The following is a 219,104-nucleotide window of genomic DNA, read 5'->3' on the forward strand; positions in this document are numbered from 1 at the left end:
ATATTAATTGCCCTAGTGATGGAATGAAATTTGTGAAAATAAAAAATGACCAGACAGCTGCATAACTTTGAAATCACTGCATCATTTTCTCTCTTTTCTGATAATATGGGGATTTATGGATCAGATTCAAATGTGTTCTCCTAATGTTTCTGAGAGGAAAAAAAAAAATCCACAAAATGCAAGATAGGAGATTATCAGGTTCCATCCACAATGCTCATAGTGTTTCTTTCGCCTGGTGGTGCACATGCTTTTTGGGTTGTTTTCCTTTCCTCTCCACTCCCTGGGTTACTTTTCCTGCATCTCTGCTCCTGTGGAACTTCCCAACAAAATCCCCAAGGCTGTGCCCTGGAGGCTGACCCTGCTCCCAGGAACACCAGGAGCCCAGGGGAGTTTGAGCCCTCAGGTGAACCTCGGCTGCTCCTGATTTAGGAAAACCAGTGTGCAGGTCACCCTTGGAAGGTGTTTGAACTGTTGAATTTTAGGAAATTTTGAACGTAAGATCATGTGTATGAATACTTAATAAGTTAATGAACTCACTGTGATAACACAGGACTGTACAAAAGTGTAATTTATTGGAATTTCTGACTTTGATTACTGAATTTGTACTGGAAATTTCCTCTGTTCTGCTCTCTGTTTTTCTCTTTACTTACTACTCAAGCTGACACAAGAATGGTCACTTTCCTGTTGGAATTCTTTTTATAAAACTGTTTTTCTTTCTGGTCACCCTCTCCTAGGTAAATGGGTTGATGCAAAATAGAATCACAATCCTCACTGAAACAATTTGAACAAATTTTCCCATTCTTAATATGAATTCCAATTTGGAGTATGCTCACATAAATATATAAAGGAAAGGTTATAATTTAATAAATGCATTCTAAATCATTGATACATTAATTTAGAAACAGGGGTTGGCAAGGGAATGTTAAAAATCTATTAATGTCTACCTGCTCTTTAAAGACTTAATATCTGTGCAAAGTTTTACAAGGTGATTGCTGGCATGATGCAAGTATTAAACCAGTTTACAGCATGGGAGTGGGTACAGACAACAGTGTGCACTGACCTTCTACCTGAGTTTTGGCACGCAGAATATAACTTAGCACACCAGGCGATGCTCAAACACCTTTGAAGGGTGCAGAGAACGTCTTTCCTTTCTAATCCAGACATCATTTTGTTTTATTTTGGTGCAAACGCAGTTGCACAAACGCCGAGGAAAGCGTTCGATTAAAGCCAGCAGAGAGCTCAGGCACAGTCTTCATTAAAGAGGTACAAAGACCACACCATCTGCTCCAACAAGTCCCAGCTCTCCCTGGGTTTGTTTGCTCAGTAGTTCCTGCTGGCTGGAGCCACCTGTTCACTTAATTAGAAACACAGCCTTAAAACACTGCCTGCTACAGGCGCCGTGCCTCTCCAGAGGTGAGCTTCCCAGGCACAGAACCAACATGCCAGGCAGGCAAAACTTTCTTTGGAGCTTCTTTTGGAAGCTGAGCGAATGAAAGGAGCAAATAAGGTGCAACGTTCAGAAAATACTTTTTTTTTTTTTTTTTTTCCTGTAGAAGATGTCTTTGCTTCTTCCTCTTTTCCAGCACTACTAATTTGACTTAGTTAAGGAAGTTCTGCATTTCACTGGCATGGAGAAGAGAAAGCTGTGACCTTGCAAAAATATTAAATGTGAAATAAGAGAAAGCACAGCTCATTTTTTTTTTTACTGTCTTCATAAATCAAGATATAAAATGAAAGCAAAAGTTGCATTCGAAACCTGAGTGTGACAAAATGGAAGTGAAAGTTCTCAAATCTGATGTAAAGAATTCATTCTTGCCAATTAAAAAATGAGAAATGTTCAGGCAGAAAATTACATGGCTCATTAGAATAATCAGGTTAGTACTGTGCAAAAAAAAAAAAGTCTCCACGATCTCTGAACTTCACACACATTTCAGTCTTCCCAGAAAATATAAAATTCCATTCAGTTATATTTTCCACTTGCCAGCTGCCTGAGTGCAAGTGATATCAACAGTATATCCAGCTGTTTTACTGGGTAAAGATGACCCATCTGGACCCCTTTAAAAATAAAAGTGAATTTAATAACACAAAAGAGAATATTGACATGAAATGTCAGGTATTGGAGCCTGGGACATGTGAACATGGTGCTGTTGGTTTTGTGACTTTCCTTGTCACCTGTGACCTTTTTGTCTGCGGTTGCTCTGGTTTTATATCTGTGTAATTGCAAGATTTGCTCTGCTGGATCCAGAAAATGGATTGGGATGGCTGGGACTGTGTATAACAGACAGACCCGTGTCCATCTCTGCTTTGTCCTACAAAATTTGTGGGTTTACCACACTGTGAATTTCAGAGAAGACTTTTGTCTCAAGCAAGCACAAACATATTCATGTGCAGCTGAGATTGCACAACCCAACAGCAAGTTCTGAAAAGATAAGAACTCCAAAAATAGGTGTTCTTCATCTGTGTTTTGCATAATTGTAGGACTAGATCATTACCATATTAAGAAATAAATGTTAATTTTTCGTACTGTTAAAATAGATTATTAAATGTTGGACCTGCAGGGTGTGTCTCTATGAAACTTGCTTGCTTTTACACTAGCAGTCTTAATGAATTCATTAATTACTTAATGGAACTTGAAGATAATAAACCTTCACTAAGAGTTTAATATTAATTATGACTATTATCATTATTATTACTCATTTACTGCAGGAGGGACTGGAGTACTGGCTGCTGGTGCAGAATATATTGAGGAATCCACACAATCTCTCTATTTTGTCCTCTGTTTAACTCAGGGCGGTTTCTGGCTGTGATGAGGGAGAAGGAGTTGAATCACAGAAGTGAATTATTCCCTGTTGAAAGCTCAGCAGTGTACACAGTGCTTCATGACCAGGCTATTTCCTGCTGCCTCTAATCTCTCCTGGTACTGTACTCTCGTGATGTTGCAGTCCTGAATTATTTCTTGCTTTCTTTAATTACAGGCCCTGTTCTATCCAGTTTCTTTTCATCTGGTGCTGTAGTTATTATTCCTTTTAACCCTGTAAACTCCCTTTGGGGTCTGCCTTCATCTTGGCACTTCCAGGGCTGTGTGTGCTGGTTGCACTGGTGGATCAGGTGTCAGTGGTGCCCAGTGGAACAGGTCCAGCAGGAGGAGGTCACCAGTTGCCCTCTGAGTTTCTGAGCAGGGGGTTTATATTTCTGTCACCTACACGGGTTCAGTTCTGCTTTTTTCCTTGTCCAGGATCCATATATGCAACCCTAGTATGGGAATTAGCAATTCTGGCCATTCCCATGGGTGCACATGAGGAAGGAGATGGCTCCTGTCTCCTCAGTAACCAAGGAGTGGCCCAGCATTTCCATTCTCTGAATGCACAATGGTTTATCCCACCAGTTGTGTCACCTCCTTCTTCTGTGGTACATTTGAGTGCAGAGATCAAAGGGGTTTTTTTGATCCAGTTCTCTGCCACTCTGGGCACAGGTTGTGTTCAGGTGTGGACTAGGTTCTTCCTGAGGGGTAATTTCTGATGGAGGTTAGAGTATAGAATCATGGAATCCCGGGGTGGTTTTGGCTTGGAAGGGACCTCAAAGCCCATCCAGCTCCAAACCCCTGCCATGGGCAGGGACAACTTCCACTGCCCCAGACTGATCTCCAAGCCCTGTCCAGCCTGGCCTTGTATTTTTGCAGAGATATATATGATTTTCTTCTTTGCTTTTCTAAAAAATTGCGTGTTTTAAAGCTACATCAGGGTATAAATTCAAAAAGTAAAATAAATAACTGTTAAGGGAAACCCCACAGGCCGAGTAATATTCAAATGTCCCCATGATTTCCCCCCCAGCTGATTTAATTGGCTGTTTGACCACTTCTGTGGTTGGCAGACACTTTTAGTCATATTCATTATGCAAGAAAACAGCCAGGTGCCTCCTGCACAGAAATTGAAACATATATTGAGAATTTGTTGTTATTTCTCTTTAAGCACCATAAAATATGGACGAATTCTAACAAAGAGGTAAATGTACCTGAATAAAATTACTCCTGTGTATGTCAAGATGATATAGCAGTTGCCATGGTAAACGAACATTGTACATAAATACTTGAATAAATAGTTGTATATTTAGAAGGGTAGCAAGCTGCTAACCAAGATTTAGACACTGATAAACAAACCCTGCAGAGAATCCTGGTGCTTTCAACTGTCTATATATCTATTCAATTAGTGAACTTACGATTCAATAAATTGTTCCAGCTTTTAATTGGAGGTTGGAGAAGCAGGCAAAGGAGCAAAAATAGCAATAAACATCATAGGTAGTTTTAAGAGGAAAAAAAAACCTATTCTGAATCTATAATCTACAATCTATAATCTACAATTCAATTCTGAATCTATAATCTATAATCTATAATCTACAGCTTATCCTTACAATATTATCTCAGTTTGCTCCTGAGACTATGGGCAATAAAATGGAAAATAAAATTTAGGCTGAGTTGCAAAACCAAAGGTTTTGATGATGAGTTAAATCAACTATTTCAACACAAATCATTATAGTCTTTTCAAGAAAACCAAGCCCTGAATGTCCCAAAAGAAGATTTGGGCATCTCTGTTTAGATCATGGGAGAGGGCAGCATTTCAGCCACGGACAGATCATGGGGGAGGTCAGAGTGACTGAAAGGATTTGGGCTAAAAATAAGCAAACAAAATGAATTATTTGGATGCTATATCACACAATTTCAAAATAGTAGTTTTTGAAGTAATTCATAAACATCAGTGTTTTAATTCAACATTTTGCTCCAAGGCCGGTCTGGGCCTGTAGCATTGTGAATGAACCTTTTGGTTTTAACTGTGCTGAGCTCTCAAGGATTCCCTCTTCCCTTTGAGTCACATCTCCCCAGGCTCATCCTAAGGCAGATAAGGTTTGCACCTCATTGCTGCTCTCCTTTAGCTATGGTACAATGAGGAATAATTGCACATAACAGCTGGTTAAAACAACTTCCCAGTGCCCCTCCAGCCCCTGCTGTAACCTGCAGTCGGTTTTGTGCAGGTAAGAATATGACCTGCATCTCTTCATGCTCCATTTGGGATTTAAATTAATGCCAGGACTGTATTCAACGCGCTTCTAATGAATTAATTTAATAATTAATGATTATCATTATCATCATCAGTGCATTGTATTTTTCGTGGTTCTGTGTGGTCACTCATTGAATCCCTCATTGGACCTTGTGCTTTCTGCAAAAGAAGGTTTCTGCAGCAAAAGGAATAATTGTTAATCAGGTGACCTGTTGAGGATTAATGTCTGTCTGATGATCCCTCCTGCCCCACCCACCCTGTGCTGAATTATCTTCCTTACAGCCCAAAGAATCTGAAAAAGTTCAATTGCTCCTTGCTTTCTGTCTTTGTATGGATCACAACTCAGTTTCATCTCCCTGTTTCCGTTTTGTTTTGTTTTTAACACAGAATAGATAATCACTAACTTGAACCAGTTTGTTTTACTTGCTCAATCCAAATTCTGTTCTTTTTAGTTGTTCCCAATTCAGGTCAAAATTAGATATCTCTTCTCAAAGACAATTGAGGTCCCATAGAATAGTTCAGAAGGAATTTTGCCAAAAATGCCACAAAAAGCTACCTTCCATTCTGCATTTGATGCATCTGATGAATGGCTCGGGGAAATAAATAAATAAATTGCTGCTAAATAACAATAAACTAATTAATTGCTGTTTGTGTTTTCTTTCCAGGACATATGAAACTCATTTAGAGCTGCCATTACTTGTTGGGTAAATACATTCTGAGAATAATAAATGTATAAGATTATTCACTGCTCAGAGTAAATACATGATTAGTAGTTGTCAAAATGCACATTCTCCACAACAATAGGGCCCAACAGCTGCTTTGCTGTGCTGTGCCAAGGCTTGCTCAGGAGCTCCTCAGTTCATGGCCCTCTGGAGCAGGAGACAATCTCAATTCCCTCACTGCCTTTAAAGTGGGCAGGGTCTCAGAGGGGACAGGAGTCTCTGACAGGGAGCAGGGAGAGTCCCTGGCAGGAGAAATCCCTGCAAACCCAGCACACATGGGGAGCAGGGAGAGTCCCTGGCAGGAGAAATCCCTGCAAACCCAGCACACATGGGGAGCACGGAGTCCTCTGGCATGAGATCCCTGCAAACCCAGCACATGCAGAGGGTGAGTGCTGGAGGGATGGTCCAGGCTGCAGGCAGGGAGGGGAAGGTGGAAGCTGGGTTATTAATGTGGGAACTGGTTTGGCTGAGAGGACAGGGAGTGTTTTTTATCAGGCTTTTCACCATGTAGTGCAGAGCTCTGAAATAGCTTCACTGCTCCGCACAATTCTTGTAGCTCAGTTGTATCCACATCTTGTATCCAGTTGGATTAAGCCCTTTTCTGACCCAGAGATGGGCAACTGAGAGGGGTTTTAAAAACTTTTATTCCATTTTCAGTCTCATTTGAAGGGTGAGACAATACAGGTGTTACAATTCACACCCTCACAATCAGAAGCCAACTATTAATTAAAATGTACTATAAGTGTTTCTTGGCTTCTCAGCTTTTGTCACACCATGCTGTAAATGCTTTAAAGCCAATCATTTAAAATTACCCCTCGTGGCTCCTACTACAATGCAATTTTCACAGTTTTATTTCTCTAAAGTATCTAGTGTTATTTGCAAGGCCATCCTTTGAAACTTGTTTCTAGTTCCATTTCTCTCTCAACAATGTCTCTCCTATTCCATGGCATTTCCAAGTCAGCATTTCTTATCTCAAGGTTTGCCTTCTGTCAGGCTTTGAGAACTCTCTACAAATCCATTTCCTATGTCCACTGACACCAAAATTTAATATTTGATGGGAAGAAGTTCACATCAGCTGTTAAAAGAAACCCACACAGGTGTGCCATGGGGGACAGGTGAGGAGGCTTTACTGGACTGCCCTGCTCAGGTCTGGAACAGCAACAATTCCAATGGAAATATTTTGAAATATTGCCCCAGCTTTAATTTCTCTAAGGAATTTCTCATCAGCATTAGGATTTCATGTTAAATAAAACACATCCCTTTCAGAAAAACTACATTGGAGAAACTGGTATCATTAGTTACCCTTTTCTTTATTGAGAGAAATGAATTTATTGAGGAAAATGATTTATTGGACATGCAACAATTAATCTGTCTTTTCATGGTGTTTAATTTTATCCACATAAATTGTTGGAAGGAGTGAAAACACCTGGAAATGTTTCAAATCTCTTAAATTTCTGTGAAATAATTTGGTGTTTCTTTGATAAAGGAGGTAAATTGGAAAGAAAGAGAAAATTCAGCTGACTCTTCCACTAGTTGGGGTGGTTTTTGACCTAATGGTGTGGGGGTTTTTGAAGATCTGCAGCTCCACTCCTTGTCTGCTCTTTGGGTAGTTAACCAAAACTACAAAAGTATTGAGGTATTCTGTACTTTACTATGAGCATCTAAGCAGGTGTAGAATGGTAGAATTGCTTTGTTAACTCATGACCTTTTCTTATCGTTTTGAAAAGCAGGGTATTTTTGGCACTGATTTCAAAATCAAGTTTTGTTTTGCTTTTTTATTTTTTTTAGTGGGGATTTTTTTTTTGTAAATTGGTCTAAAACATCTTAAATTAGGAGTTTTTTTCACATAAATGCACATTGATTGCTATGTGTAGGCTCCTGTTTCGAGCTAAATTTCAGCTTGAAGAAATCTTTTATGGTTGTTACATATTAAAACTTCCAAAAACAACTATAAAATATAAAAATGGAAAACAAAATAAAATAGCTGTAGTGTGATTATGATCACACAAAATATGTGTACAGGAGGTAAAAGTGAGATGCGGATGTGATGTTTACTTCTCCAAATCAAGTTGTGATGTATAATTCCCAATTTGGTCACTCTGAGTGTTTCTGATTTTCCTGGTGAGCTTTTCTTTCCCCTGTACATAAACTCTTAGGCACAGGGATATTAATTAGGGAGCAAGACAGAGAAAAATTGTGTATTTTAAAGTGCCACAGCAGCTGCCAGGATCAGATCAGAGGTAACAGTGACAGCAGATTTTGATTTCCTTAGGACAAAAGTCATGTCACAGGGAGATCCTCAGTTAATGCAGAATAAACCCAGCTGCAGCCAGGCTAAAAACATTGCTGAAAACCTGAGCACTTTCCCAAGAAGAGATAAAAATTCTTATTCTGTCAGTGATGCTGTTTTTCCAGTACCTTGTATTGGGAAGGTATTCAAAAATTAGAACTTTTTTTTGCAAAGTAATCTTGCAAATAGCAGGAAAGAAAAATATTATATTCTCTGGAAATTTTGTTTACTGTAGCGATCTGGGACAAATAGTGTTTGCATATTGCATTACCATCTAAGAGTAATGGCATATTTACTACACTGATACTAAAAGCAAACACTTTAATATTTGTAGTTATGGTTTCCATTTTTGCCTTTCTCTTTCCCGAGGCACCGGCAAGAAAAGAGATGAGAATTAGAAAAAGTATTGCTTTATGAAAAATTGCAAGGGTTGTAAATTACAAGTGTTGCTGGAGTTCCCTTGAATTATTCAGTGTTTTTTAAGGTTTTATGCTCTGTGTACAACAGTGTCTATGTTTATTTGATCTATTATTTTTATATAGTTGTCTGACACTTCTTTATGAAAAAGAATAAAAGATGTGAAGCTTATCCACAATGTCAAATTTTTATCATGTCCAAACATTTTATGGTTCTGCATGTTTCAGATCAAAGAATTCTAGGTTATCTTTTTTGCTTGTTTGATTTAATCTTACCAACAGCAACAGTATTTTAGAGCACATTTCTGCATGTACGTTTGGCAAATGCAGTGAGAAGTTTAATTGTTACTTTTTAGCACAATATTTATTCTATAAAAGTGTTTTGAGGTGGATAGCTTTGTTTCAGAGTCTAATTTCATGCTGAATAAAGAATTAGTAGTAAAACATTTATAGGAAATCTTGTTTTGCTAATACATTTACAAGGAAACTCGGGGCTTGTTCTGGGGAGGAGCAGTAGTGAGGAATGTTAACTTGATTTTTTAACACTATGGACTGATAATCTATATATTTTTTACCTAGTTCCAGTAGTTATAACAGGTACAATACTACTTTTGGTTCTGGGAAGGTCTTTATTTTGTTTTCTGACTGTATTTTACCATGCTATGACTGTGCAGTTTAATGCTTCGTTTATCCCAGCTCAGGCTTTGCTGCAATTCTGTCTCTACACTCAAAAAAGCTCAGGATGCACCTGAATAGCTTTTCTTGTGTCAAGTTTTACTGAGATTTTAAGTACGACAAAATTTGATTATTTTGAGCTTTAGAGTCAGTATCTATTGCATTCAGTAGATTCCAGAAACCAGACAGAGGGAATAGAGTATCTGTTATATTAAGTTGCATAAAATTAAATAATATATGGAATTGGATAAAAAATCAGTGTTTTCAACAGTGGGTAGGAAGGCATTGTAATTTCCTTTGGTGTTTACTCTTTTGGATTATTTCTAGAAATGTCTCACCTCTGCTGTAACTTTTATCATCCTTCATGAGTCTTGCTCCAGCTTGTGCCAACACACCCACAGCTCTTCACTGGAGAGGAAAATCTCAGGGCAGCGTGGGGTACCTCAGACAAAGCAGAAATGAGCCACAACTGCTGTCTCACTGTCTCGTGCGCTGGCTAATTGCAGGGAAGCTCTGACTTGTAAAACCACATTCTCGTGGATATTTCCTTTAGTCTGGGCTAAAGTTTGCTGGGAGCCGTCCTTGAAGTGTGAGCTGTCAGAGTTTGTGTGTCCTTTTCTCTCTGCTGGAGCTTTGGGAGCTGCAGCTGTCACCTCTGGGAGCTGGCCCAGCCTCTCTGACTGAGGCACATCAAATCTATCAGCCGTTCTCTGCTCTGTCTTTGCCTATTTGCAGGGACAGAGTGGACTGAAATTTTTCTATCTCACACACAAAAGGGTAAAGTACTGCCTGCCTTATACAATCCAGCTCAGAATATGGTCTTCCTGAATGCTGTAGGAAAGAAAAATAGAGGAGGCTTTGCAGTGAATTTATTTTTGAAAGGGACTTAACCCTCTGTCTTACCCTGCAAATAGAACTGAACATCCTTTATTGCAGTTTTACTACAATACTGATTCTGAACTGCAGCCATCCAAAACTGAAATGTGGTATTTTATAAAAATTAAGGGCAATCACAAGTAAAGTCAGCCCTGCAGCCAGAGAAGAACCACTTGACTCAGATTCATGTTCAGGGTAGTGCCTGGGTTGGTTTTTTTCTTGGATTTTCCTTGCCTGTTGTGAAATTACTGGGATTCTCACATGCAACCTTAAAAATTGTTATTGAAAATTTCAATCCTGGTTTGCTTTCTGCAGATTCAATTTTTTTTTCCTCTAGGTTACATTGTTGACTTCCTGCCACAATTTGCTCTGAATCCAAATCCATGCTTCCACCTGTCTGTTTCCTTGGGTAGCAGAGCAGGGGTGGGGAAGTCACTCACCTGCCAGGTAATGCAGCTAAATTTCATGTAACAGTAAAATGAAATCTATAACCACTGCACAGGGATGCAAAGAGGGATTATTGCTTTGCTTCCCCTCCTTTTCCTCCCATTCTCTGGAGCTGCTGGCAATGACAAAAGCAGGCTCAGTACAGAGTGGATATTTCTGGCAGTGGTAGGGCAGCAGTTTTGGATTTGCTGGGAAATTAGTTTTGTGAAGAATATTTGGAAACAGCTCTTGCTGCAAGAGTGGAAAGAACAATAAATAAGTCAATAAAGGCCATAGGACAAGAATCCACTTCGGGGAGAACTTGGAAAGTTCTGTCAGAGTTTCTGTATCAGCTTTATGCAAGGTGGTGAGAGAGAAAGTGCAAGTTAGGTAATCCCATTGTCAGCAGAGGGGGAAACACAACCAGCAGTTTGGTCAAGTTCTGGTTGTAATTAAAAGATTCATAGATTGGCAAATTTCTTTGGCTTGGGAGATATATTGTCATTTTTAGATGCATAGTAAGATGTAAAACCTGAGTAATAGATCTTGAAAAAATAATAATAATTTATTTTTGCACAGAAGAGCAAAACAATTCCTTTTAAACTCCAGCACCAAGAAATGAATAGATTAAGGATACAATAAATCTATTTTTTTTATCATTCTGACAAAATAAGTAACATTTAATGCTGGCAGCATGAGGGCTGAACATTAAGTGCTGCACACAATACAAAATTCATTACAGAGTCATTCAGCATCTTTATAAATCTAAATAAATATAAATATCCATCCTGAACCTCCTGTTGCTGATCTCTCTGTGTCCCTGCTGTATGTTTAGCACATAACATTAGGAATGTGGATAATGTGGGTAAAAGAAATACTAAATCCTTGTGAATAACCTCCAAAATCTTTGTGAATAACCTCCAAAATCTTTGTGAATAACCTCCAAAATCTTTGTGAATAACCTCCAAAATCGAGCTCCCAGTGCTCAGTACATCTGAACTTGCTATTAGCACTCTTCAATATTGAGCCACAGTAGTGGCTTAGTTACTATTTAATAAATTAAAGCACATTTTTGATCTCCAAAGTGTCATGCCTATAATTTATCTAACGAGACACACTTTCATAATCCATCAAGATTTGATGGCAGCTTTTAAAATTAGAACCATTAGAATATCTCAGAAGTTTCCCTTCATGCATACCTTTTCCTGTTGCCCCGTTCATTCATTTTTATGTCCTGGAAAATAAATGTTCAACTGATTTGTCTTAGTCTTATCATTCAATTTAAATATGGGGCTTATAAAAAAGACATGGGCAAAGACTTTTTGCCAAGGCCTGTAGTGACAGTTCAAGGAGCAACAGTTTTAAAGTGAAAGAAGGTAAATTTTACTTGGATATAAGGAAGAAACTCTTGTCTGTGAGGGTGGTGAGGCCCTGGTACAGGTTACCCTGAAAAGCTGTGGCTGCCCATAAATATCAATTTTTTTTTATATGCATGTGATGTAGATGATGTCTCTTCATTTTCTTAGTAGACTTCCAGATGGAATTTTGATATTTGAACAGGTCTGAAGCACAGATTTACCTGATAATAATTACTGCTTTTGATCATGGCACAGGGAGGCATCACTTTGGCGTTTTCTAAGCAGCCAAATTCTGCTTCAATGTGTGAAAATAATTGCTCTGATTAGTGTCACTGTGAAAATAAGTTTTTATTAATTCCACTGTGAAAATAAAGGGAAGCTCATGATTTTGATAATTCTAGGATTCCTCTGATCCTGAATTTAATTTAGGGCAATGTAATTTCACCTGGATAAGGAATGAAGAATGTTTTCTCCCACGTGTTGTTGAGTGAAAATGCTTTTATTCTGTGACCTTTTTCACAGAACCTTTACTTTAGATAAACATAACTATTAGCTGTAATTTTGTTCCTTCAAGACAGATATCTGGAAGCTATGACAAGATGCATTTTCTTAGGGAACTCATATCTGAGCAGATATTTCATAGTTGCTTGTGTTCATATCAGCAATAAAAAACTCATTTTTAACCTATTACAAAGCAGTGTTTTTTCTAGACTACTTTGTATGCTAATATGTAAGAAAGGAGAAAAGAGGAAAAAAACTTTGTGTTTCACAAAGGAAGTCCATAGACAGATATCTGACCATGGAATTTTAAAAAAATTAATTAGGTGACTTCTGTAATAATTTACTCATACTGTCAGTCTTTGTTATTTACTCTTCCTGATTTGTTGTTATAAATATCTGCAATTCCTGTAATTTCTCATTATTGTGAGGGTAGAAATGAAGCCTTATTTTGTGTTAGTGATGTGATCAGAGAAGCACCTAACATCCCTCACTTGCATTCCTCAGCTGGGAAGCTCCTTCCCCAGGCAGAAAATGAGAACTCCTCCAAATAGTTTCAGAGCAGGAATTAACAATGCAGCCATATGTATGTAAATTTTATGCATTTAGAACAATCTCATGAAGTAAAACAAATGTGTCTGATAAGAAAACTCTCCTAGAAAAGATTGGTGTATCTCTTGTCTCTTGTTGATTGCTAATGGAGCACTTTCATGTTCTGAATTCACATCACCGAGCCATTATTTTGACAGGTCCTAGATGAAATACACTCAGATATTTTTTTTCCCCTTTAAGAAAGTAACTTACAAGAAACAGATTTATTCTCTGCCTTGCTCATAAGTTTCAGGCCCATCAAAATCCCCTTTTATCTGCCTTCAGATTGTGTTGGTTGTCAGTCTCTTTACAGTGGCTTAGAAAGCATTCAGGCTTGTCAACTTACTGAGAGTAATCTGAAAGAGCATAAAGGAATTTCAAACATTTCAAGGACTGCACAATAGTAAGATACATCTACTAGGAAACCTGAGATAAATTCGTATTTACTGCTATGCAAAATAAGGTCATTCAGTAACCTGAATCTCTTAGAACCATCTCAAGGTGTCTCACAAAAGCTGTAAGTGCACTCTGAGTTGGGGAATGGGTTGGGAATGGGTTTCAAGCAGGCCAAATTCTGGGAAATGCTTGTTCTTGCTTTTAAAGACCAGATATCTCTATGGTCTACTTAAACTATTATATTAGACTGAAGGCATTGCATGAAGTGTGTCTGTTTATTAAAATATTTATGCTCTAAGGTGACAGAGTTGAGATTCCATAAAATAATCTAATATACACTAATGTTGCAGGGGAATATTAATTTCTGGGATTTCTGCTCCCCAGTTATAGGCATGAACTTACCCAATGGTGGGAATTGCTTTGGTGTACAGGTCTGAAATATTCACTGTTCTTTCCTACCTCTTGCAAAAACGTGGCAGGAGTTGTTTCTCCATGCTGCTGGTTATCCACTGTGTGTTTGTTAGGTAACCTGCCCGGTTGTGTCCGGCTCTGCTAAAAAAGATAATTTTTAGATGGTATAAAAAAGCCAGGAACCTGACTTAACACAAAGATGTAGGGCAGAAAAAAGGTAATTTTGCCATCATTCTCTCTGGAGGTTGATTATCTTTGAGAGCACAGTTTAATGATTGTGGAATGGTTTTCTCCTTGGAGCCTTTTCAAAACAGTAACTCATTCCTTTTTATCAGACTCCAGAAGAAAGAGGGAGCTTGACATTATTGCTGTTAGAGAGATGTAGGCAAATGGGTTAAGGAACTTCTCCAGCGAGGCTGGTGTAAAACCTGACACAAAAATCCATAAATAAAGCAGTTGATCTACTGGAGGCAACAGTTTTAAAGCACATGTTCAATCTGCTGGGCCTTTCTCCCTTAATGTGCAGGGATATTGCTTTATCTGGGTGGTAATGAGCACAGAGATAAGTACACACATCCATGCAGCTAAAACTGAACAAACCTATAGTTTTGGGGGTTTTTATGTCATATTCTGAAGAAATAGTGTTAAATATGTGAATTTTCTGAAGAGTAAGCCTTCAAATGGATATATTTAATTTCCTTCCTAACATGCTAGCATGTTGATATAAGGGATATTCATTCAGATCACTCTCTGTGATTTCAGATTGGTCTCAGTCCCTACTGGTGGTGTTTTCAAAGTAGTCTGAGGGCCCTGAATGGTTCTGCTTTTGCAGAGTTTAACTGTGACTTTTGGACTGGCTTATGGAAATTTATATATTCATATAAATCAACTTTTTTCTGCCCGCCCGATGACAGATTCATTGGTTCTGAGTCTGAGAAGAGTTTTGGTGGGGTGCCCAAGGACTGGAGGTGTGAGCCTGTGGATATTTATTTATTACCACTTTGGAGTTTGTTTCTGCTCTTGCACTATTTAATGCCAGAGTATTGGATCATGTAGGATCCATGTAGGTGTCAAAATTTATCCTGGAGAAGTCACAAAAATAGGACTTTATTCCCTGCCTATCAGCTCTGTCAAGAGCTATAAAGTTTTCATCATTTCTTTGGGGTGAAAGACTTATTAAAGCGTCTTATCAACATAGCCAAGTTTTATAGAGCCATTACAGACATTCCAAAATTATATGAGTAGGGGTAGTGAGAGGAAAGCTGTAGCTGCTGTAGTAGCACAAGACAGCACCACAGAGCTTATTTTAATTTCTAAAAAAGTTACTCAATAAAGAATTTGAAGAGCTTCTCTTATTTTTTAATTTCAATACAAAAGCTCAAGTCAAAGTAAATGTATAAAAGCCACTTTTCCCACAAAGTTAATCTCATCACATTGTAAGTAGTGCTTATTTTTTAATTGGGGCAAATATCATTTTATGGCTATGAGTTTCTTGATTGGAATGTAAGGAGATTTCCATTTTGAGCTGTGAAATGCACAAGCAGAGATTGAACAAAAAGAAATTGATGATTTTGTGGAATAGGGGCAGTTCTCTGCACAAAGGAGTGAGAGGAGGTTCCTGGCGTGGAAGGGAACTGAGAACAAGACTGTGGGATTAACATTTTCCCAGGAGTTTGATTGTTCATAAAAACTCTGGGGAGCAGTGAACATAATTTCCTACTGGATGCTCCTTTGAAGATATCACAGCCTGTCTGAAGCAGACGATGAATGTGTTGGTAGTTTGCCCTATCTTTATTTCCATATTTTTTTTACACCTGGGATTCCAAGAAAAAGGAGCAACCTCTTTTACGTATTTGATAAGATTATTAAAAATAATAATTTCTAACTAGAAACAAATGTTATGAAAATGCTGATGAATTCAAGGGACAAGTAAATCTAATTAATTGTTTGAAGACCAGCTCGGGTGGAGTGGATGAACTTGATTGGAATTTCCAGTACAACTGTGGGAACAAAGCAAATCCACAGGGTGAAATGGTCTAGATTAATGAAATTATTCTGCTTTGGGGCAAAGCCTATAATAAATGAAGACAAAAATATATCAATATCATCTTTAAATGCATTTGAAAATTTTGGTGTGACTTTTCCTTTGGGCAAAGAACAGTGGCCAGATAAAACTGATTATAATTTAAATATTTTGCAACCGTTTACATTTTAAATATTTTTATGTATGTGTTGTTCCTGTTTGGTTTACACCATTGGAATTATTTTTTATTTACATTGAGACAAGACTGAACTAAACTCATGTTTTGAAATAAGCAAATAAACATATTTTTAAATTCTAAGAATATGTAAATAAAAAGATGGACAGATTAAAAAAACCAGAACTGTCACAGTTAGGGGGAAGAAAATTAGGAGTATTCAGTAGTTTTCTTGAACACAACTGTGAAACTTAAAATCACTTCATTTTGTCACTGCATATGTAAAAATGAGTTTAAATTTCCAAGAATGCTGTTCCTTTGGGTTTGTCAGTTGGAAATCTCATTGCATTTAGGGAGCACAGTTGGCTCCACTGCCTTTGGGTACTGCAGTTCCCTCCCGTGGGCTGCCAGCACCTTGCTCAGGTGTGCTGGGACGGGCTCAGCTGGAGTCTCCCTTGTGCTGTGTGCAGAGGTGATGTGGAGAAAAGCTTCAGATCCAAACAAATCAGAAAACCAGAAAACCGGATCCAAATAAATCAGAGCTGTTCTGGAATCTTCCTTTTCCTGCTCTGTTTCCAATTAGTGACTTCATTGTGAAAATAAATGATCACTATGAGAAATATCATTCCTCAAAAAGTGATCAGAATGCTCAACTTTTGCTTTGTACCATGGGAGCTGGGTGAAGTACAGAACATTTATGGTTCCATCTGGAAAGAATCTGCAGTAATGAACTCGTGGTGTTGTTTTGCCAATTTAACACTTCATGAAATACTGAAGTGCCTCTTGCATGCTCAGAAAGGATTTCTGTTAGTGATTTTGTGAGAAGCAATTCAAACTGAATACAGTAATTTTGAACTGTTTGTTTAATATTATGAAGAGCAATAATAACAATCATAAAATCATCTGCACTTCTATTTTAGCATGCAAAGAATCAGGATTGATGAGGGAATCACTCAGTGCCTTGAGTCCTTGGTGTGTGACCACTGATTCCACCAGTGCACCCCTAAATGATTGGACTCTGCAGATCTCCACAGATTCAGGCTGCTCATATCAGCTGTGCATCTTGTGTTTCCTGTTTTCCAGGGCTGAATAAATAAGAACAACATCAAAATAGAGCTGGGGAATATTCAGTTGAATTCTGAATTGAATTCACACAAATCTGGCTCATGGCCTTTCAGCTGACTCCAGGTTTGCTCTGAAAGTTAAATTTTACCTGCATGACAGCAGATAGAAAGTGAAAACTTAAGTGCTGTGAGTACTTGCTGGAAGTAGACTCATCTTAACTTAAAGTGGAGCTAATTTTGATCAGGGTAACATCTCAATAATCAATGGAATGAAAAAGTGAGGGGAGAATCAAAATAAATGGCTTCAAATACATCACACAGAACACATTTTAGGAGATCATGTACTTGCTGGCACTTTTGGGACACAGTATCCCAAAATTAATAAGTAATCTTCACTGTGTCCAGGATCTGAACATATCCATGCAGCACAACCATGCAAATACAGAAGATCCACCAGTATTCTATTAAATTATGGAAAAATAAGTTTAGAAGCAACTCCTTTTTTTGAAGGACAAACATCACTTGGCAATTCCCATATCTGCCTCTAAAAAAAGAGCAAATTTTACTTATTTTTTGTTTGTTTGGGGTTTTTGGTGAGTTTTTGCTGTGTAGGTACATTTTAACTCACTAGTTATTTAGCTGGTGAGATGACATAGGAAAAATCCACATGCTATGTGGATGGTTAGTTTGCATGGCCTGTTTGGACTTAGATAAGGACACACCAGATGTTCTTTCAGGTATGAATTGTCTTCTTGTAGCTGAGATTTCAGGTTCCATGGCAGGCAGGTTATTGCTAATCACAGCAATTCTGAAGGCTCACTGAATTAATAATAAATAGCCATGCTATCAGTGATGGTAACAGTAAGGACAGAAGGATTTAAAGGAAAATCTAAAGCTTTTCAGACATTGGTGTTTTCAAAGTCTCTGGGGACATCTTTTGGACAATGTTCTCCTGGGGAATTTGACTCCCTGGCTTTACTGGGCTGAGCAGGAAATGCCCTGACAGAGGAGGAATGGAGATGTAAATGCAGCAGGGGAGCCTGGCATGCATTTGACAGCACTGGAACTCAGTTTGCAGCCCCAGATTGGCACCATCTGGATTGCACCACTCGTAATGGGATCATATGTGTACATGCAATTAGTTTATGTCAGTAGCTGTGGGGATTAGATGAAATTATGGAGCAGTAAACACTGCCTTGGAACCAGGCTGATTTTGTAAACTCCACTTGAAAGCCACTCTAATTCTGGCAACTGCCCCAGGACTGCTGGGCCTAGAGGAGAAAGTGGTACTTTCACACTCACAGCACATCACCCCTTCTGCTGAACAGCTTCTTGAATGCAAGGTAGTTCTGGGAAGGTGATTTTGTTTAAAACTGGAGAAATACCGGGTGGGAAATCAGAAACTGAAGACAAACTGATGTAAAGGAGCAGTGAGAATGATGACCAGTAAAGCTAAACTAGTCACAAGAGAGGGAACAAAGGCTAGAATGATTGGAGAATAAACAAATCTTTAGAACTGATTTCTTTATTAGTGTGACAATTCCTGGCAGAGATGTGCAGCCAGAGGAATTTTTAGCTGATGTCTGCTTTCTTCTCTTCAGGGAATTTGCCTGAACTCTAGCATGTGGATTAACATGGGAGCTTTTTTTAATTATATTGACAATTATTCAATGACTGTTTTCATGTAATAAAAATCAGTCTGGAGTAAACTTAGAGGCTGAGTTGCTCTTTCCAAAGGAGAACAAGTGAAATTCTGAGATGATGTCAGTACTGAATCAACCAATGTTGACATTAAATCTCTCTCAGTGTTGCAATGACTCACAATGCACATCCAAATTGAAATCTCCTATGAAATTGTTCTGCTTACCTCTGGGGCTCACAGGACTGCTCCCTGTGTTCTTGCCAATCTGTCAGAAGCTCAACATCTTTATTATGCATGCTGGGCTTTGTTTTAAATGGAAAATAGAAGGGGGGAAAATGCTGCTCTTTCATGCAGGTAAGATTCCCTCAGCGAATAAACCCCCAGTCATTTTGCTTCTGGTCGCTCAGAGAAACAGTGTGTCTGCATGTAAAAATAGTCTGAAAATATTTAATTTGGGGATCTAGGAAATGAACACACAGAGGTGCACACAAACACACAAAGACAGAGTAGTTTCCAAAGAATTATTGGCAACAAACGTAAGCAAATCTTTGGACATCAAATACTGTAGATCCTGATTTTTTCAGGAGGTTGAGGACTTTAATGGGTGTCTGGTTTTCTGTGTTATGGTGGCTCTGATACTTAGGGAAGAATGAGCATATAAGAAAAATTTAAGAGACTGTTTCTAAGTAACAGTTCAAGTTTTTCTGTGCCAGATTTTTCATAAAAGTTCCATCTCTGAATAAGCATTAAATGTTTTTTATTGTAAAATGAATCTTATGATGTTTCAAAATTATTTCCTTTAATTTCTTCACAGGTAGTGAACTAAAGAGGTAAAAATAAGCTCAACATAAAGAAACAAAGGGAGGGCTCAGTTCAAAAAAATTACCATAATATTATAACCTCCCCAACTTAGAAGCATGTTGCTGAAATATTCCACATCACAAATGTGTTCCATAGAGAACTCTTTCCTAGAGTTAGGAACTGATAAAGTTTCCTGCTTTATCAGCAGTGATCAGTGTAAATCAGTTGATACCCAAATATATCAAAAAGTGTGTGATTAGAGTAAAACAGCAAAAAAACCTTACTAAAATGATGTTATTTTCACAATTATTTTCCTGTGATTTGGCTGTAATGCTCTCATTCATTTTCACAAGGTATGCAGAGCTCAGAGTACCTATACACCACTCTATAGTTTTACTGCTGTCATAATGAAAAATTGTATTTACTGCGAGAAGTGACATTTTTTGCCTTCTGACAAATTCATGGAAATCTCTTTTTTTACTTGCAAATATTTGCAAAATAAGAATTGATACCTTTGTACAGATCTGCCTTGTGAGGTGCTATGACACTTAGAAGTTCTTTGATCATTTTGCATAGTTTGTCACCCTCCAGGCTGTTTAAATATACTTGGGCATGTTGATAGACTTATAAAACTGGCTAGGAGGGCTGCCTGGGGAGCAGAATTCATTATTCTGGGATGGGATGTAAGAGTTAGAACAAAAGACTGGAAGTTAATAACAAGTATTTGCAAGTTCTACAAGAAAATTTAAACCCAGGTGACACTGCAGTTAAAGCTGAAAGCTCAGCTGTCTTTAATGCCATTAAACAAATCCTGATGTAAATGAAGTGTGTAACCTGAAGTGAGGTGGAGTTTCCTGCTGTCAGTGCTCCGCTTGCATAATGCACAGCAAAGTCTGGGTGCTGATGAAAAGATTTCTGCAGTGATTTCTGCGCAGCTCTCCCAGCAAACCGCAAGGTCAGGGCAGAATGAAGTGGGCTGGTGAGAGTGAATCCATCTCCATCACCACTAAAGTGCAGCCAGGGCTTTTTGGAACATTTCTGTGTGGTGGGGGAGACTTGAAGACAGCCAGCCCCTGGCAAAAGGGACCTGCTGGGATCCACTCTGGAATAGGAGCACAGCTCTGCTCTGCTGACAGGTGTGACTGCTTTGTGCTGCAGAACATATGAGTGAAACATCTGTGCCTTGACCTTCACAAATACAAAGTCTCCAGATGTGGGAATGTGTAATTTCTAAACGTTTTCAGACTGTAGGAATTGTATTCTCTTCACACAGAAAATATACATAATACGGTGTTCTGTAGTAATTTGTACTTTCTGTCAGACTGGGTATATAAATACATAAATATGGAAAGTATTTGCTTTAAAAGATGCCTGCGGTGCTTTCTCAAACTTGTATTTATCAGTGTTTAGGAGAGGAATAATTAACCAGACAGATTACTTAGCTGTAGTTACATCCTTCACTGAAGAGCTCCAGGTCTTCAGCTCCAAACTGTAAAATTAACTACCAGGCAGTTAAAAATATGTACCTAGCACAGTATTTCATATTTAATGGAAATTCATCAGAAATCCATCAGTCAAAACAGACGTGCAGAAGGAGAAATATTATTCTGTCACTTTCTAGTTCTTTCTCAGGCTCTGCAGCACCAGCTGCAGCTCTGAAAGAGCTGCCTGGCTCTGGCATTTGGTGTAAGTAAGCTGGTTTGTGCCCTCTGAGAATCTGGACCATACTCATTAGTGGAATTTGTTTTGCTTTGTTTTACCTCTGGTTATACTCTGATATATAGAACTTGAACAATTAGCCCAGAAGAAGTGTTAGGCAATGTGAAATGTCTCTTCACTTGAAGAAAATGGGTTTTTGTTGCCACCATAAATTTAGTTCACATTTCATTTTCCTTTTGGCGTGTTCAAAAGGCACCTTTCTCTTTCCCACAGCAGAGATTGCTTTCCATTGTGGTAAATGCCTGACTTTGAGCACGCCCTGCAAAGCTGAAAGGGTTCCTTCTGCAGGGAAAATGTCTCATCTGAAAATGATCGCTTGGTCTAATTTATAAAAATGTGTCAACATGACTAATTGTCAGATGAGTGGTGAAGCTTATTATGTGCAGCACAGTGCTGAATATCTTCACTGAATACAGCAACATATTTCAGCTGTGGCAGTAACATCTCAAACCCTTTCTCGCAGCAGGTCAGGAAAATAAATGTGATGCTGCTTCAGAATAAATGGCACAAATGGTTCTAAAACACATGACAACTGGCAAATTGATGTTTATTCTGTTTAAGGACTGAGTCATATTTTAAATATGTATTTCACAGTGGTCGTTTTTGATAGAAATCTTTTCCATTTGTATGCAATTTTGCTAGAACCTTTCTGTAACACTTCTCACTTGTTTTCCTCTGTATTTTCTGAGCCTCCTAGGACAAAGACAACACAATTCTTGAGGGAGAGCTGAAATGCAGCTGTTTCTACTGTGCTAGCATTGCAGTTAAGCTGCTAATGAATACATATTCCCCAAGAGATGTGCATCCCAGAGCCACTTTCCTGGTTCAGTATGTGTTAAGAAGAAAGGGAAAATTAAAGAAAAGTTCACCCTGCCACAAAAACAAAACAAAGAAGTTCAGTTTCCTGTTACTTTAGAAATAAATCTAAGCAAAAAGAATGGTGTCTCAGTGGGGAGGCTGCCAGCAGGGATCAAAGAGCTGGTGGAATGGACTCCAGTCTGCCTCCACTTTGCCTTCCACCCTCTCAGTTTTAGAAAGTGTCTCTCAGTACCTTCAACACTCATTGGCTTCAGTAGAATTTGAAATTTTCACAAAAAATTTAAAAATAAGTGTCCTTTTGGGTTTTTGCATGGTTTTCCCATAGGTGGCAAGTTAAGAATCTAATAAAAAAATACAATAAGTCATTTTTCCAAATCTTCTTTTTTATTTCCTGTATGATACATTTTTTTCTTTTAATCACATCCAAGCTAGTTTCATTCCCATTAACATTCCAAAGGTTCCTCCTCAGCATTCCCATTTCTTCACAGCCTTCCAAATGAGGCCTGTCACTCATGTGTCCCTTGTTGCTGTACAGATAAGATCATCCTGCATGCACAGATTGATGCTCTCTGTATAGCCAATTTTATGGCACACTTAGGACTCTCTAAACTTGTGTGACTTTACCAGTAGCCGTGAGGAGAAAAGTTAAAAAATGTCCAAACCACTCTTGCTGTGGTCTGTATGTGCAGGGAGGTCAGAGTCTGGCACTTCCAAAGGTGTGGGAAGGCAAAAGTCGATGAGAGAAGTTGGGATAGGTCATGGAAAATGATGGACCATTGGCAGCTATTTGATGTGGGAGTTCAGGGACATTTGAGGCAGGACCAGGCTGATAAAATCTTGATTTTGCTAAAGATGCCAGTCCTTGAAATCCAAAGTATTTCATTCTAATGCCTTTTCTTTCTAAGTGAAAAGGTCCTCAATATCTTTATTTTCTCTGTATCATCTAAGACTGTCTAGGAGCTTTTACCAAAACATTAATCTTATAAATTATTTTGGGTTCTGGAAGGAAATGCTATGATATTTACAGAGTTATGTTTAAAATATAACTCTGAAGTGTCAAACCCAAGCCTCCTTCCCATGGAGTTTTCAAAAGCTGTCACCAATACATCCTAAAGAAATCCAGCTTCTCAAAAGTTCTGGTATGATATTTCGCCTAGCAAGCTATTGTCAAAAAGCAATTAACAATTGTACAAATTAATTGCCTGCTGCAATATTTCATCTGGAGGGACTATCAGGGAACTTAATCTCTAGAATTTCTCCATATCTTGCTGAATTAATCCCACTTTGCTTTGCCACCTGCATGGATAGATAAAGTCCCAGGTTGCCATTTCCTTGCCTCATCAGCTTTCCATCTGCTTCTTGCTCTCATCTGAAAACCATCTCCTCATTCCACACCCAGGTTTTCTCCTTGTGCCAGTGCTTCCTTTTTGGTTTACCCTTTTAAATTCTATTTTTATTCAACTGTGTAAACAAACCAAGTATTTGGCTAAAAGGATAAAAAATGAGTACTTTGTTTTTTACTGCAGAGCACAGCATGATCCATTCAGTAATTCCTGTCAGGTAGAAGTTTATTACTCTAAAACTCAAAAGTTTTGCTATGGATAAACTTTTAAAGCTGCATAATTGAAGTTTACCTCATTTCATTAGGTTGGAAATCAATCTTGAAACACCAAGGTCTTCCTTAATTTTTGAATATTTAAGGGTTGATTTGGGACAGATTAATATACCAGAAAACCAAAATGCATGTTGAAATCCAGATTTTAAAGGATGAAATGTGACAACAAATCCTGACATACCTTCACATGCATAGGAAAATCATTGATACCATAAAGGTAAACAGGAATCCCAGCTGTGTGCCCTGCATGAATTATTTCCTTTTCATAAACCCCCACACTGTTAACAATGAATGTGTCTGTTTGTTAGAAATACATAACTCTGAAAAGAAAGAATCCCTCTCTGTCACTTCCCAAGGAATAACAGATATATTCATGCTGGACATCATCTTATAATCACAGCAGGACTAAAAGCTTTAAATTGGCCCTGTCATGCCTGCTCCTTTAGGACCCCAAAACTGTGGTGCAATATTAGAAGAAAGATGTTCTTCAGCAGGTGCAGGATTTTCCTTAGTCACTGGACCATTGACTTGCTCTCCATAAGTTCAATTTTTCTTCAGAGATCTCCAAAGCCCCGAACACATTAAAGGTCTCAGTAGAGAGCACCCCAATGTCTATTAAATTTAACAATAACAAGTCCCCAGATGAGAGCAATTAAGCTGTGAGGATTTGCAGACAGCTCCTGTGGATGCCTCTTCCTCTTTCCAGACAGAAAGCACTCGGGCAGCAAAGTGAAATGAAAATAAAAAGCACAAGGTTTGCTCTAAACTTCCCACATCCTACAAAGCCCCCAGCCCCTGAAACATCATAAATCTGTGTGGGGCACTCCTCAGTGTCACCTGACAGAATTTCTGCCAGCTTTCCTGAGGGTTTGATGATACATTTCTTGCTTACTCAGGTCTCTGGGAATGGCCCTCGTGTGTGCATTGAGATGAGTGTGGCACACAGAGGAATGTGAGGATTATCTACCCTTGATCTCTGCTGGAATCTGCAGGCACGGGAGAAAGGAAGAAAGCAGAGGTACTGCCAAAATTGTGCTTTCAGGCTGAGATTTTTCAAAACTGTTACGTTTTTCAAAATTTCTGGTGAGAAAACTGGCTCACTGCTCAGAGTATTTTTCAAAGTTTGGTTCGTCTTGCTTGCTCATGGTTCTTTGAAAAACAAAAATCCTCTTCATGAAAAAATGATTTTCATAATTATTATTTTATATGAGCTAACGTAGTTTTATGGTTATGCATATGCAATGGAAAGTGGTTATTCTTGACTCTTGTTAGAGAGCTAGAATTAATATCCCCACTCCCACAGTTTCTATAGCAACTTCAGTGGAAATTGCCTATTTGGATATTTTTATTCTGAAATAACTAAAATTTTCAATGTCACTTCAGTTGCTTCCAGAGTGATGCATGTTAGAAGAAGGAATACACATCAGAGAAGAATATCTCACCTGAGTTATATATTGATATATACAGCATTTTCCACTTGTGTCCTGCCTCTGGAGTATTTTATAATTTTATTTTATAAAATGCTCCTCTGTAGAATTTTGCTGAGGTAAAGTTCCACAGGTACAGCAAAGCTGTGGCTGGAGAGAGGATAGACACAGGAAAGTCACTTGGACCTTTCCTTCACTTTGGAAAAATCCTCTCAGATTTGTGTCAGAATGAACCAAGTGGATTTAGGTGGCTTGAGGGAACACTCTGGGAAAGACAAGGGACCCTTGTCTTGGTGTCACCTTGCGGGTTTATATGAAAATCATACACATTATACAATAGCTGGAGTTTTATCTTAAGGTAGATGAAGCAAAGGCAAAAACATGTCTCTGACCTACTCCTTTTTTTCCCCAGAGAAAATCAAATATACTGTATTTTTTAAATTATTATTTGTTTTTATATCTCATCATGCATGGGTGAGGCATATCTCAGCAGAGCTGTGGAAGAGCCACCATCCTTCCCCTGTAAGAGAGGAGAAAAGTGGAGCTGCAGTTTTCATAAGGAGGAAGATGTTTGGGAGTGTCTGAGCTCTGGAAATCTTGGACACAAGCGTAGCTTAAATGATTCCTTTACAAAAGATATAAATCTGAGCTGAAAAGGGGATGTTCCATTGTTATCCACATAATTCACTCTTTTCTGGGAAGAGTCCCAGTGCTCGGGAAGTTGATTCTGTCTCTTAATCCATTGAAGGCATCAGCTCTGTCTTGGACTGTAATGGGAAATAATTGTGCTTTCCAGTGTCTTTTTCTGGTTAGGTGAACTTTTTATCAGCGATTTAACTCCTTTATCCATGGAATTGTACACTCTGGCTCCAGGTTAAGAAATAGGCAATTTTCCCTACGATAATCTGAAGCAACTTCCTGATGTCCTGTTTTGTTAAGTCAGAGTTTGGAAATGTGGATTATGTTTTCCTGAGATGTCAGCGGATGAATCTCTTCTGACTGAGTTCATTAGATGGTATAGTTGAAATGCTATTTAAGCACCAAATCCCAGAGATAAAATGATGATGTTTTTGGTAATAAGGAGGATGGAAAGGAATTCAAAAAGGCAGCTGTTCTCATACATTACAAAGAATCAATATTCAAATCAAAGCAGATGATCTGAGTTCATTCAACTCAGAACCACATGTTAGCAGGAGTTATTTTGAGGATCAATGCTGCAAAATAAAAATGGTGCTTGAAACCAAAAAAAGAAAATAAATCCACAGGGGTCTTTATGCTTTTAGTCTCATTCATGATTTCTTGTTGTGTTGTTCTAGAAGTTTAAATTATTGTGAAAGATCCATTTCCTTTAAAACTTCAGTACTATTTTGAAAGGAAGTTTAATTCTGTCATTTCAGAATGTTAAAGAGTAAGAAGAAGAAAAGGGTCTTTGAGAGAAAAGTGATGTCAACTAAAATTACATTTTCAGTTTGCTTTTACTTCCTAAATTTTCTTTTAATGCTTTTTATTTTCTTCTTTTTTTTTTTCTTTTCTTCTTTTTTTTAATTAGCAAATGTCTCATTAGCTATGTAGTGGATTGTTTTACATCTGAGCATTTGTAAGGAAACCAAAGGAGATAAAAGGGGTAGAAAGTGATATTCTTCTCATCAAATAGTTCATAGTTAGGGTACTCAGTCAGCAAACAAGAGAATTAAGTTTGGTACCTAAAACATAATAAAATCAGCCTCTTGTCTTCCCTCTTTCCAGAGAGTTATTTTAATCAGTAGGATAAATTCAGTGAGAGGCATCTGGTGCTTTGGTTTGTGCAAAATAAAGAATGAGGTAGTGAGAATTGTGGGGACTTGAGATTGATGTGGGAAGATTCTGTAACCCAATTTCTGTAAGGATTTCTCTAAGGTTGTGTAACCTGGAACCTGGGATGTGAAAAGGGAGCTGGACTGAGCTCCCTCTGCCCACCCAGCAGAACTCAGTGTGGGTTAAGTTCTGTAAACACCACTCAGCTCTTCATATGTTCTTAAATCATGAAAAATTCTGACAAACAGGGTGCCTGGAAAAACGACAGCAAAACAAAGCAAGGCTCTAGAATAATTTCTTCAGGATGTACTCTTGAAACCTCATTTTCTTGATAACTCATTTTCATCTAACATTTCATTTAGAAGAGGAAAATAGAGTGGACCTGATTAACAGTAGTGAACAAATTGCCCTTTAACCAAAACCTAAACCTTCACAGAAAGAACAATTTCTATATAAAAGGACAAAAGTCTGTTTTCAGTATTTAAATAGGTAATATCAAGCTAATGGAAAAGACACTCTTAATTTTTCATTCCCAGATTCTGAAGCCAAATTGTCACAGTTCAGCCCTGTGCACAGGTTGGACTCGATGGTCACAGGGACCTTTTCCAACCTCATTTTTTCTGTGGTTCCATGGCCAAGCCCCTGCCTGCCCAGACAGGGTGGCTGCATCTGAATGGCCTTTGGGGAGTCATCACTGGAAAGCTCCAGCTCCTTGAGAATCATTTGGGATCATGCAAATTGCCTTAGGCCAGAAGCATTCCCTGGATTATTTTAACAACATACAGGACCATGTTTTGTTGCCTGGTGTCATTAAGAGGGATGAATGTAGCCACAAGTACAATGTGGGAAAAATTCCACTGCCAAGGCACCACATAAACATAACAGCCACTACTAATGAACAATTAGGGTCGTGTTTTTGATGGCTGATGACAGTAGACATTGTAAAGTGCTTTGAAATCTAATGATAATAAGCTGTGTAGAGCTGTGTGATGTTAATTGAGGAAGTAAAAATGTATTAGAGATCAGCATTGCTGTGCCTTCGTGGCAAATGACACAAGTTCCTCTGTAGATGGGTTCTTTGTTAACTGCTTTTGCTCAGATCCCTCAGGATACTTTATCATTCAGCTTACAAACATTGTTCCAAATGTGCTCTTTTTTCCTAATGAATGGAATAGCTCGGAAATGAAAGCTTTGAACTGACAGTTGAATCTTCACATCACTGAGAACCTCATTATTAGTTTGCAGTAGCTTGTGTGAAATTGCATCTTGATTGCACGAGTCACAAAAGCACATTTCAAACCCTGTAAATATGAAGCTAATTCTAAAGATCGACCTCAGATTTTAGAAGAACCATGGGACAAATAAGGTTTCAGAAGAAAGTTTTTCCAGCTATTGAGGCTTCACACGTGGTGATCTAAAATTAAAATGGGAATAATTCAGCTGGAATAAACGGAAGGATTTATCAATGCTCGCTGAGCTATTCTTACCCGGCATCTGTATAATTATAGAATGTGTATGTAAAGTAAGGGGACAAAAGGCACTGATCCACCCTGTAGCCCTAATTAGAATAGATTTCTTCTTACACCAGAGCTGTGCCTGTCCACCACAGTCATTGGCCTGGCAATTACAGGAAAAGACCTCTGAACAACACAGATTCAGGGAAGTTGTTCCTGTAAGCAAACACAGAACTTTCTGTCTCAGACTGGAGCATTAACACACAATTACTGATAACAGATGATCCCAGACCATTCAGATCCCAAGGCTTTGATCCAGCAGGGATAGCTCATGGCTCAGAATGCAAATGGCCATTGTCCTTGAAGCTGCCAATGAAACAGTTCCCTTTGGAGCCAGGCCGGGGCTTTGAGGTGTGTTTTGCAGCAGAACCCATGGCACACTATTCTGGATCCCTTTTCCTATGGCACACTTTGTTCTGGATCCCTTTCCCTGTGGCACACTTTGTTCTGGATCCCTTTTCCTGTGGCACACTTTGTTCTGGATCCTTTCCCTGTGGCACACTTTGTTCTGGATCCCTTTTCCTGTGGCACACTTTGTTCTGGATCCCTTTCCCTGTGGCACACTTTATTCTGGATCCCTTTCCTATGGCACACTTCATTCTGGATCCCTTTTCCTGTGGCACACTTTGTTCTGGATCCCTTCCCTTTGTCACAGAGCATCCTTTGATCCAGTTTTGAATATCAACAAGCCAGCTGCTCCTCTCTGCTTGCCATCCTCAGCCATCGCTTGTGACCTGTGGAGATTTATGGATTCCTGAAGGGAGCCACTGTTGAGAAATTAAAAACACAGGAGTGTTATCTTTGTAGTGCCTCCAAAGGCTTCTTCCAGCCATTCAGGGTGCTCTGGTTGGTAATAATGTTTGATACAGGGCAGCAAACCCACTTTAAAATTTATCCTGTTTTCATGCATTGCCTTCCACTTCTGCTCACAGACTACCACAGAAAAAAGAGACAGGATAGCTTTGTCTGAGTAAAATTAACTGGTACAAAATGGACACTAACAAAAAAAGTTAATTTGCTTTAAAAGATCAACAGAGCTGCTTCCAAATCCTTTTGGTTTTTCATGCTAAATGAGCCAGGTATTGCAGTTCACATAAAAAGGGGGTTTGGTTTTTAATCTTGCATTGAAGGAAAGACTGAGATCAAATAAAAGGCTCTCTTGGGCAAAAGACAGCAGCAGAAAAGATACTTGACAGGACTTGTACATATGTAAGGCCCTGCTCCTTTTGAAATCCCTGATAGAGGTTGAAGCCCATAATATTCATCTTGTGGTCATTTAAAGAGACTCCATTTAAGTGATTAGGTGGGTTTCTGATGATCCTCTGGAAAATTAAAAATAACAGATCCAATATATAAAATTTTATTAGTACTTTTCAATTACCTTTCAGTTTCCTTTCATTAATCATGCATCTCTATGAACAAGATGATAAATTATAAGTGAATACTCAAATATAATAATTTTAAGAGTGATTTTTAATAAGAACTCATGGCTGACATGAAATACCCTGCAGGAAAATATAAAGAGCAGTTTTGATAATTCCTCAGGTTTGTTTTCTCTAAAGTCTCATTGCTTTGCATCAATGACACGAGAGCTTGAATTTTATGTCTGATTCTGTTCTTGCCTTTTTGCAAGGGAATATATGTTGCATTTTCTGGAGGAATTACAGCTGATATATAGATCATGCTTTTAGGTTCTGCATAACTATTTACTTCTAGATAGGCTCAGAGAGTGGATCAATATTTGAAATAGGAGACACCAGCTCCATATGTTCCCCTCCTACTTGAAGCATTCAGCAGCAAAATAATTACTCCTGTTAATTGCTGGATTTGGTAGATAATGAATTATTTGGCCAAAAGAGTTTCCCTACCAATTCTGGGCTTTTGGCAAAAGCAGGAGTTAAAGAATTATAAAGGAAAATTCAAAGTAAGTCATTAGTAAATAAAACAAAAATTAACCAAATGGTGCACAGGTAAATTTAATTCTAAATTTCAGAGAATGAATAATAAATTCTTGCTGATTGATACCATGCTCGGAAATACATCAGGCTTTATTCTTTTCACAATTTCTATATGTTTTGATAAAAATGTTCCTGATATTTGAAGGTAGTAGCTTCATTAAAGAGAGGAGCATTCACAAGTTAAAGGTAAATAGATTCCATTTCAATTATCAAAAAAAAATTAAAATCTGGCAAAGTTGTTTTTCAGATATGCTACACTTAACAAAATTTTGTCATTTTCATAACACTGAATAAAATAAATAATTTATTAGGCAAGTTCAATATAGTTTATTGAGAACACTAATTTTCATTCTTTTTTATAAAAAGGACTATAACTCCCTTAAAGCACAAAAGCAACAGGAAAGGCTTTAAGCAGATTCTGGGTTGGAAAGGACACAATTTGCTGTTGTCTGCAAGGGTAGTTTTTTTCCAAGTGCTTTGAAAGATATTCATTATGCACTCATCACTAAGAAAAGAAGAGGAAAACCAGCTTGGAAGGTTTTATTGTGGTTAAAAAAAAAATTAAAAATACAGGGTTCAAATCCTACACCACTTTCTGAGAGCTGATAAAACATTCCTCATGTGTCACCCAGGTACAACAGAAGCTTTGTGGGAGCTGCCCTGTATTTGGTTGATTGCATTCCCTTCTGTTTTTGTGAGAATTTACACTGCCCCTTGTTTATCATCTCTTTACATTTCCTAAGTGATTTGTCCTTTGCAAATGCTTACTTACCAACAAAAAAAAAAAAAATCCAAGTTCAGCAGTCAAGGATAATCAGGAGGAGAGAAAGGATAAAAGAATTAGTTGGAAGTTGATCTCATGCCTTGGTTTGATTTTATTTTCTTTTTTTCCAGAAAGATGCAACAGTTTCAAATAATTGCCAACCTGTTCTTGTTGGGAAAGCAGAGAGAGGAGCAGTGTCCAGCAGCATTTAAAGCCCGTGTACATCTTCATTAAGCAGACTCCATAAATCTCAGGTGCCAGGCTGCACAATGCCCAGTGCAGGCTGCATTAATCTGGGTGACAGATAACACCCTGCCCTCGGCAGGAATCTAAATGCCACTTGCATTTCTCCTGCTTGACTTTTGGGTAGAGCCATGCAAAGGACCAGGGCTCTGTCTGGGCAAGGACTGAGCTCCCAGCGTTTGTCTTCGTGCCAGGAAGGACAAACTCACTAATTCAAATATTCCCTGAGTGAAAGGCTGAAGTTTCAGGTGAGTAAGAGAAAATCTTTGATTAAATGGTGGCAGCAGCAGTAATTTTGGTAATGCTTTGTCCTCTCTTTGATTCTGCTACATAATCTAATAAATTCAACTAAAACAAGCTTAAAGTAAAATAAAGTAGGACTTTTTCATTCCACAGCAGTCAAAGGAGTTCCTTAACCTTTTCTGAGGTTTTTGACCTTTTCCCTTTAGTTTATCCCCTAACTAATATTGGTAACCACATCAATAAATGTTTCAACCTCAGCAGTTATTGAGCACTTCTAGAAAAGTGATTTAAATTAAGATTCCCACTTTATCAAGGCCAGAAGGTTCAGAGCTCTCTAAGTTTTGGGGTTTTTTTAATGAAAATGAGAATCCCATAAAGAATCCTTATTGGACAGTAGGAACTACAGCTGACTTCCTTCCCTAAACAAGATCATTCTTTCCCCCTTATCCCATAATTTTACTCTTGAGTGCTTGGGCACTCAGTAAATAGATGGAAGCCTGATGCTACTTGTTTCTTCATTAAAAGAAAATAAGGCAAAACATTAAAATATTATGGGATAAATTAAATCACACAATCTTGGTGTCAAAAAACATAACTTCTTTTCAGAGGCTGGCCAATTCTGAGAGCAGGTCAAGCAATGTATGAATTTTGTTATATGAAATTAGGTATAATTAATAATTGCTACTGTTTTAAAATTATACCTAAATGTGGAGAGCTCAGAAGGAATGGTTATGTAACTTAGTGGTTTTTAATAATAATTTAAGGGGGAAAAAAATCCCAAAACACATTGCTCTTAAGAGGTTTTGGGCCCACCTGAGGGAAAAAGGAGTTTGTGCATGGCTTTTGGAAAAGGCACATGGCTGAATGTTAAAAAGGTTTATACCAGCTACTCAGTGTCTTTATTTAATCACTTTGAACAGTTAGGAAAGATAAAAGTAGTGACAAGAAGTATTTTAATTACTCTCTAAGAAGCACTATAAAATAAGTTTTCCCACTGTATTTGAGCCAAAGAGGAAGCCCTTTAATACAGAGTGCATACAGCAGTTTGAAGTCCTAATTTTTCAGGCTACATTTTTCCATTCATTTCCATAAAAGGCTAAAGAAATGTAATTAAAAGTCTTGCAGCAGTTTAAGTAAACAGACATTCTTCTTGGCTTCAGTTTGATTCAGTTTTCTGCTGAGGAGAGATGTCCTTTCCTTGAGATAAGATCCACAGTGCAAATGCAGAATGTGAAATTCTGGAGGTCAGCTTTGAATCACACGAACTCGAGCGTAAAAAGGCAGCCCCAGTTCTAAGGGACTGATTTGTATTAATTCTGCTTTTTAAAATGCATGAATCCTGTGTGTTAGAGGCAGGAGATCAGACAGGCAATGCTTTTGTTTTCCATGGCTGTATCTTTCAATTTTTATGGTGTCTGGACCAATAGGTCACTCTGCTTGGAACCAAGGATGAGAGGGAAGGCACACAGTGTCACCTCAGGGAGTGTTTACTTGATTCTCCCATTTTATTTTTGTTCCACAGCATGGAATGTTCTTCTGGTGTGAAAATGTGTGTGCACATATTTATAGGGCTGTACATTTATGTGGGTTCGTATAGACAGAGGTTTACATAAATATGAGTCCATATATATATATATATATATATATATATATAAAGAAAATATATAGTATTAAATATTTAGAGGACATTGCAGTGCATTGTGCTTTAGCCAGGGGGTGGCAATTTTCTGCCTCTTTTTTCTGTCTTTGGAATATTCCTGGCCTCTTTGTGTTCTCACTGTGTAGCAGGGGACAAAATGTTGTGAGGTAATGTGCTTTTTTTGACTTTTTTTTTTGTATGCCTATGGTTTCCATTACAACTCAAAAGCAAAGAGTTGCATTGTAAAGTCTGGAGCATAAAAGAGGAATTCCGTTTGGTTCCAGGCTGATGTTAGAAGAGCAGAAGGATGGTGGGTGCTGTGTTGACTCTGATTCAGATCCTCAGAAAGAGCCTGGGCTGTGGCCAGAGCTGCTCTGGGCTGTGAACCATGGAAGCATTTCCACAAATATTTAGGAACTGCCATTTCTTTTTTCTGTCTCTTGCATGCTCCGTGCCTCTGTTTCCTCAGTGTCTTCCAGCATTCAATGCAGGACCTGAGTTCTGATTCTTTACACAAATTAGCCCATTGAACTGTCTTTAGAGAAGACAATGAAGGTTTCCGCATAAAATACAAATTTCAATTTTCCTGCCTCTCAAAATTGTCTGTAACTTCTAGTATGAGCCTCTTTGGTAACACACTGAGGGTTGATGAACTTTGTTTTACAGTAGGTCCTGTCTGGGGATAATTAAGTTCTAAACAATGAAGGAGTTATTAATTAAATATAATAAAGTGGTCAGGACTTGGAGAAGTGTGATTGTGACAAGATGGACATGTTTGAATACACACAGAGTGCCTTTTGCTATGAATATATTCATTTATCTTTATCTATATCTATATCCATCATCTATATATCTATGTCTATCTATATCATCTATATCTATATCTCTATGTATTATATATCATCTATATATCTATATATCTATATATCTATATATCTATATATCTATATATCTATATATCTATATATCTATATATATATATATATGTGTCTACAGAGAGTAGTCCAAGAATCCTGGAAAATATCAGCAATGAGAAATCCTGCATTTTTTTCCCAGTAGTCTGGTGGTTCACAAACAGATGTTCTCCACTGAAGGAAGCACATGGGGCTGTCAAGTGATTCTTTCTGACTACCAGCATTGCCCATGTCTTGCTTAGATTCACCAGCAAGACCCTGGACTGGCTGGTGGTGCCTCACATGGTGTGAAAGATAAATAGAACCGACTGCTCCCTCCATATGCTTGGGATTTGACTTCAAGAAATCCCTCAAGTACAAACAGAATTTCTGTAGGACAGAGAAGCAGCACAAATCTGAAAGAGGACATTTATAAAATAGAATACTGTGTCCCCTGAAATGTTTTCTGTGAATAAATGGCTTATTTTTTCAGACAGGTGCTCAGGTTCCTTTTGCCAAAGCCTGAAAGCAGATGTGAGTTGTGTGACCTCTGGCTGCAGCTGGTTCATTAATGTCTTTATCTGCCAGTCTGGGACTGGAAGGGGTGTGGGAGGTAGGCAGAAGAATCCATTGTTCCATAGGATTCTTGCCTTTGTCACTGGAAGGAAATTTAATTCTGTTTAATAACTGGCAAGTCCAGATACATCAGAAAAGAGTTTCTTAAAACTTATATTCTTTTTTTTTTTTAATTGTACATAATTTATCTACTTCCCAATATATTTCTGTGCCATAGTGTTTTGTATATTACTAATATTGCATAAAATACAACATATTTCACTGCCCAGTAGCTGCAGGAGAACTGGAGTTTACTAAGAACTATAAAAGTGAGACAAGAAAAAAATGATATTGATATTTCAGTGTGCCATTTAATTGTAATGGATTGTTTACCAAATCAAAGAATGGTGGGTAAATGGATTATGTCTCCAAAAGTTCACTTTTAAAGGAAAATGCCCCTTGAATAGGAAAATGATAAAGTTCAAGCACAGAAACCCCTTTGGCATCAGCAAACCCCATGTGGAATGTTCACCAGCAAAGGGAATTTGAAACTTTCCTGTTCCAGTTTGTGAATGTGCTACTTTGTCTCATTATCAATTCAAAAGCTAAGCTGTAGAGTATCAGGGAAATATTTGGTTTATTTTGGTGTTTTGATTTGGTTTGAGGTTGTTTTTTTTTTTTTTTTTTTTTTCTTAACAGACTTCTCAATCTGTCATGGTAATTTCTTTTCTATGGACTTTTCAGTTATTTTTTATTATAAAGTAGCTTTGGAAATGTTTGTGTCAAATGTAGAACTGAAACATTTTGCCTCAGACATTCTCACCAACATTCATAAATGTTAATTTTCTTCTCTGATATTTTAGTGTGGGAAATAAAGCAAATGTTTGGGTTTTTTTCCTCACCTTTATTCTTTTTATTTTCTTCTAAAGGGGAGGGATAATAGATTATTAATGGAGCTAAAGGAAAAAAGACCCTTTAAACTTTTGTTTCCTATTTGATCTTCTAACATATATCACAACACTTTTCAATCACCCACTGATTGTAATTCTCCTGAAAGTCTCAGTGTAACCCAAAAATCAATATTAACAGATGTTGTTTGTTTAAGTCTGAAAATGTTCCAGAAAAATGCTCGTCAAATGCATCCCATCTATGGTTTCATAAAGTTTCAGATTCTCACAATCAATATCAGCAGATGTTCACTACTTTCATTTTATTTTCTCCCAAGGCGTTGCAGAAGTGCTTCTTCCAGCATAATTTGGGAGGAAAGTGGAGAGCACGGGGTCTGTGACAGATTTCAGTTTTCAGATTTCAGTTCTGCCAGAGTCAGAGCTTGTCCTGGACAAGCAGAGTTCTCTTCATCTGCTCTCACTGGAGACCCAGAATTAAACAGGAAATCTCGTTTTTAATTAATGTTCAGTGAATAATTGGGTAAATCAACCTGTAATGTGCTGTCCACACACGTTAGTTCCATATCAGGGCTGGATTAGAATTTCTTTATCTGGGGAGAGCATTAATGCAGACAGGAAATATTCCAGAGATGGAGAGGAGCCTCTCATCTGTGGGTTTGGATGTTGTGTGGGTTCGAGTTTGTTTCCCTGCCATGAAATTTATAATTTCTGCATATTGCAAGGCCTGTTTGAAAGAGGGATTTTCAAAGAGATTCCTGGCTGCAGATAAAAGAAGTTATAAAAGGGAAACAAACCCCAAACCATCCTATGGGCAGTTTAGAGGAAAGAGTGAGAATGTAAATGTGCATTTCCTGAATGCAGAGAACATAAGGGGTGAAAAATTGAAGCTGGGCTATGGAGAGAAGAAAGTGTGATCTGGTGAGTTTGGGATTTGCTTAGTGGGGTTGATTTCTGCTCAAAATAAAATAGATTTCTCTCAAATCATTATCTGAATGAGCAGGTGCCTCTCTGTGGATATGTGTAATAATTTCTGATTGCAATGAGCCAACTTCCTACAAATATCTGCTGCAAGTGGCAAAGTGATCAGCTCTAATTCTAAAATATATTTGATGTTGTCTATCACAACATTTAAATATGCCTCATTCTCAACATTACATTAAAATTAAAATCTTTTTTTTTAATAATTAGGAAGATAATAATACACAGATAACATGCAATGAGGTAAACCTGGGGACAGATCTGCTTTGATATGATTTTCTATCTCATGCCAATAACTTTTCCAAAGTACTGAAATGATGCCATTTGTAGCACTTGGTGTAATTATACAACTTCTCCAAGCTGATTACAGGTTCTAGTATCTCATGCCTATAAAAATGTGGAATTTTTTTTTCTCTTTATGAATTCAAACCATTGGTATGTTTATGCCATAAGCTGGGATTGTTCTGTGTGAGCTCTGAGCTGACAGAAAACTTGCAGCTGTGTTTGCCTGTTCATTATATTCAGATTTAGCACTCGTCAAGAAGGAGCCAACCTTCAGGAATTAAGTGAGGTTCTGTTGGGGTTTTGTGGATACAATAATAAAAATCTGTATGGTTTTACAGCAGGAACTTTTTCTTTGGACCTACAGATTTATATATATTTATATATTTATATATTTATATATAAATATATAAATATATATCTGTGGCAGCTCCAGGGTGATTGCAGATATATGATGCACTTCATTTTTATTGCTTCTTATAGGATAGGGTAAAAAGAAAAAAGGACAACCCCCTTTTATATTTCCACACTTTACCTTAATTTGAGTAGCAGATTGTTGATTGTAAATTTTCAATATTTTCAAGGCACTAATCAGTAATTTTTTTTTCCTCATAGATTCAGTATATTTCCATTTTCAAACAGTATAGACATAGTTACATTTTCATATATTTCCAAACTGTGAAATTTTTAGTATGTACAAACTCATAAAAGTTTGTAGTAAGTAAGTAAGAACAGTAGGCTAAGGCGTAGAGAAGCAAAAGAATATTGCTAATCTTTAGAAACATTTTGATTTTTTTATTTTAAACACCCCCTCTCCACAACAATCCTTCTGGCAAATTACTTACAGTAAAATTTATTTTCTGTGATAAAATGGAAGCCTTGTCCAGTTATTCTGAATTTAATTGCTGCATGTTTAGAAAATTACAATTTTTATCTCCAGAACTTCTGTCTGTCCTTTCACTGAATATGGAGAAAGATCCTCATCCATATAAGCAAACCTTCCTACCCCAAGCCATGCTGGTAAAATAAATGAATTTGGAGCCTTCCACACTTTGGTGAACTTTTGCAGGTGCATCTGTGGCCAAGTGCAAGAATTTTCATTACATCCTTCCTCAAATGTTAAAATAAGTATTTTTTTAAACACTGAAAGATGTGAAAGCAAATTGTTTTGCAAGGCAGCACCTTCGAGCAGTCAGTCCACATGAAACATTTAGGAAAGCAGAAATGTTCTGTATTTATTATTAAAATCAGCACACAGGGGAGCTCTGAGCAGGCTCCAGCCCTGGGGGATGATGAGCCAGAACCTCAAACCTGAGTTTCATTTCAGCTGAGGGCTGAGAGCAGGGGCTGGGAGTGAAGGGAGGGTGGGAGGTTACTCAGAAGAGTATTTAAGGTACAAACTTGGCTGTTGAACACAAGGAACACCAGGATTAACTGTGAATATGGAGAACCTGAGAGCTGGCTTTTATTTTTCTATGTTTAGAAAAATACATTTATTAAAAATATGTTCATTAAAAATACATTTATTAAGACTCTGCTTACTAAAATCAACAGGAATTGATAAATTTTGCAGAAATTCGAGCCCTTTTTACAGTTCTCAGAGTCACCTCTGTCTGCTTTGAACCACTCCTGCATTTTGCAGTGCTGGGATAAATAGGTATAATTCCCACTGCCAGCTGCCAGGGACTACTGCATTTGCCAATAAATGGGGATCAGCAATAGCTGAGTGCAGAGTTCTTTGAATTGAGAAGGGAAAGTTTAAAATTAGCAGATATGATGAATACTAACATATCATAAGTAATTTCTACCCAGCTTCATCAAGGACACAGCTGCTGGAGTGTGTGACACCAGAGAGAAAGTCAATGAATGTTTACTTGGTGGAATGAAATATAGCAGGAGTTTGCAGATTACATTAACTGAAATAATGTTGCATGAATACTTTTTAGGGATTGTGAAAGAATCAGGAAGAAATGGAATAAGTATTTCACAGATAAACCCTCTCGGTGATGACTAGAGAAAAGATGATTTTCTTTAAAATTGTGTGGAAAAGGAGAGGGAAATTTTTTTTTAAAGGCCAGGTTGTTCAGAGAATTGATACATTAGGATTTTACATACAGACAAGTTATAATGCATAAAAAGCAAATTAATTTTTTGGAAGAATTTCTATAAAAATGATTTTTCCTTTTTTCACAATCAGCCTAAATAATCAGATAGGAGTGAAGGTAGCAGGAAAAATTACATTTGTGGCTCTTGAGATTTTCCTGCAAAAAATTAAAACAAACTGTCATATTTTGAATTTCACAGATTTTAATATTTCTTTTAGACTAAGGAATGACTTGGGGGTAAGAGGACAATGTTTTATAATGACAAATCTACCTTTATTTCAAAGAAGGAGTCAATTTTAGAAGACAAAAAAGAAATTTTATAAGGGTTTTTAATGTGGAATAGTTATAGAGCCTCTCAAATCCATGGGCATCTGTCTGGGAGTGTTAATGGACACTTGTTCTGCCTTGGGAGAATCCTTCTGGGCATGGAAGAGAGGTCAGAAGGGGTTTTGTGGCAGGCTTGGCCTGCACCCAGTGGTGAGCTACAAAGTCACAGATTTTACTGGAGAGAAGAATTTCACTTTCCACGTGGATCTGCCAATATATTGAATTAATTAACATTACAACTGTGAACAGTTCTGTGATCTCGCTAAGGAGTTTGCCCTTGAAATGGAAGAGGTTGAAAGATTATGGTTGGGATTAAACAGTCAGAAATGGATTGTGGAAAAACATGATGAGCTCTTGGATGAAATAATTAGTTCTAGAGGTTCATTAATGTAAAAATGAAGTACCCAAATGCAGTGGGAATGCAGGGCTGGGCTGACTTTAGCACTTGTGCAATTTGAATTCTCTACTGTGCCCATTTTCTATTGATTGGCATTTGGCAGACGATGAAAATTGTTTTTACCAGTGGACATTTTGATGGTGGCATGAGGGAGACCTGTGGAATTCCTACTGAGAAATCCTGAGAACAGGCAAGGAAACTTTTGTAGGCTGTGAAATTGCAGAGGCACAGCAGAAAAATGGTGCAGCCCTGCTGCATCCCCTGAGAGCAGGCTCCTGCTTTATGAGGAGGATCAGCTTGGGCTGATGGGCCTTGCTCTGAGAGAGTTGAAGAAGTAAAAAAAAAAAAATTTAAAAAAAAATTCGAAAAGTTTGGAAGTGGGAAAAGGCAGATTTCCAAACAGCAGAATAGAAAAATGAATTTAATAACAGTCTAAGGAATTCAGGCTGCTGCTTATTACTCTTCAATTAACTATATTAGGGAGAAGGGTAGATCTTTGAAAAGTTATTAAAGAGCAAAAATAAGCTGCAATCTCTTTTTCTTTTCATGTGGTTACTGCTGAATAGCTCAACTCACAGACCAGCTGCTGGGCAAAATAAGGAATCCTTTTATCAAAGACCTTTTCCAATAGGCAAATGATAGAAAACTATTGATCCAAAATGTTCTACTGCTCTTTCAGAGACTTATTTGAAACCTTGAAATGCTTCTTCATGTACATTTAGCATTTTATTTGATTTATTCAGGCAGAAAATTTTGTTTATTCAAATTGTGCCCTTAGAAAGGGGAACTAGAAGTTCAAAGCAGCTTTGTGAGATCAGCAGCTACTCTGTGTGACTCTATTTCTGCTTTTTCAGAGGAGGATTCTTGATCTTCTAGAGTGAAAAGACTTTTCAGATAGCCTGTCAGAATTCAGTGTTCTTTTCCTGTCTTTCCCCCCCAGGACATCAGTCCTCCTCGAGGTTTGTACATATGTTCAGATGGGGGGATATTTTCAGCACGATGCCACAGCTGTGTTGCCACAGTTGCTCTGAACCACAGTTTGCTGAGGTTGTCAGCTTCAAATCATTCATTTAAACTCTCTATTCATCTCTGCCACAGGTCTCAACACGAGCTCTTTTTAAATTTCTTTGATTAAAAGAGAGATTTTAAATTTCTTTGGCTGTCTAATAGGAATGATAAAAATACGCACATGGTGGAGAGTGACCACGTATTTGAAGCGTGATTCATTACAGACTCCTGCCCTAAAAGACTTCTCACTTGAAGCAGCATCTCCTTTCCTCTCAGCTGCTGCAGCTGAAACTGTGGAGGGGGGATGGAAATTCAAGGCAAGCTTCTTATTTAGCATTTCTGCCTTGCCAAATGCATCAGAGACAGGAAATCACTCCGCTTGCCAAAATTTATCATACTGTGTCTCCAAAAGTGAAAACAGGTTTTTCATATAGCAAAGCAATTGCTGTGTTTTGCCACAGATAATATTTTGAAAGTTGGTACAAGGTATCTTTGTAGCACAGATATATTTTCTTTTCCAAACTGATTGCAGACTTCAAAGAGCTGAGCTTTTTGAGATCCTCTTAAAACTAATTAATCAACTTTGCAAACTGCGTGTCTTCCTTTCAAGTAGAACCCACAATCCCTCTACCTTGGGGAATAATTTTCTTGTTTTCCTAGCATTTTCCAAATCTAATTATTGTACCTCTAAATAGGAGATTTGTTATTACACAATGTGATTAATTAGATAACCTTATTTCTTTATCAGGTGAGAAATCATCACAGAGCTGATGATAAGCTTATGAAATCAACAAAGACTGTATAAGGCAAAATGCAATTACTTCTCAATTAAAAATCCATTTGACATATTTGGGAGATTAATAAACAAATTGGATTTTTTTCTACACAAAAATGATTGGATTTTTAAAAAATATGAATCGTGTTTGATACACCTCATCCAAATCTAAAGCATAAGCCAAAGCAAAAGTATAAACTCAGTCAGGTAGAGGTAGCAGACACTTAATTTTTCAAATATGATCTCTAAAAGGGCTGAATTTTAAGTCAATATGTCACCTGGATGCTGCTACATTCATTCATTTGCCACTTAAACACATTGAAACACTTTGTTTGAAGTAGGGTACTGCATTCTTACTCCTATAATCTCAAAAAAAAAGCCAGAAATGCAAATAGTCCCTAATTAAAAGCTGAAATAGGATTATTTTCAGTTGTAACTTCTAATACATGTTTAGGAATCCTGATTGAGCAGCATCTGGTCTTCATTCCTAAATATTAATTTTGTCTTCAAATGGAGAAAATTTTGATGCCTCTGCACATTTCTTTGTTCAAGGGTTCAGGCTTTCCCACAGGGAGCTGCTTGTGCTTTGCATCTATTCCTCAAGTCCTACCTTACTTCCCTTTCTTCCATCAAAAGTGGGTGACAGGAACCCTACAGGAGTGAAGTGGAAATGATCTGTGCATCAGCATGGCTAGAGAATATCTCCAATAAGCAGAATTTAACTTTTTTTTTGGCAAAAGGAAATGTTATCTAAATTTTAAAATGTATTGGCTGACCTTGAGATTAAAAAAATCCTACTTCAGTCATCCAGCTGCCAGGATCTGACATCAGAAAGTATTTTGGTTCATTTCAGGGTTTTATATAGGATGAGAGCTACATCTTTTCCCTGTCTGCCCACAGCTAATATTCCTATTGCTCATAGCATGCCCAGTGCTGTGTCATATTTCTTCCCTCTATTGTACAATGAGTGTTTGGATTTGATCCTGCATTCCACTTGGAGCTCATTTCTCTGGAAATGACAGAGAGCCTGGGACTCTGATTGCTGCTGCAGGTTTCCTTGCCTGTTTGATAAATGCCAACGTGTGCGAGTGCTCTGGGATTTGGTTTCATTTCAGTTTACTAAAGGCCTAATACAAAACCTGTGGAGGCAACAGAAAAGCTTTTGTCTTTGGATTGGGCCCTAAAGAATTGCCAATATCTGTTGGAAAACCACGTTGTACTTTACAAATGAAAAGATCAGTCACGATTTCTAACAGACTGCAGCAACACCTCGATTAAAATAAGATAACTTTGTATTTTCTCTCATTAAAAATGAGATTTTTTTCCCTTTGAAAATCCATGAGGTAATGCAGACTACAAACCTTTCTTCATATGAACTAATCACGTTTTTTTTTTTGGTAGTCTTAATGGCATGAAGCTCTGGATCTTTGCTCCTCCAGCCTCAGCAAATGAATACCTCGAGGGACAGAAATTTCATATACTTCTTTTCCCCCAAGGTTATCCATTCTGCTGACTGCATGGCAGTCTCTCTAAAGCATCCTATCAATTGCTCAAGTGTGAATGCTTTGTAATATGTTTTATATCTGGAAGGTTGAAGTTTTCTTCTCCTACTGGGAGTTTCATATTTTGATTAGAGTGTGAGTTTCTTTTTTTTTTTTTTTCTCCTAAGAATTCCTAAAAAAATTATCTTGTTGTACAAATAGTTTGGCAGCTGAAACTTTGTAGTTACTTGTGTAGAATTTACTTTCCTCAGTGAAACAGCAGAAGTGCCCTTCAATTTGAATTACCTTCCACATCAGTAATGCCAGACTACAAGTCTTGCTGTAGTAAATATCTTACTCAAATATGTATTTTAAACTATTATCTCCTCTAAAGGCTTTGGTCTTCTAAATATGTTCACTTATTTATATTAGTTATGCACTGTTATGCTGTTTAAACCTCTTCTTGGGCAGCAGCAGTTTGAGACTGGAGAAAATTGTCTGTAATTTAGAACTCCTGAGTTATAATTGCACAAAAGCAGATCTGGGAAAGCTGGTTTATTCTGATTTATACACACCAGAATGAGGGCTCTTGGACTGCCTGAGGACACAGTTCTGCAGGTGCAATGCAAAGAGCAGTGAGAACATGAATTAATGAGGCACCAGCCAGACTTCTCCAGCCAGCAGGACCTGCTTGATTCACTCTTGTCACTTAGGCAGGGGCCAGAGCTTGGCAAGGATTCAGTCCTGCTCAAACGTTTTATAGCTCTGGAATCTCAGAAGTTGCAAAATCTCTCATTTCTGGCTGTGTTTGTAGTGCTCAGAAGGGCCCAGGCAGGTTCATGCCCAGGCAGGGTTATTGATCAGAGCTGATGTGCAGCCCTGCAGCTCTCCCAGCTGGAAATGCTTCCAGGTGGGAGTGCCTGGAAGGGCAGGGCTGGCTGTGCTTGGCCTGGCCTCCCCCTGCTCACAGGGCATCCTTTGGGGCTGCTGGTGCAGGAAGGAGAATGAGCTCAGGGAACTTTGCCTCAGGCAGAGAGTTTTTGCTTTTGTTTGTCTGTGTGATGAGGGAAAGAAGGAAGGTAATATTTAATTCACCTTTTGGAACTTGTTTGCCTCTCGGATTTGAGTGACCACAGGGGCTTATCTGTGGGCATTAACTGAGGCAGAATTCTCCATGAGTCTGTTTGCCCAGAGTGCTCAGTGCCTGCTCAGAGAGATGAGCACAGGAGCAAGGAGGTGCCAGAGCCTGGGACAGAGGAGCGGCAGTGTCACAGCACTGGAATGTTCTTCCTGCCCCCAGATGTTCTTCCTGCCCCCAGATGTTCTTCCTGCCCCATCAGTGACCCAGGTGCTTATTGCAAAGGTAAAGGTTTGTGCATGGATTGCTGGCTTGGATCAAAGCTGCTCTGATGAGGGGTTAATTAATGAAACTGGGCAAAACCCCCTCTTAAGCTCCTTTGTTTGATATTGTCAGATATAGATCAGACTGAAATGTGGGGTGTTTTAAACACTGTGCTTCACTTATTGACTAAAGGAAAATTATTTGTGACTTTACATGAAGAAAGGATGTTGTGACTTTCTCTGACTCTTCTTGCACTTACCACCCCCAAAAATCAGTTTAAATTACCATAACCATCCTCTAGCAGCGCCTCTCTTCCAGTGCTTTGTGTGGCAGTGGCCAGTTGTTTGTATTTCAGAATAAACATACTGTATAGCACAAAAGACTCTCGTATGGGAATCTCTTGCAGTCAGTTTATTTCTTTTGGTAGGAGTTTATATCAATTTCCATATTTGTAGTTCATTCCATTATGATTTTCTATCCCATTTGAACATACATGTATTTTTATTTCCAGCTGGTCTTGCACAGGCTCATATGGCAATTAGTTCCACAGGAAAACAGATTTAAGATGGAAATTCTAAAAAAAATCATTTGTTTTATATTTAAATCAGTATTTTAATGTCTTCTTAGCCTTGCAACCAGAAAAAAAAAAAAAGCCACAGAAGTACCTGAATTGCTTCTTTAGTATCTTTTTTTTTTATTTCCATGACATTGTGATCTGTTCCACACCAAAGGTGTTATGAAGAGCATCCTCTCTGCTTTTCACATTTTTTGGGTTGTTTTTTTTTTGGGTTTTGGTTTGGTTTTTTTGTTGGTTTTTTTCTTTTTGGTATTACTTGTACTTTTTAAATGCTGTTTAAATTTAAAATTAGATGTGAGATATAAGAAAGTTGTTTTCCATGGAGCAACAGCCAAATGTTTCTTTTCACTTTGAGAGCAGAAAGACACAATTCCTGAAACACAAATAAGCTTTTTAGTTTGCTTTCATGAAGAAAGCAGATGTTAATTTTAGCAAAGAGGACTATTAGTTTCATATTTAGTGCTGGAGAAAATATTGTGGTTTTTAAGGACAGTACCATTTGTAAAGAATGAAAATGTGCACTCTGGAGAGATTAAATCCACTCATTTATAACTTCTGCCACATTAAAGGAGCTGAATATAAATTGATTGGATTAAGCAAATATAATGTTACATTCTTTTCAAATATGTTATGTATATGTAATTAAAACCAGATTTTATATATTGACAGCCTTTGCAAAATATAGATTTGATTTAAACACTTTTTGCATTCAGAATGGTGCACATGCTGTAATGAGTATCTTGAGGGGAAAACGTCTGAGTGCTGTGGCTGAATATATATTTTAATATAAAGTGAGCTGTACATTGGGTCTGAAGTGAGATTTGTGCCTGCAGATGAGGAGAGCTATTCATCCCAGGAATATTAATCCCAAACACACCTTGCTCAGGATTATCTGACCTCACCAATTCTTGAGCCCAGTCCTTGAAACCCCTCCTTTGCCTCTCCCAAATGTGGATAAAGGCAGCAAGGGCCTTATCTGGCTCCAGCTGGCACAGCTCACCCTGAGAGCTTCTGCTGATCTGCCCGAGGAACTGAAATCATATTTTAAATGCTATCACAAAACTCTCAGGAGTGTACAGGGATTTAAGAGCAAAATGTTTGGCCATGAGGGAAGAGGGATGCAGATGCTTAGCTAGAGCTTTTTAGGGAGTTAGGTTCAGTTAGTTCTGTGGGAAGAGATGGAGAACTTGGCAGCAAATCTGTTTTTTTCCATGGCATATGAAGGGAATGCCAGCATTCAGCAAGAACACATTGGTGTGAAGATGCTGATTTTTCTGATGCATGGAGAACATGGGATTTTTAATGAGTATTTGGTGGTTAGGGAAAAAAAAAAGCCAAAGAAATGCATCAGAAACTCCTCAGATAAACAACCCCGTGCTGCTGTTGTTTGTGCGGTGTCTGACAGAGGGGTAGTACATTTGTTTTTATGTTTTTTCCTCAGGACCATACTGTTTTGCCATGTTGCTGAGGACTTGTGCAGTCATAAACCATCTGCAAGGTTGCCTGGGATCAACCCCTTGTGAAAGCCAGGTAGCACAGCAGGAAAATTATCACATTGCTCTGGGGCCCGCAGAAGTCTCAATCCCTGAGCTTCTTGAGGGCAAAGCTCCTTAATGAAATCACAATATTTGGATGGCACAGTCCCCAGGATATGTAAACACGCTGCCTAAACAGCTGTTAAATAATTGCCAATGTTTATTCGGGCTCTCAATCAGGGAGAGGTGGATTTTAACACACTTTATGGTGCAAGGCTCCGTAAAGAACAAAGTTAATCCTTCTGATGTGGAAGTATTTCAGAGCTGCAGAGCTCTTTCTTTGAAGTCACTGCTTCACTCTGTGCTGGGACAGTGATTTCCATCCATTTTCACCCTGCTTTGTTTAGGACTTTTGCTCTAATGCTGGATTTAGATGATGATTAGGTTTATTCAGAGAAATGCGAGCTTCCGACAGACGGCACAATCAAACCTGAAGTCCCAGCACAGTGATCTCCAAACAAGGCTTGCTTGAACCAGTTTGTGTCCAGAATTCCATGCAAGAGTTTGCACTTGTTCAAGTGCCATGCCCCAGCGTGGAATGTGAATATTTGCTGTAATACATCTGTACAGTTGTATGCTGCTGGATGCCTAAGGTTAGACTGGATGCTCCACACAGAGCATAATTTATTTTCAGACAGAAAGATGTTCCAAGTGGCAGAGCATGAAGTTAGGAGCAATGTGTGAATCCACTAAAAGAAAAGCAGCTTTTAGGTAAGAATTGTGTGTTTTTATCTCTTCAGTTTTGCACCTTCTATTCAGGATTTCTAAAGTGAAAATAAGGAGGGGAAAAACCCCAACACATTCCTGCATCTTGTGAGTACTTCATTTATAAGTGGAAGATATGATTTTCACAGTAGTATCATTTATATAATCACTACTTATCTGGAAGTTTTGCACTGGTATAAGAATTAAAGGTTTAGTTTTACTTTATGCTTTGAGGAGCACGTGAAGTTTTCATTAAGAGCTTTATAGGAACACAGGAAGACAAGACCATGCTTTCATTCTTAAGAACCAAAAGAGTAAATAGAATATGAAAACTGTTCCTGGATATATGATCTAAATGTATGCAGTGTGATTGCTCCTTTCTAAATATTAACTGTCTGCCTTGGTGCTTTGCTCTGTGGCATGGTGACAGCAGGAGAGCTGATGTGATATAAATGATGCCAATCTCTGCTCTGTTGGCATGAGCATCTGTCTCCTTGGCAGACTCCAAAGGCAGCTCCTGGCAGCTTTGGAGTTGCCTCTAGGTCTATCATATGGTTAAGCTTCTGACTTTTCCTCTTTAGCTAAAGTCCACTCCATCTGGAACCTATTTAATTCTCTTTCACCTTTGATTCTGGAGAAACACTGATGGAAACACAGAGAATTCTGGACTGAGGACTCTGGAATTGTTTAGGTGTTTGTGGATGCTAAACTTCTGAGGAGATATGAACCAAACTCTCAGTGTTACACACTAGAACTGAAATCTGAAAGTGGAAGAACCCAAAAGCAGTGTTTCTTAGAAAACTATCAAGGAAATTACAATAGAGTTTCTTCTTTTGTTTTGTTTGGGGGTTTTGTTAGTTTTTTTAATGGCCAGCTCAGGTCTGCTGCAGTGGTGTCCCACCTCTCAGTGCTGCCTGGGCTCTGGGAACAGTCCAGCATTGGGAGTGGGAGAGAGGCAAAAACCAGCAGCAGGTCTGAGAGGGTTGTGGGTTTAGCCAGGTGGTTGCCACAGATCAAAGCAGAAAGCAGCCCAAAGATTCATCCAACCTTGCAAATGGTTTGGTTCAACCATGGGCAACCAACCTTCAAAATTCTAGTGTAGATCAGGGCCACATTGCACTACATCTCACAAATCTGAATTAATCTCCTCCTTCCTGCTTCTTGGACCAGTCTAAAGACCAAGAATGAATTGTTTTCCCTTGCAGCTATAGTGGGATCTGGCTTTCTTAGAGACATAAACCAAACAAAATCTTCCAGAGAGATGAAGAAACTGTCAGAACAAAGTGGTCATTAATTCTTTATTAAATCCTGTTCTTTCTTTCATGCTGCTATATTGCCATTTAAACCATCTTGGTCCCTCACAATCTCGTGCCAACATCAGTGTCTAGCAGGTGAAAAGAGAAAGGGTCATCACCAGTGGAATGTTTCAAGCTCATAGGTACTAAAATAGCTATGACCTTTGGTCAGAAGAGCAAAACCAACAAGAAGAACAAAGCCATGTGCATTGGAAAAACAAAGCCAGTGGAGGATGAGAACAAACAGCTCCTGTGCAGCAAAAGCAGACAGCTTGCTCACTCCTCCTCTGGATCCCAGCACACTTCTCAGGGTCTCTGTGACATCTGGCTCACTTGCTTCAGTTTCTCTTGCCTCTTTCTCTCCCACCAGGAGAAGGCTGTACATGCTGCTCCATCCTGCCATGCCAATTACAGCAAGGGGATAATGACACTGACTCTATTCCAGGGCTGGCTAGGCTGAGAGCCCATTAGACAGATGGGCAAAACATGGGAGAGACTTGACTATAACTTTGAGAACTGGCATCTGAAAAGCCAGAAACTTATTTTTGCTTCTTGCCTGGGTATAGCATAGACTTTCACATTGCTTTCATATTGGTAGACTCAGATCTCAACAAAAATTCCGGTTCCTACCTCTTTTTCTGACTTGTCTAAAGCATCCCATGACATACAGTCATGTCTGTGAGGATGACTTATGGAAACAAAGGGAAAAACATTCTTGGAGTCGCTGTCTTGATGATCCTTATCTGAAGTTCTTCATTGTCTCTTTCTGGGCACACACAGTGCATTTGAATGCTTGGATATCAATTTTCTCAGCACAGCTTGAGCCCCACTGGATGCTGTTGGCCTCTGAGCATCATTCAGATTGGTCCAAGCAATCCCTGAACCTGACATCAATTTGTCTGCCAAAGCCACCAGTTTAATAAATAATGTTATCAACCAGGTAATGTCCCTTTAATATTCATATCCTGCTTCACTCTGCATTTTTATGTCTGCTTTGAGCAGTCACTTGCAAAGACAGCAAGCTTGGGAAGCTCCTTTAGAAGAGAGCAGTGCTGGGGGCCAGGCTGTCACACCGTGTGTTATTTGCCCTCCTCTGCTGCATATCAGGGAGGTGAGATGCTTCTGAGAAGGAGATGGCTGAGGAAAGACACTGATTTGGGGTTGGTACTTGACAGACAAAAATAGATGCAAGATAAAGAATGTTGTTACAAGTATAAAAATGAGCAAGGAACCAAACTGGTCAGAAACAGAGAGACACAGGTGACTCACTGGGAAATCAAGGAATCCAGTGAGGATGGGTTACTTTTGACTCTTCCCTTGTTTTACTTTGTGGCTTTCAAACCATCCTGATTCCTCCTCTAAATCAGTTCTTACCATCTCGATACTTGGAAGTGAAAAACTTTTTCTTACACTAAACTGGGTATAACATCTTATTTACTTGTTAATGTAGCTGCCAGATTATATAACTACCAGATCATGCAACTCCTACACAAATTCCCAAGAGAAACAGGATTAACTGAGGGTATAAATACTTCACAAGTCACTGTCTTTGCAGACCACGAGTGGCAAAGGCACAACAGGAAACTTAATCTATAGCCTTTAGTTTGGCTTGTGTTTCAAACTGAGAAAGAGGAGGTTTAGATTAGATTTAGGAAAAAAAAATCCTTCCCTGTGAGGGTGTTGAGGTTCTGGGTGCCCCTGGATCCCTGAAAGTGCCCAAGGCCAGATTGGATGGAGCTCTGATCATCCTGGGATGGTGGAAGGTGTCCCTGCCCATGGCAGGGGGTAGAATGAGATGGGATTTCAGGTCCCTTCTAACACAAACCATCCTGTGGTTCTGTGACTGAAATAAGGGATTAGTTAGAATATCTGTAAAATTATCATATAAATTATCTACTACTTGGTGGATTATTGTGAGATCAGAGGACACACTTTTACAAAGACATGCAGGAGTATCCATGAAAATACAAAGTGTGCTTATAGAAAAAAGGTATTTAAGAAGAGAAAAATATTTCAAGGAACCTAACAAATATTGTTAGAATACTGATGCCTCTTGTATTCTCATCCTGGGAATCCTTTGGTGCAGCTCTGTCACTTTTCTCTTGATGGATGTATTTTGTTAAAGGCATCTGGTGGTAATAGATGCTGGAAGTGCTGCACAATAGCAAGAGCCATCTCAGAATAATAGAATGTTTAGAGTTTGAATCCATCCGTCACAAGAAAAGACTACCTTAGATGTGGGAATCAAATAAATGTCTGAGCAACTTCATTTCTTTTGTGCTTTAAAAGAGATAAGGATAGCTTTCAGGCTAACTTCACCAAAACAGCCCTAACCTTAAACTTCATGTCAGCAAAGTCAGGAGTGAAAGAGAATAGAACATCTTCCTGCACTTCATTGGTATATTTATGATTGATTTAAGATTTTTTTTTTTTTTTTGGGGGGGGGGAGGGGGAGAATGAAACAAAACAACAAAACCCCAAACAACAAAAATAAACACACAAAAAAGCCCCACATGAAATATGCAAGCAGGTTTTTTCATTATACAAAAAATATTTCTTTTATGTGCCAAGGGAATAAGTCAATTTGTGCTAACTAGGAAAGAACAGGAAAAATGCCTGAAGATGCAAAGGTTTATTTTTCTACAATATGTGCCCCTGGCCATTTCTATCAAAGTGCAGAGAAATGTTAATGCCACATGCTCTCCAGTTTGGAGTTATTTCTCAGTATTCATGTTTTGCCATTTTGCTGGCGTTCTAAAGTAACAAATTCAGAATGTTCAACCCCTGCAGTTGTCCAGGCTCAGTTCAGGAATGTTGTGGTGCAGCCTGCTCAGGAAAACTCCAGGAAAATGCTGTCCCACACTAGAAGTCAATGGAGGTTGTCTCTGAGTTGAGGATATAAACAAGTTTGTTGTTTGATCTTGACTGTTCTCACTTTTTTAAAAAAAATTGTAGTGAGAAGGGAAGTGGAATAAAAAAAAATGAAAAGGGCTCTTTTTAATTCTGATTGAGAATGAGAGGGTAAAATATATTTTCTTGGGAAATAAAATCTTGAAGCTTAACATGGATTTTCCTTCGGCAAACTTGCTAATGACCTGTTTTGAACACATTTAGAAAAAGTAGCTTCCCAGTAGGAGACATTTATATTAGAAGGCAGTTCCAATTTTTTGAAGTGTTTGATGAGGGAGAGCAGCACATATGAGAAAAGGAATAAAATCTGAGTGTTGCCTCTCTCTTTTAAATGCTTATACAAACAGCAAAGATCCCACTAAGCTGCTGTTTCTTTTCAGGTGCACATAATGTACAGTTTTGCTTTCATGTTTCACAGGGGTTGTGCTGCTTGTGTGGGATTGTGGATGCTGGAGATAGAAACAGAATTCCTGATTTTATATCCCACAGTACCCTCACATCACTGTAGAACAGGGTTCTGCAGCAGGGCCAATAATGAGCCTTACACTCAAAATACAAGAAATCAATTGGTGTACGTCTTTCTTTTGAAATTATTTTGGTTTCCCTTGAATTTCCAAACTTTTTCCATAGTAATTTCTCTAATCATCGCTCTAAGGGTTCTTTAGAAGCTATTTCAAAGGTGGAAGAACCATAGGTATAAACTCTATTTGTGTCTTTGGAATTTTTTTTTCATTAGTTTTAAGATAAGTGAACATCTCTGTGCTTAACAAGGTCTGTGCTCTAAAAATTAGGGTAGAAATCAGAGTGATAAAGAAATAACTGAAAGAAAGTGGGGAATTTGAAAGCAGATAAAGAATGTATGTAACATGTGGGAAGAACTGTAAGTGGAATATTGCAGTGAACTTTCTGCTAAGACTAAGGGGAAAGCTTGGCAAGTTCTCTGAGGGGGGTGTTAGAGATTACTGAATAAATTTCCTCCATGAAAAACCTGTTCAAGCTCTCAAAAAACAAATGCGTGACTAAAGGCCCTGCAAACTCCGTGTCCCAAAATCTGAGCCCCCGGACCCTGCTCTCTGCCTGTCTCACTCATCACCTTGTGTCCCCCTAAGCACTAACACCCACCTTAGAGGGAGGAAAAACAAGGACAAACTGGGAAAAGTTTACAGGAGGTGGTCAGCTCTCTCTGGTCCTTTTATCTGCATTAGGATAAGACTGAAAGTACTTAAAAATACTAATTAAAAATACTTATTAAAAATATACTTTCCCAACTGGTAGGACTGTAAAATTATCAGATCCTTACCAATAACATCCTCCAGTACCAGTTAGTGTCTCTAACACTAAAATTTCCTTCATTATAATGTGAATTATGAATTCCTTATTCATCTGGACAAGGACAGTTACAATCTACAACCAAAATACTCAGCTGCCTTAGGATGGAACATGAAAAAGCCCTGCAAAAATTCATATCATCTATATGGGCAAAATTTAGCTTATCTAAGGGAGACAAGTCTGCTCAGGTCACTCGCTATCCTAACAAGTATCTCTTGCCTAAAATACTAATGTCAGTATAATGGATTAGGACAGCTGTGTCAAATCCAATTACTCATTTAGCTTAGATTCAGTTTCCTTGATGGCTGTAGAACCAATAGGGAACAGAAACTTGATATGATAATGAAAATAAGTTTTGATATAGGGAATGAACTAATAAATCACCAAAACATTGTTTTGTGACTAGCTGGTACAGCGGGCTCTGAGTGGCTTGGTGGCCAACTTGACATCTTTTTGGTTATGAAATGTATGTGGAAATTAAAAAATAAATCTTACAGACAGGTACTGTGGGATTACTGACAGTTCTCTTCCTCTGTCCCACTTTTACAGTAGGGATGGTTGTGGAATTGACTCTTCCAATGGAGAAATAAGAGAAAGACTGGGCTTTCTTTGTTTGATTTGAAGCCTTTTAGTGCAGTGCTAAATGTACATGAAGCAGAGGGAAGAGAGCAAAGCAGGTGAGAGTAGTTTCTGTTTCAGGTGTTAAATCCACTCCCTACACCCCTGCTGAGGTGGGAGGGATGGAACACAGGATTCTCTCAGGCTGACACAAGGACCTTGTTTCAGGTAATTATCTATATGGCAATATCCTCCTGGTCAGGAATTCACTTGTGAGAGCTGCTTTGCCGAGCCTTTAGAGCTGAACTGAGAACAGGGAGGAGTAGAAAATCATGGAGGAAAAATGTGGTGGGAAGAGGAGGGACTGGGGGAAGACAGTGAAAAAAGTGACGTAAGGCTTATTTCATGTGTTGTTCAGAATGACTGAGCAGTTAGCAATGTTGCTGGGAAATTTCTGTGAAAGCATTTCTAAAAACCATGTGAGAAATACAGCAATAACTTCCAGAGTCACAAAATGATCGTGTGCTCTGTCAGCCCACTCCTTCCTCTCCTCCTGGATGGAAAGAGCAATGAGAGGGGCAGAAGAATATCCCTGTGTGTTTGTGACTCGCTTCTTTCGGGTCACTGAAAGCCAGCTCCTCACTCCTTGTTTTTACAAGTTGCAATTTTATGTCCTCTGATGGCCATGGCAGATGGATTTGTGTATGTTATCTAGGACAAACTATCTAGGACAATTTAGAATACAGACTTACACTAAAAAAACCCAGACTATTTCACTGGAAACAGATGTCATTAGTCTTTTACCCAGTCAATTAAAATTTCCTCTAAAATGATCACGTTACATCACTGAAGCCATTCTATGGCAATCTAGATTTCTGAGCATATTTCAGTGCTCCAAATCCTGTTTTACAGGTGTGTGTGCCCATTAAAATTAAATTTCTAACATTAAAAATGCTCTAAGTAAAGGTAAACAAGATTTCATCTGTATGTGTATAATATATTTGTAGGAAAGAGGAAGAGAGTTATGGGGATGGATTGGCAGGATGAAATGTTGGTCTTTACAAAATCACTTACAAATATGGTAGAAAAGTCCAAAGCAGAAGGAAAACAAAACCAATGTCCAATTGTTAAATGCTGTCATGAACCAGAATTGTAAGAACCATCAGGGACCATGACATTCATCCCCTTCTCAGTTTTCTGCAAACAGATTTGGAATTTTCACTTGGAAAACGGAAGGTGAAGATGATTCCCAACTTGTAAATTTAAACTCCTCCTGGTAGCATGGAGAATGTGCTGTGAGCAAGAACTTGAGGTCACTCACATGCTGGAAGTGCAGCTCAGATGAAATGCTGCAGAAACCCTGGAGGAGCTCTGCAGTGCCAGAGGCAGAGGGCAGAATGAACGGGATAAAAACTTCTTTGTGTAAAATTCTGCCATGGTGAGGGATGGATGGGGTCTGGACTGGAGAAGCAGAGTCCAGCAATTTGTATCATCTCTGCAATATGTATGGTGCAGCTTTGGACGTTCCTAATGTGCCACAGATGGTCTGGTTGGGCTGCAGGACTGCCAAAAGTGAGTGTATGAAATTAATCTCTTTTTCACTCTATCACACCATCTGTTGCCAGTTCATTGCGTCTGTTAATAATAACAAGTAATTAATAATCATTTCAATAATTTAATTAATAAGTTCCTGATTGATTTGAAACCCTTTTTATTGGGGTTGACTCATTTAGTCTCAGGTTCTTTTCATCTGTGCAGGTTACAAAAAGAGTTTTACCTGTTTTCTAAATGCCCAAACATATAAGTTAATTTAGTGTCTACTCTTAATGCTGATATATAAGTTCTAACAAAGTAGAAATTCACTTATCATGAGGCTGAAGATTTTAGAACTTTGGTTATAATGAGTGCACTTACGTTAATATCAAGTACAACCTGGCTGCAGGCAGGTGATGGTCTCTAATTATGGCTGTTCTTTCAGAGAAAAAAATTATATTTAACTTGGAAGAGATAAAACTTTCCTTCAGTTTATTCTCTTTCCACAATATTTTTCTCCCACAAATATATATTTCTAATTTATTTTTTATTGTATGCATTATGCCCTTTACAATGTTTTTTGATTATTACCATATAACTCTTCACTTTTTCTCTGCAAATCATTGCTCAAAAATTTCTGACACCATAATTTTGTATTGGTCCTACAAGCTTTTAGGCATCTAAAATAATTTATTATGGGTAATAACTGCAGTTTTTTCATCTTCTCCTTATAAGTGTGTTTTCAAACTTAATTAAGCATAGCCATATTTATAACAGGATGAAAGGTTCCAAAAATAAGCACAAACACTTCCTCATGATTTGAATTCTTTATATATGTATGTTAATTCAATAATTTTCCCCAGGCAGATTGAGTTACTTATTTTATTTCCTTTTACATTAGATTTTTATTTTTCCTCTATGATGTTTTATGTCTATCTGCTCTTTCTAATATCAAAGTTTTGTCAGAGCCACAGGCTGGGGAGCCAGGCAAAAATCAGAGTAGTGCCCCACAATACTCACACAAGGGAGTATCTCAATTATTTCTGGTGTTTTGCTCCTTTCCAAAGGCCAGAATTGAACCTTTCCCTCCCAGTTTATCATCTTTTACACATGCACCATGCATTACCCTGCTATTGGTTTGTAATGTCTGAGCACTGTTTACTTTTAGCATATTTTAAAAAAAGTGTTTTGATTGATGTCATGTGAAACAACTAAATTATTCTTTTTTGATAGCAGCATCTGCTGGTTTGTTTTTTGGTTTGTTTTTTTTTTTTTCTTTTTTTGACAAATATTTACGTCCAGGAAGTCTAACCCCACAACCCCCCTTTTTTTGGAGAAAAGGTATTATTAATTCCACGGCACACTTAGTGCTGTTTACTTTATCATTATCAAACTCATCTGTTTCAGATGTGTCAGATGGAGGAAATGCTGGGGCTATGAATCAGGTCTACATTTGAAAAGAAAATTCCCTTTCCTGTCTCCTCCCTACACTTGAATTTACCTCATAACTTGGAAAACAACATTCAGGTTTACAGCTGGGTGTCAGTTCTTGCATCAGAAAGTTCAGCAAGAGCTTCAGGATTTGAATTTAGAATTCCCAAAGAAAGCATTTCTGGAATTGTTCTTGGCCTTCATAATTAACACGTGGCTCCTGTGTGTTAATTGTGTATAAACACATAAAAAAGGTGTTGTGTGTTTCAGGTGGGTTTTGGATTGGGTTTTGCCTCTTTCTGGAGTGGTATATAAAGTTTTGATGAGTTTTGCAAAGAATGATTATTCAGAAAAGTAAGATGGGAGAAGGGCATTGGCCAGAAGGACGCTCAAGAATTCCCCTTTGTCCTTTTTACAATGTGTTTTCATTAATTTTTTGGACAGTCATTCTGCCTACTGTCTTCAAAAAGGAATCTAGGATACTGTGGAGTTCTCACTACATGGGAATACAGAGTAATCTCTTTTTTGTTTTGGCTCAGTAAATGTTTCTACATCCCAAAAAGCAGAGCACACAGGAAAAAATGGCTTTTCTAGCTTTTTCTTTCTGGAAGCCTTAAAAGTAGATATGGAGCAGTAATCTGATTCAGAATAATGCAAGTGCTATATTAAAAATGAAATGTGATATTAAAGAATCATTTTGAAAGCTTGGGAAATAGGTTTCTAGTCTCACCATTTTCTTAGGTTTCATTAATATTGGTCACATACAATCCTTATTTTGTCTTCCAAGCCAACTGAATTTTTATCTGTACGTGTTCACAAGGACTGTGGAGAGGGGAATATCAGAGTTGAGGAGCAACATGAATTGGATGTCATTTTCTCTGCCACTTGTGTAATCTCTAATAACAGAGGCATCTAATAACCTGCATTTCTTCCTGACAGCTCACTGAGCTGGGAATGCAGGCTCCTGCTGCTCGCCAGGAGCTGTTTTATTGACTGAACCCTGGAGAAGTTGTCTCAGATTTAAGGGTGTGCTGAATTACAGCCAATTGCACTGAGCAGAAATCCTCAAAATCTGTTTTAATTATAGCTTTTACCAATACCTGAATGCAGAGAGAAAATCCCACTCTCTCCATTTGCTCACAGGAAGGAAACATAAGCAAGATTAAGGCCCAGCTGATTCTTACAAGTCTGGGCTCTTGCTCAGGAGGCAGTGAGGGGAGTTCCATAATTCCACAGCCTGTGCACTGCTTTTCTGTTCTGAAGGACTGTGCCACTGTGCCAGCACAGAGAAACGTGCCTTAATCACTCCATCACACTGGTTTAGTATTTTTAGTTGTATTTGAGTTGTATTTTAGTTGTATTATCAAGACCAGACAGCAGAGTCATGGCCTGAAGTCCCACCTTACACCTGTGCCTGTGTTTGGTGGGGTGGCATTGCATCCAGTCAAGGAAAGGGAATGCTATTTAAGAGGATTGATTTTTAAACTTTGAGAGAATATAATTCATAGAGATGTTTGCATCACATTACATTTTTAACCAAGAAAAAATATCAAGCAGTAAATATAAACACAGCTTAAAGGACAGCAGGCTCCTGGCAGCTGGAGCTTTTGGGGAGCATCTGAAAACCAGATTATTTTCTCTGCAACGGTGTGAAATTTTGTCAGTTCCTTTGACATGGATGAAGAGTTTGCTGCTGGCTGTGCTGGCTTTGGGAGGCCAATGCTGCCTGTCCCCTCTGTGCTTCTTCCCTGCTCTGGGGCCAGACCTGCAGCAGCTCTGCTGGCCAAGCCCCAGGGACCAGGGGATGGGGTCAGCACTGTGACTGTGCCAGAACCACTGCCCCCCAAATCAATTTTTGGGTTTCCCCACAAACTCTTATTTGTTGTTTGATAGCTGAGGTGTTTCTTTCCTATTTGGTTTTTTTTGAGTAGCTGATTATTAGTGGGCTTCTTATTTTTAATCTCTTCAATTCTTACTAGAAATGTGAATCCAACCTTTGGCTTCCTAAAACATGATACTTAATTTGTCATTCCCAGCTCCTACTGAGGCCATGTCCTGGACAGAAGTATTCTGTGAAGGTTACAGCCAGCAGGATTATGCAAGTACTGACAACATGTATTCCAAAATTTCTTACTTGGTAGGAAGTTGACTTGGCATCAAACACTTAAATATCTGATTTATCATTGTAGATTGATAAAGGTGTTGAGTTTTAAACCAAATTTTAAATGAAAAATACAAGTTAATCTTGAGTTTAATCAAAAGGTACATGTTAATGTTGGAATGCCATTGGGGATAGGAGCTTTGGCTCCCATTTCAGCTGGATCTTAGCCCATCCCAGGGTGAGGTGTCCACCTGAGCTCATGGCACCACGTGAGCTCCACCTGCCTCCTGTGGGTGTTCATTCCAACCCAGACATTATTTCATTTTTCAACATTAAAAAAATATTTTCAATACTTATGAATATATACATGTATTTCATTATTTCCAGGTGTTTTTTCTCTCCACAGACCACAACTAACTCAGAACAGATTCTTTACATCCAGATAGCTCCAGTGAGATGTCAGCACTCATAGCCACTCTCCCCAGCATTAATTCAGATTTACAGCTGCATTTTGTGCTTACAGATGTATGTATAATGTACACAGAGCTGTGCAAAATGTGATTTCTTTGTCATCCTGCCCACGGGGGCTCTCCAGGTGAGGTTCAAACACTCTTTGAAGGGTTCTTGCCAGAGGCAAAGCTCTTCCCCTCCAAAGTGTGGCAGCTCAGCACAAAAGCCTGGTCAGTTGTCAAGGGGAAAGAGCTCCATTTCTGGGATGAGAAAGAGCAAACAGAAAGAATTAATCAATATTTCAGAAGTTTTCAATGGGAATATATGTGCTGATGAATTTGAATGGATGTGTGCATTTTTTCCTAGGAGTTTTGCTCGTGGTTGGTTTTGGTGCTCAGTCCAGTGTTGTACTAATGCCCATTACCATTGAAACGCTCTTGAAATGTCTGAGGAAAGGAAATATTGACTCAGGCAGAATGTAGAAAAGGTTTTGTGTTTTTCCAGCTTCCTAGATGTGTTTTAGGTGGAAATAATCATCCCGTTATTAATTCATAACTTGTTTCTTTCTACAACCCGTGGAAATAATAGATAAACATTAGCCAGAAGTCAAATTGCTTTGTGTGCTGCAGAGATTTTTTCCTAGAGTTTAATTGTTCTTATTTTAGATGTTCTTTCTTTTGCATCATTTGATCCTATTAAAATTTGCTATCCTAAAATACCATTTTAAAAGGATTTGACAACAAAAGAAATACGAGCTCCACTGTGTTTATCCCTGCTGAGACATGTATTGCTCTCATCTTAATGCAGGATTTAATTTCACATGCTTTACTTTATGCCAAGTCAGAGCAAATAAATATCTTGTTCCGTTATAATCTGTCCTGGGCCTTTTGTTTCTAATGGATCAAAATTCCTCATTCTAAGGCAAAAGAAAAAAAAAAAAAAAGTGTGAGGGGGGAAACAGAAGTATTTAATTCAAAAAATATGAGCACCTTCCAAAGGAATAGCACAGATGTAATAATAAAAAAAGGGAAACAGAAAGAAAAATCTACTTTTGGGAGAGACAATAAATGTCTAAAGAGGCCTTGCTTTCTGCACTTTGGATATCAGAAAAGTGACGGAAAATGCAAGGAGAGGTGCAGCTCAAATCTTGCACTCCCACACTTCATCTTTCTCTTAACATGAAAATGAACAAATTCTTTTGCAGTTGTTGATTTCAAAGTTCTGTTTTCTCACTTCTCTTTGATCCTGGTTTAGACGCTGAGAGGCTTTTTGCATAAATAGAACTGTTAATTGTTAATAATTAACTAATATTCACAAATAAATAGAAGGAAAACATAGAATTGTTTTAATTAGGACCTTTATGAAAGAGAGAAGGCAGCATAATTAATTTACCTGTAAGTTAATTTGCAGAGTGATTGCTCTCTGATAGGGTAAATAGGATTGTGGAGCTGGAAACCCATTTCCTATGCTTTAGGCCATTATTTTTTTCAGTTAAAATTGCTATCCTTGGCATACTGAAAGCATGGAGTTGAAGATATTAAGATCAAATTAAATGCTTTCATGAGCAAGTTCTTCAAAGTATTTCATACCTCAAGTCTTTATTTTTAGACCAGATTGAAATGTCACAAAAGAGGCAGCTCTAGTTCCCCTGTCCATATAAACCTCCATTACTTACAAGCTACAAAATAAATGAGAAATTAAGGGGTTTTTTTTTGCAGTTTGACTTAAAATCATAGAAAACTAGCAAATCAGGTAGTGATTTGATATGAGGAAATATATTTTTTTCTTTTCAGGTGATTTCCAGAATTAAGTTAGTCGCCATAATCTATTCTTCAGGATTATTTCTCATAATAAAACTCTAACCTATAACCTCCTGAATGATATTATTAAAATATTATTAAAAATTATAACTGATAATTACACTGTTGTTAACTCTTTAGTAATTTTAGACCCAGTGTGCAATGCCTTAACTCACAGTGGGACTGGCTTTGTTTTGGATCCTTTCTTTTTTATGCAGTATAAAAAGTGACACGTTCCATAGGTGCATTTTCAATATTCAAGGGAAAAATCCAAACAAACAAGGAAATAAAATTAGGCTGAATGTGCAAAGTAAGTTTGTTTTGACATGTAATATTGAAGCTCTTTGTTATTACTCTGAATGAAAATGGTAATTTGATCCTTTACTGAGGAAATTATAATTTTTAGATTTTGCAGAAAATATCCCACATATTTTACAAAACCCATAATATTGTTTTCTGAGCATTTGTTGCATCTCCTCGAAATTACACTTTTGAAATGAGTTATTGTCTTGTTTTGATGAAAGTAGAACATTTGGTTTCCTTCTTCTCCAGGCGTTCTTTGAATGCTCAGCCAGTTTTGCATAGTTACATTGAAATATTGTTGATATATTTAATGTTTGCTTCTGACATTTCAGAAAACACTCTGAATATTCTTATGGTGGGAGGGTTTTTGTGCCTATTTGAGAGTTTTGCACGAACACCAAATTAAAATATTTGTGAGATTTTGCAGATCATTCTTTTCCGTCTTATTTTTACAGGAGAAACCTTTGCCTTCTTGAGCATCTCTGCTTCATCTGGGGGGATAATTTCTATGTGCAAGTTCAAACTAATCAATATTTAGGCAGAGACTATGGTTTAATTTAGAGAATATGATTTTATTTAGGCAGAGAATCTGGTTTATAAACCTTCCTGTACAAGAAGGAACAGTTTGTTTCGTACTTCATGATCTAATACAATTTTTGCTGTAGGATAAATTCCCTCAGGCTGTTGCAGATGTATCTTAAGAGGCCAAGGCTGACTTTTGTGTGTGGTGCTGAGTGTACTTTCTCTCCTCACTTTAAGTTTCTCAGGTCTGCCTGATCCACGTGAGCTGGGTAAATTTTTGCAGATGCAAAATTTCAACAAAAGTAATTTCCAGCACACAGAACTGAAGCATGGAGTAAATTACAGATGAAAATGTGACCCTAAAGGTACATTTTGAATAGCCACTCAAAAATAAAAGCTTTTATTTCTCTTGTGTTTGCAATGCAGCCATTCCTGTATTTTATTTTAGGACACACTTTAGTCGCATGAACAATGTGTGGTGGATTGAGGGTGATGGAGATGAACGTTCTCTTTTCCATCAACAATTATGAATAATAACGTGATTTTCACCTGTTTTTAGAGCTGCTGACAGCTCTCAGGTGCATGCCCACAACGAATTGAGAGTAACAATGATGATAATTTTCTCCCCTTTAACTTCTACTTACCTTAAGCTCTTTACTTTTTCCTCTTTCCTGATCTGCCATTGACATAAAAACCTTTGTGGAACAGGAGGTAACAGAAAAATCTTTAAACTTGTGCTCATGCATTTGCTGATTCTCCTTGCTCTTTCACTTCAGTCACTTCTGTAAGTTTGGATTTTAATTCTTTTTGACTTCATGAAACCATTATCTTGTAAAAGCAGCAATAAATAAGAACACCAAGGAAAAGAAGGGGTTCTGCTGTGGTTCAATCCTCTAAGCCTGCAAACCAGAACAGTATGAATTTTAACTTCCCCTTGAAGAAAAGAATCAGGTATTGGAGAAAAAAATCAGGAATTGTTTAAAAGTTATGTTTTAGTGATGATGCCAAGCCTTTATCTCTTTTCTCTTTGGCTGTTGCTGTACCTGTAACAGCCAAAATAATATAATAATTATTTGGCAAAGCCAAATAATATAGTAATATTATTTAACCATAGTATTTATGAGAAATCCAAAGTGCTTTCAACCTAAGTAGAGCACCCCTTGAAAACTGATAAGATCATTGAAGTCCATGCTGGTTCTTAATTTTGCAGGTCTGGAACACCCTCATGTAAGAGATACACTAAATATTCTCCACTGAAAATTTAAAAAATTTTGTCCTGAAAAGACTTACAGTGTCTTATTAGAGATATTTCTGTCAACCAGCACTAATACAGAGGAAGAATGGATTTTATGTAGAAGAGAATCACTACCATTAGGATTAAGAGAACCTGATGCAAGTAAATACTGTAAGAAACCCTGGTTTTTGTTAATTTCAACAAAACAATCTCTTGATGAATTGAATGAAGATTTAGAGCTGAAGAGGTGAATCTTTCCTCACTTCAAGCACTTATAAATATGCAGTGAGCCACAAAGGCTGGAGCTGCAGTGAGGAGGTGATAAAATGTACTTTGCACTGTTTTGTCCTCACGCTATTGCACCTTGCTCAGCAGATAATTTATTATGCTGGCTCTTAATAAATAATTGATGGAGATCTGATAACACAAAATTTGCAGAATATGGAGAGTGTTTTATTAGAACATTAATATGCTACAGGTGTGTTTTATTGGTCAATTAACACACGCCTGGAGGTGTGGGGTGATAGATGAGGCTGCAGTGGGAGGTTTGGGTGAGTGGGATGGTAAAACACATCCTGGAGGGGCTTAATGGTGCTGGAAAGTGAGGAAAGATTCTACAGAAATTGCCCTGTGGTTTGGAGGTGCAGGCTAACTTTAAACAAGGAAGCAGGAGCTCTGGAAGTAGGCTAACAATAGCAGTGTGGGGCTTTTATGCAAATTGATTTACTCTGTTATTTGGGAGAAACTGTCTTAGGGCTAAGGTGGTTTCCATTAATTTCCCAGCTTTCCCAGCAAAGTTGTAAAAGTTAGTTTATCTCCCTCATGCTTTATTTACAAAGCCATGTACAACACAAGCCTTCTTGTTACCCCTGAGTGCTGCTCTTAATCAAGGAAAGGTGGGAATATAGCCCAGACTTAGGCTGCTTTTAAAATCCTTCTTTTAGAAATACATTTCTTATACCCAACAGATAAGTGTTTTGGGGGTGGGCTGGGCTGTTTTTTTGCTGGTTGGGTGGGAGTTTTGTTTGTTTGTTTGTTTTATGGCTTCAGGTCTTTGTTTATGTGATGCTTGTTGCTTTTTCTCTACTTTTTGGAAAGCCTCACACGGTATCCCTTGACTATCATTAGATTTCTCCTTTTTTTTCTCTTGTCTGGTTTTCATTCCATGCACAGCAGCAGATCAGTAGCTTCAGGCTCCTCTTTGAGCAGAGTGGCTGCGAGGGAGGATGGAAAACTGCTCCTTTGGATGTCTGAGGTTCCGAGGTGAAGCTCTCCTAACTACATGCAAAGGGCTCTGAGAGCAAAGGGCTTCAGCAACAGCTCAGTCCAGGAGTCCAGCTGACCCTGGAGAAATCAACAGATGCAAGAGGCAGCAGCAAATGCTTGCAGAAAAAGTGTTAGAGCAGAGCAAGCATACAGATATTTCTCTAGGTATGGCTTTTCATATTTTTGTCTGCACTATTCTTCACCAGAATATTACATCCAAACCATTTTGCTTAATAGCACTTGAGGGAGTTCTCTTTCATTTTTCTAAGAGGTTTTTAATCTTTCTGCCTATTAACATCCAACCTGTCCTTTTGGAAGGTATTCCATCATTTTAATCCTGAATTTTGAAGGACAAGTTTGATTTACATCTTTGCTCTTTATGTTCAAGCTGCTGCCACATGCCCTCGTCCCTGTGGATCTCGTGTGGTGAATTATCAATATACACTCAGTCATCCTATGTCCCCTCAACTGTGTTCTTACCCAGGCTGAAGAAGCCTCAGCTGTTTTCTTCTTTAAGCAAATTTTGTCACCTTTTTTTTTCTTCATTCTTTTTGAGCTTATGAATATATGCAATACCAGGGGTTCCTATGAAATGTTTCAGAGTTTCTCTGTCAGTTTTTAATCCCCCTAACTGGTTTGTCCTATTTCCTACCTGTTTAGTAGCACACCAGGGAAATTTTTACCTTGCACTAAACATGTCTTTATTGTGTAATATAAAGTAGCTCTTTTGGGAGTTCAGATGTTGTCATGTGCACAAACCTTGTTTAAAGTTTTTGGAAAATTCCTTTAGGTTTTAAAGGACCTTTGCACGTCTGAAAAAATCCAGATGGTTTTTTTGCTCTTTGTTTTAGGCCAACTTTGCCATGGTAAGTGAGACCAAGTTGCCATGTCCAGCTGAAGGTGACAATGGGCCGGACAGAGTCACCAAATGTTCTGTCTGCACTGGACTCTGCTGCTTGCTTGGGTGAAAGAATGGAAGTATCAAGAAATGTGGGATTTTTAATCTCTTACTCAGGAGGTAGAATCCCAAATTCCTCTCTGGTCTATAACAGAACAGATACCAAAGAGGGAAAGTTTATTTTAAAACAAGTCTCTTCCCTCAACTCCCATTCAAACCAGATGATCATCAAAATACAAGCCCTGCATTTGCACCTACCTGCTCAAACCTGGTTTGTTTTTTTTTTTTGTGTGTGTTTCAAAGGCAGATGGATTGCTTAGAAACATTATTTTTACTTCAGCAGGTGATTACCCAAATAAATGCTACACCTAATTAAATGCTGGAAAAAGTATTTAAGATCATTAGTGGTAACAAGACTGGCAGAAGGAAGGTAGCATGTAGAATAAAAAGAATCTACTGCCCTCCCTCCCAGCCCTTCTGTGAAGAGACAAGCTGAAAATGAAGATTGTGAAAGGAGCTGGACCAGTATCAACAGCAGTGTGACTTGCAGGATTTCAAACCAATGGCAAAAGCCAACAAACCAAATGACTTAATGGGAGCTGATTTCCTTTTGTTCAGGGTCCAGGGCAGGAAGGGTTTTGCTGTGACTGGAAGTGCTCACTTCTTCTATAGAACCAGGCTCTCTACATGGAGATTTATTTTCTGGTTTGTTTATTCCTGCTTTGCCCCGAGCTTGCTGAAATCAGTGGAATTATTTAGCAAAAAGGTTCTGAGTAGAAACCAGATGCCCAGGTCCTGGTGTTTGGAAGGGAATAGCACCTCACTGCTCCAGTGGATGAAAAACCGAGTCTTTCTGAAAAACAAGGTGCTTTGGGAGCAAACAAATGCCTCAGGGTTTGATTGAATGTGGTTGATTGTGGCCATCCAGGCTGTGCTCACCTCCTGAGCACACCTGGAGCTGCTGCACTGCTCTTGCCCCTCTCAGCCCGACCCCAGGCATGAAGGCAGTTTCTTTTATTTATTCATTTTATTTATTTATTTATTTATTTATTTAGTTTTGGCTGTTTTGCCTGGGCTTTGCTGGGGCACAGCTTTGTTTGTACCTCTTCTGTCAGTGATCCAAAACCTGTGTGTCTGTGACCGCCACTGGGGGAAGCTGCTCTCTCAAAGCTTGGTGTGATCTGTCCTCTCTGTAAAGGTTTCCTTAATTTTGTGTGCCTGGAATTAGCAGTCTCATGTGACTCCTCTGAGTTATTTAGTTCTTCAGGATCAAAGCTCTATTCAAACAAAAAACGGTGCTGAGATGATTATTTGAAACTTTTGATATTTAATGGGGGCGAGGATGTTTATGTGCCAAAACAAGGCACTCTAGAAAGAAAAAAACTTAGAGCAGAAAAAAGGATTTTTCTGCTGAATGATCATGCAAATCATGTTGTGACTGACTAATATTTAAATGGGAAATATTGTTGATAATTTATTGGGCAGGCAAGAATCTTTTTTAGCCCTGCCTGAAAGCCAGAAGGGAGTGATGGACAGGGGGCTTGCAAGGGAATGTGATATCCAGACAACAAATACCAGCACTGCTTTTGACTACAGATGAAGCAAAGTTGTTTATAGCAAATACCTCTGAGAAAAAAGTTTTTTGAGAAAGACTGGTATTTTGGCTGTCAGATCTGCTTCAGGTCTAGTGATTACCAACATCTTAGCTGCTTCAATTCCCTGATGAGCTGCCTTGAAAACATGAGTTCTATAAATCACCTCACAACGCTGCACTACAAAGCCCTGGTGATCAGCAATGCAGTGACCACGTTTATGGGAAGAAAAGACATCATTTCAGGGAATTATATGAGAATGTATCAACTCCACACATCTTGATTGCAGACTCTGCAGGTAGCCAAGGTTTCTGTGGCTTACTCCTTGACCTTCACCTTTGCTTTCACAGACTGCAAACTTCTCAGAGATGTGCATGGTGTGAACTGCATCTTAATAGCTGGAGTGCCTGATGGAGAGATTCCCTTCCATTCTTAATTGGGAGGTGGCTGTGGCTGTGTCATCCAGCTTCACAAAGATCTGCTGCTCCCAACCTGCAGTTGCATAGCATCTCTGGGGAAAATAGGACAATTTGTAACAATTAAAGTTGGCTTTAGAGTGCATGTTTACATTGGGATCTATAAATATTCCCACACTTCTAATAGATGTTAAGCTTTTCTATTTTTGCTTTGCTTCCTATTTTATCTCACATCTCTATACTCTCTTTAGGCTGCAATAATTTTTTGTTACGAGAAAAGGCTTAATTAGACTAAGCAGAATCACCTTCAGATGATCCAGGCAAAGTGTCAAGAGATGAACAAGGCCTTGTTGTCTCAAGGCACCTGCAGAAGGAAGGGAGACAGGGACAGGATAGGTAAGAGCTGTTCAGCCTCAGGTGGGTAGACCTGTTGAGCAGATGTGGGTTGTTATACGCTGTTCATCCTGAAATCCATGGGATGCAGTGAAATTTGGGAAAATATTTTAGCAAGCAAGCTTTACTCTCTCCTAAACTCATTGTTTACAACAGTTAAATACATCAGTGTAAATGAGAATGATATCTTTAAGGCTGAAAATAAAGGCAGAGCTAAGGATATCTGTGGAGAAAGAAGGCACAAACCATTAGAAATGGATGGTAGGGGCAGTAATGGCAGGAGAAAGTGATTTCAGTGAAGCTGTGCTGCAGTACAAGGCTGGGACATGCTTCACAAGGAGCTGTGCTGGTAATTGTGGTTCTGCACAGCTGCTTCTCCTCCCAAACCAGGAGAATAAGAGTGAGTAACCAGGCTCTCAACTCTGCACTGCCACACTGAACACGTCAGACCAAGATTTATTTTCAAAAGGAACAGAGATGTCTCACCTCTTTCAGATTTTTGTATTATTACCAGAATCTGTAACTTTCTCAGTAACCAGGTTTCAGGGTTCTAGATGGTTTATTAGAACACAATGAATCAGCTTCAGATCTTTTGGCTTCATTCTTCCAGCCTCTTCTTTGGCTCATCTTCCCCCACAGGTACAGGGCCATATGTTAATTAGGCATCAGGCTAATGGACTTTGGCAATCTGCAAATTGCACCTCTAAATCTACTTCAAATTTAACTCAAATACATGGAATCCACTTCCTTTTTAAAAAGCTCTCTTAAAAGACAACTCACCCACTAAAATGGCAGAAATGTGTTTCAAATGTTTATTGTTTGTGGTGTTTTCTCATGCATGAGAAATCTCATTCATACCAACACTAAAGTCAGTCAGCATTAGATGTCAGAACAGCAATTCCTATCATGTTCCCATAGAATCTGTTCCCATGATGAAAACTAAAAACAAAATTAGTCAAGATCCTGAAATAATCCTAATAGGATCTCCAGAAGTTAATGTTTCTTTATTTTCTCAATTTTAGCCTGAAATATATTTTTCTTCTTTTCTAGTAATAGAAAAATGGTATTTTTTTCTGTTCAATATGAAGATATATTCATGTTCTGTTATAGACTACCATCAGAATTGCTTCACAGGCTGCTTCAAAGGAGAAAGGAGCAGACCTTCCACGCAACAAATCACCCAAGAGATTGATTTTCCTTTCTTCCTAACCAGTCTTTCCAGTAAAACCATATTTGTACCTAACCTGAGGAACATTTGTAGCTCTGAGGGAGCCTCTGAGCTCAGCTCCTGTTTCCCAACGTCACAGAAATGTGATAACCAGCAGAGTGCTTCCAGGCCAGGTGGAAATTTGGGGTTTGTGATCAGAAATCTTCAATCCATTGCCATTTGTGAGGGCCCTGGTACAGAACAGGAGGCAGCAAGGTGTGACAGAGCCGTGGTGAATTGTTGAAGTTCAGGAGTTTGTAGTTTGACCAAGGGCACTTGTTTCCTGTGAGTCCCAGAAGGTTCTGCCCCAAACCAGGGGAGCCTCAAACACAGACCTCTGTCAGGAATTATCAGACAACATCTGCTGGAGCCACAATTTCCCGTTTGAAACGCTGTGTACCTCTGCTGGCACCCTCTGTGATCAGGGCAGATGGGATTCCATGTAATCCTAACTGGTGTGGCACAGACAATGGGATTACACAGCCCCTGCAGCCACGCTTCCCTGCGCTGCCTCCAATTACAAAAGAGCCCAGGGGCTAATCACTTATCAAACTCCCGTGGAAACTAAGGGGAGAGGAAAGATAAAATAACAAAAAGATTTGTGCTGCTGTCTGAGTGATAAGAATTAGTACAATAATACCTAAATTCTCCCCTAATAAAATATAGAACAGAATTTTCAAGGCTCTGAATTTTTCCTGCTAAGAACAACTGCAGCATTTCAATTAAAGGAACCATCCACAGCATTTTCAGTGGAAAAATTTCAGCTGCCTCTCTTTTCCTGGGGAAAATCTGGTTTCTGGTTGTTTACTCCTCGTGGTTAGTTTGGAGTTCCATAGAATATCTATGAACCTGTACATCAGGTAATCAGCCACCTTCAATTATGTGTATCAATCACACACGGTCAGGGAACATAAAGAGCACAGGAGAAGAACACAAACTGAAAAAAGCTTGGAAATTTATTAGGCAGAGTGGGAGGAGCTTGGTGCTGGAGGCTGCAGGAGAGATGAGGCAGATGAGAAGTGAATCCTTTTGAGATGCTGAGATCTCTTACAATGCGTTTAATGGGAGCTGAATACACAGAATTGGGCACGGAGAGATTTATTCACTGGGTTGTTTTCTAATGAGACAGAAGAAAAGATCACAGATGAGAAAAGTAAAATATTCAATAGTTTTGTGATTGCTCTCCAGAAGATGATCCTCACAGTTAATAAAACATGGTGATTGCTCCCAATTTAGGGTAGGCTAATTTTTTAGGCTCTTTCAGTCATTTAGTATGAAAAAGCAAAAATTAAACATTAAAAACATTTTTTTAATGAAAAAGTAAGATTAAAATTCAAGTTCATTAGGTTTTCTTATGGAGCAGAGAGGCTGTGAAACTTCTTTTAGTAGTCAATTTCTTATCTCTATTCCATTAGACTCAGGTGATATAAAGAAAAAATAAAGTCTTAGGGAGAAAAATCGTCAAGTAATCTTAATTTTTTTTCCTCTCTGATAATGTCATAACACAGTTTTGAAATAAATATATATTGTTTTGGGATCATCTATGGGATAGAATTGATTAGCAACTCGCTGGACCCTTTTATAAAGCTCTCAGTAAAAGGTGTTTGCACTTTTTGGGAGTCCCTTAATTCGAATGTGCCCCCGTGCCAGCCCCCATTACCTCTGCCTTAGGTGGTCACCAAAGAAAACTGACACCACCCCTATTCTAGTTTCTTTTTTTTTTCCTTCCAAGAGATATTAATTTCAAAGGCCTTCCTGGTGGAAAACTTAGCACTAGAAAAACCAGATGGAAAAATTATGGAGGGTTTTATGATAATCAGATTAACAGAAAGAGGGCTGCATGTTTTTTCCTGAGAATTTATTGACAGATGGGTATAGATATTGAAATTTGTATCAGCCATTGCATTGCACTCATCCAAGTCTTTTTTAATAAAATCTTTAATAAAGTCATATTACACTATAGAAGCTAAAGAGGCTCCCCCTGGTTCTTGCAATAGGCAATGGAGATTTGATCAGAACCCTACTTAGAAAAATTATAGAAATGAGACTGGCTTTTACTAAAAGGTTCTTTTTATCCCATGAATTCCGTGTGCAATTTGCAGCTGTGGATGAAATGTGTGCACAGATGAAGAACTGAGGAGAAGCAGCTGCACTGTTGCCCCAGTTAAATCACTGAACTTGTGCTTCAGAGAAGTTTTCTCTGACAGGAGTGAAGGCAGCAGCACCTCAGGAGCTCATGCAGAACTGGAGAAGGTGCTTTCCACAGCAGCAGCAGAAATTCAAATTAACTGTGCATGCTGAATAACAAGTTTTATGAGAATCAATCAGATATCATCATAAATGCTGTTCTGCCTTGGTGCTGAAGAAGTCAAGCTCCACTGGAGAAGTGCAATATTAAATGTGACAGAGCTGAAGTGTGAGAAGTTCAGGAAATGTTGGGCCAAAATACCTGACTGGAGTGTTTACATTTCATTCATCACCCTACTCTGTCATTCTGAATGCCTTTTTTATATCAATAAGATGAAGAACAAACTTATCAGTATCTTTGTGAGGATTTACAAGCTTCCTCAGAATCCCCTCAGTTTTCTGAAATACCAGCCTGGTATTTGCACTGTGCACTGCCAATCATCCATCTGCATTCTGTCACTGAGGCCACTTCCCACAGAAGGATGTGGTGGCTGGGGGAGAAGAAAAGGAGGAAAACGTCTTTCTGTCAATCTTGTAGCTGTTACTGCTATAGCTTGTTCAGTCAAGTCATGCTCACTAATCTAGGCTGGAATTCCTGAAGGCTTTTAATGTCTCATTTTCTGGAACAACTCTTCTGGATCCTTCCCTTCAAAGAGCATTTGCCAAATCCTTCACCAGCAAAGGTGATTCTGTTCTGTGTTAGATGCACGTGAATGTTCTAGAAACACTGGGTTCATCCAAAATTTGGTGACACATTGAGGGGTGAAACCTTTGTGTCTGCTAACTTGGATTAAAGTTTCTTTACAGCGAAAGATTTGACAGATGACAAAGTAACAGTAGAAAACCTGAAGGCGCGTGAACACAGGAGATGTGTGTTGTGCATCCATCACTTTCATTGCTGTTATTCCCCCATGCCTTCATTTCTGCTTCCCATAAAGGATATTTAAGCTGAGAGCTCAGGGCTGGGGCAATGCTCTGGCTGACCATCAGCACGTGCAGTACCAGACACATCACATCTGTTATTCCTGCCCTGCTCCTCTGTCCCAGCTTGTCCTGACAGCTGTCCCCACCACAGCTGCTCTGCAGCATGGGCACGCCAGCAATGGGGTTTGCCCTTAGGTAATGTCATCATCTTCCTGATCAGCAAATTGTGCATCAAAGTGTTTAAGCTAGTTGACAAAGGAATGAAATTCAGTAAGTGTGACTGAGGAGCAGCTGAACAGGTGAGAGCGCAGAAATGGGATTTTGTGAAATGTGGACTTGTCTCGGAGGCAGTTTCTGTTAACGATGGGACAGATCTAATAAAGGCAGCACCTTATCAAGTTACTGTCAATTTTGTGGGAAATTATTGACATCACAACCAAATTTTCAACTCGTCTGTGTCATTATGGAAGCCTCACAACTTCACTGGATTTGATTTGCCGGGAACCAAAGCAGATGAATTGTCCTGGAAGACAAATCACTGTTTCATGTGGATAAGACCTGATTACTTCTGTTTTCCTAGCAAGCAACAGCAGAAGATTGTGTGGGTATATGACTGAAATTAAAATGTAGATTTCCAGAGCAAAGAGCAGTAAGAAAGACTGACAGCTGACTGATGCTGTGCTCTCCTAGAGCAGTAATTATTACTGCATTCAAGCTTTCATATTTTCCCTATTCTCTATTTCTCTTTCTCCTTTCATCATTTGTTGCAAACCTGGTTTTGTTTTCTTAATATTTCTCTGTGAGGTTTCTGAGCCATCAATCTGGAGGCTGTGAGCATGATGGAGTTCTGTGCCTGGCCAGCCAGGAGGGTGCTCAGGCTTTGCAGGGTTCTGCTTCTTGTGCATCCCCCTGCTCTCATCTTCCCATGTTGGCTGCTGAGGAAAAGAACAATTTCCCTGAAAAACACGTATTTACTGCCTTGAGATACTGGTAATTGGTACCTTACAGACAGCAAATTTGCAGCAGACAAGTTTGTAAACAATATAAAAAATAATAAAAAAAAGACACTAAAAATCGTTTTTGCTGCCTCAGAAAATGTCTTGTGCACCTTGTGCCTTTTGAAACTGCTGTGTGTGGCACCAATTTTTTTTCTTCAGATGTGCATTGTTTAAATGCAAATATATCACTAAATTAAACTTAAATTATCAATTTTTAAAATTATCAATAAATCCCATTTAATTTCAAATGTTTGGCAAGTCTTCACAATGTCATTAAAGAAAAGGAAGATGCCCTTGGAGTAAGCCTGGTAGAAGATCCCACAGATTCCCCATTTCCTTTTTGTACAGTGTGCAGGTCCTTTTGGGGTTTTTCTTGTTTTCAGGCACCCATGTTGCATGTAAACCCTCAAAATGTCTGCTTGAATAGTATTTCATTTTAAATGAAAATAGTTTTTTCGTTTTAAAAGAAAAAATCTTAATTGTTGTACTTAAGAGCACAGCTTATTTTAGGATAACATCTGATTATTCTGATCATCAAATTACAGAAAGTATTTCACTCTCTCCCTTCATCCCTGCTCCTTCACTCAGCTGGATTTGCAGGAGATGCATTTAGCTAATAGAACAAGAAATTACAAGTGTATGAATAATTGTTTTTAAATGCTATTTAAAGTCCTATATATAGCATGAGTTTCCTGGAAATCTTTCCACATACTGTTTGGTAGGAAATAGTCTCCAAGCAGGTTACAATGTTAATTTGATAGCTAAACCTTTCCCAATAGTTGTGTTCTTGATTTGCTTATAAAAGAAATCCCATTTTAGGCTGAGTGATTGCAATCAATTTGCTGTTACCAAGTTATCAGAGAAAGGAGCTGTACCACATCATATGAAAAAAAAAATCCCAAGCAATTAATGTCAGCAAAAGCATTCTTAAAATTCCATCCTGAAATGTGTGATTCAGGCCAGTTTTTATCCCAACTGCTCAGTAAAAATGCAAAGAGAGGTTAATATGATAAAATATGGGACTACTTAAGCTGTTAATTTTCTAGCCAAGTTTAGATGAATATCATGGACTGGGATGCTAAAAGCCATCTAACATAAATGTTTAATGAACAAATAAAGCTGTCAAAGGCAAATGTGCCCTGCACATTATGGATGGATTTGCTTTGGGTAGATCCTGCAATCACAGCCATTGTCTCATCAAGGCCTAAAGTCTGTTTTCCACCACTTTAGTTTATTTTAATACTCTGCTCACAGGCTGGTTTTGCAGGGTTCTGTGGTTTGTTTTTCAGGCCAGAATTACAGGAGCAGTTGTATAATTCTTCAGGGTTCCCAGGCTTGCAAATATTTTTATTGACTTGACCAAACTTCAGCTGTGAGCCTTCTGCCCAACTTCTAAAAAACCACAGAAAAGAGGACAAAAATCTCCTTTTGCATCTAAACACAGGATCTCAGGGCTGGAACTTCCCAGCCTGGAATACTTTAAAGGATTTAGCAGAAAGCAGCAAATTCCCTTGCAAAAGAAAATATTGTTTCCACTTCAAACACTTCTAACACAATCCACAGAACATCACCACCACTGCAGAGATCCATTTTCTCTATTTAATAATAAACGTTGAAGGGGTTTCTACAATATGTTTTTACGACTCCCTAGAACCCACGTTTTCATTTCCATTTGGATATGTTTCATATAAGGCATTATTGATTTTCCAGCCAACATGGATCTTTGGGAAAAAAAATATATAATGATTTAGCCTTTCTCTATGGATTCTTATTTAAAGGCCTGTGGAATGGTTTTGGAGTGCTGACTCACTCAGGTTTTTTGCTTTTTTTTTTTTTGTTTTGTTTTTCCTAGGGAGGTCAAATGCCTACCAAAACCATAATGTATGTAGTGAGAGAATTTCTTAAAAAAATTAAAAATTGTGTGCTGAGTGAAAACATTTTTATAAGCTCTGGTGAAGGTGATTATATGCATTTTCTTTGACACATCAGTAGAAACCACAGTAATTTCAGCAATTCCTTGTGTGCAAAAGGGCATCACTTTTGTTGCAATCTTCTTACAAATGTTTTAATCAAAAGAGTTACCTTTGAACCCAAGGACTTCATTTTGCTAAGACCTGGAAAGAAAATGAACACTTCTTGGGAAAAAAAAAAGATAATGTGACATTAAAGTCTGAAAAGTTGATGTTCCACAGTGTAGAAATAAATGGCCCAAACCTGGCAAACAGCATGTTCTACAAGAAAATAAATTAGAGTGGCATAACTATAGTGACTGCTGAATTTGTACTAATCATTTGGAAATGAAATCCTCTTTTCATTAGCATTTCCATGCTCGCATGCATAATTTACAACAAAGGTTTGCAGGCACTAACACAGTTTTCATAAATGAGTCGTAATTTTGGTGTGGCTGGAACCTTGGAAAGTTTTTAATGCAGTTGGATTTTTACATAGGAAGAATAGCATAACCTTGATTTTCTAAAAGTCAGATTTAGTGTTTAAAATGTATGCAACAGACCTGATTTCCATTCTGTATTTCTTTTTGTAGCAGCCTGAATGCAAAATAAGTATAAAAAATGACCACAGCTACCAGAGAAAAATAGCGGGTTTAGGGCCTGTTTCCTGCAAAATGCTGGAATTGTTTTCTAGGTGGGCACAGGCTGAGAATAATACAGGCTGTTGAACAGGGATTTAATACAGCTTTACCTAATAGGAGCAGGAAATTATATTAAGTTCCTGGGATTTTAAATTATTGGACGTCAAGAATGCTGATCATTTTTTACTATTCCTGTTGCAGTTCTGATGGGGGAAGTTCTTTTAGGGAATCTGGCTGACTTTATATTTTGAGAAAATTTAACCGTGGTTCTAGTTTGGAAGTGTTCAATTATGCTTCTAGAAATAGGTTGAAAATCATAACTGTAGCTAGCCATTTGACCAAATTTTGTAAATTAACTGCAAATTTGTTTTCATTTTTTCATGGCTCCTCTGTCTTGCTTTCACTTGCACAAATGTCTTTGAAACAACAGGGAAGCTTCTGGAAGCTGGGACACAGAACATGGGCAGGGTGGATGGGTTCTTCTTCACCTCTTTCCACCCCAGCTCTCCCTGATTCCAGCATGCGTGCAAGGAAAGGAGCAGAAAAACCATTTCTGTGCTCCCATCTTCCAGCAAAACCCCTGCAGGAGGATGGAACTGGCTGGGACCAAGTGGCTGAGCAGAATGGGATGAGGTGGGATTGTGTCCAAGCCCTCGGCAGTGCTGGGAAGAGCTGGTGTGCTCTGTGAGATCAGAGCCCTGCTCTGTCACCTGCTGGGCACAGAGGGCAGGATGGATTATTTTTATGAAGCAAAGTCCATTCAGAATTTGTAGGATGTCTGTGTCATTGGCTTCAATGGATTTTGCTTGTTGGGAATAGCAAAATATCCCAGTTATTGTTGGTGCCCCACAGCTCTGCAGTGGCCCTGACCCTCAGGAGGGGGAGCAGCACTGGAATTGTGTGACCATTAAACACAAAGAAATTAAAGACTGGAGAGCCTTTAAAATCACATTGTTTTGTGGTTCATGAGAGTGAAGCCCTTCTGGCTTGTGGAAGCAGCAGCTTTGTGAAAAATGTGCTTGAGGGGTGAGCAGTGGATGGTGCAGCTTGAGGATGGCATGGCTCTGCACAACGGGCTCTGGTGACAGCAGGGTGAGATCCTTCTCTGCATCTTTGACTTTTATTTCTTGGGGGTTTTGATGGTGTAGGTAAGATAATACAACCCCCCAGAAATGAATATATTTTTCCCACGAAGATTAGAACTTTAATTTCATGGGGAAAGCCAGAAGAAACCTTTCTACAGCTCTGCTTGGCAGTGGGGTGAGGGACAATTTCAATGCCCCTTTTTAATCAGAGTGGGAACCAAATCTCCCTGCCCAGCCACGTCCTGCAGTGGTGGTGTCAGGCAGGCTGTGCTGATCCTCTGCTGCTTGTGGATGTAAATTGAATTGTGACAAATACACAGAGCAGTGCATTGCCTGGAGACTGAAATCAATGCTTGCATGTGCTCAAACAAAATTATTTTTCACTTGCACCTCTTTTAAGTGAAGTCATTTTAAAGGGGTTGTGTATTTCATGCTTTGCATGCATTGCTTTTTCCTTCCTGAAGAAAAATATCTGGACAATAAATCATCACTAGAGGAAGTTTTGCCATGTTTAGTGATTTCATGAGAGATATTTTTCTACCTACATGATATGCAAATACTTCTCAAGCATATAGGAAACAGAAATTGGCTCGTTTTACACTGAAAATGTGAGTGTAAAATGTCTGTGGGTTTGGGGGTTTTCATTCTGGGCTAGCTTTACAAACCAAATTGGTTAACAGGAATGTGTGCATCAAATTTTTTATAAGGTTCAGAGCTTGAATTTACAGCCCCCATTACATCCAGTGAAAGATCTGCTTCTGTGTTTTGAACACCAAATTTCAAAGTGTTTTTTGGGCAGTTTTAGTATAGTGTTATAAGGAAGAGTTTTAGTGTGGTAGTAAAATCTTACATCTGCTTTATGAGAGAGACAAATGTAGGTTTCTTAAGCAGAATATTATCATGTAGAATGCTTGTAAGATTTGTTAGAAAATCAAACTTAAAAGACTGTCATTTTCTTTTGAGAGACAATTTAGATGACAACATTACCCAAAAAAATCTTATAACTCTAGTTAAAGTTAGTAGAAAGAACTCTCTCTAAAATGCTCAAGCACTTTATTTTTTTTTAATTCCTTACTTAAGTAGAGATAAATCTAAGCTAAAATATCTACATTCAGGCATTAAAAATTTGAGAAATTAAAGAAACATTCATTCTTCTTTTTTGCCTTGAAAGGTGACCAAAGCCCAGCTTCCAAAGTGTTTATAAATGGTTTAATTGCTGTAATAATAGTAATAGTAATAATAAATAATAATAATAATATTGAAATACCACTGAATGTGGATACCCAATTTTAGAAGATCTGCATTTCAGTAGAAAGAACAATTCCTTCAAAAGTCAAACCTTTTGGGGAGATCTCAAGCTGCCCACGTTAATCCAAAGTTTGTTTTTATGGTTTAGAGCCCCTTAAATAGAAAACTGGTGTAATGGGCTTCAAAATTACTCTTTTTTTTTCTCCTTGCTGACCTTGTGTTTAAGTCAGAAGAGTTGAATGAAATTTATTGGCAGCTTTTATAATTGTTTTGAAAGCACTTTGCCTTCTCACTTTGTAAGTGAATGAGTTGGCAAAGCTTTCCAAAAGAGCCAAGAAGGTCACTGGAAAATCGCTGGCCTCAGCCTTACTTAAAACAACATTTGTTAACTTAAGTTACATTTACTCTTAAAAACAAATTAACAATTTAAAACACTGGTAAAACATGGATTTGCCAATTATAGTGGAATTTCTGTGAAGTATATAGAGCATTACCTCCTCATTAATAACACATTAGCTCTTCATTATTGCATCATTACAATGAACAGCAGAAGGATTAATAATCTGGTCACAGTTACCAAAAATCATTCCCAGTTTGGGAAATTATTTGGCCCATGGATACATTTTGTTTCAATGATCCAGTGTGCTCTTAATAAGAGCAATAAAAATATAAAAAATAGAATGAAAGAGAAAGAAAAACATAAAATGCTGCAGTCACACCTTTGGGGGCACCAGCTGCATTGTACCCAAGGAAAACAAAGATGAATACATGAAATGTGAAATCTCTCAGCCTCTTTCCTTTGCTTTTACTGAGGTCCAGCAGAGCTCTGTGATCAGAGTTTAAAGTACATTAGAAAGTGTTTGGCCTGCCTTTTTCTGGCAGAGTATTTTCATTGTTCTGAGAAAAACTGAAGGGCTTGGAAAGCTATTGAAATCAATTCAGTGCGTTAAAAAAAATACAAAAACAAAATCAACCAAACAAAACCAGCAATTGCTGCCAGTTGCTGTTAAAAAAAAAGGAAAAATAAATTTACATAAACACCAAACCAGGTGAAATGTCATTTGCATTCTACAGAATTAGAAAGGTGATTGGGCAACACAATATCGTGTTTGGAAATAATACAAGTTATAACACATTTTGAATTTTAAAAAATCAAAGCACTTCTCTGTGGCATGATGAAATATTTTAACCTTTGCAGAATTATTTTTTCTGTTTTTTTCTTACAGGAAGGTCTTAGCAAACTGTTTTATTCTCTGCATCTACATTTTTCAGTGCGAGTTTCATCCAGCTGATGGATCCTTGGGTGCATCATCCAGAGGGAAGGGAAGGGAAGAAGGGAAGGGAAGGGAAGGGAAGGGAAGGGAAGGGAAGGGAAGGGAAGGGAAGGGAAGGGAAGGGAAGGGAAGGGAAGGGAAGGGAAGGGAAGGGAAGGGAAGGGAAGGGAAGGGAAGGGAAGGGAAGGGAAGGGAAGGGAAGGGAAGGGAAGGGAAGGGAAGGGAAGGGAAGGGAAGGGAAGGGAAGGGAAGGGAAGGGAAGGGAAGGGAAGGGAAGGGAAGGGAAGGGAAGGGAAGGGAAGGGAAGGGAAGGGAAGGGAAGGGAGGGGAGGGGAGGGGAGGGGAGGGGAGGGGAGGGGAGGGGAGGGGAGGGGAGGGGAGGGGAGGGGAGGGGAGGGGAGAGGAGAGGAGAGGAGAGGAGAGGAGAGGAGAGGAGAGGAGAGGAGAGGAGAGGAGAAGAGAAGAGAAGAGAAGAGAAGAGAAGAGAAGAGAAGAGAAGAGAAGAGAAGAGAAGAGAAGAGAAGAGAAGAGAAGAGAAGAGAAGAGAAGAGAAGAGAAGAGAAGAGAAGAGGGCATGGACTGGCAGCATGAATGCAGGGATGATGTGCAGGGAAAGCACCCCAGGTGATCATTTGTATTTTCTTTCATTCCAGGGGATGGAATCTGTGGGGTTCATATGGATGGAGAGCTCAGGACTCCACTCTCCACAGTGCCTCCTGGAGATGTTTCTTCATGAAAAAGAATTTGTGTTCTAAAACACAGTGAAAATTCTAAAATAACTTCTTGGGGGTTTTTTTTGGCTCCCAGTTGCAAATAACTTATTTGGATTTCTGGTGTCTACCTTTGATATCATGGAAATACCAAGCAGTAAAGCTGCACCCTTATCAAGTGTGGGGAATAAAATATAAGATGCACAAATAAATCCTCTTACCTAAGTAAGCAACACAGAGATGGAGGATTTCTGCTTCAAAAACAAAACCCAAGCCAATGAATTGTTAATCCAAAGCAGAATACTCGTGGCTGTCAGCTGTATTCTCTGAAATGTTCCAAACAGACTTTGAAAGAGTTATAATTCATTAAGGTGTACCTGACACAAATACTTTATGTTTGGGTTTTTGTTTCAAATAACAAACATACTCTGAGGCTTTTTTTCAGATCTTGGTTTGTCTCAGTTTTGATATAAATGATTTGAACTTGTTCATAAATAAGAAAATTGTCAGGACTGATGCATTAGTCGAAAAAAAAAAACTTATATTTTTCCAGCAGTAATGAGATTGTATTGTTATTATTTTCCTTTTTTTTTTTCAGAACATAGAGCAATGATATACAAGAATATACTAACACCCAGCATTTGGTGTGAGTAGTGTAGTGAAGCAATCCTAATGGAAATGATGCCTTTCTTGCTTAAAGATTCCCAGGAGAAGTATTAGAAGGAAAATTCTCACCCTGGAATGGAACAAATCAGACTAACTCCAGGCTAGATAGAACAATTTTGAGTGGTGTATGATACATAAGCCTAATTAGGTTTTGGGAAAGACAAACTGCAACAGCACTCCAAAATAATAAGAAAAAAATGCAATTTATTGTCAATTTATCCCTAGGAAATCTGGTGACAGAAACACATCTAATACAATACTGCTATTTGTATATGCCATGATTATAAGCTTGAAAGTTTTCATGCTGCTGCAACCTTTTTGTTTGTTACCTGAGTTACACAGAGGAATTAGGGAATTATTCAGCTATCTGAAAGATTGATGCAGAGTTTTTCAGCTGAGTTTCCGAACTGAGGAGGGAGAATTTGCTAAATCTTGTTAAAATTGAACACAGCCGTGAACATCCTGAAATGCCAACAGTTAGTTTGCAATATTTCTGTTTTCAAGCCTCCCCAGAGGAAAATGTAGTTGCAACTTTTAATGCCTCAGAGAATCCTTGTTTCCATTTGTTTGTTTTCTCTGGAGCTGGGGGTCTTATGCAATGGGATAATTGGGATTATTTTGGACTAGAACAACATTGCCAGTGGAAATGAGAAGTGTTTCCTCAGATGGACACTGAGTACTGATAAGGCCATAAAAGGTGGAAACTGTGGGGAGCGCCTTGAGAAATAATCATAGATTTATAAAACCACAGGGATGGAATCACAGATTGGTTTGGGAAGGAGCCTTCAAGCTCATCCCATCCCACCCCTGCCATGGCAGGGACACCTTCCACCATCCCAGGCTGCTCCAAGCCCTGTCCAGCCTGGCCTTGGGCACAGCCAAGGATCCAGGAGTGGGTTTAATGGGATTGTCTTCCCTGCCTACTCTGGAGGTCCTCATTTCTCTTTACTTTTGTCCTAAATAATATGCACATTTCATCTTCCACACTTGTCTTTTTAACAGCCTTTGTAAGGAAATTTTAAATAATCAGTGGTTTATGTTCCCATTCTGTTGGTAATTTCCCTCAGGTCAGCTGAAGGAACAGATGTTTCCTTTTAAGAACAAAAACTCTTTTGCCAGTTTAGGTGTTGCAGGTGAGAGCCTTTTAAACAGCTCCTGGCAGGGTGCCTTAGAGCAGTGGAGGAAGAGGAAATCTGAGCTGGATCACCCCATCAGAAACTGTGTGGTGATAAGAGGAGGCTGCATTACACCCTGAAGGTATCACAGGTATGATCACACACGAGATTCTTTCTTAGTAACTGTGGATTTAAATTCAGAAAGTGACTTCTTTCTAGCTCTACTACCATAGACTTAAATACCAACAGTGTTCTGTTTATAAAAGGCGGGGTTTGTTTTTAGAGTTTTCTGAAGTTTTTCATCTGAGTACAACAGTTCAGTTTTTGTGCTGAGTCAGAAAAAGTGCAGTGTTGCCAAATGAAACCACTTGTTCTTCAGAACTCATCTCCTCGTAGCAGACTCTGAATACCTAAGCAGGGCAGAAAATTTGTGTTTTTCTTTGTGTCCTGAGTGGTTACCTCCCTACAAGAAATACAGAATTGCCCCTACAATTAATAATTGCAGCATCTTCTTCTAAGGAAAAGCCTTTCCTTGTCTGAGATAAAATTATGCCTGGAAATTGCATTCTATCAGAACCAGAAGCTGGTCCTAGTGCTTTAGTATCAGTGGTATCTCTTAATCAAACCTCTGTCACTGAAATATAAATTAGTTCTAAATTGTGTAGTGTAAGTTTTCTTATCCTTTAATGAATAAGAAATTACGTACACATGGGAATTTCAAAACATATTGTGCTTTTCAATTTAGGTATAAATCACATGCAGATTTTATTTCTATTGCTGGACCTTTGTTGATGGCAGGGGTGTTTTTTCTGAGTACTGGGGAAGTGTTGTAATGAAACAAGTATTTCATCCTGAGTTCTGGTGTGAGCAGCTGTCTCTTCTCCTCTCAGTCTATCCTAAATAATTCCAAATTATCTGACTGCACTTAAATCATCTTTCAAGCTTGCATTTCTCCTTGAAGTTTCCTGGCCAGTGTTTGGTGTCCTACCCAGAAAATGGTGAGTGGGAGAGGACCACAGACACCACGGTGGCATTGCCACAGGATCACTGGGTTTTGAGCAGGGCTTTGGGGCAACTTTCCGTGACACCCTGAGGTGTCCATGAAGCCACAAAGATCCTCCCACACGTGGGAGAGCCATGGAAGACCCCAGCAGCAAACCTGGGGAGCTGGGAATCCTTCAGTGCTGAAGGAACCCAGCTGGGCTGCTTGGCTTTCCTTCATGCTAAAAGTCATTAAAAGCTCTGTGAAAGAACAGGGACCTGCAGAAACTCAAAGTATTGTGGTGTTTAGGTCCATGTGCCTCATCAGGAACAGGTTCCCCAGGGAAGTGGTCACAGCCCCAAGCCTGCCCAAAATTAGGAAGTGCTAGGACAATGTTTTCAGGCACAGGGTGGGATCCCTGGGGGGTCCTGTGCAGGATGGGAGTTGTACTTTGATGGTTCTTGTGGGTCTCTTCCAACTCAGGGTATTCTGTGATCTGAAAAAAGTCACGGGTTTATTCTTTTTCCTTATAAAGTTCAGAAAATAATTGTAGAGAATATTTCTCTGGTGTACAGACTCCTGTGCCTGCCTGAGAAAACAATTTAAATTTGAATAGAAGATTAAAAAGCCTGAATATTTAATGACATCAGAATTTAATGGACAGCAGTTTAAACCAAGTTTTCAAAGTCAGCATGACTGCACTCTGTGATGGTGTGTCACAGGTTCTGAAAACCACCTTAGAGGGAGATTTGATGAGAATTGATTGTAGCCTTATCACTGTGAATTTGTTATCAGATAGGAGCTAACTCCTGGCAGGTGTTTGTTTATCTGGGTTAGATAAAGCTGCAGAGCCAAACCTGGCTGCAAAAATGAGGAGATCATTCCATGGCCAGAGTGTCAGGGAGGACAGGGGATGTGGCAGGGCTGGTTATGAGAGAAGGAAAAGTTGAATTTTGATATATTTTGAGGAGAGGAAAAGAAAAATTGTCAGGAACACTCACATTGTTGGGTTTGTTGGGGCTTTTTTATACGCTTTCAACTTAAATGGGTTTACTCCGAGTGTTTGTACATAGTGCAAATTTCTGTGAATGAGCAAGAAATGTACTTGAAGGGATTAATATTTGTACATTAATGCTGTGCTGACAATGGTAAAAACTCATTAATAGAGTCAGAAAAATTGAAAGAGCTGAGGAAAAAGAAGATAAATAAAATGATAATTTTCTTGTGTATTTTTCTAACTTCTGTCCTAAAGGCTTTTATTCTCATGTCCTTTTTGTCCCTATGATCTAATGAGGAGAAGGATGAGAGATTAGGAAATGTTATCAGCAGGGAGGTGGAAGTCAACCTTCAAATCCAGTTTCTGGCATTGTGGATTGTGAGATTGTAACTGGAATTTGGTGCCTGAATCACACAACACCAGCTATTCTTGTGTGGGTGCTGGGATCTACCAGAGTTTAAACAACTGTTGTTTGATAAACACAAATTAGGTAAAAGGTAAAACATAATTTAGCTAAAAGTCACCCTTTAACTCCTTACGGATCACCACATTGCCTCAGAAGTCAAAATACAGTTTTATTCCAGAGAAAAATGTTATTTTCCCTGAAATAGTAACACATTAAAAACTGAACCTGTAAAAACCCCAAGATCTATTTAGATTGTAAAACTTCCATGAATTTGTATTTTAAGAGCATAAATGAAGAGAGCTGTACTTTATTCTGCATGAATTGTAATGCTCACAGTTGTTCATTTAATAACCCCAGCCACTAACCAGAGACGTCTTTAAAAAAAAATGAAGTCTGAGTGTTTTAAAATATCCCATGTGCTCCATAAATGGAATTAAAGAATTGTAAATTAGTTCTCTAAGCAGAGATTTCCCCCCATGTTTATGAAGTATCGGGGACTAAAATTTGGTTACATTTTATTTACAAATATATAAAAGTATAGTGATGTGATTTCTGTAAATGTTCATATTTTTATAAAACACTTAATAAAGTAGAGGGTAAGCTGCTCTATGAATAATTGAGGTTAGAGGAATGACTCCCATCAGACTACTTATTATTTTTGCTGAGAAAATATCTTTTATAAAATTTAATGATTGTTGAACCCACATTATTTGTTGAGCATTACCTATTCCTGCCTCCTTGTTCCTTCCATTTCTTTCTCACACACATACAGGAAAAGTACTTTATTAATTAAACTACCACAACACATTTGTCCTGACATGTCAATCTCCTTTTCCAATCTCATTATATTCAGGTGCTGGATGATATCAGCTACAAATTCCTGACATTTCATTTTGTGTCCTGTCACCACCTATGGAAACCAAAGGACAGCTTCTCTTGATCAATATCCCCCCCAAAAATAAAGCAGAAGCAAATTTGTTTAACCATATGTTAACCACAGGTTTTCTCGGGGAGTTTGTAAAAATAAGGTGTAAAGACCTGTGCTGGTGGGTTTTTTGGGGTTTTTTTTCCTCTGATAGCAATTGTACACAAATCTGATGTTTGGAAGTCCACAGAATAAAGTACTGAGATTCCTACAGAATCTTTGTTTGTGAGAGCTGATGCCTTGAGAAGGCTGACCTAGAACAGAGACTGGACAGAGTTAGAGAATAAAGCAGGGATTTATTAAAAGGCCTCCATGGATCCACCTTGGGCAGCACAAGAGCCCAGCCAGGGCTGCACCCAAGATGAACCCAAATGGTCCCAAAATGCACGAGCGCTGCCGGGGTCTCTCCCTGGGCTCAGCTCTGCTCCATGTGCACATTGCAGTTCAGTGTCCAGTTCCAGCTGCAGCCCCTGCAGTCCCATCCTGCTTGTTTTTCTCTCTGCAGCCCACGGGGTTTGTGCTCCTGGGCTGAGATTTGGGTGGTTGTCCTTGGTTCCAAGCTAGGAAAGGAATTCTTTTGTCTCCCTGCTCTGTGCAGAGCTCACCATCCCCTCATATGAAGCTCGGAACGCACACTAAAGCAGCACAGAATCTGAAAATATAAAAGCTAAAACCTGAGGCATCACCTCTAGGAATACATCAGAAGAATGTCCCAAAGTGCTGTAACTCAGCAGAACTCGATGGTGCTGCCTTATTGAGATGGATTATCTTTTACAAGTCCTTCCAGCTTTGCCGTGGTGCTTTAACATAAAAACAAAATTTAAAAAAAATCCACCTGTCTCTCCTCTCTTGGGCAGCACAGTTCCAGCCACCTCCCTCCTGAGAGCAGAGAGACATCTTGTGCTCATTTCCCCTGGTGATTTGCATTTCAGGATGCCCTGACTTGGTGAGCCAATGTTTTGTTTGTTGAGCAGGGATGAATGCTGTGGATGCTTTGTTTAGGAAGTTGAATTATTAATTCACCGTACACAGAGTTATATCCCAAACAAAGCCTGGAGCTCAAAGCTCCCTAGTTCTGAGGAGGTTTATAAACAGGTTCTGCTAATCTGAAAAGATTAGCTGCCTTGTTATTAGAGGTAAATAAATACTTAACTTCAGAATTATTTTTTCTCCTTTCTAATCCAGAGGAAGGTTATAATGCCCTTTCTGACTAAGTTTTCCTTTGAATGTCTCCTCTGTGTATCTCTCCTGACAGAATTACAAGAAGTTTTTGGACAATGCTGTCAGACACCTGGTGGGAGGCTTGGGCTGCTCAGGAGCTGGAATTTGGGATCCCAGTGGGTCCCTCCCAGCTCAGGATTTTCTCGTGCTGTCCATTCAATTCCCATCAATTTCCTTTGTGTGCTTTCCTAGGCAGACTAAGAAAGCCAGGCCCAGTAAAGTCTGGATTTCCAGCAGCTCTAACTTGTGGCCTTGGAGACACTTTTGGAGCACCAGCAGTAAAAACCTCCCCCATATCATCCAGAGTGAAACAGGGAAGTACTTGCAAAGACAATGATGGAATTAGGAAATTTGCCTCCTTCCACGGTCAGCAGGGACTGAGAATTTCACAGAGACAAAATCTCTGCCATAGTCATCCTAAAGGAGATGATCTGTCGTAGCTGCAGGATGTCCCTCAATTTTTTTTTTCTTTCAGATTTTTTTTCTGTAACATATGAATATTACTCATTAAAATAAACTTTCTCTGATGACAAAAATAAAAGAAAAGTGTGCTGGGCAAACTCAAGGATTTGTTTGGTACCCAGGACCCTTTCTCTGTCCATGGTGACCAGGGAGGAGTGAGGGCTTGCTGTCCCTGTCTCACACCTTCTGTTTTCATGGTGACCCAGAGAACTCCACCCCACGTCCTGGGCTGCAAGGCTGCAGGCCTTAGGATGGATTTAAATCAATTAGGGGTTAATTTCCCTGTTTATCCATCATGGAAATCCATGCTGCCATGGTTTTATGGCTTTAAAAATAACAAAAATTACATAAATCTCACCATATCGAGATATTTTCCCTGCTGTGTTTATTGTTTAGTTACTGGTTCAAGATTTTGTGTATTTTTAGATCATTAAATATGAGTAAGGCTTAAATATACCTAATGGCTGGCTAAATTTGCTATAGGGTATTTGTGTCAGTAAGGAACAAAATTATATTACAGAACAGTACAAGTAGACTAAGACAACTCAAATTGTCAATATGATGAAAATTACTCAAAGAAACCAATTAAAACTCCAATCCATGCCTAAATTGCTATTGGTTGTAAGTACAGAGAATCCTTTTACACATTTTATTTTTAGGATACTACATGATCAGGGGTACTGTAGCAGAGTGTCTTGTCAATAGATAATTATAAAAGCAAATATATCATCATGCTAAAATAAAATGCAAATCCCAATCAGCATTCTTCCAAGCTGTTCAACGGCCAGAAAAGATGGGGAGAAAAGCTGAAAACTGCAGATAAACTAATCTTACAGCCTGCAAGTTTCTGTGCATTTCTGTGATGAACACTAAAGATATAAATTTGTCTACTGTAGTTTTTGGTTGTACCCTGCTGTAAATAGAAGCATGAAAGAAAACAAACGAGAATATTTGTGAGGAATTTTGCAAAGATTTAAATTAGTTTAATATTAACTTAGTATTTGAGTTTCAGAGCCTTGCAGAAGGATGCTTATATTGTTTAGCAGAACTACAATACTGACATACCTTTATTCATGTCATGAGGTAAAAAAATAATGGACTAAAATTACCATTTCTTACCTGATTATTTTTTAAATGGATTTTGACACTGGGAGGGCCCACAGAGCACAACTCTTTGAGTGAGTCCCCAGTTTATTCAGAATTAATTTTTTTTTCCTTAATGAAATTTTAGTAGTGTTCATGTTATGAATGCATCTATTCAAACACAGAGTATGAAAGTTTTGGACCTGCAGGAAAATGAGGCAGCATCCAAATAAATGATGTATAAATTATACATATCACAATAAAGCTTGTATCAATACTTCTTTAAATGGTGTTATAAGACACTGGAAAATCCAGGGCATGGGCTATGTGTGTAAGAACATGCATTTTTCACCAACTCCTGAGCTGTGTAAAAACTGTGTGCAACACTTTGGGTCTTATTAGGGTTAAGAGTGGAGCAGAAAAAATTGCAGCCCTGTGTAAATTGGAGGGTGGCTTCAAAGCAGAGACCAAATTGTGGAAATTTGTGTACCAGGAGCCTCTGGGGAAGAAGCTGCTGCTGATAAATTAGCAAAACATATTTAGGAAACACAGACGCCTAATATTTTTGTTTGAACAGTAATGTGTTTTCTGAATCATTGCATTAATTTTAGAGTCTTGATTAAGATACTTCTACAGTAATGGAACAGATTATTTGCATTTTATGCCAAATAACTGATTATGCTTATTTGTAATTTATGTGTTGTGAGTTGGTATCTGAGAGTAGTCTAGATTATTTAGCCTGACTTGTCTAATGGTACCTGTTGATTTTAAGGTGCATGGAGCTGGAAATATGAGTAGAACTTTAAGAAATATAAACAAACTGGAGCAGCAAAACAAACCCAACTGCATAAAGTAATTTGTATTCTATTCTTCCTCCACTTCAGCATATCACTGATAAAAATATAGAAAATGCATCCAGTTATGAAGAAAGAAAATTTATTCCATGAAATAACACCAACAAAAAGTTGGACTTTGCATGCTGTTCTGTTAAGACAGAAAATATAATCCTCCAGAACAGAGATTACAGCTAAAATTCAATATTTTTGAGTGGTTAATGCTTTCATTTAATGGTATTAACTTGAACTCTAATCTTGGGAATATTGTGTTCTAGCTGTCCTTCAAAACATTTGTTCCACCACTGTTCTGGTTGTTCCTACAGTGACCAGTCTATGTTGGGTTGCAAGAGGAGTTTCTGCTCAGTGCTTTGTGTTTAAATAAGGAATAATTCTGTATCTCTTAATTTAATTTTTATGCAGTATACTGACCATGAGGATTTACATTTCTTTATATGAAATGTAGCATCTGAAGCTCTTTGGGGTCTTTTCAGGCAGGCCAGAGCCCCGCTGGTCACTCTAGAAATCAGGATTTCCGTCTTGCACAGATTGTGCCTGGATGGCATTGGAGCAGTTCTCCAGAAAGGGTTAAAACATTCCAGCCTGTCTGCTAGGAAAAAGAAGGAAGATATTTGGAATATTCCACTGACTTGCATTTGGAATAATAATTGGGTTTATATTTCCTGATTTGTTTGAGATGCGGTAGTTTTGCGTTTGAGTAGAATTGTAGGAGAAAGCTAATTAACCTTTATAAAATAATTCATTAGGGTGGAAGGCACAACAAACACTTAAGGAAAAACAAGCCACTGGTAGCATGCAAAGGCTGGCACTTTCCTTTTTGTGATCTGCAGGAGAGGACCAGCTTTAAAAGATGTCTTTACAGCTGTGGCAACAAAATGAGTCAAAGCTTTATTTTGATTTTGTCTGCCCATTTTTCATTATTTCCTTAAAGGCTTTTTGATTCTTGATTTTTGGCTCTGAATTTGATTTTTCTTCAGAATGGAAAAGTTGATTTATTTTAGAACAAATTTATTTTCTGTTCACCTGGTTTACACAACGATATCTGGGCAAATTGGATTTCACTCGTAGCTCAGTCACAGGAGCAAAATGACGTGCACCTCTCTTGATGATGGTCATGAATACATCTCCTGACATCTATTTCCTCTACACCTTTTTTATGGTTTTCTCCTCATTACCTGAGTTCCTCAGTGAAGTCCAGAAAAATAACATCAGTAGGTTTTATATTGTGCCATATAAAATTGTGCCATTAAAATTGAACTCCACAGGATGTGAATGACATAAGCAAGAATGTGGAACAGCATTTTGACTTCTGTGAATGTTTTCCTCATTTTGGAAAACAGTTCCTTCTGTGTCCTTCTAATCCTGGTTCTTTCCCTGACTGTTCTTCTGACTCACGGAAATAATGGAGGCAGGGCTTCAGAGGATGCAGATGTTTTTACCCATTCTATGAATTTTAAAACAAACTAATGTAGACTGACTCATCTGCACGACTGAAATGCTGATTTTATATTTCTTTAATGTGATATTTCTCTTGGAATAATTTTTCTTGGCATTTAACTTTGCATCTGATGTTGCTGGAATTGAGTTTTCTTTGTTTGCATCCCCTAACATGAATGTAAATATGTCATGCTGCAGGTTTGCACAAAATGAGTACATGTTTTCTGAGCATTTAGTGCTTCTGGAGATTTTGTGTGTCAGGTGAGAAGCCTTTTTAAAAGTACTGAGAGCAATAAAAATGAGGAAAGGCTTTTTCAGAGTATTTATTTTACTTATTAATGAAAATAGCAAGTCTCTCCTGTAGCTTTTTGTTTTGGCCTTTAACTTTTCATTAATTTCCTCTGTGAAACAAGCTTGTTCAAAGAATTAGTTCAAAACAGCCTCAAATTGCATTTAAAATTAATATATTTTTACGTTTGATGTTTAATGTGCTGCTGCTATCCAAACCTTGACCTCTGCCAGGGGCGTTATCAGGCTGGCAGCTGTGTGATAATGAGGGGAGTTTGCTGGATTTACAAATAGTTTGGAGAGAGAGTAACAAGATTAGATTGCTGCTCCCTGGAGCCCTCCAACCCAGTAAATATTTAGCTGGAAGTAGATGGCAAACTGAAGATGGAGAGAATTTGCTGCCCTGAATTTGCTGGTGAATCCAGGACACGGTTCTGGTGTTGAGAACAGGAGGAGCTGTCATTGTTTGTCTGCCCAGTGATCTCTCTGAGGCTTGAATAATCAATCCCAGCCAGTCCAAAGTTCCTTTGTGCCTGGGACTGGACAAGCACATTTAGGGGTTTGCTCTTGCCAGCTGATTTTTATCATACAAGACACTGCAGGGGCTGCTTGTCCTGAGTTCCCTGAGAGGAAGAGAAGCTTTGCTAAGTCCATTTCACCATTTTGTGTTCTCTCCTCTGTCTGCCACGCACAAACTCTTCTGTGTGGCTGCAGCAGTTGCCTTCCCCTCGTGTTTTTTTTTTTTTTTTAATGAACTTCTCTTCCCTGCTCCCACTTGAGAAATTCTATTTTCTGAAGTCAGAAGAAGATGCACAGCCACGTGTGGCTCATACCCAGGATCCTTCCCAGCAGCACTGGGCTGGGTTTCAAGTGGCTCCAAGGGGACTGTGGAAGGAGCCAGCAAACCCTTCTAAGTGAGGTTTGTGAGTGCTGTGCAGTGTCTGACACCCAAAACAGCCTCTGCCATCCCTGCAGCAGGGCATGGGCTCCCAAAGGTGCCGGGGGGAGAGGATGGAGCTCATCTCTGTCTCTCCCCTTTAGTTCATATGAGACAGGCAAAAACTCTTCCTCAGGCTCTGCTTGATGCCCCCTCTGTTTCATCCCTAAAACATAAGGAAATAATCTGAATTCATAGACAAAATCTCACAGAACACCTGTGCAGATGTTGTAGTTCCCCAGTGGTCAAAGCAGAAGGGCAGTGCTTCTTTATGGCCATAAATAATTCAGCCTGGGTTTAGTCTAGCCCATGCAATGGATGATCAGTTGGAGAGCTCTTCTCTACCCTCTATAATCTGTTTTACATTGCAATAACTGTTTAAAAATGGTTAATTTTCATTTTATATTGATAGTGTCTGTATTCTGGTTCAGTTTCTCAGAAAGTGACTTTGAGTACAGCCTCTTCAGTTTCAGTGGGTATGGGCAGTTCTCAAAGCACTAAAAAGCTGCTCTGATGCTGCACATTAGATTTTGGGGGAGGGTGAGTAGGTAGATTGTAAAAAAACTGTTATTTTCTTCTTTTTTTTAAACTTTTTTGGTTATTTTTCTATGTCACACTCTTTACTTCTAGATGCCCATGAACAAATAAAAGGAATTAAATCATAGGCACAAGATGCCAAATTCATTTTAATAAGAGTTCACTGAGAGCCCGAAGGTGACAAACTTCAGGAAGTGTTAGGGAATATGTGCAAGCAAAAGGAAACTTGTGACTTCAATAAAGAAATCTCAGCAATATGCCCTCTGAGGAATCTATAACAGCTTCTCCAAAGATTTACACCATCACATTTTTTCCAGCAGGGCTGTGCACATGGAAGAATATTTCTGCTTGTGCCCTGCCTGTGACCAAAGCATGCAGTGTGCTGAAATCGGCCCTGAAATCAGATTTTTTCAGCATGACCACTGCATGGTTGTTGTTTTGGCACTGCAGCTGGGTCAAGCTGGGCATGGAGCAAGTGGAAATCCCATCCTGCAGTTCTTCTGGTGTTGGATTGCATGGAAAGAGAGGGGCTTGGCACGTGGAGCTGTCAGCTCAGCACATGGGCAGCTTTCATGCCCTGTGGATGAAGGTTAATATCCAAACTCTGTGCTGACAGCAAAGTTTAGGGCTGGTGGAAAAGCTCAGGGCTCGCTGGTGTTGGATATTGATGGGGATGGGAGACCCCACTAGGGTGGGGGCTGAGGGTCATGGACAGTCCCTGTCCCCCTGTGCCTCCTGGCAAAGCCAATTTCTGAAATCACCCAAAAACATTTGGAGGAAAATAGCTGGAAATGAGAAATTAAGTACTTATTTCAAAGGAGTTTGTCTGTTATTAGGCATTCATCACAAAATGTATCTTATATTTTAAAAGACTTGTTTGGGAAGCAAGAACATCAGGGCTACTCAGAGATAACAGGGTTATGCTCAGCCCCAGATGCTTTTATCTGCTCCAGCCCCAGCTCTGACTAAATGAAAGCCTTCACCTGCCTACCTTGCTTTCCATTTGAAAAACAGAATATTTATTAGATATCTATTTTTTTAAAAAGGGCTCTATAGCCTCTTATATCTAACCAAGGCTTTCAACAGATCAAATGTACTTCCCAAAATAAAGATAAAGCAGAATGTTAGTTTGTGAATCATTCTGTATTTCAACCACTTAATGTACTTCAAGCACATATACACAATCAGGACAAGAAAGCTGGCTCAGAAATTATAAACAAATTGCAGCTCTTTGAGGCATCCTATAAGTTTTTTTCCCCAGCTGCATTTAAATAATAAGAGCTCTTCCTTGTTTTGGGCATCCTTGTTTTCATATCTGTTTTGAAACCATTTATGCTAAATAAGGAATTGAATAGACAGATAATTAGCAGATTGCAAAGCAGTGTCTTAACTTTCCTGGTACTCCTTAGCTGCAGAAGAGGCTTTGCAAAGATTTTTGCATAAAACCAGTCCACCAAGTTTGGCATGTGCCATCTAGTGCTCCACACAGGAACTGGAACTTAAAATTAGATGTGCACTCATGATATCCACTGAATGAGTACTTCTGAAATAAAATATTTGGGCTGTTAACAAATATTTGCAATTTGAAACTCGAAATTTTGAGTTGTGAAATAAAATTTGTCTTAAATTTTCCTTCATGAATTTTGAGCTGTGCAAACACCTTTCAATCATATGAAGTGTTTCATCATTTATGAGTTTTCTGGAATGTATGGGTCATGGAAAATTCTTAGAAGCTCATTGTCTGTACTTTCACAAATTTTTTTCCTGCTTTTCTCAAGGTGCTAACTGTATTCTTTTGAAGGTAGTTCAAATTTTACGACAGAAAAGCAATAAGATAGGCAGTTTATGAAAAAAAAGTAGGTGACCTGCATTTTTGCAGGAGTAGTGTGGAAACTCCTTAAACTCATTGAATCCCAATTCTAAATCTGTGGTTTCTCCTCTCAGACAACGTTTGAAGTAGATTTGGTGGGTTTGGTGTGGGGCAGGGGAGGTCAGTGTGCTCTGGGGTGGCGGAAATGGACATCCCACAGCCAAGAAGGAAAGTGAGCCTTGTACCTTTCACTCCTCTGGCTTTTGGATCTCCTGGGTTCTTTGCTGTCCTGCAAAATTACTGTCCTTGTCATTAAGTTTGGTCTCCCTAATTCCTAAGAAGGCCATTGCACCAGTAGGAGAAACCTTTTCACATTGAGTTTCTCTCCACTGCCCATGACCAGCACAACTTTTCACAATAAGATTTGTCTTGGAGGAAACTTCCAGGTGCCAATTAAAGCTGGATCAATTCAAGGCTTTCCTTGGGCATTAGGCTGCACACCTGCACTAACAGAACTTGTGCTCAGGAAAGATCATTTTAACTTTACCAATGCTGTTCCTTGGTGTTGAGAAGTTTTTTTTTTATTTTTATTTTAAAATATTTGAACATATATACTTGAAATATATACTCGGGTAGGACTATTCAGCTTGGAGATTTTCTGAAGCCTTGTGATATAAAAGTAATTTACATGGAGAGGCTATACAGCCTTTTTCTTCTGTACACTGTGAAATATTTAACTATACAACTGTGAATTCAGTGTGAGAGGTGTGAAAGGAGAGAGAATCATTACTTACTGCAGGAGGGTTTTATTAGGCAGGCTGCAGTTCTGCTGCTGGACAAAGTGCAGTAGATCCCTATTAACTATTTAACAGCTATCTACAACAGCAGACACCTTATAAATTAATAGATGGACTCAAAACACAAAGTGGCTGTAGAAGAAAAGCTCAGAAGAGGGTGTAGATGAACATCCAATTTAGTGGCTACAATTTAATATTGGATATCACAGTTCTGGGCTTTTCTCAGCAGCAGAGAACCACGTTTCTGGGGGAAATGCTGGAGATGATGCACTTCTAGGGTCTGTTTAGTAGTTCATTTTACTAAATGATGAGTTCCTATTATAAAACAGATATAAATTATTCAAATGAAGAATCCAGCAGGATTCTGCAGGGGAAGATGCTGCTGCAGTGTGAGTGGATGGTGTGAGTGCTGATGGAGTTGGGGTGACCTGATTGAAAATACCTGTGCTGCACCTGGCAGTGCTGAAGAAGAGATGACAGCCAGCAATTCCTGCCTGTTATTTAAAAGCAGGGACATTAAATTGTCAATAATTAATTACAGCTTTATTGAGGAGTTAATTATTATAGCCTTTCTGGGTGCAGGAGGCTGTGTGAATCTTCCATACTGGGGTTTAGTAATTGAGATGCAGTTTAGCATTCCCATCCTGACACAAAGCAGAGTGGAAGAAACTGCTTTCTAAACAGATATGCTGATACCTTCCTGCATTAAAATAAATATCCTGCTCAGTTCCAGTGACTACTTCCTCAGGGAAAAGAAGAGGAGTGCTTTCATCAGGAAAAGTTGAAGTAGAACGAAATACATTTCTGTCAGCACTGGCTGGAATGGTTCTCAGTGCAAGAAAAAGATTAAAATAATATGAATATTTGAGAAAACAGGAAATACTGAAATTTGGGCACTTTGTGTGGTGATATCTCCAAAACATAGCTGATCCCTGGGGAGACAGGGACTGCCTGAGGGGAAGGTGGACCCAAGGCAATCCATATTCTGAGAATTATTCTTCTGCAATCTAAAGGCTCATTTGCTTCTGCAACGATGCTGTAGCTTTAGGAAGGTCATGATTAAAAACCTTAAAGCAAATTGGTGATCATGCATCTCCCATTTGAAGCAAAAAATGGCACAAAGATGAAAGCTCACCCTGGCCTCAGTCATTGCCTAACATGAGTTTTACCCATTTTTAGTATGTTTTTCCCCTAACTTTATTATCAAGCTGGCAAATCTGTGACTTTATCACTTCACCATCAACCACAACATTACCTGAGTTTGAAATATCACATAAATTAAAATCTTCTGTAGACTGCTGAAAAGGGTAAATGTGTAAAGGCAAGGAAAGTGAACTTGGAAGTTCCTCCTTTGAGTCAGTTTCACTGATTTTTCGTACATTTTGATAAGGCACTTGGCTATTTCTGAATTTAGAAGCTGCTCTTAATATTTTGATTTCATGGGAATGATTGTGAGTGGTTAATTTAAGTTGTAGAGATTGCTACTTTAGACTCCCACTTGAGCTCACTTATGTCCATGGAAAAGCCTCTAATGACTTCATCATTCTGCCTAGGGTTTTCTTTTCCCCTTTCCAGCTCAATTCTCAAGCTAGAATGTTCTTTCCATGACTATTTCTAAAGTATTTATTTATATAAAATTTTAATTTGAGAGCAAATGTGCCCTTTTTAAGGACATAAGCAACCATCCTGCCTTAGGAGGCTGAATACCTGAGCCCTGAAAAAAGAAGCCATTGAACAAAATTCATCAACTATTGGAATTTATTCTGCAAAATAGACAACACTGGAGAATTTGTTCCTTTCTGAATGACAAAAAAGCTGGATAGACATTTGTTCATTTACTAGAATTCCACCAGAAAACTTGACAAGTTACATTTTGGAAAGCTCTCTTTCAGAAGGAAAGCTAAAGCTCTGTTAGAGTCAGTTTTCCTGAGGGAGAATCTGTCCTCTAAGCACACTGAAGCACCTGCACTTGCTTGGAGAATAAAGCTGGTTTAGAGGTGCTAGACTAATTTAGCAGGGAAATGTAGCTAATTTTGTTTGTAGTGAAGCATAAAATTAGATGAGACTAAGTACAAGCAAAGCTTGTTTGTTCCTATCTCTTTTTGCCTTGGTGATTCTTCTGACCTCTGAAAAAAAGCACTTGGCTTTGGTAAAACCAGTGAATTTTGTGACCACAGGATTCCAAAGAGGGCAAAAATCCCCCTGGGACTGGTAAGGGAGGGTTCAATGCTGACCTAAAAATGCATTAATTTTGCTGATCTGCCCCCAAAACAAGGATGTGGGAGGAGGAAGTCACCAGGCATTGGTCATGGGTGGCCCAGGAGCTCTGAAATTCCTCTGGGCTGTGCTAAGGAGCACTCTGAAAGGTGTTTGCTGGTAAAGAAAGTTTGGATGTGGAGTTTTGGTGAGTGTGTCACTCACAGGAGGTCGTGCTGTCTAGACAGGAGGAAAATTCCAGCTGTCAATTCCTCTGCTCCTTATTTATTTGGGTTTGATGTTTTAAAATGATCACGAGATGCCAGAAGGACAGAGATTTTAGCCTGGCCAGATAGACACAGGGCTAAATCACAGAATTAGATCAGCAGATTGTAATTGTTGAGATTAAAGTTGAAATGATATTTATGAAGAAGATCATTGGAGACAAGATTTAGAGCAAAGGAATCAGGGAGCCTGGAGCCAGCAGAGCCCCAACGAGTGCAGTCATTCTGAGGGCCCTGAGGGTTCAATTAACCTTGACAGCCTGGAGTCTCTTAAAAGGAGCAGAGCTTACGAATGAAATGCAATGAAAAATTACTACTTTTAAACTATTGGCAGTTTAAAACCTTGTCTCGACAGCAAAACCTACTCGACAGACACCTCTAAAATGCTGTGCTCTAAATGTGCTGTAAATTTATTCTTGTGGCAGGTTTATTTCTTCATTAAATATTAATGTTGGATGGGGTTTAGCATATGCATGACGTTGCTGTAAATTGAGTTAGAAATTTATCAGGTTAAGTCATGTTTGAGTCTAAAGGTCTCACTCTTGAGTGTTCAGTCATGCAGCAAAGAAGAGGGGACCTACAAATAACAGTCCTCAAAGACAAATGTAATAAACTTGAAGAAGCTGCTCTATTTGGAATTTTTTTTTATATATATATTTTTTTCTTTTTTCCCCAATTCCTATATGTGGTGCCTGACTGGGTATAATTTTCTCACCATTTTCTGGGAGATGATTTGTAAAAATTCTTACAGCTGTGCAATTTAGTACACAAAAGGCAGTCTAAATTTTCAGTTCTATCTCTCTTCTGGTAGGTGGTAAGGAAGGAGCAAGTCGCTCACAAATAACTCTTTTCTTGTATGTTGAATGGAGAATTTTCCAGCATTTTGACAAATAAGCTCTTTGGTTTGCTGTGATATATACAGAGAATTACCAAATATTGACCAGCTAAATGGTTCTCTGTCCCTGGGAGGAGGTTTCCTTGCCATTGGATCTATTTCTGTGCCATCCAGCTGCCATCAAATCGATGGCCCTGCACTGCTTGTGTTTAATGATTGGAGAGAGGAATGGATCAAATCCTGCAGTAAGAAACAGGAGGAATAGTGCAGGGCCAATTCTCAGACTGAGATCCCAGTAAACCTTTGGAATATACAAAAATCTCCTCTGTGGATGTGAATATTTGCCAGTAGCAAGTGCCATGGCCTCATGAGCTGTAGCACAATTTCTGGTTTTGTTTGGGAAGGGGAGGGAGACATTCCCAAATCCATGCATTTGCTACTTGACCAGCTCTAGCTGGCATTTTACTGAACAATCTTTGCAGCTGGGAAATGCCCTAAGGGATGTTTGCAGAAGGAAAGGCTTTTGTAACATCTTCTAGAAATCCCATCTGTGTCTCTGATAATATTCTGGAACAACTTCAGTGGCGATCTCAGGATCCATATGGATCTTATTAAAGTCCTCTTGCTTGCTGTGGGACACTCTGGGACCTGAAGTGAGTTGTAAAAGCTAAAATTAGCTAAACTCAATGTGATTCATTTAATCTTCAGATTTCTAGCTTTGTGTCCTAATGTATCTTTTTAATTAAAAGTGGGGGGAAAGGTTATTTGAATTCTCATATTTATTTTAAAGAAATGTGTTCTTCATAAGTGGCATCTTTTCGTTTCCTTTCTCCTGGTGTCTGGATAAAAGACAACTAGAATAGAATAATAAGGCATTTATATTTATTAATTTTGTTTTACATTTGCTTCAACAAACCTACTGCCTCTATTTTCATTAAACATGGGGGTTGTTAATTATCAATATAATGGCTGGCATTGCAGGAAGAAAAACTCTTACAGGATTAGGTTTCTATCAAAGTGATTTCTACCTGCCTAGGGTTTAAAAAATCAGTAATGTTAAGGATGACCCAAAGCACAAACAGGAGGAAATGTCTGTAGAGATAAAAGGTTTTGTATAAAATTACTATTTGTTGTAAGCTGTACATTTTGATTGCCTTAATTAAATTTAGAATATAATTATTTGCAGCTAACCTGACCAGTAGCTTGCAAAATATTCCTGTTATCTTCTACTCTCCCTAGTCAATCTCTTCCCTGTGAGATCCCCCCAGAGTTCTGTGTCACAGGAGAAGGAATTCAGGAATTATCATTGTGATGTTCATGGCAGTGATTCCCTCTCTGAAACCTCCAAACTCATTTTCTGATGGGTATCTTGATTCGTGGCATTTGCAGTTACATGGAGGCTGAAAAGCTGAACGTGTGTCTTGACTTGTCTGTCTTGGGTTTTTTGTGTCATGTGAGATGTCACAGAGCATTTATCAGCCAACAGCTTTTAAGGGAAAAGGGACAAATGTTGTAGGGACATTGGGCAGTTTAAATGCATAGTTCCTTTTCTGGATGTGCAGTTACCCCATAAAATGTGATTTCCACCCAAACAGAGCCTTAATCTGCAGGTAGGAGGGGGAGAGGGAGCACCAATTACAGCCCCCTGTTCCCCAGTTCCTGGTGGAAAGAGAATACCTCTTTCCACAGTTTAATAAAGTTTCTGTGCATGGTTAGTCTAAATTTAAATTTATACTCTTTAGCAACTATAAAATTCACCATTAGTTGCTGAACCAGAGTACTTCCACTGAAAAGACTCCTAATTTTTAATTCCAACAATTTACAAGATAAAGACTCTAAATCTTGATGTGTAACTCCAGTAAGAGCAGGAGACTGGCCCCAGAATTCTGCCTCTGACAGTGACCAGGGGGATTAGAAAGAATATTTTTTGATACATCCCACAGTACATTCACAGCTTAAACTTATTTGAGGTTTGGGAATATTTGGAAACCAAATGGGAATAATTTTGTATATATGAACCCCAGGGGTTTTATGTGATCTCCCCAGGCACTGTTCATCTCCTTGGGATTTAGATGTCTTAGTTCCTGCATGAATCAATCATGATAAATAACAGGTTCTGCTTTTGATGTTGGAAGATTTTCAGTCCTCAATTATTGAAAATCTTAATACTCTGTCATCTGAAAAATGCTGCATTGCTCTTCCTTTTGTTATATAAAGCCAAGAAAAGCTTATTTGATTCTTGAGAAGATTAGGAGGGTAGACAAAGTCACAGATAACAACAACTTTCCCAGACAGAAAGCAGGGAAGAGGCACTTAGATGAGTCTCTTTTATTTTGTAGAATGCTTGAAAAAGAGGCAGCAGCACCATGAGAAGAGTGAAATAATCACTGTGTTTAGAACTTCTGTTGTAATTACACTCTGTATGTGGCTTGTGTAAATACCACCTGCATTTACACCTTGTGTCTGTGTGCACTCACTCCACACTTGTTTTTCACAAATGACCAGAGAACAATGGATATTGGAGCAACACAACAGGCCAGAAATGTCAAATTGGAAGAAAAGGAAGTAGGAAACAGATAATTAGTAATAAAATTTAAAAAAAAATCTTTCAGGCATTTAACATTTCGATGCTCTCCTCACAAGGAGCATTTCAATTCTGTGAAGCAATTGTTTTCCAGCTCATCTGAATGACAGGTGCTAATAAAGAAAAATAAACACAACAGTGATCTAATATGTGCGTCTGAGGAGGTCTTGCATGCATTATTTGCTCCTAATGCCTGTTGAGAAGATATTTGTTATTAGGATCTCACGTCAGTCATGTTTTACTCTAAACTGTGAGCACTAAATTGGCCCCAGGCAGGAGGTGGAGGTGTGTGACACAAACCAAATCCACAGTCCTGGCTGGGAGGAAGGAAAAGACAAAGATTTGCCTGTGTGGATTCCTCCAAACAGACCCAGTGTGGATTCCTCCAAACAGACCCAGCATTTAAAAATCTCTGTCATTTCTCATGAGTGCTCTCCTTACAGCACGAGTGACAGGGAGGGACATTTGGTGTCCTTTTGACCAGCTGATATTGAGGTCATGGCATTTATGGTCTGGACATGCTCTGCTTTTAGGGATGGCATTTATTATCATCTGGACATCCTCTGGTTTCAGTGGCTTCCTGCTTTTGGTGCCAGCAATGATATAGGGAAACTGGGCATAGTCCTACACAGGAAACTCATATAAATGTAGGTCTATTTTTTTCATTTTAGTAGGGGTTTGAACACATCACAGAGAATCTGGGCCAGACACTGTGAGTCCATAAACCATTGCTTAAATTTGTGCCAATAGATCATGCTTGATTTTGCTCTGGTTCACTTTTACAAGAGATGACTGATAGGAAGACTTAACTTGATATTTGTACTAAATTCCATAAGAAAGAATGTCCTGATAGGCAAAGTGTCTTGGAGAGGGAGGAAATCAGGGGCTGATGCTCTGTTCTGTACCAGTGATTTGCCATTCATTTAGGCTGTGACTATTTGATTTATCTCTATCTATTGCTGTGTTGCCACCTCATTTTTTTGTGTCTCGCTATCAAGTCCAGCCTTTCAGCAGGAGTGTTGTTATTGGTACATACCTGTTCAGAGGGAGCAGGTGACAAATGGAGCTTTGAGCTCAGTTACCCTCGCTGTTATTGTGCAGCCAAAGCCATTAAAAGAACAGGAAGGACCTGTATGAATGTTAGAGAATAGCATTTGCCACACACAATAGCTGTTATTCATCTCTTTCTTTCCTCAGCCTGTTTCTCCTGACGGTGGCACAGTGAAGAAGTGTTTTCCTATTGAGCTTTTCCTCATCATGGTTATCTTTGCCATCCCTGTGGAGTCAGTTCACTTTCAGAAAGTCCTCTGCACCTTTCAGTGCCTGTCTGAGCAGCGTTGCTTCATTTGGAGACTATACTTAGAACTAGTTCATTGTATGAAACAGTCATGATAGTAATTCGTTCAGGGGAAATTGCTTTTCCAAAGGTGGAGAAGTTAATTAAGTGTGTAACAGGAGGAAGCTAAACCTTACTAATTAGCGAGAAGGGTAACGATTATGGGAGAGAACAGATGACACTTGGCTGAAGATGAACTCAAGAAATTGCTTTAGCCAAAAGCAAGTTAGAAGAGTGAATAGAAGATGAGCTTTAAGAAAGCAAAGGCTCTGTCACTGTGTCCTGATAAATTACACCTCATTTATAGTGTGTCTGCTAGGTATTAATCAATAATTTGTCGGGGTGATCCTTCACTGGGATGCACAGACCCTGCTGTGAGTTAGAGAGAACTTCACTCCAACCCTTTAGGGGCTCCCCAGGAGGATGTGCTGGGAAAAAGGGTGGAAGCTCCTACAGACAATGCAGGAATGTGGTGAGGAAGCTGCAGCTCCACTGCTCTGCTCTGCAGGACCAGGCTGATCCTCCTCAGTGCTGTCCCTCACTCTCACCCTGTTCCTTCACATCAGTCAGGAAGATTGTTTGAAATGTTGGGTTCATGTTTGGTCCAGAGTAAACTTTTTCCATGTGGTGTGTGCTCAGAAGCAGTCAGCACTCACACCTCACTTTTGACAGGGTTGTTCTAGTCAGTATTTTTGTTTATTGTAGCAGTAATTTAAATATTGTCTGGGTAAATTATTGAGTTGCCAGATTGCTAATGAAGTGACATGCTCTACCTACAGAAAAATCAAACCACAGTCCAAGATTTCTAATCTGTTTCAATAACAGCTATTTTATAAAAATAATAACAATATACTTACTATACTGAAGTATGATAAACATATTTCAGCATATTCTTTCCATATTTCAGCATATTCTTTCTTTTCTTTGGGCTCCTTTGCCCAAAGGAGCTCCATTGCAAAGCCCTGTCTCAAACTTTACATCCACAGTGCATTCCTATTTGTAAATCAGATGAGACAATTATAACATTGACCTACATTGTTATAATGATAAATCCATCTCAAACTGCTCACAAATACTATTTTATCTTGTCAGTGTGGAGGACCAAGGCTGTGCTGCAAGAAACTTGTGGCCTGATATTTTTAGCCATATGACTTAAGCCTTCTTTAAGGCCAGTGCTCAAATCCAGTGTACTGTAGGCAAATACCATCACATGTTTATGACCTTTTCTGCTTTCATTCTGCAGCCAAGGACAAATAAGTGCAGCTCACCTTTGGTTTCAATGTTTTTTGTTTCCTTTGAAGCAATAGGTCTGGCTTTTCATCAGTCTAGTAACTGGTACCTGCATAGTGCAACAAGTTCTTTGGTCTTTTATTTGGAATTAATTGATTGTCAGTGTTCTGGAATGAATCAAAATGGAAAAGAGAAAAACCTTGTTTTCTTTGCTCAGTGTTTAGTCTCTGATGGGAAACAGAAACACTGTAGGATGGGAAAAGCAGATAAAATGTTTTAAACCATTAAATTTCAGTCCCCCTTGTTCAGCAGGTGTTTTAGAAAGTGCCCTTTTAAATCATTGTCTGGTCTGGATTTAGTAAATTGTTGATCTCTTCTAGATAAGTAGTTTTACTTTTTAAGAGAGTTATTAATAAATGCTGAAGATGGTTCAGTCCTGCAAAGGAGAAAGAGCACCCTTAGAGTCCTCAGCATTTCAATTGCCTTGCTGAGGTGAAAAAACTTTTAAGGCCAAGTGTATAATTTAAATCTAAACCAGTTTTTTTTTATTAGGAGAATTCCTAATGGAAGGTGTTGTAAAAAAAAATGGAAAAGGTAATCAGAGTATATTAATCATTTAAACTTCCTTGGAGTCTGGGGCACTATGACTTTAATTAGTGATGCCAAATAAGATTAAAAAGGTTCTCTGTCGGGTAGACATAAAGGATGAGGAAACTTCTGCATTCTGCCAAACATTACATATTGTCCATATGATGCTTACTATGCCAAGGCAAGGAACTTAATATGGTATATTTGGTGCCAACCAATATGTTTTTATAAGAAATGACAGTTGAAAGAGATTTTTAAGCAGAGAAGGTTGTCTAAGTTTTTCTCATTCACTGGGTGTTCATGACAACTTGTATTTACTCACATTATTTTGTGTGGGCTGCTATTGATTTGCATTTTTGTAGTGCCTGGAACTTTTCTTACTGTGTAGACCATATATTTTTGTGCTAGATGGTTTATAATTGATGATTGTATATAGAAGAAAGATTTGAGTGCATATATCTGTGTGTATGTACGTTTTTCTGGGAAATATCTGCCAATAATGAGGACTTGTGTGGCTCTGAAATAGGTGGGGAATGGGATAATTTGTTAGTCCTGTTGCATTCCTGTAGTTTGCTTTGGAAGCCTCCTCAGACAGTTTTTCCTGAAGTGTTAAACAATAAACATGTTTAATAAACCAGTTTGGTGAGATTAAAAAGATACAGATACAAAATACTGTTGGCAAAATTCCATGGGACACCATCTCTAAAAAGGCTTATCAGATTTAGCAAGGAGTCCATGGAAAAAGGGGTGCAAATATAGAAAGGATCCTAAAAAGAGCCACCTGCAAAAATGGACTGAAGTGTCTGTTGTCTTAAGGAGAACTTGAGATTGATTGGGGTTCAGCTGTGTTCCAGATGAAGGGGAAAGAGAAGCTGAATTCCAGATAGGAATTTGAATGAAAGTAGAAAATACATTCCCTCTGATTTGCCACAGGACTTTAAAAGCCTTGCCACAAAGGCCTGTCATAGGAGAGTTTAAAATATGAAATGGATCCTTTGCTTCTCTGCATACATGGAATTAATACTTAGAGAGTTGCACTCTATTTTAAAATCCTTTGTGTCCATGTCCATTAAAAAAAATAAGATCTAAACCATTTATATTGCATGATGGAATAAGGAACAGCAACCCTGATTAATTTAGAATTTATTTACGGGGAAAAAAAGGCAGAGGTAGGAATGAGATTAACAAAATAGCCTAAATTCATGTGCAGATAATAGGATTGCACCAGGAATAAATTCATCCCCTTTTGTTTCCCTGGCTTTTCTTGTTTCTGAAGCTTGAGCTCAGATCAATCAGAGAAGATACAAGATGCCCATGAATGAGTTATTGGAGTTTGCAATGCTAAATGAAATAATACATTTAGGTTCTTTTAAATTTTGGGATGTTGTTATAAGGTAGAACATCCTCTCAGACTATTTCATGTCTCTTGTACTCAGAGCATCTGAAGGTTACAGACATTGCTTTCAATGAAGCTGTAGGACATAACTGAAGCTCTGTTCATTGCACCACACAAGTTCTCTGTGCTGGGCAGATAAATCCCTCTTTACCTGAGGCGTTTGAGACCCATTATTGTAACTGCAAAACTCAGAAATTTGAATACAAAAGGTATGTCCTATAACTCTAGCTGCTTTCATGTTGATTTTTCAAAATACCATTTATCAGCAGTGAACTTGTCAGCCTGTCATTTTTATTTGCAAAAGTTTGGTTTTTTTCTTCATTTAAATAATCACTATAGTCACTGACACTGTAATGACTTAAAAGCAGGCATATTACCTTAGGAAATGTGTCTAGAAAATAAGACATTGATGCTTTAGATGCAGAGAATTAGATTAAATAAAATGTCTCGGTTCTTCAGTTGTTGGTATTTATATCCTTGGGGAGAAATCTGCAGTCCTTTGCCAGCTGGCCAGTGAAAAGTCATGCCACAGAATCATAATTCAGAAATCCAGTGCTGGGAAAGGTATTTGAAAACACTTGTATCCATTTGATATGTGGAGATCAAAACTTTTTCTTGAGAAAATGCAGTAAATTAATTTCTGTGAAGTGATTCAGGGAGGTTTAGTGCTGTCCTCTGAGCCATGACCACCAAGGACAGTGAAAAAGATGTCACTGCACCCTGTTCTCTGGGGAGCAGGACCTGCAAGCCCCACCATAATCCTTCCTCTGCCTGCAGGGGTTGACATTTTCTGCTGGCAGCTTCTAAAACCATCCCACAAAAGCTGTGTGCAAGGATTCACTGCACAAGAGAGGAAAAAATACCAGACTAGCTTTGCTCTTTCCTGCTCTGTCCCACAGCCTGGAGGCAAAGAAACTGAGTGAATAAAAGGAATCCTGGCTCTTCTCTCCAGCCCTTGGCTAACTGGAGTGTGAAGACTGCAGGAAAACACCACACAGCTTGGTACTGAGGAGATGGATATGATATCTTACTGCACACTTTACGCTTTCAAACAGATTTCTTCCAAAATGGTCGAGTGGTTGGGAAGTATTTCATGTCTTATAGCTGATCTTCAGACTCGAACACATTTGGTTCTTTCCACTCCTTTAAAAGGCATTGTGATGCTCCTGTTGTCTCCTTGCAGCTCAGACTCAGGTCCTGGTTGAACTGATGTGAGGCTGTGCCTGAAAAGGCACAAAAAACCAGGCAAAGAACAACTTTGCAGCTTACTTTGATGATACTGTGTCATGTTTAATCAGGGAAGATTGAACCAGTCACCTTGAGATTCTGAGAGCATTGTTCAATACCATTTAAAACATTGATTTTCTGTAACTATGAATCCTCTCCAGCAGTCATTAGACAGGAAGCAAGTTACCTGGGGGGTTTTTAATACAGAAAATGTTAGGAAGAGAGAAATCTAGCCTGGAGGAGGCAAGCTGGAAACTGAGGAGCAGTTTGTCAGACCTGAAGCAAAGGTGTCTCCCAGGACTGGCAGGGGTGATGGTGCTCAATTGATTCTCAGAAAGAGCCAGAACTACTTTCTGACCTTACCTCACCTGACAGCAGTACTTTTTGGAGGACTAAAAATGGACAGAATGGTTAAATTAAAAAAAAAAATCTTGGTGGATATGAAGAGCTAAAGCATGGATCTCTTTTTGAGAGGCAGCATTAGTCGTGGGTGCTGCTGCCAACAGATGTTTCAGTGCTAAGGCAACTACTTGAAAACATTGCCCAGGACTATGTGAACCTTTACTGCAGCAAAAAGTTATTTTCCACAATCTCTCTTGGTGCCTGAAAATGTTGAGCTGAAACAGGATGGTTGTTACAGGTGTTTATTGTAGTCACTTATCCTGTGGGTGAGAATCACACAGAGCACAAGCAACAGAGTTGTCAGGTGTTTTTTTTAATTAAAACAGAGGCCCAGAAAAGCAGCCATACATGAAAAAATATCAGCAGTAAAGAAAAAAAAAAATCCATGTATATTTCTCTTTCCTGATGTGACTTGTAATAGCTGTCTGCTCCTGACAAGAACTACTTACCCAAACTACAGCATACCAGAATTTGCTAATCTGAAAACAGCCCCTAAATGGAATGGTCTAGAATTAGAATTAATTTAGAACTAATAATGCTAGAAATAGAAGCAATTTATAGGGATACCCATGTATGTATATCTGAGGTATTGGGATTTTGTATTGATCTCATCCCTGTGGTGTGAATTTGGTATTCTGGAGGGCAAAGTCATTGACAGAAACTGCCCTGGGCTGGCAGCTTGTGCTGTGCCATGGGAAAATAGTGGGATTTACTAAAATACTACAGTGCTGCACAGTGAAAGGAGGGCTTTGGAGACTGTTTGGATGCACTTCAGCTTTGCCTTTTACACCAAAGATGAGCCAGTCTGAAACTTATCTTGCCACCATTTTAGAGATGAAAAATGTGAACAGTTTGAGGAGCAGCAGTTTAGTTTCCATTTGCCTGGCTGGCTGTGGAAATATGATGCCCTAGGGACATTTCTGTTGGGCTGGACTGGAAGAACAGTTCTGGTGAGCAACTTCCCAGAATCATGGAATCCTAGGATGCTTTGGGTTAGAATTCACAGAATTCACAGAATCTCTAGGTTGGAAGAAACCTTCAAGATCATCGAGTCCAGACTACCTCATTGCCTCCTCTGGACATGCTCAAGGAAGGGACCTTAAAACCTTCCTTGTTCCAACCCTGCCATGGGCAGGGACATCCCCCACCAGCCCAGGCTGCTCAGAGCTCCTTCCAACCTGCCCTTGACCTTGTGGGTGTTTTGTGGGAGTCTCAGCAGGAATTTCCTACGCAGAATTAGCATAAATTGTATATGAATAGATTTGAACATTTCTGTCTCTGCAGTCAATACTAAAATATTTCTTATTACTTCACTACTGAGATGTAGCAAATGGAACCAGTAAATCAGTGTTTCTCGTGTAAGATTTGTCATTAATAGTTTTCTCTGTCCTGCTCACTCTCCTGTAAAATCTACAGACCTTGGTAAAGATTATGCATCATAATTGATTCCTGGATTGTTGCAAATGGCATAAATTAACCTCAAGCAATTAATATGTTAAAGTTTCGAAATGTTTTTTTCCCTTATCCAACATGGTTCTGGTGGTTTCACATTTCTCTTTGAAAAGATGCTTTTCTGCAGCATCTTTTGTTTTAGTGTGGCAGGACACATTTGGGGAAAGGAAAAAAACAAAAGGGGGGGGATTAGAAAGTAATTTTGATTACTTTAGTTAATTTAGACAACATTGGTTGTCTAAACCAAACCTGGTTTTGAGTACAAACAGGAATCTGAGGTACACTGAGATTTAACAGTGGACAAGCAAGTGTGTTTAATTGCTTCTCTGATTAAGAAACTTGAAAAGGAAGTTTTGTAAAAGCTACTGGTGGTGCAGGGTCTTTGCTTGTTGTGTACAGTGATTCCTCTGGCAGCAGCATGAGAAAATGTTTATTTCAACATAATTTTATCTGACAATGACCCTCTCTCTGTACCTGCTTCAGAACATGCTAGAAAACTCTTTGCAAGCAGCTCTAACTGACCTCAGCAGGGACTAATTGCTTCATTAGGAAAAAAAATCAAGGGATTACAAAAAAAAAAAAAATGAAAGAGTGCTGCAATTAAAATTGACAGCTTTTAAAAAAATTCTGTTGCAGTCTGATGAGAACTTTGGCAGTGGAAAAAAAGGGGCAAGTTGAAAAATGGAAATAGTCTGTTTAGAAAATATTAGAATGAAAGGCACTGCATGTTCTTTCCATCAAAATGAACAGCTTGGTGACAGTTGCATGATTTCATATAAACATTTCAGGTTTGTCATAGCCTTAGCTTAAACAGACATATTACAAGAAAATTGTACTCCACTATGAGGTGTCAATCTGATTTATTTTTCCCCTTGTCACAGTAGGCCTTTGGTTTTTATTTACTTTGGACAGGGATCAAATTTTTTTTCCCCTTGTCTTTTTTACCTGCTTTGATATATCTCACCTTGGTTGCTGTTGTAGAGGTTGCTTTGCTGGAATATCAACTCAATAGCTCATTTTGAGTAGCTGGGAAGGAAGGGCCAGTCATTTTTCACCTGTAAATGTATCTTAGGGAGCACATGATTAATCTATCATTAACTTTGATCAGCTGCTCTCAGAGATGTGGATATGCAGAAACCCAGAACAGGCTGCACAAATCTCTCCATGAAGCACAAGTTTGTCTTTTCTTCTGGAATGCTTTTGAGGCAACCGTCAAGCATGTCTTCTTATTTTGAATAATGCTCATGGAACACTGCTGAAGCTCAGGTGATGAAATCCATGTGTCTGGCATCTGGCTCACTGCTTATTTTCTTGTGGTTTGTCCCCCTGCATGCATGTATCCATGAATAATATCAAAAAATATCACCTCCTCTGCAAAAATAAACCTTAATTTGATTTATAAAAAAAGTATTTACTATGTATGTGTCAAAAGCTGTTTGTATACTAAAAATATCAGAAATCTATCAGTTGCTAATACTAAATATTTACTATGAAATGAAATATTCATTTGGACTTAAATGTGTACACAGAGGGTGAGCTTTCCATTTCTCCTGTGTTATTCTTAGTTTTTTTTGGTTTTTTTTGTTTTTTTTTTTTTTAAATGACCCACTACTCTTGTGTGCATGGAATACCTGTGGCTGTTGAGTTCTTGCATTGTTTTTGTGCCTGGACTCTTTGTTGGGTGATTCTGGTCTAACCATCAGTGCAGCCTGGAGAGAGCCCAGGTGTCCAGCCTGCACTGCTTGGAGGGAAGGTGAATGTGGGGAGAATGTGTGGATCAGGTAACACTTCAAACCTTCTTAGCCAACACATGTCTACTTTTTGTTTGTTTGTCTCATAAAGCTGGCCAAATGTTCCATAATCATGTTAAATATCTCTTGTGATTCAGGGTTTATATAGAAAAAAGCTGATTTTCAGACTAAACCTATTTATCTTAAGGAGAGTTGGCAAAATCTGGCCTAGACAGGAAGTGAGGCTGGTGCTAACTTTGAAGAGGCAAATAGTTTTGTCTCAAATATTAATTAGATGTAAAATTATCTATTATAATAACATAAAATAAAGTGTGTACATTGGCCTCTGTTCTGTTAAAACATAGAAGTTTTAGCCATACCATGAACATATTGCTATGTCATCAGCTGTTCAACTGTTTCAAGCATAAAGGTAATTAATAAACTTAAAGGCAATTAATTCTACCTAAGATTATCTTTAAAAAATGTGCTGTAGCTGTGGCTACTGACACTGTAGGAGACTCAGAGAGCTACACAACCACTTAATAATTCTTACCTGCCAATTGTTTCAGTTTCTCGTCATTACTTACATCTGTAGCAAACAACACTGCTGAGTTTGGTGCTGTATCTGCCACAGGGTGAGTCACTGGGAAAGCAAAGAGAATCATTTGGTTCTGCTTCATTTCCTGCAGGGTTCCTGAGTCCGTTTCCAAGCAGGCTCTAAAATGTTGTGTGACATTAACTGTGTCACAGCTCCTGAGCACGTTGTGCTGAGGACACAGCTGAACCATCCATAGGCACCAAGAGATGGATGTTGGCACCCAGGTGTGGGATACCCAAATGTGAGGGTGCACGCTTCAGCTCACCCACAAATATGGACAAGGCTGGGGAAAAGCAGTCCCAGGAGTCTGAGCTGGTAGGGGAGGCCCTGGCACAGGTGTCAGAGCAGCTGTGGCTGCCCCTGGATCCCTGGCAGTGCCCAAGGCCAGGCTGGGCAGGGCTTGGAGCAGCCTGGGACAGTGGAAGGCGTCCTGCCATGGCTGGGGTGGCACTGGATGGGCTTTAAGGTCCCTCCAACCCAAACCAGTCTGTGATTCTCTGGTTTTGCTGGTGATATGAAAGGCTATAAACCAGTTCATCCCTTTTGCCTCTTGTTTGGCCACGTTTGGAGCCGGGTGTGCCTGACAAGCAGCCCCTGGGGTGTGCCCTGTGTGGCAGGGTGCTGCTGTGCAGGGCTGGCACAGCCCTCAGCAGGCTCAGGCACACCTGGCTCTGGCCCTGGCAGCAGCAACAGCTCTGTGCCTGTCTGCCCGAGGAGCTCAGGTACTCTGGGCACAATCACACTTCATTACACAGCTCTGCCAGGACTTTTTAGTGGAGAGCTTGCCTGGGGCTCACTGAGTCCCAAAGCTATTTCTGGGCTGCTGCAGTTTACACAGTGGCTTTTGTTCAAGGCTGTGCCTGAAACCACAGTGCAGCCCTTGCTTCTAAACAAGCCAACACCTCCTTTCTTTTTTTAACATTTCCACTTTCAGCTCTGACATTAGTACATTTTGTGGCTTCTCGGAATTAATATTTAAGTTTTAATGTTGTTAATAGCTCAGCCTTTAATTTACCTGTGTTGCTAGAAGCAATTAATAATACCTTACTGATTCTCCATGAATAGCATAAAATATTGATGTAAGAGCAGAAGGACTATTTATACTCCTGGAATTATATCCCCTCATTTCACTTGTCTATAACAGACAACTTTAATAAGACTGTAGGAGGAGAGTTATGTTGGCTTCTCATACATTCTCAGCCATATCTACTAAAGTATTTGGTTTTATTCCAAAGTGTTTCATCATTAGCTGTTTGATATGTTTTTATATTGGATTTACAAGGAGCAAATGGGTAATATTTTTTATCCCTGTTCTACAGCAGGTGACACCAGGTGATCCTAACATGTCACATCCACAGGCAGACAGTGAAGCAGGACAACTGCCTGTCTTTCAGTTCAGTGAAAAGCTAAAATTTCTGCAGGAGAAATGGTTCTAAGTCTATTTTGAACAGAATTTTGAGGGGGCAAATTTGTCAAATGCTCTAAGTCAGGAGATTAAATGAAACTTTTTGTCCATAGAATAAGGCCCATGTATGTCAGAGCTTTGCAGGTAAAGACTAATTGAGAAAGAGAAGAGGTGGGGTTCCCATTCTGCCAGCACTGCTGGTGAATAATGAATGCCCATTTGACAAGCAATGCTCACAGATCATCCTGCAGAACAGAATGTGACTGTGGTGTGACTATTACCCAGGAAAGGAGAAGACAGATCACCCCATCATGCTGAATAAGTTATCAGAGAGGGCAAAGGGAAAGGATTACATCCCAAAGATTTGTCCCTATTGTTCCATGGCAATGAGAAATATTGTTTGTGTGATTCTCAGTTTGAGAAGCCCTAAGAGGCTTTACTTCTGTTCCACGAGTATTTGTCACTAATTTTGTTTCCTTCAAATCTCCTCGGTGAATATTTGCTATTAACATATTTTCGTGTATATGTGCACTTGTTTCCCCCATCCCTGCCTAAATTATAACTGGAGTGAAAATCTCATGTTTGCCTGTACTAAGATTACTTTAGATATGAATCTGGAGCTCAGCTAAAACTGGGGAGCTGAGAAGACACATTTAAGGCATAAAGAGGAAACAAGGCCCTGTTATTAAACCTCTTATTGCAATGTCTGTTTGCTAAAGTACTGAGGCATAATTGCATCTCACAAACATCAATGAACATGTGATACATGTTCAAACACTTTATTATGGTCCTCAAAACATTGCTATACTGTGAAATTAATTCAAGTAAAAATATCCAAAGGAATAAGAAATAGGAGAAAAGAACTCTCCTAATTCATATTCTTTTATGCCAGTGTTGCATAAGAATTCTGAAAAGCCAACAGTACATTTTGAAGGATATTTCAAATTTTCATAATCTCAGTGGCAGCTCTGTGAGAAAGGGTGGTCAGTGAGGGTGGAACCAACATGAGGCTTCTGCTTGTCTCTGCTGCACCTTCTCTGGGAAACAACTTTGGGTGTGAAATTGGGAAGTGAATTATTCTCCACTGAATTATCCTTCAGTCTTCTCAGTGGGAATGGGGTTAAGAGAGTTTTTGTGTCTCACAGAGAATTTAAATTATAAATGACTTTATAAGGTGCTCAGATTCTCCAGTAAAAGTGCGTGAAGTGTGAAATACACCCAGGAAGGGATAGTTAATGTTATTTTATTAATATCAAAGCAGGAACCTTCCCTATCAAAGCAGGATGAAGCTGCACATAATAATGGTCACTGATTGTTACTGGTGTAATTGTCATTCCTTTACATTGTGTTTTACATTACCAATACACTAAAAAGAGTTTTCTTTTGCCAGAAAAAAACAGTTCTACTGAGTTCTAGCAGGCTGAGTAACTTATGATTTTGGTAAACATTGAAAGTTTTTGTGCTTTTTGAGCTTAAGGACAATGGAAAAGAACACCACTTTTATATATATAAGTTTTGTGACATTTTAAGCAATAGAGAAAGGTTTCTCAATAAAGCCTTTCCAAGGAGCTCCAGGGATCCAGGAATTACATGTTATCTCATTGAATGGTGCAGGTCTTACATACATTGTTCAAAATAGAATTTCCTTCCTCTACCTCCCCCAGGAGCAGATATGGTTTCAGTGTTTTCTTTCTTTGTTTTCTTGAGGATTTATGATTATTTCACTCAGTTGCCAAGACTCGTGTGAAGATTGGAACTTGACCTTTTGCTTTAATCAGGCTTTTTTTGTTGTCTAAAAGGCAAGAAGGTACCAAACTAAATGTGACCTCGGAAAAAATACTCATTTTTTCAACAGAGAATGATGGAGTTAATTCTCTTATGAGTTCTACAACCCAAACATTGCGTGCTGGAGTGCCCAGCTCCAGCATCCATGGGCTGCAATCAGGAAGCCAAGCAGAAGTGGGAGGAGGGCATGCAGAAGAAGCTGTGAAAGTGTAAATGGCAAAGAGAAGGACAATTCCCTTGGCAGGTGATTTCTGTGTCTCACCCAATATATTTCATTTCTCAGCCCCATGTTTCAGGGAGTTTACAGGCCAGAGCCCTGTGAACAGCACAGCTCCAGGGGGAGGGAAGGGTGGCACATCCCATGGATGTGGATTTATGGCAGTCAAAGCTTTAATTTCTGCTGCCAGTGTGGCAAATCTGCTCCCTCTGCAGGGGTGTTGGAGTCTGGGGAGGTTGGAGAGGTTTGGGATGATCCCTCCTGAAGGCACATGGAAATCTGAAGAGCAGTAGTTGGGATCCCCTTCTCCTTACAAATCCACCAGTAGAAATTCACCATCCTAAACATTTGTGTGAAAAACAAGGCCTGAAGTTAGAAAACTTGCTGCACTCTGACATCCACGTGGTGACACACGTGGCAAACTTGTACCATTTTAAAATTCCCTATAAAATATTATTTATGGTGCTTGAGTCAAGTATCAGGGCAGGCTTGGTGCTTCCAAACCCCAGTAAATTAATTCACCTTGTCATCCCTTTTGGGCAGAAAAGCAAGAAGTGATATTTAAGTAGATTTGAAAACAGCAGCAGTATTTTTCTTCCTATTTTTCTTCCTATTCTTGCCTAGCATTGTGTGTCAGATGTGATAAAGAGAGAAACATGTTGTCTGTTTGGGATATGGCAATATCTGTGAACAAATCCAGATAACTTCTGAGCTGACAAGGGAGATAGACAAGTGTCAAAGCCTAATTCACATTAGACCAGCAGGCAAATGTCATCTTCTGCTCATTTCCACATCACAGCTTTTGCTCTGTGCTTAGTTATTAGGAAAAAAACAGGTATATTTTTGGGGGTTTTGACAGAAAAGTTTAGAACAGATGGATGGATTAAATTTGTCAAGTGAAAATCTCCCATTTTAATTTGCTGCTATTGAGGCTCGGATACAGGCAAGGTGAATTTGTTTTGATTTTTCTATGAGGAAGAAAATTAAAGGCTAAGACAAAGGTTATTTAATTAGCTGAATAATTCTTACCAATAAAACAAATGCTAAACAAGATAGCACCAAAAAGGTGCTAAGTCTCAAGAATAATCCAAATGAAAAAAACACTTTTTTTAAGGTTTGAGAATATATAACAACATCTATTGGAAGTAACACAGTTACTTTATAGCCCAGTTAGAAAGGCAACACCATAATATTTATTAAAAAAAAAAAAATTGCTTACACAAGTAGTGTATTTATAGTCACAAAGCAGTGTAGATTTTAACCCAGGAATATTCTTAATTGTATTTAGACTTTGATTTTTCCAGATCAGCCATACATCTGTCAGGTCACTTTTCCCCAAACCTCTATGGTGATTTCCAGTTTTCAGCTGGCTTCAGTTAATATTTGTGTATATCCAAAGCAAGAAAATAATTAGTTTTGAAACCCAGAGAACAGCTTTGTAACAGAATTCTGGTGTTCTCTTTTAGGTTAATGAGACAGCTTTGTAATGAAACATGCAAATCACACCAATGTGTTCTGCTTTATTTTTGGAAAATATTTCTCTTTTCTACATACTACCTGGAAAAACTTACTAAGCTTCAGTCAAGAATGAGTGTTTTCAATCAAATTCACTTTCCCCTTGAAACAGTGATAGATTTTAAATTTTGACACTGATGTGATCATGATTGCACACTGAGGTTCCAAGTTGGTGTTTTCCTGAATTTGTGGGCTTTTTTATTTTTATTTTATTTTTATTTTTTTTTTTCAGCATGAAGTTATTTTCTGTGATTGTTTCAAGCCATTTGTTAAAATCACACCAAACATGATGGTCACACTTTGTTGACCTATTTGCAATTTGCAGCACTGCACACATGAAGCTTTTAAAAAAGACCCCAGCTTAGTTTTGATTATAAAATGGCTTTTTTTTCATTAGTACTCACTTATGTAACCTGTGTAATGCAAAATGGATTTCACAAGCAAAATGAAATAAAGAGAGCAGCTCAGAGTTTTATTAGTTCATATACAGTTTGAACAGCATTTGCTTGATAAATCCTCAGCTGCAGATTGAATGTTTGTTTCTTTACGGATTACCATTTACTTTAGAAAGCTGTATAATTTAAATTGAATTTCATGACCCAGTCATCTGTGCTCACAAAGAAGAAGGTCTGCAAGCCAGACTAAGAATACCAGGCCAGGGCATTTTGTGCTGGGGCTGACAAAGAAGCCACTTAACAGAGCCACTCTTGCAAAGCACATCCAGAGTGTGCTCAGAGATTTCCCCAAGGTTATCCCGGCTTGCAGGCATCAGAGAACAATGCAGCCCTTAAAAAAATACACCTCTGATTGCTTTTATTGCAAAATTAAAGATGATGCATTGGAAAGAGAAGAATTAGGTGTGTTATAGGTTATAACAGATCCCCTCATTTCCCTTGAGCCATTAAGAGGGTGCAGAGAAGCATTTGGTTAAATTAAAGCCTAATAAAAGTCGCAAAATACTGAACTTTTCATGACTTATTGGAAACCTTTCATTGGGGAAAACACCATAACTGCATATGTAAAATAGGTCTCAGAAAGCAAATTAGGTGATTACTTGTGAAACAAAAGCCTGTGTGTAGCTCTCATCCATTTTTTTCCCATGGAGTTGAATTTATTTTCCATCATGTCCTGTAGTTTTCTCTAATCTGCCTTTGCCACTCCCTGTGCTGTCACTGTGCTCCTCATGGATGCTCCTGCACCCTGTACAAGGTCTGGAAATGCCCTTGTGCATTTTTCAGGAGCAGCTGGGCAGAGCTGAAGGGCAAAAGACAAACTGAGCCAGTTTGGATCCTTGGATCCGTGGCTCTGCTCATGGACAAGGCTTGCCAGAACATTCTGACAAAAGCTGACCTTAATCTTCATTGTATGGCCAGGAGAATTTGAAGTTATAAGGAATTCCTGCTGCCATGAGCAGGTCTGGGTTAAGGATAGCCTCAGGCTGCTCTGGCTCTTACCCACCCAAATTTGTTGCTGCACAGTGAGCTGTACCTGTGGGGGAACAACCACACAGAGATTGGTTTGGGCTGATCAGGGCTGAGGGAAAAAAATGTGTGAGGGGGAAAAACTGGAGTTGTTTTCTCGTGGCAATGTGTCTGTCTGAAGGAGCTCTGGCCAGTGTATGTGACTAAATTTCTGACAACAGTGGAGTATTTGAAGTACTGGGAAGGACATAGACAATTACAGTGATGATATTAGTACATAAAAATAAGTTTATGAGAGCAGAAATCACCCTCAAAAATTTGAAATATGGAGTTGTAGCTGCACAAGGTGAATATTTTTTAACCCATTGCAGTGCACTGCAAGACGTGTGAGATTGTATAATGGGATATGCTGCAAGTGCAATGGTAAATATAAATTTGGTGTGTTTCTTAGGGATGTGGTGAATCCAGCTGTGACCCAGCTTTTAGATTTAAATGTCAGTGGGAAGAGAGACGTTCTTTGATGTCAGACCATCACCAGTGGACGGGTTCATACAGGGCACATCTAATAGTAAATATTTCTCCCTTTCTGCTCTGTGTTGTTTTTGGGATTTCCCATCTGTTACACCCTGAGGAAGAATTTTTGAGGCAACTTGGGAGGTTCCCCAGTCTGAACATAAAATTGCTGCTCACCTGTTTGACACTGGTGGATGTGAGAGGAGATAAAATTTTCCAAGGAGTGACAGCAGATTGTGCCTGGTCTAGCTGCTGGAGGCACAGAGAAAAAGTGCAAATTCACATAAATTTCCTGCTTATTTCATTGGTCACTTCTGCTTATTTGGATGGTCACTTCTGCAATGTAGAGCAGATTGGAAGCATAAATTGGTGAGTGACAGCTCTTTAAGCACACTGAACAGTACACCAAGCAGGCATTAGTCCTTGGGACTGGTTGTAATAAATTCCCTCTCTGACTAAAAGCTTTTGTTTGTTTGGTTTGGTTTGTTTTGTAAAGAGAGAAGCAGATTTGACCATTAGCCTTCCCATCTTTGGTGGAAAATTTCAATGAAATTAAGTTGATGTTTCCAGCTGGACCATCACTTCTAAACAGCTCAGTGTTTTTAAACAACTCTACGCCAGTTTTTAAAGGCAGGAAATTCTGTTCCTTAGTGAATTTCGATGGGTTGGCTTTGTTTTTAAATTAGAGGTGCTAATTTCGATTTGGATCACATTTTGGTATTGATTCTCTTTAACAAAGAAGGAAGATTTCCTGTGAGTACCTCAGGAAGGCAAAGGATTACTTGTCTGCTGCAACTGTGCCAGTGTGTAATGCAGCATTTTTAATGTTAAAATGAGGAGTGATAATCCCTTCCAGAGATTCCTTAATCTGCTTGAGAGGCAGGGGTTTCCCCTTAGAATTCTCTGCAGTTTTTAACTGTGTGGAGCACTGGTTTGAGCCTCTGTTAGATGCTTGTCACATCCTTGCCCAAGGACATTGTTTTGAGAGAGTTACTGGACAATCCACAGCAGTTTTAAGTTGGAATTGTCCTGAAAAATGTAACTAGTCTGTCTGAGACAGAGGTCAGGAGGATCTATTACATTCAATACTTTTTGAAAGACGTCAAAATATGATATTTTGCAAAAAAAAAAAGAAAAAATCAATTAGATGTTGTAATTTTGGGCATTGTTTTTTTGTTGTTGTTGTTGTTTGGGGGTTTTTTTGTTTGGTTGGTTTGTTTTTTTGTTTTTTTCTTCTGTGTAACTTATTCCAAGGCTTACCAATCCTCAGAACCACCAAGGTTTCCCCACCACGTAACCCAGGTGGAATAAAGCTGGGTATGTGTAATTTAATTAGGTTGATACAGATTACAGTCACTCACAGATCTGCTACTGGTGGCATTTTAAATACTGGAACATTTTCTTTATGCTTGTATGTTCTTGATCAACGAGCCTGGAATTCTTTCCACATTTTCATGGTGGCAACAGCTGAAACTTCTCCAGTGCTCTGCTTGTCCTTCTTAAAGTGCCCTGAGTTTGGTGACACTGAGAGTTAATCTAAGAATTTAAAAACTCATTTATCTGCAGATAAACCCAAAGCTGTGAATAGATGTTATTTTTTGTCTTGTTGAAACCTTGCCAAGGTGTGTTCAAAGTGCTCAGTGGACCATCCTGGTGGCTCCCCAGCTGGGCTCTGTGCATTGGATTGCAGTTTGCTGATTCCCCTCTGCCCTCACTCAATACCAGGCTTGACCTTCTGCAGCCTCCTGTGAGCAGATTTCCTGTCCCCACCCTGAGAGCCATCGACCTGCTCTCTGCAGCCTGGACACCTCTTTCTGTCTGCTGGGCTTGCTCACTTCTTAAGAACTTGTTTATGGCTGGTTCTGAATGCATTCAGTGATTTGGCTTCACCTGCCTTGTTAAAATCATCATGTTATTGTTTGCCATCACATCAATGTTCAGTTGAGTCCCAAGCACCATTAATAGTGATTTTTCATGAATATTGTGTGTCAGAAAAACGTGATTCTGCTTTTTTTGGCACAGAGGAAAGCAAAGTTTAAATCTGCCTCATTACACAAATCCCAGGCCCCATAATTATTTTGTCAACCTGCTTTATAAAATAGATAGGGCATTTGCCAGCATGGCAAATCAAAGGATTAAATATTTAATCTTTTAGAGGCTTTGCTGCTTAGGATCTACAATCAAATGATAAAGTCACTTACTTTGGCTTTGAATGGAGAGTTCCTTAATCGTGAGTGTCAGGAGATGGAGTCTGGAGAAGAGATGAGAAGGAGCTGTCAGGAATAAAGCAAGGACAGGCTTAATATATGGAAGCTTGATGAAGGTAGCACACAGAAATGCAAGGGACAGCTTTGCTTCTCTCTATGATACACAAAAATGAAATTAAAATGCACTTCTTTGCAGGTTGTGAATTACTCGCCCAGCAAGGGTGAAAACAAAATTCTGCATATTCTCTTGATGGCTGTGCTTTCCTGAAAAACTCAGTTTTGTCATTCCTAATTCCCACTGATTTGGTAATAAAAGCAGGTCTCAAAAGGCTGCTTAGTGCCTGTTCTACAGCCTTTGCATTTTTGTGTGTGGATGTTGTGTACGGCTGAACACACATGAGATGAACATTTTTATTTTTAATGTTTGCATAACAAAGCTGGTCAGTCCCCCTGTTCTTCCTGGGGAAGAACACTTGTTTGGACTGAGAGGAAAAACAGAGTGGAAGAAAACAGCTTCGGGTATCACAATTTACATCCCCAAATGCTCATGAATCCCCTGCTGAACCTTCTGTGGGGCAGGAATCACATCTGGGCAGGGAAGGGCACGAGGGTCCAGGCAGAGTGAGGACAATGTGGGGAGTTTCCATGTGCCTTATTGTGGGGATAATACCAAAAAATGCTAAATAAACTCCTCCTGCCAGGCTAATAAGGGCAGAAGGATGTCCCAGGCTCAGGTGAAGGGATCCATTCACAGCTGGGGTGTAATGCACTCCTGGACTCAGTGCTCCATTCCCCCAGAAAAACATCTCACCCTGCAGAACCCAATTCTCCTGAAGAAATCTGATCAGTAAACAGAGAGATTCCTTAGCGTTTAGCTAACCAAGTTAATTTATGAAGGGGAGGAGCAGTGTGTGTGGAACACAAAAGGAGAGTTAATTTAATGCTATCTCTCCTAGCACTGAGTATTTGCACATGGGCAGATGTTATGAGAGCCTACCAAAGCGCTGCTGAGAATCAGTTCAGCTCCTGGAAATCTCCACTTCATTACATTTCTATGTATGGAAAGCAATTTCTTCACTGTAGATAATAATTTTATTAACACAGCTATTAGCACTACAGACTCTGACAATGAACCCAGAGTGTTAAAGGACATTTTCTAAAAATAAGCAAATTTACATATGTTATAATAAACTCGTGACTAACCCTTCCTAAGCATTAGAGAAAGGAAAGAGAACTTCAAATCGCAAAAAAAAAAAAAAAAATCAAACTGAAATAAAGAAACAAAAGATCTGACTAGAAAAAGCCCAAGCTTATTGAATGCAATAAGATCTTTATGCAACTATTTTGGCAGAAAACTGTAGGTAAATGTGGAACTGTAAAAATTGGTGACTGGGAGCAGGTTGCAAACAGACTGGGTGGTTTAAATAGAATAAATACTAGTGAGCAGTGATTACAGGGGGAAAGCTTGAGGACCCAAACTTCCAGAGATAAAATTTAAATAATAATCATTTAAATAATTAAATATTATTTCATTATAATAATAATTATAATGAGACTAATATTATTTAAATATTAGTCTCAACATAGGGAGAGCAGGTCAGTCTTGATATATTGAATTTCTCACATATTTATTCTCTGCCCCCACTCCTATTAGGGGTTTTCAGATGTAAGTCCAGCAAAGCAAGCCAGATTTTGGCAATATGACCTAGGACTTGTGCACTTATTTTTATTTGTAGAGGAAATGCTTTCAAACGTGTGCTTTTATATTTTCAATGCAATACAAAAGTTTCTCCTACTTTAAAATTCCTGTGAGTCTCTGTTCCCTACTCCTGTATGTACTGCCAAATAGAAAGCAGTGCAGTTAGCCAATGCATTTCCCATTTAGACTCACATGCTTAACCCTTTGTAGCAGTGGATTTTCAACTCATAAAACAATGGCCAAATATTCTGGTTGTAGGTGTTGACATTTGTTATTAAAACTCAAGAGCTCCACAAAGAAGCAGCACAGAGTAGGGATGGTAAGAGGACACAGAAGCTGAAAAAAACAAGCATAATGTGGGGATTTTTTTCCATTTCTGACCAAAATAAACAATGTCTTTTGGTTTTTTTCTGAGAAATTTTAAGAATTCAAAGCTGGTGGCTCAGAAAGGATTTTTTCTGACGTGTGAGAAATCCAGTGAAATGACTCTGTGTGTTTGTTTATACCTATATATTCACACATATGCACACACACACAAACACAGAGACTCCCAAATATACATTCACATGCTGCTAACAACCTAGACTAAATAAAAAGCAAGGAAATACAAAATTCAAGCTGTTTGCTTTGCCTTATCTATTTCCATTATGCATGGTAAATATTGCAGATCATATGGTCTATAAAATCACACGCTGTTTGGAGACTCCTTCAGAGCTCTACCACAACAGGGGACTCTGAGGATGGATGCAGTAGCAGCTCCGAGTTTTCTAGACTTTTTTTATTTAGTTGGACTTTTCATAATATCTGAATTTTTTGCATTTGAAGTTCCTTTATTTCCTGCGGTTTTCAATTTAAAAAAAACCCAAACACTCACACCCAAAAATATGTTGAGGGAGGGCAGGCAGCACATGGGAGCCTTGAAGTTTTTCTTTTAGGATGTCTGAGTTTTGAAGGAAATAGAATGCAGCAGTGAATAATAGTGGATGATTAATAAAGAGGTTTGATATTGCTCTTGCTGGGAGCTGCTGCCTGCTCAGAGTCTGGGTCCCAGAGTGAATATTTGAGTTTCTCTGAGCCCCAAGTCAGCCCAAGTCCCAAGCGGCAGCTTGAGGTTTATCTCATTAAAATATTTAGGCTTTAACTGATGATCCAAAATTTCATGAGAACTGTGTTAAAAAAGGAAAAATAACTTTTCAGAAATTAAACATATGAAACTATTCCCTGAAATCCTGTTTGTGTGTTTGCTGAATAGATGGATAGCCATATATAAGGTAGGAGTAAGATCTTTCCTTTGGTGAATATTTACTATTCCCAAACCAACACAACCAATCACCTTCTCTGCCCAAAATGAAATTATTGTCTTTATTCCCAGAGAAATGTTGGTGTAATTGTAGGGGATCTGTGCACAGGCTTTTCAAATGATTTTATGGTCAAGTTTAGATTTAAAGCCAGAAGTTATTATAAATTGTGGTGAGTTAATGCCAGCATTCATCCACAGGAGAGAACTGTTAAAAAAGGAGAGTTCATTTGCTGTGTTAGACATGTTAGTATTAATTCTAATACTAACTAGACATGTTAGTATTAATTCTCTCTGATAATGGGATAATATTTTCAGGCAGAGTTAATAAGATTATGATGCAAAAGTAGGAATCTCCTTTGGTTGGTTAATTACCTTCTGCTATTATTTTAATTTTATTATCCTAAATTCAGACTGAAATTAGCACTGAGCATTACAGTTAGATATTTTAGGCTATTTTTTGGGGTTCTGTATGAATGGGATGAGTGCCTCTGCACCCAGAGCAAAGCTCAGAACTCTGTGGGCAGCCAGATCAGCTCCTCTGGCTGCAGCTTGGGGTCAGGGAAGGAATTCTGTCCTCAGCTGGTTGCTCAGCCTGCTCTGAGGAGCTGGTCCTGGTGATTTTCCTGTTTCTGTGACCATTCCCTGACTCCTCTCAAACTGGCCCAGAGTAAATTGACATTTTCCCTGTGGTTCATTGGCTCAACCAAGGCAGCACCTGTCGAGATGTGAAACCCAACCTGCAGCACTGAGATTCCATCTCTGCAGCCCCAGGAGGGGTCAGCTAATGAGTGCATTCCATTTTAGGTGGTGTTGGTTTTGACTTTGCATTTGGGGTTCCTGTAGATGTGTTTAAAAAGCTGAATTTGATGCTTTGTTTGCAGCCTGTGAGCTGGGCCAGAGGACGTTTCAATTTCAGATGAACACATGCCAGATAGACACCTAAAGAAGTTCTTCTCTCCTTGTTTGTTGAACGTTCATTTTCCATAAAATATAAATATTTAGCATGTCACTATGCTGTGTTCAACAGAAGAGAAAAAGAAACTATTAAAATTATGCCTACATAAATTCAGAGAAATAAAAAAGAGATCATAGCCTTACAGAAGAGTGAAAGTCAGTTCTCAATGTGTCTCAGGCTGGCAATCTCAATAGAGTTTTTTTTAAATTAAAAGAATTCTGTTTTATTTTAATGAATCAATACTAAATGTTCCCCCAATTACATTTAATGTTATGGATTGCAGGAGAAGGAGACATCTATTTTTTATGGCTGAATTCAGCTTATCACTACCACACACCTTTTAAAAATTCCTGTGGTTCCCCCTCAATCTGTAAGGCTCTCTTCTATTAGTTATAAGAATACAAAAACTCTTATACATATATTAGGAAATAGTTTGATTTCCTCTGTCTTATAAGAGCATTCTCTCCTTTTACTAGTAAAAATATCTGCATATTCAATTTTCTTCTGAACTTTCCAGCACTGCACAGGCGAACCCAGCAAAGGGATTTTTCACGGTGCTGGTTTCAGTGACTTCAAAAGCATTATGTCAAATATGCACTGAGCCCTTTACCAACAGCTAAGCACAGAAAACCTTTATTTCAGGGCTGCTTTGAGGCTGAAAGTAATGGATCTGCTCCTCCTGCAGCAGTGCCTGCTGTGCTGAGGGGTGAGGGTGGCCCTGGCTGCACGCTCAGTGAGGGAGCACTGCCACAGTGCCACGATGGGAGCAAATTCTGCACAACCTGAAATGGAGCAGAGCTGTTTCTGCAAGGTGCTGTGTGTTCTGGTTACATTGCCTTTGCAGCAGGCCTCGTGGGGGCTCAGGAATGGCTAGGAAATGTTATAATTCATTTTCAGACTTCATCTGGTTCAAGAGGCGATCTTCCTGTAATTTTAGTATTTCAAATATTTCAAGAGCAGCCCTGCTGAGAAGGACTTGGGGGAGAGGCTGGACATGTCCTGGCCCAAAAAACCACCCGTGGCCTGGGCTGTGTCAAAAAAAGTGTGGGATGGGGATTGTGCCCCTTTTTTACAAGGGTGTGTAGTGACAGGAGATGGGGGAATGGTTTTAAATTGAAAGCCAGCAGGTTCAGATGGGATATTAGGAAGAAATTCTTCCCTGTGAGGGTGGGCAGGCCCTGGCACAGGGTGCCCAGAGCAGCTGTGGCTGCACCTGGATCCCTGGAAGTGCCCAAGGCCAGGATGGATGGAGCTTGGAAAGTCATGGCAGGGGATTGGAACAAGAAGGTCTTTAAGGTCTCTTTCAAACCAGGCCATTCCATGGTTCATTCTGTGGTTCTGTATTTCAGCAAATGTCAAAAATAGGACATTTCCCAGCGTGTTCCCTACAGGCAAACCAGCAGTGCTGGTTCACAGCTCAGATCAGCAGCCTTCATGCAAATCTTGGACAAGTTGTGCTCAGAAGCATCAACAGCTGCTTTCAGAGCAGAGTTAAAACCCAGTTCAGAACAGCACTGAATGTTCACACTGAAAGTAGGAAAAGAAGAGTCTCTCTCTGCAGGAGGTTCCTGCAGTTCATCCAACACAGGGTTCATCAAGTCTTTTGATCTGTGACAATAATGACATCCACAGTGGTATGAGATCAGAGATAAGTTATCCTGAAGATTAAAAGTCAGGGATGCTGATCTGGGCATCCTTTTAAATAACTGCAGCAGATGCAGCTTAAAAGGAAAACCAGGCAAATGTTTGCTGATGGTTTTGCATTAGGACAATGGTGCTGAAGGCTCAGCTGCCAATCCCAGTTCTGCTCCTGGATGAGTGGTGGAGAGGACAATGTGATCTCAAGCACTGGTATTGTATTTGCCTACATTCCAATTTCTGATAATGCCACTTATGATAAGACTGCAGCATCTGCTCAGCCTTCATTGAATTGATAAAAGCCTGTTCTTGCTTTGATGGTGCCACTAGAAACAAAGATCACCTCACCTTCCCTTGGAGAAAAATGTGAATCACATCACTCGAGGTTTTATTACAATGAGCCAGAACTAAAAGTCAGCTATTTCCTCTTGTGTGAGAGCAGGAGCTGGTTTTCTGAGTTTTGGTACTATTGTAGAGTGGCCTCCAAAGAAAAGGCAGCTTCTTGTAAAAGAGAGGAAGGATGGTGGGTGTCACTGTGAGCATCTTCTGAAGATTTGGGGTCCAGTCAAACCCAGCAGCACTGCTGTGTGCTCCAGCACAGCACGTGGGTGAGAACATTTGGAGTGCAGCTTTGATCTTGAGAGTTTCTGCTCCCTCAATGAGAGCAGAAACAGGAACCCTTATCTTGGAGACAATTCTGGGCATGAAAATTCTGGATGTGAGGAATCCAGGGATACAGATGCTGACTTTAAACTACTACCCTGTAAGGATACCTTCTAGCCACTACAAATCAAACCCCAAAGTACTTTTAATCTCTTCACTTGGAGAGATGGAATCTACTTCAAGGGAAGCAAATAGACAGATTTTTTAGACACAATTTTTAAAAAGTGTCTAAACCTAGTGGTTTGCAAGTGGAAATGAGGTCAATACAGCATCTTCTATGAAAAAAATTTATGGAAGTTGGACATTTTGCCTGCCTATTTAGAAGGAAAAATTAAGTCTTTTTATCTATGTTTCCTAATTGCTCAAAGCGGTAAGTATCATCCTGCCAATAAGAAAATCCAGTTTTAAAAGGAGGGAAAATATTTATAGAGAATAAACTAGCTCAGGAAAAGAAAAAATAGGGTTGAGATTTATTTATGTCTTTATACTTTTTAATACAAATTTCAGTTTAATGTTTTAAGTAATGTAGCAACAGCCAGTGAAGTCACAGAACTGTCTTACTTGTGTGCTCTAAACTACAGCATGAAATTAGCAAAGATAGGAAAAAAGTGGGGTTTTCATCTTAAAATTATTGTCTCAACTGAGCGCTTTTAGAAAAACACAGAATGAAAATTGCAGGTCCTTGGAGAGGTGGTTGAGTTATGGCTGAGCCCCAGGGCTGCTGAACAAACAGCATCCTACCAGAACCTCCTGAGTGCATTAGAAGCACCTCTTAAACTGAGGTGCAATAGGAAAATTTTCAGTTTTTCTCATATTTCTGGAAATTGTTTTTTAGAGGCATTTATATCCTTTTGTGCTTCCTGGGGTGGAGGAATGGTTCAGGTTAAGACCATCCTCCACAGAGCAGAGGGTATGGGATAAACATCCTGAATGTTTGTGCTGATAAAGCAGTTACTAATAAAAAACCCAAGAAATAAATCCCCTGCATTTTTCTGCATTGAGCTGCTGGTATTTTACAGTCTAATTATTAACATTAGAACAAATTCTGAACTTTAGAGTGCTCCTGTTTCCCTCAGGCAGAGAAATCATCCTGTGGCTTTTCATCCTCCTTTTTCTGAGGTATCTGTGCAGTTTCTTGATTTTTCTTTAGTTTACAAAGAAATTGATTGCAGAATGTGTGACTAAAAATAGACATTTCTGAGAACACTTCTGTCAAAACATTGTGAGAAAGCTGCTACCCAGATAAATCAGTTACTCGTACTGACTTTCGCCTCTAAAACTTCCCCTCTCTGCATGTTTAGCTGATAGACTCAGGAGTGAAGTGGTTTTTATTCAAATAACACAGAACAAGGCTGGCAGCTCCACAGGCCTTTCCAAGGCATCCAGCTCGTTCAGGAAAAAAACCCTGTGAAGATTAAACATCTCTAAGGTAAAATTCAAAGCAGCAATTTTTCATCATATTTCAGGAAATTGGTCCCTAAATAAGTTAATTATGGAGATTAATAATTTTAGCTCTGTAAGTTAAATTCAGTAAGTAGTTGCAGTCAAAATCCTTTCTATTTAGCTAAAATATGGAGTAATTTAGGTTTTTGAAAAGGTTAATTATCAAAGGAACAGTGGATATTTCATTATTTAATTAAGACATTTTGGGTTGTTTATTTCTGTCAGCAGGAAAAAATCTGGTTTTCTTTGGCTCAAATATATATATATATACATATATATATAATTTTTTTTTCCTTTCTGGTCTGTCGGCAAACTAAGAAAAATGTTGTTTTCCTGACTTTACACTGGAGTTATGAGACTTGTTTTATTCCCATGGCTGCTCCCTGATCCATTGTCTTTGCCTGACAGTGCCAAACACAGGCCCCAGCTCCCACCCAGACTCTTTGGCAGTGCAGACATCGCTCAGTGGAAATTGGATGATGCCATCAACCCAACTTCCAGGCCATCAGGAGGGATTTATCAGGGCTAATCACAGGCTCCTTTATGGGGCCATAGCTCCTGTTTCAGTTCTTCCCAAGGAGGGAGCGGCTCCATCAGTCTGGTCGATACCATAATCCCCTGTAAGGAAATACAGCTGCAGAAAAGAGTCCCTCTGTGTTTAGCAGGTGTTTATTTTTCCCCTCGGTGACAGCAGCTCATTAGTAGCTCTGGAGTCAATGAAATTAGAGCACTGTCAGTGCAGCAGAGCTAAATGGGGTTTGTCTCTAATGTTGGGACACTGAAAGTCTTTATCCTACAGAGCTCCTTCAGCTGGCCAGCAAAGCTGGTTCCTTTGTTTGAGGCGTTATCCTGGAGATCCAAGGGGCATATTACAGAAATATGCTATGTAAAAGTGATGTTAATAATGCCCAAAAGTTGGCAACAGCAGTACAGACTTTCTTAATGACTGTAAAGAACTGAGGAGAAAGTTTGGTTTATTTTTGTAGCTTAATGGTCAGGAAAAGGCTTGTTTGAGAGTGACATCACGCATTGCTGCTGGATAGCTCTCCTCACCTCTGTTACTTATTCCTGTTTAAATTGTTTCTACACCAGTCTGCTCTTATTTCTGCAAAAGGCTTTAGAACTACGTGTTATACAAGGTTATTTAAGGGAGAAGAATATTTGCCAGTTCTAAATATGTTTTTTCAGTCTTTATTCTCACAATGAACAGGTAAAGTACAGCGAGTGCTCATCATTTTCATACTAGATTTGTAATTAACTTTTAGAGGTCATCACTACAATGTGGTTAAATTGCTGTTTCCATTGAGTGCTGTGTCAGAATTTTGGTTGCTGCCGCAACTCAAGGCTCAGTTTCTGTGTGCATTGTGCAGTGGCAAATAGCAAATTAAGGCTGGAATGCTGTTTAGAGTACTGCTAAAACTTCCTTTGACTTTCAAAAGAGCAGTATCAGAACTCCACCACACTTTGTGTATGATTAGGAACTGCAGTGTCAATGCTAAAGGATAAACTGTTAGACAAAACTCATCAGTTGCACTCAATTACGTGCGTCAGGAATCTAAAAAAGGCTCCCAAATAGAATGTGTAATTTAGCTGTGAATGACAGCCTCCATGCCCAGTACAGCTCAGTATCTGGCTGGAATGATTACTTAATGTGACTTTGTGCTCTATTCTGAAAGATCCCCTGGACAGAATTTGGAAATATTTTAAGAAGCTGCTGTTGCCAGTATCAGTACTGAGCAGTGCTGCAGATTGGATTTGGAATTATTTCAGTTCCATTTCCTAATTCCTATTTTGGATCAAGTTGGAAATAAAAGTGGAATGTTTCCTAGCACTGCCTTCAACTCCTTCACTTTGGCCTCTGCTATTCCAGTTACTCCTCCTTCCACAAGGGGGAAAGTGTAGTAGAGAATCACAGAATCACAGAAGAGTTTCGGTTGGAAGGGATCTTAAAGATCATCTCAACTGGATTGAAACAAATCAGAAGAAAGTTCATTCACTACCTGCTCAAATTCATGTAATTGTGTAAATTGACACAAATTGAGCAGATTTTGCAAAGGGCAGGAAAGGAGTCACTTATAAAAAGCAAAAGAAACTGAGAATAAAATAAACCCTATTTTGTGTATTTTGCTTTTCCAGATGCATTATAATTGTCTGCTCCCACATGATATGAATTATTCACTTCTATTATTATGCCAGACCTGTGGGAACACACTCATTTACCATTGGTGCATACTTGTTACCAACCTACACGTTCTGCTTGACTTAGCCAGAATCTGCAGCTGAGTTTGATTCAGCAGTTCCTCTGTCAGAGCTCCTAATAAACCTGTAGACCATCAGTGTATTAAAATAATTCCTGGTTTTGGTAGGCTGCTTCAAAGTGAATCCTGGAAAATCTGACTGTGCATATTTATAGAGACAGAAAGTGGGAAAAGAAAGAAATCTTTCAAAAACCAGAGGAAATGATTAGCAGTGTAGGAATGCCAGAATGGTTTGGGTTGGAAGGGATTTCTTGTGGATTTCTTTGTGGGCAGCAATGATCTTTTTGCTGAATTACTATTGCAAACATTCACCAATCTAGTAATGAGAATGTATCTGCACACCCACAATTAGCAAACCAGCACACAGAGTAAAAAGTTAAAACCAAAAACATAACTAGGATGTTATGTTTAGGTATTAGGACGTTATGTTAGGAGTACAGAGTAAAAAAAACCTTTAGAAAACCTCCTCTAATTTCTTCAGTCTGTAGCATGCAATTTGTTTAAAAGCATTTAAAATGGAAGTACTATTTTTTTGGGTTAGGTTGAGAATGGTCTCTGTGTGTATGATGCATGTGAAGCTTTTTTTGAATTAACTGATGCTTTATTACTGGCAGAAATAGAATTAAAACTGATGAATATTTTTAAATAGGTGATAAAACCCTGCTAATAAAAACAATTTAAATTCCCTGGGAAACCTCTATCTCTTTTGTAAATGATTCAGTTTGTCTTTGAACTCTGTGAACTAAAAGGTTTACAAAGTTATAAATATTTTGTGGAAATGGTAATGTCAGAGGTGATTAATGTTGGGATTTCACTTGTGTCTATCCTAAGAAAAAGTGACTAACATTACAGCTTGGAGATGTGGGAGTGTAGGGCTGGGGAAGGGAGCACTTGGTGAGAGAAGGAATAATTTCAGATTTTAGGATGATGATGAGCAGCACTTGATGGTATTTTACCTCCTAACCTGGGCAGAACTCTGAGCTGGATGTTCTTTAAGGAGTGAGCAAACATTTGTACTTCATGCTTTGCACACATGCTCTGTGGCAGTACCCTGCCTCAAAACCTTCTCTAGATACCCCAAAAAGTGCCAGGTCAGCCTGGGAGTCAGCAGCTCTCAGCAGGACCCAGAACCAGGCACTCCCTGGAAGCAGAGTCAGATCTATTCCAATTAAATACTTGTATAATAACTGAGGGTTTAGAGGAAGGGAATTAGTGAGTCCTTGGTGTGCACGTAGACATCCTTTTAGTCAAGACACCTTCTGTGAATTAGCATAAGAATTATGCAGATAAGCTCTTTATCTCTCTTCTCTGTAGTTCTTTGAAGTCCTTAGAAGTTTAGGAATTTAGCTAAAGGAAACTGAATAAGCAAGCAGCATTTTGTTTGTACAAGAGATTAACTTTGCTTAAATACAGGTATGGCTTCACATTGCTATCTACTGACAATCATTTTTCTGTATGCCCATGTAAAATTAATTTTTATATCTAAGATGAGTTTTACAATTCACAGCGTGTTGCTGTGAGTTGAATTCAAATTAATTTCTTAAGGAATAAGGGTATTCTCATGATGAATTTGGAACAGTGTTAGTCTTTGTGGGACTCCCAGAGAGAAGAAAATAAAAGGCAGATTGCAGGCAGACAAACTTTAGATGTACTTACATAGATTTGCAGACATGGAGGGAAGTCAGAGATACCAGCCAAGAAAGGAGAGTGGAAATCTAGATTCCTCAAGAGGAATTTCAAAATACCTCAGTCCCAACAGGAGAATGTTGCCACTGTTCCCATGTCTCTTACAGTCTTTGATCCTGTGCCAGAAGCGTTTAGCAAGACCAGAATGGGAAGAGTTGGGTGGGAATGGGAAGAAGAATGGTGTCCTGGTTTGGGCTGGGGCAGAGCCGGTCTCCTCTCAGCAGCTGGCCCAGAGCTGTGCTGGGGTGCAGTGTGGGAATGATGCTGATAACACTCAGGTGTTTTGGTTGTTGCTAAGCTGTGTTTATCCTAAATCAAGAACTTTTCTGTGTCTCACGTTCTGCCAGTGAGGATGTTCCAAAGCAGGATGTGAGGGAGCAGAGCTGGGACAGGTGACCCAGCCTGGCCAAAGGGATGTTCCAGACCACAAAACCAGGGCATAAACTGGGGAGTTCCCAGGAGTGGGGTTGATGCCTCAGGTTTTAGCTTTTATATGTTTCAGATTCTGTGCTGCTTTAGTGTGCAGTTCTGAGCTTCATATCAGGGGATGGTGAGCTCTCTGCACAGAGCAGGGAGACAAAACAATTCCTGCTCTAGCTGGGGACCAAGGACAAATGATCCAATCTCAGGCCCAAAAGCACAAACAATGTGGGCTGAAGAGAGAAAAACAAGCAGGAGGGACTTCATAAGCTAAAGCTGTAATTGGACAATGAACTGCAATGTGCACATGGAGCAGAGCTGATCCCAGGGAGAGACCCCGGCAGCGCTCGTGCATTTTGGGACCATTTGAGTTCATCTTGGGTGCAGCCCTGGCTGGGCTCTGGTGCTGCCCAAGGAGGATCCATGGAGGCCTTTTAATAAATCCCTGATTTATTCTTTAGCTCTGTCCAGCCTCTGCTCTAGATCAGCCTCGATAAGGTGTCAGTGCCACTCAGGGTTCAGGGACAGAGCCTGGCATCTGTCAGTGGGGAGCAATTGTATTTTGCATCACTTGTTTGTTTTCCTTCTTCTTTTCATTATCCTTAATAATAATTACTATCATTATAATTTTATATTTTGTTTCAATCATTGAACTGCTCTTATCTCAACCCACAAGTTTTACCTTTGACTGTCCTCCCTCCCTCTGGGGTGGAGTGAAGAGGGAGAGTGAGGAGCTCTGTGGTGCTCAGTTGCCACCTGGGCTTAAACCATGACAAATCTTACTCTGAACTTGGCTTCCCCTGTTCTGCAGGCAAAGGATTTATCCCAACAGGTAGCTGGTAACTGCCTTAAAAAATCAAAAGCAAAACAAACTTAATACGATTCTGTTCTAGGAACACAACTTTTCCACTGAACTAAATTTATCAAAACAGATTATCAAAGTTTTATAATTAACTTCCTAGCAAATAGGAATTAGCATATATTATATGAGTGCTGTGTGCTAATCAAAGGATATTTAGTGAGGCACCCACCTATGCATGCCCAGGAATTACAAAGTTAATGAGAGACAGCAGCACATGTAACTGTAACTAATTAAGCAAGACACAAAAAATTCCGTAGATGTTTGACTGAATATGTTAGACTTTACTCATTATCATATTTACATGGTGAGTTTATTCCAGTATTAAGTTTGGTAAAGTAAGATATTTAAAGTTAACTTTCTGTCTGCAGTACAGGTACACCCTCAATGCGTTGCTTTGGTTTGCAACTCCTCTATTTTAAATTCAAAAAAGCCCTAAAGGGCTTTGACCCTGGGTAGGTTGAATTAGCACAAGAGGTTGTTTTTATTTCTTGCAGAAGGAAACTCACGGGCAATAAGTGCTTAAAACTCAGGCATCAAGAGGCTGCCACAAGGTAGGTAGACTAAAACAAGGGCTCAAAGAAGTACCACAGGGACTAAACCATGTTAGAAATAATTAGGCTATGCTTAGAAATATTTTTAACAAAAGCTTCTGTGACTCTACATTGAGCTTTTTCTACTTGTTTATGCATAGATGTGTACTTAAAATTAATTTAAAGGTATAAAAAATGATTCCATTTTGTAGAGGAATGAACAATGACAGTATAAACACCCAGACAGTTTTCTACACCATTTTCCAAGAGAAGAAAAGTGGTTGTTTTAAAGGAATGCCAAATAAAAATGTCTAATATATCTCTGTAATAACAGTCTAGGTGGCAAAGTGTTGTGTAGACACTTAGGTATGAATATGAGGAGTCACCTAAATTTGCACCTCTCACAAATAATGTTTTCTCTTTAGACTGAGTTGTGTTTTACCCTCCAACATTAAATCAGAAATAATGTGTATCCCTTGATTATATAGGGGTGTTTTTGTGTCATCCTTTGTGTAGACATTAAGAGAATGATGTGAAATTATTGACAAGATGTTTATTTGTTTTCAGATAAGGAAGGGCTGCTGTAACTCAATCTTAGACAATGCATAAGGGAAAGAAATGTAAAATGTGTAGAAAATAATCTGTGATTATAAAACAGAAATAGAGCAGTTTAGATGAGAAACTAGCACTGTTTGTACCCTTAATTTATTTTCATGATTTTCTGTGTCAGAATATGAAATGCTCTGGCTGGTTTTAATTAAACCTGTAAACTGTTTTCTTCTTTTTACAGAAAATATTGCTGGTTACAGAGCATATGTCGTTTATCTAGACTGCAAGCTCTCACTGTTCAGATGTGTTTGAGTTTCCTTTGTATCCACTTTGAGCTTCTGCTTTTTTCCCACTAAAATGTCTTTGGGAAGTGGAACCTATTGGTTGAAATGCATCTTCCCTGTTAATCAGCAGAACTCTGAGTGGCAGGCTCATGTGCTGTCACTGAGAAGGATTGAATATCACAGTTGCTTCATCCACAGAAAAAACCCTGATTTTTGGTCTTGTCAAAGATCTGGAGGAGTTGAGGCAATTGGCTTTCAGCTTTGCTTCCAATGGAAACAAAGGTTATGAGATTTCTGCTGTCTCCCCCTTGATAACATTTCTAATCTCTTGGGCAGTTTAAACTATTTTGACTCAAAGTCACTATGATTCCACAGATTTGCTGAATCTGTGTTTGGATTGATATCAAAATAGTGCTGTTGAGGAAAAGCTGTAGTCTGAGCTCAGCCTTAGTACAGAACATTACAAAATCCACTTGACACAGCCATTAGGGTTTGCTTTGGGATCAGACTCTGGGGAGTGTTTACTGCTTTTTTATATTAAATTATAGTGTTTCTCTGAGAAGTTAAAAATGAGACCCCAAAACAACAAAAATGTTGTTAACTACATCAGTAGAGTAGAAAATGTGTTCTGTAGTGTGGTGTTGAGGTATTTAAAGTAACATCTATGGTAGGAATATTGATTATATATAAACTGTTGTAACAAAAAAGTGTTTTTAATGCCACAAGCCTTTCAATTTTTTGCGCCATCCATTTCCTTTTCTGTTTGAATCTTTGTGATCAAAGGCTTTAATAATTTCACACATGGTAGATGTGATGGGGATCTGTTTGGGCCAGCTGGGAGATGTGGGTTTCTACCAAAAACACAATCAGGGAATGGATTCATTCTTCCATTGCTGAACAGTGGAAAGGCCTTGCATATCCATTTTGTAAATGCAGGATTTTACCTTCTCTTTGAAAGAATCAATGCATATATTTTTTTCTTATTTTTTTATCTTATTTTCTATAGAAAAATAAGTTAGGACTATTCTGGAAAGAAATTACCTTTCTTTGAGAAATCAAAGAATAAAAGCTGACATTTCAAAGATTTTCCTCTTCCATTAGATTGCACAAAGATGGTACAGAACATCAGTGGAAGAGAGATCTAGGAAATGTGGTTGGAAGTGATTAGGCTGATAATTAAAGTGTTTTATTTGGGCATGATGTCATTTGCAATCTCTGCTCTGCTGTCCTCTGGGTGGTGCCCTGACAGTGCATTATAAAGGCAAGTCCACAGCTGGAGTTTGAATTTTTAATAAACTGGGGAGAGCAGCTCTGAGGTACAAGAGCTTGAACTCTATGGTTCTGATCCTTAAGATCTTGTTCATGTTGTAAGATTACAATATTTTACACAGCAAGGTCAGATCTTCCACTGCTGAGGGTCATCACAGAGGGCAAAGGCAGAACAGGACGTGGACCTGAGCAGGTCTCAGCTCCAGCAAATCCATTGCTGTTACTGCCATCACTGTTTTAAAATACTAGCAGCAAGGATGTGTTAATATCCAATTTTAAAATCTGATTCTTAATTAAGTTATTTTATGGAGAGGAGTGTAAGGGATGGCAGAGGTAGGTAATACTTACTAGAGAAGTTTTAAGTTACTTCACTGGTTTTGCTGTGGGCTTTTTTTTTTTTTTCTTTTTTTAGAGATCAGGTCTGTCTTATTTATAAAATGTATAGTTTCAGTCTAAAATAAATAGAAAATTCATTCAGACACTGAATGGTGAGTGATAATTGTGAGTGATCCCCAAAGAAGTGCATGAAAGTTTCTCATTCAGTTGAATGTTGAGTTCAGGGAATGAAGTGTTAAATGCAGCAGAACTCAAGGCTGTACTCATCACTAAGTGTATTTTTTCCTGGATTTTCTTTATTTTATTCTTTTTGCTGTACTTAATTTACAAATGAAACCTTCCAAATGCTTGTCTTTCCATGGTTGTTCCATGAGTAGATCTTTCATCTCTGTGGACAGACAAGTATTCCACAGGAGAAGTCTGAGCACACAGCTGATTCCTGTGACTTGTTGCTTATTTTTAAAATACTTGTATATATTGGTGTGCACAGAAATATCATTAAACTGTTCAGAAAATCCACTGTGGCTGAAAAATAGTGTAGAAGGGTTAGAAGGGTTTTTCTATGTGCCAAGGTGATGCTGGTGGCTGAAAAATGGATGTGAAAGACTGTCAGAGAATGTGCTGTTGAATTGTGGAGAAACAGGTCATAACAACGTTAATAAATTAGTTCATTACGATCATATTTAAATAATATCCATGTAATGTGTGCTAGTCCTCTTAATTTTTTTTTTTTTTGAGACCCTTGTATGTTATTTTAAGAAAAAAGTGAAATGTTTGGGATTTGTGGACAGTGCTGGGCAGTGGACACCAGGCAGAGCCACTGGACAGTATTGCCACCTGAATAACCACTGGGCAGTCATGAAATTCAAGAATTCATTTTCTCCACTCTTTCCTACAGATGCACAGAGGTTATTCCTTCCACATTTAATTTGAAATCCATCCTGCATTTTTCCTCTGTGCCTCTGAATTCTCTGTCAGCACGCAGCAAGGTACAAGTAACTTTCTTTAAAATATCTTTGTTCTGAACTTAGAGATGAAGATCAGATCAAACTTTTTTTCCTGTATACTTTTTTTCTGGTGCTTTTGGAGGGATGAAGCAAAGGCCTTTCAAAGCAGATTGGCTTCATTCCAGCACCAGACAATGCATTTGATTATGAGGCCCCAAGATCAAGGCAGCTTCTTGAAACCAGCCTCAACTTCAAATAAAGCACGGCTGAGATGTGCAGATTGGTTTGATCTGCATCTTTGTGTGCATCCATCTTATGGAGGGGCTTTTTCCTCCAGTGGAACATTAGAGGACTTTTCCCAAAGTTCACTTTTCCAAGTTGACAATAGAATTAACCCTCCATTTTGTACTTCCTATTAATCCCCATTTCTTGACTAATTTTTTGCTGTTCCACAGGAGTTAACAAATTTCTCAGTTTTATATAGAGACAGCAGGAATGGCCAGTGACCATCAATTCCTAAAATCTCAATTGTTGAAGACATTAGACCAGTGAATCCAAACCCTTTTTTTTTTTTCAGTAAGGGTCAAAGTTTTTACATCTCTTGCCAATTCTCTCTTTTTTTTTTTCTCATGACTCAGTTGGGAGGTGGTGTGATACTTCACACACCTGATTTGTGCAGGCACTCAATTAAGAATCTCAGCTCTTACATTTTTTACATGAAAGAGGCAATGAGAAAAGAAGTGTACTTATCTTGCTCCTGCAGTTTACCATTGATATTGTGCTGCCACAAATGTATATAGTATATAATATTTTGATTTTTTTAATATAATTTCTTGCATATTTCCATTCTGTTTTAGTGAACTGGAGGAAAGGTGATGAAATAGAAAATGCATCTGAGTGAGAAAATGGGCAGAGAGACAGAGAGGTAAATCTGTGACACAAATTGTTATTTCCTCAAGCTGTTAGATAAGACAGAACCAAGAAAGCAGGCAATAAAAGCAGACAAAAATGGAAAAACAGGCGGTTATTGACATATGATCTAAATTAAAACACCTTGTGTTTACTGAAATAGCCTTTCATTTTTTAAGCATTTAGTTTCTGCCAGTTTCAGAAATTAATAAGTTGTCCACTGTCTCCAAAAGAATTTAACACTTCAGTGTCTGTCCATTATTATACATGCTGTCTTTTTTAAACAGAGAAGCATAGGAGAAATTTTATGCTTTCAATATCTCTATTGCCTAATTCTGTTCTTTGAGTCAGAATATGCTTATTACCCTTTTTTCAAACTTGGAATTTTTTTTTTTCTTTATGTAATGGTAGTAGCAAAAAGACTGAAAAATATTCAAGTAATAATGTCAGTTAAAGTAATAAAGCCCTGTCCCACCTTCCATCCACAGCCCCATTCTCATGGGATTTACCACAATTACTCTCAGACCTCAGTGTGTCTGCTTTGGATACAATCTCTGCAGATTAATAAAAATCAATGGAATATTTACCTTAATTGCACTCCAGCCTCTTTCTTTTAATCATGTTTAATAGATCTAACAGCAAGTGCTGCTTCCCACTAGTGGTTTTCTCATTAGCACTCAATTGGAAATAAAACTTGAAGATGAAGGTTGGCCCCTAAAGCAGCAGAGGATTTAAGGTAATGTTTCCTGGGCTTTGCACAGGACATTCCTAAAATAAAAATAAAAATGTCAATAAAACCTCTACCAGAGAGTTACTGAGGCTGGCACAGGGCTCAGGCTGTCCCCTCTCCCTGCTCAGAGCACATCCCTGGACTTTGTCCAGCTGGATTTTGGATATCTTTAAGGAGCCTCCACAACCTCTTTGGGCATTTTGCTCCTCCTGCAAGGAGAATACTGCTTCACTACTCTGATCTTTAAAAAGTTGTTTTTTTCTTACGTTTAAATAGAATTTTTTGTATTTCACCTGCTTTTATTGGAGGAGCTCTTGTATGAGACTTTAAGCCCCTGGTCATGCTGGCTGCAGAAGGCAGAGCTTTCCCACAGCTCAGGGAGGGCATCCTGCTCCTCTGCTCAGCTCTTTGGGGCACTCCTGGGGTCCTGTGCCCAGTTTTGGGCTCCCCAGGACAAGGGGACATGGAGAGGATCCAGAGAAGGTTGAAAAAAAGGATGAAGGGGCTGGAACATCTTCCTTATGAGGAAAGGCTGATGGAGCTGGGAAAGGAAATTAAACCCAGTACCTGGGCTTGATTCAGTTGTCTCCCAAGTGAAGTTGTAAACAAATGTGGAATTTAAAGGAGGATTAAAACATTTTGATTTATTCCATTCTGCATGTTCAATATCAATAGTTTCATTCCAGAGAGAATAATCTAAATAAAGTAGAGAGATCGGGATTAGATCAGGATCAATGCTCAGTTCAGAATAACAACAGTATTCACTCAGGCTGACTGCTTGCATCCACTTTTCTATGGTTCCACACAAGTAATTTTTAACTTTCTTTCAGTGTCTGCAGACGGTGTAAAAAACTGACTATTTTCATTGGGAGGTAAGAATGAACATCAAAGATGGTTCTGTCGAATTCTATGTTTATGTGTTTATATAAGGAGGAGTATGCATATACATATTATGCATGAGGAGTCTATCATTATCCATCAAAACTTTAAAACTTTCTGGCAAATTCAGGACCCCTTTATTGACTGTAGTTGTATGCAGAAAGAAAAGGCTCTTAGCTGCACTGAATAAACTCCTGATATTTTCCTCATAATGGCAAAACTTTTATCTTTAATGTAGATTTTGAAATTTAGCTTACTTATCAGCCAATTCTCTGGCTTCATCTTGTACGCTTCAAGCTTCAAGCAAGAAAAGTCACCAAGGAATTTTGTAAAAGTTGTGGTAGTTCAGAAAGGTAAACGTCAGGCTGGGTTCATCTCTTGTTTTCAAATCTTCCCAGCATTAAAATTGATGAAGAGAGGATTTATCAGGATGAGAAGTATTCAGCCATAACATGCAGGAATCCAGAGCCCCATGCATGTCCTCATTTGTCTTTGTCTTTAGTCATTTGTCATTTATGGTCATTCCAGCTTTGTGCAGCCATGGCTCGAGTTCTGTTTAGATAGAGCTCTGACTGCACATTTGTAGAACCCCCTCTGAAATTTCTGAAACTTAATGAGCCTTTGCAGTCTCAAATTCACACTAAAATTTATGCAGGCCAGAGCATGCTAATATGGATTGTCTTCATTCCTTCTTTCAGTGAAAACACTTTTTCCTAAGCAAGAAAGCAAAATTTTGTCCTATTAATTTGTTTGTTTGTTTGTTAGTTTCCCAGAAAACAAAGAACTTGAAAAGAACTTGAATTGTCAACTGCAATCTTGTGAATTTTCATAGTACTTTATATGAGGGTTAATCTGCTGATAAGAATGAATGCAGATGATCATCTGATTAATTGAACTAAACTGTAATTAGGTGCTAATGAAGATCATTTGTAAGCATATGGAATGCATGTAATTCTTAAGTTTGATTTCTAAAGCTTGACAGTTTTCTGTTCTACTGATTTTTAGTTTTCTCTTTTCTTTGTTCAGGTAGGTTTCAATGCTGTTTGGAAAAAAATAGAGAGAGTAGAAAGTGAAAATTGCTTTGTAAGGAGGCTGAAACACGGCTGTGAACATCTAAAAGTGAGTTGGAAATTTGTTTTACTCTCTGATGGATGAGGAGGACAGAAAATTATCAGGACTAAAGGTTATGCCAGGAGTGCACCCTTCAGCTGCCAGCTGTTCCTTGTAGGAATTCCCACAGGGACCAGCTCTCCTCAACGTGAAGGTGTTGGAGCAGAGTCCCCTTCCAGCAGCTGGGTGGAAACATCCCCTCAGAGGGAGGGGAGGAGAAGGCAAGGTGATCTTGATGCCTTGTGCAGGCTGACCTAGAACAGAGGCTGGACAGAGTTAAAGAATAAAGCAGGGATTTATTAAAAAGCCTCCATGGATCCACCTTGGGCAGCACAGGAGCCCAGCCAGGGCTGCACCCAAGATGAACCAAAACTGTCCCAAAATGCACAACCGGTCATGGGGTCTTTCACTTTTATAAGTTCTGGTCTATTAGTATATTGGTTAATTGTCTAATCAATAATTGTATAATTATTACATAGTTAATTGTCTAATTACAGCTTTAGGTTATGAAGTCCCATCCTGTTTGTTTTTCTCTCTTCAGTCCAAGTTATTTGTGCTCTTGGGCCTGAGATTTGGATCATTTTTCCTCAGCCTCCAGCTAGAGAAGGAATTGTTTTGTCTCCCTGCTCTGTGCAGAGAGCTCACCATCCCCTCATATGGCACTCAGAACTACACACTAAAGCAGCACAGAATCTGAAAAATAGAAAAGCTGAAACCTGAGGCATCACTCTCCAGGCTCTGCTGGTTGTGTTTGGGCAGTCTTTAGAGGAGAAGCCAAAAAGAACATCCAAACCAGCATAATTTAGGTATTTTGCTCTTTTGTAGCATCTGGTTCAAAATAAGGAGCAGAGATTTGTGAACAAAAAACTATAACTAGTCTTCAGGCAACTTGATGTCTGTTAGAAGCAAAAATAATAACCCATACTTAAAAAATGATAAAACCATATCAAGTCTGAAGAGAGAAAACACTCAAATCCCATTAAAAATCAATGGGCTCCGATTTCACTCATGCAAACAAGGCTTCTTGTTCTTGAAATTCAAGGTAATTGACATTTGTTTTCTTGTTTGGTTTCAATTTGAAATAATGATGCAGAGTTAATTCTCGGCTGTCTAATATCTGAGTCTTACACACACACAAAAACACAAAAATCTCATTTGCACCAGGATTGCCAGTTAATGATTTTGATCAGAAATTGCATTGTGGTTTCATTAACTCCAACTAAAACTTTTGGTTCTTGTGCTTATGCCAACTATAATTTGTTTTGATAAAGGCAGGAGTTGCTGTACCCATCTTAGGGCCATTTCTCATTGGAGAAACAAGATATTGAGAAGTTCTGTTCAGCACAGTTACTGTTCCACTAAGTTAGAGTTAAGCATAGTTCTGTGCTTTCAATAACTAGAAATTGCTTGAAAATACACATAATTACAGAGGACTCAACCTTTCTTTAGTATGGGTTAGCATCCTGCTCTGTCGATAAGGCAATAATATTAATAATAATAGTAATAATAATAATAATAACTTGAAAAAGTAGCAAAGTCATTTTGATACCATGATAAATGTTTCAGATAAATTGCTGGCTTGTGCATTGACCCTCATGGCAGTGTTGGATGATTATATCCAACTTGTCAAACAAAACAACAGCTTATGATCTCAAAAAATTAAATTACCTCATAGCATAATTTTTAAAAATGGAGTTGGGAAGAAAAGACAATAAATGCAAGTAGCTGTTCAGGTCATGTCTTTATTAATAGCCTGTCATTAAGCAAACTAAAAAAGCATGAACTGTGCCATATTTAGAGATTAAGTGGGAGCAGAACCTCATTAGCTGTACCAGGAAATCTCAGTCAGATGGTGGCAGGGCTGGGAGCACTTCACTGAGTACATCTGTAGAGTCCATCCTGATTAAAGGGTCACACAGAGAAAATGGCACTTCGAGCACTACAATATATTGGGCTGGCTTGGGCTTGTGGAGGGATTAAGGAGCTCCAGATCTCCTCCAAAATGCCCTCAAGCAGCTCCAGTGGTGAAAAGAAACAAAACATAGGGAAGGGTAGGTACAACTGCACAGGAGAGCCCTGATTTTCAAATTATTGATATTTTAACCTAATTTATTTTGAGATATAAGTGCTGGCATCACTGCAACTGGACTAAACCTTTGGACCTAGACTTTGGACAAAATAGGAGTAATTTCTTGGCTTTGCATGTCAGGCGTGTTCCTTCTGCTCATATCAAAACTTTGAGAGAAAGGAACACAATTTTAAGCAACATACCACAGACTGGTGGGAATTCATGCAACTTCTGCTCTAATTTGGGTGAAATAAATTGCTGATGACTCCAAGATGTGCCTCCCATAGTTAGTAAAATGCCCAAGGATTACCCAAGTCCATCTCTCAGCAGGAGCAGATGATTAGGTTTTTGAACAAGAAACACCTATGAGCAGGAGAGATTAAATCTATTTCTAGAACTATAGAGTTTGTTAATTGACCACATGGAGTCAAGCTCTCCATAAGAGCTGGCAGGTTAGCAGATAGGTTTTATTAGAAGGGAATCCAGTATGAGCCACCATTGCCTGTCTATAATCCAGAAATACTGCAGTCTATCTTACAGCTAAAATTTTTATACATTTAAGTAGCTGATAAGTTTTATAATCAGTAAAGATGCCCCAATCCTCTAAAATGTAAACTCTTTTAAATAGCTAAATTCACTGCATCTATACACTGTCCATAAAGACAAGTAAAATGTAAATATTTCTCAGCTGAAATGCAGAACTGCTTAATCTCTCTCCTGGTGCCGTATTTTACTTCAGCTGTGTCTGACTGCACATTGTCCTACCTATAAATAAAGTCATTAGGTTGTCCACAGAGCCTTGCAGACGTGTCTATAATCAGCAGTGTTATAATCCGAGCACTTTCTGCACTGGGAGTTTGATCTATACAAACACGAATACAATAGTAGAGGGATTTTAAAAGTCAAATAAATGTCACTGGAGTGCAGTAGTAAATGTGTCCAAGGAATGTGCTACCTTAATTGAAAATTCAAATTACTGAGCATTGCTCCTTTTCAATAAAACATTCAGTGCTGTTGAATGAAAAATCAATAGCTGCTTTATAGTGCATTTTTCTTAAGCAGTAGGCAAGAACTCAATTCCCCTTCAAAGGATTTTTATTCTTCTATCTTTAGTATTTACTTCTCTCCCTCTTTTTCTCTCTCTCCACAGAAGAACAGTCTTCAGATTCTTTTGTAAGCCAAAACATACTTCACTGGCAAAATAAAACCAGAGCATGTAGTATTCAAATTTGTTATCTATTGTTGTAGTTAAAGTCATTATAAAGTCAGGTGCTTGGGTACCTCTCTTTTTCCTGAGTGAACACCTAATTTAGACTGGGTCTTCTGAGGTTTCAGGAAATACTCTAGTTCACATTGGGATAGGATAGGATTTAATTTTAAGGCAGGAGCTTTGACATCCTTGTAGGGTAATTTGAGATTTGTCCTTGATATTCAGAGAAAAAAAAAAAGATAGAACAAATTTGTAAAAGCTCAACAGGAAATGGTAAAAATGCACTGGAGATTTGTAAGGAAAATCAAAAGGAAATTGTAAATGCCTGCTAAAGCAGAGATCTTTGTGGAATGTGAAGTTCTTGGGGAAGATTCTCCATGATGCTTGATAGAGGCTGAGAGTCCTCCCATTGCATTTGGTGTTTGCCCTGAGCACTGGCAGCTTCCATGGGGGCAGGCTCTGCATGAGGGGCCCACTCCTGGTGTCCCCTTCTGCTGTCACCGGGTTCCCTGGGAGGGAGCACAGGGAGTTTTTGTGTCCTGGCATTGGTACCTGCCCCTTCTCCCCTCCTTTTCCTGCACACCTGGAGGAAAGTGAGGCTTTCCAGCCACTCAGCTGCAGCTTTTTGCCTCTGGGACAGGACACACCACATCTCTGGGATTCCTGTCCCAGCTGCATCCCAGCAAACACTCTCATCTCCAGCATGAAAACTGCTGCAATAATCTGCACCACAGTGATGAGAAACATTTCAGATTTGCCATATAACTTATGGCAAGAAAAGCTCTCGTGTTACAAACTGCTGTGCACAGAGGCTGTTGGGAATTTGGAGTCAAAATTATATTAATCTTTAAGGGTAAGTATAGAGGAGGTCATTAAATTCCAGCATATAAATCACAAATATTGATTATGCTGGTACTTGAATACATAGTGTCACTACATATGCCATAGCCTGAAGTTGTGAATATATTGCACATTCCCAGAGCTTTTTGAATTAATTCTGAGCTTCCGTTGTTTTCTAAGAGAGGAGAGAGCAATGACAGTAAGTGTTACTTAGAGCATAAGCTCCCAGGGAAATGTGCCTTGCTAAAAGACCAGGAATGAGCTTTAATTTAAGTGTGCAGATCAAAATAATTCCTTGGAACTTAGATGAAAACTGTATGTGCCAGTATAGACTCGTTCATTTAAATGGAACTTCTCCTTTCATAGCGTTGCACTGATGCCACTTAGTAACAAGGATCATTAGTCTCTGAGCTAAAAATGAGACCAGGAAAAGAGCCAGTTCAAAGTATGCATTACAGCAGGAAAACCACTGCTGCTGCATGAGATGGAAGTATCATTGCCTTTCCCCAAGACAGAGATTGCTTCTTCAGCTCAGCCTTGTTGTTGTTCCCAGTGCCATAAGCAGCTGCTTTTTTTTTTCCCTTTTTGTCTTGTTTTGTTTTGTATTCTGCAGCTTTTCAAATTAACAGGTGCTTGTGGAGAAGCATGAGCAGACTTAGAGACCTAAAAATTCAAAACTGCTTTAGAGACTGGGTGTGTGGGCTGATGCTGAAATTCTCCCATGTGTAGCAAATCATGAAGAACTTATGGCTGGCCACCCAGAGGCAGAATCTAATCTGTGTTTGTGGTAACAGATGTAAATTCTGGAAGCTTTTGCAGTATCTTATACAGTTTGTTTTCAACCAGCTCAAAATCAGAGCTTGATTTTTGACTCATCAGTGAAGCCAAAGTGTGATGAAAGAACCAAGTCTGTTATTTTGTTCATTGCACAAAGTCAGTGTCCTTAAGTGACTTCTGACTTTTTCTGTCAACCTATGATGCTTTTCTCTCTGTGCTGAGCATATCCACGAGTGGCAAACAGAGTTCAGAGCAAGTTTGCTCTGCCTCTCCCTCCTCACCTCCCTGGCCTCCACACCAGAGGCTGCTTCCAGCACGGGGTGTATTGCCCAGGATATCCTGGGGGGTTGGCTCTGGGGACACCTCTGTGTTGTGATCCTGCTCTGGTTCACTCTCAGAGTCAGAATCCTGTCCCTGGCTTTCCTGCAGCCCTGCTAGGTGTGCTCCCCACCTGAGCATCCTGCTTTAGGCTGGTGTTTACAGCAAAGGCAGGCACAGAATGCACCATCCTGCAGCTCTGCTCCAGCCCTGCCCAGTCTGGGGACACCTGGCTCCATCCGAGTCCCCCTGCTTGGGGGTGGGAAGAGGAATTTGGGATGGGGAGGCTGAGGGAGGGAGGCAAATGATGAAAGGTCATTCTTTCTGTGACGTGGAGATGTGACTGCAGCATCATGCCAGCCTCCCATGGTGCAGACAGACACAGCATTGCTCCCCTGTAACACAAAGTTTGTTTAATTTCTTTCAGGAAAATTCCCAAGCTCTTAATTCTGTCCTGTATCAATGTGAAAAGTAGTTATTTGTAAAAGCAGCATGTGAATGGAAGAGTTTCCAGCTGATACAGGTTCCTAATATTTAATGATTTGGATGTTGAATTTTTTTTCAGTTTTATTTTTTCCTGAGGAAAATCTATTTACTTTCACGTGAAAAAAAAAAAAAAAAAATAGAACATGGAAGACAATCTACCACCAATTGCAATGGGCCAGAAGAGACAAGCAATGGGAAAAAAGTGACAAAAGGAAGAAATATGTGATAAATGATTGATAACAGGGAGGTGAGGTAACTGAAAGATGGGTAAAATCCCACTTTGGTTCTGAGCTGGTCTTGTTAACAAAACAATTCATAGAAGATGATGTCTGGAGGGCTATGGGATTATAGGTCATCTTTAAACTTGTCTTCACCTTGAGGAATTTAATTCAAGTCAGTGACTTCGTAAATAAGTTTAATCAAAATACCTTTGGTGTTTTTCAAAAGTAAATCAGATATATTCCTGAAAAATAGCAAGAGATGTGAAAATAGTAGTAATGGCAACTCTTCTTAGGGAAAGATATGCAAGTTCTGAGAAGTAAGTAGTAAAATAATGTAAAAAAGAGCTTAAATTTAAATTTTTATTGACTTTACTTTTAAGTAAACAGAAGAAAGAAATGCTTTAAGTTTCCCTACATTTATTCTAACCTCCTAAAACTTAGATTTATTTATTTTTACTCTGCTGAGCTGTATGCTTTCATCCTTTGTGATGCCTGTATCAAACAGGATAACTGAGAAGTGTTAAAAAAATCAAATTGCTCAGAACATGTTTCCCCAGAGTGACATAAATCCTGGCATTTGAATGTTGCATTCCGTTACCTTACCCTCAGCAGGAAAACAAATGGCTACAGCTAATACACAATCTTATTGTTGAGCAATGCTGAACAGCCTCCTCAAAATTAATTTCAGACAAGACAAATGATGTTGAGGAGCCAAGCCAATCCCCCCATGACCTCCCCTGGAGGTTTTTCCAAACTGCCACTGCTCCTGCTTGTAAAGCAAGTGCTGGGAGCTGTCAGGGACAGAGCCAGGCAGCCGGGGCAGGCAGCCAGGTCCCGGGGCTGGAGGCGCTCCAGATCCCGCTGCCTCTGCCAGATGTTTGCTGATCCTCTTCCATGTGTGGGGATGAGGCTTTGGGAAAGAATTCCTGCCACAGCAAAGGTCCCCGAGTGGCATGGTTGGGAATATGGCCTGGTATCAGGTGCCTCTCAAATCCCTGGGGAGTGGGAAGGGCTCCCAGGGATGGCAGAGGGACAAAGTAGGAGCTCCATGGTGAGAATTGTCCTGGGTGGGTTCTGTGGGAGGTGTAAACTGGGATATGGCTGCACTGCTTGTTGATATTGTGGTACGTTCTAAGCCTTGTGGAACAGATTCATATCTCTTTATATCCTGTAAGAAGTGTGGATAGAAAGGGAATCTGAGTGGTTTTATGTCAATGTGATAACCATTCCAGAAGCTGCTTTCCCCCATTCCTACAAATCCCACAATGTGAGTATCAGAGAACAAGGAACAATAGCCAATAAACATTTCACATTGCAGGGGAAGGGATTAATCTATAACACCAAAATGTTTCATCTTTCTGTTCATTCTTTTCTTTCTCTTAAACAACTATTTTTTTTTTCCTGTTCAAGCATATGAGGCATTTTAGCTGATTTTAGACCCTATACATGGCTTTGTTCTTCCTGATTTCAACATAGCCAGAACAGAATGTGCTAAACTGCATTAAGTATTAACATCAGAGGGTGGCCCAGCAGACCACATGCAGCTTTTAATTAGACACATGCAATTGTGTGTGAGCTGCTTGGCTTGCACAGAGTTAAACGAGAGCAGTTTGACCTTCTGGCTGCAGAGTGCTAAATGCTGTGGCACTCAAGCCATGGCCACACAAGCCACCCTGCTCTTGCCAGCTGGGCCAGGTGAACATTTGGAAAGGTGTGTTCAATAGTAGCCAGACCCCATTCTCTTAATTATGCAGCTTTCACCGGCGTGCTGCACTAAATCATCCCTGCCCAGGGGTGGTATAATTACTGCTGAATAGCCTAGTGCTGAATAACTTAATATACTGGAGGCAATAATTATTCCCAGAATGCGGCTGTTCCACTTTGCCTGTTTACTCATGTTCTTCAGAAAAATTATCCCCTGACTTCAATGCTCTTCAGGGCACTTCTGGTCCTTGCTTTGAATGTTTTGGTCACAAGCTCAGCCCTTTGAGAGTAAGCTAAAAGACTTCCTTAGAAGACTGAAATGGTAATGGAATAAATATCTTCAGTAGCTCTATAGAACATATTTTTAATTCTGTCATGGTCATGCTATTCATTTTAATGTAATCTCTACTGCCAACCCATTTCTTTTGAATTGCTCAAAATTCTTTTTTCCTGATTTGGAAAAAAAAAAAAAAAAAAAAAAAGCTAAACTTACACACCCCAAGAACCAAAGGTCACTTTCATCTTTAATATTTTAATAACCTAATATAGTTTGCATTTGCAACTGGAGGATTTCCATCAGATCCAATGCAAGATATTGCTCCGTTTCTTTCAGGCACGTGGTCCTTTGCTTGCTTTGTGCTTGGTGTGAGTGGGAGCAGCTCATTGCTGTTATCCCTCTCTCTCCACTTAACTGCTTTTGTGGCATTTCTGTTGAATAGTGTGGTGATACTGGTGGTACAAGACTTTTCATTGATGTGTCAAAGGCTTTTCAAAAAGTTTATCCTGCAAATGCTGCTCTGAGAGAATGTTCTCCAGATGAGAGTGGCTTTACAGAGTGGCATTACCATTAAACCTCTGAAGGGTTTAGCAACTGAAAGTGCTTCAAAACTCTAAGCTATTATTCAGTACAGTTTTAATTATTTAAAATCTGCATCTCAATGAACTGATTTTGAAAATTTTGCCTGCTTTCTAATAGAAGTGTACAGTTTAGAGTTACAAATGCGTAGTGTTGATCATTTAGTTTGTGTCTGACAGTCTGGCCTCAATATTGTGTGTTAATTATCTTGAGAAATAACCTTCGGGTCTCACCATGATTTGACAATTAATTTTCACTTTTGTTTACTATTGTCTGGCTTTAAAATGTGAAAAATACCCATATGAAAGGAAACCCTGGGCATTAAGAGTTAAGTCTACACAGCCTCACACTAAACTGTCTGAACATGGCCCCTGTAACCTCAGCAGTGTTTATTTGCCCAAGGTGCAAAACTCCTTGTATGTGACCCCAAAGTGCATTTCTGCATCTCTGCGCATGTTTAAATGTTGCAGCAAACAGTTAAACTGAGAATAAGCAGGGAATGGATTCTATTACTTCAGCAGACACTCATTCTAAACCATATTTGCTTATAACCTTATCTGAATAAAGGCTGCCCTGGTTCTGAAATCTATAATGTTATTTCATTACCCTCACATTCAAACACGCATACAAATCTGACAAGCAGGAAATTCATTGGCTGAAAGAAACTTCCACTTCAGCAGCTGTATCTATTTTGGTTTATTGTCTTGGAGGCTGTGTCAACGAGCATCCCTATTCAAGTGTTCAGTATTCAAGTGCTGAAGTTTTTGATTGGAAGCAGACTAATATTAATCTTCAGTTATCAAAAAGTCTAATTCATCATCTATTTCCCTAAGTCCCCTGTAAAAAGAGCTGCTTTTTTTTCCCCTTTTGTAAGTCTGACAAAAAATCATTTTTATTTGCTGAAGTAAGATTTTATTTAAACAAAATCACCACCCCCAGAACAGGATATGAAACTAAAGAACTTAAGTGTCTGATGTTATGGCATGTGAAATCAAAAGCATTCTCTGTACCTTGGAGACCAGACCTACCAGACCAAAAGTCAGGTAAACTAATTAGTGTTGAGCAAAGAACATTTTATACATTATGGCTCTCTGGATTAATTTCACCCCTTCTGAGCTACTCATTACATAGAACTCCTTAAATCAGTAGGACACAAGACACTGTACTGAGAGCAAGGTCAGTGAAACCAGACTCTTTTGGGATATAATGAATGGAGACAGAATTCTCCAAGGGATCTTCCTAATGTATGTCAGGAGCACAACAGATCACTGAATAGTGATTATGTATCTGTTGGTCTATTTTATTTTTTTTCCCCAACTGCTGTTTCCATATTTTCTTCTTGAACATATCTAAACTGAATTTGAGGGTTTAACAGGAAAATCTCATTACCAAGCTCTCTCTTCAAGGGAAAAAGATAAAGGTGCACACGTAGAAAAAAAATCAGGAGTATGTTCCTGTTGGTTAAAAATTGCAGTTGATGAGCAGCCATCTAATATGGTATGGATTCCTTATTTTATGGAGGTATGTTTTTTATGGATATCTTTAATTGCAGAATTCCTTCATGTGGGCTGTCTGAACATGCAGGAAGAGTCCAATAAACTCCAGTAAACTCTTCACAGGCAGTCGAGCTGAGTTGCTGACTCATCCTAATCTATATTTTATCTTTCTTTACCTCTAGTAATGTCTGTGTCAATGTGGAGTGAGAAAAAACATCCAAATCATCTCAGGTGCATAAGCAGAGAGATTATTAATTCCTTCAGGAAACCCAAAGAATAGGCAGAACTTTTTTTGAATAAAAGAATTGATTGTTTTCACCAAATAATGGAAAAAGCCAAAGTAGATTTGAATAATTTATAAGTAAATACTAGATCCAGGGCTAACCACCAGATAGTTAATCTCAATAGTTACAAGTGTTTTCCTTTGGGTTTAAGTGGTATTTGTCAAAAATATTTCAGTTAAGAAAATGGGAAAAAAGAAAAAAAAAAAAAACCAAACCAAAACAAACCAACTAACCAAAGAAAAGTATAAGTAGCTTAAAAGAGAAATCTAACAATTAAGAAATACTACGTATTTTTCCTGGAAATCATATAAAAATTCTCACTGACTGTGTATTTTCATGCACAGATATTTGTTGAGTCTTGAAGGTAACATCATGTAAAACTAGGCAAGAAAACAAAGATGAATAGTGTGTCTTAATACAAATTATCCATTCGATTTGTGAGATGTTCTTGACCCATCAGTGTCTACTAACTCTGTAGAATCATTTTCGTTCCTTTGTAGAATCTTTGTGTCTTCAGATTTATTTCCTATATGAGAAGCATGACTTGTCCATACTGAGCATGAGAAACAAATCTTTTTTGTTATACAAAGCACAGATTGGTAATCTGGAAGAAGCAAATATCTATATACATTTCTGATTTACGTCTGAAGACAAATATGAAGAGAATATTTCATTTAGCATAACCTTGTCAGTGTTTTCCAGGCTGCCCTCAGTCACAGAGGCATGTGCACCAGTATGGTCTGATTTTTGATGTGGTTATCCTTAAGAAGCTATTTTTCTATGAACTGCTAAAAGATTTTATACCCTGAAGTACCTCTACTTTCACCATTCATAACTAAATTGGAACACTCAATTTTGAAGTAATAGTTAGTGTGATTTATTATTTACCAAGGCAGCAATGAAGAAATGTATTTGAAAAGAAGCCAGTAGCAAATTACAATCGATTTGCACAATATAACAAATAAAATGTTTTAGGGAGGCAGAGTTGCTGCTTGAAATGATATGTGATCCATAATAATATTTCCAAGATGTCTGCTTCTTTATTACTGTCAACAATTCATTAATCATCTTCCTACAAAGAAGGCAACTCACCCTTCCCCCTGGTTCAGGCATTTAAGAAAGTGCAGATTGTGGCTCTGGGCTTTGGACCCATGTTGTACAAAATGCTGTTGTTTCAGTAAAATAAACACACAGAACTTCTAGGTGGCCACTTATGTGCCTTTGGGGTGGGGGCAGGGAAAATTACTGATCCTGTGATGGAATCACAGTGTGATTATGGTCATATAGATGGTGATATAGGGTTGTTTTCCAATAAGGTAAAAGAGTTTATATATAAAACTTTTACAACCAAAAAAGAGGAAAGATTCAAATCACAGAATCAGAGATTTGAGTTTGGAGGTACCTTAAGATCACTCAGTTCCAGCCTTCTTCCCATGTTTTACTGAATATTTTCCTGCTTGTTTTCTTCCTGAGCAAGAAAAGGAATCAGAAGCCCAAGATGCCTGAGTTAAAAAAAAAATAAAAATGTTCTAGCCCAGTGATAGTAATGTGCCTAAATGAGGTACAGAGTAAGGTTTGTTGAATTCTCTGCTGCTTGCTATGTGTGTTTCTCAGATTGTGTTGGACATTTCACTGCATCCTTGAGATAACATAGAAGAGTTGCAGAGGAATGAATTTTCTGCTTCTAGTAAAGCCAAAATGAAAGATTAGATCAACCTAGATGTTTAGGCATGCAAAGATAGATATAAATGCTGACAGGATCATCAGAAATCCCATGTTTAGGCCAGTGAGTTTATTCAGAATTAAGTGCATTATCCATGTAATTCACTTTTGAAGATATCATCCATCACCAAGCTGGATGCTTAAATGCCACTGTAAATCTGGACCAAGTTATTCTTGTTGGTAACCAAGACTGGGGGGAAAAACAACTGCAAAACTGAAAGAATTCAATGATACAAATAGAGCTACTGCTTTATTTTATCCTTGAACAAAACAGAGGCTACTTTCTAAACACAGCTCATTACTGTAGGAGAGATCATTCTGCCAAGAACACGGAGTAGTGCACTAAGTTATCTAAAAAGCCTCAGGAACTCCTTGGCCAGACAGCACAATCTGTTCAGGCAGCCCTTTGATATGCTATCAGCAGACACAGAGCAATCTAGCTGTGCCTGTTCCCTCTGTCACTCTCCCAGACTGTTGCTGCTCCCTGGGTTTTATTTCTGTGCATATCCATGCATTTAGGAACCCTTAATGGATTTCCCTTACATGAATTCATGCAATCCATCCTCAGCCAGTGCACAGGCAGGGTGAAAAGGTGGGGCTAGAACCCTTCACTCAATCAAACTGAGCTGGAAACTGCAAAATGTGACATTAGCAGCAATTAATTTAACCATCAGCAGAAGGGTTAATTACTGTTCTTGTATGTTGTGCTCCTTGCAGAATAAAAATAACAACTGGGCACTCCATCAGGACTGCTGAAGAACAAAAGGATAGAACCTCCTCATTCAAGTAAAACAAGTTACTTTCCAACTGATGGAGTGAATAAAAGCTCTGTCAAAATCTGTAGAACGTTTGCTGAAGCAGCTGTGGCTGAGCAGCTTTTTTTTTGTAATTATAAATGAGCACAATACTTATACATTAATATAATTGCTGCTATTCATTGCCTTCATTCAAGGTGCTTCAGGGGAGGCAATGTGAAGATAAACAGTATGAAAGAGCAGAGCATCACCAGAGCAATGTCTTCCAAAATTCTCTTAATCATTGAATTTTGATTTGCACAAGAAACCTTTCATAGGAGAAAGGGCTGCACTGATTTTTTATTTTTGTTTGAATGCAAGTCGTTTGCTTTTGGAGCTCTTTTTCATGGGTTTTTCCAGTCTTTAATTTTGGAATTAAACTCTGCCACTTGGACAAGGCAGACAGGCAGCTAATTATCCAAGAAATGGGTATTGAGAGCTCTTGGAAAAAAAAAAAAAAACAAAAAAAACCCACACACACGCTTTTGTAAGTGAAATGATTGCTGAGGATATGGTATTGATTTGATAGTTTTGCAGCTGAAAATGTTTGCTAATTGGAGAACCAATTCCGTATTTTTATTCTCAGCACAGAATCAAGAAGCTTCTGAATTAAGCATCAAGAGCAAATACTTGCTGAAGGAAAAATGAATCCAATAAAAGCCCAGGATGTGATACTGTGTGACACAGGAACCTGGCAGCTGTGCTCTGGGCAGTCTAAAACTCTCCTGGACTTGGACAGGTAGAAATAATCATAAATATGAATCCAAAATTCATATCAATGGATGCTAGTCGGCAATTATTGCTGGCCAAGCTAATAACATTTTTCAGCTCTGGTTTTTATCAAAATGCTCCCTGGGTTTATAAGTCCATCTGTCAGAGTGATTAACAGGGAGATATAAAACCTTCTGAAGTGCTGCCCTTGCTTTCACAGAATTTTCCCTTTTTCTGACAAATCATTCTGATAGAATGTAACTGGTAAAAGGATAAGGGGTAAAAGGGAGAACTAAAAATTTTAGATGTTTCTTCAGAGCCTCCAATATTCCAACAAAATATCTGAACAGTATGAGATTTAGCTAAAATTATTTTTAAATGGATACCTTTTTTGTTTCCCTCTATATGTATTTCATCAGGCAGTGATAATCAGGTGTTAATGCAATATTCAGGAAAGAGAACTCACACCCCTGTTCTGCTTCACATGTCATTCAAATAGCAAAAAGTGTTTGGTGATCTACAGGAGCTGAATATTTGCAGTCTGCTGGCAAGGACTGACAAATGACACCAATCCCTTCCTCACATCTCTTTGAATTTTCTCAGGTTTGTCTGGTTTTGGTTTCTTTGGGGGCTTTTAATACATTTTCCTTTCTGTTCCACATAAGGTATTGATATTTCTGAAAAAGTGCCAGCCACTACCTTGAGTAATTTCAATAAATATATGTCCAGCAATTCAAGAAGAAAGAAGAGCTGAAGTAAATCCACCACCACCCTGCTGCCAGCTGGTTCCCTGCTTCACACCCTCCACCACCAAAAATAAGTTATCTATGGAGCTCTGGGATGCTTGCTAGGAAGATATAAAATATAGAGGTATGAATAAATAAGAGAGTGCTTGTTTCTTCCACTGTGTGTGCCTTGTGCTGGTTTATGCTGCTTTCATGTCCCTCCCTTCACCCCTACTGTCTCATTCCTTTTATTAATTGTTCTGCTTTTCCTCCCCTACTTCTTTTCTGGCCTTCCTTCTGCAAAAGCATAACTTCTGTTCTACTCATTCATTTTTCTTTTCTTCATTGTCTCTTCACTGTGTAAGTCTCTTTTCCTTCACTCCAGTGAGATTTTTTCCATTCTCTCATTTCACTCCTTGTGATTTGTCTGTCCCTCCTTCTGAGTCTAATTCTTCCAATTTCTGTGGCATGTGAGCTCTGTCTCAGTGACCCCTTTGCTCTACATCCTGCCTCTACTCTTTCTCTTTATGGCCTCCTACATAACTGATTTAAATCACTTCTCTCCTCCACAGTGCACAGCTGGGACCTCCAGCTCCATCCTCTGATCTTCACAGAATATCCTGTGGTGGAAGGGTCCATCAGGACCATGGAGTCCAGCTCCTGGCACAGGACACTTCAGGAGTGCCATCATGTGAGAGCATTGTCCAAAGGCTCCTGGAGCTCTGGCAGGTTTGGTGCTGTGCCCATTCTCTGTGGAGCCTCTGGGGGAAGAACCTTCTAATACCCAACCTAAACCTCCCCTGATACAACTTTAGGCTGTTCCTTCAGGTCCTGTCCCTGGTCATAGAGAGCAGAGATTGGTGTCTGCCCTTCCTCTTCCCCTCACGAGGGAGTTGTAATTATGGTGACTTCTCTCACTTTCTTCTTTTCCAGCTGAACAAGCCCAGCACCTTCAGCTGCTCCTCACACACTTCCCCTCACAGCCCTTCACCACCCTCATTGTCCTCATTTGCATGCCCTTTAACACCTTTATATCTTTTTTATAATTTGGTGCCCAAAACTCCCCAGCATGGGATTGTCCTGAACTGGAGGCCTCCCGAGTTCAGGACAATCCCGTGCTGCTGTTCCTGATGGAACAGGACATGGATGTCCCTCCTGGCCTGCAGGGCACACAGGTGGCACATCCCAGGTGCCACCTTCCTGGTGGATGCTTCTGCACTTCTTCTGGCCCATTCCATCACCTCCCTACCGCTGCTTTGGGTTGTTCTAGTTGGGCATAAAGCAGACAGAGCAGCCTAAAAGCAGAATTTCTTTCAAGGAGGGCAGAGGAGCTGCGGCACTGCTGCTCCAGGGTGCTCTCCCGCCCGTCGGAGCGTGCTGAGGGAGGGGATCCAGCGCCTGCTGTGCTCTGATTGTGCTGCACTTCCCAGAGCTGTGAGAAGCAGGGCGTCATTAGACCAGCAATGAAGCTTTCTTACAGTTTGGAAGCATTTGTAAATCCCACTGATGGTTTTGTATGGTGAAGGGCTGGTTTTGTGTAGAAGGGAAGTTACTGAATTATGGAATGTCAGTCATAATAATTAGCAAGGCCTGTGCTCGCTGCAGCAGGATGATGGGCTTTGTTGTTTCCTTCTAGGCCTATCAAACTTAGATGATAGATATTTGCAATTTCACCTTCACATCTAAAACCATCTTCTCACAGGTGGAGATCCATACTGGTTCCAAGGCTGGGAGGAAAAGCTGGGTGTCCCTAAAATCACTGTGCCTCTGCTGGCCTGTTGGGTGTGATGGCTGCATCCCCTGATGCTGTTCAGGTTTTGCCCTTTTTTTTTTTTTTAATATGTTCTCTGTATTCTTATCACATATATTTGTAGCTCTTAGTCTACTGTACTAATTTTCCCAATTCTTTTCCATGGCCTTTCCTTAAGCACAAAGACAAAACAAATTCCAGAGCTCCAAGCCCCAGGAAGTAGAAGGCCCCAATCCTATCTTGGTTCTTCCTACAAACCAAGGTCAAGAACAACTCTTTGAGATGCATTCTCATGAACAAAGCACAGCTGGTGCTGAAGGGGGACTCCAGAGAAGGGGCTTGACCTGGAGGGGAATTGCACTTTTCCCCCTAACTGGTGTTTTTTATCAATTATGCTAATTTCCTATAAAATGTACTCACCCCTGGGGCGGTGGGCTTTTGTGGACATCTTTCCATAACTGCCTCTGAAGGCCTTCAAATAAAGATCCCTTTTTAAATTACCTCCTTACTAAAATCATCTTGAGTTTCATTTCCAGGTTGGGAAAAATGCAACACCACAGGAGCCCATGAACTTTCCATTCCTGCTGCTCAATTGTTCAATTCTGGCAGGTTTTCCACTCATCACGACCTGCGTGGCAGCCACTCAACCACGCTTGGGCAGTTTGGGGATTAACCCAGGCCAGGAACCCTCCTCCACCCGGCAGTTGTGGTGGGACTGCCCAGCTTTGGCACAGAAGGGCTCAGCTGGAAGGAAATGAGCTGTGCCTGTTGGTCCAAGGGCCCCAAAATGGTTCCTGGATTGCCCAGTTTTGAAAACTGATGTGTTATTTTTAATCTGTTCAAAAGCAGTTCTGCAGCATCCTATGGAGCTGAATTCAGGAAATCACTCACAATGGTCATTTTGTGTCTGCAGTGCCAGACTTGCAGAGAGATGGATTTAGATATGCCAACAGCAACAGAATTTTCTGAGAGTAAAATAAATTCCTCAATTCCTTCCCTGAATCACGATGTGGATCTATTGCTTAACTTTATTTATGAGCTTAAATGGTAAAATGAATAGTCCTAGACCTGTATTTTTTTTAGTGTATCAAATACTTTTGTCTTTTCTTCCTAGGAAAGGTGAAAATATAAATATTTCTACTGTTTTTGTTTGTGCTAGTTCACTTTGACCACTCATCTTACAGCAGTGGAACACCATGAAATGCTGCTAATTTATATCAGCCCAGGTAAAAAAAGACATAGACAACTCAAAAGTTTCATTTTTTAAAAAGAATATTCAATATTTTTTGTGTAAGGGTGCTTTTCTGTCCACTGTTTGTTCCATGTGCCTTGAAATGGGAAAGGCCTGCTGTTTTCAGAATGGTTTCCATGCTCTTGTACAGGCAGGTTATAAATCACAGCTTGTTAGCTACTGAAATCACCAACTCCCTATTAGTCTAGGATGGGTTTTGGCTTCATTTTTGTTACCACTTTTGTTACCAATTTTGAAGATGCTTTTACCAATCCTATTACTAAAAACATTTCCAGTTAACCCTGAAGTCCAACAAATGTTCCTTCTCTATCAGAAATTTGTGTGTGGAGAGTGTGCTTGACATTGACCCATTTATTTCACCTTTCCCTGCAGCAAGAAATTATTTATTTTATTCAGAAATTAATATTGGATGTTCTTGCTAAACCTGAAGCTCTACATGTCTGAGGAGTTAAAAGTTCAAGATGACAATGTAAATCTCAGCATTGATTCCAGCCCTCCTTACTCTGTAAGTACTGTTTATTCTTGGAGACAGGTTCCCCTGTGATCTTGCTTTGCAAGTAATTACTGGGTTGGTGTTTAAGGCAGAAAGCACTTGTGGAGTGCTAACACACAAGCTGACAGAAAATTCTCAGCAGATCTTAACTCATTTTCGTGTCTGCAAGATTTTTCCAGAGTGTTCTGGTCACAAATTGTTGTTGAGATGTCTTAATTCTGATCTCGCCTGTCTCTGTTTGCTACCAGAACCAAGATTTTAACTCTCCCCACCACCCAGGCCCATTTTCTCAGCTCGAGGTGCTCTCTCACAGTGCCTCCCACATTGCCTGGCAGTGATGATCAGCTCCTAAAAGAGTGACTTGCATTCCAACTGGGCAATTAGAGACAAAGGTAGAAACTTTGTTTAAAGTTTTATATCTAAAAAATCTTCAAAGTGTCTTATGAGCTCTAATGACAGGGTTATCAACAAACACAAAGGAAACACAATGTGAATTATTTATTCCTTCATCTACTTCCCAACTGAAAGGAAGTCAGCTTCTTATTTAGAGTCAAATCCCAGCTCTGCCAGAGAGATGCATTGTGCTGAAGGAGTCAAAGATGTGATGACAAAGCTATTTTAGCAAAACTCCTCCAAGGCAAATGTTAAATAATATATTTAAATTTAAGTACATTTGCATATAAGTAAATATAAGTGTATTTATAGACATGTCTATATAAATAGTATTTATGTATGTTGTACATTTTGATATGTACAGTTTTATAACAAACACATAAAGAGTTTATTTAAATATATTTATAATTTCATTTTTTATGACTGAGAAATAAAAAAGTCTGGCTTTTTTTCTGTAACAGATTCCAGCACTTGACACGCTTGATAATACTTTGTCTCCACTGAGATTTACAGAACACCAGAACTTCCTCCCTTTAATTGGGATGAATTGGTCAAAGGAACATCAGAATATCTACAGTTCCAATTTAAAATCTGGTTAATTAAATTTTAGAAGTTTCAATCTTGGAACTTCTATCTAGATAAAAGACTTTGAAACTGAACATTCTGAAATTTATGAGCTCCCCTTGCAAACCCAATGCAGTAGAGATTGTGGAGATTCTAAATTCCAGTGATTGCCAAATTTATGGCACTTTGTTTTACAAAGATTGTATTGACAGTTTCATCTGGGAAGGAAATGGAGTAAAACATTCATTTTCAATAAGTTAATTCTGCTATTGATTTTAGATTTCATACCTATACACTTCTAATTGTTCCTTCAGTACTTTTGGAATCCATGATGATGAGCTGGTTGACTGAGGTGCTTAGGTTTATATCGCTTTTTAAGTTATCAAGCAATTCTTAGAAGTGATTAAAAAGAGTAATTGCCTAACTTAGAAAGTCATGTAGAGTCTCTAAGACCATGTCTAAGCTATCCATCATAAAGCAAGCTTAGAATTCACTGCATTCATATTTTAAACCACCTGTCACCATTTGTAATCTCAGTTTGTACTCCCCAGTCTAGAAACCAGATAATGTCTATGGTTAGATAATGTTCTGGATACAATGGAAACAGAAGAAAAGGAGACAAATACAGAAATAAGGTTACCACATCCTTTTTAATCTATTTAACAGTAATTTCCATCAGGATGTCAGATCAGGTCACATTTCCAAATGAGCTGTGGAATCAGTGCATGGAAAATGAGCTAAAGAAAAGGCTGATATTAACTCTGAATTTTTTTATTTTGTCAGTTTAACTAGAACTTCAATAAAGGATGGGTGGGACTTTTTTAATTTATGGAGACCAAATATTTTCTTATAAAATTCTGTTGTATTGATTTTGATGTGCACACCAGGCACATTTAAGATCTGTTTTTAAGATCTCTTAGTGGCAGTTAAAATGTTGGTCAGCAGAAACAAGAAACACTGACCAAGGAGTCCAAATGCCAGACAGAGGGGGCTCTTCTCCCTGACAGAGAAAACTCTTTCTCTGTTCAAGAACTACTGATCTTCAAGTTCAGTTACTCATTTTCTTTTTCTTCTTCTTGAGTCCAGCTCAGCAGAATTTATTTTCTCTTGAACACAATGACCCCCAGTTCCAACTGTGCTAAGAAAGATTCAGCAGAACATTTTATACTTTCTTTTCTGAAATAGCTCAGACTTCTTAATTATCCAAGTCATAATTTTCTGATCCAAAGTCACAGGGAAACGACGAGCAAGGACTAGGTCTTGGAAATTATTCACATCAGCTTCATCCAAATATAATAAACTTTTAATACACATTTTATTTTAATTCTTTTTAGATATTTTACCTAAATTAAAATGAAAATTACTGAATTACTTCTTCAGAAAATAGGAGTAATGTAGTCATTAAAGCTGACTTTATTCAGTTCCATTTAAGCATCCAGGAAAAGTATCCAGTCACAAGGTGGAGGGACCCCTTTTATTCCAGCACATCAGAAGGCAGTGGAGATTATCCTCAGGGTCTGAAACCCAAAATTCACTTTCCAGATTGTCTTTAAGGAGTCAGGGAAAGACCAGAACCGTGGAGGACAAATGCATGGCAAAGAAGACCAATAATTTTTTGAAACAGGATGAACCCTGCAGAGCCTGGTCCCCATCAGGTCCCAGTTATCTCAAAAAGTGAATGGCTCTGACACACAATTTTTTTACCAGAATGCTCTTCAGAATTTTTATTTAATTTATGTCCATCTCCTAGACTCTTATTGATTTTGAGTTTTGTTTGAGTTTTCAGGCTTGAGTATTCCTTGTACATCAAAGGAATGGGAAGACATATGTACCCATGGAAAATCAGGGGGCCTAATTTTTCTTTTGTGCTGAATAGCTGCCACTTAGCCAGCACCAGATGGACAAGAACCATAAATCATGTCCTGGCTCACTCAAAAAATATTTCCAGCCACACTTTGTTTGAAATTCCAGGTCCTTCCCTTAGTCCTAAAAACCCTCTTGATCCTTGTCCAGGTTACTGAAGATTTAAGAGGGTCAGTTCAGCTCAAATAATTTGTTCTTAGGCAGCTTTTCCTTACCAGCTCCAAAACCTGCTGGATTATTTTTGCAATTGGCAATTTGGCAATTTCTCGTGTCTAAAGATGCCACAGATGCTGCAAACTCATTTAATCACTATTGAAAATTTATTTCCTTTGTGCTTTGAACTGTTAATGTGCCATTTCTGTCCTCTGCTCATTATATCACCAGACAATAACAAGCACCAATATGTGTTTAGGCTGTATATTCCTTTATTTCTTGCTTTAAAATGGGGAGAGGTAGGAGAGAGCTAATTTTTTTTTTATTGTTTTGGGGTTTTTTTCCCCATTGAAATCTTCATACTCTCCATGATCTTCTAAAGGAAGCATTTAAAATCTGTTTTTTAATAGTTAAATTCTTAATTGCTTTTAAAAGTAATGTACAGGATTTAAATCTTGTAACAAGTAATCTCCAAAGTATTTGCTTCCTGGTTTTAAGAATTATTCACTGAAACCAGGCAGAGCTGTCAAAGTCCCAGAGGCCCAAGGAAGCACTGATGACATTGCTACCAAAATTGTTTTGGAGATTTGGCTGTCACTGTTCACCTTTTGCTGTGAACTATCAGTTAATACAGAAAAAAAAAAAATCCAAAGCACCATGGCTGCCCTTCTCCCTGCATCCTTGTTTCATAATCAGGCCTTGATACTGTGAGCAGTTCAGAATGTCTATATTGATTAAACCTTAGGAGTCTTCACTTGAAATTCTAGCTGGTGTTCTGCAGACTATAATGAACATTACAGAATGCATGGTGTCTTCTGGGAAACACCTCGAGATTATCAAGTTTAATTTCCCCCAGGAAGTTCTTTCAGCAGTGCAATCAAGTAACTTTTACTCTCTGTAATGGAATAAGATTTAATCTGCAATTTTTTAACCACCAACATTTCCTAATTTTCTTCTTTTAAAAAAGGAGGTTTGCTGTGGTTTTAGGCTCCTGCTAGACTTTTTCCCATAGTGCAAGTCATGAATATTCCATCCCTCTTTAGTATGCTGGATGTGTGCAAGCAGCTTTAAGCCTATGGTTCATAAGGAATTTATGTCAATATTGCAATTAAATCCTGTCTGTCATAATAGGTGACCTTTAATCTAGTGTATATTGAGTCCCTAATCTCTCAGATTGTAACTGAGTGATGGAGATGCAAGACTTCATGAAAGAAAGGCAGATCATAAGAAAATAATTATTTTTTGTGTAAACTGTGATTTTCCAATTACTACTCTCAGCTGGGACAGAAAATATCTAACTCATGATATGTTCTGATTCAAAATTAATCCTTTTGTAACTGTGCTTTTTTGATTAAAGACTAATTTTTCTTTCTTCCAGAAAAAATCCCCAACCCCTGTGGTAATTTTAATGCAATTTTTTTATCTTTCCCAGTATATCATTACAGTACAAGCACATTGATAAATACAGGTTTAAACAATATACAGAGGTATTCAGATAAATGACCATTTGATTTATATTATTACCTATAAATATTGCTTTGTTGGCAAAGCATATCTGGTGAAAATATCCAAAAATTGTGGAAAAGATTTCTTTTTTCAATTTATGAAGTAAACATCCCATTTTTAGAAGTAATACATTTGAGATATGTAAAAATGGCTGTAGATGCTGAATACAGGGTTTAAGATTTGGTGACAGGGCATGTGAAAAATAAAAATAGGGCTAAACTTGAGTGGCCAGAAATTTTTGGCAAATACTGGTGGAAACATTTGCATCACAGAAGAGACATTTTTAAAGATTGAATGTGCTCCCAGGTCTGTGCTTGTGCCAACAGAACCGTGCAAGAAAATTGTCAACTGTCACCTGGATCTTGTTTGTAAATCAATTTAAAATGTAATGACCAAAATGCAATGTCAGAATGAGGTGTTTAGGGTTGTTTTTAACTTAAATTACTGTTTTCTTCAAGTTATATTTTTGTTTCTGATTTCTGAATTTCCTTATATTTCCCAGCCTTGAGAAAATATGTTTCCAAATTATCTTCCTTGAAGAAATATATAATTTTCAGATGCTAAAGTACAGCAGTATTACTTAGGGCTATTACTGGATTTTTTAAGCTTCCAATATCTTCTGTTTGATGATGGAGAGCAGACATGGCTTTGATGTAAACCATTTAATTTAAATGTCTCCCAAGAGGACAGTTCAGCAGTGCTTTGGTCACTCCTATTACAGCAGTGGTGTCAGGATTCCCTCCAGGGAAAACAACACAAATAAAACCAAATCAGGGCAAACCATGGACAGTTTCTTAAGTAGTTCATTCCAGTTTATTCTTTTTATTCTGCACTTCACTGATATTTTTTAAATGTAAATAAATGAGCCTCCTGCTCAGGGCATTTCCTGCCATGGCATAGATCACTGTTCCTTTGCTCAGGATGGACCAAGACTGGGGTACAAACAAAGCAAATTTAAATTGGCATCAAGCACAGATTAAAAATCCATATTTTGGAATTTGATTTTTACAATATTTACATTATAAAACTAGATTAATAAAAAGACAGTAATTTATACTTAAAACCTCAAAACATTTGGTTAGCTTGTGCTGTACTGTGGAACTTAAAATCCAAAAACTACAGATTGAATTATGTGAAGTTTTTTTAACCCCTGAAACAGAACACTTATATGGATATGGTCACACTGAATGTAAAAATTGCAATGATTTATTTATATTATATTCTTTTTAAATTCCAGCGGGGTGGATTTCAGTTCAGAAAATGCCGAACAACCCTCTGTGTTTCCTTTGAATCTACTCTAAGAAACTATAGTTAAGACATGAACAACCTTTGTAAATTGTGAGGGAGATCAGCTCACTTCATGCACTTAAAATTGTAAGAAAATCCTTGTTAAGGTTGAAGTATTCAAGTTTTCAACCTCCTTGGCATGGGCTATGTCAGGAGAGGGCCCCAGAGGAACTTGAAAGAAATCCATGCAGTTGCGACCCATAAATGAAAGAAGTCTGATAAACAACATCTGAAGGATCAATTAGAGGCTTTTCAGGAGAACCAAGGGAGACAGAGACAAAAGTAAAGAAGGAAAGATTTCAATAAATGATGTATCAGTAGCCATGGAAGGAGGCTGATAGGTGAACAGGCAGGAGGAAGGAGGATTCCTGCTCTATTTCTACTTCAAAGAGACCATTAGAGACTTAGATTGGTTCTGGTGGAGTGGGAGGGATGGGTCACTGGTTTGAGACAGATCTGAAGGCGCATCATAAATGAGAAGCTTTAATCAGTATAGGAACGAGACAAAGCCAAGAACTGTAAAAAACAACTGAAAACACTCAGAGAGCAAAGTTTCTTTTACAGATGAGTGAAGTTCTGTTTTCTTTTATGGCAAATGGCAGAGAGCTAGAAAGGCAAAGAAAGGTTCCTTTGCCCAGTTTCTCCATGTTGACATACACAGGCACAAATGGCAGCACAAATACCACACCAACAGAGAAGACAATCAAAAGCAGTGGGAAGGTTGCTGGGTTTGCAAGCACAAGTCCAAAAATGAGAGTTATGAGTTGTTAATGTCCATTTAGAGAAGGGGAAGATATGAAAAGAGGGAATCCTTGAATTTGGGGCTGCAGTGTGACATGGTCACAGACTGTCATGGCAAGTGAGTGGCAGCTTGGTGCAATTTGTCAGCATGAGCTGAACAGCACCAAGATTGTTCCTGAAGGAGCAGCAGAAGGACACTTACCTGTAGGAGAGGGCAAATCAACACACAGATCATCTCTGGTTTGTGAGTGGTTAAGACTTTTTTTCCCCTCAAACCAAACAAAAATGGTTCACCAGGAAATCTCCATTATGCAAAATGGGAGCCTCTGTGTGAATGCACTCCAGAAGATGTCAGTTACACATTTGTAAGTAATTTTTTTGTAATTTTATGTAGTTTTTGAAGTAATTTTTTTGCTAAAAATAATTGTCTCTTTGCTCTCCAATCCTTGTAACTCTTCTAAATTAAAAAAAAAAAAAGTTCCTGATAGGGGATACAAGTTTCATAAAAGTCAAGACGATTTTGCAGTATGAATTTAAAATGTGTCCTGAACAAATATAATTGATATTTTGTAGGTTGTTCATGTTGTTCGTGTAGGTCCCTAATCACTTGAGGTATGTTTAAGCTTTTTAACTGATACTTAGTTCTTTCCAATGAGTAAATTAATCTCCTGGGTGCACAGCAGCTCCTCATACCTGGGGTCGCAGTGCAGAAAGTTATTTTTGTTGCTATCTACAGATTGTCTTGACATGCAGCATATACCCACAGGGTCAGAAGAATTGCCCTCTGATTACACGTACAATAATCTGGATCTCCCAAGGTATTCCAGTGGTTAATTAAATATCAAGTAATTGCTAAAACTACTAAGTGACATTTAATTAGTATGTTAATTGATATCAAATTTGTTCTCACTATCTTGTTTTATGTTAATAAAATCCCTAAACATTTCTTGGGAGTAGATTAGGAAACAATGTGCTCCTAATGTACTAATGCAAAACAGCCTTAAGCACCATTCTGCTTGTGGAATGTAACTTCTGACTTCAGTTTTCATCCCAGCTGTGATACTTTCCCTGTCTTTAAACTTACTTTGTGCTCAGGGTATATTAGATTCAGGAGCATATTCCTCTCTTGGTATGGATTTTGACTTTTTTAATGCTGTTATCTGTTGGAAATCTATCAAAAGAGGAGTAACTGAAAATAGTCTAAGGCTGCCTCTGCTCCCTTGGGCAGTGGCAGGCAGGATGTGGGGAATGGGGAGAGCCTCCATCCATGGCTGATGTCAGGGATGAGTTTCAGCACAGCCTCCCGTGTGGAGCGGGGAAATCTCTGCTTCACACAGAGCTCAGAGCTGCCAGAATCTCAGCTTTAACTGGCTGGTGACTGCAGCAGCAAAGTGCTGCCTCAGTGCTGCTGCTGCACAGAAGGAAGGGTGTTCCCCTCCTCCTCTCCCTCTCTGCCTCTCAGCTTGAGTCCTCCAAACAGCTCTACCATAGAAAAGAGATGTCTTTAGGCTTGGGGCCAGAAAAAGGCTGACTGAGCTCCAGAATGACAAGAGCTCCAAGCTTGTCCTTCTTTTCAACCACTCAAATGTTCCTAGTGGCCTCATCAGGAACAGGTGAACTTTCCAAAGTTGAATCCACTAAGAGAAAAAGTTGTTTTCCTACCATATAATTGGAGAACACACTGGAAAAAAAATCCTATGAATATTCATATGAATTTTTAAATTCATTCCTTTCAGCTGTGCTCATGCCTTTTGTGTGTCAGCTTTTTGTGGAGTTTCTTCTGCATTTTATTGGTGCCAATGCACAGAGAGAGTTGGTTTTGCATTCAGGATCACAAAAAAGCTAAGTCTAATTTATTCTCCATGAACATTCACACCCAATTACTTCAGAAGAGTCCAACTGGGGAATAGAAACAATGGGGTACGACCACGCACAGGGAAACTACAGAGCTCTGATGCCAACCCTCCTCAAATTCAAAATCTGGAATGCACATGGAAGCACTGGAAAAGGAAGCTGGTAGAGGGGACAGTGTCAGAGAACTTTGAATTAGGAATGAAGAAAACTGTGATCTGCTTATTCGCGGATATGTCACAGGGGGAAAAAAGAGGAAAAATTGGTGAAATAAATTATTTATTACAAAGTAATCAGCTCTAGTTTTATGTCACTGAAATATTGTCATAGAACTAAGAATCAACAGAATGATTGTGATAGGCAAAGTATGACACTGATTTTAAACTACTTGTGGATCAATTGATTTGAACTTCTGTGGTTTCTTTTGGATGACATTGATTTCAATTTCAGAAATAGTTTCACACGATGTATTATTTTAAGTTTCCCTTTCAATATATTGTGATAATCCCCATGCACTAACAGAATGGTTTTTAGCAAGTGAAATATTTGAAATCTTCTGTAACGCAAAATGGATTTTTGGCTGAATATGTGAGTAGCCCTTCACAATGAAGGGCTACAATGAATGTCCTCTGCAAAGTTAATTCTGGTTGTGCAACTTGTATACACGGAGGTAATGACACACAAAACTGTAAACATGAATAACACATTTGAAGAGGAGCCTATTAAGGTGTTGTGTAGACTTAAATTCTTGAAAAATAATGTACAAAAAAATTCAGAAATTACATGTTTATCTATAAAAAAATCTTCAAACAAACTTGTCACAGGAGAGAAAAGCATTGCTACTATTTGAGTCCCTTTCTGCCTTGTCCATCAGCCCTCACAGATAGCTGGCAGAGGGTGCCCAGGGAAGCTGTGGCTGCTCCTGGGTCCCTGAAGTGCCCAAGGCCAGGCTGGACAGGGCTTGGAGCAGCCTGGGACAGTGGGAGGTGTCCCTGCCATGGCAGGGGTGGGATGGGATGATCTTTAAGATCCTTTCCAACCCAGACCTTTCTGGGATTCTGTGAGTAACCCACTGCCTTCAGCCGTGAGTGTGAAGCCTGAACCTGCACAATATGAAATAACATAATTACTCATATGTCTTCAGATTATCTTTTTTAAGTCATGATTGTTTTTTCTCTAGAAAAGATTAATGCTTGTTTGCTATATTTGTATTCTGAAGTCTTCTGGTAAGAAATATCTGAGATGAGAAGTGTCTCTCTCAGTTCTGATTGCTGTTTGCTTTGAGTATGATTTCAGGCCTGTCTTCTAGGAAATGACAGAGCTGGAACAGAATAGTACTTTGGGCTGAAAATCCACCAATACTGATGTTAATACTTTCCAGCACTGCTGGTGTTCCATTTCTGTTGCAATATCAGGAAGGTGACCAGTGCTTACCAAGAGTTAAGCCAGTGGTTTGATTATTTTTTGCGTTGCTAATATGATTTCAATTGTTTCAATTATATTTGTTCAGGCATGAAATGCAATATGGATCATTCAGTTAATTAAGAGATGCAATTTGCTTTAAGTCCTTTGTCCAGCAACGTAAATCTAAGCCCACCAGTTAAAACCTGCCAATGTTAAATAAAAGGTGAAGGACCCACCTGTATAATAAAACTGGCTTTACAGCCCTGCAGCAATGCAGTTGCAACAAGTAATAATTTGCAGGTATATAATAATATATTTTAGTTACATAAAATCCTCATGAAGCCAAATGTAAAAGAAAATCTGAGTCCCATCTCTGAGTATTTATGAACCATTCTCCTCCAACACTTCAATTACAAAAGGAGCAGATTCCTGATATTTTGTCTGATAATAAGGATATTTCTCTCTACTTCTAAAAGAACCTGCAAAGAAACTTGGTTTCTCCTGCTGTTTTGTAGCTGTTTAAAGACAGGATTTTCTGATCTCTAGGGCTGCTGCTCTGGGTTGTTTCATAGGCATCAGAATCCCATTACAGAAAAAAAGAACCATGGAGCTTGGAGCTGAGCTCATCCGAGGTCCCCTCAAAACTACTGAGCAAAGGGATGTTCTCTCGTACTGCTCCTTCACGTCTGAAAGCATTTCTGCTCTAATTCATTCTCTTTACTTCTGCTGTGCTGAGTATTATTATAGTCTAGTGAGTTCCTGAAAGTGGGAAATGCCAAACAAACAGGTGTCAGACTTCAAAAGAAGCATTTGTCAGGACTTAATGTTCTGAAGCTAAAGGCAACAGCTCAACCTAAATAAGCTCTTCTCAACAGGATTTAAGTTTCCCTAATAAAAAAGTAATAATAGAAAGTAAAGTGCAAATCCAACAGCCTAGAGAGTGGAAGGCTTAGAAAAATGAGCACCACCTGACATGATATCTTGATTTAAAGCCAGCTTGTACTGTAGCTCTCAAAGTCCAAGGGGTCCATCACTCTCACATCTTTTCTCATCTTGCTGTGTCTGTTTCAGGTTCAATTTTGAAGGATGTACTTACCTGTAGCTTCCATGCAGGCCCAGTTAGGGATGTCAATCAGCACAGTATTCAGCAGGACATTTTTCCCAACTCAGAAGTGCAGCCTTGCCTGTAGGTGGGTTGGAGCCACGGCTGAACTAAACTGAGGAGTCCAGATCAGCAAAGGCAGCAGCAGCAGCTGAGCTGTGGGCTCAGGGGGTCCCACTTCACTTCTCCTTCTCTCCTTGAAGCAGACATTGTGGCAGTCATAATTCCATCTTCCAGCTGAGTGCAGGGACAGAGAGACACAGGGATGTTTGCTTTTCACTGATATTACTCGATGGTAGAGCCATCTTTTCTATCAGCTCCAGCAAACATTGCTGTGTTTGTTCAGGCATCCCCTAATTAAAAGGCACCGACTCTGATGGAAACAGTCAAATGAAACGTGTTCACAGTGTGCATTTTCCCAATATATTTGGATTTATCCCTCAAACAAATGTCTATTGTGATTCCTCGTGACCAGCAACTCAGGAATCAGATGTGAATGCCTGGATCAGTCTGCAGCCTGTGCTGTTCTCAGCATGACAATTTTGGTGAGGAAAAATAAAATCTGACCCTCACAGCATTGCTAGGCAATGTCTGATCTGGGCTGAAGCACAGATGTACAGAAAGGCACAGGAGAACACTCACATGTATTAATGAGATTATTTGTGGGCTTCTGGCATGCCTGTGATTTGTCTTTTGACTGGAACAGATGCACTGAAAGAGGAGTGAGTGTGTGTCTGTGTAACAATGCCATGTTAAGCAGCCTTTAAAAATCAGGTTTGAAGGCATGGGGATAAGGAGCTATAGATTATTATCATTATAATGAAAGGGAAAAAAGCAAAAATAGCTGTGTGCAAGGAAAAAAATTCATGTGCTGTGCTGGAACACACAGTTCCCTTTTCTGTCTTTGCAGCATTTGTCTATGACTGATGGTGGGACTCAAAGTACTCCATACATTTGGGTGACAAAGCCCCAGGCACAACAAAAATAGCTGAATTTTACTGATCTTCACCCTTGAGTGGCTCCTTTCCAGTTCTTTCCTCATGGTTGCATTCTGTACATGCCCACCTTAGCAGAGGCAAGAGGTTCTATGAGGATGAGCAAAGGATCCATTTTTCTGCACATGTTGTGTTGATACATCCTCAACATGTTCTGGGTGTTCAGTGGACAATGTACCAAAAACATCTTCAGAAAATTTTGCTCTTATCAGAAAAGCTTATGTCTCTCAGGACGACAAAGTAATACCAGGATTTTTTTTTTTTTTTGACACCTGTGCTTAATTTGTCAGTGATTTTGATACCTGGAATAAATATTATTTTCTGACTCCATCTTACTTCTTTTAAGTTCTTGCACCAAAACAACAGGTAAGCTTTCTTTTCTTCCTAGGGTTTACCATTTTCTGTTGATATGATTCATTGATACACTTGGTTTTCTAACATCATTGCAGGAAAATTAAAATATTTATTTATTTGTGTACATTATTCCTTTGGTGTATGTGTATATCCATTTCTCTTCATGCCTGCATGTCTCATGGGCCTGTGATGGCTTCTGGCTCCTGCTCAGTGCAGACAGAGTTTGAAATGTTACCAGGAAATCCAAAGGAAAGATTAGCAATTTGGTGATTTTTAGGAGTTTACCCATGTAAGACATGAATGTCCTCTCATAAGGACAAATTCAGGAATCTCTTTCACTGCACCACAATTCATCCCATCAACTTTCCAGTTCTGTTTCAAATCAAGGGCCAAAGGAAAACCTTGCATGGGTCCTGATACAATCAGTTCGGTGTTATTATTTCCTTTTCCTTGCTGGAGAAAGGATCAGCCCAGATTTCCAAAAATCATGGGAGGGATTTCTGGAAGGTAATTCCATCTGTAACAATTAAAATTTAACCATTACAAGGAATCCAAAGAAGCCACACAAATAACTGTACAGCCCCAACCCCAGCAGGCTGTTGGGTCCATTTGTGTAACTTGATAAAATCACTACATTTAAAGAGAAGGAAAGCAGAATTTATGTAGAATGTAGAATTCCAGCGAAATAGTTCCATGCATAATTGCTGCCCTATAAATGAACAATAGCATCTCATATTCTACCTTTTTTAATACAAGTCAGTGTCAGAAGTTGTGTTCTCTGGGCTTGCAAAGATTGAAATTGGATCTAAATTATGGATGTTTTCCACTGACCTGTATGGTAAATGATCAAGGATTATAGAGGTCTCATGCAATAATCTGCTCTGCATATATATTTAAAGAGAGCTGTATGAATATTCAAAAATGATTGTTTCTCCCATTTCAAAGAATAAAAGAAATAGAGCTGTTCTGCTGTCACTACATAAAACATTTCTCCCAAGGTCAGAGGGAGAGGTCAGAGCCACAATAAAAGTCACTCCTGAGAGTGATTTGCCACGTGATCTTTTCTGTGTTTTGAAAGGTCAGAGTCTATGTGAGACAAATTTAATAAACTGATCCCAGAAGTATTGTATCCAATTTCTGAGGAAACATTCCAGAATGCCAGAACTGGGATTTTGCTACACTGAAATGCCAATTGGTTTGTGATGTTTTGTCTTATAATTATGAAGGTGGCTCAGCTCCAGCTGAACCAATGATTGTTATGTCCCTTCTCAAAGAGAAAATAAAGTTTATCTAAAATGTCTGAACACTGATATTAGAAATGGTTCAAAGGGGTAACTTGGATCTGCTTTCTTCTTTTCTGAACAGAACTTGAAGGAGTGAATGGTACCAATAAGGAGCATAACACCAGTAACCAGCTGCTGGACAATCAGCATCTAAAGGACTCTGCACCTTTTGAGAACCACTGGATGGACATTTCTGCTGCATGCTGAAAATTACGTGATAAAAGCTGAGAGTCTCAGGTCCTTTCTGCTCTTCCTATCAAAATAAGGGTCTTTTAAAAAGGAAAAGGAAGAACTGAGCTATAATAAAGGTAGGGTACACAGAAATAGCCATCAAAGGTTTTCATTTTAAGAATTGCTTTAAATAATTTTAGTTGAATTTATATTTATAATATTCCTTTTGTAGTTGTATAAGATCACTTAAGAAAGACAACTTTTCATCTTTATTTATCTTACACCTACAAGTGATTTTACACTTGACTTTACACAGTATTACCTATGAATGCAATGCACTCACTCTGTGGGCACAGGCTGGACTGTAATTGTGGATGTAGATTATTGGTGACAGAACAAACCACTGACTGCTGGTGGAGATTTTTTTTTTTCAGTATGTGATAGCAGAATGAAGATGCTGCAGCTCTGTGCACAGAGGCAAATCTCAGTTTCAGCCTGCATGGATATAATCATTATTTCCTTCTTGCTGACTCTGCTTCACTATTGATCATGCCGTGCATTTCAGCAGGCTGGGCTGTGATTTCAGCTGGTAAATGTAACATCAGCCTCCATGACAATTACAGCTGAACACCATTTGTTTTCTATGAAATACAGTAAATTTTTCTATTACATTTGCTTCTGGCATTTCCAACACAGCTCAACCACTGGTTTTATGTCTCTGCCTATCACAGATTGTTTTTTACCTTACAGGTATTTGTGGGCATTTGTCACAGGAGCCTCAGTGTGGGTGATCCTGCTGTGGTGAGAAGAATAAAGCAAAAGGAGCTGCTTGACATGATGTTTCCTGTCCATGTCTGATGAAGTGTGTTCTACCAGGGGCCATCCAGCCCAAACCTCACCAGCTATTTGTGCTGTATCTAGTACAGATCCTTGGGGGGTGGGAAAATCAGAACAGAGCAAATATAGCCTCAGAGAAGGAGCAGTTGGAGCTTGCAGACAATGTGGAGCATTTCTTCAGAGCAGCAAAGCTTGGGCTTGGGACTGAAACCTAAAGGTAACAACTGAAATTATTTTAGTGTTGTTTTTTCACAGAAACTTCCCTGAGGCCCCAAACACTTTTTATTCCTTCCCCTGTGCCAGAAGCACCAATTCATTCCCACACAGGATTCAAATTCTGCAGCTGCTCCCTCAATAACTTTCACAATGCAGTTAGTTATTGCTAATACAAAAAATCTATAGCACACTATAAAGTGGAAATATAATACAATAGATTTAGGGCCTGGGTTCCTCTCTGAAGACTTAAGGAAGCCATACAGGAACTGTGCAGGGTTTGTATGGCAAATTTAAAATTTCCTGATGGAAAAGCATCAACATAAATTGTTTTATGACATCTTCCTCTCCACGGAGGGAGCAACCTGAATTGGTGGGGGAAGGAAAATGAGAGGCAGGACATGGGCCCAGACTGCCCCTGGAGACCCACTGGGCTCACAATGGGAGGATGCTCCTGGATCTGGGCTCCTCCTCAGCTCCTGCAGCAACAACATCTTTAGATCACCCTGAATATCGAAATGGAAAATATGGATGATGTGCAGTGTCTGTTACTGAGCTTCAAAATTTCCTTTAACTGCTACCAAATTGCTGCTTCACTGGGAACTTTAATAGACAGAGCCAGCCCCAGCTATGATGAAGTGTGACAGGTTCTCTTTCTTCGCCTATAAAATTCTTAATGGTAGATAATCAGAAACTTTTTACTGAGAAATCTTCTTCACTGTTACTTTCCATTTCAGTTATTTAAAGTAGGATTCTTCTTTCGCATTTAACTCTGGGTTATGTAATTTATCCTGATGGAACACAGAGCAGAACTTCATCTTATGGAGGATGGGAAAAAAAGTACATCTGCACCTATAAGTTATATTTCTAATTATTGCAACAGTTCAGGGACCTGTTGTTTAAACAATTTTTTACATAGCATTTTGAAGTAATCTCACTCAAAATACCTGGTTCTGCCATTTATTTTCTGTTTGTTAGACTGATGTCAGTTCCAAAAGCAAAACCAAGAATTTTTAGATTTTTATTTTAAAAGACATTTACTTGTGGCTGTTCAATCAATGCACATCTCCTGTTGTCACATTCAGTTATAAAACCACAGTATTTTGATATAAAATCACAAAATGTTGTGCTGTTTTCAAAATGCAGCTTGTCTTAATTTATTAAATGTTATTTATCAATTATTTATTTATTAAACAGTTAAATATGGGCTGTGTATAGTGGTGTCATGGTTTCAGCCCAGCAGCTGCTCAGTCAGGAGCCCTCTTCTTTGAATTCCTTAAACATCCTGGACCCATCAGGCCATGAAAAACCACCACAAGTAGAAATAAAAGTTCTGACTCCAGAACCTTGATGTATTTGAAATTATATGCCTGTTGTCAACCTGGGTTTTTTCATTCCTTAATGAGTCCATATATTGTTGTCTATTGTTCTTCATCTTCCCGTAAGGGAAAAACAGAGGCAATTATAACTTAATAACATTCTCTGTGCTAAGAATGTGCGGTGACAGATAATGAAGTCCAATATCCCGATCTGATTACAAGCTGCTCTTTAGATGGGGGACAAATAACTACAAGATGGCAATGTCAGAGCAAGGAACACTTACACGATGAAATATTAATGAAAATACATTGCACTTATGTCTCAATGACATCTAAATGGGAATCAGTTATCAGATCTTGAGTGTTTGCTACAAATTTCTACTCTGCAAAAGAAAAAAAAAAATCCAATGAACTTTAAAAATGTCAGCCAGCAGGGCTTTCAAATACATAATTTACTAGTTTGTTGGCTTCCTATAAATGGATAATAATAAACTCGTAGCTAAAAGCAAGCTCATAAATGCTGAATCAAAAATGGGAAGAACACCATGAAATGATAGATGCAGAGCTGCATGGTGGTAATTTTCTTCTAAGGAGAAATTGTAGCTGTGCTGTTAAAGCTGTGAATGGAAACCTTGACAGAGCAATGTTTCCTTCCACACAGAAGGATCTGTGCCACTGTTTCTGCATTGTGCAGAAATACAGGAGCAACAGTGCTGGAATTGCAGCTGAAGTTTGATGGACTTCCCTGAGCATTATATTTTCATAGCCTGCCTAGTTAGGCTCGCCTCATTGATACACTCTCATACTTATTTATTTAAACATATGAAAAATAGACTGTTCTATTAATCAGGGGGCAGAATGAGGTCATTTCTCATGGAGAAGTTTTAATCTTAGTCAAAAATTGACCTATGTGTTCTATGTTAAAAAGGCATATATTATTGAATGGTATTAATAGAACCTTTAATGTTAAAATATTTGATACCAGCCAAAATTAGATTCTATTTTAAGCCAGTACTCTGGGCTGAGTGGTGATGAAAGCCTCTCATTTTTTGGTTTGGTTTCAGTAGCAGCCAGGCTGGAGTTGAAAGGCTCAGTTTTGCTGCTCAGGCTGGTCGTGGTGCCTGACACTACAGCCTCTTCTCCATGGAGCACCTTCTCCCTTGCTGGGTGCAGTCTGCTCAGCCAGGAGGGGACACTTGACCTGGGCAGAGCAGGGAAAGGAAGAAAGCTTCAAAGTGCTCAGGTCATGGGGACTGTTCAGTCTTTCATTTGCATGTTTTCATTTGTGATGCCATCACGGGGCCCCTGGCACAGAGGCTTTGGGCTCGAGTACAACTTCAGCAAAGCCCTGCCGAGGTTGGAGGGCTGGGAGCAGCCACACAGGCCCTGCTCAGCTCCTGTGGAAGGATTCCTGGAATTGGGTGGGGAGATTCCCAGCCTCATCCCTTCTGTAAATGTTTCCATAAATGACTTAGGATGGGTACTCACAGCCATGCTGAGACATTTTGGTACAGCACAGATTCAGATAGAAAAGATTAAGAAATTCTTTCTTCAAATGTTTATATTGCATCATAACAAGGAAAAAAAAAAACCTCAACTAAATGTTTGGCACAGACATTCAAGTAAATTGCATTTATGTAGAATAAATCTAGGAAGTGTAAAACTAATTGATAATTAGACCAATTTTTACAGGTTTATTTTTCTTAAAAAAAATTAAATCCTAAAGCTGAGACATTTAGTCTTAAAAAAAGGAACTCACTTAATTAAAGCACTGCTATAACAATGATTTAATTGGATTTCTTTTCTGTTCTCATTAAAATCTTTGTCATAAGAACGAGCCCCAGCATTGTGGAATATTAATATGGGATATATTCTTACTCACACTACCTAATCTCATGGTAGATCTTACACCTGAAAAATAATGTTTAGTTTAAGCATTAAACACCTTCAACTTACTTATCCTAGCTTTAAAAAAAATTATTCAAGTATCTAGCAGTGTGCTAAATATCTTACCTGTGGTCTAGCACCTGAATGAGCCTGGCTGGGAGAAGATGATCTGCACAGGTTCCTTCCAGCCTCAACATTTACGAGATTCTGTGCCATCCATCCTGCAGTGCTGGGTGAAGAGATCCAGGTAAAAGCCATGCAGGGTGAAGGAGAGCAAGCTGGCCAGAGAAGGGTTCCCAAGCTGAGCTGTATTTTTGGAGAATCCTGAGCACAGCACCCAGCACTTTCTGAGTTTTTTGGAACCATTAACAGACTTCAAAATAAATTCCTTAAGTGCCCATTTTGCTGTGTGAACTGATGAACTGTCAAATATCTGTTTCTGGTGTGGTACTAGGGAGTTTGCAGGAGGCACCTCGATCTGCTCGTGTCCCATGATTCATTTATTTCCAAGTGGAAAACAGAACAGAAGTGTTTTTGTAAGGATCATTAGGCAATTCCTCCTGCTCCCCACCAGGATCCCCACAGATTCCCCAGGGCTCCACGGATCCTCCTGGACTGTCAAACCCTGAACCCAGCCAGGCAGCAGGGGCATGGTGGCAATCCACAGGAAGTACAATAAATTAATAAATTTGGCTGGGAGCAGCAGAGGTGCAGTTAGACTTTGGAATCCATCCTGTGAACTACATTTACATTCAACAGGACCTTTCTCTATTAAAGCTTGACTGCGCTGAGTTTGGACTGGGTTTGTAGTTTTGCCTGGAAGAAGCAAGGCACACAATCAATCTTGTGCAAAACCTGTTAGTGGAACAGCACTGTGAAACCAGAGATTCCTGGGATTTGCATGCTGCAGTGCCTTTGCTGAGCTCTAACCAGTGGCTCTAAAATCTGAACATTTAAATCCCATTAAAGAATTATCTGTGTGGAAGATGTTTTATGTGATAATATACACAACAACACATCTTAGACTCCATTAGGTCTTTGCTCTTGTATAATGTAGATCGGCTCAATTAGTCTTTGCCAAATGACTCACTAAAATTAATTCTTGCAGGTGGACACATGACTAAATTTGAAACAAAATCTGCATCTCTTTTCATGCACTGTAAAGCCCTGTAAAAGAGAATTTCCATTAGATAAAGTAATAACTCTTCTCTATAGTAATATTTAGAATTATAGAATCACAGAATAGCCTTGGCTGGAGGAGACCTCAAAGCTCATCCAGTTCCACCCCTGCCATGGGCAGGGACACCTTCCACTGTCCCAGGCTGCTCCAGCCTGGCCAGGGACAATTCCAGGGATCCAGGGGCAGCCACAGCTCAGGGCCAGGGCCCCACCTCCCTCACAGGGAGCAATTTCATCCTAATATCTAATCTTAACCTACTGTCTTTCTGGTTTAAGTCATTTGCCAACCAATAATAATATTTCAGAGGTTTTAATGGGAAAAGTGCTGTACAGCCTCTCAGGGAAGGGCTGTTGTGCGTTGCAAAGATGTACAAAATGCACCAGCAACTGCTTCCAGTCTCCTCAGCACAGGGAAAAGGCAAGGAGCACCAGAGCTGGGGTTTTAAGGAGTAACACATTGTGCAACTAATTCTATAATGTCAAAGATGCTTTATTCTTGTGTTGTATCCCTCATTTCTCTTCCCCACTTCTGCCACCTGAACTCCAGCAGCAGGAACACTTCCCAACACCTGACTAAAATTTTCAGCTGCATTTCAACATTGCCCTTGGAGCACACCCAATTTTTGGAGCAAATTTCAGACTTTGAGCACGCTGTTGGGTTTTTTTAGCATGAAACACAATCTCACGGGCTCCAAGGGAAGGGGAGGGGGCTGCAGCTGCCTCCAGGTGGTGCTGGGGTCAGAGGGTGTTCCTGGGAGCTTGGTGCCTCCTTAAATGCAGGGAAGGTGTGGGAGCAGCCACTCTCAGCCCGCAGGACCTGCAGCAGCCTGTGAAGGTGAGGGAGCAGTGAGGAAAGGTCAGTGCAGCTATGATGTTTCTATGGATTAAATAGCTTTTCCTCACATATATATGAATCCATAGTGAATTCCCCTGTAGCCTTAGATGTTAGTAATTATTGACTGTGGTGTGGTACAGCTGTAGTTTTACTGCATCATTAGAGGAACTTCTTCCACTCTGCTGCTTCCAGAGACATCTCCAGTTGTATCCCAGGATGCTTGAGATGTGCACTGGAAGACACATTGTGGTGTGAGTGCTCATTTTCATAGAGGGAAAACGCTTTCTGTCTCTTGAATATTTTCATTCTCGTGTTACTTACAGGCAGCTTAACATTGAGTGTTTAGGGGGTCCTGCTTTGTGTGGGTGGAGAGTGTTAATGGAGCTCATCATCAGTGCAGAATTCTCTGCTTCAGCAGCCCTGGGAGTGTGGGTGTGTCTGTACCTGGGGATAAACACCCACCCATCCAGCAGGAATCACTCCAGGGAAGTGCAGCCAGCTCCTGGGGAGGTGTGGCCACCCCTGGGTAGAGCACAGAAACGTTGGATGAGTGGAGAGTGGAAGGAAAAGGGGAAAGGAGAACCAGCAATGCACAGAAGGCTTCAGCTGGGATATATAGCAGTGACCTGTATTGGCTTTGCCTGAAATACACGAGCTCCATATCCCAGTTCTGGCAGCAATGGCAGTGAATATTTAACACAAGTCACAACTTTTACACTTCCATGTTTCATATTCAATATATCTTTCTAAGTGTGTTATTCATCGTAGCCAAAGTGATATAAACAAATCCTGCTCTGCAGGCTGCTGTTTACTCTCCAAGTGGCATTTTAAGAGCAAACCTTCCCTCCCTGACATAACGCAGTGACAAATTGCAGCTAATACTTCTACATCCACCAGGAAAGGAGCACAGCAGTGCTGAGGATTTATTTAGTAGGGAGCTGTGGAGCATATGTAACTGGCTGGCATTTTTAGTGCCCTGCCTTGATTTTGAGACAGCTTTGGTTAAACATAGCTTTTCTTCTTTGTCCTTGACTATTTAAAGAATTTTTTTTCCATTTGCTGTTTTTCTTTCATAAACCCAAGAAAATCTCCAAAAGTATATTGGTAAAAAATCATCTGACAACTTTATACAATCTCAAAGAACATGCTTAGCTAAAGGGGGGAAGGAACTGGGAAATATGAATGGGAAGAAAGACAACAAAAGATATTTGATAGTACTCAGATCTATTTTTTTTCAAAAGCTATCAAAATCTCTATGTTAATATAAGACTTTTCACTCATTTGGCATTTTTTGTCTTCCTCTGAGAATGCCTTTCAAAGGCTTTGAAATGTGCTAATTTAATTTTTCTGTTGCTCCCCATCAAAATTGTTCTTCATCCCAGCATAATAGCAGCAGATACTTAAAAAAGAAAAATCATATTACAGAAAATCAAGAGAAATTATGATTATTAGATCATTTTTGAAAGAGTTTGGCTCTACTCAAGTCTTTCTGATCAGCCTGCTAATGTCAGCTGAGGAGGGCTCAGATAACAATTGCTTTAAGCCTATCTGGGGTACAGGAGTATCAAAATCTGACAAAACAGAAGTAAATTTGCCTTGTTCTGGCTTCCCCCAACACCACTGACTTGAAACTTGCAACAATTAAGAGGGAATAACAAACTTTTAATGGTGTAATTTTATTTCAAACATGTCCATCCTCAGCAGTATGTGCTTCTTGTCCCTCAAATACACAGGGTAATTCCAGTGGGCATCCTGAGTGTTTGGGCACAGCCAGGCTGCCAGTCTGAACCAGCCAGGAGTTCTGAGCAGGATCTTTTAGATATCATGTGTAATTTTGAGGATTTCCTTCCAATATTTTTATATGGATGAAATCCACAGTTTTGATGACTTGTATTGTTTATGTTTCCGTACTGGATTGTGAGCATTACTCTCCTTTCTCTGTCCTCTTTGTAAGGTATTTGGTTTGGTTTCAGCCACTTAGAAAACAAAATTGAGTTATTCTTGAATTTGTGAATAATTTGTCATCCTGGATCTTAACTGATACATATTTTGCTTTTCTGAACACCAGTGTTTACAGCTGGCACTGAATCATTCACAACCTCAGTGTCTCAGTCAAAGGTGGGATGATAGCTGTGCTTCTCCTAGACACAAATACTTGTGCTGTAGCTGTTTCCTGTTGATTTGGGTTTTTTTTCTGAAGGGAAAAAAAAAGCTTGGTAAACACCATCTGTCAAACTCAGTTTAAATTTTGCTGTTAGGTAAGTGCAAGTGCCCTCAAGGGTGAGGTAGTCAATACTTTACTGTGGAAAGCCTTAAAGAATCCACTTTTTTCCAGTGGTTGTTATGGTTTGGAGCACATTAGTTATGAAGTGTCCATCACCCAGCACTCCTGCCTGTGTGACACGGAATTCAGGTGCCTTTCTCTGCATTTCTTTGCATGAGCTGGAAATGACTTTCAGAAAAGGAACACCTCGTCTTTGCAACTGTCCTGTGTTGTCCTGATAGGGAAACTCATCTCCAAAACTCTTTTTGTCTGCTTGGCACAAAACAACAAACAAAACCCACAGGAAATAGAAAGGAAAAAACCAACACGAGTGTTTCTGCTCATTAAAATTAACTTTTAGCTGAAGATATTGGAAAAAGGTAATTAAAACACGTTTCTGCTTATGATTCCTGCCTAGATACAGCCTGTTTCAGCAATAAGCTTTTTTCATGTTTAACAAGCTATTTTAGGAGATAAGAATGATTATGAGTTTTCTCTGTTGATAGAAATTACAATTAAGTATTGAAATTCACTTCCAGTGAGGCAATGCCCTGGAACAGTTACCTGCTTTGACTTGAAACAGTTATTTTTCTTTCTTTTTCCCCCCCTTCCTTATTACTTAAAGGCAGGAAAGCTTTAGAAATCTGTGGGGTTTTCCCTTTTTTCTCCCCCCAGAAGCCATTCCTTTAATGATATGTTTGAAAACACAGAGTGAGTTTATCCAGTGCTTTACAGTTAATCTGTTATTTGAATGTCTAACAGGCTTTTATGCCTGGCAAACACCACATCGAATTGGGAGGAGACTTTGAATAGTCAAAATATGCTCTTAAATTTGTAGAAAGATTTCTTTCAAGGCTGAAAGCAAACAAATGAATATATAACACAGAAAATAAGTCTTCCTTGAATGAGGAAGTTATGCTTTCTCTGCATTTTTTACTACATTCATCCTTGTTTAAATTTGCCCAGGGAGTTTCTAGAAGCTTTATACTCTTATGGAAGCATTTGTTTTAGAAAGCTGATAAACTGTATGTTAAAGCAAACTGAGCTTTCTTAAGTGAAAGGAACTTTCTTTTTGCAAATCAAGGGTTGTTATCATAAGGAATGTGGAGAACTGTACAGAAATTGCTTGTGGAATGATCTTTCCTTAGGAAGAAACATCAAAATTCTTTGTTCCAATAGTGCTAGCCTGCTCCCATCTCATGGAAATGATGACATCATAGGAGGAAATCCTACTTTGATTTTAAAGTTCTAAATAATTTCATTTAAATTTTGCTGTTGTGAGTCTGTTATTTTAAAAAGCCAAACATCAACTGAAGAAAGAGGATACTGGAGCAATTTTACATCAAAATGGAAAGTGAGGGGAAATCTGCAGAATTTAATTCAATACACCTCTGCATGAATTCCCAATTCGTGGTTTTGTTCCAAGAAATTCCTGATTTGATTGCCAGTGGATTATCAGCTGCTGATTTCCTTTCTCACATCACTTTAACTTTGGCAGGATTGTCTAAAAAACAGAAAAAGGAGGAATTGATGTGGAAAACAGACTAGAACTTTTGGTAGTTCCTACTAAGTTGTAAAATATTTTACTTCAAAGCTCAATGAGCAGGAGTTAGCTCACAAAAGCAAATACCTGCATCATTTCTGTGAAACACAGACCCTGTTTTACTGGCACAATATTGATTGATGCAACTCAACATGAACCCTTCCTGCTCGGGCCTATGAAGATAGAAGCACTGTTAAAATCATGCTTAGTCACGGGATTCCACATGAAAGCTTCTGAAAAGGCTTTATTATTTCAACTGGAATAAGAATGCAACTTTGCTGATATTTGAGGAGTTGAAAAAAAAAAGAAAAGAAAGCAGTTTAGGTAAATCAGGAAGAAACAACAAGCTCTGTGAGCCTTTATTTTTTGTAAAGAACTGCTCAGAAGAGAGTTTTCAATTAAGCTGAAAACACGTTTGTGTACATCTCCAGTTGAAGCTGAATATCCTCCAGGTCACTGAGGATTTCCAGCGCTCTGCAGCACCTGCTGATGCTGATTGCTCCTGAAGATGTTGGCTAAACAAAGCTGCACCAGGAGCACTCTGACAGGAGACAGTGGGAGCTCCCACTCGGGGCTCTAATGAGTGATTTATTTGTTCCCTTCTCCCCGGGCTCACCCATCATTACGTGTTCATTAAGTAATAATTGCCATTGATCGACAGGCTGCTGTATGGATGATGGTAAAAGAAACAGGGCTATTAAACCTTCACTGCCTAGAACAAGTGCATGCCACAACCAATAAGGCAGATTAATGAGAAGAATTAGACTAAGAATAGTTATATCATGGACCACTTCCTTCCTTTTCTTTTTATTTATGATTAGAGACAAGTGTAGGGCATTTTAGACATTCAGAAATAAAAGAGAAAACATATCAAATCAAATTTATGCTATCCAAGGGCTTCTGACCCTCAACAGCAGCTGGTCATTACCTGTACTAATAATTAAATTGGTTTGGTGGTTGTCAGCTGGGCTTCATAAAGAGCATGTAGATCAGTTGGAGTAAAGGACAAGAGGGTATCACAAATAAGATTCAAAGTCAAATCAGGCTTCTGATGGATCAGTTGTGAATAAGTCCTTGTATAAATAAATATTTAAAAGCTCTGAAAGACCTTGTATCATTTGGGGAGAGTGGCCAATTTATGATGACTGAAATTATTATTTTATCATACTCATCCCAGTGTATTATTTTCAGAATCAGGGGTAGGAATAAGTTTTGGGATCTTCTCATCCCATGAGAGAAGGTTGCCATAAAGCCTTGACCAGAGCTGTGCCTCTGGACTCAAGGTGCTGTGCCTTTGAAAACACATTTCGATTTTGGTTTTTGGTGCCCTTAATTCTATACATTGAAACATTTTTGCCTCTCAGTAGGATTATAGCAGCTCCCTGTCTTTCTTTTGGTAGCTTTTTCCAGCTGGATGTTCGTGTCTAAACCGAATTATTGAAAATTTTCTCTCACAGTGCATTTGTTTCTGAGTTACAGCATCATATATTGATGTTTCTTTGGCTTGTTTTGCTTTGTTGCATCTGCAGATCAGGTCAGCATTGCCATTACAATTGGGCCAAATGGCAGTGGCTGTCTAACAAACTTGATGGGTTTTGAGCACAGGTAATTTCTCCTTTCCATTGTGGTCTCAGGCCTCCTGCAATCAATCTTTTAATGAAAAAAGAAATGCCTTTTGTTGATTTTTACAGACTGAAAGGTCAGGACAGCACTTAATGAGAGCAAAAGATGGAGCAAAGTGGGAGACAGGAGAGGGTTAATTAAGAACACTGATTGCAGCAATTTTATAATTCCAGAAACCACTGTCTGTGTTGGGCCTTTAAAAATACAGCTTTAATTATTATGCTGGGTAAGAAAAGTACCTTAGGGTGGATTCTGCCAGTGCTGTGCCATTGATTGCTGCAGAAATCTGATACTGCAGTATTTCCTCTGCCACTGCTGCCAGGGCTGGCTCAGAATATCCACTGGAACTGCTTGAAATTCAGCAGCAGTGGGAACTCAGAGGCAAAAGTTTCCAGTCTGCATCTCAGTCCCACAGTAGCCTTGATGAAAAGCTGGATAATTATTTTTAAATATGGCAAATAAAAAGAATTGTTTAATTTTTTACACATATTCCTGTTTAATCACTTTAAAACCAAAAAGGCAAAACTGTTAATGGTGCCACACTTAGAAAAGGAGTTTAGGCCTGCCAGCCCTCCTGAATTTGTCTGAACATCAGCTGAGTGTGAGAAAAGAGCAATATTATTAAAAATATTGCGTGAGGTGTTTCCTGTCTTATGAAATACTATTCTTGGCTTACTGTGAGTTACAGCAATAGATCATAACAGGGGAACATGATGGACTAGAATGGCCAAAAGAATAAAAACCATTATTTGGATACATTTCCTCCATGCTTAACTCCATTTTAAGAATAGATCCTGTATTTTCTTTAATGACTCCTAGCCTGTGCTCACTTGGAAGTAATAAGAGGGACAACATTACCTGAGAATATCCAGGGATAAATTGGTTCCTAATCTGTTGTGGAAAATACAATTAGCTATAAAATATTTCTCCTTGTCGTGGCTGTTATTGCACTATACAGTTTTCTAATATGAGAATAGGGATATTAAACTATGGATATTTAAAACTGGTAGCTTAATAATTTTTTAGAGAAATTCAAATCACATGCAGAAGCAGGGATGAGGCAATTATCAGAATATCTGAGAGAAGGAAAATAGAATAATATCTGCCTTGTGTAGATGAACTTTAGGGAAACAATATTTAAGGTTTCAGACAGCTACCAAGTTGAAATATTTTTTCAGAATTTGTTTTCATTAATTTAGAAACTAAATACTGGGAATTGAAATGGAGAAAAACTTCTACCCACACATTTTTGTAACTACAATATTAGTTATAAATACTAAAAATAAATATAAAAGCCACCCAAATGTTGTTATTGGATTTGAGTGAGCAAAAGAAGCAAATTCCATTCTTTCATTTCCATTATCACATCTGCAAAAGTTTATAAACTCAACTTCTTTGGATTTAATTATTTATGAGCCTTTAATGAGCATTTTATAGAAGGTAAAAATCCTCCCTTTGTTTTCACTTTCAATGAAGAGATTAAAATAATTAAGTAGTGATTAGACTTGCATTGACCTTTGCTAACAAACTTGCTGCTGGCAAACCTTAAAACTTTTTCCCTTTCCTGGAAACAACTTCCTGTGCTGCTGAAGAACACCAAAGGCCACTGCTGGAATCACCCCAGAGAAAAAGGAGATTATTTTTAACTCTTTATTGGCATGGGACAAGTCAGAATCTTCTCTGCAGACTTGTTGGTCCTAAATAGCAAATAGTGGATTCCAAGGGCACAAGTGATAAGTTATTCCCATCTAGGACAATACTGTCCTTGGGCTGTGGCAATACCTCATTTTCTCTGAAATCCTCAAACAAAGGGCTCTAATATAATTTATATTTTAATTTTGGCAGCTTTCTGGAAGGCTTTAATACAGCATGTTGTGTTAAAAATTCTTGAAACATCTTCTAAACCATATTTTACCTATTTTTGCCAGGATGGGGAAAAGCTCTGTATTTAATCATTACTTAGAAGCCATACTTCCTTTTCTGTTTGCAGATTTACTGTGCAAACATTGAATCTATTAGTATTTAATTGGTTTGGTTGTTACCCAATGAATGCCAATGTTAAGGTAAAAAATTCTTTAGGATTGGACTTTTTAAATGTTACCTTGGGAAGTATTAGGTGATTCTGAGCCTGTCAAATACTGATACTGTTGTTAAATCAGATTTTGGAGCACCTTTCTCCAAAAGAGTGTTTCATTTTCCTTTATAGATTTTTGAACTTTTTCTCTGTGCTCAGTGGTACTGGCCCCACACGGTGACTTGTTTCTTTATTTATGCTAAATAAGAGCAGATCCATATCCCTGACCTCAGGAGGTGGAAAGCCTTGGAACACTCAGGAAAAGAGAGAAGCCTTTTTAAAGTTATATTTTAAATTCATTCTCAGGCAAACATGAAAATAAATCTGATGGTCACACAGGTAAACCCAGAGCTGATGTAAAGGCTCCATCCCTGGAAGCTTCACCTCTCCTGTGCAAAGGATCATTCCAGGAGCCTTCCCAAGGAAAGGTTTATTTCCAAAAGTGACTTAATTTGGGCATTGAGCTGACTTCAGTTGTTGTCTGGGTATTTCCTGCTTTTTACACCTCCCAGAGTAGCCAGAAAATAAAACTGAGCATGATTTCTGTGTCTGTGGTATGAGCTGTGCTCTCTCTCCTCTGGATCACCAGAAACGTGGCAGCACATTGCATTTGTTGCTGCACTGCTTTTATTTTGAATTGCCTGTACTGAAGGCATGTGTATAAATATGATTATTCAAAACAAAACCCCTGAACTTTAGATGTTTTGGATCAAGCATGATTTTATCTATTTTTTGACACTGTTTCCTTGGTTACATGATATCAAAGTCAATTCATTTTAAACACAGATATGTTGCTGCATATCCTTTAAAAAACGTGTTGGCATGGTAAGTCCACTAAAGCCTGCTGCAGATGATGAGGTTACTCCTTGGTGATCCTGTTATTATCCCATTTGGGAAAGTGCAGTCAGGAGTGAGTGCAGCTCAGCCCAGTTCCTTGGCTGCAAGTGTTGAGGGTAAAAAAGATGGGAAGATATTGAGGGAACAGCCCAGAGACTCTCCAGCTGTGAGAGGGGTTTTGTTGTTTTCTCTGGAGAAGCTAATCCAGCTCTTCCTCTAAAATCCTCCCTGGGGAGGTGCTGAGGTGTGGCAGACTGCTGGCTGGAGATTGTGGCTGGAGCTGCTCTAAATTCTTCGGAATTCCTGAATTGTGGAATCTAGTTCTGCAGGAGGAGATGGAAATGCTGAAGCTCTCAGTGAATGCAGACAGAACCAAGCAGAATTATGTGGCAATATCCTCCATCAACAGGACTGTGGGTGGCTCCCTGTGACTCAGGATAGCCTGGGAGAAGTCTGAGCAGGAGGAATCAGGGTAAAGCACATCCTGTGGGAACTTGTGGTGCCTTCTTCCAGGATTTGGGAAGTGCTTTCATCATCTCAGCCTGTGCTGAATTATTGCTTTTCTATTATTTATGCCCCAAAATATTACTGTAACAATACCATATGCATATTAATAACCTCGTCTAAGATTTGATCTGTAATTGAGAATAGATTTTGTATTTTATTCATATTTAATACAGAACCAAACTTTCCTGTTTCAATGCAATGATTACTTACTCTTTATTTTATGCTAGCAGCTCTTCCTGGAGTCTGAGCTCTGTCATGTCACTCAGATGGTTCTTTGTGCTCAAAACAGTGAGAAAAGTGTTGGGCAGAATTTGTGGCTAGAGAAAAGAGACACAGAATTGGACTTTTTATTATTTTTTTTTTTTTTTTTAATGCTTGGATCCCTTCTGAAAGCCTGGTCAGCATTGTCCCTGCCAGTCCAACCTTTTCCTTCTCCCCTCTTTTCAGAAGAGACAAATTATCTCTGTGAGCTGGCAAAGGTGGTGCAAGACTTGTCCTGAAGGATCCAAACCCCAATTTGTGGAGAAATATTGGTGATGGTGTTGGCATGGCCACAGTTCACATATTGCTATTTCAGGGTTATATTGTATTTTTTTACCTCTCCCTTCTCATTCATATATTTTCATTTATTATCATGTTCTCAGCAATACACTAAAAAAAATAAATTCTATAATGCAGAAGTAAAAAAATTAAACTTGGCTTTTCTATAGCAAGAGTGTCAGATGAGATGGTGGAGCTCAGAATCTCTTACTCTCAAAGACAAATTCTTATTTCACATCGTGTTAGGGAAGCAGACAGCTCCTTTGAAAGATCATTTTAATTCAATGCATGCACTTTATAAGAATTGATTTTAATTTCACATATAGGAATGTCATTCACTGATGCCAAAGCACTAAGCTGTGGGGACTGTTTTCATGGAAACTAAGTCGTAGTTGATTTTTTTTTTAACCTGCAAATGAACACATTTTCTTACTTCATGGATGGAAAGATGAGCCATTCTATTCCAACTTTTAACTAAAAACCCCAGAGGTGCATCTATGGCTACGCTGCAGTGCCTCTCTGAGAGAATATCAGGAGAAAGGATCTGGACCAGAGCTTCACCTACCCTATGAAAGGAAAATGCATATTCCTCAAAAATTCCATAAACACAGGAAAAAATCATGGTTTTTATCATTCTTGAGTCTGACTCAAGAAAGCTGAGGCAAGTCATAATACCCTTAGGAGATAATTTGATTTAAATAACAAACAAAAAGCAAATCCAGACTTCCCAGCTGAGAGACTCAGACACTCCTGTGTGAGATCTGCAGCAACAGGAAAAGGCAAAACGGGGAGGGATGGAACTGTGAGGGGGACATTGACACCCAAGGACTGGGAAAAATTCCCCAGGAGAGCCACAACCTGGTGCTGCTTCCAAGAGGAATGAGAATGTCTGTCAGTGATTCCAGGTGGGAGAGGAAGGAGCTCCTCTCCCTCAGTAGTACTGACCCACATGGTGACTTGTTTCTTTATTTATGCTAAATAAGAGCAGATCCATATGTGGATCTCAGGAGGTGGCAAGCCTTCAGGAAAAGGTAGAACATTCAGGAAAAGAGAGAAGCCTTTTTACAGTTATGTTTTAAATTCATTTTCATGTAAACATTTTAAAAAAATCTAACAAAATATATTTGATATATTGAAATAAATTCTCCCTCACTGCTGCACTCCAGTGAGAGAAAACATTAAATGCTGGAAGTACCTGACATTTCCAGGGTAGTTTACTAGAATTGTTACAAAGACCATTTCTGCAGCTCTCACATGCCCTTGTGTTTTTGGAATTGCTGCTGTGAAATAGCCAACACATTGCTATGCCACATTTTTAAGAATTTAGGCTAAACCCTTCTCACTCAAATGTGAATTTGACCTGTATTTAGAGTGCTACATGTTCCTTAAAGCTATTGTTACTACTGAAGTTACCTTTATGACAGTTTTTGCACATTTTTGTCCAATAGCTTTTCCATTGAAATACAGGATTTGTCCCCTAAGTCTGTGCATTAATGAAAAGATTATTTTAATTAGTGTAAGGTCAATTTAGCTTAATGTTTCTTCACTTAATATCTCTGCTAATAGTTACTGGGGAAAAAGAAGAGTGAAGAAAATGATGAAATAATAGGAAATAGTGAAAATCTGTTAATTATGAGCTGAGGCTGATGCTCTCTACAGCAGAGGGGCATCCAGCTTTTCCATGCTTCAATTCCCTGGGTGATTTTAGCTCCTGGCTGCACAAGGTGCTGGTGCCAAGCTGAGTGGGCAGCAATTACACGGGGCCATGAGAGGGAGCAGCTCAGACCACACAGCCTCCTCTCAGCTGGGAATCTCCATTTGCCTCTTGTCTCTCTAATTTTCAAGAACTCTGTGTCTGACAGATTAACAGATAACGCCCCTTTTTCTGAAGAAGGCAGGAAAAATATTTGAGAAAAACCTCACTAAAAATTCACCAGTGCATTTCTTTATATTCTTTATTTTTGGCCCAGCTGGTCATGAATTTTATAGGTAAGAGCAATAAAAGGGAAAAATTATTTTCATACATTTTCAATAATATAAACCAGCATATCTGGTTGTGGAATTTTTGTCTTTTGGTTTTGTCCTGTTACTATCAACACAACCTCAGCCCAGAAGGAACTTCCAGAACCTTCCATGGTGCTTAGAGTGTGAAAAGCTGCTTGGAGAAGGCCCTAGCTTGGATGCTGGAGCTTGATTGCAGTGATCAAAACTGTTCTAAAATTGGGAATTTCCCCCCACAGATGGTGCTGGTAAATGGCATTGTGAGCCTGAAATTCCTCCAGACTTCCTGTGAGATCCTAAATAAAGGCAGGGCACTTGTTCACCCTCCCAACAGCCAGGTTTGGGTGTTGCTCGTAGGTGGATTTTCTCTACTGCTTTATCTCTGTGTTCCTTCCCAACCCACAAAGCCTTTTGTGTTGGAGTCACTGCTTCTCCTACTTCTCACCAGTGTGTTTTCAGAAGAGTTCTTGGAATGCTTCCAATCTTCCTCACCTTCTGCAGCATTCTGTGCTAGAATTGTTTTTTCTTGCTGCCTGAGCAGGGTGCAGGCAGTTTTGCCCCCAGCATTGCCCTGCTCAAGTGTCCACCTGATCCCCTGAAATCCCTGCTGCCACACACACCCTTCCTTCTAGAATCCTTATTACTGCTGAATTCCTGCAGAATTGCATTTTTTGAGCCTTTCTGAGCTGTGGTTTGGTTCAGGCTTCTCCCAGTCCAGATCTCTGATTTGCAGTCATGGAACACTTCTGAATTTCCTCAGCTCAGTCATTCTGAGGATGTCTGAATTTTTCTTTGGCACTAAAGGGAATTCTGAATTTTTAGATTTGTGAACTCTTTGGTACCATGTGCCCCAGTAGTCACTCATGGTATTGTACCTCAGGAATTTTAAACTGTGGGTTCATTGCCAGATGAATGATTGGGTGCAGGTAACAATTTGTGGAGACACTTAGCATTCACCAGAAGGGTCTGAAAACACAGGAGGCTGTCCTCACATGGTGAGTAAACCTTTGGTATGCTAATCTGAGATACACAAGTGACAAAATTGTGAGCTACTTTCTCCCCACGGGATAGAATGATAATATATAATTCTGTCAGAACAGGATGTGTGTAAATGAGGTCATTTAAACTTCAAGGGTGCTCAGGCACTTTGATATGAGTGTTCACACTACACCAAGTGAAACTTTTTTTTTTTTTTAAGTACTGGGAGCAAATTTAATATCAATTTTAATTGGAGCTGCCACCAAGAGTATCTGAAATTTTGGGCTAGAGGTGAAAAATCAGAATGGGGGGAAAATTTTTTCACAGAACAGATCTTTTCTGGAATGGTTCAAAGTTTTTGTTAAATTGTAATATAAATGTAATAGCAATTATTCCAAATGTGGGTCTTTCTAATGATTTTCCTCCAAGTTTTACTCTAGAATGTACATACTTAGATTTCATCTTAAGTAATGTGATCCCCTGTCTCAATTTATTATCATATTAAATAGCATTTAGTCCAATAGCAAGTAAAAGCAAGTATAAAAACCAGCACAAAGTCTACTAGACCAGAAATGTTCAATATTTTTCTAAGCATAAAATTGTGAGATTTCACTCTGAAGTCAGCTAAGGACATTTTTATCATTTTGCTTTTAGAATGCTCTTTGTAAACTAATAAGGATGGAATATTTTTTTCTCTGGTTTTTGGTTATGGTTTTGTTTTTTGGGGGGGTGTCACTGTTGACTCATTACCTGAGGCTCTGCTAGACAATCCCAAGCAGTTAATATTTCTGTCAGATGCCTGACAGAATTCAGATTTTTAACAGCTCTGACTTTAAAGAATCCATTCTGCCAGAACAGGTAACCTGCAGCAAATAGGCTCTGACAGCTTGATCAGTGATCAAAAACAAAAAGGGGAGGGGAAGATGATGATGATGATAATGAAGGTTAGTTTACTATTGTCACTGTCCTTCACAGATCTGTGACAAACCAGGTTTAGCACTCAAATAATAGGAAAATCCAGTGGAAAGCTTCATTGCAATTTGCATTAGTGTGATGTGATTTGATCCTGCAGCTGCACTCTGCAAACACCTGAGCCATGCCACTGCTGGCTGCATCCCTGCCTGGTGCTGCTAATGTGTGCATTAACCAGGCTCCTTTCTGTGAAAGGAATAAAGGAAGGACAGCATGTTTTTAGGATAATTTCAAAAGAGTGAAATTGCATAAAAAATCTGGTGATGGATTTATATTTTTGTACCAACCATATGTCTCAGCATCTAACACAAATGCCCTTGTGTATTTTGTAATAAGACCATATTTAGAAGGAAGAGTTACATATAAAATGTGTTAATGCAATTTTGCTTTTGTTTCCATCCTCCATATGTCTTGGCAGCAAACATCTGTAGCCTTTGACATTTATACTGTGTATTTCGTGTTTAGAATTTCTTTTTCTTGGAGCTCAGATATGAACCTGTCCTTAATCAGTGCAAAAAAGGAAGGAAAAAAAAGAGAAAAGTAAAACAAGCTGAAAGGGAAACCAAATAAATAAAAATTACACTTTGAACTTTTGCTCTTTGAGATGCATAGGGAGGAGACTGCCAGCCTGCCTCAGAAAAGGCCAAAGACTGCATAAGCTCCCTGATAAAAATGTCTATCACATTCAGCTCAGGTGGTCATTTAAGATGAAGAGGGAAGCTCCATCAGCAGAGCAGTGTGAGGAAGCCCACCCGTGGTTTGTGTGTCTGCACTGCACTGATTGAGGCACTGGGGAGCTGAAAGTCATTCAGCCACACACCCTGGGATTCATCAATTAAATATAAACCATTCAAACAAACGCCAGGAAAACAAAGCTTTACACGGCTGGGTTCACATTTTGCTGTGTGTTTTCTCCATGATTGCTTCTCTTCACAGGGAGGAATAAGTGCTCATGGCTGGGAAAACTTGGAGCTAGGGAAAAATAATTTTTTTGAAGAGATTTATAAGAAGGGTTAAGATTACCATAGAATGATTTGGGATGGAAGAGCTCATTCCATTCCATGGGCAGGCACACCTTCCACTGTCCCAGGGTGCTCCAAGCCCCCTTCTTGGGCACTTCCAGAGATCCAGGGGCAGCCCCAGCTTCTCTGGGCACCAGGGAACAATTCCTCCCCAATATCCCATCCATCCCTGCCCTCTGGCAGTGGGAGCCATTCCCTGTGTCCTGTCCTTCCTTTCCTTGTGCCCAGTCCCTCTCCAGCTCTCTTGGAGCCCCTTGAGGCCCCGGAAGAGGCTCCCGGATCTCCCCAGCACTTTCCCTGCTCCAGGGGTGCACCCCCAGCTGTCCCAGAGGGGCTGCAGCCCTGGAGCAGCTCTGTGACATCCCCCAGAGCTGCTCCATCTGTCCTGGACCCAGGACTGCAGGTGGGCTCTGAGGGGAGCAGGGTTGGGAGGAGCATCCCCTCCTCACCCTGCTTTGGGACCCCCTGGATCCTTTGGCTTTCTGGGCTGCCCCTTGCTGGCTCTCTGTGCTCAGTTTAGACACAATTTGCCAAGAGGGAGGGTGGCAAATTTGCACAAATCCAGGTAGAATTTGTGCTCCAGCAGCACAGAAAAAGCAAAAAGCCAGAATGGACTCATATCTACTGTAATTCCTTCCTAATGCTGCACTTGGAGGGGCTAAGGAAGGGTTAAAAAGCTAAGTAGTATTTAAGAGATGATAGGGTGAATAAATTATTATAACCCGCCAGAATATTTTTATTGTATTCATTGTCCTAATAATATGACTAACTCCATATTTATATCACTTATTATTGCCTTACATTTCAGAAATGTGAAAACATATTTCAGGCTTATTCTCACCTTTCAGAAATGTCTGAGCATTGTCTAGCAGATATTTTTGTAATCATTACTTATGGAATATTTAGGCAATTACTAATATGGATCTGAGTGTAACTGCAGCCTTTTGGAATCAAGACCATTTTGCCAAAATGATGTTTTTAAAAGTGTTTTTCCTGATATAAAGCAACATAATTCTTCTGTGTATTAAATAAATAGCCTTTTTTTTTCTTTTAATATTGCCTGAGCTGGTTTCCCACCTCTGCAGTACTTTTATTAGTTTGTAACATGCTGCTCCCAGGATAGCACCAGATGGATCTGAATATATGATGGCTTTTTAACAATAGTCTGTCATCAGTGACTGCTCCTCTAAGTGCTCTTCCCTTCATTCAACAGCTAAATGGACTCTTAAAGCATGAAAAAGAATAGATATGCATCTGTTATTATACAAGCTTTATTAAGATAGAACTTGCTAAGGATCAGGTAAATTGCAGTAAATCATGTAAATACAGTTGTTTCCTTAAATCTGAGAGGACAGAGATTTCTTTTTAATGCACTGTGGGCTCCTGCCCACACTGTGTGTGTTTCCTCACTGCTCCTCTGCCACAGACACACTTGCTGATATATTTAGCAGCAAGGAATAGCCACAGTGGTTGTTTCACTGTGCATTAAATGATCTGTCAGACATGAAAGTTGACAATTTATCCACCTGAACCAAAGAACTCTTTGCCTCCCTCCGCAGATGTGCATGCAAAATAAGCTATCTTTGCTCCCCAAGCTTGGTCTCCTACCAGAAGGAAGTGGGGGTTTTGCCAAAATGGAATAGAAAAAGAATTTCAAGGCTGCAGTAGGGATAACTTTGCATCCCTTTTGTCTTAATTATATTAACAGAAATACCTGCTAATTTATTTGAAGAAGCTTTTTGAACTGAAGCCCAGAAAGATCACCTGCTCAACACGAATTTTGGTACAACAAAATTTGTATCTTCTGTGTTTGGAAGATACTGAGATTGCACAAAGAAGCTGCTGTTAGCTGAACATGTTGCTTGCCTCCTCCTATTTTCCTACCACCAGAAACAGTAAATATTCCTGCCCACACATGCAATGCTAAACAGTTTATCAAGATGCAAGGAGCAGGTGCAGTACCTGGTGGCATCATATTTCAGGAGAAATAAATAGGACTCTGAACTGATGAAACTCGTCCCATCAGGCCCCACTATCTCATATCTAAAGCTGACTTCATTTCCAAAGGATATATTGCCTTGTGCTAAAGAATCCTCTTATTTCAAGAAACCTACAGAGATGCAAGGAATATTTTAGGATGTGCTTTTACTGCAATGACTGCCGGGGCAGGGATAGAACGAGAGACTCTTCTTTACACAAGAATAAACTAACTCCCTCATGATTTAAAAAGATGCTCCTTCTCAAGCTGTGCCTTTATGGTACCATAGAGATATCTCAGATAAATATACACAATTCTCATTTGCTGTTTCACTGGTATGTGACAAATGCAAATCTGCTGTGGACGTGCACCTGGAGTGGGGCCCCAAGCATCATTCTCTGCTGCTGCAGTGAACAAATGTGATGTGGGTCAGGTTTGGGGTTTTTTTCCTCCCCTAAATTACAGTTTTAGTGGACAACAAAACAGTTCTCACTTGTTTTCTGCAGATTCTCACTAGTTTCATTAAAAAATCCTAGCACAAAGCCAGTCCATTCTGGGGATTCGGCTGCAGGAACTAACTCAAAGCCATAAAACATTCTCCTAGCCCTCACGAGCTCTCACCAGAGGTTCCCTCTAAAGCAGTCTGGGAAATCAGGTGAACCCCACAGTATGGCCTGGCATTGGAAATCTTTTTCTGTTCGCTACCCCAGAATCCAAATCAGTTTATACAAACCCATTTATAGTCTGGTAAAAGCTGAGAGAGGTGATCTGCCAGCCCACAGAGTTCATTCTCATCCAATACTTTCTAACGAAATGTTTCCTATTCTACCAAGAGAAACTCTCCTGGCTGAAGAGGTGACCCACCTGGATGGCATTTGGCAGTTTTAGTGCACTCTGTATTCTTCTCCCTTCAGTCTCACACTTGTGGAATATTTATGAAAATAATTACTGAGATTCATCCGACAGACACATCAAATGTCATAGGAAAAGGGGACTTGACTAGGAATGCATTTTGATCTGATTTGTAACAAACTGCTTGAAGAATTATGAGAGTTTGAAGTGGCTTGATGTAAATCTCTATTGAAAAGTATTGACAGCTGGGCTTGATTTTTCTGGTGGAGTTTTTTTCATCACTGCATTTGACTTCCACTGCCCTGGTGCCTTGGATCCAAGGTGTGCAGCACTGAATGTCTCTGAATATGTCATTTAAATTTTAAAATAATAGGACCGTCAAGCCGGAAAGAATTCATTTACAGAGCATCTTAAATTTGACTTTTTGTGAGAATTCCAGGGAAGTGACAGCTGATAAATTACTAGTGCTGTATTTTTATTAGGCTTAAACAGCTGAAATGTAGTTTAGTTTAAAGTATTTCTGAAAAACAGAGGATGAGCAGGTCCTCTAAGCTGTGCTGGGAGTGCACTTTGTTATCCCAGCTGGGAGAGCTGGGCAGTGACCCTGGGATTGTCCCTCAGCTCCACCCTGAGCCAGTCCTGGGCTACCCTTGGTGTTAGAGCAGATTCGTGGGCAGGTGACAGAAAGGGAGCACTCCTGGTGGGATGTGCTGGGGGATGTTGTATTTGTGGGTGCCCAGACAAAGGAAGGAATGATGAATCTGACTCCATGCTCTCAGAAGGCTAATTTATTATTTTAAGATACTATATTATATTAAAAATTACAAAACTAAACTATACTAAAGAATACAGAATGGATACTTACAGAGAGCTAAAAAGATACTAATTAAATTCTTGACTCTTTCCAGAGCCCTGGCACAGCCTGACCCTGATTGGCCATTGAGTCAGAACAATTCATATGAACCCAATGAAACAATCACCTGTGGGTAAACCATCTCCAAACACATTCCAAAGCAACAAAACACAGGAGAAGCAAATGAGACAATTATTATTTTCCTTTTCTTCTGAGGCTGCTCAGCTTCCCAGGAGAAGAATCCTGGGCAAAGCAATTTTTCAGAAAATATGGATGTGACAGGGGGAGGGAAGGGCATGGGGATCCGTGGAAGCCTTTCCTGCCATGGGTGAGGGGGCTCAGGTCCATCTGTAGGGTCAGGGAGCTTTCTGCACTGTTTGCAAGGGGTTTCACACGTGATATTTTTGACTTTTACCACTAAAGTTGCTGTGGTCAAAAATCAAAAGGGAGAGCCTGTGGTATTTTCATGAGGAGAGAGTTAAATAGAAGTTTTGTGACTTTTTTGAAAAAGTTTTCCTCTTTGTTACTTATTAGGTAGCTTTGTGTTGTAAATTCACAGATTCTTGTCCCCTTATACATTTTTGTTGCTTTGATTCATGTGACTCAGTAATTCTAAGGAGAATGATAAATATAAAAAAGAAAGATGCCTGTTTGTTCCAAAAGTAAAAGGATGAACTGGAGAGAGAGAACCAGACAGTAGAAACAAAAAAATTTTGGTGTTTAAACTTGCATCTTATTTTCCCCTTTTACATTGCATAGCTCTTACCAAAATAATAACTCCACTGTTTATTTCTGGCACTGCTTTACTCAGTATTTGTCTTTCATTTTCTAAAAATCATATTTCTGAGAACCTCTTCACTCCTCAGCACCTTCCCATGCCAAAGGGCTGTCAGACAGGAGCCCTGTTTCCTTTGGGGTCCTTCCAAGGCTTCCCTCCACCCTTCCCTCACTGCTTCAATTCCCTGCCACCACCAGCATTAATGAAACAGGAGGAAATAAAACACAACAGCAGATTTAGGATTTTCTCCTACTACATTTGTCTTGATAATTCCTATTTCTTTCTCACAAATGTCCTCACCCGTGTTTGAACAGACAGAAGGCTGAAGTAATTGTCTTTTAAAAATAAATGGGAATTAATAGACACTGAAATAGCCATGGGGCAGGTGAGAGAGGTTCATGCTAGAGAGGATTTGCACGATATTTTCATTGTAGTGACTCCTCTTTCAGGGATTTTACTGCTTGTTTAAAAGGACAGGAACACATTCCCTTCCTTGGTGAATACAAGTAGGCTTATGCATTAAATAAAAACTCTTGCATAATAAATTTCCCAGCCTGATGTTCCTCAACTGAAATTTCTTGTAAAGGGAATAATCTCTTGGAGCAGCAGGTGACAAGGGGAGCACAGCTGTGATCTCGTGTGTGTGAACAGATCCTGCTCTGTGTAAGTCTGCTCTTACCCCTGTGTGACACCAATCCCTGCAGGACAATTTTCCCTGTGGCTTTTCTCTCCTTGGATGGTCTTCTGGGTTATTTAATTTATTCCTTCTAACTTTTATAGAGGGCAGAATGTATCCACTTAATAGCTTTTTATTTTCCCTCTCCCATTCCTCGTCTGTTTTTCTGGCTATCTTATTTAAGAAGTTAAGAAGGAGGGTTTTTTTTTTTTTTTTCCCCTGAAAGCAAGAAGAATGGTGTTTTTAGCAAGAAATTTCAGACTTAAAAATTAAAGTCCAATGAATTACTAAATCTCTCACCTCTTTGCTTTTCTTATATAGCCTTTTATCTTATAGCAATGAATTCTCTGAAAGGTTCTCTGCACTATACAAATAATATTGTGTAGCTGCATAAGAGCAATTGTTCACTGAGATCTACATCTCCAAAATGCCTTCTCAGTTCTCACTTTGTATAGAACAAGTTCAGTGTGTGCCCAGGTGTTGGGCTGTAACTCATATTTTATTTAAATCTGAAGTAAATGGGCTGGAAGTTATCACAGGAGTGGTATCACAGGAATCTGCCAGAGCATGGAAACTCCCCCAGTTTGTAATTTGCAAAGCTCCATCCACCTTTTAATTGCTGCAAAAAGGGTGGATTGGATATTCCACCACTGCAAACAGTACTTGGGAACAATGTGGGTTTTCCTTAGAGAGAATTCACTGCTTTTTGTTCTGGAGGATATTAAAGGTCTCTAATGATCTCCTAAAAGTAATACAGGGCAACTAATTATCTCCTTGAAATAGTCTCATTTCTGCTTTGCTCAGTACATGGATCTCTCACTATTACCGGGAGAGGGCAGGGAAAAGGCATGGGAGATCTTGTCCCTAGGAAATGCATATTTACTGGTGCTCCTCAGTCAGGAGCTTTGATTGTGGGAGGACATTTTCCCTGCAGGTGAATATGTATTATTACAGAGGAAAAAAATGAATTTTTGTAGTGTCCTGTAAATCAGGAGAGAGATCTTCTGTCTAATTTTTAGTATGAGCAGGTCAAAAATCTAAGAAATGTGTACTTATGGAACTCATTCACTCTCACTTTCCCCTAGCTCTTTACCTTACCTTTCTGTGCCAAAATCAGGAAATCTGCCATTTCTCTGCTCCATTCTGGTATCTCACATAAATCATCCAAATTACTCCAAAAAGCCAAACCTTTCCTTGATCTTGTCCGACAGAAGCCCATCAAGTACCATGTAAATACTTATACCAAGCATGAGTGCTTTACTTGCCAGCCTTTGTCTCATGCCTTCAGCATTATTATATTTATTTTAATATTTCCTTTGCTTTATTGCCTCAGTTTAGAGCAAAATCCCCAGCAGAGCTAACCTGTACAGATCTTTTATACACTCAAGAGAGCTGAACAAGTAGGAGGCAGTTGTGTCATTGGATAAAAAAGTCCACATTGCAGGCCACAGGTAGTTAGTTATTGGGTTAAAAGTAAAAATAATTTAAATAACATTTCTTAATTAAGTAGTTTATCCTTAAAAACATTATTAAAAAAGAGCTAATACTCCATTTTAAATTTATTAAAGTACTATAGACCTCACAATTTGTGAGACTGTAATATAAATAAAAACTAATAAACATCTAAATCCGAACAAAAAAATACCATCTCACATTTAATCCCAACCCTAACAACAACAACAAAAAATAAACTCAACAAGTGAAGGCTGTTGGGATTTGGCTCTGGTGCACCTTTCAGGATCTCACCAAGCCACCACAGTGCACATAAAATGAAGACAAATTTCCCTTCAGTTTCTCTGCCATTTTTCATTCCTTGTGTCTTTAGGAAGAGACAGGGAGAGAAAGCGAGAGGACAGTTCTCCTGACAGAGAAGAATTTAGGAGAGCACCACCAAGATGCAATTTTTTGTTCTACTCCTTGAGTAAACTTGGCTGCTTTATAAGTGAAAATTTGGGATTCTCTGTCCTTTCACAGCTGTTGACTGCAGCATAAGGTAACAGATTTATTCTGAAACTTTTTTTTTCTTTAAAACAAAACATCTTTTTTAATTGCAGCAGAGTCATAATGAACCAAATCTTATTCTGTACATGACAGTAACAGCTAATACTGCTGTTACACAAAAATGTACCCAGATTTAATACCTACTACCTGATATTACCTGATTATTATAGAACCAGAAGTATGTTACTTAACGTGAATAAATTATTATTATTGTTATTATTATTATTATTGTTATTATCTTTCTGGCATTGTGCAAAGTAACTGCATGAGGTGTTTAGTCACCAGAGATAGGAGCAGAAACGATTCTAATAAACGGAACTGCCAGGAACATGATTTTTCTTTTATTCTTTTCCTTTTTCTCAAGCTGAATCTCATTATAATAAGCTGGAGTTTGATAATGCTCTTGGAGATGCCATCAGGAATACATTCCAATTTGTCCTGTAAAACTGGCTAATATACATTTGTATGTGAAATGCAGCAGCAGATCTTACAAGATACACACATCCAGGCACGGGGTAGTTAGTGTTGCATGCATTATTTATGGCCTCATTTGGCTTTTAATGGGAGTAGATTGTGGGAATTGTCTGGACTGATATCTCTGGAGCATCCTGCAGAAAACAAAAGAGCTGCAGAGCAGCTGTGGAGAGGAAAGCTCTGAACTTTTCCAGGATCAGGGGGAAAATTAAGAATAAAATGAAGCGTTCGACCTCTGAGTAACAAGAGCCAATTTGGTCCAAATCAGGTGGAAATTCCTCTTTTTGCACAAAGAAATAAGCTTTGTGCATCAGAGACCTGATCCAGTCAGGCTTTCCAGGGGTTTGTGGTGGGTTGGGATTTTGGGGATGTTTTCTGTGGGTTTGGGCTCTGTTGTCACTGTAGGACACAAAACACGATGCAGACTCGCGGCTCTTTCCAAGGTAAAAAGGGACATTTAATTTCTGACAACAACTTTTATAGATTTCCATAAGTGACAGTGGATTGGAGGGTGAAAGTGCCACCTCTCCAATGACACTGGACAAACCAACAATCCATTAAATTTCTCCTCCTCCATAAAAGAATGCGAAACAATAAGTTATTTACATAAAGTGCGTGAGAGAGTTCTTTCCAAAAATGTAAACATCAGAAGGCTTAAAAAATCTTTAAAAAATCAAGGCAACACTCTGTGGCACCTGCTGAGGGTGGTCAGGCTCCAGAGCTGCTCCTAGCTGAGCTTTGCTGGCCTTTGTCCCACCTGAGCACTCACAGGTCATAAAGGCACAACCTTTAAAAACTCCAAACACGTCTGTTCTTAGCCAGGAGTGTCCTCAGCAACCTGGTCTTGTAATTAAGTTATTTAATGACCCTAAAGACTATTTGAAAGCCCGAAATAATAGGTATGCCCTTGATTTAACATAATTAAAAAAAAAAAGTAAATTAGTTTCCCTCAAAATCTCATGCCTTATTTTGAAGCTGGCCTTAAATACTGTTTAGAGGTAAGGAAATGAAATGGAAAATTCTGCAATCCTTTTTACTGTCTCTGGCAGCCTTCCAAACACAGAGCCCAAAGCCAAATACTCATTTTAACCATATTTTGTTTGGAAAAGATGCTTTAAGCAAATTAATTCAGTTTAAATCTGGAACACTTTAATAATGTGTGGCTGCTGATGTTGATTAGAATAAATATTGTGCATTTGAAACATAATAGTCTTGTCTGTAGCAAGACACAGTTCTGAAAGGATGGAGCAGCCTGACTGCAGTGCTAAGAAACTTCCATAAATGTTAGGATTGCAGCATTTATGTACAACTTTCCATCTCTACCATCTCTAGCTGGGTCTGATGGTTTTCAATTTTTTTTTTTTTTTGTGTGGTTTTTTTTTTTTTGGTTTTGTTTTGTTTTTTTGGTTTTTTTTTTCTTCTGAGAAATTCAAACCATTTATTTAAATTCACCAAGGACCATGTCCAGAAGTTGAATTTGAGAAGCAAAACTACCCTGTCTTATCCCCACTGTACAGATCTTTTTGATTTTTAGTTTGTCCTTGCAGAGCTGCCTCTGACACAGGCATATTTGGGACATGCCATTAATCACACCTAATGTCATCTGCTGGGAGAATCTTGCATTGTGAGGACCTTTCATGTGATTTTGAAGACCCTTAATGTGATTTTGAGATGATTTTTAACACAAAAGGGTTTAGAAAGTTGCAGGAAATCTTTGTTATCACTGTGTATCTCTATTTTGAAGTTGAGCTGAAGCCTGGCTTTGCCAGAGGTGACCTCGGTGGCACAGGGATGGATCAGTCAGACCTTCACCTAACTCAGGAGCCACCTATAAAGTGAGTTCCTCCTTTTACAGCTCAGTCTGTGCCTCTTTCCTCAGCTTTTCTTGGTCCATTTGGGTATGAAATCACCATCCTGATTTGCCTCAGACGTGGCTCTGTGTAAATCCTGCTGTAAAATATCAAATTACTCACTGAGGTCAACCCCTTTTGCCCCAGACAGAGTCAAACTCTTCCCTCTCCTGAAGCTCAAACAGTGAAATGGAGGCAGTAATGTGAATTCCTCTTACCTCGAGCAAGTAATTAATACCCAGCTCCAAAAAAAAAAAGGCTGAAAGGAAGGTTTCCTCCTTTTTTTTGTTATTTTTTTAAACTTCCATTAAATTTTCAGCTATGAATATCAGTGAGATGAACTCCATTTACAGCAGCAGCTCTCCCAAACCAACCTGCAGCTCTAAGAGCAGAGCTCTTTTCCCTGCTGTGCAGAGGGGCAGGTGGTTATCCCTGCACCCAGAGCATCCTGCTGGATTTCCTGCCTGCTTCATCCCTTCATGAGGATCCCTCCATGAACTCTTCCCATGCCCTCCCCACCACCTTGGCCAGCTGGGACCTAGAGGTGCTTCTGTGGAAATTCATAATTGGTGTCTAAATAACACGAGGGCAGTTTGCTTCCATTCCACAGGAATGTGTAACTGGAAAGACAAATGAAATAATCTGTTGTGGTAGGCACAGAGCCCAGTTTTTGCCTGAATATTGCATCCAGATTTATCTGTAAAGATTCCATTTTAAGGATTTTCTGGAAATTAGGTTATTTGTGACCTCTCAAAGAGGAAGATGCTGGTGTGATGTTAACAATTTGGAGCAGACCTTTAGTGCCTTTGTGTAAATGTGCTTATAATAAAATCAGGCACGTGAAAACCACTCTTTGAACACGGTGCCTTTTGAAGATGCCAGAGAGCTGAAAGTATTGGCTTGAAAAGGTTTTTCCATAAATGACCAACAGCTCTTTAAGGAACCAAAGTCAGCCGAGGATGCCACAAACCCAGAAATGCTATCAGGACAAAGTAGGGCTCTGATCTCCCAGGGACTGATTGATTGATAGTCATTTCATGAAACAGTTATTTTTAGAAATTCAAATTAGTTTCCATTAAAGCTACTGCTTTTAATTATAAAAAAAAAATAGATTTACTGAAATTGAACTCTTAATGTGAGCTTTAATAAGGTGAGTATTGAAACTCAGAGTTTGAAAAATTTCATTTGCTTCAAAACTTTTATGTTGTTCTTCTCTAAATAGACTCTTCCCATTGAAATTCAATATAATATTTTGACAAATAGCAGTTTCTTTATTTAAATGACCAATATAATTTCAGCAATAATTTTAAAAGGTGTTTACATGATTATGTTTGGTGTACTGGAATTTTCTTAAATGCTTTCTCTACAAAATTTAATCTTAGAAAAATGTGTGGAATGTTAAGATGACAAATATTTTTCCTGAACCACTCAACACACAATGATAGAGCCTGAAAAATGAGAATTGAGTAATAAAATATTTTGAATTTATTGCTCATGAAAACATCTTTGAAGAACTAATTCATGCTGCTCTTATGTATGAGTGTCTGACACTCAGTTTATTCAGTTTTCAGCTATTTAGGTTTCTGTGTAAAATGGGAAGAAAATAAAGCACTTTGTTGCACTCTGGTCTTCCCAAGGATATTTGTGCATTGGCTTTTTAGTTTCTGCTTTTTAATAATCAAATTTTCAAAGTTGTGTCTGTAGATAAATGAAACACACGATTATACAGGACGTCTAAAAGTTGATTCTATGCTCGCCCATAAATCACTTTTTGGGATTAAGTATCCAGTGCCAAGAAGGAACACAGTGTGAAACTCAGTACGATTCTGTGTTAAGATTTCAGTTTTAATATTTGGTGTATTACATCTAAATTTTCATTCATAAACTAGATTTTCAAACCACCAAAAAACCTTATCACGATATCCAGGGGACTTAAAAAACTGTGAGATCTTTCAAACCTCAGCTAGAATTTGAGATGCTGAATATCGCTAAAAAATTCTGGATCTTAGAGGACGCTATAGGTACCATTTGATTAAATTTTGGGGGGAAAATGAGAAACAGATTATAAATAAGGTGTTTTAAAAGTTTCTCTTCACAGCATGGATTGAAAATCTGGGCCAAGCCTTAAATCTTTCAGAGCCCAGTTATATTTTATGTTGTCTTTTCCAGCAAAATTCAATTTAAGGAGTTTTCACTTCCTTATGTCTTTGCCTACTTCAGTGTCTGCTTCCTGACTTATCATTATTTTATTAAACTTTTTTTTTTCCACTAGGTCTCCATAAAAGTGCAGGATATTACACAGATCCATCTCATGTTCTAGAGACACTGAGCCTCATAAAAATAGCTGAGTGGTGTGAGAGAAGGGTAGAAGATAAGAATGATCCAATAACCAATTGTCAAGCAATTGTGAGTTCTGTATTTGTAACAAATAAACTAAAACACAAAGACCAGTTGGATTTGGTTTGCATTTTTTGTCCTGATATTGATAGACTGAGGAATATGGGGTTTGGTTTGGTTTGTTCAGTTGTATTTCCCAATTTCAAAGCTTGCAGTAAAGTCTCATCCCTTCTGTTTCTCTAGGCATTAATCCTTTTAATCCTTCTGGCTGCCACCACCAAGGCCAAAATCCGGGGGAACCTCAGCAAACCCCACTGCATAGAGCTGAGTTCACAGAGCAAGGGATCAGGATTTTATGGGTAAATATCCCTGTGAAACGTATGGGTGAATTCTATGGGTCAATATTCCCACAAAAGCAGATTCTGGCTGATCTCTGTGGATGATCTCTCCGTGGCTGAGCTCCTGTGGTCTCTGCTACTCCAGATTTACCAGAGGGAGCAGTGAGTGCAAACAGAATTTACTCCTGGCTGCAGCAGGGGTTGGCAGAATGGGTTGCAGCAGGTCAGAGTTGATGGTAGCACAGACTGGGAATTTCTCATGGCAGGAAATGCTTGATTAAGGCCAGGTCAAGGTGGAATTACAGACCCCAAGGGCTGGTGGTAAAACAGCAACCCCAGAGAGGAGGGGGTGGAGATGCTGCTCACAGGGAGGAAATGATTCAGGAGAGAACCACAGCAAGCCTGTGGAACTATTTAAGAGGAGTGGAAAGTGTGTAGTAGGTGTAAAGAGCAGTTTATTTTAGCAACAGAGAAGGTGAGAAAATTCATTTAGCGGATCCCAAAAAGAATATTGTGCTGTCAAGCAGGAAGAACTGATAAACACTTCATACTTACAGACTTTTTAATTTATAAAATGTCTGCATGTGGTGCCCCAGGCACACTTATAATCCTCTTCTTTAGCACATATAAAAATATAAGCTGACCCAGTGTCACCATATCCCAGTTTGTTGGAAATGGGAGAAGAGTTCAGCACTTCAGGCTTGGGCAGTGCAGCATTTCTGTTCCATGGGATTTCCTGGTAAAAATCCTTATAAAATGCCTCTTTCTGGTACTCTGCACTGCCCTGAGGAGTGGCCTCCCTTCCTGGAAAACTTCAGGTGAGCCATCAGCAATTTTAAGAATACCCTCAAATTGTCTTTTCTTTTCCTTTTTTTTTTTTTTTCTCATACAATTGGAATTACTGAACACTGAACAGAATTCCAGAAAAATAGTCATTGGAGAGTGTAAACTCCTCATTTTTTATTCTCAACAGAAGTCATGGGCAAAAAAAAAATAGCAATAACCATAGCTCAACTGGGGTGTCATAAATATTCTGGCAAAACAGTTGGGAAGGATACACACTCCAGTTTAGGGAGATTTTAATGAAAAATAATGTACCGAGAGCAATTCCTCTTCTATAATGAGGGAACTTTCAATTCCCATTGATCTCAGCTGTGGATGTATCACACAAAAATCTTGTAAGTAATGAGATTTAAAGCATTTAAGCCTAAGTTGACATTTTCTCCCTTAAATTTAGCTGTAACCTGTCACCCTATTTATGCACTTCACAAAGCACTGGGCAGCTTTGCATGGGACTATTCCCAGTAGGAGATCACATAAAACTCCATCTTCCACACACTCTGTCTTACTCAAATCACAAAAAAATGCAGGGTTTAAAAATAATTTTGGCCATATTTTCATCTAAAACATCCTTCAGTTCTCTTTTGTCGTAGCTACCAAGCTATGGTAGTTTTTTTCTTATTTTTCATCATCTGGGGTGATTCTCTTACACCTGACAGCTTTCTTTCAAGCCCTGGTTTCTACAAGATATATTAAAATATGCAATTAAATACATGCCCTTTTCCTAAGATGCTGGGTGATGGCCATAAAAAAAAATAGAGGACAAAAGATTTTTGTCTCACTAGTAAATATGGTGAAGATTTCTATTTTGTTGCTTATATTTAACTTTTAATGGTTTATTGAAAGGGGTGATAGTGATATGTTCTTGTTAATCAAGAGTTAGAAGGTGTGGAGTGACTAATCAGAGAAAAATAACAGCTGGAAGCAAATCCCTTCCCACTGCTGGGAGTATGGGGAAATACTGAGAATTCTGGAAAAAGACTAAAATAGACTTTATGTGAAAGAAAGAAACCTGGGCAAATGGAGAATGAGCTCTGCACACAGAATCATGGCAGAATCTTCTTGTGTAATACTGAACAGATTTCCTAAAGATAGCAGGGGAAAGGAACCCCCTGAGAAAGAATGAAAATGAGAAACCTTAGGACAGGGTGGGGAAAGGAATTATCAAATTTATGCACATGAGTATAACACAGAATGAAGCAGCAGCAAGGAGATTTGCTGTAGGCTCTTAACTGGTGACTTGTCATTCCAGAGGGAATTCTGCAGGTAAAAGATAATGTCAGAGATCTATGGAAACCAAAGGGAAAAAAATCAGGCAGTTAATTAACTTTGTAGTAAACACAGCCATTGTGCTAAAACTTTAAAGAATTCAAGAAAATGTGGGGGATTTCTGTGTAAAATATATAATTTCTGGCACCTCAGACTAGAGTGGTGAGGGGGTTATTTGTAGAGATCAGCTCTGTTCTTGAACATCAGTGAAGATGGAGGAATTCAATGCAGAATTAACAACCTCAGACTGAATGAGAACAAATTTAGCATTTTATTTTGGCAATCCATTAACCTCAAAGATGTTAATGTACTGAAATCTAAAGATATGAACAAAGTTCAAAGCTGTTAGAAACACTGAACTCTGTCAGCAGGTTCTGTTGGTGTTGTAGTAAAATATGAATTTGCCTAAAACACCTCCAGACGGTCACCCTTGTGACAGGGAAGCCAAAGAATGAAATTCAATGTTTTCAAACATATTCCTGCTGGTTCCACCACTAACTCTTTTTTAACCCATTGGTGGCACTCAGTTATATCCTCCAAACCTAACTAGGAGCCTCTGAGATAGAGAATTGCAGAAATAAGTATTGCAGAATGTGTTGTTTGCTATTTTTGTACATCAAAATTCTGCCAACCACAGAGAAAAATAATGCAAAATAAGGATTAAAAACTTAACAAGGATATAAATGAGCACAATTTCAGAATTCCATTTTGAACCAGAAACTGATCACATGTGGTCTTCTAATACTGGGTAAATATTGGATTTTTAACATACAAAATGCCCTGTCTTTTGTGTGCTGAAAGGACATTTCCACTACAATTTCTGAGATACCTTTAGAGGTTTGTCAAAATGTGTTTTATCTCTACTAAAGCAATTTGCAGAGTTACTGAATCAGGTATTTGTAGCAGTCATAGATTGCTCCTATCATATTATTTTCACCAAGAACCTCAACAGGGTTCCTACAGACCTTTTAGAGGAGTAATTCAAAAGTTAAATTTCCATGAGGTGTGGTGATTTCTGCAATGCTAACATCCTCATCAGTCTTTATTGCAACTTCTCATTAACTTATTGAGTTGCTTGAGTTACTCAATATTGAAATCAGGGTTGCTTAAAAAAATAAATCTATTTTTACAGAGCTGTGCCATCTGGCAAAGCACTATTGATAGCTGTGAACAAAGGGGGTGCAGTGCTGTGATTTCTCAGGTGATTGGTTTGCTGCACCTGGTGAATGCAGCAAAACATCCTCAGGAGCACACAGGCTCCCCAGAGCTCAGAACTGCATTTCTGCTTTGTTGGTGCAGATTGCAGAGGCAACAGGAGAAATTACCCCCTTTATTCATACAGGCTAGGAATCTCAATTCTCATTAAAGTGAAGCCAAGGAAAACTCTGATCTGCTTCTGTGCTCTTCCCCTGCTCCTGCCCATGGAGTGAAATGTGTGCTGAAGTGCCGAGATTTAATCTCTGTCACTCAGATGCCAACCTCAGCTGGCTCTGACATGCACAGAGCCAGGATCTGCCTCTAACAGCACCCAGGAGCTGGGGAATTAATCTCAGCTGATGAAGTGTGTCTCCTCAGTGCATAAATCAGCTGGAATAATGGCACTGATGGGGAAGGAGGGTGTGGAGAAAAAGAAGTTTGAAATGAGCCATAGCTGGGAAATCCACTAATGGGTTGGGCCTTGATGTCAGGTAACTGTGGGAGTCAGTTCTGACTCTTTGATTTCCTCAAGCTTCTGTAATATGGATCTTTTATTTAAAAATAGCTACCATATACTGAAGTGTAAGATTGTTTTCATCCTTGTTTGTAACATGAGTGTTTATATACCTCTTTCTAATATTTCAGTATTTTGAATCATACCCATCCTGACTTGCAATTTGGGTAGCTTTTGACCTGATCGTAGAAGAACTGGAAGAATTCAAACTGTGAATAAGAAAACAAAGGTTAAATTCTTTGGTATTCAAAGAAATTAAGTACAAATTATGTAGACCATAATTCTCAGTAATTTAACAAACTTGGCCAATTCAGAACCATAATAGTCTTCCTATAGGAAGTTTAGAACATTTAGTCCACTTGTATTACTGCAAGGAGATCTCATAATAAAACAGGGATTGCAGAAACCACCAGTCAGTTTTTCTATTATGTCTTGGTACTTTAAATAGTTAATGCCTTCTAGCAAATTTACTGTACTACCAAGCCTGGGTAATTTGGATAATTTTCTAATTCAGGCAATCATTAGGTGTTTATTAGTAAAAAGTCATTATTGCTAAGTATTACTTTAAGAATGAATGACCACATAGCCTATGTGGTAATTTAATAAGTGTAAAATTTGAGACTACTTTATTCCCCACAGACAAAAATTGGTATTTTCTCTGTGGCTCACAACAAGTTTAATGGATACCAAGAGAAGACAGTGTGCAATAAAGTATGAAGCAAGAAATTAACTGCAAATAAACAATAAAATTTCTCCTCAGTTATTACAATTTCAAGCTTTCAAATGGCATGGCAAACTGAATTTATATTATAATAACAGTTAAGGGTGCAAGATTCTTCAAAACTCACCCTAAATCTGGGGTGTTAAACACACATTCATGAGTTTCATAGGATTTAAACAGGAGATATTTGTTTTTTGTATAGTGAGTGACAAAGCAGAATTAAGAGCTGTGGTCCTGGCTTCTCTCTCAGCTTCAATAGATAAAAGATTCTCCTTATGGTCTGAGGATCTGCAAGCCCTAAACAGCTGAAAATAAGAGTTTATTGGGGTCTATCAATTAAAAAATAAGGTCATGGTTGGAAAACAATGTAAATGTATCAAGGCAAAAAATTTTCCAGGGCAGTCAAGATAGGGAAGGTGTGCTGGGCTGACCTTGGGCAGCTGCCAGTCTTCCTCCCATCAGAACAGGGAGAGAAAAGGGAAAATCAGAATCCCATGGGCTGAGACAGAGACAGGGAGACTCTTCACCCATTGCCATCCCAGGCAGAATGGGCTCCACGGGCTGCAGGGAAATCACTGTCCATGGGCTCCAGCTGAATCCCTGATCCAAAAAAAAGGAAACAAGCTTAAAATTCTTCTATTTTAATATCTCCTAGACCAGCATCTGTCATGCTGAAATGACTGGGAGAAGTTCAGTCTGTAAAGAGGCATAAAGTGTAAAATGGTTTCAAAACGACCGAAACTTTTCCTTACTTAACAAAATCCTTTTCCACCCCAATTCAGTGCCAGCTCTGCTCCACATCTGAAACAGTCAAGCCACGGGCAGGTTTTCTTGTAGAACATTAATAAAAGCTAAGCTGACAATCAGAAACAATAATTTACAGTGAGTGTAAGAGGGAGAAGTGGGCAAATATGGCACCAGAATATCTGTTTGAAATGCCAGATGAAAGGGGAAGTGATCCATCCACTGGATCTTCCCCCACCTCTGCAGCCTTTGTAGTAGAGATTTCCCCAACTATAAAAAGAAGCAAAAGAAGTTGTAGGTTATCACGCCTCATCACTTCTTCTTTAATCTCCATATAAAGGTGATTAATTTCAAACTCTTTCAACTACAGAGCGTTCACCATGCAGGGGAGCAGAAAATCAAGACCATCTCAAGGAGCAGTTTCTTACATATTGCAGAACTTTACTCTTTTTTTCTTTCCCTTTCCCCCATAGGTTTGCAGCAAAATCAGCCAAATGACATTAGCTATGCTTTAAATTTCAATTTCCACACTTCTTTCGTTCTGTATCTCGCTCCTTTTTTCATCTCACCACCTAACTTCCTCAGATTTCAAGTGTAACGAATCTCAAACTCTGTGCATAAAGGCAAAGAGAAAAAAGAGGAAAGTATCAGGAACTTATGGATTTGTGCTTGGCAGGTTCAGAAAGTTTTCTGGGGTTTGATGCTACCCAGCCATTTGTACAGTTATTACTGATTTTGGTACCCTACATGATCTTTCTGGCTGTCCATCAATAGCTGCTGACCCCGGAGGATTCAGCAGCAGAAGTGGAAAATCACAAATCCTATAAATTGATAACAAGTACAGGTTCTGCTTTCTCAAAAGGATTTGTAAAATCGTTGCCACCACCCGGGTTCAAAGTGCTTTCACTCCACAGAGCTGGAATCAGATGACACCAGCTGCATTTCTGTTTAATTTTAGCCCAACTGTTGGTATCAATCTCATGGACCTTGTTTAGTGTCTCTAGGCTGAGACAAGCTTATTTTTGATTAATTGCTAAGGATGACCTTGAAACTTCAGTCTGTTCTAAGGGATGATGGTGGCTACCAGGGAAAGATGATGTTCAGCATCTCTATGCCACACAAAAGCACTGCTTATTTATAAAAAAAAAGAATTGGAAAATTTTCTGGACACAAAGGCTTTCCTTTCCCTGGAGAACTTTCTCCAAGATGTTATATTTGAAATGCAGAAATTGCATTCTTTCATGTCTATATCCATTTATTTTAACCTGAAGTGTCTTTTTATCTTCATCTTAAAATAGAAAGACACAACCTCCAAAAAGTTTGGCTTCTGTTTCACTGGAATGTTTTTCCACAATGATAGATGAAAGAAGCACAGCTTGTAGTCTGGGTAATCAAATATTGTATTTTTCTACCCTGAGAGTTCTGTATACATGCTTGAAGTTTATAATCAGTGAACAATACCCAAAATCGTCTTACAATTACACCATTTTAAATACAGTCTCAATTTAATGCCAGATCTTTTGTAGATTAATGTGGGGTTATTTGTATTTTGCAATACTTGATATTAAATACAAATTAAAAAAACCATGGAATTATTTCCAAGTTTGGTTGTGGTGTTCATGGAGCATTCCACCTTCTTAAGGAATCAGAATAGCAGAAAAACTGTACATAATCTGGTCTGATGTGTAATTTATATGGAATTGTGATGTTGTTTGTGTACAGTAAGTTCCATTTGAAATGAGTTACACCAGCCATTATCTGTGAGTCATCAAAATTCTTTATAAGATTTAGGGAGAATAAATGTGGGGGGTTTTTTCCCTCTGGAGGTCGCCTGAATGAAGAGATTTTACACATTGTATTTTCTGTTCCCTTTGTTTCCAGAGATCTGCATGGTTACTTTTGCAAATTTAGAGAGCATAACATAAATTTGCAATCATTTTTTGGACCAGCAACATCATAAAAATGATCTCACTTTGCTTCATTACAACACCTGCTTGCAATAAGATGGGATCTTATCTATTTCTGTACTAAAATGCCATGGTAGAGCTGTGCTCTTAATTATCCTGCTAAATAATGGGACACATTTAAAGCCTTTCCACTCCATCTCCCAGCACTCATTAGTGTCACTTATGAGTTATTTGTCTGCCAGGTTTTGCTTTTTGACCAAAAAATAGTGTTAAATGCATATTCTGATATGAAATGAATGCATAATTAATAGTCCCTCCTGTTTCAGAAATTAATAACAGAAGAAATACCAAGTGTGTCACTGAAAGCCAATCCACTGAGAGGTAACCAAGGTATCAATATTTCAGTGTTTCTTATTGTTGGGAATAAAAGTACCTTGACACAGCAGGTTTAATAGATTAAACAATAACAATTAGAGAATGGTTTCATAAAGCTTCTTGTTCACCTGACAGCTTGAACAAATGAGGTATTTTTCAGTTATGACAGATTTGCATGTGCTCTGTCTGAGAGCTGATATGGGCTGAATTCCTTATTGTGGAAACACAGGGTAGGGGAATATTGTAGTTATTATTCTGAATTCTTAAACCTGTAGCGGTTTAATGGCTTCAACAGGGGGAGTTGAAACCACTGAATATTTTCCTACTAAATACTTTTTCTGTTGCAGCAGCTTATTTAACACCTAAAACGTCCTTTGGAAGTGTTTTCAATACTAAATATGAGTTGGGGGTGAGTGGTTAAGTCTTTATGGATAGAATGTTACTATCAATAAAAAGTTTGTAAATTGACAATAGAGAATAATTAGGAGATGCTGAAGTAAAAGTAAAAATTTATTTAGCACACTTGAACTGTCTTATGGTAACTGGTGGGGGGAAATTGTTTCATGGAATTCTGTTAAAGAAAATATTTAATTCCCTTTAGTGTCTGCATTCAGCATTAAGACTTGCTGAATAAAAGCTGCCTTCAGTGTGTTGTTTAACCAAGTGTTGTAATTGCCTGGCTGTGTGCATTTCACCAGAGCAGGAAGAGATTTGAGGTGTTTATTCTTTCAGAGGCAGGGAGTGTCGAATTGCCCTAGAAATGGCTTTGCCTTGCTCCCAGGTATGGGAGTTGCTGTCATGTCCAGAGGGGAAAGGAACAGGAGCTTTGTCTGATCAGGAGCCAGTGTTTGCTCAGAGAACACTAAAATTATTCTTCTGCCGTCCCAGTGAAGGGCAGAGACTGCTCCCACAGCAGGGGGAACCCCTGGATCCTGCACAAATCTGGGACACAAACCCTGGAAGCTGATGAGAAGTGACCCATGAAAAACCCCACAAGCCCAGGGGCACTGTTTGTGTTGGCTGTGAAGGGGCTAAAGGAAATTCAAAATATTATCTTAAAAAAAAAGGATTAAATGTGCTGTCACCACTTAATCCCAGTACCTGTGATCCCACACAGCTTTGCAAAATAGTGATATAAACAATACTGAGAAGACCCAGGTGAAAGCCCAGATTCTGTTCTGCTGAGGCCCTGTGACATTTCTGCTCTGCTCAGGATAAAAGTGTTGATTTGCGTAGTGTAGGATTTGGAGCCCATAATCTTTGGAGGAAAGGAGGAAGAAAGTTAAAGAGACTTCCCTGGTTTATCTAAAGAGCATGGCAGTCCTGGGATTAATTAATTAATTAATGATGGCAGTGATAGAAAAGGAGACTGGGAAAAGAATAACCATGTCCTCCTGGATTAGCATAAATGGGAATCTAATCAGTGACCTTATTAGCACAGAGCAATCAGAGAACTGCTAGAATTAAATAGAATTAAATTTGGAAAAGACCTCTCGGAGCACTGGGTGCAGCTGTTAACCCAGCACCTCTGTGGCTGTTGGGGGCACAGGGCAGACCTGCTGGCAGGTCCTGGCTGCTGCATCCCCTTTTTGGGGGGCCAGGCCCTGCAGGGCAGCAGCCCCTCTGTCCCTTTCCCCATTTATGGAGCAATGATGCCCTCACCAAGGGCAAGGTGACTGACAGGACACCAAACCAGAGCATGCCACTCCTCAAGGAGAGGGTGTTTAAGGAGTGTCAGGTTTTAGGCTGTTCACCTCCTTGTTGTGGTTCAAACAGGAGAAAAAAGCAGCAGCCTTTGCATCGACAGCACTGCTACAAAATTCAATTTCCTGTAAGTGCTCCAAGGGCTCTGTTACATAATACAATTCCTATGATTTTAGTCTGTGTAAACCAAAGATTTGTATTTTACAGGAGCCAGAGAACCTTGTATAAGCATGCTGGGTTTCTTTTTTTTTTTTTCTTTTTAACCCAAACAATGGACAGGAAAAGAGTTAAAAAATCAAGAGAGGAAACCACACAAAAGTGAGAATAGAGAGAAATAAGGAAGAGCAATAAATGATGGAATTGCCAGAGGGTGATTGGCCTTTAAGAATTAATGACTTTTTCTTCATCTCTGGTCATTCAGCCTTCTTCCAAAGGTGAGAAAAAATAATCCTTCATGACATGCTAAATCAGTGCTGGTGGGAGGAAAATGGGAACCTTATTTCTTTTCCTTCTTTCTTTTTCTTTTCTTTTCTTTTCTTTTTTTTTTTCTTTTTTTTTTTTTTTAACAAGAGGTTTGGACTTTGCAGACAGAAGACAAAGTGGTGTCCAAAAGAGTACAAAGCAAAAATGCAGAGTTATTGGAAAGCACAACCCCAGGATGGAATTTGACAAGGAGAGGCACATTTCCCAGGAGCAGAGCTGTGTGAGGTGCTCATCATCTCCCTTTGCCTGCCTCTCCCCACAAGGATCTGACCCAGCGTTGAAGAATGTCTGCACTGCCAAAATTGAAAGGAAAAGAGATGGGAGCTTGCAAACCAAGCAACTTTTCACCATCCTCGATAGGTCTTAATGCACCAGGTTTCCTGTGAGAAAGAAGTGACTTTGGATCTATTTTTGACTTTTTCTTCCTTTAAACAGGGGTATTCAAAAGGGGCCAAAGACAATTTAACTGCACAGGGACAAATGTGGGGTGAGAAACAAAAAATAAAAATGGGAGTTCTCAATTTTCTGGAAAATACAAGTAGCTGTATCATCCTTAGGGCTGGACCAGAATGAACTCAGCAGAATTCCATTTATGCAGTTTATAGGCTATTTCTGATATATTTCTATGCCTCCCATTGAGTTTTTGCACCTGCGTTTTTGGTTTGCAGGTTACATTTACATTGATAAACCAAGCTGCCAGGCCAGGTTCAGCCAGCTGGAGCTCACTGCCTGCTCTGTGCTGACCTGCACCAATAAGAAACCTCAAAAAACCTCGTGTGAACAGTTTGGTGAATGAGCACAGGCCAGAGGCTGATCCTAAAAAGCAGTTTGAATATGATTATGCATAGAGGAGTGATGGGGATAAAGACTTTTATCAACAGGCCATGCCTCTTGACCTCAGGGCTGGCCAGCTTTTCCTGGCACTGGATAATTTACAGGAACAGACATCACAGAGGGGATCTTCTCCTGAAGATGCTGAAAGCTCATTAATTACACTCAGCATAACTAATATTGAACAACAAAGTGAGCAAAGGTGGTATTCTAAAACAGGGGAGATGATTTCACATCTCTTTAGTTCAAAGAAATATCTGTAATTTTGTTTAAAACATGGGGGTTGAGATAGTGATGTAGATTAAGCAATAAATTCCTGATCTTGGTCTCCTGAATTAATGCTGGGAACATCAGTGATGCAACCTGGTGTAAAACTGACAAATGTTAGATTAGCATCAGGTTATGAATTCTTATAATTATCACTTGTCTACTTACTGAAAGTAAGGTAACTGCAAGGAATTAGATGTATGAAAGTAAAGAAAGATAAATGTGTACAAACATCACAACAGAGATTAAAAGTCTATTTATATGCTGTTGTTTTTAGGGCAGAATTTCTATACAAAACATAAATACAAAGCTTTTTCTTGTAAGCAGCAGATCTGCCCTGATTATGTATCTAAAAAATACAGTAAATAAAGGCAATCAGCAAACAGAATGCCATAGCCTCAGAGGCTCAGGCTGACAGAGAACAGAGTGCAGAAGCATTTGTGTGTTATTAGAATTTACCCCTCAGCCCTGTGCTCTCAGATTGGTAATTCAGCGAAGCACTAATGTTTGAAAGATGATATGATGTGGAATTGCTTAAGAAATTGATTTAGATGCTTTAATATCTCCAGTGATCTAGTAACAGGTATGCCTAATGAAACAAATTGTTTATGTGAATTCAGCCCATTAGGAAATACACTTTTGAGGTGGTTTATTTTCCTTGATACCAAGTGATTATTTTAATGAGACAAATAAACTCAACAAAAATCTTTTCACCTTAAAGCAATAAAAACAGAGATGCTGAAAACACTTGAAAAGTGATTTTTCTCTCATGCAAATGAGAAGCACAGATTTGAAATCAGCCCTGGATGCATTAAATAATCCTTGCAATATTTATATAAGTATTAATAATACAGAGCCTAATATTGATATGTGAAGGAGTAACACCATTGATGCCAATGAAATAAATTGTACTAAAATCAGAGTAAAATGAATAAAAAATGAGGCCCCAACTTGCTAATTATGCAATATATGAAAGCTATAAATAAATCTAGACCCATGGAAACACCAATTAGACGGCATTACATAGTGCACAAAGGCTAAAGTGTGAGAATTATCTGTATCTGGTACTTCAGCTTCAGAGTTTAGGGTCTGCTTCAGCATTGGAAGCTTTTTGTTGCTGTCTGAAAAAACAAAGAAGTAATTAATAAATTGTTCAATTTGACTAATAAGTAGGCCAAGAAGGAACTATAGCACTATAATCTAAAAGGAAGTAGTGAAAACAGACCTGCATAAATACAAAAAATGTGGAGTGGGGTTATTAAAAAAAAAAAAAAAAAAAAAAAAGCTGGTTAAAAAATAGTGGTATAAGAACAGTATTGACTATATCGTACCTGCAAACTAAGTCAGAATAAGCAAACTAAATATTACAATCACAGACTTGGAAGCCTCTAGATAATTTTTCTTCCATCTGTTCCTCTGGAATTTATCCCCCTCTTTAAACAGTCTTATTCTACTCTAAGTCTCTTAAAATAGAAAATCATTATGGAGCTTTCTTAGTTTTAAAACAAAAGCATAGTGCATTGAGCTGTGAAGTCTTGGGTAAATAAGTTTCCAATTGCCACAGTGAGGAGTGATTTTCACTGCTGCTCCAGCAGCCCAAGTGACAGTGCAGGGCTGAGAGAAATGAGTTTTTTTGTCAGCATTTGGTTTTAGCTAGAAAATTCAGCTGCAGGAAAAGTGATACAGATCTGTCAGCTGTCCCAGGACAAACAAAAACTGCTGCTCTTGTCCAGTTCGATCATTCATTCTTCACCAATTGTTCCATTTTCCATATTTTTAATACCCTGCCCTGTACACATGACTTCAGCAGCTGGAATGAAATTTTGGGGGCTGAGTTCAGCGAGTGAGGACTTTGCCTCACTCAGGGACATAAATAGTCCAAAAATTAGCCTGTAATAATTTATCCAAGTATCATATCAGAGTCAGCTATTTATTTTCTGCTGGTCCTGTGTTATTTGATTTCCAGCCAAGTGTAAGTGGCCAGCTGTAACACATTTTCAGAATGAGGCACTTAATGAACATGGTTAGTGTTAATATAGTTATTTATGTGTTATCTCTCACTGTTTTATTGCAGATGATAGGAAAATAGCACTGTATACTGTTGAAAGGGGCAATGACTTTATGTTTCCAGAAAACAATATTAAATTCAGCAAGTGAGAGCTCCTGGTTTAGAAAAATGAACTCTATGTGAAGTAAAAACTGGAGGGGAAAAAAACCAAAAATATAAATATAAAAACTGGAGGGGGAAAAAAAGCTGACAATTAAAGCTTCAAAGAGATATCAAGCACAGTTTGATGTCAAATATACAGAATTATACATAACAAAATATCAACAAATAAAAGCAAAAAGCAATAAAAAGAAAATTCTGCAAGTCTGCTTGTTTATTTATTTCACATTTAGAATATATACATCAACTCGCCCCAGATACTGCAAAATAAAACATTAAGAACAGCTGAATGCAAAACGAGAATAATCAACATCTTTAATTTCAAAGTGCTGTATTATCTGTAAACAAAAGCATATGAATGTGACTATAAAAAGAGGATAATTCATTTCTAGATGAAAATGTCTCCTTTATGTAGGATGAACACTCGTCTTGCTGCAATTCCCTCCAGTCTGAGGGTCTAAGAATTGAGCAGCCAAATCCTCTTTGCTTTACTCAGGTGAGCAGATCTCTTTAAAAATCAAACTTAATAAGCTCAAATATCTTTGAAGCCATCAAAAATATAAATTATATTTGAATATATAAGCAACTACCCATTAGCTTTCCATCAGACCTACAGTTAAAATAATTTCTGTGCTGACACACTTTATTCAAGTTGTTAAAACCACTTCTAAAAATAAGATAAGTCTACTCTTAGTGTTTTTTGCTGGGTGTTTTGTGCAGCAGCTGAGCCTGGAGATGCAGGCAGTCCCTGCATGCTGTGTGTGAGTGTGCCAGCTCAGATCCAGCTCAGATTCAGGCTCTGTGGCCTCTCAGAGCCATTTCCAGCTCAGGAAATCCATCATTTACCTGCACTGTGCTCTGGGACTGCATCCTGAATTATCCATTCCATTGCTTGTGATGGGCACAACTCATCCTGAGCCTTTTGAGCCTCACAGAAAGAGAGCTGAGGAAGGGCAGGGTGTGGGGAATGGAAAGAGGAGACGTGGGCCAGGAGGGCTCTGTGTCACAGGGGTAACAAAACTGGAAATAGGCTTGGCTTTGAGACACAGATCAGAGAGGATCCAGAGCCACCAGAGGAAGTGATGGAGAGAGAACATTTGGGCTTCTAGAAGACTAATTCCAGTGTGATTTAGGGAGGGGATAATATTTGCTGACATCATGCTGTTGCTTTCATCTTGCAATTGTTTCAATTGAGATGTTGCAGTGATGTTCTAAATTAAAAGATTTTTTTTTTTTTTGGTGAAGCAAGAGGAAATTTAATCAATATAGATTAATTTAGAGCAGCTGCTATTCACTAAGTAGGAACAGTTTCATCTCTGAAGAATTTTAAATCCAGCTTTTATAATGTAACCTGCAGTACATTTAAATATATTCCCCTGGTCTCTGCAGTGCTGTAACTCTGCTCAGCTCAGTGAAATTTATCTCGTCCCAGACAATGTGCTGTAGATCTTCCCTTGTTTGTTTCTCAGAATCTCCTTTTTTCCTGCTGAAATGTGGGTGGTGTAAAGCCATGAAACCTTGGGGTGGGAGGGAACTGGAGTGTGGGAGGGTCAGGAGAGGGGCTCCAGTCCCTGGGGTTCCCATGGGGAGTTTGGTGTCCCCACCCTTCACCTGCACCTGGCCGGGAGCTCTCCCCTGCCAAAACACTTCACAGAGATGTGAAATTCAGAACAATCCACCTTCTCCAAGGGGTGGAAGTTGCTCACCAGGCAGTAAATTTTGCCAGGCTGCTCTGGTGTAGCCGGGAGCCCCCAGCAGTGAAGGATGTCTCCAGCTGAGTTATACAAGGCGTTTGGGCATCTTGTTTCCATCCCAAACATGTTCTGCACAGCTCCCTGAGTGCCACTGTGGAAATGTGTCCAAGCCACAGCTCCCATTTAATTCAGTGATTTCCAAAGCCTGCTCAGCATCTTAGAACCACTGAGACAGTGTTTTAAACTCTGCTGCAGTCAAAAATCAGAAGGAAAATACAGAGGTGAAGCTGAATGTAGTTTAATGCACGACAGTGCTGGGCTGTCTCTGTAAATCCAAGGAGGAGTTAAACACTCCAGAGCTGTAAATTTTATCAGTGATGGTGCCTTAATTGCCCCTGCCATGGACTAATTCTGGAGATATCAGCCCCATCCTGACAGCAGTGCCATGTCCCTCTGTCCCTCTTTATTTCATTTCCTGTCCCTGATGAGTTTCTCCTCTGGCAGCAGTTGTGCCAGGAGTGGCTTTTATCAGGATGGGCTTTTTTGGTTTTTAACCAAAGTGGTTTCTAAAAATACAGCTTGTGATTAGCTTCAATGCAGGTGTAAATGAGAAACGTGTTGATAGAGAGTTTGAAGTCAGGGTAAGCTGGTTTTCCTCTGAGAATTTAGAATCAGAACTGTCCTGAGCAGCACCAGGACGCTGTGATTTCCCTCTACACATGGAATTATTGGGGATGACAGGGCTGGGGTAGCAAAGGTGTGGCCTGACATTCCCTGTCAGCCTTGTGCCCTCACTCACACATCAAAAAAGGACAGCAGAAATGACAGCATCACTTTCAAAGTATTTTGAAAATTTACCATGTAACTTTCTCCTCTCTGTGTGGCTCTTGTCATGCTCCATTATTCTCCTTTTAACCTCATAACTCTAACTTTGGTTAAAGCAATAAATCTTTATTTTTCCTGCTTGCTCCTCTGCTCCAGACTTGTGCTTCTCCAGTTCTGTCAACTTTGGTACTGTTATGAAATGACAGCACAATAAATTAAACATTTATATTTTACCTATCTAGATGGATAT

The 219,104-nt window shown here is 38.9% G+C and overlaps 5 long non-coding RNA genes across 10 annotated transcripts; all 5 read left to right on the plus strand.

The window, feature by feature from the left end:
• Nucleotides 1-10,387: 10,387 nt before the first annotated feature.
• On the plus strand, nucleotides 10,388-60,318 carry LOC135304239 (uncharacterized). Of its 3 annotated transcripts, XR_010365657.1 has the most exons (5): nucleotides 10,388-10,477; nucleotides 24,465-24,586; nucleotides 31,156-31,515; nucleotides 58,110-58,175; nucleotides 58,581-60,318. It is a non-coding gene; the product is annotated as an uncharacterized LOC135304239 (long non-coding RNA). The 3 variants fall into 3 exon arrangements; XR_010365659.1 differs by lacking the exons at nucleotides 10,388-10,477; nucleotides 24,465-24,586; nucleotides 31,156-31,515 and adding exons at nucleotides 52,932-53,337; nucleotides 54,303-54,681; XR_010365658.1 differs by lacking the exons at nucleotides 10,388-10,477; nucleotides 24,465-24,586; nucleotides 31,156-31,515; nucleotides 58,581-60,318 and adding exons at nucleotides 52,932-53,337; nucleotides 54,303-54,681 and having other exon boundaries at nucleotides 58,110-58,486.
• Nucleotides 43,803-49,810, plus strand: LOC135304081 (uncharacterized). Its single transcript, XR_010365519.1, has 3 exons — nucleotides 43,803-43,937; nucleotides 44,051-44,221; nucleotides 46,219-49,810. It is a non-coding gene; the product is annotated as an uncharacterized LOC135304081 (long non-coding RNA).
• Nucleotides 60,319-63,039: 2,721 nt separating the features above from the next.
• On the plus strand, nucleotides 63,040-66,920 carry LOC135304238 (uncharacterized). The gene is made up of 3 exons (XR_010365656.1): nucleotides 63,040-63,163; nucleotides 63,656-63,913; nucleotides 64,600-66,920. It is a non-coding gene; the product is annotated as an uncharacterized LOC135304238 (long non-coding RNA).
• Nucleotides 66,921-79,023: 12,103 nt separating this feature from the next.
• LOC135304240 (uncharacterized) lies at nucleotides 79,024-175,742 on the plus strand. The gene is made up of 16 exons (XR_010365660.1): nucleotides 79,024-79,184; nucleotides 81,061-81,202; nucleotides 132,127-132,183; nucleotides 132,953-133,277; nucleotides 135,499-135,589; nucleotides 136,405-136,472; nucleotides 138,017-138,058; nucleotides 139,092-139,184; nucleotides 152,538-152,690; nucleotides 153,328-153,532; nucleotides 153,960-154,116; nucleotides 155,090-155,201; nucleotides 156,252-156,363; nucleotides 156,762-156,894; nucleotides 170,461-170,686; nucleotides 171,300-175,742. It is a non-coding gene; the product is annotated as an uncharacterized LOC135304240 (long non-coding RNA).
• Nucleotides 175,743-176,762: 1,020 nt separating this feature from the next.
• LOC135304241 (uncharacterized) lies at nucleotides 176,763-214,407 on the plus strand. 4 transcript variants are annotated; one of them, XR_010365662.1, is made up of 9 exons: nucleotides 176,771-176,840; nucleotides 196,227-196,303; nucleotides 198,142-198,309; nucleotides 200,536-200,626; nucleotides 202,914-203,047; nucleotides 203,222-203,337; nucleotides 210,835-210,898; nucleotides 212,867-213,021; nucleotides 213,158-214,407. It is a non-coding gene; the product is annotated as an uncharacterized LOC135304241 (long non-coding RNA). The 4 variants fall into 4 exon arrangements; XR_010365663.1 differs by lacking the exon at nucleotides 196,227-196,303 and having other exon boundaries at nucleotides 176,763-176,840; XR_010365664.1 differs by lacking the exon at nucleotides 200,536-200,626.
• Nucleotides 214,408-219,104: the final 4,697 nt, after the last annotated feature.

This window comes from Passer domesticus, chromosome 7 (genome assembly GCF_036417665.1).
Source record: "Passer domesticus isolate bPasDom1 chromosome 7, bPasDom1.hap1, whole genome shotgun sequence".
NCBI classification, from domain to species: Eukaryota; Metazoa; Chordata; class Aves; order Passeriformes; family Passeridae; genus Passer; species Passer domesticus.